A 239,483-nucleotide genomic window follows, 5' to 3' on the forward strand; every position below is an offset into this window, starting at 1 on the left:
AAGTGTACTGCTTGAGCCTGTGGGGGCCTGCCTACTTCTGTACGACACCCGTATTTGCAAGTTCCTGAAATAAAGATTTATATTGTTTCACAGAAGTTTGTGTTCACTCTCCTTCCTCCCAAGAAGGATTTGTTTATTTGTTTTTTTCACCTAGAAACCAGGAATAATGTCCAACCACCAAAGAGGATGGAGTTGGGTTCTGAACATTACTAATGATTCTGCTTGGAATCCTCAAGAGGAAATTTTCTTGCATTTATCAGTAAATGAAAGCTAACATTCCTGACTACGTGCTCATGTGGTTTCAGTTTCATTTCTCCTCCTATCATTATAAAATTTCCTGGTAAACAGCTGAACTCTTCAGTCTCAAGGTAGGCAGGGATGAAGAATATGCGGAGAACACGGAGAAAGCGAAGACAGATTGTGAACTGGCAGCAGCCAAGGTCTCAAGCTCTAAGTCAGCTCTCAGGAGCATCAGAACAAGGTGAGTGAGCTTACAGAGGGAAGGTTTCAGTGGCCATTTACCTGGGTAAAAGGACTTTTTACCAGCATACAGGGTGGACTGCCCTTCCTAAGATTTACCTGGCATTGCTTACCCTCCCTCCAGACTCTTTAACATGTCCTCACGCCAATTGCCGTAACTTTTTAGTTCTGCATCTTCTGAGTCTCCCTGTTCTACCTCAGCCTCTTGATTGCTTCCTGTAACACTTGATCTCTTCCCCTTATCTCCCTGCCCTCACCCCAGTGATTGTTACTACGTCTTTTCAGTCCCCCTATATCTACATGAACTTGCTGTGTTTCTTGATTACCTCCAGCTCCCTGAATGCCCCCTTTTGTTGTAATTTCTTGCCTGGAATTGATGTATTCTTGATTACCACTCTCCTCCAGACTCTCTAACAGGACCTTACCTGTCACCTCCCTGTCTTCATCCAGTTGTAGTTTTTGCTCCCCTTTCGTCTTTCGAGTCCAACTATTTCTATTTGAAGCTCTCAGTTGCTTCCAGTATTAATGGGTATTCATTCTCCACCATTGTTATATTTGAGTTTCTCCTCACATTACATTCTTGAGTGCCTGCCCCTTAGACCATTAGTGGGGTCTTTTCCCTGCATCTCCTCCCTCCATATCTGCCCCTTATAACAGGGACTCCCTGTGATCCACCTTTACAGATATTGGACTCTCCCCTACTTGTGAGCTGTTCTGATTCTTTCCTTCTGACAATGTTCTTCTACCATTTTTTGTAATCCACCTTCTGCCTTTCCTAGGAAAAGATAGAACAGCAAATGAATATAAATAAATTATCAAGGCTGGAACAGAGGCAAGGCCAGAACTGATCTTTTTTTTTTTTTTTTGGGGGGGGGGGGGGAGTCCAATGTTAACATGGATGGGCAGAAGGCATACAGGTCTGAGCCCTACTAGTTGTACTCTTATTGTCATGGGCTGCCCCTGAAGTCTCTTCCAAAACGAACCTCATGCCTGGAACAGTCCACCACTAGAACTCCTTTCCTTTAGGGTAGCCTTCGCTGCTACTCATAGCAGCCTTTTTACTTCAGCCAAGCACGGCCTCAGGCCTCCTGACCCGTGTACAAACAGTCTTTATACTCTGGTGCTGCTTGGCACCCAGTCCCGCCAAGTTTCTCCCCCAGATAAAAACACAAAGCAACAGTGTAGAGTCAGTGGGTAACAGCTTCTCTTATCAAGTTCTTTTACCTACAGTTTGCAGTAGCAGTGCAAAATTCCCCTTTTTAATATAAGGCTACAAACTCAGGTTTTCCCAGCCAGATAACCGCCTTGCGTAGGGGTTGCACAACTCTCCCCAACTCCCCTCCATTGTGCAGCAACTAGCAGCCTTCCCAAGCCAAACAAACAATCAAGGATATACTCTTTAAATCAAGAACAACCTTCCCCCAACCATGTCACTCACTCAGTTTCCATGGCTGACTCTAAGAACTCCTCTGTCAAAGAATCTATCTCCATGCCCTCCTCTGAAGAGCAGGCCTTTTTAGGCCACCTCCACTATTCGGGCACACCTTCCTCCTCTATTGCCATGGGTTCAACTGTGACCGTTTCGCTATTGCAGTGCACAGCTGGCTGCTCTGTTTCCTCCTTAACCCATGGGTCAAACTGTGCCTCTAAGAACTTGGGAGTTGTAGTTCTTTTCTTCCTCCCTTGCACCCTCTGGTGACTACCGTTTTGTGTGTCCTGCGAGATGCAAGGCACAGTTGATTTCTTACATCTTTGTTGGGAGAGTGGGCTGATGCTCCTCTCCCAGGATGTTCTCAAATGGTCTGAAATAGGCCCTCTAGTGACTACCGTTTTGTGTGTCCTGCGAGATGCAGGGCACAGTTGGTTTCTTACATCTTTGTTGGGAGCCACTGCAAAATATGTTATACATCGGACACTAGAGATGTGAATCGTGTGATCGATCGTCTTAACAATCGATTTCGGCTGGGAGGGGGAGGGAATTGGATCGTCGCCGTTTGGGTTTTTTAAATATCGTGAAAATCGAAAACCGGCACACTAAAACATCCCTAAAACCCACCCCGACCCTTTAAAATAAATCCCCCACCCCAAAATGCCTTAAATTACCTGGGGTCCAGTGGGGGGGAGGGCGGGGAAAACCGGCACACTAAAACAACCCTAAAACCCACCCCGACCCTTTAAAATAAATCCCCCACCCCAAAATGCCTTAAATTACCTGGGGTCCAGTGGGGGGGAGGGCGGGAAAACCGGCACACTAAAACAACCCTAAAACCCACCCCGACCCTTTAAAATAAATCCCCCACCCTCCCGAACCCCCCCAAAATGCCTTAAATTACCTGGGGTCCAGAGGAAGGGTCCCGGTGTGATCTTTTACTCTTGGACCTCCGGTGCTTGTAGAAATGGCGCCGGCGCTACCTTTGCCTTGTCATATGACAGGTCAAAGGTAGCGCCGGCGCCATTTTGTTTTTTGTCCCTCGAGTTCAGGAGCGTAGGAGATCGCTCCCAGACCCCCGCTGGACCCCCAGGGACTTTTGGCCAGCTTGGGGGGGCCTCCTGACCCCCACAAGACTTGCCAAAAGTCCAGCGGGGGTCCGGAATGACCTCCTGCAGTCGAATCGTGTTGTCTACGGCCGGCGCCATTTTGCGCAAAATGGCGGCGCAAAATGGCGCCGGCCATAGGCAACACGATTTGACTGCAGGAGGTCGTTCCAGACCCCCGCTGGACTTTTGGCAAGTCTTGTGGGGGTCAGGAGGCCCCCCCAAGCTGGCCAAAAGTCCCTGGGGGTCCAGCGGGGGTCCGGGAGCGATCTCCTGCCGCGAATCGTTTTTCCGTACGGAAAAACCAAAGGTAGCGCCGGCGCCATTTCTACAAGCACCGGAGGTCCGAGAGTGGAAGATCACAGCGGGACCCTTCCTCTGGACCCCACGTAATTTAAGGCATTTTGGGGGGGTTCGGGAGGGTGGGGGATTTATTTTAAAGGGTCGGGTGGGTTTTAGGGTTTTTTTAGTGTGCCGGTTTTCCCGCCCTCCCCTTTCCCCTCCCCCCGATTTACGATTTTTTTGACAAATCGGGGGAATTGTTATTGTATCGCGGCTCTAACGATTTTTGACGATTTAAAATATATCGGACGATATTTTAAATCGTCAAAAAACGATTCACATCCCTATCGGACACAGATTGTGGCAATGGAAGGTGGGTCCCTGGAAGACTGCATGGTTCTGTTTCGTTGCGTGGTGCGGGCCAGGGTGAGGGCTGAATATGAACACGCTGTAGCCAAGGATACACTTGACAGATTTGTCTGGCAATGGGCAATTGCAAACGGGCTTTGTGAGGTTCTCAACAGATCCCAGCCTTCGTTAGTCATGTACATTTAGGCTTTTTGTTTTTGGGCAGTGGCGCACGCCCTCCACAGAGCGCGTGTATGGGAGAAGTGAGGCGTTCCTGCCCTTAGTCAGCCACGAGCCTTGGGGTCCCACTTGGGCAGACGGGAGCAACCCCGAAGCCTCCCTGCCAGGGTTACGGTCCCCTTCCCCTCCTTTCCAGCCTCTGATGTTTGGCCAGGGGAGCACACCTGGCAGTGGAACCCCTGCCCCTCCCCTCCCCCCCCCCTATTGTAAGCTCGGAATTTGGGAAAGCACCTTTGGACAGCTATGTCACCGCAACATCTTGTGTGACTCTTGTTCAGGCCAATTAGTGTGGCCCTGCGGGATGCAGGACCACAGTTGTAAGATGTATATTGAATATTGTCAGGAGGAAGGCTAACACCAACCACCTGGATTGGAACGGGATGTCCAGAAATAGTCCCTCTGGTGACTAGAGGCTGCTGGCTTGAACTCTCTCTCTGAGCAGAGAGAGCTGCTTTTCTGCTTCTTTTCAGGGGAAAGTTTTCTTTCCCCTGGTTCTTTCTCCCCTCTAAGAAGGGGAGAATCTTCTTGTTTTTTCTTTTTTCTCTTGTTTTTTGGTTTTCAGGGGAGTTGGATTTACTGCTGCTGCTACTGCCTTGCTCAAGGTAAGCCATTTTCAAATTTTCTGCTGAGGTTTTCCCAGGCAAGGCACCTGGGGTGGGGCAGGAGTAGCTGCAGTTTTTCCCTCTCCCCCATTTTTACTTTAGTTTCTTTAGTCGTATTCCTTTAGAGTTTATTTTGATAGTTTGTTTTGTGCTTGATTTAGTTTGTTCCTTTATTTGTGTAATTTGAAGGTTTGGTTTTTGTTTGTGGTTTAGTTTTTTGTAGTTGAGTGTTTGTTCCTTTGTTTCTTTAATTTTGTTGACTTAATTGTTTTTGCTTGTGTTTTGTTTGTCCCCTTGTAGTTGCATGTTTGTTTTGTGTTTGTCCCTTTTGTGTTCCTTGAGTTATAGTTTTGTTAAGTTCCTTGTTTAGTTTTTGTCACCCATTTTTGTTTGAGTTTTCCTTCCCCCATAGAGGCAATAACACCATGCACGGTGCCTGCTAGGCCTGTGCAGAGCTTTCTTCAGTTAGGCTTCTGACTGGTTCCTCCACAGTTCCTGGTTTCCTAAGCTTGTTCCCCTTTCCTTGTCCATATCCCTACCCCCCTCCACTGCCAAGGTCCACTCCACCCCTGCTTTTCCCCCTTCCCATCCTTTATTTTAGTTATTTTCAAAGCACATTGAGGACCAGGGGGGCTGAGTGTTCCAGGAGGCTGCTAGCAAACATTACACTCTCATTAGAACAATTTAATACATTGGATTTTCAAAAGCTAGTCACATAGATTTTGTTAGTCCAATGAAAAAGTATAAATGCAACCTGTTTCTTAACCTTTATTTCTGTGAAGTTAAAGAATAAAAAACATCTGATCCTAGATAACTGTATTAAGTCACCCACTATCATTATCTTATCATCCTCTGTCTTTGCTTTGCAGGCTTACTACGTCTAGAAGGATCTTCAAGGAATCTGCCAATAACAGAGACCTCAGAGGAAGAAGCTGGTAAAGGTAGGACATTAATTGCTTTTTAACTGCAAATCACTTTACTTTGCATGGGATCATCTTCAGGCCCCAATTTGGGAGGTTCCATTAGTCCTTCTAAGTATCCCTTAATGTGAATGGCATGTCTCCCACCTCCTTCTGAACCAAAAACTGCTGTTGTTATATCATATATTTAAATTCCGCTGTTATATCATATATATCAATTTTTGCATACAGATTTTTAGTATCAAACGGTTTTTATTATTATGAACATAACCAAAATGTAGAACCAAAAAGTAGGTCTGGAGAGGTGGTACACTGTCCCCTACACAGACCAGGCAAGAACAACAGCTCCACAGTAATCTACAACTCCCCATCCCCCCCCCCCCACCCCCCCCCCCCCATGAAAGATAAATGTCCAAAGTCAGTGTCCATGCACGCAGCTTCCTTCGAGACGTCCAGAGGCCAAGATGTATCTTCTAGAGGTGGATTCCACTACAACCTCAGCAATCGTTGATAACCAAACTTCGTGACCGGGAAGACAGTGATTGCAAATAAGGGTCCCAAATCAGTAAGAATCTCCGGCGGGAGCGTGGGTCCACTCGGGAGCCCAATTCCTCCATGCGTAACAAGTGATGTAAATGATTGCGCCAAGTCCAAAAAGAGGGGGGACCCGGATCCCGCCAGTACAATAAAATAACCTTCTTCCCCACCAAGCAAGCTTTGTGTATGAAATATCGGGGACCCTGCTTCAAGGAAATGCGTGGGAAATGGCCAAAAAGGAACAGTAGTGGCGTTATAGGCAAATTAACCCCCAAAAGGTCCATTAAATATGATGCAACCCGTCCCCAAAAGCGGCGGACTTTAGGACAGGCCCAGAAAGAGTGGGAGAGATGCCCTATTGCTCCATGACATTTACTACAAATTGCACTCTGGACCAACCCGGCGCGATGAGCCAATTGGGTAGAGATATAAGCCCTTCGCAGAAACTTATAATGCATTTCTCTATAATACATATTAATAGTAATGAGGTTAATTCGCCCAAAGCTTGCTTTTAATATGGGGATTGTAAGAGCAAATATCCCATCTTTATTCCAACGTTCAAGCAGTAGTACATAGGGCTCCATTCTCGTGACACCTTGTAAAATCTTGTAATATTGGGATACCTTGGGAGCCCTCTGGACGTTAAACCGCAACACCCTATCTAAGGAGGTAAGGACCTCCACTGGGCCAGGGTCCATCGGTAAGGACTGAAAATAATGCTTAAGTTGGAGGTACGGGAAAACATGAGAGACATTCAACCCAAACCTTGAGCGCAGGTCAGGAAAAGAGAGCAACTGACCATCATCATTGATAACCTGCCCTATGCGAGTAAGGTCCTGTGCTCGCCAGTCTTGAAACCCCTTGGTCTGGGAGCCTGGAAGGAAAGCACCATTCCCCTGAATAGGTAGCAGGGGCACACACAATCGAGGCGTCCGTAGCAGCTGTGTGACTAGCCGCCACGTAGCTCGAATCGGGGTGACAACGGAAGAATGAAGCAGCACAAAAGGGAGTTCCCGGGCAGGAGCTTGAACAACATAAGAAAGAGCAAAAGGCACCACCAAGGCCGACTCCGCAGTTATGTGAATAAAGGAAGATTGATGTAACATCCAATCCCTTAAAATACGGAGATTGCATGCCAGATTATAGAGTCGCAAGTCAGGAACTCCCAATCCCCCCGCTCCCCAGCGCTCTCGAAGGTCCACCAATGAAATACGCGCCTTGCCTCCCCTCCATAAAAAAACCCTTAAGGCTTTGTCAAGGGATCTAAGATCATGACGATTAAGCAAAAGAGGCAGATTTTGCAAAAGGAAGAGCCATTTTGGCAAAAGCACCATCTTAAACAAATTAAGACGGCCACAGAGGGAGAGAGGCAATGCATGCCAAGTGCGAAGTCTATCCAGGGTCACCTGAAGCAAAGGCTTAACATTTGCCACGTAAAGGTCAGTCAGAGGGGAGGTAATGATCACCCCCAAATAGCGGAGGGAACCAGCAGCCCATTTTAATGGAAAATCACCCTGCCAGCTTTCTCTAAGGGTATCCGGAAAGGCTAAAGCCTCTGACTTAGTAGGATTAAGGCGAAGTCCCGCAAAACTGCCAAATTCCGCAAAAAGCTGCATTAATGGAGGTAAAGAGCGCTGGGGCCTAGATAAAAAGAGCATCACATCATCAGCAAATGCAACATATTTAAAAAGTTCATGGTGCATGCGTATACCCCGTATCTGCCCTATGTCGAGAATTGACAGTAATAAAGGCTCTAACTGTAGTAGAAAAAGCAAAGGTGACAGGGGGCACCCTTGTCTGGTGCCTCGGGTTATAGAAAACACCTCTGAATGAGCATTATTAGCTACAATAACCGCAGTGGGCTCATGATATAATAAGCGAAGGGCATCTAGGAACCAGCCATCAAAGCCCAACTCCCGCAGAATGTAGAAGAGGTAGCCCCATTCTACACGATCAAAGGCCTTGTCTGCATCAAAATTGACCAAAAGATATTGCTCTTCCATCATCTGACTCATCTCCATGGCCGCCAGGACCTTTCTGATAGCAGTTAACGCATAACGCTTCCTTACAAAGCCCACCTGATTTTCCCCAATCAAGGAGGGAAGTACCTCCGCCAAGCGGTCAGCCAGGATTTTGGCCAATAGCTTCTGGTCAACATTGAGAAGCGAGATAGGCCTGTAAGAAGTCACGGAAGTAGCATCCCTCCCCGGCTTGGCTATAAGTGTAATGTGGGCCTGATTGACATGATGAGGATATTGCCCCTGAGCGACCAAGGTGGTAAACGTCTGAGCCAGGACGGGGCTAACCTGATCCACTAGGCTACGATAAAACTCAGCCGTGAACCCATCCGGTCCTGGCGCTTTAAATCGCTTGGACTGCTGGATGGCCTTATGGATTTCTTCCTGTTCCAGGGGCAAATTTAGCTTCTCCTGTTGTGCCACTGTTAGAGCCGGTAAATCCAGCTTTGCACAAAATTGAGTACAGACATCAGGTTTCCAAGCTCCCTTAGTGTAAAGGCGAGAGAAGAAGGTCTGAAACTGCGCGAGAATGGCCGTAGCATCCGTATGCATAACTCCTGTTTCTGAACGGATTACAGGGATGTGCTTGGAGGAGCGAGACGCCTTCACTAAATTATGGAGCATCCTGCCCGACTTATTACTGTAGCGATGCATCCGATATTGATAATAGAGCAGACTTTTCTTTTCTCTTTGATGAAGTAAAGTGTTAATTTTCCCTTGTAATACCCGATGGGCCTCCCTGTCCTCTGGGATACTAGTACGAGCTAGACGCCGTTTAAGCGTCTGTAACTGGGCACTTAAAGTGAGGAGACTCGCATCTAGGGCTTTCCGTCGACGGGCTACAAAGGAGATAATATCTCCTCGTATCACTGCCTTAGCGGCGTACCAAAAAAGCACAGGGTCAGATTTATGTTCCTCATTAAGAGTCGCGTAATCCTGCCATCGCGAGCTTAGATATTCCTGGAAAGGAATATCATCAGCCAAAAAATATGGATATCGCCACAGCCGTGGAGTAGGAGCGTAAGGGGAGACCTGCACATCCATCCAGATTGGAGCATGATCGGAAATAAGAATATCGCCAATACATGCATCATTAACCTTTGTAAAATGTTTATCACTAATAAAGAAATAATCCAAACGCGACCACGTCGCGTGGGCCCGAGATACGTGTGTGAAGTCTCTCTCACTTGGGTGTAAGAGGCGCCACGCATCAAGGAGATGCATCGACTGCTCAAGCTGCGTCAAACTGGCGCTGACAACCCGATCCCGTGGGCTACTACTGGATTTATCTAAATGCAAATCACGGATCGCATTAAAATCCCCTCCCAGGATAACAAAATCATCAAGATAGGGCAGCAGCTGACCCTGCAGGGCCCGCAGGTATCCTACCATGTCATTATTTGGAGCATAGGCGTTACAAAGTACGATTGAAACATTGAAAAGTTTAACAACTAGAATCAGGTAGCGACCCCGTGGATCCTTCAATTCCCGGAGTATGGTGAAGGGCACATGTTTACCAAAAAGTATAGCTACCCCTGCGGATTTGGAGGAGGCCGAGGCATAATACACATCCCCCACCCAACCTCTGCGGAGCTTGGCATGCTCAACATCTGTCAAGTGAGTCTCCTGGAGAAATGCCACGTCCACCTGTTTTTTCTTAAGATGATTCAATATTTTTGACCTCTTAATAGGCGAATTTATGCCACAGACATTCCAGGATATAAACCTTAATCCACTAACTGACATGACCTAAAAAGAGGATAAACAGTACAACAGGTAAGCATAGGTCAGAAACAGGAAGGTTCTCCCAGCTAAAACCTCCCTGTAAAAGCAATCCCAATAGAGGACAAGAATTGACTCCCCGAACTACGTGCATGGTACCCCCCCCGAATCTGAAATGAATTCCCCCCCCTCCCCTACCCTGCCCCCCTTTCCCCCCCCTGTGCCCGAAACCTCCCCACCCCAACATGCATACAGTAGAAGAAGTCACCACCATGCATACAAACACCCACCCCCCCCTACCCGACGCATTCCAGCCTCATCCACTCCATGTATGCTGAACATGGACCCTGGGAGGTCCGCACATGGACATTCGCATAGGCTTAGTGTCAGATAGAATAACCGAAAAACTGTATAGGAGTCCAAGACGGGGAACCGCTGCAACAAAGTCCTGGGCACAGATAAAAAAAAAAACTCAGCCCAGTCCCGCGCTGACACCAGCTGTAGGGAAAGAAAGAAACTCCAAAAAAAGAAGGGAAAACTCCAAATGCTGCCAGTTAGGGCTCCAAACTGCGATGGCTAGCCACTCCGCTGCTCTCAATCTGGGTCCTCACTTGCACGAGGGGAACTCTGATGACTTCTGGAGGCCACTGTACGCACGAACTCCTGCGCCTCCATGAGCTCCGTGAATCACCGGACTCCCTCTCGGGTAACCACCCGTAGCCTAGCCGGATATATCAAAGTGGCACGGTATCCCAAGTTAATAAGCTGAGTGCATACCGGGGCTAGAACGCGGCGCTTCGCAGACAGGGCGGTCGAAAAATCCTGAAACACCATGATCTTTTTATTGTCATACATCAGTGTTTTACCTGCCCGAGTCGCCTGCAAAATTTCCCCTTTGTGCACAAAATTAAAAATCTTGGCGATTATGATGCGCGGTCTGGGATCCGACTCCTTCCTTTGGCCCAGCCGGTGTGCCCTCTCAACACGCAGGGGCCCGTGCGCCGTGGTAAGGCCCAATTCCTTGGTGAGCCAGCCCTCCAAAAATGTCACAAGCTCTCGATCGGGTATAGACTCCGGGAGGCCCAGGAAACGCAAATTTGAGCGGCGAGACCGGTTTTCCAGGTCTTCTAGACGGTCTGCCTGCTTCGCCACCACCAGTTTTAAGGCCGTCACCTCCGCCTCCACGTTTTGCGCGCCGTCTTGAAGATCGGAGACTCGCTGCTCCAACGTCGAAAAACGGGCCTCGCAGCCCGCAAACGCCGCGGCTAGCTCGGTGAGTTTAGTGGAAATACCCTTCAGCTCCGGACCTAGTAATTCAGATATTGCGGCCTTGATTTCAGTGATCGCCGCTTTGGTAGGTGGGGGCGGGGTGGCCGGCGCCATGTTGCTCTGCACCTCGGAGCCGCGCGGCTTGTCCTTCTCCTTATCTTTTTGTTTCAAACGGGCCGCCATGGCACTCCTCTGATTCGGCGTGAGATCAGCACAGGTTCCCCAAGGTCCTGGATTGGATTTAAGCCAAAATAGCCGTGGATGAGGCTGGATGCAGGAGGGTCGGCGCTGCGAGGGAAAAAATCACGGCTTTCCCCTGCACTGCATCACGTGACCTCTCGCATACAGATTTTTAAACGCGCACACACAGGTTTAAAAGCGTGTGCATGGATTTTGAGTAGTAGGCAGATGTTGAATTGTTTATGTCTTTTGTTTTTAATTATGTATAGTTCCTTATTTTTATCTTTTATTGTTACTAGCTTTTTTGATTTTTAGAACCCTGAGGATTGGTTTTATTCTTCAATTTTAATTCTTATCTTTTAACAGCTAAACTTTATTATTGTGCTTTTAAATTTTTAGCTGTTATCTCTTATTACTGAATGTATTTATTGTATTTCATTATTTGTTTTTAAAGTGTAAACCTCTGTGAAGGCTATGGCTAATGCAGCAGTATATAAAAAACAATAAACTATAAACTATCAATGTCCAAGTCTCTTTCGCCTGTTCCTCCAATAACCTCAGGAGCAGTTGCTGTTGTTCATTCTGCCATTGCAGGGTCACCTGTAGGAGCTGGTGTGTAGTTTCCTGTTGCTTTTGCATTTGCTCTACCATCCACTTCAGCATATTCTCCACCTCCATTCTGTGGGCACCTCTGAGAGACAAACAAAAAGAAAAAAACCAAGTGCGGCCTCTCACAAGTCCAATGTCCCCACCTCCTACTCCCTCACAAGCTTTTCTTCTTACCAGAGCTTAATTTTAATCTCACTTTTATAACACAAATCCTACATAGTCTTTACCTGGTTATCCTCCTCTCAGAGCCCAGGTAAATTACCTTCCTTTCTGAGAAGAGGCGTTGCTGGTGTAAATAAGTTTCTGGCTACTTGCTTCCAATTCCTCCAGGTGATCCTGCTGTGATCCCACTCTGCCACCAATTTGTAAGAACTTGCCTTGTAGAATTCTGCTGCTTGAACTTCCCCAGACCAGTTCTCTCTGCAGAATCTTTCAGGCTATAAGGACTTCAGCCTTTTCCTACTCCTCTCACTGCAATCTGGTTGTGGAATTTGGTATTATTGGGGATTTTCTCCACTGTTTGGGCCCATAGGATTCAGCTCTTCCTTTCCTCAAGTGCTCTTCCTGATCTGGTTTCAAATGCTTTGTACATTCTGTAGCTCCTTATTAATTAGGTCATCACCTGGTTCCTGGGCTTGTGCAATCTACATTTCCCTCAGTCCTGTGGCTCTCTGGGAGCTGTAGTTGTCCCCTCCCCCACCCCTTCCTCTGCCTACACTGGCTTCCTCTTTTCCTTTACTCCCCTTTAGTCTGAGTAATGGGACATACCTCCCATTACACTATACAGAGGTATTATGATATTCTCCATTTTATTCTCTGTTCCTGTCACTGTTGCAAGCGTGGGCCCTTGGCCCAAGGTGGTGTTGGTGCCATCTGTGGGGGCCAACCGTCGGGTGGCGAGGCCGGACGGGAAGCAGAGGCCAGCTGGAGCTTTTCCACTACCAGCCCATGTTGTTGCACTGGAGGTGGATTCTTGGGCTGAGGTGGGGTTGATGTAACCCATAGGCAAGGGCCCACGGGTCCCCACCGTCAGCAGGTGGAGTGGAATGAAGCTAGAGGCCACTGGAACTTCACCTATACCAGCCCACGTTCCCATCGGGTTGAGCCTTTGGGTGCCAGAGCCGGCAGGCGGGCCTCGAGATAGGACAATGAAGGTAGATAGTTCAGCCCAGAGACAGCAGCCAGCAGGTGGTGTAAGTCTATCCAAGACGGGTTGCGGAACTGGAACCCAAGCACTAAGGAACAAGGAGTGCCGAAGCCTTGAGAGTCCACATCCAGAGGATAGAGACAGAGGTGTCACTGTGGAGCTCGGATGGAAATTGGCAGCCAATGGAAGATGTGGCAAGCAATGTAGAACTTTGGGCAAGAGTCTATTGCAAGGTCATCCTTAGCAATGGTCAGGGCACAGAGATGGCAGACATGGTCAGACGTAGCAATGGTCAAGGCACAGGGAATCAGAGGTCCTGAAGTCAATCTCTACATTTAATTATCATTTATTAACAAAATATTTCTTATAAATACATTCAATATGGCTGTTCTTTATGTTACCTACTCGGACCCTTACCTGAACACTCTACAATCACACTCATGCTTTACCCTTAAATACTCATTCATACCATACACATCTCATTCATTCCCCATTCATTCTATACATAAAATATATAAAGTGCTAGAAATTCCTTTGCATCCAATGCAATTATAATACTGAATACATCATTTTTTTAATCCTTATTTGTTGAATGCAGTCTTCTACTCATCGCCGCTTCATATCCGGACCAGGTTGTATGCCCAGCAAAGATCCAACTTAGTGAAAATTCTAGCTCCTTGTAACCGATCTAGTAATTCTGGGATCAGAGGTAGCGGGTATCTGTCACGTCGAGTGATACAAGGACGGAGAGACCCATCTTTTTTTGGCCACAAAGAAAAATCCGACTCCGGTTGGGGAAGTGGAAGGTCGAATGAAACCTCTGTCCAGATTCTTCTGGATATAGGCGGACATGGCCTGGGTCTCCGGGAGCGATAGCGGATAGACCCGTCCTTGGGGTGGCGTTGTACCTGGGATCAGGTTGATTGCACAATCGAAGGGCCGATGCTCCGGAAGTAGCTTGGCTTCCTCCTTCGAGAAAACGTCCCAGAAGGCGTGGTATTGGGGCGGTAGCACCAGTGGTGTTGTCAGGAGTGGTACCAGTGGTCAAGGCCGGGCGGACAGACAATCATCAAAGCAGGTCGGACCCCAGGACGTAATCTGGAGGGAGTCCCAACAGATCACGGGGGAATGTTTCCGAAGCCATGGCAGGCCTAAAACATTTGGGTGTATGGATTTCTCCAAGATGAGGAACGAGATCTCCTCAACGTGTAGGAGACCGGTGCGTAGCGTTAATGGCTTAGTGCAAATAGAAATAGTTCCTGGAAGTGGGGTCCCATGAATTGAAGACACTCGTATGGCGGGCTTCAGAGGTTGGAACCCAAGCTGAAGCTGCTGAACCAAATCCCCGAGGATACAATTGCCCCCAGCTCTGGAGTTCACCAGGGCTAGGGTGTCGAAGTTTCCTTCAGGGAGATGAATGGTCACTGGAACGGTACATGGGGAGGCGGATGTAGTGTTACCTAGGGTTAGTTCCCCGACTATCCCTAGGTCCGAGCGTTTCCCGGACGCTCGCCACAGCGGGGAAGGAAATGTCCCTTGCCACCGCAATACAAGCATAGACCCTGGAACCGACGTCTTCTCCTCTCCTCTTGAGAGATAGGGCCCCGGCCCAACTGCATAGGTTCTGCATCTTGAGCCCGCGGAGAGGCAGAAGGGGAGTGGCTGGTTCGGGGAGGGTGTGGTTCCAGAGCCCCCGGGTCTCTGAGCGGGCTTCCTCTCCCGGAACCGACGTTGGATACGGCGGTCCACGTGACCCGCCAGAGCAATGAGATCATTCAAGTCATCAGGGAGATACCTGGCCGCCAACTCATCCTGAAGTCTAGGGGAGAGGCCCTCCAGAAATATGCCGTGCAGGCTATCGCTTCCTAAGTTCAACTCTGCTGCCATGGTCTGGAACTTTACAGCGTAGTCAGACAAGGGCCGGTTACCCTGGCGTAGCTGAAGTAATTCGGATGCAGCCGTAAGTCCGCGGGAGGGCTCATCAAAGATCCGTCGAAACGTGGAAACATATTGCACCAGATTGGGTAGGCGGGAGTCCTGTCACTCTCATAGCGAAGAGGACCATGCCATTGGTTTCCCATCCAATAATGAAATGATGTAACTGGTCTTGATCCGATCTGTGGGAAACTGAGCTGGCAGTAGGTTGAAGCGAATAAAGCATTGATTGAGGAACCCCCGGCATAGTTTCGCATCCCCAGAGTACCGCAACGGTGCTGGCAATTGTATAAGTGTGGTTGGTATGGGGTCAGCTCCAGCCACTGGTACCGGAGGGCTGGGTGCGGTGGTTCCGTATATTCAGTGAACTAGCCTCTGCACGGTTGTCATCAGGGATTTGATGCAGGTTTGCTGCTGTTGCAACCTCTGTGCGATACCTGGAATGGCTTTCAGGGTCGAGAGATCCACCGGGTCCATGGCCTTGCAAACTGTTAGGGTCGTGGACCCTTGGGCCGGCTGAGACTGCAGGTGTTGTACTGTGGAGACCCACAGTAGGCGGCGCAGCCGGGAGGTGGCGCTGAAGAGGTGTTGTGATGAAGGCTTCACCACTGGAAGCCCAAGGTCCCCCCCAGGAGGAGCCCATAGGAACTCAGGCCTCTTGGACTTAGGAGTGACCGTATGCGACCAAGGATCAAGGGGCGGCCGGAGAGATGGTTGATGGGAGCGAATGGTTCCTGGAGGCCAGAAGAGACTTCACCCTCGGAAGCCCCCGGGAGGAGCCGTGAGAGCCCGAGCCGCTGGGACTTAGGAGAACCTGCAGACAAGCAATCACCTGTAGACGACAAGGAAGCTGGAGAAGGAGTAAATGGACAAAGCAGGATCAGAAGCCAGAAGTCCGAAGTCAAAACCAAGGGAAGAAGCTGAAGTTGCAGTTGATGAACGAAGCAGAGTCAGAAGCCAGAAGTCGGAAGTACAAGCCAAGGTAGCCGGGGGTCTGGAGACATGTTAGAAATCTGCTTGGTAGTTAGCAATCTGTTAACAATCTTGCTAGGTAGTTAGCAATCTGTTAGGAATCTGCTATGTGGAGGGAAGGAGCAAGCAGATGGGAGTTAGCAATCTGTAGAGTCGCGCTCCTCCAAGGGGAGGAGCTAGCAATCTGTAGGGTTGTGCTCCCCAGAGGGGAGGAGATAGCAATCTGTTATACTCTGTGATACTGATTGGGGAAGCCAGCAGATAATATGTTACGCTTCTGCTCCTGAAGAAGGAGGAGTTGGGAATCCATTATGGAATAGGCTGCGGAGTAGCAATCTGTATAGAACCACCCTGCCAGGGAGGCGAAGTTAGCTATCTGTACGAGTCCTGCTAGGAAGTTAGCAATCTGATAGGCTTGGCTCCTGTAATAATAATAAGCCAGCAACCTGTATGATTCCCACAGGGAGATAATTATCTGATGTAGAACAGCTTCCGCAGAAAGAGGAGTAACACTTAGTAGAAATAGTGAATCCCTAGGCCGATGGCAGGTGACAGCACCATCCAGTGGAGATCCTGAGAGGGACCACCAGCTAGGCTGGAGTATTGAGACAAACACAGATAGTTCTTTTATTAGACTGGAAATAGAACCACCAGAGGTGGCAGTAGTGAGTAGATGTGCCCGGCACGGCTGAAGTCCCTCTGATACTGGAAATACGATCTCTGTGTTGCTGAGCTGTAAGGAGAGACTATAGGTAGTGGGGTAGATTTTCAAAGGGATACGCGCGTACCCCCTGAAAACCTACCCCAAACCCCCCCTGCGCGCGCCGAGCCTATTTTGCATAGGCTCGGCGGCGCGCACAAGCCCCGGGATGCGCGTAAGTCCCGGGGCTTGCATGGAGAGGTGTGCCGGGGGCGTGGCGGTCGTGACGCGGCGTTTCGGGGGCGTGGCGCGGGTGACGCGACGTTTCGGGGGCGGCGCCGTGGGCATGGTTTCGGCCCGGGGGCGTTCCGGGGATGTGGCCGCGCCCTCCAGAACAGCTCCCGGGTCGGGTGATGGCGCACCGGCAGCCCGCTGACGTGCGCAGATTTACGTCTGCCTCCGGCAGGCGTAAATCCAGTGATAAAGGTGTGTGGGGGGGGGTTTAGATAGGGCCGGAGGTGAAGGGGAGGGGAGGCGAACAAAAGTACGCGTTCGCGCTAAATTATAAAACCTACCCCAGCGAGTAGACAGGGTATGCTGGGCTTAACCAGTGGTAGATGATACACTCACAATTGAAGATGTCTGCAATGTCCTCTTATGCAACAGAGAGTCTTTAGTAATCGGGAACAGGAGCTGCAGGCAAGAACTGGTTCTTGAAGGCAGTCTGAAATAGAACTCTCAATAACTGTATATAGAATGGCTTCTGGAATAGAAGAGAGGCTAGGAGAGAATTAGGAACGTAGGCCCTCGTGGAGCGAGTACCGGTTCCTATCTGTTAATTTGTAAAAGTATACCATAGATATAGGTATACAATATCTTCAGAGAAAGAAGAGAGTCTGAGAAAGGTCTTAGGAACAGAAGCCCACGTGGAGCGAGTACCGGTTCCTTTCTGTAGACTGAGATGGTGACTCACGATCTCCATACCTGCGATAAACGTCTTAGACTGAAGGGAATCTTGAGATAAGGAACAAGGGCCCTCGTGGAGCGAGTACCAGTTCCTGCCTGTATAGGACTCACTGTGTTCACGTCTGCAATCGCCTCCAGGAATTAGGAGTCTTCTGAGTCTTCGGGACCATAGGCCCTCGAGGTGCGAGTACCGGATCCCATGTTGCAATCTGAAATTAAGAAGAGAGAGTGGAGCCCCCGAGGAGCGGGTACTCCTGGTAAGTTTGAAATGGCCGAGTAGTGAAGAAGGTTTCCCCTGGCTGACTCAGATTGTGGTTGCAAGTAGTGTGAACTGCCGAAGCAAGTCCTGTTGAAGTTCCTTGCTAACTCGTTAGAGGTTAGCAAACAAAGACATTTAAATGGAATACGGATGACTTAACTACGGGGGAACCCTCAGAGGTTCGCGCCCTTGCTGGTACAAGTCTGGAGCGCGCGCGCATGCACGCCCTAACATCATCAGGAACATGGTGGATCCACGGCGTCAGGCCACTCCAGGGACACCGGGACCAAGAGGTGGAGAGAAGCTGCGGCTGCATCTGTCCATCTGAGCCGAAGGGAGTCGCCACAAGGTAAAGAGAGGGTGGAGCAAGGGCGAGAATAGGCACGAACGCAACAGTACCCCCCTTCAAAGGGCGGTATCCTCTTTGGGTACCAGGTCAAGTACCAGAGATGCGCGAGGTGGCACTGATGAGCATCTCTTATCCAATAGGTCTTGAGGCTCCCAAAAGATGGTTTCAGGGCCGAAGCCCTTTCAGGCAAACAAAGTTCAGTCTCTTGTTTACACATCCAAGGTCTCAAATATTTACGTTTGAGTTCATAGAAACATGATGACAGATAGATGATGAGATTTTTTTGAAGAATCCCGCAGAATGAATAATGAAGTCAGTAGCAATGAGATGGGCTGCCGTGGACATCACTGAGGTTTCAGTGGAAGTGGTGATGTAGACACTGGTCCTTAATCCACTTCTAAGTCGCTCTTCCGCAGAATGCTGGAAGAGAGAAGATGGCAATACCAATAAAGCAAATAGGCTGATGTATGGGGATGTCCTCATCTTCGGAATCAGCCGTGCTGTAAACCTCCAGCACGACCTCCGAGCAACCAAATGTAAGTTGATAGACCGAGATATCTTCTTTTCCTTTGGAATCAACCAGGCCATAGGTTTGTGGCACGACTTCCGAGTGACCAAATGTAAGTTGATGACAAGATATCTTCTTCTTCGGAATCCACAGTGCCAAAACTTGCGGGCACGACTTCCGAGTGAACCAAACGTAAAGTTGACAAATGAGAGAAATCTTCTTCTTCGGAATCAACAGTGCCAAAACTTGTGGGCACGACTTCCGAATAAACCACATGCGAATACTGGTAGCTAGAGATGTCTTCTTCTTTAGAACTGATGATGGCACCAGCAGAACGTCAGGCTGGTAAAGAGAGATATCCTTTTCCTCTTTGGAATCAACAGTACTGAAGTTCTTCAGCATGACTCCCAAGTAGATAGAACGTGATGAATATCTCAATTTTGTAGTCCAGGAAGACATTAAAGATGTAGAGTGCCGCCTAGCTATGGCGCGCATAGCAACCGCTATGTAAACAGCAGGTTGAAGAAAAACTGTTGATGATGTTTGTAAGATCCTGAAAAGAAGTGTTGGTGAAAAGAATCATCCAAGGCCCACTTCAAGTTATAAATACAATAGTGGATCTTCAAATTCATCAATTGGACTCCTCAGGTATTCCACAAACATCTGAGATTAGAGTTGTCCCTTGCCTCTGAGTCCTTCAGGGCAGAGATTCGAACCGTCGCTGGTTCAGGGTTCACTGAAACTGGACGAGAGAGTGGAGGAGATATTGCTGTATAGCCAAAGAACATTCCTCCCGTGAGACTCAGGCTTGTCCGTTTCCCGGACGAATAGGGCAAGCAGAAACATCATGGCTTGGCTGACCGCAGTACATACACAAGTCGTTCTTCCTCCTATATCTTCTCTCTTTAGAAGTCAAGTGTCCGTGACCAGCTTCCTTCAGTTACTTCTTCTCTACAGCAGGAGGCGCTGTACCCCTTCTTAGTGCAAAAGCACTGGTTTGCTTCAACCCAGGTAACACCTTAGGCCGGGATTCCTTTACCTTGTCTCAGAGCCGCCAGTCAATCCGAGTGGCTAAGGATATTAATTCTTCCAGCGAGTCAGGGGTCTGACGAGCAGCCAGCTCATCCTTGATATTGGTGTCCAGGCCTCTGCAAAAGAGTGTCTTCAGACATCTAGGGTCCCAGTGAAGCTCTGCTGCTAGTGTTTTAAATTCAATGGAGAATTGTAAAGTGAAATGTAAGCTGCACTGGTTCAAGAAGCCTCGAGTCTTCTGGAGTTCTCCGGAGAATCAAACAGGTGCCGCCAGTGGAACAGCTGACTTTAAAGTTACCTCTGGTAACTGGACTTCTTGTTTAGAAGCTGTGCTTTGAGTCTTCTGCGTATGAAGCTGGTGAAAGGCTGCAGTAAGTTTCTCCAGGTTTTCTTGCTGTTCAGAAAGGCGTTGAGATAGGCCTGGAATAGCCTGCAAGGCAGAAATATGAACCGGGTCCATAGGCCACAGACTTCAAATACCTTTAGCTGAGTCCCCAGAAGTACTGCTTTTCAATGCTTCACTTGGACGCTGAAGTCACAGAAATTTAGGATTCTCCAAATTCGTTTGTTGATGGCCAAATTAAAAGAAGTTAATCTCTCCAATTCTTTTGCCAGAATTACTGAAGTAAAATTTCTCCAATTCTTATAGCCAGATACATGGAGTTAAATTCTTCAGTTTTTCTCAATACTATACAGCCGGATTCATGGAGTTAGAAATCTGTTAGAAATCTGCTTAGGGAGGAAGTGACGTCACTTCCCCATGTAAGCCGCGCTTCGGTACGGCTCCTCGAGCTTCAGGGGCTAATTAGCTTTTTTACCGATCCCGACGCCTCTTTTGGGCGCCGCTAACCCTTGCCAGCTTCCTCCAAGGCTGCAGTATGGCCTCTAAAAAAAAAAACGCCGGATTTGCGCAAGTTCTCCTATGCCCGCGGGGACGACGACCTGGTCTCGGAGAAATCCAACATGGCGGCGGCTGACTCCCTCGAGGAGCGCGAGGAGGAGAAATCTGACGCATCTCCTCAAGAGGACTCCCCTCCGTCCCGATCCGAGATGAGGAGATGGTTTGGGGAGATCCGGCAGGTCTTAAAAACCTATAAGCTAGAAATTGCAGAAATGATTGCCGGCATGAAAGAGGAGACGGCGGAGTTGGGGCGTCGTGTGGATGAAACTGAGCTGAGATTAGATACACAGGGAGAAGGCTGGGAAGCAATGCGAAAGGAACACACCCTGCTACAGCAATCTTACTTCTCCCTTTCTGAAAAGCTGGAAGATATTGAAAACCGCAGCAGAAGGTGTAATTTGAGGATCCGGGGCATTCCTGAATCTGAGGACTACTCAGACTGCGTGGAGGTGGTGAGAAAACTTTCTGTTTTTTTTCTAACTCAGGATGCAGAGCCAGAATCCATCGCAGAAGCTGATATTAGGGTGGACAGAGCTCACCGGACCCTGGGTCCTCAATTGGCTAATCGTCCCAGAGACATTGTTGTGTGTTATCACTCATTTCAACAGAAAGATAAAATTTTTAATATTGCCAGAAAGCAGAGATCCTGGCAGTGGGAAGGTCATGAAGTGGCTATCTATGCTGATCTTTCTTCCGCCACCTTAAAGAAGCGACAGGAGTATCGCTGTGTTACTACTAAACTCGCTGACCTGCAGATCCGATATCGCTGGCTATACCCAGGAGGACTGGCATTTACTATACAAGGCCAGACGCATCGTACGAAGTCTGTGAGAGAGGCGGTAGAGATCCTACAACAAGAAGGCATCACTGTTGTTTTACCTCCAGCGGGGCCCACTGCCGAGGGAGGCCAAATAGCTCGGAGCGCCCCCCAACCACGCTGGCAAAGGGTTGCCAAGGGCCGGCGTCGTCTCCGCAGGAATGCGCCTGAGGATGGTACAGGAGAGCCACCTGCTTGATAACAAGCATTTTAGGGACTGAGGCCTCTGACTGTGCTCTCTGGCTGGAGTTGTTCAGCTGTTCTCTGGTTTTGTTTGTTCCTTTCCAGAGTATGATTCCAAATCTGATGCCTTTCTTTCTCAAGTTTTATGCCCAACATATGTTTGATCGGTTATGTTTACGTTATCTTTCAGCAAGCCCTGGACCTGAGCTATGTGGGGAGTGACTTAACTACCTCCATGGGTGGATGGCACGGAGTGGTGGTGCCATTGTTTGCTATGCAAGGGGGGAGGGGGTGGGGATGGGAATGTGTGAGGGTTGTTTGCAAGAAGGGTGGGTGTGCTTTGATGAATCTGGTAACGGGTGGATTGGGCGATGGTTTACCATGGGTTATGCGGTGTTTAGCTGTTTAAAGTGGGATGGCTAGTTTTAAATTTCTGTCCTTGAATGTCAAAGGGCTTAACACCCCTAGAAAGCGGAAACTATTATTTAAGGAATTAGATCGTATGAATGTGGATATTGCCATGTTGCAGGAGACCCATTTACGAAAGAGATATCAAAGATTGATGGGTAATCCCAAGTATCCTTATCAGTACTGGGCTGCGGCTACGGTAGCGTCTAAGTATACTGGGGTAGGAATTTTAATACACAAGGATTGCCATTTTGAGCTCAAAGAAATGTATGATGACCCTGCTGGAAGATTTATCCTGGTTAAACTACGCATAGGGACTGAGCTGTATACCTTGGTATCTCTGTATGGCCCTACCTCACACAAACAAGACTTTTACCATACCTTGAATCTGACTCTGCAATCCCGGGTGGAGGGCACCTTACTTCTGGGCGGGGATTTTAATTTGACTTTGAATCCACGCCTAGATACTTCAGTGGGTTCCAGTTCCGACCCTAAAAAAGCCAGAGATGAACTGAAAGTGCTGATGAGGTGTCTTGGTGTACAGGATATATGGAGGGCCCGCAATCCCACCTCGCGGAATTACACTTTTTACTCTGCCCCGCATAATAGTTATTCCAGAATTGATATGTTTATGGGAACCTCTGGATTGATCCCCAGGGTATTGCGGGTGGATATCGAGCCTATTCTGTGGTCCGACCATGCGCCCATTTGGTTTACCTTACAGGTGAGGGACTACGATCGTGGTACGAAATACTGGAGGCTAAACGATTCCTTGTTAGATGACCCTGAGTTTGTTACCCAGATCGATTCAGACATCCACGAGTATCTACAACATAATGATACAGGTGATGTCAATTCCGTGACTGTCTGGGAGTGTCTTAAGGCTGTTATTCGGGGCAAATTTATTGCCAGGGGGGCCCTGCTAAAGAAGCAAAGGGAAAGGGAGCGGGCTCTCTTGCTGGCCCAGCTTCACGATCTCGAAAACTCTCATAAACAATCCGGATCCCCTAGGTTGCTACTTCCCCAGTTGCAGGATCTCAGAAATCGTATAGCTTCTCTGGATGCAGCTTATCTAGCTCACCAATTACAACTAACTCAGCAAAGGTATTTCGAAGGGGGGAATAAGGCAGGGAAAGTACTTGCTAATGTTCTTAAGCGGAGGCAAGCTCAGACCACCATTATTAAGATTAAAAGTAAGGAGGGAGAGCTGTTAACAGACAATAAGTCTATTAGGGGGCGCTTCCATCAATTTTATGCCGAGCTCTATGCGATGGACAAGGATATAGGGCAGGGCGATATTGACCAATATCTTGAGATGTCCCAGGTTCCCAAGTTAGAGGAGTCCCACCAACGTGTTCTGAATAAGGATATCTCCACGCAAGAAATAGTTCAGGCTATCCGATCACTCAAACCTGGGAAATCCCCGGGCATTGACGGATATACGGGTAGGTTTTATCAAACCTTTGCATCTCGTATAGCCCCAGTTTTGGCTCACGTGTTCATGGCACTGAAAGAGGGGATTTCATTTACTGATGCTGCTAACACTGCTGGAATAACAATCCTCGCTAAACCGGGAAGGGACCCGACTGTCTGCGGGTCCTATAGGCCGATATCCCTCATAAATATTGACCTTAAAATTTTAGCAAAAATTTTGGCCACGCGACTGAATGGCTTCATTGCCCAACTTATTCATCCCGATCAGGTGGGTTTCATCCCCGGCCGCCAAGCTTGTGACAATGTACACAAAATAATTGATTTATTTTGGTGGGTAAAAAAGTGTAATATACCAGCAGTAGCGCTGGCGCTGGACGCTGAGAAAGCTTTTGATATGGTGCACTGGCCATATCTTTTTGCTTTATTGAGGAAAATGCAATTTGGTGATACCTTCATACAGTGGATCCAGCAATTGTATTCCAACCCGTTAGCATGCATAAAAATCAATGGGGGCTATTCCTCTACTTTCCCGGTGAGGCGAGGTACCAGACAAGGTTGTCCGCTGTCCCCGATTCTTTTTGCAATCTTTCTGGAGCCGTTTGCCGCCTCGATTCGTAATCATGCAGGCATTCAGGGAGTGGAGGTGGGGGCGTTTACGTCCAAGCTTTCCCTGTTTGCAGATGATATACTGCTCCTGCTAACCCAACCTGAATCTTCCTTGCCGCACTTGACCAAGGCTATGGAGGCGTTTAGTAGGGTATCAGGTTTTAGGCTTAATTGGGATAAGTCCGAGCTATTGAATATTACCCTGTCTAGCTCCGCTGCACAAATTCTTAAGCAACGGTTTCGTTTTAAATGGGCGCAAGATAAATTGAAGTACCTGGGAGTGTATATTAGTGCTTCCCAAGATTTATTTCCCTTAAACTACGGGAAGCTGTGGGCCTCGATTCTCCGAGAGTTGGAGGAGTGGAATAGATATAGCATTTCATGGCTGGGTAGAATTGCTGCAGTCAAAATGACTGTGCTCCCAAAATTGCTGTATCTGTTTCAAACCCTGCCAATTGATATACCTAGGCGCATGTTAGTGCAATGGCAGCGGAGGTTGCTGATCTACGTTTGGGGGGGAAAGCGTCCCCGTATTGCTAGACATACTCTTTATAGACATAGAGCCCGGGGTGGCCTGGGGGTCCCGAACCTGGAGCGCTATTATATGGCAGCTCGATTTAAATCCCTAGCTGACTGGCATAAGCAAGCTAACCCGAAGCCCTGGGTCCGCTTTAGTCAACAGCTACTGGGGGACGTGCCGTTAAGCAGTCTATTGTGGCAGCCTAGGAACACCTGGGTGGTTTCTCCCGAGAATGTTTTACCCCCAACCATGCTCTTTGCTCTGCAGTACTGGGGAAGCGGCAAGAGGGCGGTATTGGGGCCCCGTGAATTTCACGGATCTACCTATTTATATGCGAACTCAGCCTTTTCCCCAGGTTATGGGAGTACGGCTGCTCGCAGCTGGAGGGCTCGGGGCCTACGAAACTGGGGACAGGTCATGGGGGCTAAAGGTTTACTACCCTTCTCAGATTTGCAGATACGCTATGGACTGGAGGAGGGCGATGTCTTTTTCTATCTACAATTGCGCCATTATGCGAGTACTTCTTTGGTGTCTACTCATGTACTTTTGGGGCCTTCTGAGTTTGAAAAGATGTGTCAGAAAGCAGACTTTACGGTTAAGCTCATGTCCGGTTTGTATAATTTGTTGGGGCTTGAATCAGGGGGGAAAACGAAGGCCATGTTGGCTTGGGAGCGTGATTTACAGTGTGCTTATTCCACATCCGAATGGGAAGGAATATCGTTGGGCCTGGGAAAGGGCCTCATTGCAGCATCCTTAGTGGAAAACTCCTTAAAGATGTTTTTCCGCTGGTACTTATATCCGACCCGTTTACACCGGATGTCCTCCCAGTTGTCCAATCGGTGCTGGAGAGGCTGTCAGATTGACGGCACCTACTTTCATATGTGGTGGACCTGCCCTGTACTTCGGCCCTTGTGGCAGGAGGTGGAGACTTGGATTCAACAGATGTGTTTCGTTTCGGTTGCTCTATTGCCACAACATGCCTTACTGGGTATCCCACTGCTTCCCAGTAAAGGGAATCATAACAGGCTAGTGAACTATGTTTGTACAGCCACTCGGAATGAGATTGCCAAGCACTGGAAATCCGCCTCTCTGCCTTCGCTGGCTCAGGTGCAGGCCAAGCTGAGCCACATCTATAATATGGCGGAAATCACAGCTAAGCTCCACAGGCGAATGCCGCGCTTCAGAGACGTTTGGTCACCCTACTGCACTTGGTTGGCGACTCAGTCGAATCCTGCCACCGCTTGAGAACCTGTACTTTGTGCTACATGGGAAGCATGTTTTCGCCCATTGGTATTTTGTTTTGTGTTTCTGTTCCAGACCTTAGAGCAACATTCTTTGGAGCACACTTACAAAGGGGGGGGGGGGGGGGTACAGAGGGATAACAGAGGCAAGAACACGTGGTTTAATAGCCAGTATTATTTTATTTTATTTTCTGCATTCATGTACTCAGTGTTCTGTATACCTCTATATCATGAGTTGTCAGGTTGTACTGTTTCTTCCGATATGTCAACAGTGGATTGGTTGTATCTTGACTTTATTGATATTTCTTGTTTACTATTGGCGTGGTACTCTGTTGCTGAGCCTGATATCTGATGTTCTGTGTACTTGTCTCAATAATAAAACATTTCATTTAAAAAAAAAAGAAATCTGCTTAGTAGTTAGCAATCTGTTAACGATCTTGCTAGGTAGTTAGCAATCTGTTAGGAATCTGCTATGCGGAGGGGAGGAGCAAGCAGATGGGAGTTAGCAATCTGTAGAATCGAGCTCCTCCAAGGGGAGGAGATAGCAATCTGTAGGGTTGTGCTCCCCAGAGGGGAGGAGATAGCAATTTGTTATACTTTGTGATTCTGATGAGGGAAGCCAGCAGATAAGAGTTAACAATGTGTTACGCTTCTGCACCTGAAGAAGGAGGAGTTGGTAATCCGTTATGGAACAGGCTGCGGAGTAGCAATCTGTATAGAACCACCCCGCCAGGGAGGCAGAGTTAGCTATCTGTACGAGTCCTGTTAGGAAGTTAGCAATCTGATAGGCTTGGCTCCTGTAATAATAATAAGCCAGCAACCTGTATGATTCCCACAGGGAGATAATTATCTGATGTAGAACAGCTTCCGCAGAAAGAGGAGTAACACTTAGTAGAAATAGTGAATCCCTAGGCCGATGGCAGGTGACAGCGCCCTCAAGTGGAGATCCTGAGAGGGACCACTGGCTAGGCTGGAGTATTGATACAAACACAGATAGTTCTTTTATTAGACTGGAAATAGAACCACCAGAAGTGGCAGTAGTGAGTAGATGTGCCCGGCACGGCTGAAGTCCCTCTGATACTGGAACTACAATCTTTGCGTTGCTAAGCTGTAAGGAGAGACTATAGGTAGTGAGTAGACAGGGTATGCTGGGCATAACCAGTGGTAGATGATACATTCACAATTGAAGATGTCTGCAATGTCCTCTTATGCAACAGAGAATCTTTAGTAATCGGGAACAGGAGCCACAGGCGAGTACTGGTTCTTGAAGGCATTCTGAAATAGAACTCTCAATAACTGTATATAGAACGGCTTCTGGAATAGAAGAGAGGCTAGGAGAGAATTAGGAACATAGGCCCTCATGGAGCGAGTACCGGTTCCTATCTGTTAATTTGTAAAAGTATACCATAGATATAGGTATGAAATATCTTCAGAGAAAGAAGAGAGTCTGAGGGAAAGGAGGGAGGGTTAGGTCGGCCGTCATAGTTGGTGATTCGATTATTAGGAATGTAGATAGCTGGGTGGCGGGTGGGCGTGAGGATCGCCTGGTAACATGCCTACCTGGTGCGAAGGTGGCGGACCTCACGTGTCACCTAGATAGGATTTTAGACAGTGCTGGGGAGGAGCCGGCTGTCGTGGTACACGTGGGCACCAACGACATAGGAAAATGTGGGAGGGAGGTTCTGGAAGCCAAATTTAGGCTCTTAGGTAGAAAGATTAAATCCAGAACCTCCAGGGTAGCATTCTCTGAAATGCTCCCTGTTCCACGCGCAGGTCACCAGAGGCAGGCAGAGCTCCGGAGTCTCAATGCGTGGATGAGACGATGGTGCAAGGAAGAGGGATTCAGTTTTGTTAGGAACTGGGGAACCTTTTGGGGAAGGGGGAGACTCTTCCGAAGGGATGGGCTCCACCTTAACCAGGGTGGAACCAGACTGCTGGCGCTAACCTTTAAAAAGGAGATAGAGCAGCTTTTAAACTAGAACAAAGGGGAAAGCCGACAGTCGCTCAGCAGCGCATGGTTCGGAGAGATGTATCTTTAAAGGATACTAATGATGCATTAGAATTAGGGCATCCCGACAGTGAGGTTCCAATAATTAGAAAAGTAGTCCAAGTGCCTGTAACTAAAAACTCACCTGAGCTAAAAAATTCTAACTTATCCCTATCAATTAAAAAGCAGAATAAAAATACAATCAAAAAACAAACTTTGAAATGTTTGTATGCTAATGCCAGAAGTCTAAGAAGTAAGATGGGAGAATTAGAATGTATAGCAGTAAATGATGACATAGACTTAATTGGCATCTCAGAGACATGGTGGAAAGAGGATAACCAATGGGACAGTGCTATACCGGGGTACAAATTATATCGCAATGACAGAGAGGAGCACTCGGGAGGAGGTGTGGCGCTTTATGTCCGGGATGGCATAGAGTCCAACAGGATAAACATCCTGCATGAGACTAAATACAAAATTGAGTCTTTATGGGTAGAAATCCCTTGTGTATCAGGGAAGACTACAGTGATAGGGGTATACTACCGTCCACCTGGTCAAGATGGTGAGATGGACAGTGAAATGCTAAGAGAAATTAGGGAAGCTAATCAAATTGGTAGTGCAGTAATAATGGGAGACTTCAATTACCCCAATATAGACTGGGTAAATGTATCATCGGGTCACGCTAGAGAGATAACGTTCCTGGATGGAATAAATGATAGCTTTATGGAGCAATTGGTTCAGGAACCGACGAGAGAGGGAGCAATTTTAGATCTAATTCTCAGTGGAGCACAGGACTTGGTGAGAGAGGTAACGGTGGTGGGGCCGCTTGGCAATAGTGATCATAATATGATCAAATTTGATTTAATGACTGGAAAAGGAACAGTGTGCAAATCCAAGGCTCTCGTGCTAAACTTTCAAAAGGGAAACTTTGATAAAATGAGAAAAATTGTTAGAAAAAAACTGAAAGGAGCAGCTACAAAAGTAAAAAATGTCCAAGAGGCGTGGTCATTGTTAAAAAATACCATTCTAGAAGCACAGTCCAGATGTATTCCACACATTAAGAAAGGTGGAAAGAAGGCAAAACGACTACCGGCATGGTTAAAAGGGGAGGTGAAAGAAGCTATTTTAGCCAAAAGATCTTCATTCAAAAATTGGAAGAAGGATCCAACAGAAGAAAATAGGATAAAGCATAAACATTGGCAAGTTAAATGTAAGACATTGATAAGACAGGCTAAGAGAGAATTTGAAAAGAAGTTGGCTGTAGAGGCAAAAACTCACAGTAAAAACTTTTTAAAATATATCCGAAACAGAAAGCCTGTGAGGGAGTCAGTTGGACCGTTAGATGATCGAGGGGTTAAAGGGGCACTTAGAGAAGATAAGGCCATCGCGGAAAGATTAAATGATTTCTTTGCTTCGGTGTTTACTGAAGAGGATGTTGGGGAGGTACCCGTAATGGAGAAGGTTTTCATGGGTAATGATTCAGATGGACTGAATCAAATCACGGTGAACCTAGAAGATGTGGTAGGCCTGATTGACAAACTGAAGAGTAGTAAATCACCTGGACCGGATGGTATACACCCCAGAGTTCTGAAGGAACTAAAAAATGAAATTTCAGACCTATTAGTAAAAATTTGTAACTTATCATTAAAATCATCCATTGTACCTGAAGACTGGAGGATAGCAAATGTAACCCCAATATTTAAAAAGGGCTCCAGGGGCGATCCGGGAAACTACAGACCGGTTAGCCTGACTTCAGTGCCAGGAAAAATAGTGGAAAGTGTTCTAAACATCAAAATCACAGAACATATAGAAAGACATGGTTTAATGGAACAAAGTCAGCATGGCTTTACCCAGGGCAAGTCTTGCCTCACAAATCTGCTTCACTTTTTTGAAGGAGTTAATAAACATGTGGATAAAGGTGAACCGGTAGATATAGTATACTTGGATTTTCAGAAGGCGTTTGACAAAGTTCCTCATGAGAGGCTTCTAGGAAAAGTAAAAAGTCATGGGATAGGTGGCGATGTCCTTTCGTGGATTGCAAACTGGCTAAAAGACAGGAAACAGAGAGTAGGATTAAATGGGCAATTTTCTCAGTGGAAGGGAGTGGACAGTGGAGTGCCTCAGGGATCTGTATTGGGACCCTTACTGTTCAATATATTTATAAATGATCTGGAAAGAAATACGACGAGTGAGATAATCAAATTTGCAGATGACACAAAATTGTGCAGAGTAGTTAAATCACAAGCAGATTGTGATAAATTGCAGGAAGACCTTGTGAGACTGGAAAATTGGGCATCGAAATGGCAGATGAAATTTAATGTGGATAAGTGCAAGGTGATGCATATAGGGAAAAATAACCCATGCTGTAATTACACGATGTTGGGTTCCATATTAGGTGCTACAACCCAAGAAAGAGATCTAGGTGTCATAGTGGATAACACATTGAAATCGTCGGTTCAGTGTGCTGCGGCAGTCAAAAAAGCAAACAGAATGTTGGGAATTATTAGAAAAGGAATGATGAATAAAACGGAAAATGTCGTAATGCCTCTGTATCGCTCCATGGTGAGACCGCACCTTGAATACTGTGTACAATTCTGGTCGCCGCATCTCAAAAAAGATATAATTGCGATGGAGAAGGTACAGAGAAGGGCTACCAAAATGATAAGGGGAATGGAACAACTCCCCTATGAGGAAAGACTAAAGAGGTTAGGACTTTTCAGCTTGGAGAAGAGACGACTGAGGGGGGATATGATAGAGGTGTTTAAAATCATGAGAGGTCTAGAACGGGTAGATGTGAATCGGTTATTTACTCTTTCGAATAGTAGAAGGACTAGGGGACACTCCATGAAGTTAGCATGGGGCACATTTAAAACTAATCGGAGAAAGTTCTTTTTTACTCAACGCACAATTAAACTCTGGAATTTGTTGCCAGAGAATGTGGTTCGTGCAGTTAGTATAGCTGTGTTTAAAAAAGGATTGGATAAGTTCTTGGAGGAGAAGTCCATTACCTGCTATTAAGTTCACTTAGAGAATAGCCACTGCCATTAGCAATGGTTACATGGAATAGACTTCGTTTTTGGGTACTTGCCAGGTTCTTATGGCCTGGATTGGCCACTGTTGGAAACAGGATGCTGGGCTTGATGGACCCTTGGTCTGACCCAGTATGGCATTTTCTTATGTTCTTATGTTCTTATGAGAAAGGTATTAGGAACAGAGGCCCACGTGGAGCGAGTATCAGTTCCTTTCTGTAGACTGAGATGGTGACTCACGATCTCTGTACCTGCGATAAACGTCTTAGATTGAAGGGAGTCTTGAGATAAGGAACAAGGGCCCTTGTGGAGTGAGTACCGGTTCCTGTCTGTATAGGACTCACTGTGTTCATGTCTGCGATCGCCTCCAGGAATTAGGAGTCTTCTGAGTCTTCGGGACCGAAGGCCTTCGAGGAGCGAGTACCGGATCCCGTGTTGCAATCTGAAATTAAGAAGAGAGAGCAGAGCCCCCGAGAAGCGGGTACTCCTGGTAAGTTTGGAATGGTCGAGTAGTGGAGGTTTCCCCTGGCTTAACTCGGATCGTGGTTGCAAGTAGTGTGGACTGCCGAAGCAAGTCCTGTTGGAGTTCCTTGCTTACTCGTTAGAGGTTAGCAAACAAAGACCTTTTAAATGAAATACGGTTGACGTCACTACGGGGGGATGCCCCCGAGGTTCGCGCCCTTGCTGGTACAAGTCTGGAGCACACACGCGCCCTTAGATCATCAGGAACATGGCGGATCCGCGGCGTCAGGCCAGCCCGGAGACACCCGGACCAAGAGGTGGAGAGAAGCTGCGGCTGCATCTGTCCTTCTGAGCCGAAGGGAGTCGCCACAAGGTAAAGAGAAGGTGGAGCGAGAGTGAGAATAGGCATGAACGCAACAAGACAGCAACTAGTAACTCCTAAGAGAGAACTTTGTTGCAAGGCAAAGCTTAGGGCCAGCTGCAGGGTTTAAATAACCCTGCAGCATCTGACGTCATCATAGGGCTGGGTTCAGTCTTCCCGCACTGGCCCCTTTAAATGACGGGCCTCCCGTGCGCGCGCGTCTAGGGGGCGAGGCCAGCGTCCTAGGATCGGCGTGTCCCTCGCCGAAGGGACGCCACGGCAGGAGCCCGTTCGGGCCTACCCGGCCGGGGGAGCTTCCCAGCAGCCCGGGCCGGCCCAGAGGTAGGTGGAGGAACCGGGGCACAGCCCGGGTCCATAACATTTATATTCAGACAACAACCAACAAGGACTGACTTTCATAGTCTGGGTAAACAAATAATTATGGGTGTAGCTTGTTTGTTACGGCAGTTACTACCCCGAATTAATTAAGCCTGATACTTCACTTGGAATACATATCCAGCGCAACTCACTGCTTCAATGGTAGGGAGGAATAAAGAAAAGAGGAATTATATTCAGACAACAACCAACAAGGACTGAATGGCACAGGCGGGGTAAACAAATAAGCGTGGGAGTAGCTTGCTTATTGCAGCAGTTATTACCCCTAACCAATTAAGCTAGATACTTCACTTAGATGAAGCTCCAGCTGTTACAAGTCCGGAGGTGGACCCCTGTTCCGAGGTAAGTTAGAGTTACCAAAGAGAGTAAACCCTCTCTGGTCCCTACCGTCGGAGGGCAAGGCTTGAAGGTTCAGCAGTCGAATGAAGGCTTTGCCCTGGAAGCTTGTGGTTCCCCCAGGAGAAGCCTGTAGGAACCCAGCCACTGGGACTTAAGAACTCCTTGTAGACTGAAGATTGGTCTGGATGCAGGCACCTCCTGCAGGTTGTGGATTCCAGAAGGCTGGCGCCTCCAGCAGGTTGAGTCAGTCTAGGAGTAGAAGCCGGAGTGGTCAGGAGCCATTCCGAGGGTCGAAGCCAGGAGAAGGGTCCACAGCCAGTCCAGAAGCAAGCCAAGCGAAGAACGACAGCCGGTCCAAGGGTCAGAAGCCAAGAATCAATCCAACGAGGGAGACGAACAGAAACAGGAACAAAGGCCAGGAACGAAGGTCAGGAACCAGGAACACCAGTATGGAGACTACACAACCAGAAGCCTCAATACCAAGGCAAGGTCTGAGGAGCAGACCTTGCCTTAAATACCCAAGGCGAGCCCCTTTATCCTGTCGTGGCCCCTTTAAATCTCTCTTCAGCCGCGTGCGCGGCTCTTTAGTAGACAGAAGGGGGAGGGGTCGTCCCAGCCGTGCAGAGCCCAGTGGCCGGCCTCAGCAGCGGCGATGGCCACGGGAAGAGCGCCAAAGAGGCCTGCCTGTTCCAGCAGGGGCCTCTGTGCTAACCCAACGCCGCGGGTAAGTACTTGTTCCCAGCCGCGGACCGCCACAGCTGGCAGCCATGACAGTCGGCCCCGGTCGCAGCCCACCGCAGCCGACGGCTATAACACCAGCACTGCTCTCTACATCAATGGCGGGCCAAGAGTAACAGATAAGTATGAGAAAAAAAAAGTGTGAAAGCTTGCTGGGCAGACTGGATGGGCCGTTTGGTCTTCTTCTGCCGTCATTTCTATGTTTCTATGATACCCAAGAGTTGCACAAGATCTTTGAGGATAAAATTTCCTCCTGCTCTGGAATCCACCTGAGCGAGGACTGGGAAGGACCGGAAGTCCCAAATTAGAATGACTGGAACTGAGAGTTGGGGGGCCAGAGATGTTGCACCCTACTGAACTTGGGCTCTGGAGTTTTCCCGGATGGATGGGACAATTCTACAGATGGTGGCCTGGGGCCCCGCAATAGACCCAGGCCGGTTTGTCTTCGCCGGAGGCGCTCTTCCGCTGTCAATCGCCCTCGACCCAGCTGCATGGGTTCCTCCGATTTGACCACTCTAGTGTCACTAGATGTAGAGTTAGTAATGGATGGTGAGCGGGAGCGGACCTGCAAGGGCCTTTTGGGCATCCGACTCTCCCAGTGTCGCTCTTAAAAATGGTGATCTATTCGGCCCGTCAAATCTATAAGGTCCTCCAAGGAGGAAGGGAGTTCCCAAGCAGCCAACTCATCTTTTAGCTGCAAGGAGAGACCATCAAGATAAATAGCTCGCAGGCAATCATCTTGTCAAGCAAACTCAGTAGCCAAAGTCCGAAACTCTATGGTATAATCGAAGAGACTTCGTTGTCCTTGACGAAGGTGGAGTAGGTTCATGTTTGCCACAGCATGCCGCCCTGGATTGTCGAAAGTTTGTTTGAAGACAGCCACAAATTGAACCAGTTCCCTCAGTAGGGAGTCTGAGCGTTCCTACAGGGGAGAAGCCAAGACCAGGGCCTTCCCTTCAAGGCGAAACAGGATAAACGTGACTTTAGTTAAATCATCCTGAAAGACGGAGGGTTGCAGAGCGAATTGCATATAGCACTGGTTTATAAACCCTCTACAGAGCTTGGAATCACCGTTGAAATGTGGGGGCGCTGGAAGCGCCAACAAGGCCCGTGTCGATGGTGGAGATGACCATGGAAGAGACGGAACCGGGTAGTTTAGGAAGGCATCGACCCGGGTGTGAAGACGGTCCATGGACGAGGCCAGTGCCTCAAGGATCTGCTGCTGTTCCTGCACCTTGGAAGCCAGGCTTGGAATGGCCTGGAGGGCATGCGGCTCCATTGAATCCATGGCCTTTGCAATCTATTGCACTGGAGGTGGATTCTTGGGCTGAGGTGGGGTTGATGCAATCCGTAGGCAAGGGCCCATGGGTCCCCACCGTCAGCAGGTGGAGTGGACTGAAGCTAGAGGCCACTGGAGCTTCACCTATACCAGCCCTCGTTCCCCTCGGGTTGAGCCTTTGGGTACCGTGGCCGGCAGGCGGGCCTCAAGATAGGACAATGAAGGTAGATAGTTCAGCCCAGAGACAGCAGCCAGCAGGTGGCGTGTCTATCCAAGATGGGTTGCGGAACTGGAACCCAAGCACCAAGGAACAAGGACTGACTGAAGGTGCTTGAGCAAAGAAAGGCCGAAGCCTTGAGAGTCCACGTCCAGAGGATAGTGACAGAGGCGTCACTGTCGAGCTCGGATGGAAGCTGGCAGCCAATGGAAGATGTGGCAACTTAGAACTCTGAACTAGAAAGAGTCTATAGCAAGGTTGCTCTTAGCAATTATCAGGGCACAGAGAAGGCAAGTGTGGTCAGACGTAGCAATGGTCAAGGCACGGAGAAGGCAGGCGTGGTCAGACGTAGCAATGGTGAAGGCAGGCGATGTCAGGCGTAGCAGAGGTCAGGCTCTGAGAAGGCAGGGGAAGTCAGGTGTAGCAGAGGTCAAACCAAGTAGAAGATCCAGAAGACGAACAAGACGAACACGGGAGACAGGAACCAGGAAACACAGGAACAACGAGAAGACAGTAACTAGCTCTCTGAAACCGGAAACAGGGAACCAAGGAGACCTGTTGCAAAGGCAACGTTTAGGCAGGGCCGGTGCAAGGGGATTTGGCGCCCTAGGCGAGCCTTCTTCCTTGCGCCCCCCCCCTGTCTCGGTCCCGACTCCTACCTCATTCTCAATCACGCCCGCTGACTGGGGTTTTCTGGGTCGCGAGCAGATTGGGCACTGCTTGCGGCCCGCCAAATCTCCACTCCTCTTTGCCACCACTTGCGGCCCCATATGGCTCGCACCCAGTGGCGCACCAAGGGTCTCTGGCGCCCAGGAGCCAATGCATTTGTGTGCCACAGAAAATCAGTGGCATCTCTAGACAGAAGAATTTGTTTTGGGTGGGGGGGAGCCAAAATGACATTTCTTCATCACACCCACCTCTATAGCATGGATCCTGCTTTAAAATTGGTTATAAAAAAAAGTGTTGTTAAAAAAAGTCCAAAGGGTCCTCTGCATTATTTTAAAAAGCTGGCCAGTTTCACACTTCTAGTAAAACTACTATAAAATTATTTGATAGCCTCATTCAACTAATTCTATATGGATTATGAGAGTGAAGTCTGGAATATATAGGAAGGGACAGAATGTCAATACAAATCCTGCACCTCCAGTTCTGTATCTCTGTGCATCCACTGAAATTCCCCCAAACAATGGAGCTTGGATGTTTCCCTTACAGCTCATCATACTAAAAGATATTTTCAAATTCTGGTGTCACCTCACAGTAACAGCAGCACAAACACCTTCCACTGCCAGACACATTGTGAACTAACACAAAGCACCGCAAAAAGACACCCAAAATCTATACTGCAATCCCATCATAACATAACAGTAATAACACCAAGACTCAAACAACATTAACCCTACCTTTGAAAAAACAAGGGTAAATATTACACTGGGTCCTAGAATACCAATACACCACCTACTGAGGAAACAAAACAAACCCAATTGCTATAGATCTCTATACAGACACTATATGCAAGCAGAATCTCTCATCATGGTCACACACCCTCACCAAATACAGAATACAAAATAAAGGAGCACAAATTAGAAAAAACTGAAATGGAAACCCCAAGAAGCCAGACTCTGTGTATTAGGAATGGAAAAACAGAACAACCATTCCTCATAAAACAAATAAAATCAAGAAACAAAGCATCAGTTATAATAGTAAAACCATACTAATAAAATATTTTAAAACTACTGATAAATAGAATTTCTATTAATTAAAATCATATACATTTTTTACAATTTCCCAAACACCAATAAAATATTTCAAAACAGTACATATATCAAATAACACACAATAATTAAAATTAATAAGGATTTTAAAAAGCCCCTGCTGTCCATACATGGGAGCTCTTGATTTCCAGTCACCCTGATATTGTCGAGGATTAGGAGGTTATCCTCTCTCTCTCACACATACTCACATATCCATTCTCTCTCACACATACACTGTCACATACATACACATTCATGCTCTTATACCCAACCATAACCTCTCGCTCTCACAGACACTGACACACTCAGGCTCTAAGGCACTCTCTCCCCCTCCACACACACCCCCACACAAACTCTTACTCCCCTGGATTTTCTCATACACACTCATGCTCTCACTCTCACTGGCTCCCTCACATACACACAAACACACACTCCCAGGCAAGCTCCCACTCGTTCTCACACAGACACAGACACACACAGACAAGCTCCTAGTCATTCTCACACTGAACCCCAGGCAGGCTCCCATTCATTTTCACACCACTCCCTCCCCATCCCCCAGGCATGCACACATTCATTCTCACACACACAGACCCCCAGGCAGGCACCAATTTATTCTCACACACACCCATACACCACAAACAGGCAGGAACCTATTCTCACACATACAAACCCCAGGAAGACACCCATACATTCTCATTCACAGACACACCCTCAGGCAGGCACCCATGCATTCACACACATACACCCCCAGGCAGACTCCCATTCATACACATGCACACACTAAAGGCAGAGACCCCCTCTCTTTCTTTTGCCAGCAACCTCAGAGCCTCTCTCATTCTTCTGCTGCCACTGTCACTGCCGCTGTATGGCTATTGCGGAGGTGCTGGTTGCTGCTATTGGCACTGAAGCCCATTCTGCTGCCTCCTCTGTGCAGGCCCCATGGGCTTCCAGTTCCTCTATGTTGATCTCGTACATTGTGAGATCCGCATAGAGAAAGTGCTACTCTTGCACATTCCCAAAGATTACATGTTCCAATCAGTAAAAAGTAATTTATTTCTTTTTACATTTGCTGTCTGATCTTAGTTTTCTAATCGGTTGGTCACAGGCTTTTTTTTTTCCACCTTCCCTTTCTTATTTTTTTGCCAATTCCTTTTATAACATATTTATTTTCTCTCCATCTGTCTGCTTCCCTCAAACACATGGTCAGGTTCTCATTCTCACATGCTTTCTCTCTCTCACATACACAGGCACTCATTCTCACATGCTGTCCCTCATACAATCATTTATACACAGTCTCTCTCTTGCACATGCTGTCTAACTCTCACTCCCACATGCTGTCTTGCTCAAGCACAGGTTCTCACTGTCACATGCTCTCTCTCATACAATCATTCCTACACACAGGCTCTCACTGTCACATGCTGACTCACACACAGGCTCTCTCTCACTCCCACATGCTGTCCTGCTCAAGCACAGGCTCTCACTGTCACATGCTCTCTCTCATACAATCATTCCTACACACAGGCTCTCACTGTCACATGCTGACTCACACACACAGGCTCTCTCTCACTCCCACATGCTGTCCTGCTCAAGCACAGGCTCTCACTGTCACATGCTCTCTCTCATACAATCATTCCTACACACGGGCTCTCACTGTCACATGCTGACTCACACACACAGGCTCTCTCTCACTCCTACATGCTGTCTTGCTCAAGCACAGGCTCTCACTACCACATGCTGTCTCTCACACACACAAAGGCTCTCCCATGCTGTCTCTGCAAACATTCAGGTCTTCACTCCCACACACACACACAGTCTCTCAACTCATCTCATACACGCACACATACACACTGTACAAACCCTCAGTCTCTCTCTCACCTCTGGGCCTCCTCTTCACGGGCCACTGCAGGATGGGCTCTGCAGCGGCCCCGGTCTTCTCGAGCCGCGCTGATCCTCTTCTGAACGTGGCAGATGCTCCTCCTCCTTCCGGCACGCGGCTGATGCTCCTCCTCTTTCCTGCCCGCGCTGCTCCGGCAACATTTTTCTTCCGGGGCCGCGCGGGCAGGAAGGAGGAGAAGTTCCTGCATTGGCTGATGCTCCTCCTCCTTCCTGCCCGCGCGGCTCCGGCAACATTTTTCTTCCGGGGTCGCGCGGGCAGGAAGGAGGAGAAGTTCCTGCATTGGCTGATGCTCCTCCTCCTTGCTTCTCCTCCTCCTGCCCGCGCGGCTCCGGCAACATTTTTCTTCTGGGGCCGCGCGGGCACCAGCATGTTTAGACGCGACTGTACCACGGCCCTGCGATCTTCTTGCTGTGTGTATCTGCCATTGGGATGACGTCCACCGGCGGCCATTGGCCGTCAGCGGCTCGGCGCCCCCTAATGCTCAGCGCCCTAGGCGATCGCCTAGTTCGCCTAGTGCTTCCGCCGGCCCTGCGTTTAGGAGCACTGCCCGAGCTTATATGCACAGTGAGTGGTGATGTCAGCATCCGGGTCCATGGCCAGGTTCCCGTCGCAGGCCCTTTAAAAGCATCAGAGTTGCACGCGCGCACACCTAGGAGGGGGCGTGGCGCCGTCAGCGCCGTCTCTCCGTGGAGCAAGTGGAGAGGCCTGCTTGAAGAAGGAATCCTGGCTTAGAGGTCCTGGGCAGCACGACAGGACCAGGGACACTGGCGGGGGCCCGATGGCAGTCGGCCGCTGGCTCCGACGCCAGCAACGGTGAGCTGAGCACTGAGGTCTGTCTTGGAAGGTGAGAGGGCCGCACCGCAGGTCTCCCATGGGTGGCAAGCGTCACACATGTTCCTCGCAGATTGAGCCCTTGAGTGCCGGGTCCGGCTGGTCTTAGGTGGGCCTCTGCATGGAAGATCCCAGGAAGACGGCCAGACAGGGCGGAGGCAACCTGGAGCAGGGGGCCTGAGGCAGGAGCCGAAGACAAGCTCAGATCCGGTCCAGTCCGGAGGTCAGAGGCAGGCAGCAGAATATGTGATCAGGTCTGGTCCAGAGGTCAAAGGCAGGTGGCAGAATACGTGGTCAGGAAGCAGTCCAGGTCATGAGCCAATGTCTGTCCGAGGGAAGGAGGACAATGGAGCAAGAAATGGAACGCAGGGACAGGAACTGGGGATCCAGGTCAGGAGCAGGAACAGGAACGCAAGATGAACTTGCTGAGACAATGCTGTGTTGCATGGGGGGGGGGGGTTAAATACCTGGTTGTATGACATCATCGGGGAGCACCAAGACTGAGGATTCCAGCCATGGGATTCTCATAAGTCAGCGCACGCCTAGAGGTGGAAGAGGAATGGCAGCATTCCCCTGCTGCAAGGAGTAGCAGTGTCTGGCCGGGGTTGGGGTGAATGAAGCCGCTCACATAACAGGTACAAGTCCCAATCCCATTCGTGCTTTTGTTTTGCAAGCTGCTGAAGCAGTGTTCACAACCTTTTGGGAGTGGATAGAGATTGACATGTTCTGTTTTTAAAACCACACCTACTTCTCTTGACCACAGGAGAACTCTAAATACTTGACGTATATAATAGATAGTGTGGGAGATAAATGGAAGTATACTGGGGGACACTGATGATATTTCAAGAATGAGATAAGATATAAAGAAAGACACCTTACAGAGGAGGACAACGAGGAGTAAAATATATCTTCCTAACAGCATGGTAACTTTCTCATTTCTTCCATACAGACAAAAGAGAAGCCTTCGAAGAGATTCTATCACAGCTACAACTGGAAGGCTACAGAACCACTAAGATATCACTGAGTGATGCTCTCCAAATTGATCTAGAAAATTTAGGGAACACTGGACAATATACCTTAAAAGATATACCTTGGCATTTTTTGCAAAACATCTTGGCTTTGAATGTGACTGCTAGGAGAACCAGCCTTGAACACAGTGCATCTAATGAAGCACAATGTGAGGATGCTGATGAAGGAGATGCTAATGGTGATGACATTTTTTGCCTTAAGACAAAAGCTACCAGAGCCTCGATAAACCCCCTTGATATTCTCTGTGTCCTTTTTTATTGCACAGACAGTTTCTTGCAGCAGGAAATGATGCTAAAAATGTCCATGTGCCAATTTGCTCTTCCACTCTTGTTACCTCCTTCTGATAACACCAGGTGCACACTGATGCTGTGGGCCATGAGAGACATTGTGAAAAAGTGGAGGCCTCATTCACTGAAAGATAGCAAAGGATTTCGAGAAGAAAGTCTGGTGCTCATACCAATGCCAATCATTTCCTTTGTACGGATTGGGAGCTGCAGCTTTTCCAAGTCCAAAATACTCAATGAGGTACTCAGCCCCCCACAGCAACTCCATGATTTCTTCATACACTGCAACATGGATTCTGGAAATGTTCCTCGAAAGATCTCTGATGGGCTGGTGGAAATTTCCTGTTATTTTCCTGGAGGGAAGGAGAATTCAGATCTTTTCCCAGAACCTATTGCACTTGCTAATCTACGTGGAGATATTCAGTCTTACTGGCTGCAGTTCAGCTTTCTGACTGAGGTGTCCGCTGCAGTTTTTTTGTTCATTGAAACTATTACTGAGAAGGAATATGCACTAATATCATCTCTCAAGGAATCCAAACCTAAATACATCTTAATTTTTTATCCTCAGATTAACACACGTGATGAGACTTTGAGATTCCTCAAGAAGTTAGCACCAGTGATGAAGTTAAACAATTCCAATCTGTTGTTGAAAGACTATAACATAAATGATGCACAGTTTGTTAAGAAGCTGCAGGTCACCATAGCAAATATTGTAAGGCAAACATCCAATACTGTTGCCATAGAAGATTTGACAGTTGTAGCACGAGAACTGGGAATCCAGGTAGATGAAGACTGCGAGGAATGTAAAAAAGCCAGTCAGAATGCCAAAGAAATAACTGCAGAAATACAGGATGTTTTGGAGTACAAGAAGAAAATGATGAAGCTTCAGGGGGATCCATGGAAGAGGTTGGCCAAAATAGAAAAGGAACTATGCCGAATGAAGAAGCAAGAGTACACCCCTCCAGAGGCCTATAAAGCAAAGCTGAGAACTGAATTAGTTGAGCTTCGCAGACAACAGAATAAATATGACCTAACTGATGGTATGATTAAATTTATCTCTGGAATAGGACATCACTCTAAAGTAGAGAAGCAGTATTTTCTGAAATGGATGAAATTTTTCATGGACTCAATTTCTAGGGAGACTCTCTCTAAACTGAGAGCTGAGTATAGAGAGAAATGTAAAGGCTCAGGAGATGCTTCCAAGAAATTGAAAGAACTTGATCAAAAGATATCCGCCAGTTCCTTGGGGGTGGAGCACTTCATGCGTGAGATGGGACAGTTTTATGAGGCCGAGTGTTCCATGGTTCAAGAAGGCACCAAAACAGAAGAACAAAGACAATTCATCCATCTTCCTAGCATAGCAGCCGATCTTCTGGTAGATGGTTTTCCATTAGAATTGATTGATGGAGATACCTCTAATATTCCCCTGCAGTGGATAACTGATGTTTTGACTGAGGTCAACAAAAAGATGGAGGGAAAATGCCGAATGGTAGTGATAACAGTGCTGGGAGTACAAAGCACAGGGAAATCCACCCTTCTGAACACCATGTTTGGGCTGCAGTTCTCAGTCAGTAGTGGCCGATGCACAAGAGGAGCCTTCATGTTACTCATTAAAGTGAAAGAAAATTTACGGGTGGAATTTGGCTGCGATTTCATCATGGTGATTGATACAGAAGGCTTGAAAGCCCCTGAACTTGCCAAGCTGGAGAACAGTTATGAACATGATAATGAGCTAGCAACACTGGTGATTGGATTAAGTGATATAACCATAGTCAATATGGCTATGGAAAATGCTACAGAAATGAAGGATATTTTGCAGATTGTGGTGCATGCATTTCTCAGGATGGAAGAAACAGGGAAAAAACCTAATTGCCAGTTTGTGCATCAGAATGTGAGTGATGTGTCTGCTTATGAGCAAAACATGAGAGACAGAAAACACCTACTGGAGCAACTGAATGAAATGACAACAGTAGTGGCTAAGATGGAAAAACAGAGGGAAATGTCATTTTCTGATATTATGGATTATGATCTTGATAAACACAACTGGTACATCCCTGGCCTTTGGCATGGTGTTCCTCCCATGGCACCAGTGAATGCTGGATACAGTGAAAATGTACAGGACTTAAAGAAATATTTGATTGAATTTATAAACAAACATTCTGTGAAAAAAGCACAAGATATTCCAGCATTCACTGAATGGATCAAGAGCCTGTGGAATGCAGTCAAACATGAAAATTTCATCTTCAGTTTCAGAAACAGCCTGGTAGCTGAAGCCTACAACCAAATATCCATGAAATATTCTGAGTGGGAGTGGAATTTTTCCAAGGAGATACATTGCTTGGTGTCACAGACAGAAAATGTAATTCAGAATCACTCACCCAGTGAACTGGATGCTGGAGCCTTCAGCAACCTGAAACATGAGGCATTCCAGAAACTGCAGCAAGAGGAAATAAAGATTTTGCAGTTTATAAACAATTACTTTGAAAGTGATGTGAGAAATCTGCATCTAATAGAAAAGTACAAAGAAGATTTCATCACCAGCGCAAAATGTCTCCGGAAAAGGCTTCAGAATTACTCACTGAGTAAGTGTGAAGAAGCATTGCAGATTTGGAAAAGCAAAAACAGAATAGAAACCATGCAGGCTGAGTACATAAAGACAATTGAAGACAAAGTCACCAGCCTTCTGGAAGACTGCAAGAAGAGAGGACACGAGCTAGAAAATCAGGAACTGGAAAAAGAATATGAAGCAATGTGGGAAAAGACTTTGGAAGAGCTGCAGCTCTGTCCTTTGGAGAGACACCAAGTTCATGAAGATATGCTCTGTCACTTGTGGAAGGACCTGAGCAATCGGGGGGCAGCAGTTAACCAGAAGCTACAAAATGCAAAAAGCCTGCTGGATTATGGAAAGGAGTCTTTCAGTATGAAAAAAGACTATCTTGAATTACCTTGGCATGGAATCAAGAAATGGAAAGAGATGTTTACACATGAATTATTTTCCAAAGCGGAAGTTATTGCTAAACATTTAGTGGACACATGTGACAACTACACTGAAGAGAAGGTCAGTTCCAAAGTTGACTATGATGTGACCTATTGTCAAGAATTGCTTCATATCATCAATGAATGCTTACAGCAGAATGATAATCAAAAACTTCACACTAACTCTTGCTTTGAAGTGGACCTGAAGTTCATTATTTTGGGACGAGCAGCTCAGAGTTTTCAAGCAATGCATGAAGATTTCATTAAAGAGAATGACCCCCTGTTTCGTCTACAGAAGCATAAGCCACAGTTTTTTTCCATCTTTGAAAATCTGTACTTGGAGAAGGATGAATGCCAGAAGAGGGCCAGAGATTTTTGCGATCAGTGTCTGAAACCTGCATTTCTTGACTATGTGATAAAAGCACTTGGGATAGAAATAGTGGATGACTTTCTCCATGTTAAACATTCCTTTGAATATAACAGCCGGAGTTTCTTCCAATTTACTATATTAAAGAAACTTCTGGAAGAAAAGAATTTTGATAACTATGTGGAATATATTAACAGCTATGAGGAGTTTGTGAAGAAGTGGATCTGGAGGCACATTTTAACTCATTACAAACAGACTGGAGTCTTAGAAGTTCTGGAAAAAAACATCCTTTCTATCATCACAAAGAAAGTTGGAGAAACTCTTCAGACCTTAAATGACTTGCATATTAACACAGTATCTGCTTTCTTAGACAACTTTTGCAAGATGTTAGAAAAAGAACTGATAATTCCTAAAGACAGCTTGGAATTGATTCTTTTTCAAAACCAAATGAATGTTGACCAGTTTACTGCTGACATTAAGTTCTTTCTCTCCAAACTAGATGACAATATTTTGAAGGAACTTCAATTAATAAAACAGAGGACAAGCTTTCCAAACTTCCTTTCAAGCCCCAGAATGAGATCTTTAAAAAGGTGTTTGGATGTGGGAAGCAGTGTCCATTCTGTAAAGTCCCATGTGAAGCAGGAGGAAAGGAACATAAGGAACATTTTGCATCAGTTCATCGACCTCAGGGATTAAATAAATACAGATATGACGCAACAAAAATACTTGTGCATTCATTATGTTCTTCTGATGTGGTTTCCAATGCATCATTCAGAAATGTAGACACGGGAGGGAATTGGCATCCCTATAAAGAATACAAATGCTATTATCCAGATTGGCGTATTCAGCCAGATCCCAGTATAGAGGCTTCTGACTACTGGAAATTTGTCCTTACGAAGTTTAATAAGCAGTTTGCTGAAAAATACGAAGCTAAACCAGCTGATCTTCCAGACCAGTGGAAGAAAATAACCTGCAAGCAGGCTCAAAATAGTTTACATGAGGCCTTCAATATGAAAATGTAGGAAGCAAAAGTGCTTGGAAATTTTATTAAAATGTTAGTCATTACTGATATGTGAAAAATCTCAGGTTCTGTAATGTGGGGCTAGTGAACTGTGCTGATGGGCAACTGATTTGTTTGAGTTAAATCCACTGTAAATAAAGTGCAATGAAGTTACAGCCAGTCTACTTGGTGTTTCCTCTGGCTGTTATCAAGCCATTAAATGCTCAAGCTACCACATATGGTGTTAGCAGTGGGATTTTATTTTCTTTAAGCCTGGCAGAGAGAAAACCCAAAGCCTCCAGAGGAAAGTGAAAAGCTGATTGTGTGTACCCTGCCCAAAGAAATAGGGTGGGAAAGAAGAAGGTTCTGCTAGAAAGGAAGAGCACAGAAGTTTAAAGTACAGGTAGAGGTCTGCAGCCACAAGGAGAAAAAAAAACCCCTCTGCAAATAGGTTCTTTCCTGAGGCCCAGGTGCAACCCACATTTGTGCACAGGCCAAGGGGGCTACCTTCGCCTGACTAGTCTGGGGTCAAGGAGTGAGTAATGGATGAACAGGCCATCAGATTTTTTTATTTTGTTTCCCGCTCTCCTATCCCGGAGTGGTACGTAATTGGGCCGGCACAAGAGCAACAGAATGGAGCAGGTGATCCATCTCCTTGGTACTGGCCAGCAGCAAATGCAGACCACCCTGCAAATAGAAATTAGCCAACAGCAGCTGGTACAACAGCAGCTGATGCAGCAGCCGCAGCATTACTTCAGTTAGGGGAGGCTGTGTAAGCTGCTCTGAACAAGATACCGCAGGCAACCTCAATGCCTCACATCCTATTTAAAATGAAGGCTGGCAAAGAGCCAGAGGTCTTCCTGAACAACTGTGAAAGAACGGCCCAGCTGTTGACTTGACCTGAAACAAGTTAGACAACATACACAGAAATTAAACACTAGCAAAATCCTTCACTTCTGTCACACTGTTATGACTCGGGTGGTGGACCCTTGGTCCGGCGTAGTATGGCCGGTCACTTACGTCGGAAGGCGAGGCTGACTCGGAAGATCCTGTGCGGTTGTAAAGGGAAATCTGGATGCAGGTGCCTCCTGCCGGTCGTGTGGTCCAGATAGCTGGCGCCTCCAGCAGGTCGTAACTACTCTGCAGACAGTCCAAGGATCAAAAGCCAAATGAAACCCCGCAGCCAGTCCAGGGGTCAAGAGCCAAACGATACTCCACAGCCAGTCCAGGGATCAAAGCCAACGATACTCCGCAGCCAGTCCAGGGGTCAAGAGCCAAACGATACTCCACAGCCAGTCCAGGGATCAAGAGCCGACGATACTCCACAGCCAGTCCAGGAATCAAGAGCCAATGATACTCCACAGCCAGTCCGAGAGTCAAGTACGGAAGGACAAACAGCGGATCAGGAACAGAGTACAAGACCAAACAAACCACAGGAGCCAAGAAGCCAAGGCAAGGTCTGAGGCTTCATGCCTTGCCTTAAATAGTCCAATCCCAGTAGCAGTTCACAGGAAGGTGTCCAGCCATTTCCTGTCGTGGCCCCTTTAAGGATCGGCTTTTGCTGCACGCGCGGCACTAGGAAGCTCAGCGGGGGCGGAGTCAGCCGCAAGCAAAGAGGACGACCGACGCCGCGGCCATGTTGAGAGAAGCAGGAGCTGTTGCGGAACGAACCCGACGATGCAGAGGCAGTCACTGCGAGCGGAGCGGTCTGCCGCGCCGGTGAGTAGCTGGTCCCGGTTGCGGCTTGCCGCCTCCAGTGGCCATAACACACACTCAGACAGATCCTCACTAAAGGATCAAAATTAGTTATCTAAGGGGCTCATTCACTAAGAGACAGTATTTTTCTCTGAGGGAACTATATTGCAGGAGTTGCAAAGATATGGTAAATGACCCTACCGCTTTATGCCTCCCTCTGTATTTTTCCCATAGTAAAATACAAGGAAAAATACCAAGGTGTGATAGAATACTGAACAACGGTATATAAAACCAATAAATAAAAATAAAATAAATTTAAAAAATGGTGTTAAATGCCCCAAAATACTCATGCAATGTTGGCCCCATGACTATCTGGCAGCCATCACTTTAAAAAGCCAATGGCCCCAACTAAGTCCCCACCACCTCAAAATTTGCCAAAACCCCCGAGGGTCTCCACAGACCCCCTGTCCCACTCCCCTCCCCCCACTGCACTTAGAATCTGACGTATAAAATAAAAAGTAAAATTTGAAATTAAGGTCAGTTTTGACCCTGCCCCTACCCCATCTCTCTCCTACAATTCAAAAATCCAGATCCCGGAGGCTGAACTCCCATTCTAGCTCACCCTCTGGACCCTCCCTTTATTCACAAAATAAGCCTTGATGGTACAAATGGGACCCAGAGTGTCCCCCAGGCTCTGGGTCTAGCAGCAGCCATTTTGAAAAATGGCCGCCATCACGTCCAGAGCCTGGGGGTGCTCTAGGCCCCCACTGGACTACCAGGGCTTTCTTTGTAAGTAAGGTGCGGGGGGGAATCCCACATGTGGACTGAGACTAAATAAAAAGTAGAAATGATCAGCGGGATACCAAGGCTTGTAATCTGGTATCCCACCTTTATTGCTCTAGCTCAAAGAGGAAGCAGGAAATCCCTCTATTGACTATCAGCCCCAGCTGATAACCACATCTGAATTCTGGTAATATAAAACTCATATTCCATTTTAGGAGAGGGTGTAGACTATTATTATTTATTTGATTTGACTGGCCGTCATTCAGTTTCTAATTATTATAGCAGTTATCTGGCGTTAGGCTACAGTGATGAACAAAACTCCAGTTTCTGGATCTTGCCAATATTTTACTATCTAAAGCCACATGTATAAAGGGTTTTCTCCCATCTGGTTTCTCTGAGAAAAATGCTTAGTACATTTGGCCCTAAGACTCTTTAGGCACATACACTGACAATATAGTATTCAGTGACCCAACACATCAAAATGGGTTAACTGAAAGGCATTGTTCCCTAGAAACAAACAGCTTTTGGATGTATTGAACAGTACTATGTCACAGGAAAGTTGAAATTATATATTGTGAGCATCGGCCCATAAGAAGTCTTCACTGCCTTGCACATGAAGTCAACCTATATCTGCTATAGGGTTTCAAGCAGAAGTCCATGACATAATTAAATACCTGGATTACAAATGGCATCTGCCTGAATTTTTAGTGGGTTTTGCTATTTTTTTTAACCTCCTACTCAACGTGCTGCATATGTTTTTCTAGGAATCCATGAAAAACGTTTGTGATTGTAAGACTAGTCTATCTTGATTCCTGATATCAGTAAGATTTCTTGAGATTTTCTTCATTTTGATATCCTACTACTATTACTAAAAATTTACATAGTAGAGAAAGATAAGGAAAAAGCAGAAATATTAAACCGATATTTCAGCTCAGTGTTCATCAAAGAAGACAAGAGTACGGATGAGAATGGAGTAGATACAACCCCATTTACAGAAGAGAGCATTTGGGAGGAACTAGCAAACAGAAAGTGGACAAGGCCATAGGGCCTGATGAGATACATCCCAGGATACTATGGAAGATCAAAGCGGTTCTGATGGATCCACTGAAGCCCTTGTTCAATAAATAGTTAGAAACTGGAATGGTGCCTCAAGACTGGAAGAGTGCAGTGATGGTCCTACTTCAGAAAAGTGGGAGCAGAGAAGAGGCTGGAAACTATAGGCTGGTAAGTTTTATCTCGGTGGTGGGAAAAATGAATGGAAATGCTGCTGAAGGAAAGGGTAGTCAACTATCTACAATACAATGGGTTACAGGATCCAAGGCAATATGGTTTTACCAGAGGAAGTTCATGTCTAAAGAATTTGATTTTTTTTGATTGGGCAGCTACAGAATTGGATCAAGGAAGAGAACTTAATGTGATTTATTTGGATTTCAGCAAAGCTTTCGAAACTGTCTCACACAGAGGCTCATGAAGAAAATGAGAAACCTGTGAGTGAGTCTCAAGGTGGTATAATGGATTACAAACTGGTTGGCTGAAAGATGACAGCAAGTGGTGGTAAATTGAACCTATTCTGAGGAGAGAAGGGTGATAAGTGGAGTGCCTCAAGAATGGGTTTTGGGGCCGATTTTGTTCAATATCTTTGTGAGTGACATAGCAGAAAGGTTAAAAGGAAAGATTTGTCTATTTGCAGATGACACTAAGATCTGCAACAGAGTGGACATGCCCGAAGGAATGGAGAGAATGAAAAGTGATCTAAAAAAAGCCTGAGGAGTAGTCAAAGCTTTGGCAGCTGGGATTCAGTGCCAAGAAGTGCAAAGTCATGCATCTGGGATCAGACACCCAAAGGAGCTAAACACGATGGGGGTCGAGAGACTGATGTGCACAGACCAGGAAAGAGACCATGGGGTAATAGTATCTGATGATCTGAAAGCAGCAAAGCAATGTGACAAGGTGGTAGCTAAGGCCAGAAGAATGCTGGGCTGCATCAAAAGAGGCATAATCAGCAGGAATAAGGAGGCGGTAATGCCCTTGTACAGGCCATAAGTGAGGCCTCATCTGGAATACTTTGTTCAGTTCTAAAGATCGTATCTTAAAAAAGATAGAGACCGAATCGAAGCAGTCCAAAGAAAGGCAACTAAAATGGTGTGCTGTCTGCATCAAAAGCCATATGAGATGAGATTGAAGGACCTAAATATGTATACCCTGAAGGAGAGAAGGGACAGAGGGGAATATGATACAGACATTTAAATGCTTGAAGGATATAAATGATGCATGGGAATCAAGCCTTTTCCATAAAAGGAAAGCTGTAGAATTAGATTCATAATATGAATCTCCAAGGGGATAGATTCAGGAACGATGTCAGAAAATCTTTCTTCATGGAAAGGGTGGTGGATACACAGAATGCCCTTCCAGTAGATGTAGTTAAGACAAGAACTGTAATGGAATTCAAAAGAGCTTGGGATAAACACAGAGGATCCCTGGTGACTAAAGGATGGAAATGAAGTTAAGGGGTAACCTGCACGAAGCGGCGGTTGCTGCCCTTGACAGAAGACATGGGGGTAACCTGCATGAAGTAGCAATTACTACATTAACAGAATAACAAATGAAAGCTCAATTTTAAAACGAGCACACACATGCGCCCATACAGGAACGTATTGGCGTGCGAGCGAGGATACACTAGAATTTTTAACTATGCACGCACTTACACGTGTATGTTTGTTTTAAAATGCCCCAACCGCGCGTAACCATGCTCCTAATTTTAAGAGGTAGCACAGCTAGCACATGTATGTCTTCAATAGCACGTCAGCTTTTACACACGTACGTCAGCGAATTTTAAAACATTCTCAGGTGAGGCACATTCCCAGTTTTCCAATTAGCCCACCAGTTTGTCCAGTTAATATCGTGGTCTTTCCGTCTCCTCTGTTTCTTCATCCTGTAGGCTGCCCAGTTGACTCAGACCCTTCATCCTGTCCTGTAAGCCCTAAAACTTAAGATCTGGAGACTTGCTCCTCATCAGGAGCAGCAGTAAAGTTACGTGGATATCTAGGGGCAGATTTTCAAAGGGGTACGCGCATATGCGCGTACCCCCCGAAAACCTGCCCCAAGTTCCCACTGCGCGCGTGCCGAGCCTATGTTAAATAGGCTCGGCGGCGCGCACAAGCCCTGGGATGCACATAAGTCCCGGGGCTTTCCTGGGGAGGCGTGTCGCGGCGGCACGTCATCCGGGGGCGGGGCCGTGGACGTGGTTCCGGCCGGTGGGCGTGGCCGAGGACTCCGAAACTGCTCCCGGGCCAGGGAATCGCGCAGCCTCGGGCAGGCGTAACTCTTCAAACAAAGGTGGTGGGGGGGGGGTTTAGATAGAGCTGGGGGGGTGGGTTAGGTAGGGGAGGGGAAGATGCGGGGGGGGTGAAAGGAAAGTTCCCTCCGAGGACGCTCCGATTTTGGAGCGGCCTCGGAGGGAATGGAGGCAGGCTGCACGGCTTGGCACACGCAAGGCTGTGCAAAATCGGCAGCCTGATACACGTGTATCTATTAAAATTCGGCGTACTCTTGTTCGCGCCTGGTGCGCAAACAAAAGTACGTGCGGGCGTACTTTATTAAAATCTACACCCTAGTGTATGCACGCTGTGGGTTTCGTTTTTGAAATTCGGAGTTATGTGCACAAGTCTTGACCCTGCCCCTTTTCCGCCCTCTTATTCCGCATGAGCGCATGGGTACATACACGCATATTTTGCAGCTTTTTAAAAACTACATACACACATATGTGGCCATTTTTGCGCAAACAATGCTTTTAAAACTGACCTGTACATAAATTAAAAGCATAAAGCTTGCTGAGCAGACTGGGTGGACCACTTGTGTCTTTTTCTGCCGCCATTTACTATCAGGTCGATACAGTAACGTGCAGTTAAAGATTGCCCGTCTGTAACGTGCTGGGAGCGCACAATACAGATGAGTAAGCCATCCAGCGATACAGTCTCCAGTTTCACGCGTCCTTAGCGCTTCCTAAAATAGACTCATAACCCTTTCCGCACCCAGCATGTAAATGAACGAAAAAGCTGTATAATGAAGGAATTAGCTATTCCCCTCCAATACTGTAACGGGCGCTGATACTATCTCCTCAGTAACCCGCTGTTTTGCTGCGGCCTTAACCTGTTAGTTTACCGCCTCCCCCTAGTAGGAGTTAGTGTAGTGTAGTGTAGTGTAAAAAACATTGCTTACCCGCCCTGGTCCCGTCCGGTCTCCGGTCCAGCCCATCCGGTCTCCGGTGTAGCCCCAGTCCGGTCTCCTGCAGCCCGTCCGGTCCCCTCCTCCCGAAGTAACAAAAAACAAAAAACGAAAAAGTAGCAAGGCCCGGGCCTGCTACGGCAGTCCCTTCTCCCTTCCTCCCGATTTCGCACGGCCATTCATCCAGGCAGAGGGAACCGGTGGCGAAAACGGCCCACGGTTCCCTCTGCCTGGATGAATGCACGACCACCGGCAGTGAAGGAATGGCCGTGCGATTTCAGCGCTGAAGGCAGTCACATGCCGTGGTCACGGCATGTGACTGCCTTCAGCGCTGAAATCGCACGGCCATTCATCCAGGCAGAGGGAACCGGTGGTGAAAACGGCCCACGGTTCCCTCTGCCTGGATGAATGCACGACCACCCGGCTCCCTCCGCCTGAATTAATGCGCGCCTGTGCAACCCGGCCGGGTCGCACAGGGGCGCATTAATTCAGGCGGAGGGAGCCGGCGGCGAAAGCGGCCTGCGGCAACCCCCACCGGCAGTGAATGCGCGCCTGCCGGTGGGGGTTGCCGGAGGTCGCTTTCGCCGCCGGCTCCCTCCGCCTGAATTAATGCGCGCCTGTGCGACCCGGCCTCGTTTGAACACGCGCCCACCCGCCCCCCGGATCCCGCTGCCGCGCCCGCCCAATCGAACACGCGCCTACCCGCACGCGGCCTCGATCGAACACCCGGCTCCCGCCGCCACCCGCCTGGACCCACGCCGCTGCCTGGATGACCGCATGAAAGTGACAGGTATTTAAAAATTATTTTTTTTTAACACTCAGGTTTTTACATATTTTTGGTTTGTTTTTTTTTACACTTCCTGGTGCCTGTCATTTCAAATGTCATTTGAAATGACATTTGAAATGACAGGTACCAGCGCACCCAGGTTACTGTATAGGCGCTGTATTAAGCGCCTATACAGTAAAATGGGTTACGCGGGCATAACCCTTCCCTAACGCTTTAAAGCTGCGGCATGCATTTGCATGCAATTAGAAGAGAGTATCGGGGACTAAGTGAAGAGAACTGTGCGTGCGGGGAGGAAGGGTGCGCCTGACACTGCCGCACTGTTTCTACCGCGGCCTTACTGTATCGACCTGTATGTTGCTACAAGGTGTACACAACACTGCAAAGATCCATAGAAGAGACAGTTCTTTCTCCGTGGAGCTTACAATCTTATGACAGACATTAAGGACAGATGGACATTGAGGACCGGGCCATGCTGTGGATCAGGGGATCTTGCCTACTCAGCTTTAGGCCACAATTCCCATCTTGAGAGAATGTGCATCAGATCCACACTTATTATGATAAATGGGTTTCACGGTGGATGCACAGCAAAAGAAAGCGTGGACCACAGTTTTCTCAGCTTTTCCCTGCAGACACAAAATGAGAGGAACTTTTTATTATCCAAGGTTTTCTACATGCTCTTTCTATTTGGACAGGGAAGAATTCTTCCATTTAAAAGGGAAGTAATGTCAGAACTATTTTTCACACTTAAAATACATTATTGTTGACCTTTTCTTTCTTTTGTTTTGTTTTATTTGCAGTAAATGGCCAATAAAAGTGCTTTTGGAGTCATTTAATGCTTTCCTTGTGAATCACCATATTACTTTCCTTGGGTTTTCTGTTGAAAAGATTGTTCAACAAAAATAATATCACAGTACTGAGGGAAGTTCCTGCACACGTGCACTCTTTCTTTATTGATTCTAAGAGGAAGTCTCCTACAGGAACAATGGGGAAAAGTCAGCAAGAGGCAGGCAGCAAGGATTGGTTGTGGCTGGTGAACAAAAAGCAGGTAGAAACTCCGAGGGAATATTCAGCAGCAAGTAAAGAAGGCTGTGATTACTCAGTTTTATGAGGTGGTGGAAGTGGCAGGAGGTGGGGGCAGCACTGGATCAATAATAACAGCAATGAGTGGAGACGGGAGGGGTCCAGAGGAGTAGTAGCAATAGTAATGAGGTGGGGAGCGGAAAACCTGAGAAGCAGAAGCAACAAATAAAGTGGAGAGACAAGAGCAACAGCAAAGGTTGGAGGAGATGAAAGAAGACCCGAGGAGCAATACCAGTGGCATGAAGTTAAGGACAAGTGCGAGGGTGGGAGATGCGAGAAGCAGTGGCTGGAGCTGCAGGGGAGGGAGAGGGGTGGATGTGTGCAACTGGATGCAGTGGTGGTTGCAGAAGCAAAAGGAGGGTGCCCGGAGCAGCAGCAGCTGGAGAAGCAGGAGTGGGGGCACAAGCAGCAGTAGCTGGATGTGTGACACCGGCAACAGTTGGAGGCATAAGGGGCAGAGGAGTGGTGGCTGTGGGCAATTATTAGTGTAAACTACTAATTTAGGGGGCAATTTTTTTTAATCGGTGGCCTGCCAACAATTTTCAAAGTGAAATTCTCTATGGCAGGGCTTCCCAAACCTGTCCTGAAGACCCCACAGCCAGTTGAGTTTTCAGGATATCCTCAATGAATATGCATGAGATAAATTTGCATATCATGGAGACTCAATAACCACTTGTTCTAGTTACTCGCCAAACCTGTTACTTGCTTTTAGATCCCTATCTCCACTGAAGCTTTTAGCAGCCAGGAATGTGTCAGTCCTATTAACAACCTCTGACAAATATACCTCAAACGCTGTTGAAAGAAGCCTTTTCCACGGTCTCACCACTCTCACTGTGAAGAACGACCCCTTTGCACATTGGATTGAATTGGTCCTGAAGAGTTTTAGTTGCTGCTGTGTACCCTGCACAGGGAAAGGGCTTGTGCGCTGCTTCTGGAGAGCGCTCTGCAACTGGTTACTGTTCTGTCAGTTTCAGCTGCGAGGAAAAGTATGAAAACAACACTGCTGGAGATGCTTTAAGAAATGCCTTCAGAAAGTCAGGTGAGTTTGCAATCTTGGAAAGGGGCTTCCGAGGCCCTGTTAGTGCTCCTTGGCTTTCCCGGTCCCCTGCTGGAGGTAGCCAAGTCGCTTCCAGTTCAGAAAGAAGAGGGTGAAGTTCAGGATATAGGTGGTGACACAGATGACGCAAAAATCGTGGAGGACAAAAAAAAGGATGTAGGCCAAGAACAGGGAGCCAGCAACAGAGACGACCGAGGTGCCAAGCAAGGTGGCAGCTGCTGCACTGCTTCCTACAAATCCTGAAATCCAGAAGAGAGAGAGAGAGAAACACAAATGACTTTCGTTCCATCTTTTCATATTTTCTGGTGTGCTGGAAAGAGACAGCAGTGAGGCCAGAAAGAGAGAAGGAGAGAAGAGGAGACAAAAGGAAAAAGAAAAAGCAAGAAATAGAGAAGTGGAACACAAGGCACTATCTGCAAGATTAGTTTGAAGGACGTTATAGAGGAAGTGAAGAGAGACCAGAAAATAGTTCAATATAGAGTATATTTATATATAGATATAGATATATATATATTTATATTTATATATAAACAAAAGGTCTACATTGCATATCCATAATAAACTAGATAGCACTTTAACACTAATTTATTTGTTTTTTATACAAACATATTGCATATTAATAATAGTTCTATAAAGTTTTTTGCAGTATTTTGATTAAGAGCTATATTGTGAAGTGTTAAGTATTTTGTATTGGGACAACACTGTTGCAACTATACGGTGTGGGTATGCTGATTTTTAATATTATATGTGGTATGAGTGAGAAGTGTGTGGTGTGAAAGGGATTACGGAGAGCTGGTCTAATGACGTGCAATATGTTTGTATAAAAAACAAATTAGTGTTAAAGTGCTATTTACTTTATTATGGATATGCAATGGAGATGTTTTGTTTTTTATAATTTTGAGCATATTCTGTAAAAGTAAGAAGATGCCAATTGTTTTGTGTTTATATATATATATATAAATCAGTATTCCTACTATATAGCCCATTATTCACCCAGCAGTATCCACAATTATCAAAATCAGACTGATGGATACTGTAGAAAGAGAGACAAGACATGACGAGACAGATCAATCTATAAAGTATATATATATATATCCCAGTATATAACTGTTTACTTACCCAGCAGTATCTGCAGGCAGTAAAACACAACCCCAAAGACGCTGTTGGGCTGATTTATCACGCTGTTCCTCCCTGCAAAGTTTTCCAGTAGCCCAAAGCCTCGACCCCACCTAAGAAATAACAATACCACATGTGAAAACATTTAAAAATCTTTAAGAAACAAATTTGTTGTTGATTCATCTCTTGCTGTCCAAACAGAGGAAAATGTCTCATGGCAGTCAAAAAAGCAAACAAAATGTTAGGAATTAATAGGAAGGGAATGGATAATAAAACGGAAAATGTCCTAATGCCTCTGTATCGCTCCATGGTGAGACCGCACCTTGAACACTGTGTACAATTCTGGTCGCCGCATCTCACTGCCCTGGAAAAGGTACAGAAAAGGGCAACCAAAATGATAAAGGGGATGGAACAGCTCCCCTATGAGGAAAGGCTGAAGAGGTTAGGGCTGTTCAGCTTGGAGAAGAGACGGCTGAGGGGGGATATGATAGAGGTCTTTAAGATCATGAGAGGTCTTGAACGAGTAGATGTGACTCGGTTATTTACACTTTTGGATAATAGAAGAACTAGGGGGCATTCCATGAAGTTAGCAAGTAGCACATTTAAGCGGAGAAAGTTCTTTTTCACTCAACGCACAATTAAGCTCTGGAATTTGTTGCCAGAGGAGGTGTTTAGTGCAGTTAGTGTAGCTGGGTTCAAAAAAGATTTGGATAAGTTCTTGGAGGAGAAGTCCATTAATGGCTATTAATCAAGTTTACTTAGGGAATAGCCTCTGCTATTAATTGCATCAGTAGCATGGGATCTTCTTGGTGTTTGGGTACTTGCCAGGTTCTTGTGGCCTGGTTTTGGCCTCTGTTGGAAACAGGATGCTGGGCTTGATGGACCCTTGGTCTTACCCAGCATGGCAATTTCTTATGTTCTTAAGCTCCCTTATGAAGAAAGGCTACACAGGTTAGAGCTCTTCATCTGGGAGAAGAGAAGACTGAAAGGGTATATGATTGAGGTTTATAAAATCATAAGTGAGTAGAACAAATTAATAGGGAAAGGTTACTTATTCTTTCAGATAGTATTAGCAATAGGGGATTCAACTAAGGTGTGAGACCACACCTTGAATACTGTGTACAATTCTGGTCGCCGCATCTCAAAAAATATATAGTTGCGATGGAAAAGGTACAGAGAAGGGCAACCAAAATGATAAAGGGGATGGAACAGCTCCCCTAAGATGAAAGATCCCCTATAAAGGGGGATCTTTTGGTGTTTGGGATCCTCTTGGTGTTTGGGCACTTGCCAGGTTCTTATGGCCTGGATTGGCCACTGTTGGAAACAGGATGCTCGGCTTGATGGACCCTTGGTCTGACCTAGCATGGCAATTTCTTATGTTCTTATGTTCTTAATTGATTTAAAACAATTTAATAAAGTTTTTTTTTTTCAGTCAATGCACAATTAAACTGTGGAAATATTTGCCAGAGAATGTGGTCACAGCTTAAATTAAAATGATTTGGATAAGTTTCTGGAGGACCGGTCTATTACACTGATTAGCCAGATAGACTTAACAATTGCCACATCTTATTTTTTGGAGTGAGTAACAGGGAATAAATCTCCCCATTTGGATGTGCTGGGTACTTCCAAGAGACCTGGATTGGCCACTGTCAGAAGCGGGCTGCTGGGCTCATGGGATCGCTGGTCTGATCCAGCATGGCATGTCATAAGTTCTGAGCTAATCATCCAAAAATTGAAAAGCACCACATCAAATGCAAACAATATACTCAATTCACTTATGGCATTTGATAGAACAAACTTAAATTGTTCTAAATCGATGGTGCATGTCCGCTGACCACAAACAGCAAATAAGTATTGCATTGTATCAGTGGATTATCATAAACACCCGTAGTGGAATACTGCTTTGTTTCTCTCACACCCTTCAGGTCATGTTTAATCATTGGTCCACATAGTTCATTCAAATATACTCTTTTTTAGTATTTTTTTAGCAGGTACAAAAAGTCAAAGTGAACCCTCTTGTATTTTAAAATTTAGTGCTCATTTCAAAAGACTTGCCTTTGTTATTTAGATGACAGGAGATGAATGACTTTCTCTAGGGATTAAAATGCAGAAATCATCTCAAAGTAGTACACAAACTAATACATGTTCATATGTATGTAATAATGCCCATCTGTAAACATTTCTTTGGTTCCAGACTTTTCCTTTTATGAGAATATTCTTTTTATTTGCTCAATGATTATCAATTTTTCTGTTTCCAGCATCTACATTTTTGTTTCTCACACTTCTGCTATCCCAGTTTTCCATGTCTTGAATCCTTCCTCTGTTTATTCTCCCACCCCTTCTGACTAGTTTTCCCCACACCTCCATTTTTTTCACCTTCTATTTTCTCTTCGCCCTTCCACTTCTCAAACTTCCCTCTTCCATTCCAATATTTCACAAGAAAAAATATTTAATTTTAGTTGTGTAACCTACAAATCTAGTGACAAAAACATAACACTACCAAATAATTTCAGTCTTTACTCCTGTTCTAATAAAAAAAAACATGTATTTAAGAAAGCAAAAGAGCAAAAATAATTTACAAGGGAATAGTAAATACATAGTAACACTAGCTTAACTACAATGAAAAGCCTATGGAAAGGCATTCTAAGAAAAAAAATGTTTTAAAAAACAAACCCACATTATTTTCCTCCCTCAAAAGGCTAACTATATCTGAAAGTCATTCTGATAGATCCTCACATCCCCTGAAATTACAGATCTGCTATTTTTATTCTAAATAAAACGTTTTCTGGGTGCAGGATCCTTTTTACACACTCATCATCTAAACACGTTTAATTGATACGGTAATTCCAAAAAGTAGACTGGAAAACATGTTGAACGTGTAAGGAATCATGTTTACATTAGTACAGGTCCGATTTTACAAGTAAGCAAACACTGCAAAATGAACTTCCCTCCCTCTAGAGATCTTTTATTCCACTGATCGCGATGTATCTCATGTGCTTTGAAAAGGACATTCAGTATTTCTTCAAAACCGGTATGCATCAAAACAAGATGAACCAGTTTTCGGGGACGTGTGAGAATGGCTAAACAGCCGTCCCAGAGCGCTTCTCTCACCTGGAAGTGAAGACTTTGGAGCAGCTGATGGAGGCGTTGATATCACACAAAGCCCGATAGCTGGCATCACTCTCCTTAGATGTCTCCACGTGGTAGGCATACACGGAGAGCAAAATGCCAAGTGTGCAGGTAAGCAGCCTCAGCTTGCGTTCCCAAGCCGGCACCTTCATCTTTCGGCACTAGAGCCACAGACTGCAACCTCCAGCAACTCTGAAGCAAGCTGACGTGGTGCTTTCATAATTGGCCATTGCTGATTGGGTAAACTTATGCCACTCAATCGTCTGCAGGATTCTTATTGGTTACTGTCAGGGAAGAGGTAGACATTCTGGAATTGAGGCTTCTGAGATTCATAGTTGTTGAATCTTTCTTTGGCGGGCTGGGGCAGATTAGTTTTTTAAACATATTATAGTAAATACACACAGAAAACTGTCAAAGTCCTAGAATATGTAAAATTAAATGGATTATATTTTAAATTCAACCACATAAAAATTATCGAAAGATAATGTACATAAAGTTTCGAAACCACTTCAGATAAAAATCTCTAAAAAGGGAATTGATTTACAAAGTTAATTAAGCAACTTCGTTTGTACAGTTCTTATAAACTAATGGAATACAAAAATGTTACTTATTCTAAAACAGGTTGGTTGAAAAGAAAAAGAAGGAAAGAAAACTCAATCACCTCTATTAATGAACCTCAGTCTCATGATGCCCACTACGAATTTCTTATCAAGAACCTCTTGCATGTTTTCCTGTCTTCTCTATGAGATTCTCTGCTTTCAATAATATATCAGGGTCTCTGCCTGACTCAGTCAAGCTGACATGTTTGCTAAATTTAGTGCTGGATTTGTAATAGCAGCAAATGGTCAATAGGGCACTGCCTGAGACCACAAAATAGAGGTGATCAAGTCAATAACCAAAATGCCATATTAGAGATCTGCCACAACTTTCATGAGTGGGGAGAAGGGGAGGACAGAAGAGGTTCCCCCTAAAAGAAAAAAAACCCAACTCACTCCCATACACACACACACACACACACTCCCTTTCTCTCTTCCAAACACATGTTCACACTTGTTCTCCCAGACACAAAAACACATACAGAGAAACACACATACTCCCTCTCCCAGACACAGACACCCACACTCTTTCTCTCCCATACACAAAGATACAAATATATTCTCTCTCTCTCGCAGACACAAAAACACACACTTTCTTTCCCAGCCACAAAGGCACTCTCACATTCTTTGCCTTTCTCTCAGACACACATTCTCTTTCTCTCCACCACTCACACACTCTCTCTTTCTCTCACTCGCTCTCTTCCAAACACAAAAACACACTTCTTCTTTTTATCTCAGACACAAACCCCCACGCTCTCTCTCTTAGACACAAAGACACACATTTCTCTCTCTCTCTCTACCAGACACACACACATTCTCCCTCCCTCTATCTCTCTTCCAGACACAAAGACACTCTCAGACACAAAGACACACAAACTCTCTCTGTCTCTGTCTCTGTCTCAGACTCAAAGACACACATACACACACTCTCTCTCTATCTCCCAAACACAAAGACACATTCTCGCCCTCTCTCTTTCTCTCTCTCCCAAACATCAAGACACACACAAACTCCTTCTCTTTGTCCCAGGCACAAGGAAAAACACACACACACATACACACTTTTATTTATGTATTTATTAATTTAAATTTTCAATTCTGCTCTGTCCAGACTGTTATGGTTGTGAGGTGTTGGAGTGGATTCTTGGGTACTGCGGTGACCACTCCCACGGGAAGGAGCCCCGTGAGGAACCGCAGTACTAGGCTAGACTATCTACACGCAAACACAGAGAACTTGTATTTATTGTACAGCTTGGTGATACTGTCCGAAGGCGGACAGTAGTGAAGGTAACCCAGCAGAAGAAGTCCAGGGGTCCTCAGCAGAGAGACCCAGTCCCACACTCGAGTCGATGATAGGCACCGCGGTGGAGCAGGGAGGTCTCGGATGTGGATACAGAGTGCTGAAGCTGAAGGTAAGACAGAACTGAAAGGTTAGTACTCACTGAAGCAGAAGCTGTATAATTGAAGATCCTGGCAGGCAGAAGTAGATCAGTGGCAGGCACCAGATTAGGGAGAGCAGGCCCTCGAGGAGCGAGTACCCGGATCCCAAGATAGGTACCTGAAATAGAGTAGAAGGGCCCCCGAGGAGCGGGTACCCAGGTTAGTGGAAAATACCCCGAAGGGCAGAGAGAGCTTCCTGCGGCAGCTAGGAAATGGCAGAGCAGCTTAGACCAGAGGCAATCCAATCCTTGCTAACTCAGATTGTTAGCAAACGAAGGGCAGGCTAAATACCAGGATGTGATGACGTCACACGGAGGGGACGCCCCCGAGGTTCCCGCCATAAAGTGGATATAGTCGTGGGTGGCGTGCGCGCGTGCACCTTAGGAGGCCCGCAGGAAAATCATGGCGAACACCGTCGCCGTTGCCGATCCGGGGATGCCGGAGAGAGCGGCATGAAGACGCGGCAGCAGCAATCTTCCCAAGGCTTGAGGAAAGAGAAGGAAAAAAGGTGAGGCACAGAGGTCGAAGCCATCTGAGACCGACGGACGCAATACAGACCAAGGCTTATCTAATGTGGATTATTTTTATTTATTTATTTATTTATTTAAAACTTTTCTATACCATCGTTGAGTTAAATAACCATCACAACGGTTTACAGAAGGGCACGATAATGAGAAATATGGGTGGTATAGAATAGATTACAAATTAATCATGTGCCATCATAGTACGGTAACAATTTAAAATAATAAACTGATTGTTAGGTACAAATAAGGCGGTTTGGATTTAACATTAATATGTTTTTGTAGGTTAATAATAACTTCTAGCTTGGTGCAACCTTATCCATCAATCATTTTTCTCCTTCTCTTTATCTTTATAAAATGCTTGTTTAAAAAAACAGGTTTTTAGATTAGTTTTGAATAGTTTCAGATTTCTCTGCAGCCTTATTTCGAGTGGCATGGTGTTCCGTAGTACGGGACCAGCCAGTGACAGTGCTCTTTCCCTTACTTGCGTGAGATGTGCTGATTTGACAGAGGGGACAGTTAGTAGAGCTTTATTTGCAGATCTCAGGTTTCTTTGTGGTACATGCACGCGCAGTGCGGTGTTAAGCCAGTCCGCTTTTTCATCGTGGATTAGTTTGTGGATTATACAGAGTGCCTTATATTGTATTCTCTGTTCAATAGATAGCCAGTGTAGTTCTGAAAGTGTCCCTGTAATGTGGTCACTCTTTTTTTTGCCTGTCAAAATTCTGGCAGCGGAATTTTGCAATATTTGTAGAGGCCGAATAGTAGATTGAGGTAGATCTAAAAGCAGGGAGTTACAATAATCTGTGCTTGCGAAAATCATTGCCTGTAGAACTGTGCGAAAATTGTTAAACGTTAGTAGAGATTTTAGTCTTCTCAGGATCATTAGTTTCGCATATCCTTCTTTTATTTTCTGTGAGATGTGTTGTTTCATGTTTAGCTCAGGATCAATTATTACACCTAGATTTCTTACTTTTATTGCTAACTCAGCGGCTTGAATATTTTTAATTGTGAATGTAGGTTGTGTGTGGTATGTGTTTTTACGTTCAAGGTGTAGGAATTCAGTTTTGTCAATGTTTATGACCAGTTCCATCTGGATTAGGAGTTGTTTGATTATTTCTAGATACATATTGGGTAGTTTCATTGTTTCTTCGATTGTGTTTACAATGGGTAACAGTAATTGTATATCATCTGCGTAAATGTAGTGTATGATTCCCAGTCCTGCTAGTAAATGACATACTGAGAGGAGATAAATGTTAAAAAGTTTGTATATAGACATTTGTATATAGACTTCTGTATATAGACTTCTCTAAGTAACTTGTTTAAGCCTTTATATATATACTTGTAAATAGCCCGTTTCAGTTTTAATGCTTTAATTTCAATGCCTTCTGCTCTATGTATATTCCCCCCGGTTTCCCCTCCCAGTTGATTGTGAACCAGTATGATGTATGCTTACTAATACCGGTATATAAAAGTTTCAAATAAATAAATAAATAAATAAATAAAAAGTGTTGCTGATAGGGCTGATCCCTGTGGGACACCAGTTAGCAGTGTATTTTTTATTTGTACCTGGAAATATCTATTGTTTAAGTATGACTCAAACCATTTAAGTGTTTTATTAGTGAGTCCTATTTCTTTCAGTCTATTGATTAATATTCTGTGATTAACAGTGTCAAATGCTGCAGAGAGATCCAATAGAACCAGAATGTATTGTGTTCCTGTATCGAAGCCTCTTAAGATATTGTCTGATAGAGCTAATAGCAACGTTTCTGTACTGTAGTGTTTGCGGAATCCATGTTGTGCTGGGTATAATATGTTGTTATTTTCAAGGTGGTTTGATAGTTGTTTTTGAACTGTCTTTTCAATCAGTTTAGCTATTATGGGTAAGTTGGAGACTGGTCTGTAGTTGCTAAAATTTACATTTGAACATCCATAATTTATCATTACATAAATCAATAGAAACATCATAATAGAACAAATGTAAACTAGTAACTGTACCTGTTCTGCGCCCGGGCGGCAAGCCTTTTTATTGGCACATATGCTCTTGTATGGAAGAGTAAGAGTATCCCTTCGACATACAACACCCTCATAAAGGCTCCCTCACTGTTTCGCACACACACACATCCCCTCATATAGGCTCCCTCTCTGAAACCCACAGTCAAGCATCCCCCGCACTCCCCCTCTTACTAAGCAGGCTGTCTGTAGCATTCCCCCACACCCCCTCTCCTCTCTCACACACACATTCTCTGTCCCCGGCATCCCCCTCCCCTCATATAGGCTCCCTCTCTCTGAAATGCACAGTGACGCATCCCCCCACCCACCTTTTCTTACCTCCCATGCTGTCTCTGACACCCTACCTGCCCCCCCCTCTTACCAACCATGCTCTCAGTCACCCCCCCTCTCTCATACACACATTGTCTGTCACCGGCATCCCTCCCCCCATGCTCTGTCTCACACCCTCCTGCTCTCTCTCACCCTCCCCTCCCCGACACACATTCTCTGTCACTGGCATGCCGTGGGACCTGCGCCGTTCATGGCGAAGATGAAGTCCCGGCACACCATTGACGGCACACGGGGGCCTTCCATTTTCGCCTTCAGCAGAAAATAGCTGCAGAGACCCCGGCATGCTGCGAACGAAGCGCGTTCCGCAGCACATGCTCTGCTCGCAGCGAAGATGAAGGGCCGGGCGCGCCGATCACGGCACACAGGGGCCTTCCCTTTTCGCTGCAAACGGGGCACCGTGCCTTCATGTTTGCCGCGAACGGAGCATGTGCGCAGGATGCGCTCCGTTCGCAGCATGCCAGGGTCTCCTCTGCTATTTGCTACCTGTCCCACGATGGCCGCTGTCCTTGGGGTTTTGAAGAAATGTGTGTGAAGCAGGAATTGACCTCTTGTAGCTGGTGTTCGTCGGGCTAGGGAACATGCGGGAGTTAGCGCCATTGACCTCTTGTAGCAGTTGTTCATCAGGCTGGGGAACATGTGCAAGCTAGCGCCATCTATCGGCGGGCTGGGGAACATCCGCGAGCACTGAGGGACACACTAAGCCCGATATATTATAAATACAAAACATCAGGTTATACACTTAACCAAAAGCCTGTTGAAAAAAACAAATAATCCTTCTCCACCTTGAGTTCATATGAAAGTGTGACATCAGAGGACCTGCAAGGGGAAAAAGCCTTTGGGCAACCAAAATGATAAAGGGGATGGAAAGGCTAAAGAGATTAGGAATGTTCAGCTTAGAGAAGAGATGGTTGAGGTGGGGGTTATGAAAGGACTTGAGTAGGTATATGTGAATCAGTTATTTACTATTTCAGATAATACAAGGACTAGGGGGCATTCCATGAAGTTCGCAAGTAACATAATTAAAACAAATCGGAGAAAATTCTTTTTCACTCAATGCATAATTAAGTTCTGGAATTCATTGTCAGAGGATGTGGTTAAGGCAGTTAGTGTAGCTGGGTTTAAAAAAGGTTTGGATAAGTTCCTGTAGGAGAAGACCATAAAATGCTATTAATCAAGCTGATTTAGAGAAAAGTCACTGTTTACTTCCGGCTTTAGTAGTATGGAATCTATTTAATGTTTGGGTCCTTGCCAGGTACTTGTATTCTAGATTGGCCACTGTTAGAAACAAAATGCTGGGCTTGATGAACTCCCGGACTGATCCAGTATGCCAACTTCTTATAGTCTTATGTTCTTATGCTTATTTCTGGTTGATTTCAACTTGTAATCTTTAAAATGAAGAACCAAAAGCAGATTGTGGTCAATTGATCTTAACGAGCGAGATGACATATAAGATTTCAATAAGAAATTTAGACTATTGTGAACCTCACTGTACTTTGTGGATGAGTGTAAGTACATTAAACCAAATTCTATAGTAAATAGGAAGTAATGCAATTGCTTCAAGTATGGAGTAATATGTTCAATACATTTTGCACCTGCATTGGGCCTGGGTCCGAGTTGAGGCTCCAGTGTTGGTACCCGGCATCTGGGACAGGCCACAGCATGAGGCCTGGGCCTGGGCCCTGGCCTAGGTTGAGACCCAGCATCAGGACCCAGCCTCTGAGCCAGGACCTAGCATAGGAACCCAGGCAGGGCTGCAGCATTGGGCCTGGGCCCAGGCTCAGGCCCTGGTCTAGGCTGAGACCCAAGCATCAAGACCTAGCCTCTGAGTCGAAGCCCCAGTGTCAGGACTGGGCCTGGTGGTTCTTTGAATGAAACAGCCTACCTAAGGAAGTCAGATGCCTCCGAGAAAGAATGTTTTTTTTTTAAAAGCCCCGATCGGCATCATGCTTGAGCCTAGGCCATAGCCCTGCTTTGGGCCTCGGCCTATGCCTTAGGCGATGTCTCAGCTTCAGGATTCAGGTGCTGGTGTCATGCTCAGGTGTAGGCCATGACCCCTCCTTTGGGCCTTGTCCTATGCCCTAGGCAAGGCCCCAGCCTTGGCTTCGACCCAATGCATTCTTTTTTTTTTTTTTATTTAAGTTTTTAAATAACAACAATTGTGGTATAGCACAATAACACCTTAATACATACAACAAAAGAAAATATAACACCGACCACCTATACCAAAAAGCAAAGTCTGAACAGAGTTAAATGTCAAAGACATTACAGGCCAAATAAAACCCAACCAGTTTTTGTATATTTTTTCCCCCAGGATCCCCTCCCCACCCCCTCCCTCCCTAAACCGTAATATGCTACAGGTCACGTAGGAACCGTAATTAGTGAACATAAAAAGTCAGAAAGAAATAAAATTAAAATAAAGGACTCACGTCTTGCAAGTGTCATACAATAAACATACATAGGTAAGTAGCAAGTAAAAAGAGATTGAGATGTACATACTAAGAAAAATCGTAATGAGGTACTATGCAGAGGAAAGGAAGGGTATCAGACCCTGTCGCCTACAGGGCTTGAAGCGTAGCTGACCCTCCTGACCGCACTGTTCAAAAAAGGCACTTTATCCCTACTAAATCCATCTATAAAAAACGAAATCAGCTGTGTATCCATTGGGTTCCGCGTAACCCACTCCTTATAAGTTCTCCAGCGAAGCTGAAACTGGGATAGCCGCTTGTGTTTGATCGCTGTCAGTTGCTCTAAGTAGTGAATCTGTGTAAGTTTTTGCATTACTTGCTTTCGAGTTGGTGCTTCCGATTGCTTCCAGCTACGCGCTATCACCGACCTGGCTGCTATCAATATTTGTGTGATTAAATAAAATTGGTCCAAATGTTCATCTGTTGTGTGTATGTTCAATAAAAATCAAATTATGTATACTTAAGAGGAAAGGCGGGCTAAGAGAAGATATGACTTATTTATTTATTTATTTAAGAACATTTATTACCCGCCCTTCCTACTTTCAGAGCAGGGTACAATATGAACATACACAGTGTCAACTGAACAGGAGAGAACAGGACATTACTTAATACTTCAGGAAAGGGGGAGCAACATATAGGCACCAGGGGAGTTCATTCTATCAAGATTCTGGCCATAAAACTGGACAGTAGTTGGTTAGTTAGCACCGTCCACAGAGGGGCATGTTGGGAGTAGTCCATTGTTACTTAGATTTGGGAACGCTTTTTGGAAGAGGAAAGCTTTTAGGGCAAAAAAACATTCTTTCTCAGAGGCATCTGACTTCCTTAGGTAGGCTGTTCCATAGAAGTGGGCCTGTGGAGAAGAAGGCGCATTCTCTGGTTTCTGTTATGAACCATGCTGCCCGCGGGTTCCCCCCCAAGCAGACTCACTCAGCGTTGCTGCTGCTTCTTCAGCCGACGTGGCAGGACGCCGCCATTGGCCTTTCCTCATGGCCCGGAGGCTGCCCGTGCTGCTTGTCTTTGCCGCGGCAGGAGCCGCGGACTTTGCTTCATCTCTTCATGGCCTGGGACCGCTGCCGACGTTGATGCCATCTTCGCGGCATAGGCCGCAAGCCCCGGGATCCTCCTGGCGGCTGAAGCCGCCCACGGGGATTCCTGAAGCGGCAGGAGCCGCTGCTGATGTCAGGGCCTGCGTCTAGGCCCAGCACTGCCTCTTCCCATGTCGGTGCAGGCTGCTGTCTGCGGTCCTGCACAGCTCTCTTGCTTTCTCTTAGGCGCCGGCGCGTGCCTCTTCACTGAATTTAAAGGGCCAGACACAGGAAGTGTGCTGGCCCCACCTAGGGAGTGGACTTCCTGCTTCAGCCCTATAAAGGGCTGCTCCGTCAGTCTGTCTGTGCCTTGCATCGCAGTGACATCTATCTGGAGGCTCCTGCCTGCCAGAGCCTTGTAAGGTCTCCTGTTCTTCGTGGAGCTCCTCATCTCGTCTGCCTTCGTACCACTTCTTCGTGTCTTGATGTCTTGCCTGAGGTCCCTGTCCATGTCCTGCTGTTCCGTCATGATCTTCCACGTCCTGATGTGCCTGCCTGTCCGGCTGTTCTTCCCTGTATCTGGCCCTTTAAATATAATAATAAGCAACCAATACACCTCCTATTAAGAAAACAGAAGAAACCAAGTTTTTATAGATTCTTACACACTTAACAAATTCCTACACACTGAACAACTTGTGTGATTTTTGTACTTAATACAGCATGTAAATAAATATTTGATTTACTTGATGGTTGTAATTTTGAACACCTCTGTTAGTGTAGTATAGAATTCACAGTTAAAAAGTATACATTTATAATAACAGATTTTACACGGAAAAGAATATTCAAAGTACAGTCTTCTGAGGTAAAAAAAAAAAATCACAAGTATTTGAATGCATTTCTTTGGTGCAAGCCAGAAAACCCTACAAAAAAGACACTTGGAACCAATATGGCATTAGGGCTACTGTAATGCATGTAAGATGTGGGCTTGACCCTCAAAAAGCCATGAGTAAATTACAATTAAAATATAATAAACCTACCACACCAAAACAGTACTAACTGCCAGCACTTAAAAAAATAACAACCTACCTAAGAAAAGGCAACACTGCAAATATTACACCACGCCCTAAAACACCAATACACTTCCTATTAAGAAAACAGAAGAAACCAAGTTGTTATAGATTCCTACACACTAGCAGAATACCTCTCCCTGGTCACACGTGCAGAACACAGGAGGACCATCACCAGTACAGAATAAAGAGATCATAAAGTATAAATAGAAACATGCAGGCAAAAACTGAATAGGAAACCGCAAAAAAGTCATATTCTATGCAGTGCAACAATGGAAAAACAGAAACCACCACCAATCCTCAGATATTAAACAATAATATCAAGAAATATAATAAATTAATTAATCATAATAGTATAAGCATACTAATAAAAAGATATTTCAAAACAGGTGGTGAATGGAAGATCCAATAATTAAAAACTCATAAACAATTTGTTTTAATTTCTAAAACACCAATAAAATATTTAAAAACAGTAGACACATCAAACAGCTTCCAAAAATTAAAACTAATAAGGATAAAATAATTCACGCTGTCCACACCTGGAAGCTTTAGATTTCCAGTCACTCTGAGAGTGTCGTAGATTAGTGAGAGAGGGATACATAATCATTCTCCTCTCTCTCTCTCTCTCATAGATATATATCTATCCATACATATATATGCTCTCTCCCTCTTACAGACATGCTTCCTCTTACATACATATGCTCCCTCTCTCTCACACGCATACTCCCTCTTACATACACATACCCATACACTATTACCATTGGCCAGTCGTGTTCGCACCCCGGGGCTGGCCGCCCTCACTGTGCTGCACGGCTGACGCCGCTCCCCCGAAGACGTGGCCGACCTCCGAAGATGCTGCCGAGCCGGGGACACCACGAGACTGACTGCTTAGGCGCATGCAAGGCAGTTGGGACTTTAAAGTGCTAGCGGCGGGAATATTCGACGGCGCCTCCTAATGATGTCATAAAGCTGACACTACTTAAGGGCAGCTCTGCCTTCCATCAGATGCCTCAGCAACAGGTTCCTAGTGCCCTGTCCTGACGGGTGCTTTGGAATTCTCTTTTTGTTTGACTTGGTCTGCCCCTCGTTCTCGACTTGCTGCTTGCCGCCTGCCCTGACTTGGATTGTTCTTCGGATCTTCCCTGCCTGATGCCTGCCCCATGACTTGCTGTTGCCATTTGCCTGTCTGGGCGTATCCTTCAATTCCTCCTTGCTTGCTGTCAGCCAGAGCTCAGATTGCCTTACGTCATGCCATCGACCAGCGCCACCTGCTGACGGTGAGGACCTGCGGGGTTCTTCTTCGGAGGTTGCACCAATCTCATCTCAGCAAAGGGGCCACGTGAGTAACAGATTGCTGAGGCCATGGATCTCTCGGGTCTGCAAGCCATTCCTGGTCTGGCTCAACGAATCCAGCAGCAACAACAGTGCCTAGAAGTTTTGGTGAATTACTTGGAACGCTTCAGCACACGGCTGGACGCTGCAGCTGCTCCAGCACCCACTATTCCCCTGGAGACTCCTCCAATGGCTGTTGCTTGTCCTATGATCCATCTGTCAGTACCATCACGATACACTGGAGACGTGGCTCAATGTCACGGATTCCTGAACCAATGTTTTATGCATTTCATCCTTCAGCCAGCACAATTTCCCACTGTCTCTGTCTTGTTGATTGTAACTTTTGACTTATTCCTTTTTCCTTTGTTATCTATTATTTACCAGAATTGTTACCTCAGTTTTACCCTTTGTTAAAATGTAAACCGATCCGATATGGTTATCTACTATGAAGGTCGGTATAGAAAACTGCTAAATAAATAAATAAATAAGACCACCTTCATCCTTTCTCTCCTGGATGGGAAGGCCCTAGCATGGGCTTCTCCTCTATGGGAACATGGAGATCCTCTATTACAAAATTTGCAGAACTTCGTTAAAACCTTCAAGCAGGTATTTGATGAGTCTGGATGACTACGCCATTGAGTTCAGGACTTTAGCCACCGAACTAAATTGGAGGGAGGATAGTCTTTGATGCATATTCCTGGAGGGATTAGCCTCCCGAATAAAAGATGAATTAGCCACCCGGGAGTTACCCGACTCTTTAGATGAACTGATCGACCTGGCTGGTTGGATAGATTGTCGTCTGTAGCAGCGGGCTCGGGAGGAAAAGCCATGTTGGCCATGCTGTTTGCCCCTGCCTTCTCTCGCCCTCGAGTGGAGACGGCATCTGCCTCCTCTAATACTCCTGACTCGGTACGAGCTGAAGAACCCATGTAGTTGGGATGGATCCTACTCATGACAAAGGAGAGGATTCGCTGCTGTACCTTGGGCCTCTGCTTCTTCTACGGTGGTGCAGACATCACTTAGCGCAGTGCCCACAGAAGCCAGGAAATGGATGAACCTAGGAGCTGGAGGGGAGATGCTCCTGGGTCTTACTACACCTGCTCCCCAACTCATCCTGCCCATTACCCTAAAATTGGACTGGCAAGAGTATTCCACGCTAACCCTTGTTGACTCCAGTGCCATGGGAAACGTTATCACAAAGGCGCTTGTTCACTCTTTGGATTTACCAATAGTGAACAGGGAGAATCCAGTGAATATCTCTTCCATCCATGGAGACCCCCTCCCAGGGCGTAGTTCCACCAGCACTGCTCCTCTCCAACTTCGCACAGAGAATATCATCTTCATACAGAGAATATATTCTTCCTGGTTATCGAAAAGGCTATCCACCCTATCATCTTGGGCTTCCCTGGTTGCAACACCATTCACCGCAATTCGATTGGGAATCCTTACAACTTTCTAAGTAGGGCCCACAATGCCACAACTCCTGTTTGGATCAAGTTCAATCACCATCAGCACTGCTGGTGACCATGACTCTACCAGGTCTGCCACCACCATATGTGGACTATGCTGATGTATTCTTGAAGACAAAGGGTGAAGAATTACCTTCTCATGGGCCCTATGATCGTGCCATCAATCTGATGCCTGGCAACACTCCACCATGTGGTAGGGTATCTCTTGATATATCAAAGAAAACCTAGATTGGAGATTTATCAGGCCATCTACATCTCCCGCAGGAGCTGGCTTCTTCATTTCTAAAAAGGATGGTTCCTTGCAGCCTTGCATAGACTATCGTGGCCTTAATGCCATAACTTAAGAAGGATCACTATTCTTTATCTCTCATCACTGAATTATTTGACCACCTTCAGGGAGCTCGACTATTTACCAAATTGGACCTTCAGGGGGCTTAAAATCTTGTGCGTATAAAACCAGGTGACGAATGGAAAACAGCCTTTAACACACGAGATAGACATTATGAATATTTGGTAATGACCTTTGGACTCTGCAATGCCCCCACTGTTTTTTAAACTCTCATGACTGATGTGTTCCGAGATCTCCTATATTGTTTTGTGGTAATTTATCTCAATGACATTCTTGTTTTCTCTAAGGTCCTGTCCTCTCATCGTCATCACGTTTGCCTTGTCCTACAATGCTTACGAGAGAATAAACTATATGCCAAGCTTGAAAAATGCATTTTTGAGGAGGAGAGCTTACCGTTCCTTGGGTATATAGTCTCAAGTCGTGGGTCCTACATGGATCCCGAAAAGGTCCGTAGCATTCTGGACTGGTCTCGACCCACGGGTCTTCATGCCCTGCAGATATTTCTGGGCTTCACAAATTACTACTGAAGTTTCATCCCACATTACTCCAAAATTACTGCACCTATTACGGCACTCACCAAAAATAGAGCTAACTCGGTTTGTCCTCAAAAGGCAGTTAAGGCCTTCCATGTACTGAAGAAGTCCTTCCTTCATGAACCATGTCTTCGTCATCCAGATCCATCTCGTCCCTTTATATTGGAAGTTGATGCCTCCAATTCTGGAGTAGGGGCCATTCTCAACCAGCATTCAGACTCTGGAGTCCTCCATCCCTGCTCCTTCTTTTCACGGAAGTTCATCCCTGCCGAATGCAACTGTGGGATAGGAGATAAGGAGCTTTTGGTCATTAAATTGGCACTGAAGAAATGTCAACAGTGGCTGGAGGGGGTCCAGCACCGGATTACCATATATACTGAACTTAGAACACCTTCACTAGGCACAATGCTTAAATGCTTGACAAGCCCGCTGGTCCCTGTTCTTTACTCATTTTAACTTTGAGATATGCTATCACCTTGCCTCTAACAACATCCAAGCAGATGTTCTATCTCATTCCTTTGAAAGTGACGAAGTTCCGGAGGAGCCCCGACATATAATTGATCCAGCATGTATCCTTCTGGCCTCCTCGTTTACTGTTCCCCCTGGGAAAACAATTGTTCTACGCCGTCTTCGGCTTAAGGTACTGAAATGGGCTCATGCCTCCTGAATAGCTGGACATCCATGGCAAGTAAGAACCCTTGTTCTTCTCCAACGATATTATTGATGGCCCCATATGCAGAGGCGGAAAGTCACTTATGATTATACTTCCTTTTCAAGCAACTCTTTATCTATATTATCGACTCTTCGATTTTCCTTTCTTTTTCTGAGTTTTTTAAAAGTTGATGAACCAGGCTTTTATTTTATGTTATTATTTTAGTTTAGAACATAATATTATAATGTGATTGTATTTTTTTTCAATCTTAATTTCTTTTATTGATTTAGTTATTGTGTCTTTTTTTATTTTTATTTTTTTGCCTCTCTCTCTTGAGAAGTATTTTTACGTTTATGTTGATCTCAAGATTGACTTGTAATTTAGCTAGGTTTGTGTGTTAGTTTGTGTTATTGTTTGTTTTATTTTGGTATTTTTATTTTTATTGTTGCCAAATTGTGAACCGTTTTGATCAATCACACATTGCTAAGACAGTATAGAAATGTTATAAATAAATAAATAAATGTAAAAGCCTACGTAGAATCTTGTCCTACTAGTGTTCAACAGAAGCCCTTGGTAGGAAGATCTTGCAGGAAACCTGAATGCACATATCCACAGATTTTGTGGTGGACCTTCCTCTATCTGATGACAGTTCAGTAATTTGGGTAGTTATTGATAGATTTTCTAAGATGGCACACATTTCGTACCCCTCCCTGGCCTTCCCTCTGCATTTGAGTTGTCCCGCTTGTTCGTCTCCCACATATTTCGACTACATGGACTACCTAAACACATAATTTTGGATACAAGTATTGGCGCTCTTTGTCAGAAATGCAATATTATACTAGAATATACCACAGCTTAACATCCTCAAGACAATGGTCAGACGGAAAGGACTAACCGAACACTGAAAACCTTCCTAAGATCTTATATTATTGAACGTCAGAATGACTGGGCATCTCTTCTAACATGGGCTGAGTTTTCACACAACTCTCACAATAGCGTGGCAACCAGGGCCTCACCTTTCCAAATTGTGTATGGGAAACAGCACCTACCCACACTACCAATACCACTATCAGTACCATCACCCACAGACCAACTCACGACCTATGAGCTCCAGGAACTTTGGGTACATACTGAAGACATGCTTAACAGAGCAGTGCAGAAAGCCATGTAAGAACTAGTGGCTTAATTTCAAATAATTAAATGCAGGGATCTATAGCAGCCTGGCTTGTTCTGTTTTAATAGGTGTTTTAGGGCCTGGTGTAATATTTGCAGTGTTGCATTTTCATAGATAGGGTTATTACTATTTCAGTGCTAGGAATTAGTACTGTTTTGATATGGAAGGTTTATTATATTGTAATTGAAATTCAATTTACTCATTTTCTGAGGGCCAAGCGCACACCCAACATGTGTTATAAGGCTTAATCCCATGTGGGCTCCAAATGACTTTTTTTGCAGGGTTTTTTGGTTGGCACCAAAGTAGTATATGCAAATATAATATACATGTTGAAAGTGATATTTTTACCTTGGAAGACTGTACTTTGAAATGTCCATGTAAAATCTGTTTTTATACATACATGATTTTTTTTATTGTATGGGGAGGATGGAACTGGTGGGGGAGGGGGGACATCAAGCCTCTAAGTTTCACCAGGGACACCTAATATCCTTGCACTGGTCCTGCCTTGACTTGTTCCTATTCCTGGGCATTTTTTCTTCTATTATGCTTGAGTGGACCAATTTTGTTCTTTTCTCCACTAACTTTCTATATTTGTATGTGCTGGGGGCGACAGTCCAATTCCATTGACTTCTTTCCGCCACCCCCATCCTCAAATTGAAATGCCAGATTTTGTCACGGAAGATCCTTTTTCCTGCCACAGACAGATGTAGGCCATCTTTACCTTATATTCTTTATTATCCCATACATAGCCTCAACCTCCAATGTATCCAAATCCTTCTTTACACCAGGTTTTGAGCCAAGTATTGAAGTTGTCTATATGATTTATATTTTCCCTTCCTTTTCCATGAACAAGTTACACTTTCATAAAGGCAATGGTCTTTGCCATTTGCCCAAGCTGCTTCCCCCAAGTCAGGAAAAATTTTCTGTACTGCTTGAATGCTGTTTCTAGTGAAATCATTTGTCTCCAGATGGATAATAACATCGATTTTATCGTCCTTTCTTCCTTAATGTCACTGACAACCCGATTCGCATTTCTACCAGTGGAGAATATTGGAAGGCATTTAACTATTATGTGTCCCTCAAAATGAGTCCCCAAGCCTCTAATGATGTTTAGTTGTATTTTGTGGTTTCTGTGGGACATTGCTGTTCTGACATTGTCTCTCAGCAGAAAGGGATTTCTGCTATGATGATTGAAAGTGCATTATGTATCTTTCTTCAGTTTCTATTTCTGGGTCATCATCCTTGTTCAATTCAGAAAAGGCATTTTGTACGGTTATCATTGGGGAGAGTGGGTTTCTCAATCCTCTGTGGGAGTATGGATGTGAGAGTCAATTTGGAAAAAAATAAAAGGGAGCCCATCCATAAAAGTTTGCCCAGGGCCACTCAAACAGCCCTGTTTCTTTGCCTTATTTTTTGCTTTTCTTTGACCTATCAATGCATAGAATGGTTTAAAAGAGGTTTGGACAAGTTTCCTAGAGGAAAAGTCCATGAAATATTATTAGCCAGGTAGGCTAAAGCAGGGATTCCCAAACCTGTCCTGGGGACCCCACAGCCAATTGGGTTTTCAGGACACCCACAATGAATATGCATGAGATAAATTTGCATAAACTGTCTCCATGGGATGCAGATGTATTTCTTGCATATTCATTATGGATATCCTGAAAACCTGACTGGCTGTGGGGTCCCTAGGAAAGGTTTGGAAAGCCCTGGACTAAAGAAAACTATTGCCATCACTGGGAGTAATAGGAAATACATCTACTTTATGGGATCTGCAAGGTACTTGCAACCGAGACTGGCCATGATTAGACAGGGTGTTGGGCTCAATAGACCTTGGTCTGACCCAGCATGATGCATCTTACTGCCAGTGATCATCAAAAGTCTCAAGAAGAGTAATCTATTTCTAAACAAATAAAATAATAATTAAAAATCATAACAAGAAAAGAGCCCGCTGTTTTCGTAATCTCATACAGCCCTGCAGGAAGACACGACCTGGCTGACTGCATCCTGGGAATTATAGTTCTCCTAAGCCCTCTCTGGGTTGTTTTCAAGCTACCTCCTGAGTCCGAGTAACTACAATTCCCGGCAAGCCTATGCGTTACACAACCCCCGGCTTGGTCCTGCGGGCTGCCGGGAGCTGTAGTACTAAAAATGTTGGTCTGAGGCGCCAGGAGGTGCTCGAAAGACTCTGTTTCCCAAAGGACTGCACGCGGAGGTGGAAAATCTGTAGGTGGATGATGTCAGCAGGGTAAAACGAAGCCACGGTGGTTGCTGGCGCTTATCCTGACGGTTACAGTGACACGCAGGAGTCCCGGCCGCAGAGGGAAGAAGGACGGAGGCCCCTGAACCAGCGCGGAAATAGTGAGTCTTCTGCTGTGCTGTCTCTGGAACCGGAAAAGAGGGAGGGAGGGAGGTGACAACATGGAAGGACCATACGGTTGGAAAAGGAGAGGGGTAGCACATGTGTGAGATAACATTCTGGAGAGGAATAACATGGAGGGGAAGGAGGAGGTAACAGTGAGGAAGATTAGAGGTACTTGGGATCGAAAGGAGCGGGGGGAAATAAAGGAGAAAGGCTATAACAGAGCGAATAGAATAAAGGAATGGGAGTACAATCATGTGAAGAAAAGGGGTGGGATACGATAGGATGACATGGATCAGGGGGCTGACAGGAGTGGGGATGAAACAAAGGTGGAAAAGAAAAACTAATATGAAACTAAACATTGACAGTGGGAGGAGGATAGATGCAAATAAGGAGTGAGCATGGCAATAAAAAGGGCATATTTATTCAACCCCCATGTGAACAGATTGCTGTAAATACAATGGTACCATCAAGATTATTGCTTACAAAACACACACAGACTTCTCTTAGTTAAGGGCATTAAAATGTGATACTTCCAAGCCCCCAACGTGTTTGCATGTAGCTTTATCGCTCACACAGATCCTGGGAGATAAATCAAGGTAGGCAGGGGTCATTTATTTTGAGCTCCTGGCTTTTACCATACTTGAATTCGAAGGTTCTCGTGTAACTGTTGTATATTGCTATGAACTCCATATGGAAACAGAGATTTACAAAATTAAGATAATAATAAAAACATAATCTGACATGCACTATGATATGAGCTGATGTAATTATGATCTCTAAATGTTGCTTTTCATTTTTATATTTTTATTTTAAATTAGTTTTATTGACTTATTATTTTATTATATGCTTGCTAAATATTATTTATTTTTATTTTATGCGCTCTTGTTTTTTCTTTGACTTCTATTGGGAAAGGTGTATGCTAAATAAAATGTATATCGTAGTGATATCTGCAGCCCCTGTTAGTTATAGGAGCAATTCTCATCAGGATTAAGCAACAGTGCTTACTGTAATGGGTGTTCTCCGTGGACAGCAGGACAAATCAGCTATACAATTCGGATGACATCATCTGATGGCACAGACATGGATGTGCTATTTACTAGCTCAGAAGAAAACAGTCTCCTCTGCCTGTATTTACTAGCTGAGAGTAAAATTGTGTGGCTGATTATGTCCTGCTTGTCCTCAGAGAAAGCAAAGTTGTGTACGTGTAACGTGTTTTCCATGGACGGCACGACAAATCAGCCACACAAGTAAGGACTCCCAAGCTTGGGGTTGCATAAAACTTCATTTTTTCCTTTTTTAAAGTAACCCAGAGAGTGTATAAGATGGGCAAGATGAAGCAGTTATTTGAAGATATTTATTTATTTATTTAAAACTTTTATATACCAATATTAGTGGAGAACATCATACCGGTTTACATTGTAACTAAGGCTGGAAAGTACAAAAAACAGGGGGGGGTGGGGAAGGGAGATGAAAGAGCCAAAAGGCAGGAGAAGTGTGGGAAACTTAAGATATAACAATAAATACGTCTAACAATGTTTAAAGATTTTTAAATGTTTAAAGATAAATTTAAAGATAAATAAAGATAGATTTTTAAATGTTTAAAGATAAATGTTTAAAGATATAACAATAAATACGTCTAACAATGTTTGTGCTAACGTAGCAAGAAAAAGATATGATTTGTCCTTATGAGTTATCTGTGCATGAGTCCTCTTGTAGACCGTAATGTTTTTCAGATGTGTGGCTGCCTTGCAAATGTTCACAACTGAGGCTGAAAGAAGGCTGTGGAATTTGCTGCTTCTTAGATTTTTCTAGAGAGGTTTGACAGAAAGTCCTGAAAAAAGAGTTAGTTTTCCAGCTGGATGTCCCTGCTTATTTGGGTCAAGAGAAATAAACAATTAGGAAGATTTTCTTACACTTGTTTTTGTTCTTTCTAAATAGAAAAGCAGTCCAATATGTGAAGAGTTTATTCCTATTTATAGGAATGAGGTCTTAGAAAAAAATGTCAGAAGAACTATAGATGGAATTGAGTAACTACTTTTGGTAGAATTTGTAGATATGTTTTTAGAACTACTCTGTTCTTGTATATCTGAGTGAATGGAAGGTCCACCACTAAAACATGTAGTTTGCTTTCCCTGCAAACAGATGTAATTGCTACAAGAAAAAGACCCTTCCAAGAAACCAATAGTGCTTAGGGGCAACATAGACCAAAATACATCCTTTGCATGGAGACAGAGTTGGACCTTCTAGTGCTGGAGTTTTGCTGACTGAATTGGGCACTGCTTAGTGGATTAGTATCCCAAAGACTCTCAAATAATCATTCTGGATGTTTCTGTGAGAATTTAGACTCTTACTTCACTTCAAACAATGGAATCCAAAATGGTTGGCCAAGCGTAGAGTTTGGAAGAACATTAGAAACAATTTCAGGGCTGGACGAGCAAGTACATGCTTTTTGAAATTATGAGAAATGCAGTTGTTGCTGTGTGAGACGTCCTGTCACCGAGTATTTGATGGTGCACTGAGGAAGGAAGGTGCAGCCGCAGCACTCATTTGCGCCTCTTGTTGTGGTAGGAGCAGGAGAGCAGTCTTTGTGCCAGGTAGTGAAAGATTTGCAGCAGAAGGGGACATGAGGCTAGACATAGCTCCACAGAGGGAGGATAGATATCTGTGGTGGAAGAGGAGGGGAGTCACTGCAGTTTCGGGTGTTGGACCAGCCCTGGCTGATATTAAGGAAGAACCCCCTTTTCTGTGTCTTCCTGTTGCCAACTTAGACCCTATCTGGACAGTATTGGTTTCACTGGAGAAGTCCATTCCCATTTTGGTCAATATTTCCATGGATGTTCTTACTAAGATACAGTCACAGGATATTATTCTGGAAGAGCAGGATAAGAGAATTGGGATTCTTGAACATCAAGTCTCTCAAACAGCTACATTTCAGCAGTGGAATATTTAAGGTGGTTTATTGCCATGTGTGATGAGGCCCAATCTACTGGTGCCTATGTTCTTGTAAATATTTACTTAAATTTGCTGAAGCTCAATGTCTTTTTGAACCCTCTCAACTGTGTTGCTTTTTAGATCATAAGAAAACTTGTGTATGAGTAGATGGTTTTTTTGAATCCTGCTAGGGTTGTTAAGTGAGAAGGCATGGCTCCTCCTGATTGATAATTTTATTTTTGTTAAATTTACATTAATATCAGCCTCCTTGGATTTTTCAATTAAACAGAGAACTGACGGCAGAAAAGGACCTAGTGGCCCATCCAATCTGCCCAGCAAGCTCCCATAGTTATCAGTTTTCCATATTATCAGTTACTCAGGCTGCCAAGGTCAGGGCTGTTGTTGGTTTCTATTTGCGTCCAGTTTCCTTTCACCCCTTGTTGTTGCAGAAAGCAATGCTGGAGTTGCATCAGAAGTGTAGTATCAGGCTTTTTGGTTAAGGGTAGAAACCGCCGCATCAAGCAAGTTACCCCCATGCTCTTGTTGGTTACTGTTTGAGTTCAATTTCCTTTCACCCCCGCTGGTGAAGCAGAGAGCAATATTGGAGTTAAGAACATAAGAACATGCCATACTGGGTCAGACCAAGGGTCCATCAAGCCCAGCATCCTGTTTCCAACAGTGGCCAATCCAGGCCATAAGAACCTGGCAAGTACCCAAAAACTAAGTCTATTCCATGTTACCATTGCTAATGGCAGTGGCTATTCTCTAAGTGAACTTAATTAATAGCAGGTAATGGACTTCTCCTCTAAGAACTTATCCAATCCTTTTTTTAAACCCAGCTGCACTAACCACACCCCTGGCAACAAATTCCAGAGTTTAATTGTGCGATGAGTGAAAAAGAACTTTCTCCGATTAGTTTTAAATGTGCCCCATGCTAACTTCATGGAGTGCCCCCTAGTCCTTCTATTATCCGAAAGAAGAGTAAATAACCGATTCACATTTAACCGTTCTAGACCTCTCATGATTTTAAACACCTCTATCATATCCCCCCTCAGCCGTCTCTTCTCCAAGCTGAACAGTCCTAACCTCTTCAGCCTTTCCTCATAGGGGAGCTGTTCCATTCCCCTTATCATTTTGGTCGCCCTTCTCTGTATTTTCTCCATCGCAACTATATCTCTTTTGAGATGCAGCGACCAGAATTGTACACAGCATTCAAGGTGCGGTCTCACCATGGAGCGATACAGAGGCATTATGACATTTTCTTTCTTATTCACCATTCCCTTCCTAATAATTCCTAACATTCTGTTTGCTTTTTTTTTGACTGCCGCAGCCCACTGAACCGACGATTTCAACGTGTTATCCACTATGATGCCTAGAACTCTCTCTTGGGTGGTAGCACCTAATATAGAACCTAACATTGTGTAACTATAGCATGGTTTATTTTTCCCTATATACATCTCCTTGCATTTATCCACATTAAATTTCATCTGCCATTTGGATGCCCAATTTTCCATTCTCACAAGGTCTTCCTGCAATTTATCACAATCTGCTTGTGATTTAACTACTCTGAACAATTTTGTATCATCTGCAAATTTGATTACCTCACTCGTCGTATTCCTTTCCAGATCATTTATAAATATATTGAAAAGCACGGGTCCCAGTACAGATCCCTGAGGCACTCCACTGCCCACTCCCCTCCACTGTGAATATTGTCTATTTCATCCTACCTCTGTTTCCTGTCTTTTAACCAGTTTGTAATCCACGAAAGGACACTTATCCCATGACTTTTTACTTTTCCTGGAAGCCTCTCATGAGGAACTTTGTCAAATGCCTTCTGAAAATCCAAGTACACTACATCTACCGGTTCACCTTTATCCACATGTTTATTAACTCCTTAAAAAAAGTGAAGCAGATTTGTGATGCAAGACTTGCCTTGGGTAAAGCATTGCTGACTTTGTTCCATTAAACCATGTCTTTCTATATGTTCTGTGATTTTGATCTTTAGAATGCTTTCCACTATTTTTCTTGGCACTGAAGTCAGGCTAACCGGTCTGTAGTTTCCCGGATTGCCCCTGGAGCCCTTTTTAAATATTGGGGTTACATTTGCTATCCTCCAGTCTTCAGGTACAATGGATGATTTTAATGATAGGTTACAAATTTATACTAATAGGTCGTAAATTTCATTTTTGAGTTCCTTTAGAACCCTGGGGTGTATACCATCCGGTCCAGGTGATTTACTACTCTTCAGTTTGTCAATCAGGCCTACCACATCTTCTAAGTTCACCGTGATTTGGTTCAGTCCATCTGAATCATTACCCATGAAAACCTTTTCCGGAACGGGTATCTCTCCAACATCCTCTTCAGTAAACACAGAAGTAAAGAAATCTTTTAATCTTTCCATGATGGCCTTATCTTCTCTAAGTGCCCCTTGATCATCTAACGGTCCAACTGACTCTCTCGCAGGCTTTCTGCTTTGGATATATTTTAAAATGTTTTACTGTGAGTTTTTGCCTCTACGGCCAACTTCTTTTCATATTCTCTCTTGGCCTGTCTTATCAATGTCTTACATTTAACTTGCCAACGCTTATGCTTTATCCTAATTTCTTCTGTTGGATCCTTTTTTCCAATTTTTGAATGAAGATCTTTTGACTAAAATAGCCTCTTTTACCTCAGAAGTGTAGTATCAGGCTTTTTGGTTAAGGGTAGTAACCGCTGAATCAAGCAGGTTACCCCCATGCTTATTTGTTTTCCCAGACTTTACAGTTCAGTGTCCTTTTGGTTGTTGTCTGAATCCAATTCCTCTTTTCCTCTTTTCCCCCTGCTGTTGAAGCAGTGAGCAATGATGGGGTTTAGTCCTGGGGGAATTCTGTGCTGCGACCCTGCATGCTGCGAACGGAGCACATCCTGCATGTGTCGTGGGACGCGCTTCGTGCGCAGCGAAGATGTAGGCCTGGGCGCACTATTCGTGGCGAAAATGGAAGGCCCTCATGTGCTGCGAATGGCGCGCTGGGCCTTCATTTTCGCAGCATGCCCGAGAGAGAGAATGTGTGTGGGGGAGGGGAGGGTGGAGAGAGCAGGAGGGTGTGAGAGTGAGCATGGGGGGTGGGGGGATGCTGGTGAACAAGAATGTGGGGGAGGGGAGGGTGAGAGAGAGCATGGGAGGTAAGAGCTGGGGGAGGGATGCTTGAGTGTTGGTTTCAGAGAGAGGGAGCCTATATGGGGGGAGGGGAGGATGAGAGAGAGCATGGGAGGTAAGAGAACTGGGGGGGGGGGAGTAATGCTTGAGTGTGGGTTTCAGAGAGAGGGAGCCTGTATGAGGGGAGGGTGAGAGAGAGCATGGGAGGTAAGAGAGCGGGGGGGGGGGGGGGATGCTTGAATATGGGTTTCAGCGAGAGGGAGCCTATATGAGGAGATTGTGAAGGAGTGTGTAGTGTATGAAAGATTGGGAGATTGTGTGTGTGAGGGTGCTAGCCTGTGTGTATGTGTGAGACAGAGCCTGTGTGAAGGGGTGCATGAGAGAGAGACATAGGTGGTCTGTGTGAGGATGTATGTGTGAAAGAGAAAGGGAGCTTGTGTGGGTGTGTATGCAAGAGAGAGGGCCCTGTATGAGGGGATGTGTGTGTGAGAGAGAGTGAGTGAGGGAGCCTGTATGAGGGGATGTGTGTGCGAGAGAGTGAAGGAGCCTGTATGAGGGTGTGTGTATGTGTACTAGAGAAAGGGAGCATGTGTGTGAGAGAGGGAGGGACAGAGGGAGCCCGTGTGAGGGGCAGTACTGAGAACAGGGTCAAACTCTGGGAATGGCAATAGAGTGGAAGGGGTTGAGCCTATAGGGGGAGGGGAGAGATACTGGCAGGTGGAGGAGTTGGGGCCTGAGAAGGCAAAGTGGCCAGGGGAGTAGGGAGAGCGAGTGGAAGGGACACTCTTACAGTGAGCATCTAGGGAAATTCTGCTCAAAATATTTAAAATCCTGCATCTTTAAGTAATAACTTTTTTCTGTATTAATTTAAAATTTAATTACTTAAAGACTGTCGTGTAAATTGTGTTATTTGACCAATATAAAGTTTGCAGAATTTTACAGAATTTTAAGTTTTTTTTTCTGCGCAGAATTTTAAATGTTTTGTGCAGAATTCCCTCAGGAGTAGGAGTTGCATCAACAGTATGAAGGCTTATTTGTTAAGGGTAGTATGCGACACATCAGCAAGTTACCCCCAAGCCTCTTACTACTTCCCCCTCCCCCTTTGCCTTTAGGGATCCACAGTGTTTATCCCATGCCCTTTTGAAATCTTTCACCATTTTCGTCTTTACCACCTCCTCCGGAAGGGCATTCCAGGCGTCCACCACCCTCTCTGTGAAGAAATATTTCCTGACATTAGATCTGAGTCATCCTCACCGGACTTTCATTTCGTGACCCCTAGTTCTATTGATTTCTTTCCAACGGAGAAGATTTGTTAAAAGTGCATCATTAAAACCTTTCATGTATCTGAAGGTCTGTATCGTATCTCCCCTGCTCCTCCTCCCCTCCAGGGTGTACATATTTATGGCTTTCAACCTCTCCTCGTAAGTCATTTGATGGAGACCACCCACCATTTTGGTCACCCTTCTCTGGACTGCCTCCATCCTGTCTCTGTCCCTTTTGAGATATGGGCACCAGTTCTGAACACAGTACTCCAGGAGAGGCCTCACAAGGACCTGTACAAGGGGATTATCACCTCCTTTTTCTTACTAGATATTCCTTTCTCTGTACAGCCCAGCATTCTGTGGATATTTGTTTTGTTTTTTCTTATTGTATGATTATTGTGTTAAATACATGTAATTTTTACTGGATTGTGTATTCAGTATTATTCTTGATGCATGTAATAGAAAATGTATTACAAAGTAAGTATAAAAAATGTAATTGTTACAGTAAGGCTGATCTTTAAGATTGAGAACCTGAAAAACAGTGTGAAAGCAAAGGATCTTTGACAAACTTTCTTAAAGATGTTTTTTTTTTTTTCTAAATTATGGAAATCTACCAAGTGCATAAGGAGGCCTTCCTCCTACCTCTGTAGTATGTTATTTACAGGCTGTGAAGTTGACATCTCTAATCCGGGAGCAGATTTCATTAGAGGATACTTTACAGGGGGAACTGGACTTGGTGCAAGAACTGGGACAGGTTGAAGACAGAGTGTTAGGAAAAGTTACACTCGGGCTGGTGCAATCGTGTTTGATGCCCTGGGTCAGTGATGGCGAACTCCAGTCTTCGAGTGCCACAAACAGGCCAGGTTTTCAGGATATCCACAATGAACACGCACGAGAGAGAGTGGCATACAATGGAGGCAGTACATGCAAATTTTCTCATGCGTGTTCATTGTGGATATCCTGAAAACCTGGCCTGTTTGTGGCCCTCGAGGACTGGAGTTTGCTATCCCTGCCCTAGGTGAAGTTTAGATGAGGCACCCCCTTTCCCCAGCCTCCCTACTGGTGGCAGTTGTAGTACAGTGCTCCCTTTGCTGGCATCAGCTCTGGCATAGCCTACTTGTCTTATAGAAGCACCAGCCCTGTTTATGCTTTTGGTTCCCAACCTTTTTTTTTTTTTTTTTAGGGCAAAAGATTTACCGTATATCGTTCCCAATGTCTCTCATTCCCCTGCAGCTAAACTTAAAAAGGTTTCTTGGTTTCCAAAAAGATGCAGTTTAGATGGATGCAGAATTTTGTCCTGTAGTATCCCCCTGGTGGAACTTGAAAAATCTAGATATACCTTTTTTTTTTTTTTTTTTTTTTTTTTTATCCTCGTTGACTTTTTGCTTTCTTAAAAAGTAAAACTAAGGCTATTGACAAGAATTTCTTGATAAGCACCTCTACCTCATCTTACTTGCAAATTATTAATTGTAGTCATTAGCACTTGATTCGCTCTTGCAGCTGCTCTGCTTTTGTGTAGAGCGAACTTGTATTAGTTAACTTTTTTTTTTTTTTGGTCCTTGTTATTCTTGACCATGATTTTCCCATTATATTTTTATTTATGGACTTCTAGGGCAGAGAATGAATATGAACTTTTTTTTCCTATTATTAATTGATGTATAACTCGTTATTATCAAGATAATGACTTGGAATATATCATATATATTTTAAAATCCAATAAATATAAAGTTTTAATTTATTAGTTATTTTCATTCAGTAACTGACATGTAAAAATTACATCGTAATTTCATGGAACTCCTGGAAAGAAAAAGAAAAGTTCTCAGAAAAATCTGGGGGAAAAAAAGGTGTTTCTTAGTGTTCAGACAGATGAATTCAGAACCAGTGGGGTTATGCACCTCTACCAGCAAATGGAGACAGAGCAAAGTTGACATCATAGTATATATACTCCTGCAGTGACATCAGCCTGCCAGTATTCTCCATCTTCAGCAGATGATGGACGTGCATCTTCCTACTGGGGATTGCTTTAAATTTTAGAATGAGAAAGAAGAAAAATGTAATTTGCCCTGCTCTCCTGCGGTGATACTAAATGTTCCCTCCGAGTGACTCCAGGGCTGATTTAGCTGCATACTGTTTCTTCTTTTTTGCCAAAGGTGATCTCAGATTTTCACTTGAATCAGTCCATTTCCCTGCCATCTCTGGATAGGGAAAGGGATGCGGAGGAGTATCACCTGTTGCAACCCTTGGATGTCAAGAGACATATCAAGAGGTATCTGGAGGTTTCTAAACCTTTCCGGAAAATGGATCACCCTTTTGTCCTCCAGGGGAAAGCCGACAGTCACTCAGCAGTGCATGTTTCAGAGAAATGTATCTTTGAAGGATACTAATGAAACAGGAGAGTTAGGGCATCCCAACAGAGAGGTTCCAATAAAAGAACTAAAGAATTCCAAATGATCCCAATCAACTGAAAAGCAGTTGTTAATACAAACAAAAAACGCACTTTGAAATGTCTGTATGCCAATGCCAGAAGTCTAAGATGGAGAGTTAGAGTGTATAGCAGCAAATGATGAGATTGACATAATTGGCATCTCAGAGACCTGATGGAAGGAGGATAACCAATGGGACAGTGCTACTGGTATATCAGGGTACAAGTTATATCGCAATGATAGGGAGGAGCAACTTGGTGGGGGTGTGGCACTTTATGTCCGGGAGGGTATAGAGTCCAACAGGATAAAGATTATACAAGAGACTAAAGGCTCAGTAGAATTTATATGGGTAGAAATCCCATTTGTGTTGGGTAAGAGTATAGTGATAGGAGTATACTACTATCCACCTGGCCAAAATGGTCAGAAAGATGATGAAATGCTAAGAGAGAAATCAGGGAAGCTAACCAATTTGGCAGTGCAATAATAATGGGAGATTTCAATTACCCCAAATATTGACTGGGTATTCATGGATCAATTGGTTCAGAAACCAAGGAGAGAGGGAGATATTTTAGATTTAATTCTTAGTGGAACACAGGATTTGGTGAGAGAGGTAATGGTGATGAGGCCACTTGGCAACAGTGATCATAACATGACCAAATTTGAACTAATGACTGGAAGGGGGACAATATGTAAATCTACAGTTTTAACACTAAATTTTCAAAAGGGATATTTTGATAAAATGAGGAAAATAGAAAAAAACTGAAAGGTGCAGCTGCAAAGGCTAAAAGTGTTCAACAGGCATGGACATTGTTTAAAAATATAATCTTAGAGGCGCAGTCCATATGTATTCCACGCATTAAGGAAGGTAAAACGATTTCTGGCATGGTTAAAAGGTGAGGTGAAAGAGGCTATTTTAGCCAAAAAAAATATCCATCTGAAGAAAATAGGAAAAAGCATAAGCATTGTCAAGTTACGTGTAAAAAAAAAAATTGATAAGGCAGGCTAAGAGAGAATTTGAAATGAAGTTGGCCATAGAGGTAAAAAATTATAATAACTTTTTAAAATATATCTGAAGCAAGAAACCTGTGAGGAGGTTTAAAGAGGTTCTTAGGGAAGATAAGGCCATTGCAGAAAGACTAAATTAATGCTTCTGTGTTTACTAATGAGGATGTTGGGGAGATACCGGTTCCAGAGATAGGATGATAGGTCAGATGAACTGAACCAAATCACTGTGAATCTGGAAGATGTAATAGGCCAGATTGACAAACTAAAGAGTAGCAAATCACCTGGACCGAATGGTATGCATCCCAGGGTTCTGAAAGAACTAAAAAATGAAATTTCAGAACTATTAGTTAAAATTTGTAACCTATCATTAAAATCATTTATTTATTTATTTATTTAAATTCTTTTAATATACCGATGCTCAAGACCAGGTCTTATCGTACCGGTTTACAATGAACTATCCATTGTACCTGAAGACTAGAGGGTGGCCAGTGTAAATCCAATATTTAAAAAAAGGGTCAAGGGACGATCCAGGAAACTTTAGACCAGTGAGCCTGACTTCAGTGCCGGGAAAAATAATGGAAACTTTTCTAAAGATCAAAATCACAGAGCATAAGAAAGACATGGTTTAATGGAACACAGTCCACATGGATTTACCCAAGGGAAGTCTTGCCTCACAAATCTGCTTCATTTTTTTTGAAGGGCTTAATAAACGTAGATAAAGGTGAACCAGTAGATGTAGTGTATTTGGATTTTCAGAAGGAGTGTGACAAAGTTCCCCATGAGTGGCTTCTAAGAAAACTAAAGTGTCATGGGATAGGAGGTAATGTCCATTCGTGGAGTAGAAACTGGTTAAAAGACAGGAAACAGAGAGTAGGATTCAGTGGTCAATTTTCTCAGCAGAAAAGCATAAACAGTGGAGTGTCTCAAGGATATGTACTTTGTGATGGCTCACCGTCCGTGAAGCCTCGAACGCCGCTCTTTCATCTCCAGTTCTGAGCCGCCAGCAGTTGCCCCGGTCCCTGGAGTTCGATGGGTTCACGAAACTCCCTGAGTCTGTGCCTCTGCTGGCCCCAGTTTTGCTGGGCTTCGGGGTTCTATTCGGGCAGGGTTGGGGGTAAACAGCCCCCCCAAGCCCCAGAGACAACACAGAGAGAGGGATGGTTCCTTCAAAGCAGTTTAATAAGTAACAACTGGCTGCATTACATGGAGTTTGTCCCCTCCCCCTCCAGCCCTCTGATTCCCTTACAAGCAGTGCTAGTGCAGAGCACTCATTTACCTCCTCTGTTCAGCCCTATTACCAACCCCAACGGCCCCTTTAGGGTAAAGCTTATACTTCTCCCCTCCACCTGGATTACTCTGTATCCATGCCTGAACAGGAGGACTCCTCTATCCCCGAACCTACCTCCATCTCCTCCTCCACTGACTCCGAAGAGCTGGGTTTTTGTGGCCAGTCCCACCAAGGGGGCACGCCCTCTTCCTCCACCTCCATGGACTCATCGGTGTCTGCCTCATTAAGCTCTATGCCTGCCACCTGTTCACCTTCAGGCTTTCCTCCCTTGTCTGGTGGTGTTTCAGGGAAGCTGGGATTCGTAGTCCTTCTCTTCCCCTGCGCCCTCTGCTGTCTGGCTCTGGTATTCTTGTTGCTCTTATAGTAGCTTGTCAGCTCCTGCCTGCGGCTGGGCTGCGCTACATCACACCTTGGACCGGTGCTTTTTAATATATTTATATTTATAAATGATCTGGAAAGGAATATGACGAGTTATCAAATTTGCAGATGATACAGAATTATTCAGAATAGTTAAATCACAAGTGGACTGATAAATTGCAGGAGGATCTTGCGAGACTGGAAGATTGGGCATCCAAATTTCAAATGAAATTTATTGTGGACAAATGCAAGGTGTTGCATATAGGGAAAAATAACCCATGCAGTAGTTACACGATGTTAGGTTCCATATTAGGAGTTACAACCCAGGAAAAAGATCTAGGCATCATAGTGGATAATACATTGAAATCGTCTCTCGGTGTGCTGCAGCAGTCAAAAACGCAAACAGAATGGTGGGAATTATTAGAAAGGGATTGGTGAATAAAACAGAAAATGTCATAATGCCTCTGTATCTTTCCATGGTGAGACTGCACCTTGAGTACTGTGTACAATTCTGTCACCGCATCTCAAAAAAGATATAATTGCACTTGAGAAGGTACAGAGAAGGGCAACCAAAATGATAAAGGGGATGGAACAGCTCCCCTATGAGAAAAGACTAAAGAGGTTAGGGCTGTTCAGCTTGGAGAAGAGATGGCTGAGGGGGGATATGATAGAGGTCTTTAAAATCCTGAGAGGTCTAGAACAGGTAAATGTGAATAGGTTATTTACTCCTTCGGATAATAGAAGGACTTGGGGGACTCCATGAAGTTAGCAAGTAGTACCTTTAAAACTAATTGGAGAAAATTCTTTTTCACTCAATGCACAATTAGGCTTTGTAATTTGTTGCCAGATGATATGGTTAGGGCAGTTAGAGTAGCTGGATTTAAAAAAGATTTGGATAAGTTCTTGGAGGAGAAGTCCATTAACGGCTATTAATCAAGTTGTCTTAGGGAATGGCCTCTGCTATTACTGGCATCAGTAGCAGGGGATCATCTTAGTGTTTGGGTACTTGCCAGGTACTTGTAGCCTGGTTTGTTCACTGTTGGAAACAGGATGCTGGGCTTGATGGACCCTTGGTCTGACCCAGTATGGCAATTTCTTATGTTCTTATCCCACTAGTTCTGAATTCCTGTCTGGACACTTAAGAACTGAGAAATTACTACTTACCTGATAATTTCCTTTTTTTTAGGACAGACAGATGAATTCAGCTTCCTGCGTTTGGCAGCCAAATGATTGTGCTATGGTCCTTATTTATGGCTGCATGTTCCAGGGGTTACTGGTGTTAGTCAGGTCCCTAGACTAATGTTGAGGCATTCTTTGTCTGAGCTCAGTGTTTCCTGTTGGCTGAGTACTGGAATGGTTAATCAAGTTTTTTGCTAGTCTGTCCACAGTTGAGTTTTGAAGAGAATACTGGCAGGCTGATGTCACTGCAGGAGATTATGTACTGTGATGTCAGCTTTGCTCTGTCTCCATCTGCTGGTAGAGGTGCATAACCCCCTCTGGTTATGAATTCATCTGTCTGTCCTAAAGAAAAGGAAATTATCAGGTAAGTAGTAATTCCTCATTGCGAGACATTTGCCTGAATCTTTAATTTAGCATTTTGAGAAAAAGTGTCCCAGTACTTTTTGCAAAGGTTTTTGCTTGCAGTTATCTTAGTGGATTATTTCTTCTTCTTAAAAGTTGCAAAAATTTGAAGCTTTTGCCTAAAAATCTGTTATTTCAGAATTGTGTACACATTTTTTTTTGTTTTTTTGCTTGATCCTCAAATCTGCCCCTTACAGTTTTACATAAAAATATGGAGAAGGCAATAACAGAAGACGTTTCTGTACATAAAATGCTTTTTTACCTACAGAAGAAAAAGACTGATTGCCTACTATTGTCTATGTGGGTAAAAGTACACACGTATGTCAACGATGCGAACACTGTTACATGCACATTTTTTGTGTGTGTTCCTGGGACAGGGTAGGCAACTACATGTGTATCCACACAAAAAGCAGGCAGAAATTTATTCAGGCGGACAACATTCAAAGCAAAACTACCTGTGCGGTTTTGCTTTGATTATTATGGCAAACCCCACATACTTACCACATACTACCTTGAGTAATGCAGTTTCTAAACATAATTTATAAAAGCTCTTCTGTACAGTGATTTAAAAATGTAAAATACCTACCGTATGCAACTGCAACTCCCAGTCCAGATCTGCCCAGCCTCCTAATTATTTATTTTTAACACTCTGTTTCTGCGCAAAGAGAATGAATCCAACGTTCAGGATGTGATCATTCTGCAGACAACTTGCTGCGGCATCATTACACAATGACTGGCCAACTGTCTGAGAACATAACCGTAATCAAGAATGCATCCTGATCTTTGCATTCCATTGCAATTGTGCAGTACCTGTGTATTTAAAAAAAAAAAAGTTTCTCCAAATAAACTGAGCCAACAAGTAGCAAGTCACAAGGCAGTTCATCAAAGGTAATGTGAAAGTCTCTTTTAGTTAAAGATCTGCTAGCTTTTCATACTTTTTGTCCCGTTCAGGCCTTAAATCTGGCCCTTTAAGGGCTGTAGAAGATAAAATCACATAATGATATCTAAAAACTTGGTGAAGGTCAAACTGTGAGCTGACAGGTGAAGGATATACACTGGGGGGAGGGGCTCCATTTTCAGAGCGTAATGCCTTGCCCACTATCCTACCCTGCCAATTCAGACTCCACAGGAGTCATCTTCGGATAGCGATGCAGCTGGCAAGCCCATGATAGCGATTTCCAGGTAGCCCATTCTGTTGAAATTCAAAGCCAAGTTATCCAAATAATTCCAGCAAGAAGAAGCTGACCTGTCTGATTAGCTTTGCTTTGAGAGCAGGAGTTATAAGGGACTCCGTGCGGGATTGGTTCTTTTCTGTCTGTTCCCATGTTGCCCATTCGTCTTGTGCTGCTGCCACTTTGATTTTCTGCCCAAGTGAAGACCCTCTGTAAAATTTTTTTTTTTTTTTTAACGAGACCTATAATGTAACTCAGTATATGGATGTCTGTTTAGGATATTTTATCATTCTACAGAAAGTGGTTGAGGGTTTGTGTAAGTCCCTGATGAAACCTCGGTCCTGGAGACTGCATCTTCAAAAGGATATGAACCAGTTGGAGTCAGTAACTTAGGGTGCTGCTGCTGCTGCTGCTTGGTGACTGTAATGTCCCTCACTGCTCCCAGGAGCTTGGCCATCAGATAGAAGGAGGGGAAGCGTCATGTGATGCATGCTATTTTTAATTTGCCATGTGGTTAAATTGTACAGTACTTCTTGAGAGCCAAATGAATGAATGAATGAATTACTGACCCTGAAGGGAGGCAAAAGGTCATAGTAAAGCCTTAGCTGAGTTTCAGCCAAATCAAGAGCCAAGAGTACGGTATTGCCACTACATTGTCCTTGGCAGAGGTATTAAGTACTCGGGTGAATTTTGGAAGCAGATAAGTAGATCTTCCCTCAGTACGTTGAAGACTTCCCCTCACGGTTTCCACATTCAGCACGGAGGGGCATGGCCAAACCTTTCTCTCACGCTGCACTTATTCCCTTGCTGTTTGCTTTGAAAGGTTACTGAGTTCTGGATATTGATTTAAACTTTGCTTTATCATGCCGGAAATTAATGCTACAGTGTGACCAGCAACTGCCTTTTCTGGGAACAAAGAGAGGGTGAGGGAAGTGAGCCAGTCAGTGAAGGTTATTCACAATTATATACTGTTTGCAATATTTGTGTACTGGGATCACATGTTCATAAAACCCAGAAAATGTGTAGTACAGTGATAGTCTTTGCCAACAAGTTTTAGTAGTACTAAATTCTTTTATCACCTGATTGTTTTTCCTATCTTTAGCAAATCAGTCAATGGCTTAGAAGCCACAGAGCCCCAGGGCATCTGTAGAATCCTAGTCTCTGGTGTTCCCTGAAGAGCAGGATGAATCAAGTGGGTGACATCTTCTTGGGCTGATGTAGAATCTTTTTGCAAAGCTCTGGAAAAATATAGAAGGCTTTTTTTCAGGAGCCCCTTTCAGTCTATTTTTGTTTAAAGTGGCTCTGGATGTGTTGCTGTCCCATATTTTAAAAACAATGCTTTCTTCTTTGCATTTTGGGCCTCCTCGGCCATTCCAAAAACGTCTAGTACCTTAGTCATGTTTTCATTTGTTTTTCATTGCTGGTTGCTTGGCCCCGAGGGGTATATATTTTCTCCAGAAGTTGGTAATTCCCGTTAATTGACCTAAGTCATCCTCTTTTCTGCAAAGATTTTATCAGATTTTAATTTTGCTTTGGCTATTTTTCTCGCAGTGACCAGAAACAAAACTAGCAGCTTCAAGCACTCTTCACTACAGTTCTCTCTCTCAGATCATCACAAAGTATTTATGTGATATCTGTGACCAGGACATGATGTCCTTGCATGTGGCTTCTGCTAAAAAATGTCGCTCAGTGCCATCAGGTTCCAGCAATCAAGGCTTCAGGAAATCATTACTGCAAAAGAAAAATCCAGCCCATTGACTTTGGCACTGAAGGCTTTGACATCTGTGATGATTCACTAATAAGTTTCTTAGTCTCTGTGCAGAGCTTGGTACTTCAGAACTGAAAGGTAAGATCTGGTTAGGATCTAAATAGGCTAAAAGGAACAGGAAACCTCATTTCCCTGCTGCCTTTGCTCACTAGCCTTAGAAGAGTCTCAGCTGAGAGGAGTAGGCTTGGGGTACAGTCACTAACCCCACATACAGGCCGATGCACTATGGACGAGCTAAAAATGTGCATCCAAAATGGGTGCGCTTTTTTTTTAATGTGCACACAATTGCCTCTCTCCTGGGCAACCAATGCAATGAGCAAATGATCTGCCGCGCTAAAAAGGATGTGCTAATGATAAATTGTGCATCCATAGCATCCGGCGCTCAGGAAACGTGGCTGTGTGTGGGTTAGGAAAATGGGTGCTCAATTTACGAGTGCCGTTTTATCTCGCAGCAGCTAACTTACCGGCACAATACGCACATACAATATTTATGGCCCAGAGCGTGTATATTGTGGGTGTATATTGTCCAACCCAATTTTTTTTTTTTTTTAAATGTCAAGACATTTTTTTTGCATGGTGCTGCTTTCTGTGGTTCTTCCTACTTAGTATCGCGAAGTAGGAGGAACCACAGAAAAGCAGTTTGTTTGTTTTTAAGTTGAGCCCTTGACACACGGGAAAACTTTTCACCTGCTCCAGTGCAAGCATGAAAATTTTATGGGTTAAAAAGTGCACCTTGGGCGCATGGGGATTTTTTTGCATCACAAGGTAATAGCTAATAGCTTCATCTACCTGGAATTTACATATGATGAGCGCTATTGGCTACGTGCTCGTTTTGTACGCGCTAATCCACTTACTGCATCGGGAGTTATGGACGCGTGTCCAAAACGTGCGTCCAAATGTTCCTTAACCTGCGTGTTGGGCTGGGCGCACCTTATGGCATCAGCCCCATAGATTGGCTATTAACTGTGTAAAGGTGAAGGCTTTTGGCACACAAGGGGGATGCGGAGGAGGAGGAGGAAACAGGCCTTGCACAATCAACCTTGTGAAAGAAAGCAGCTTTCTCACCATGGAAGAAAACTCAGATGGTGAGGACTCCAAGGCAGGACCTGTGCTGAGCACTGCCCAGGTTGTGCTGCTGCACAAGGGGACTCAGGTATTTAAAAGAAGTAAAAAAGAAGGTATGTGAATGCTGCAGCATGCTATGCATTTTTATAAGCAGAGACTTTATGATGTGCCCAGAAGTAAGTTTTTCCTCACTTCATAAGCTGCAGTTATGAAGTGCACAGAAGTATTTTTTTTGGTTTAAATTAAAAAGCTGCATTTGTGATATGCTCAGAAGTAAAAGACCTTCTTTAATTAGTAAGCTGTATGTGTGAGCTGCACATGGGTAAATAAATGCCTTCCTCCTAATTAGCAAGAAATAACATTAAGCCTCAGAGGACAGGCTCTTCCTAAATAACAGCTATGTCTGGAAGCCATATAGGGGGTAAGCTGGCCCCTATTAGTAAACCAAAGTGTTAAAGTTTACTGGCTGTACTCGCATCTATTAACCAAGTATTTGGAGCTGTAAGCCAGCATGAGCCAGGTAGAATGGACACTCCTAGTTAATGGTAATAGTTGCCTCAGTGTAACATTTGTCAGAGAGGAGCAAAAAACAATGCAGTACTAGATAAAACTTCCCTGTACTGCCTAGATTGGAGAAAGCAACTAGGAGCAGGACTCTGTTTGAGAACCTGATCAACCCATACTCTTTTGGATAATAGAAAGACTAGGGGGGCACTCCATGAAGTTAGCATGTGGCGCGTTTAAAACTAATCGGAGAAAGTTCTTTTTCACTCAACGCACAATTAAACTCTGGAATTTGTTGCCAGAGGATGTGATTAGTACAGTTAGTATAGCTGTGTTTAAAAAAGGATTGGATAAGTTCTTGGAGTAGAAGTCCATTACCTGCTATTAATTAAGTTGACTTAGAAAATAGCCACTGCTATTACTAGCAACAGTAACATGGGATAGACTTAGTTTTTAGGTACTTGCCAGGTTCTTATGGCCTGGATTGGCCACTGTTGGAAACAGGATGCTGGGCTTGATGGACCCTTGGTCTGACCCAGTATGGTATGTTCTTATAGCCTGTTTGGCAGAATTGATTGCTGTTTTGTTTGAACTTAACAATTTTGACTGTAATTATTTGTGGAAGAATTGCATTTCTGATTGGACAATAAAGCTGAGATGGCACCAGTAAAGATTAACAATAAAAGCAATTAAAGGAATGCCTCTGCTGCATGGACTTTGTTCAAGTTTTGAAATTGAGACACCTCCCCTTCTTACCAGCTTTTATGCAAATCCCAGTGAGAGGGATACTTCAGTCTTGAGAGCCTCAGTATCTTATTGGGAAAGTAAAATAAAGAAGTGTTAGCGAACACAGTTGAAGAAGGGTTCAGAAGTGACATCACCAAGGCCCTGGTTGAAGAAGGGGGACCTGCCCTAGCCCATTGCAAGTGGGGGGCCTAGAAACATTGAATTGGAGTCTGAGATCAAGGTAAGATGGGACCCACATAAGCAACTGCTGCAATGCCTAGATTTGCTTGATTTGTATTGTCTCCAGGTTTAGCCTGCACCCAAGACAGTTGTAATTTCAATCCAGGGTGATGGCGGAGGCCATCCCATTCCAGCTTTTGACTGAAGAAGATGCCAGGCACAAAATGCTTCAGGTTCTTCAGTTAATGGAGCCTCCTAAAGAGATCATGGTGGTGCCAGTGCACGAGATCCTTGAGGATTTGGGAACATCCCTTCACAGTGCCTCCTGTGAACAAGAAGGCGGATGGGGTTTACCTCATTCAGAAGGCTGCCAGATTCAGTAAGTGTCATCTGTCCCACTAGTCATTGGTGGTTGAATCTGCCCTCAAGAGAGGCAAGTGCTCTCAGACTCACTCCTTGGCGTATCTAGGGAAGGACCACAGACATTGGACGCTCTTGGGAGGAAGGTGTTCCAGGGTGCCATGCTTATTGTACGCATTGCTGACTGCCAGCTCTACATGAGCCAATAATCACGGGACATCTGGAAGCAAGTGCAGGAGGTGGCTGAGCAGATGCCTCAACAGCAGCAAGACACCCTCATATCACTGGTACATAAGGGTTTGGAGTGCAGAAAACATGTGGTCCACGTGACCTATGATGTTTTTGAGATGGCATCGAGGATCTCTACAGCGGGAATTGGTGCCCAAAGACTGGCATGGCCTCAGGCCTCTGATCGCCGACCGGAGGTTCAGGAACGACTCACTGACATGCCGTACACTGGAGCGAATCTTTTCATGGAAAGGGTGAAGGATGCTGGGGCCCAACTCCAGCTCCATCATGAAACCCTCCAACAAATCTCCACCAGCACTCCGGACCCGTCCTCTTCATCCAGGATGTCATCGAGTCCAGGGCCAAGGAAGTCTTTCTTTTGCCATAGGAAGTACTGTCCTCTGCCTCATCGATCCTGTCAACACAATCAGAGCTCCCTTTAGCCTTCCCAGGTAGCAGAGAGCTACTAAGCACAAGCCAGCAACTCTGGGGATGGGGTTTTGACTGGGCCGAAGGGAGCATAAGCCAGTTACCCATACCTGGGATGATGGACCCTCCAGTCTCTGGCAAGCTATGGTTCTTTGCAAACCAGTGGCCCAGTGTAATCTTGGACCAGTGGGTTTTGTCCATAGTCCGCCAGGGGTACCAATTAAATCTCTTGGGTGTCCTGCTAAATTGCCCTCTGTGCCCATATTGGGGGCCGGTAGCACATCAGGAGGTGCTACGAGTGGAGCTCTCCTCCCTCTTAATGGCCAGAGCGGTCAAGCCCATACCACCAGGGCAAAGAGGCTGGGATTCTACTCCAGGTACTTCCTGATTCCAAAGAAAATAGGATGACTCCATCCCATTTTAGATCTGAGGGCCTTGAACAGGTTTCTTAAAAAAAAAAACCCCAAAAGGCTTCTCTGGGCACCTTGATTTCCCACCCCCCCCCCCTTTTTTTTTTTTTTTGCAAAATCAGGACTGGTTTTGCTCCCTCAACCTAAAGGACGCATACACCCATATCAAGATCTTCTGAGGTCACAGGAAGTATCTCTGATTTGTGGTGGGAAATCAGCATTTTCAGTACCGAGTGTTGCCGTTCAGGCTTTTGCCACTCCATGGACACCTCTGCAGTCTGGGAGTGCATGTTTTCCCATCTCTGGATGATTGGCTGGTCAAGAGCACATCTCGGACAGGGGCCACCCAGTCCATGCACTTGACTATTTGGGTGTTGGAGTCACCGGGGTTTGTTCTGAACTACTCAAAGTCCCATCTCAGTATGTCACCTCAATTGTACTTCATCAGAGGCAAGCTAGACACAGCTCAAGCCAGGGCGTTTCTGCTATGCCAAAGGGCCGTCACTTTAGCGACCATTGCGACAGAAGTGCAACAGAGCCAGCAGGTATCAGCCTGGCACATGCTGAGGCTGTTGGGCCACATGGCCGTGATCATCCATTTCACTCCCTTGGCATGCTTACACATGTGCAGAGCCCAGTGAACCCTGAGGTCGCAGTGGCTCGAGGACACTCTGAGCCTTCAGGATTGCAACCGAGTCACCCCGTTTCTCAGGGACTCTTTTTTTTCCTGGTGGCGGGTACTTTCCAATCTGGAATGGGGGATTTCCTTTTGGAGGCTTCCTACTCAAATTGTGCTAATCACAGATGCATCTACCCTGGGGTGGGGCTTGACACCCAGGGATTGTGGTCCGCTCAGGAATGTTCTTGTCAAATCAACTTCTTGGAGCTTTGGGCAATCAGGTATGTGCTATAGGCATCAGAGATCAGCTCTCCAACAAAGTTGTCCTGATCCAGACCGACAACCAAGTAGCCATGTGGTATGTCAACAAGCAGGGAGGCACAGAATCAATCGTACCTCTTTTGTCAGGAAGTGATCCAGATCTGGTCTTGTGCCCTATCCCATGGAATGGTACTCAGGGCCATGTACCTGGCCGGGATGGAGAACGTGGTAGTGGACAGGCTGAGTTGAGCATTCACATCCCACGAGTATTCCCTGGACCAGGGAGTAGCGAATCAGATATTCCACCTCTGGGGGAGCCCAGAAATAGATCTGCTTGCATCCCCTTGCAACAGGAAGGTACCTCGGTTCTGCTCCCTATACAAGACAAACAGCAAACCATCTTTGGATGTCCTTGTCCATCATTGGGGCAAGGGGACTACTGTACGTGTATCCTCCTATTCTCCTAGTGGCGAAGACACTTTTGAAGTTTTGCGAGGTCAGAGGGACTATGATCCTCATAGCCTCTAATTGGCCAGAGTTGTCCATCCTGAAACCGATCAATCTGGGGAATTCCCTAGATCTCATCATGCAAGATCAGGGCAGGCTGAGGCATACCAATCTCCAGACCCTGTCACTCACAGCCTGGATGTTGAGCTGCTTGATCTTTCAGAGGATGTGTCTCTGGTCTTGATGGCTTCTAGAAAGCCTTCCACTGGAAAGTCCTATGGAATGAAGTGGAGGAGGTTTTCCCTGTGGTGAGAGCAGAAGGCCCTAGATCCGTTCCCCTGCCCCACACAAAAACTGCTTGCTATTTTCTACACCTATCGGAGGCTGGCTTAAAAACCATCTTAGAGTCATCTTAATGCGATTGGCACATACCATTACAGTGTAGATGGTACGCCCATTTCTGAACAGACTATAGTTGGTGCATTTCATGCAGGGACTGATTTAATTGACAGGCCTGCTGCTCTGTCTTGGGACCTCAATGTGGTGTTAGCTCAGGCAGTGGTGACTTTTCTACAGCATACCTGATCAGGTCTGAAGGCACACTGGTTGGGAAACGCTGCTCTAAAGCCTTTCAGAGATAGGTCACCAACACATTTGTCCTGGTCCAGACAATCAGAGGATGCGCATATAAAAGACTTGACACCCAATGCAGGGAAGAGACATCCAAGGCCAAGTTGCCCTCTGATTCTCTCCTGGAATACAAACATGGGACCTTTCTGTGAAGAGTGGTCACAAACATATCTATCATTAGTGTTCCCCATGCAAGAAAACTCTTTTCACATTGTGATCCAGGGTCCACTCATGAGGGTCAAAGACCCAACTGAGCTTATCCATCAGGATGTTGTCTTTCTCTATCTATCAGGTAAATAGCCCTTAAAGGTCATCCTGCGAGAGATGTCCCAGTTCCCCCCTCTGACAGCTTCTCAATACAGAAGAAGTGAATCTGTTTTTCCTTGTTTATTCTGACCAAACATAATACTCCTGGTTGTGAAGACCTTAACAGAACTCAGAAGGGACTGAGGAACTATGATTCATATAGCTTCTTTTTGGCCAAGACAGGTTTTGGTTATTGCTTCTTTGGGAATTTTCAGGAAAAAAATCTGTTTAGGGATTTCCCCACCTCTGATCTTGCAAAACTGGGGAACATTTCTCCATCCCAACTTCCAGTCTGGCCCTCAGAGCCTGGATGTTGAGAGCGAGATGATTCACTCTTTAGGTTTCTGTGATGTGGTGTCTCGAGTCCTCCTGCCTGTTAAGAAAGAGTCTACAAGAAAATCTTATGGGATGAGATTTTCTTTCTGATGTGAGGGCAGAACTCTAGATCCTTTCTCATGTCCCACAAAAAAAACCCAACTGCTTTGAAACCTCCTACATTGTTCAGTCTGGTCTCAAAACCAACTCTGTTAGGTTCACTTCTATATTGCTTACTTATCCTGCTGTTCACAGAGAACACCTTTTACAAGTCAGTTATTTTGTGGGGTTTTCAGTAATTTGCTAAAGATCAAGCAGTGAATATTGGTTGCAGCATGGGATGGGATAGGATATCAAGATCTCCAAGCTTCACAGACTTGTCTAGCCTGGTTACTATACTGCATATTTTCGTTTTGGCCCAGTAATTTTATGAGAGTCTTCTGCTGGCAGGTCTGCATATATACAACCTGAGAAGGATGACACACGAAGCAATCATTATCTGGCCATAATATGGGTGTGTGTAATCTGAGTGTAATCAGGAATGTATTACTCTGTATTTAGTGCAGGGTGATGCAGAATCCACTCACCCTGGCTTATGTTTGTTATTTTGTTCATGTTTCAATAACAGATTTAAACATAATTTGAGTGGCTTATATTCTATTTGTACTACTGAACTGAGTCACATGCCTCCTGGTATTTTAATTTCTGAGAAGGAAGGAACTTGGGGAGGTAAACTATTGTGACAAATATTTTTCATTTGGCCTGGAAGTAAAAGATGACATTACACATGATATGACGGGAGTTGGGTGGCACCTTATAGACCAACCAATTTATTGAAGCATGAGCTTTCGAGGACACAGTGTCCACTTCGTCAGATGCATGAAGTGATGAAGAGGAAATGAGTAATCCTCGTGTAGCTCTCTTCAGGTTTAGCATTCTTCTCATGGGATACACCGTCTACTCTTCACCTTTTGATTCATATGAAAAACTTTTCTCTACCACACAACTTGGGGAAAGATGCAGAAATATTCGTAGTCTTTTGGGAGCCATTGTCTTGATTGAAAAGAACTGCCAAATACACCTTGAAGTGTTGCCACTATAGATAAACAAAAAGGAAAAAACTCCAATTTTCACAAATGGTATAAAAGACCTTCATATAAATCAGAGTGGAGTGGGACATAAAAGCATTATAACTTGTGCTTAACAATCACTCGGCCACTGTAATACTCTAGTATTTTATATAATCATTAGTCTTCAACACACAATCCTTTTTGAGATAAATTTTTAAACTTTGAATTTTTTTAGCATTGCAATTAAAATAAGCAAGAGTCAGATAACTAATGAATGTGAGGAACTTATCTTATAAATTTTCACTGAAGAATCCACCACATTCAATTAAAAAAACAGCTGCTTTTCAATGCTTCATCAGGGGCTAAGTCCATTTATTATGCATGTGGTTCTAACATAAGAAAAAAGAAAGCCAGTTCCATGTGCCCTGGTGTCAAAATGCTTATAAAAATAGTAACATTTATCTGAAATGACTATCATCTTCCAGCTTAGCAAGTACCCCATCAAGAGTTACAGACACCATAGCATTTAAATAATGATGTCAATGTGCGGCATCTGTAACGCTGATGGCCGCTCTCCTAATGTCTTGGTTGGCAGTGCTTGGACCCATCATGCTCTCCTCATGAATCCAGCAACCAGCACACAAACTGTCCTACCACCTCCAACAATATTGGCATTCTGCAGCATAGTATCCTATGCTGGGCTAGGGGATGGACCGTGGAGAAGTGGGCACAGTAGTTCTTATCTTCTCTCCCTTCAAGCATTTTCTTGCTGTTCCGTTGGCAGGGTCTAAGAAACACCTCCATCCTTTCTACCTTTGCTATTAGATCAGGCCAGGGAAGGAAAAATATGGCAGGGTGGAAAAAGGAGCTTTCAAGCTTCCAGAATTTTCTGACATGATGTACTGAGCATGTGCAGGACATCCTGTGTCATGGTGATTTCACGGGAACCTCTTCAATTCGTATATAGCTTTAATTGGAGAACTAGCTCCTTGAGGAGATGGGAGGATTTTGTGAGGACAAATATCCTATCTCAAGAGAACACCTGCTCAGGCAAGGAAGTTTTCTTTCTCAAGGACAAGCAGGATGTGTAATCCTCACACTTTTTGAATCCCTTGTTACAGGTTGCTTTCAACAAAAGAGAAGATACACAACCAAATGTTGCCAGTGAGTACACAGTGGTTTTTGTAAGCAAAGGACCTAGATGGGATGGAGTAGGTTCCTTTTTTTTAAATTCTTTTTATTGACCTAGATGAAATACAGTTTTATCATATCTCTGACAAACATAGACCATCATTAATCAGAATAACATCATCAAAAGTAGCAGCATAATATGATATATTTGCAACATAAGCTTCAATAATTCAGCAGACATGGAGATGGAATTGGTTTCAGAACCTCAAAAAGACCTTGTAAGACAGACTGACCACCTCTTCTATCATATCAGAAATCCCTATCTGAACAATAAGGTGATGGAAATGTGTGAATGGAAATCCACATACAGACTTCCAAATATCTTCCATGGCAGCTAATCTCAGATAGGCTATCAATGCTACCATGGCTCTGACACTGAATCTTGAAGGCCTTCCAAAGTTAGCCCTGCCTAGGCATAACAGAAAGAGATGCATTCTGCTATCTTACTAGCCAGTGTGAACTTCTCCATGTTCAAAAGAAACAATAAACTGGGTGGACTTTCTAAGCGCTTCAGTATGCCCTGAATGGAATGCTAAGGTTCTTTTGCAATCCAAACTGTGCAAGGCTTATTTCCCTTTGTGGACATGTAGACTGGGGAAAAATGTTGGAAGGAAATATGTGCAGCCCTAATTTGCATACATATGCTGCAACCACGGCTAGATATTTTCAAAGGAGTTAAGTGCATAAATGTAATATACTACTATAGCAATTTTCAAAAATCATTTACCTGCTAAAAATGTACTTACACAGAAAAATCCTATGGACAATTTAATGGCATATATTGTAACAATTTTCAAAAGCCCACTTACACGGGTAAAGTGCATTTAAACATGTAAAACATTTTTAAGCATGTAAATTCTTTTGAACATCAGGCCCATAGTAAATAAATGTGTTGCGAGCACTAGTTAGAATGACAGTATGTAACATTGGAGGTGGTGTTTTCCTATTGCAAATTTGAGATACTTCCTGTGACTTGAATGTATCCCTATATGGGTGCAAACATCCTTTAAATTCATGGCTATTCTTCTTTTTCTAGAATGGGGTTTAAGGAGCCTAGGGTTGAGAGCGAGGTGCCTGTTGCTGATGGAAATGAGGGGGTGAAGAATAATGCCTCTTCATTTGAGTACCTACATGTTGATGTGGAGTTCAGCTCAGAAGTGGCTGCAGACAGGGTCTGAACTATACAACAGTAGTGTTGGGTTTTTTTGTTTTTTTTTCTGATTCACCATTTCTTTGACCATATCCCCAAATGAGGTTATCTCCTTTTCAGGGCATGTCATCAAGTCTTTCCTGCACATCTGACATAGGTCTAAGGCCCAAAGCCATGAGACTGTACAGGAACCAGTTCCTGTGGCAGAAGCTCTTGATGCTGTCCTAGAATCATCATAGGTCAACCTTACCAAGTATGTTCCATGCTCTTTACCTTTGTCCACTAGTGCTATAAGATTGTGCTTTTTTTCAAAGAGAGTTTTTTTTAGAGATCATTTGCCTTTTGCAGAATGTTATGCATATACTGGTGTAGGAAAAGCTGATTGGAAGCTATGTAGGAACTGAGCATAACATTCTGATTAACCTTTCTCTTAGCAAGCTCCAGGGAATGAGGATCTCTTTCTAGTTTGCTAAGAGATGACGCCTTGTCCTCTTGGGTCTCTTGAAAGCGGACTTGATTACAGACTGATGAGGCAACTGTCGCTTCTCAAATCTGGGAGCCTTCTGGACATGATACATCACATCTGTCTTCCTGCTGACAGATAATACTGAGATGGAGGTTTCCCACATTCTCATCTGTACCTCCTTAAGATATCCCAGACAGATATTGTCACAGTTTCCTTAAGGGATGGAGAAATTGGAGGACATCCAATCTTTTTGCCCTGAGCTCAGTCTCTGCCTCCTACTAAAATGTAATATCTTTGGACATTACCTCAATAAAATCGGTGAAGGAGAGGTTCTTTGGTGGAAACCTTTCATGTGGCGGAGAGGAGTTTGAGGGAAGACCTGTTAACTCTTCTTGATCAGAGTAGTCCTCAGATCCATAATCATAACCCAAGAATGCTCAGACTCCGTATTAGTCTCATGGACTTGTCAAGTTGCCTGCCCCTATCTAGCAACCCTATAGATGCCTTCAGCTGGCTTGGGGGCTGGTGTAGACTCCAGTGCAACAAGGAGTATTGGGGACTCTTCCCCCTGTCCCTTCCACAAATGCACTAGATGTTAACATTTGTTAGTTAGCACTAATACTAGTACACTTTTGGGCCAATGGTACCACTATGATACTGACAGGTGTAGTCAGAGTTTCCAGGATCAGTTGTACCTGTGCTTGCATCATTATCACTGTTAGCAAACTGGCAGTCTAGCATTTCCTGGATCCTTCTTCTCAAATATTTTCAATGCTAATGGAGCATTGGAAGCTGGAGAAGATGTGACATTCTCTTGAGAGGGTCACTTAAGGAGTATCGGTGGCAGTAACCTGGGCCCTCAGAAAATGTTGCAATCCTCCTAGGTTCCTAGGAGGGTGAAAAGATGCCTCTGAGAAGATGCTTGGAAGGACATATGGCAGTTGCCATTATCTCCCTACTCTCAGCATAGTGCATCAAAGGGGGCCGATGTTGATGCTTCTTAGCCTTTGCTCCACATTGATATCTCCCAATGTTGATACCAATGACGAAGAATCATTTGTTTTTGGGTGAGTTGAACTAGAGAATTCTCTGTCTCCAGACCTCTATCGGTGCTCAACTTCAAAGAGGAGTTATACATTTTTTATGTTGATGCACCACCAATATCTAGTGTAACTCCAGGGTCCATCAAGATTAATGCTGCCAATGCATGTGGATTGGACTTCTCCATATGCTCTTGCCTATTACGAACACCTCTTGGAGACATCTTCTGACAGGTGCTACAACTCGAGATATCATGCCTAGCAACTAGACACAGAATGCAACAGTGTGGGGATTGGTGAACAACATTACACGTCAGTACTGGGTGCACTTCTTGAAGCCACTGGTCACTTTCTCCTTCTGAGACCTTGCCAAAAATATGGATGAAATAAAATCAGATGACTCAATTTTCAGAAAAATAAGGCTGGACAATGTAGAAATGCAGCTGTGAGAAAAGTAAGGAAGCTTTTAAAGCTTTGTCAAAAACTCTAACTGAAAGAATAAAGAGGAAGAAAAATAATGAAACTGAGGTAGGCCATTAAAAAAAATCACTTATACCTGAGACACAACCTCAAAAGTCATCAAGAAAAAACGTGACTGTTGGGCTCTGCAGAAGTTGAAATGAGAGATGACCTATGTGACCACTGTGAAGCAGGACATCTCGCACATGCTCAGTAGAGCATGACAGAAATCTGGAAGCTTTAGAGTCTCTGCTCTGTCCGATGATGTCACTCACGTGTGAGGACCACATATATCCTGCTTGTTTTTGGAGAAAGTTTTGTGTTTGTCCATTAACTGTTTTATTTGTTGGCACTGCTACAGAAAGCTGGAGACCAGCTCAGGTTGGCCATAGCTGACTTCCAGGTTTCTCTTTCCTAGTGTGCTGTGCAGCTCCCCAAATTGGGGCAGGCTGAGCTGCTATTGGCCAGCTTGGGAGACTTATGTGCATTTTGGGGGAGAAGGCGTGCTATTCCAAGCACAGCTTTTTATGGTGTTTGTATGGCGTAGGCACTGCTGTGGTGTACTGAACTGGGGGGATAGAAGTATTTAGCTAATGGGCTTGCTGGGCAGATAGCCGGAGGAGTTGCACAGAGCTTTCAGGATTGGAAAGAGCATGGTGCACTGGGACTGGGTAGACACTGTAGTCATTTGAAAATTGTTGCTTTTATGTGCATGAGAATTCTTATTTGAGCCTATTTAACTAACTTCTACAGTATTACTGTATATTATGGAGCTTTCTGGCCACAATTTAAAGAAAAATGTTAGATAAGTATTGATTCTTATACCTGAATTATTAATTTTTTTATGAATTAACACATGCTGTGAACAGCAAATCCTTGCTCCAAGAACTGGTAATGATGTTCACAAAAAAAAAAAAAAAGTTATAGTGATCTGCTCATAACTGCTACCTCCTGATTACATGCGCTGCTTAAATAGACAGTACAGTAGTAGTAAATCAAACAGCATAATCACCATAGGCACTTAGAAAAAAGTAGGTTTTCTAAGATTTGGCCCTGGCTATAGTATTTTATAGTACTTATGGTAAAATTATACTACTGGATGATTTACTACTACTGTACTGTCTATTTAAGCAGTGCATGTAGTCAGGAGTTGCAGTTATGAGCAGATCACTATAACTTTTTTAATGTGAAAGTCATCACCTATTCTTGGAGCAAGGATTTGCTGTTCATTTAAAAATAGACAAAGATTTTTGAACATCAACTCCTTTTTTTTTTTTTTTAATGTGTGAAACAAACTCATTTGGAGAGAGCACCTCTTGGGGTGACCTTGCTCTCATGAGGTGGTGCTCCTCGTTACAGATTTTTCCACCTCCCGTTTTGCTCATGCATGTTGTATGCATGGAATCTTTAGTCAGTTCAGTGAGCTGGTTGCCTTTCCAGAACTTTGGAATGAATCTGTAGCAGTCTTCTTTCTAGTTATAGAAAAGTTGTTTGAGGCATAGACAGCTTGCTAAAGGAGAATTTCGTGGTTGCAGTAAACACTCAGATCATGCTGAAGGACAAGATTCCTTATAAAACAAAGGACTTCACTGTATTTGAAACTTAAGTGTCTGATTGTTCAATTTTGGCTTCCAGCTCATAATACCTAATTTTCTTCCTCTCAGATGGAAACTGCTCTTGTATCTGTTACTAAACCAAAAGTATCTCATCTGAAACATCTCTTTATATCTAAGGTAAGATGTTCATCTTTTTTTTTTTTTTTTAACTTGTACTGATCCTTGGTTCTTCCAAAGAAAAGCTGCTCCAGTATTCTTAGACCTTTCTAAGGACTTTTAGAGCAGGGATTTGGAAGGAGGCTCACTAATCTGTGTACCCTTTACAAATTCCGCCTACATAGGTCTGGCCTGGGGCTCTCCCTGACACCTGTCATGCCTGCTGCTGAAACAAGTTTTACGAAACACTCTTGTCTCTTGTTTTTTAACTTAAAAACTTTATTAAGTCAACAAGTACAAATTGTGGCAAGCAAATTTCAACTACATTGAACAGACATTAAATTTTGATGTATGTTGTCTATGTTGAAATAGCATATTAGTATTCTTGACACAATTTTGTCACCTATAACAATAGCACAAAAAACTAGGAAGGGAGGAGAGAACATCATTTGTTTACAGGATCTTCTCCCAAAATCTCAGCATCTTTAGCAAACAGGCTGATTCCTCCATTCATCAGATGAATCAACATATTTATTTTATTGATTTTATATACCGACATTCATTGGAGTATATCACATTGGTTTACGTTATAACCATGAAAACTAGTAGGACTAAGGAGTTTTACTTTTGATACATTGTAACTTTGCAGAAACATAAAACTTAATCACTTAATGAGCTAAGGAGGCTTATCAGTACATTATAACATAAAAGTCATTGGACTTAAGATTGAGGTTTCTTAGAAGGGATACATGGTGTCTTGGAAGGGGGAATGTGGTGGCCTTGGTACATCGGTGTATAGTAGCATTGGAGTGTGTAATAATGTGTAGGTAGGTGACGTTGAATACTGGGAGGATGGGGTAGTTATTTCTGCTGAGGGGTAATTATATCTGCTGTGGGAGGTGGGTGGGGTCTGTGTGGTGGTAGGCTTTTTGGAATAGCCAGGTTTTTAGGTATTTGAAAGACTGGATGGAGGGTTCCAGTCTTAGTTGAGTGGGCAGTTTGTTACAGAGGAATGGGCCAGCTATTGAGATGGCGCGTTTTCTGGTGGAGGTGAGGTGGGCTAGTTTTGTGGACAGGATAGTGAGCAGGCCAGTGTTTTGGGATCGCAGGTTTCTCTGCAGGTCGTGATGGTTGGGGGTGTTCTTTAGCCATTTGTGATTATCGTTGTTAATGGTTTTGTGTAGTAGAGTAAGGCTTTTGTATTGTGCTCTGTAGGTGACAGGGAGCCAATGGAGCTCTTTTAGTAAGGGGGTGATGTGTGAAGAAGACTGCAGTTTGTGACCGATCTAGCAGCTGCGTTTTGTAGAAGCTGGAGGGGTTTGATGGAGGAGGCTGGGAGTCCGAGGAGGAGGGAGTTGCAGTAATCAAGTTTGGAAAGTATGAGGGACTGGAGCACTGTGCGGTAATCATGTCTGAATAGGAGGGGTTTGATTCTTTTCAGGACTTGGAGCTTGTAGTAGCCCTCTTTGATTGTTAAATTTATGTGTTTCTTCATGTTGAGTTCAGAGTCTAGAGTGACGCCAAGGTCTTTTACTTCATTGGCAAATTGGAGGTCTGGTTGAACGGATGCAATTTCTTGTACGGTCTTTGTGGTGGTTTTGTTGGAGATGTGTAGGATTTCTGTTTGTTTGTGGTTGAGTGTCAGAGATATCTGAGTGAAGAGGTTTGTTATTTGGCTGGAGAGGGATTCCCATAATGAGATGGTGTTAGGTATATTTTCCTTGATGGGAAGAAGGATCTGGACGTCGTCTGTGTAGATGTAGTAGGTGAGGTCCAGGTTGGAGAGGAGCTTGCAGAGAGGGAGCATATATATATTGAAGAGGGTGGAGGAGAGTGAGGATCCTTGGGGTACACCGTGAGGGAGTGGGAATTGTTTTGATTCGGCGTTATTGAGGTGAACTTTGTAGGATCTGTTGGAAAGATAGGAGCTGAACCATCTGAGGGTGTTTTCTCCTAGGCTAATCTCCATCAGTCAGGTTAGTAGAATGTTGTGATTTACGGTGTCAAATGCGGCAGAGATGTCGAGTAGAACCAGGAGGTAGGAGTGACCGTTGTCAATGCCTCGGAGGGCCGTGTCTGTGAGTGATAAAAGGGGAGTCTCGGTGCTGTGGGATTTTTTGAAGCCGTGTTGTGCAGGGTGCATTATGTTATGGTTTTCCAGGTATTCTGAGAGTTGGAGGTTAACAAGTTTTTCCATGATCTTGGATATGAAGGATAAGTTTGAGATGGATCGGAGGGGTCCAGTTGTTGTCTTTTGAGGATAGGCTTGATTATGGCACATTTTAGGGCTTCGGGGAAGATGCCTTGTTCTAGGGATATATTTATTATGTCAGCAATGGGTTTGGCTATGATGTCTGGTAATCTATAGTTTGGCTATATGATGTCTGGTATGTCTGGTAATCTATAGTTTAAATTGCTTAATAGAAGAGTTCCCAACCTGAAATTTAATTCTATTTGAATATATCAAACAATTTAATTGTATTCTCTTTTAATGGTGATTGGACAGTCTCATCAAAAGTTAACACAAACTTTTCCTTTTTTTTTTTCCGCAAAGGTTATGTAGGAATGTCCTGCTAGAAGACAGTGTACATAGGAAACATCCTCCCCTTTTATATCTTGGAACTAGGTAGGTGAGTTAACCTTAAGTGTGACTGAGTCTTAGTGTGTTGCTATGTGTGGGTGGCCTAGTGCAATGTTTCTCAACCATTTTAATGCCAGGGTCTGGTTGGCTGACCTCCTAAACTGACATGGACTGGCTGGCAGGTAGAGTTGGGAGAGACCTCTGAAGAGTGGGGAAGGAAGAGTTCTCAGAGTCCTCACAAGTGTACGACATCATCAGATGGAGCCCAATGCGTAAAACTTATGTCTGCCTGCCGCCATCGTTTCTAGAAACTTTAACTAGGCACACTGAGCATACCCTATACCACACGTCCACACAGGGTCTCTCTTTCTCTGCAGAACTGTGATCCTCACGGTTTGATTGAGTTCTAAAATCTTGGCTTTTTGCCTTGTGGAAAACTTCAGTTTTTTTACGTTTTTTTGCAATCGGTCTGGCATTGGGTCCCTTTTGGTGCCTCCCTGTAGTGCCCCAGTCAGGGTTTTTGGCATTTGAGTAAATTTCTTTTCGTGGTCGATTCCCCCCATGCCTCAGAGGCCTGTTAGCCATCGATGCCCACCATTAATGTTCTGTGCTTTTTCCCTTTTATTTTGCCCTGTCATGGCCTCGTCTGGTTTCCACTGATGCCCCCATTGCCAGAGGACCATGTCGATCACTGATCCTCATGATGTTTTCATCCTATGCCTAGAGGCATTGCATGATGTCCGGGGTTGCCACTTCTGCACCCAGATGACCTTGAAGGGACGTTTGCTTCGACTTGAGAAGATGGATAACCTCTTTGGGTCAAAGAAGTCCAAGCCCTCGGCATCAAAGGACCTTGGAGCCACACTGATGGACACCACGCCATCGACATCGGTGGGACCGTCGGTTCCGTTGAGCTTGCTGGTAGATAAGGGCACCGGAGATCAACCGTTGTCAATTTCCTCTGGGCCAAGGAGGCTGGATTCATCATCCTCGACGTCGGCACTGGGGAAGGACTGGACTGAGCATCGTGGGAAGACCAAGAAGCATCAGCACTGGTCCCTGTCGATGCACGGTGCTGGGCATGGGGACACACCGGTTTTTGCTGCGATGCCCCCGAAGTGACCCTATGGCATGGCATACCCATCCTCCATCAGTGCCCGGGGTCTGCGATGGTCTCCACCAATTCTGGTGCCAGTTGTCGATCTCCCTCGCAGATCCGATGAAGATCTAGCCACCCTTCCTTCCTCCCAGTTGGCGTTGGCATCAGCAACGTTTGAGGAGGAGCTGGAGCATTGAATCTAGCTGGCAATGGAGTGGGCACTGTGGGGCTTCGGACCTGAGGTACCGACGGCACCTGAGCCGGTGCCACCCATCCTCATACCACTTCTGGAGAAGCTCAATGTGCTCATCGGTGTGTTACTGACCCAGCTGACGTTGGTTCCCGGGGGGGGGCACCGAGGCCTCCCCCTACTGATACGGTGATTGTTGCCCCCATTCAGTTCCATCATTGTCTGCACCTCTGGACATAGGCCGAGCGCCTAGGGCCTCCTGCCCTGTGACATACAGTGAAGATGATGGTCCTTGGGGGCATGATCACATGGAGTCCTATTCCAAGGATTCGGATGGTCTTCTATCGGACCCTTCTCTTCCAGATGAGCGAAGGAAGTCACCCCCTGAGGACCTAACCTTCGCAGGTTTTGTACGGGTGATGGCAGAGGCCATCTCATTCTAGCTTTTGACTGAAGAGGATGCCAGGCACAAAATGCTTGAGATTCTTCAGTTTGTGGAGCCTCCTAAGGAGAGATTGTGGTGGTCCTGGTGCATGAGATCTTTAAGGAGTGCTGCTGAGGATTTGGGAACATCACCTCACAGTGGCACCCGTGAATAAGAAGATGGGCAGAGTTTACCTTGTCCAGAAGGCTGCTGGATTCAGTAAGCGTCAGCTGCCACATCAGTTGGTGGTGGTCAAATTTACTCTCAAGAGGGCCAAGCGCTCTCGGACCCACTCCTCGACGCCCCCTATGGAAGGACCACAGAGGGATGGATGCTCTTGGGAGGAAAGCATTCCAAGTCGCCATGCTTATTGCCCGCATCGCCCCTTCCAGCTCTACATGAGCCAATACATGTGGGACATACGGAAGCAGGTGCAGGAGGTGGCTGAGCAGCTGCCTCAACAGCAGCAAGAAACCCTCATGTCGCTGGTGCACAAGGGTCCGGAGTGCGGAAAACACAAGGTCCGTACGACCTACAATGTTTTCTAGATGGCTTTGAGGGTCTCTGCAGCAGGAATCGGCGCCCGCAGAATGGTATGGCTGCGGGCTTGGATCTCCGACCAGAGGTACAGGAATGACTCGCAGATGAGCCGTGCACTGGAGAGAATCACATTGGAGATGGGCCACAGCATCCCTCACCCTAACTCAGGGACCACCATGAGATCCTCCAACAACTCTCCACCAGTACTCCGGACCCGGCCTCTTCCTCCAAGGGGTCATCGAGGCAGGGGCCAAGGAAATCTTTCTTTCGCCAAAGGAAGTACTATCCTCTGCAGCCTTCCCAGGCAGCAGAGAGCTCCCAAGCCCCAGCCAGCTCTTCAGTCAACTCCGGGAACAGGGTTTGGATTGGGCCATAGGGAGCATAAGCAGGTTGCCCATACCCAGGACGATGGACCCTTCGGTCGAGGGCAGGCTATGGTTCTTTGCAAACCAGTAGCCCAGTCTAACCTCAGACCAGTGGATTTTGCCATCGTCCGCCAGGGGTACCAATGAAATCTATTGGGTGTCCTGCCAAATTGCCCTCTTTGCCCATATTGGGGGCCAGTAGTGCATCAGGAGGTGCTACAAGAGGAGTCTCCTCACTTTTAATGGTCAGAGTGGTCGAACCCATACCACCAGAGTAAAGAGGGTGGGGATTCTTAAAACTGATTCCAAAGAAAACAGGAGGACTTGGTCCCATCCTAGCCCTGAGGGCCTTGAACAGGTTTAAAAAAAAAAAAAAAAGTTCAAGATGGTTTCCCTGGGCACCTTGATTCCCCCCCCCCCTCCCCCCCTTTTTGTAAAAAGGGGACTGGCTATACTCCTTTGACCTAAAGGACACATACACCCATATCGAGATCTTCCCCGGTCACAAGAATTATTTTGATTTGTGGTTAGAAAACAGCATTTTCAGTACCGGGTGTTGCCGTTTGGGCTCGTGTCTGCCCCGTAGGTTTTCGCGAAATGCCTGGCCGTGGTAGCTGCATACCTCCGCAGACTGAGAGTGCATGTTTTCCTGTATCTGGACAATTGGCTGGTCAAGAGCATGTCTCCGGCAGGGACCACTAATCTGTTGACCATTCAGATGTTGGATCACTAAGGTTTGTTCTGAACTATCCAAAGTCCCATCTCAGTCCATCACCTCAATTGGACTTCATTGGAGCCCTGCTAGACACGGCTCAGGCCAGGGCCTTTTTGCCACACCATAGGGCTGTCGCTTTGTTGACTGTATATATATAGAAACATAGAAATGACTGCAGAAAAGGACCAAACGGTTCATCCGGTCTGCCCAGCAAGCCTACGGTTGCATCAAAAGTATCAGGCTTATTGGTTAAGGGTAGTAACAGCCGCATCAGCAAGTTACCCCATGCTTGTTTGTTTTCCCAAACCTTAAAATTTAATGTCCTTGTTGGTTGCTGTCTGAACCTATTTCCCCTTTTTCTCTTTTCCCCCTGACATTACACTAGAGAGCAATATTGGAGTTGCATCAACAGTTTGAAGGCTTATTGGTTAAGGGTAATAACCACAACACCAGCAAGTTACCCCCATGCTCTTTTCTTCATTTCCATCCTTGGATCTTTGAGGATCCACAGTGTTTATCCCATGCTCCTATGAAATCTTTCACTATTTTTGTCTTCACCACCTCCACCAGAAGGGCGTTTCAGGCATCCGCCACTCTCTCCGTGAAGAAATATTTCCTGATGTTAGTTCTGAGTCCTCCTCCCTGGATTGTGGCATAAGTTCAACAGAGCCGACCGTCCATTTCACTCTCTTGGCACACTTACACATGTGCAGAGCCCAATGGACCCTGAGGTCACAATGGCACCAGGCCACTCGGAGACTCCAGGATTGCATCTGAGTCACTCCGTCTCTCAGGAACTCTTTGTCCTGTGATGGATACTTTCCAATCTGGAACAGGTGATTTCCTTTTGGAGTCTCCCTGCTCAAATTGTGCTAACCATGAATGCATCTACCCTGGGGTGGGGAGCTAATGTAAATGCGTTGAGATGAGCCTTCAGACCTCATGAGTAGTCCCTGGACCAAGGAGTAGCGAATCAGATATTCCGCCTCTGGGGGAGTCCAGACATAGATCTGTTTGCAACAGGAAGGTGACTCTGTTCTGCTCCCTGTACAGGTTAGACAGCAAACCAGCCTCGGATGTCCTTGTCCATCACTAGGGCAAGAGTTTTCTGTATGCATATCCTCTGATTCTCCTAGTAATGAAGACTTTCTTGAAGCTTCATGAGGACAGAGGGACTATGATCCTCATTGGCCAACACAGGTCTGGTTTCCACTCCTGCAGGAATTGTCCATCCAGAAACTGATCAGTCTGGGGACTTCCCCAGATCCCATCATGCAAGATCAAGGCAGGCTGTGGCATCACAACTTCCAGGCCCTGTTGCTCACAGCCTGGATGTTAATTCTGCAGCCACGTGATCTTTCAGAGGATGTGTCCCAGGTCCTGGTGGCTTCTACAAAGCTTTCCACTAGAAAGCCTGCTAACTGAAGTGGAGGAGGTTTTCCTTGTGGTGTGAGCAGAAGGCCTTAGATCCGTTTTCCTGCCCTCACAAAACTGCTTGATTACCTTCTACACCTATCGGAAGCTGGCTTTAAAACCAACTCCGCTAGAGTTCATCTCCGTGCAATTGGCACATACCATCACGGTGTAGACGGTACGCTCATCTCTATACAACCTATAGTTGGGGCCTTCTTCAATTGAAGCCTCCCACTGTATCATGGGACTTCAACATGGTGTTAGCTGACCTGATGAAAGCTCCTTTTGAACCACTGCATACCTGTGACCTGAAGTACTTGATCTGGAAGGTCATATTTTTGGTGACGGTCACTTCAGCGCACAGGGTCAGCAAGCTCCAGACCTTAGTGTCTTATCCACCTTATACTAAGTTTTATCATGACTAGGTGGTCTTGCATACGCACCCTAAGGTCCTGCCTAAGGTGGTAATGGATTTCCAACTTAACAAGTCAATCCTCCTGCCAATATTCTTTCACAGGCCCCATTCGTACCAAGGCTAATGAGCACTGCACAATTTGGATTGCAAGCGAGCCTTAGCCGCCTACCTGGAGTGGACAGAAGCCCATAAACGCTCCACCCAACTGTTTATTTCTTTTGACAAGAATAGGTTGGGCATTGCTGTTGCCAAACAGACACTATCCAATTGGCTAGCAGACTACATCTCATTCTGTTATGCCCAGGCGTGACTACATCTTGGAGGTCATGTCAAGGCTCATTCTGTCAGAGCCATGGCAGCATCGGTGGCCCACTTGCGAACAGTTGCCATGGAGATCTGCATGGCTGCGATGTGGAGTTCTCTCCACACATTCACATCCCATTACTATCCGGATAGGGATGGCTGTTGCAACAGTAGGTTCAGACAGTCTGCCCTCCAGAACCTGTTTGAGGTGTAGAACTCAACTCTCCCTGCCTAGGACCCGTTGTTTCGGTTCAGGCTGTCTCCCTCTCTGTTACCAACAGCACCGGTAGTGTTGTGCCTGTTGGCACCTGGCTAGGTGTCTGTTGGTCCCCTTTTGTGTTTGGGGGCAGCCTGTAGCTAGGGATTCATCCACGTTTGAGGACTACCATCCTGCTTGTCCTCTGAGAAAGCAGAGTTGCTTACCTGTAATAGGTGTTCTCCGAGGACAGTAGAATGTTGGTCCTCATGAAACTGCCCACCACCCCGCAGAGTTGGGTTTCTCCTTTTTTTTTTTTTTTTTTTTTTTTAATCATAATTATATGTTACGAGGCTGAAGAGGGACCATGCATGAACACATGGTATAGGGCATGCTCACTCTGCCTAGTCAAGGCTTCTAAAAACTTTGACATACGTTTTCCATATCGGGCTCCATCTGATGATTTCACCCATTTGTATTACAGGTAAGCAACTCTGCTTTCCTTTTTATGGCTGAAGAGCATGGGGTCCCCTCTATCACTAAAGTGCTAAGGGGAAGTGCATGCCCTTAGAGTTTCCCCATGAAGGAGTCTCCTTGAAAACGCTCCTTAACCAGCACAGACCAGTCATCTAGCCTAGTCCACATTAAAAGCTAGAGAAACAGATCTCTTTGTGGGTGGAGCCCCTGCGAGTAGGAATAAACATTTGGGTCTAGATGGGAATAGACAGGGCCCAGGTCTCCAGGAAAAGGCAGTTTCTGACACATCTCTGCTTGAAGATGAATCCTGCCTGTAATTGTGATTACTGCTGAAGAACCATGCTATAAAAAAATTCAAACAGAATCTTAAAACCTGGCTCTTCAAACTAGCATACCCTGATTGATTGTCTGCAGCCATAGATATATACCCGAAATCAGTCACCCTGCCCGACTGATTCACATTAACATTTCTACCTCAGCTACCCCCCTCCTCATCTACACCTCCTCATACATCCCTATCCCCCTACATCCCACCCCCTCCTTGTTCTCCCACCTTGTTTCCCCCTCCCAAACTCTTTCCACATATATTCCCTTTTCTCATGTTAATAGTTAATTGTTAGACATATCTTCACATGTTAAGAGTGAATAAATAGACTCCTTTGTTTAATTGCTTTACCTAAAAACACGAAGTTCTCCCACATATTATATCTGCCTACCCTCTTAGATTTATCTCTGTTAGACATTAAACTATTGTAAAGCTTGTTGCTATGTTATGTTACACTGTGAACCGAGGTGATGTTTCTTTTTTTTTTAATTCTTTATTTATGAAATTTTAGTTAACAATATAACTCCATTCATAATTAGTATTCAATTATTACATTGAGTCTTAAGAAGAGGTGATGTTTCTAACGTGCCCCGGTATATAAAAACCCTTAAATAAATAAATAAATAAATAAATAAATAAATAAACTGAAGTTTGGTGTTAGCCTTCACTCCGTTTTACAATTATAACAACGATTTACATTAAAACATCAGAGAAACAATTAACATTAAATAACATTGGAAATTGCTTGATAACATTGCTAACAGAAGAACACTGAGTAACATTAAAGGTTGTTTGCTAAGTTTGAAAGTATTTTAAGGGCAGTTTAGTTAAAAGCGATAGTTAAGTAGGTTTTCCCGGACAAGTTTAGGAATACATTGAGGGTGATGTTCCGTGTGCACTGTGAATAAAAGCACTTAAAGAAAGCCTTGACCGCTCATTACTGTGCCACGCTCCTAATCTCAACCCAGCCACTTCCTTAATGTTTTAATTATAAGAATTATTACAGAGGAGCTGTGCTGCTTGTATCCAGTGCAGGAAAGTGAAAAAAGTCAGATCTCCTCAATATAGAAGATAGGAATAACCAGAGGCTAAAAAATACATAGATTAGTGGTAGTGGGGGTAGATGCTGTACCTTTAAGTGGCCTGATATTTCCAGCAGCCTATGTGGCTGCATAGCCAGCAACTTCTTGGAATGTATTTATTTATTTACAGAGACAGAGTGGGGGCAGTATGGAGCTCAGTTGAGCTCAATGTTTTTGTTTAGTCTGCTAGCCCAATAGGCAGTTCTCAATAATGAAGAGCTGAAGAGTGCTGTCAGTCTGTCCCCACAGCCAGAAGTAGCAACAGTGTGTGGTACTATGGGGCCTGGAGTGAAGCTGCTACTAGGACATTTTAACCTGGGGGTTTAGGGCAGTAGAGCATGTTCTGCTTGTGGCTGCAGGTGAATAGGTGGGAGCCAGAACCTGTGCGGCTGCAGAGGGCGGCTGCAATATGGGTCAGCTTCCCCTTGCAATTACTGTCACTCTGCAGGCTGGCAAAAATGCTGCCAGGGACTGCTGCCAGTTCACAGATCAGTGGTTGTGAAACTCTGGCCTAATGTGTGAAGGGAGCACAGGTTGGTGTGGGGGTGGGGCATTCTGTCTTGTGGGATCAAGGAGGATCGTCCCATGTGTCAGGCCGATACAGTACAGCACGCTCTGATGGAGCGCACTGTTAACCTGTCCTTGGACGCGCGTTTTCCCTTACCCCTTAGTCAGCAAAGGGGCGGAAAACGGCGCGTCCAACCCGCCGAACCTAATAGCGCCCTCAACATGCAAATGCATGTTGATGGCCCTATTAGGTATTCGCGCGCGATTCAGAAAGTAAAATGTGCAGCCAAGCCGCACATTTTACTTCCAGAAGTTAGCGCCTACCCAAAGGTAGGCGCTAATTTCTTCTGGCACCGGGAAAGTGCACAGAAAAGCAGTAAAAACTGCTTTTCTGTGCACCCTCCGACTTAATATCATGGTGATATTAAGCCGGAGGTCCCAAAGAGTAAAAAAAGTTTAAAAAAAAATAAAAATTGGAAATCGGCTGGCAGCTGTCGGGTCGAAAACCGGACGCTCAAGTTTGCCAGCGTCCGGTTTCCGAGCCCGTGGCTGTCAGCGGGCTTGAGAACCGAAGCTGGCAAAATTGAGCGTCGGCTGTCAAACCCACTGACAGCCGCTGCTCTTGTCAAAAAGGAGGCGCTAGGGACGCACTAGTATCCCTAGCGCCTCCTTTTGCCCATTTTTACTGCTGGGCCTAATTTAAATACTGAATCGCACGCACCGGCGAGTGGGCGTTCGCCCGCTCTCCCGCGGACTTTACTGAATTGGCCTGTGTGTTGGGGAGAGGAAGGATGGTGGATTGGAAGTTGCACAGTTGTCTTTGCGTGGGATGGCAGGAGAAGAGGGTGGTTTTATTTGTCTGCAGAAGGGAATTGATGGGAGTGGGTGGGTAATTAGGCTTAGGAGCATAGAGGGTGATTTTGTGTGCATTTTGTGGAGGCAGAGAAAACTAATGTATGTCAGATGTGCAGGGGCAAAGCATGATCTTGGGTTTGGGAAGCAAGGAACGAGGGTGGTCCTGTGTGTGTATTAGTTGGAGGGTGGTTGTGTGAATTTGGGACAGGGCATTATATATGGTGCAGTGAGAAGGAAGTGATCTTTCTGCAGAGTCAGAGAGAGATGAATCGTGTACGTAGGGGGAAGAGGAAGACTTGTTCTTGTGTGTTAGAGGCACATGTGGGAGAGGGTGGGTCCTATCTATGGGGTGGAGAAGCAAGGCATGTCAGGGTTGTAAATAGTTTATCTCACATTAAAAGCGGAAAAATACACTAAGAACACAAGAAGAGAAATCTTATAGGAGTGTAAACATGAAATGAAAAGGGGATTTTGCAGAAAGAGAGAGAGAGAGGAGGCTGGGAGACTGGTGAGTTGTCCTTTTGTAGACAGTAAATCCTTTCTGCATTTTTTTTTCAACCTCTTCTTGTTCTGATGCATTCAGGTGTCTGTGAAGGGAAGATGCTGTGGAAGACAGTGATGAGAATGGAGTTGGGAGTACTGGGGGGCTACCGCCCTTCGCTCCTGCCCCTTTTGTCCTCTTCTGTGCCACTGCGCCTATGGTCCACCTCGGCCACAGATCACCACCACCTAGAGATGGCACGGGAGCGTTCGAAAACTGTCACATCCTTCTACAATCAGTCCAGCATTGACCTTGCTGCTGAGAAGGTAGAGAAGTTTGAGTCTTGTCCACCTAGCCAAGGATCCTATTAATCAAAGCTATGGTGAAAAATACAAAATCCCAGATGGCTCCATAAAGACAGCCAGTTGGGAAAGAGAGCTGCCATACATGACGTCTCCCTGATGAAAGCTGAAAGGAAAAGGGAAGCAGTGAGTGATGGGAAAGAGAAGGGCCCATGTTTGATAACTCCCTGTTGAGAACCAGATGGAAAGGAGAGAGACAATGCAGTGGTTCCCTTATGTGAATGGGACGGCAGTGAGAGAGGCCTTAAATGAGGGGTCTTTGATAAGATCAGATGGTAACAAGAGAGGTTGTGTATGACAGCTCTCGGATGAAACCTGGCTGGGAAGGAGGAAGTAGAGTGGCAGCTTCCTGTGTAGAGAATGGTAAAGTAGAATCCCCAGTAAGATTTTGAGCCAGTGGCTCTGCAATAAGCTGCTGGTTGGAGTGTGGTGGGAATAGTTACATTTGGACATGTAATATTTGTGATTCGGAAGAAGCATCTGGTGACTCAAATCTTTTTAACAATCTGGTCAGAGCTCCCATTGTTGCCAGATACATCCTTCTATGGTTAATACCATGGGAGCAGCACTTCCTTTCCATTCTCACGGTAGGGTCCAGGAAAACCACATCTCCTTGGAGTTCATGGAAGTATGATTTATTGAAAAATAGAAAAACTTGGAGGGGTGGGGCAGTAAATGTAGGGTAGAGGGAGAGGAGAATAATAAAATGGGGATGAGAGGCAGAGACATGAAGGGCAGGAAGAGTGAGAAGGAGCCGAGACAGTGCAAGGGTAGATAGAAGAGTGAGAGCCCATGCTAGGCCAGGGGAAAAAAAGAAAGCAGACATAGGAACTGTTGTTGTCACTGTTGTTTTGTACCTTTAAGTTTAATTCTAATTTGATTGTAATCTGCCTTGAGGTCATGCTTAGAAAAAGATGGAATATCAAATGTTTGTAAATAAATAAGACCAAACATGAGGCTGCAACAGAGCCAAGAAGTAACTAAGTTGATGTCTTGGGTTGTCTAGGTACTCCTGCAGCTTTAATACTTGTAATTAGCTTTGGATTAAAATCCAAATCGAAATAACAAGACAGTTTGTGTTTTGGTTACAGTTTAAATGAATAAATGATATGCACAATCAGTACTAGTAAATATGGCCACATGTACTTGGTGGTTAAGGCTGCTGTTGCATTCTCCATTGCCTCTGTTCCCCTCCCTTCCAGTACTGAGCACCTCTATTTCTGCATATCTGCTAAACAATAGTATGATGATAGATAACAAACAGAAAGTAGATAGGCTGGGGGAGACCTATGGGCCGATACAGTAAAAGTCGCGGGAGAGCAGGCAAGCGCAGGCCACTCTCCTGTGCGCACGATTTAGTATCTGCCCGCATGCAAATGAGGGCCCGCGGTAAAAAGAGGCGCTAGGGACACTAGTGCGTCCCTAGCGCCTCTTTTTTGACAGGAGCGGCAGCTGTCAGCGGGTTTGACAGCCGACGCTCAATTTTGTGGGCGTCTATTCTCAAACCCGCTGACAGCCACAGGTTCGGAAACTGGACGCCGGCAAAATTGAGTGTCTAACTTTTGGGACCTCCGACTTAATATCGCCATGATATTAAGTCAGAGGGTGTACAGAAAAGCAGTTTTTACTTCTTTTCTGTGCACTTTCTCAGAGCCGGCAGAAATTAACGCCTACGTTTGGGTAGGCGTTAATTTCTGAAAGTAAAATGTGCGGCTTGGCTGCACATTTTACTTACTGAATCGCGCGGGAATATCTAATAGGCCCATCAACATGCATTTGCATGTTGATGGGCCTATAAGTTTCGGGGGGGGGGGGGGGGTGTTTGGCCACGCATTTTCGTCCAAATGCGGGTTAACAATGCGCTCCGCCGTAGTGCACTGTACTGTATCGGCCTGCATGTGAGGATGAGACTGGGAGAAGCAGGTGAAAAAAGCTGAGATGAAGGTAGATTACCTCTGTGTCTCTCCTCATGCAAACTTTCCCAATTTTTTTCAGGCATCTGTGCGACTCACCCCAACTACTATGCTGTACTCTGGCCGTTCACAGGATGGCAGCCACCTTTTGGTAAGCACAGGAATCCTGAGGCACTCTTAGTAAAAGGGTCTCATGCAGCCGCAGTAAAGTAATATTTTTACTGAGTTCTACTTTTATACCAATAAGAGGGAGTCGGCAGACTCTATTAGTTTATTACCGAAACCCGTTTGTATAGAGAGTGATTTTGCAGACTTCTCATAGGGCTCACAGCCAATTTATCACCATGGGCCTGTCGCCAGTTTTCAAAGGGGAAACTCCACCAGCACATTAGTGCTGTGAGGAGGGTTTAATTCACATATTTTGCAATTGCAAAGTTGCCATCCTTTTCTCCACAGGGAAAAGTGTGCATTCTGTGGGCAGTGCAGGAATTGTTCCCTGCCGGGGGGGGCAGCAGGCAGTTTTCAAAGGTGTTTCTGCTTTGGTTGTACAGTATTTTACCCACAGAAGAAGCCCCTTTGAAAATGTACCCCCATAATGATAACATTATTACTTTTTTCATTCGTTTTTAAATCACCTCATCTGTGGCAAGATTCAGCAGGTTTCTACTATTAGTTAAACTGTTCCCCCCTTGAATTTGGCAGCAGATACATTCCTGCTACTGATTCACATTTTATTTTATTTGTTGTTGTTATGGTATCTTTCTCTTTTATGGAGTATATTTTTACATTGTATGCTGTTCCATCACCTGTTGGTACGTATGGCGTATATGAAATTGTTAATTACGGATTTTACAATAAAATAATTCAATGAATAAGTGTTCCTCACCTGGTGGATTTTGGCCTAGCACTGTCAATTATTACATTTTTTGCAGAGTTAATTTTTGTATTACAGAAAAGTGCCCGTTATCTGCATAAGGAGCTTCCAGTACGAATTGCTCATCGCATCAAGGGCTTCCGCAGCCTACCTTTTATCATTGGCTGTAACCCCACCATTCTGCATGTGGTATGTACCTGCCTCTTTCATCTGTCTTCCTGTTTAGGAAGGGGACAGAATTCTCCCTCTTGTGTTACAGTGTGACTTTTAGTGCCATGTGTGACTCCTCTGCAATTTCCTTTTCATTTTTTTCTGTAAAATACTCAATTTTTTGAGAACAGTAGTGGATTAGAAGCTTGGGCTGCATTCTTCCCTGGACAGATGTCATCTTATCTGAAGCCATCACCTGCAAGAATTGGTTTGAGATTTGTTTATTCTCCTGGGGGCACTTTTATTTGGAAGTAGAGGTTGGAGAGTGCTTTTCTAGTGTATAGCCGATATTGTAACCATTACATTGATCTACGTAGATAATACACCAGTGCAAGATAGAGAATAAATGGTATACTGGTAAGAGAAAATATTAAAGTGATGTTGTTTGATAGAGAATGAGTAATATCTAGAAGACCAGCTAAGCCACTAGAAGGCTCTATTGTGCTTTCTTTTTCTTCAAGGATAAGCGGGATAGCATTCCTCATATATGGATGACATCATCAGATGGATTCTGGCCTGGAAATTTGATTTTTTTTGTTTTTTTATAATTTACTGTTTATTAGTGATAAGAGCCATGACAACATAGATCAATATCAAAGCAGTGCAGAACCAGACCAAACTCAAGATCAACTACTTATTAGTAGCTCAAACTACAGGTTAATTACCCCTAGAAGCCATCCCATCGCCCACTTCACCCCCCTACCCTCCCACCCCTCCTCCCCCAGGATTAGATCTCTAATAGTAAGGCACTTTAGAAATATGGTCTGCAAAACCCAGAACCCTTATCCTAACCTAGTCATCAACTTCCATTTTAGAAAAGATCTCCAGATTCTTTAAAACCTTGTAATATCATCATGTAAGAATGCAGTTAACTTATGCATAGTGAAGAGTCTAGACATTCTCATTTCTAAATGTGATTTCTGTGGGACCTCATTCTTATGCCACCAGGCAGCTAGTTCACAACTTGCCCCCATTATAATATATCCAGTAAGTTGGCGAAAATGTTTATAATTGTCAAGAAGGCCTAAAGAAAGTAGGAGTAGCCCCGGGAATTTTAATAAGTTAATTTCAGTGATCTCAGCCACAAATCCCAGTACTATAACTCCAAAACCCAAGACTTTGGGGGAAGACCACCAGACATGGAAAAAATGGCCAGTATCTCCACAGCGGCACCAGCAGAGATCAGAAGTACCTGGGTACAATCTTGCTAATTTTTCCGAAGTAAGATACCACCTATATAATAATTTATATCCATTCTTCAGAATCAGAGAGGATACAGAGCACTTTCCCAGCACTTGATAATACTGGTCCCATTCCTCATGTGCCAAAGTTGTAGAAATATCTTTCTCCCACTGCAGGATATGCTTTGGTTTGCAATCAAGGTCCCCAGTCAGCAAAATATAAAGTCTTTAGACCATCTTATCTAGTTTATCTGCCCTGGCACAAAAAATTTCAAACATAGATTTACTTCTGCTGAGATCCGAAGCAACATTCTCGAATCGAACAAAAGAAGCTAGTTGCAAGTAACTAAATCAGTCTCTCTCTTCTAAGGGAAAAGAATGGCGCAGAAACTCAAAGAGAATGATGTTACCAGCCTCACAAATTTGTTCCAACCTCTCAATACCCATATTCTTCCAAAAAGCCACTGCAACAGATGATTGACCTGGTGGAAAATCCCTGGAATACAAAAAAGAAGTAGAGTGCTAGTGACGTTTATTCCCCACAAATTTTGTACGATACTGCTTCCAAACCCTCAAAGAATGAGCTATAAAGGGAGAACTCTCGGCCGCCAGCTCGAAAGACCCCGCTCGCCATACTACTGTCCAAAGGTGGTGACCCAAAAATATACCGCTCCACATTTACCCATACTTTGCTTTTACTTCTATAGTGCCATTCCCAGATTGTCTTTAGTTCAGCTGCTACATAATATAATTCTAAATGTGGAACTCCCAAACCCTCCTGACTGTTAGGTCTAGACAACACTGATCTTGTGACCCTGGGTGCCTGTCTCTTCCAGATAAAACGCATCAGAGCTTTCTGCTTTTAAAGGGATGAGAATTGGTAAGGTCAAAAAAAAATAACCCAGACGTGGAAGGATATTAATCTTAACAGCAGAAATCTGCCCAAACTAGGACAGCTGAAATATATCTTGTTAATCATGTTGTTATTCTTTCTTCCTTCTCTTCGTTATTCAATTTTGCTCAGGTTCGCTGTTATGGACCTTTCTATCAGTTGTCCCCCTCCCCTTTCCCTGTTATTTGTATTTTCCACCTTTTTGTTACTAAGTGAACCGATATGATGTGCATTTTAATGTCGGTATAGAAAAGCTGTTAAATAAATAAATATCCCACCTCTCAAGATCTTGAAGAATAGCCTGAAACAGTGGGGTATAGTTTAGAGTAAATAAAGACAACAGACCTGAGCCCAGCTGGATCTCCAGACATTTCACACATCTAGGAGCCCATTTAAAGGGGAGAAGTTGATGTAGCCGCTCCACCATTACATCCCCTAACGATAAATTCAAAATCTCAGATTTGTCCTCATTGACCTTAAACCCCAAAATAGCGCCAAAATGCCTCATAACCCCAAGGAGTGCCCGAAGTGACTTCCAGGTCTGTTAAATCATCGGCAAATAGTCATCTTGTATGACTTCCCAGCTACATTTACCCCTATGATCGACTCCGAACTCCTAACTTGTCACGCGAAAGGTTCCAAAGATGACGCAAATAAAAGAGGAAATAGAGGACATCCCTATCAAGTTCCTCTACCCACCTAGAATATCCCTGAATATTTCCCATTAACCTGAACACGAGCTTCTGGATTTTCATAAAGCGCTTTAACCCACGACAGGAAAGAAGAGCCTAATCTAAATTTCTCAAGAACCTGGAAGATTTGCCTAGTGTACCAAATCAAATGCTTTCTCAGCATCTATGGCCAAGAGGCTGGGATCTTATAATGTTGAACCCACCACCTGTTATGGTGGTGAGACGGTGGACCCTTGGGCCGGCCTGGCGAAGGAGGATTCCTTGGGCAGACCGGGAGGTGGAGTCTAGTACAGCCGGGGGACGGCTTCACCCCGGAGATCCCAGATCCCCCCCAGGAGGAGCCCGTAGGGATCCGGACCGAGGGGACTTAGGAGAGCCCCAAGGCAGCGGGTCTGGGAAGGCTTCACCCGGGATCCCCCCAGGAGGAGCCCGTAGGGATCCGGGCCCTTGGGACTTACGAGCTGGAGACAGCCGGTGGAAGAGGCAAGTCCGATGTCGGGGCTGGCAGCAAGGAAGGAGCGTCGAAGCAGGCCGGAGTCTGGAACTAGGAAGTCCACAGGAGAAGGTTCAAGGAGCGGATGAAGAAGAGGCAGGTCCGGGGTCGAGGCTGGCAGGAAGCGTCAGGAACAGGCCGAAGTCAGGAACCAGGGAGTCAACAGAAGAAGGTCAGCTGAAGCAGGGACTGGAACAGGCACAGAAGGACCAGGAACCAGCAGCTATCAGGAACAGGACGGCAACTAGATACACAGGGAACCTCATTGCAAGGCACTCTCTCCAGGTTAGATGCCGGTTTATATAGAGAGCTGGCGTCCGATGTCATCCAGGGGGCTGTCCAGCACTTCCAGGTGCTGGATCTTTAAAAGACCTGCCCTTGCGCGCGCGGCAACGTGAGGGGCGGAGCTTCTGCTGGCCTGGACGGCGTTCTCCACGTGGAGACGCCGCGGCCATGCGGCCCACCGAGCCGGGACCTCAGCGTTCCTCTCCGGTCCGGAGCGGAGGTAAGTGGCCCCGACCCCGATCGTGGGGGAGGCGGTCAGGACCGCAACACCACCTGAGATTAAGTACTCGCCAAACATTATATGCCGCTAATCTGCCCAGCACAGACCCAGACGGATCCCCGTGTATCAGCAAGGGAGAAATAAGCCCCAGTCTAGTTGCTAAGATCTTGGCTAAAAACTTGAGATCTAGATTTATAAGGGAGATAGGGTGGAAGGAACCACAAAGTGTGGGATCTCACTCCTTCACCAGAACCATAATATCGGCCACATTCACCCCCGTCGCTAACGAACCCCCTTCCCTTAAGTAATTAAACATAGAGGCCAAAGGCTTCAAAATAGCTGACCTGCAATTTTGTAAAACCTGGCAGAGTATCCATTGAAACCAGGTGCTTTGCCCACCTTCAACTCCGAAATAACAGTAAAGATCTCCTCCTCCCAAATAGGGGCATTAAGGAGATCCCTAGCATCATCCGGTAAACAGGGTAATGATGTAGACCCCAAATATGCCACAATATTGGCCTCTCGGATGTTACAATTGGACACATAAAGTTCACCATAAAATTGGACAAAATGATCCATAATCAGCTTAGTATCATAAAGCACAGCGCCACCTTGATCCTTGATTTTAAGAATCTGATTTTTCAAACTTTGAGATTTAAGATGCCTAGCTAGGAGGCGTCCTGCCTTGTTGCCAAATTCAAAAAATCGCAATTTTACCCTAAGCATTTGGGACGCAATCTCTGCCAGATCCAAAGACCGCAGCTCTTGTCTAACCTTGTCTAAAGCCGACTTAATATAGGCATCCCTACTCCATTTATGTCTAATTTCCAGTTTACCTATACGATGCAACAACTGCAACCTATGCTCTGCTTTCTGCTTTTTAAGAAAGGAAGCACGAGAGATAAGTTTCCCCTAATGACAGCTTTCATACTTCCCATAAAGTCGCTGGACTAACATCCGTTGTATCATTAAGTGAAAAATAATCTTCAATATCTTGAAGGAGGCTGGCAGAAAATTCTTTGTCAAATAGAAGAGAGTCACTGGCAATCCATGCCCCACTCAAATCTCCACCCAAATCAGTGCATGGTTGGACCAAGTAATATGTCCGATACTCATATCAATAACATCTCCCACCATCATCTTGTCCACTAGAAAGTAATCTATACGAGAGTAGGAATCGTGAGGGGCAGAGTAAAGAGTGTAGTCATTTAAAAAGAAGGATTCTGCAGTCTCCAGATACCTTGTAAGACCCAGGTAATGATCAGAATTTTTAAAAAGTGTCTCTGAAGATGAGACGCTCCTCCAGTGCCCAAGGAGTTGTCCAAAAAGGGTAGCGGGAAGATTGAAATCCCCACCCCAGCAAAATATGCCCCTCCGCCCAGCTATTCAAAGAATCCATAACGTTTTTGGAAAAAGACACCTTGGTGTCTATTCAGAACATAAATATTCCCCAGAGTAAGCAACTCCCCATTAATGGACACTTTTTTAGAATCAAAAACCTTCCAAGAATATCTCGAAGGACAAGACTGTACGTCTAAAGATAAATTATGGGTAAACAAAATCCCCACCCCACAGTATTTATTTTTCTTTGAAGCTGGAGCAAAAAATTGAAGAGGGGTATAGTTTATGGCCCAGGAGGTGGGAAAAATGAGCCCTGAGATGTCTTTTCTTGACAAAAGATCATGTTCACTCCCAACGCTTCTGCTCCCTAAAGAAAAATGTTTGTTTAATAAGAAAATTAAGACCCTTAACATTCAAGGACATAAGTTTGAGGGACTCCATCAACCAAAGAGTAAAAAACTCGCACTCAACAAGCCACCCCTAAACTGCCCCCTAAACTGCACATAAAATATAACATGACAGCAAACTGTGAAAGATCGAAAGAACAAACAGCATAAAATGTCCCGAGGTTAAAGTCCTCATCCTACACTCGCCGTTCCCAGTGACAAGTGTGAGTTCGGCTGCCTCCTGAGATGCCTACCACCACCTGGTGCCCTCTGCCATTTGGGTCACTCTTACTTCTTTTCCACATGAGGATCCGAAGACGCTGAGGATTCTGTCTCTGGGACAGAGATGCCTGCCTTGTGCAAAGCCTCCACTGCCGCTTCCACAGATTTCAACGTAATAGGTTGGTCTTGAATATTGAACTGGAGGCCAAATGGAAAAGTCCATCTTTAGCAAACGCTTTCACGCCATAGGATGGCTAATATGTCCCAAAAAGTTCTGCGCTTGCAGATTGTGATCAATGAGAGATCCTGAAATATGTCCACCTGATAATCATTCCATATAATCTGACCCTTCTTCCGGGCCATTGAGCTACCTTCTCTTTCGGGATGAAATCATGAAAGCCAACCATTATGTCGCATGGAGGTTACCTCTGGATTGACCAAGGGCTGTATGTGCTCTATCAAGCTTAATAGCAGGCAAAGGTGCAGCAACATCATCTAATTCCAGCACCTGTGTGCAAATGCTGGTTACTACTTGAAAGCAGTCTTTATAGGCAGGCAATTCTGGAACACCCCTGAAGCGCACGTTAGACCTCCTCGATCGATTCTCCAGGTCTTCTTCATTTCCTCCACTGAATGAAAAATGCCTACCATTTCTTCCCAGCAGGACGCTGCATCTGTGGCCTGCTCCTCAGCCCACGATTCCATCTCTGTCATGCGGTTAACCAGATCAGCCACATCGCCCTGCAGCTCTGCAACCAGGCTGCCAAACTCCTGCTTTATATTCTCCATATCTTGGCGAATTTCAGCGAACCACCGGCAGAAATGTGCCTCTGACGGCATCCCTGCCAACTTGATGCTGGAACAGCGCTCGTCTTCTGCCACCTCAGGATCGCGGCTGGCAGCAGCCATTTCCTCCTCACCACAGCTGAGGGCCTACACGGTGTTGTGACCAGCAAAAGAAAACTTCCTCAAGTCAGTTTTTTTCTTCAGCTGGGACATACCAAGAGGTCTCCGAGCGCTCACATGGGAATTTCTATTTCAAATGACCTCGGCTGCGCTTGGATGCTAGCTGATTGTAGGGTTGGGACAGGAGAGCCGCGTTTAAGCTGCCATTTCACAGGGTGACGGCATTTTCAACATACCATACTTACCATATGTCCTCGCGGGGCCCCTTCAGTCTCACTTTTTCCTCAGAGCCCACAGGTTGTGGATCTTGGTCTCTTTTGCTGTGAGGATCCTTCAGTTTCATAAAAGTGCAGGATTTGTCATCTTTTTGTTTCCTACACTCCTGCAGCAAGATTCTTTGACAGATTTTTAAAAATTCTGCTGCAGTTGTGTGGCAAATCTGCAGAATTTTGCATAAGGATTCATACTTCTGACTATGGGGAAAAAAAAGTCAAAATTTTTTTTAAACCATTCATGTTGTTTGTTTCTAAACAATATTTAAACTATATACAAGTAAAAAAAATGTACCATGAGGGGAACTGACATCGATGTTCACCACACTGATGATTTTTGACCCATCAAGGAAGGAAACTTCCCTGAGCACAGAAGTTTGTCAGGGTCTATGGCCCAACAGACAAGTATTTCCCTCTGAGGTCTGCCTGCTAGCTGGGCAAGATCCACTCCCTGCCTGCACATACCAGTTGGGCTGAGAATTTGAATACACCTGAGAGTATGGTTATGAATCTCAGCATTTATTTTATCAGGAGGAATAAACAAGTCTCCTCTTCAACCTCTCCCCTATGCAGGAAAGGAGAAAATCTCCATCAGAGAACCTCTCCTTTGCCAGCTTTATTCAAAGAATGCTGAAGCCATTCCCTTTAGAGAAGGATGATCCAGAACCAAGATGCTGGACATTCTCCAGTTGTAGAGCCAACAAAGGAAATCATGGTGATCCCAGTTCATGAAATCCTTCAGGAGGTGCAGATGAGGATGAAGGAAAGCCCCATCTCTGTGGCTCCAGTAATTAAGGAGGCACACTCGATATATCATGTCCAGAAGACTCCTGGATTTGAGAAGCAGCAACTACTACACCAGTCTGTGGTGGTCGAATCTGTACTTGATGAAATGTTATGTTGTGCGCATACAATACAATTTTGTACAAATTTCATTGCCACTAACCCAAATCTTATGAAAAGCATTTTCTCTTTTCAGCCACATTTCATGAAAAGGCAAAAGATTAGAATGTTAATGGACGACCATACATTATCGGAACACAGTTTATAATTATATCATGCAGGCTAACATCTTATATGGCAAAAACAATAGTTAATGTGTGTGAAAGAGTTTGTTAGCATAAGTATTTCTCTGGACGGCACATTTAATAATGCCAACCAAGGCAGATAATAAAACAGTGTCCAAAACAAATATTAGAGTTTAGAAAAACTATGTGTGAAATAAAATATTGGGATGATCAAATTAAAACAGAAATATCCAGCACTCCAGTATATAATAAACAGGAAAATAACATCATAATTATGCAAAATTCAATATATTTGTTCACTTCTCAAGATTTCTTTGCCAAATCAAATAAGAAGTAAACCAATTGGAATTTGTATGTCACTTACAAAAAGAAAGTTGAGTGTTAAAAACAATTGAATGCTTCCTTATCCATATATATTATTCGTACTTTGAAGTTAGGGATACTGAATTTTTATCCAGTTTTGATAATGAGCAAGTGTACTTTTTATGTTACCAATAAAATGTATCTTATAGAGTATATGAACACAAATGTAATGATATTCTCTGATACTTCCACAGAGGCATCTCCCTTCTGTTTCCACACAGGGTGCTAAATTATTTTTTCCACAGATAAGCAGGCTGAATTAGCCATGCTTACTGGGTGCACGCCCCCTGGCGGCTCGGTACGGAACTTCTCTTAGAATGTTGAGAAAAAATTTGTCCTTGTCTCACTCCTGTGCGGTTGCTTCCTGCGGGATTGACTCCTTTCCCACAGTTCTTACTTTTCCTGCTATGGTAATGGTTGAGGTTCTTTTTTTCTCTTCACAGAAATAGACTTCTTTCTCTCACCTCACTTACATGATCCCCAATGGCACTTTTAGGTGTCAAAGGAAGATGCCAAAGGCCCCGGGTTTCAAATTTTGCCCATGTGGCAAAATAGTGTCCATCACCAATGGACATGAAAGATGCTACAGATGTTTGGGCCCGGATCACAACAAAGCTGAATGCCGCGATTGCGGCAGAATGACTCCGAGGGCACAATGACAATGGGCAGCAAAAATAGCACTGCTCAGAGATCCCGAGTCAAACCCACTCCTCTCCGGGCAGGCAAGCTAAAAGATCAGAGCCAAAGAAAAGGCGTCCTCTCTCGAACCTCCCAAGGGCTCTGGATTGGGTACCCAACCGCACACCAAGCGGTCCCATGCCCATTCAGCCCATCAAGCATCGAAGACTTCCAGGATGTTGAGTGTGTCGACTCGTTCGGAGTCGAAGCACCTCACCCCATGTGTTGACTAAATTAAAAGCAAAGGACTCGACGCATACGACACAAAACGTGAACTCCTCGACGCATACCACTAAAAAACACCAGGCCAAGGTCCTGTTGAACGGAACATTTCCAAAACATTAACTATAATGAATATGGAAACATGTGACGCTTTAGAGGAGGATATTCCAACACCTCCATCACATCCATCATCCTCCGCCCACCAGAAATGCCAAAGGTTAAGGGAAGAAACCCCTTCTCCTGCAAAAAGGAGAAAAACATCTAAAGCTTCAACTAAAGGCCTGGAGGCAGCAACCTCCAAATCAATCAAATCACACGTATTCTTCAAACTTTTTTCGACACTCTGGTGTCGACCCAAATTCCACATTCTCCATCTAGTCCTTCATAAGCAGAACTGGATACTATAATCATTCCTCCTTCGTCTGATCTCCCGTCTGGAGAGACAACAGTCAGGATTTTTCAAGCCCACCTTCTAAAGGACTAACAGGAGAACCTATTTACTCCTCCCCATCTTCACTGGAATCTCCAATAAGCATTCAGTCAGATCCTCCGGAAGAACAACCGGAATCTTCATCGCCCCCAGAGGACCTTTCGTACCCAAAATTCGTAGAGAAAGTGGGTAACACTTTACATCTGGAGATAAAAAAAAAAGAAAAATCCCGGATCTGGAGGAAGTGGTGAAGACTAAAACTGTGAAGGATTTCAAAGGGGCGTGGGATAAACACTGTGGATCCATAAAGTCTAGAGGATGTGAATGAAGAGAAGAGGCATGGGGGTGACTTGCGGGAATGATGGCTACTACCTGGAGATAATACCTTTATTCAATAAACATACACATGGCTAATGTGACTCCAACATTGCTCTATGCTTCAACGGCAAGAGGAAATGTGGAAAATAGGATTTGCATTCACAAAAAGGAGGGGAGTAGCTTGCTTGTTACGGCGGTTACTACCCCAAACCAAATAATGCCTGATACTTCACTTTCACTGCATATCCAACATAGCTCACTGGTTCAACGGCAGGGGGGAATGAAGAAAAGATGATTTATATTCAAGGACTGAATTACATAGTCTGAATAAGCAAATAAGCATGGGTGTAGCTTGCTTGTTACGGCGGTTACTACCCCGAATCAATTAAACATGATACTTCACTTGGCATACATATCCAGCGCAGCTCACTGCTTCAACGGCAGGGGGGAATGAAGTAAAGTGGAATTACATTCAGACAACCAACAAGGACTGAATTGCAGAGGCTAGGTAAACAAATAAGCGTGGGAGTAGCTTGCTTATTGCGGCAGTTACTACCCCTAACCAATTAAGCTAGATACTTCTCTTAGATGCAGCTCCAGCACTACTCTCTACAGCAATGGCGGGAGTGGAAGTGAAATAGAACCAAAAAGTTACCAAGGGCCAAGAGTAACAGATAAGCATGAGAAAAAAAACAAGTGTGAAAGCTTGCTGGGCAGACTGGATGGGCCGTTTGGTTTTCTTCTGCCGTCATTTCTATGTTTCTATATATGTGGCCTGCTAAAAATATTCGACATGCCAACGGAATTATCTGCTTTACTTTCCCACTCAGTACTAGGATGGTGTGATGGATAAACATGGGAATCACCTTTTTCCACATCATCAACTTCAAAGAAGAGAGATCTAAAATTTAGAATGCAAAAATCAAAGTATTATGGCGCTTCTAATCTACCACATGCATCCATAGAGGTAGAATCTGCTATGAAAAAAGCAAAAAGATCTAGGTTATATTCAAATACCCCTCCTACTAAAGATAGTAGATATTTGGACGGTTTTGGCAAAAAGGTGTTTCAAGGAGCAATGCTTAACGCAAAGATCCAACAACACCAATTTTATATTGCTCAATATTTATATGAATGTCTCCAGAAATTAAGATGAAATCAAACTCAGACACAAAAGACACCCAGAAAAAACAGGGTATACTAGACATGGAAGAAGGACTTCGTCATTTACTTCAGACGATTTACAAAGGGTTTGATACCTTGTCACATTTTTTCGTCAGCTATAGCAGCTCATAGAATAGCGTGGCTTAGAGCAAGTGCAATCAAAGAAGAGGTCCATGACAAACTAGCGAAAACATCCCATGTAGAGGAGATAATGTATTCAAAGAGAAACTCAAGGAGATGGTGATGCAATTAAAGGAACAAAGTGTAGCAATCTCATCTCTAACAGCACCCACAGACCAAGCTCCGCCACAGCGTTACTACCCGCTGTATAGGAAACCATTTTATCCCACACGATCATATAGGTCTTATATTTCTTGCAGATCTCCCCCATATCAACCTAGATCACAGCCAAATTCAACTTAAGGTCGGGGACAAAATTGATCTCAGAGAGCACCAAAACAGCCTCAACAGGCTGTTTCAAAACCACAGCAATCTTTTTGAACCAGAAGGGGTCACAGCAACATCTGCCCGTGGGTGGTTGACTCTTTTCATTTTATCAGGAATGGGTCAACATAACATCAGACCATTGGGTACTCAATATAGTAAAGAAAGGGTAGCTAAACTTCAACTCAAAGCCAAATTTACCACGCTTAACCCCACTTTCTCGGAAATCAGAGAAAATTCCACTTCTACTCCAGGAGATACAATTACTTCTACATCAGATTGTGCTTCAAGAACTACTGCATCATCAACTGAATCGTGGGTTTTACTCCCAATATTTCCTCATTCCCAAGAGGAGGTTTACATCCGATTCTGGAAAAATTCAAGATGTCATCTCTGAAAACAATTCTATCCTTTTTACAACCCAACGACTGGATGTGCTCTCTGGACCTCAAGGATGCATATACTCCTATTCCAATGCACCTACATTTGTGGCATTACCTTTGTTTTCAAGTAAACTCACTCCAATATTAGTACAAGGTCCTCACATTTGGCCTCTCCTCAGCACCCAGGGTATTCACCAAATGCCTAATAGTAGCTGTGGCCCACCTCCGAAAACAAGGCCTAAAACTGTTTCTATACCTAGTCGATTGGCTGATAGTAGCCAAAAACCCAAGTGTATTACAAAGACATCAGATTCAAATGATTACTTGTCTCGAAACTTTAGGCTTCATCGTCAATTACGAAAAATCTCACCTGACCCCATCTCAAACGCTACAGTTCATAGGCGCAATTTTAAACATACGCCTATACAAGACATTCCTCCCACAGGAAAGAATTTACACATTTCAGAATCTAGCCTCAACACTGCTATTACTTCCATATCCCACAGCCTGACAGGTCCTAACAATATTGGGACACATGGCAGCGACCATGTATGTAGTACCCCATACTCGTCTTCACAAGCACAGTTTACAATGGGGCCTGAAAACTCAATGGAAGCAACACTGCCATCCCATGTCAAAGAAAATAAAACTACCTCAACCAATGTCATACGACTTGGAATGGTGGCTGAACCCTGGAACCTTATAGTCGAGTGCCCCTTTTCGGAACCCAACTCATCAAATAGTACTAACCACAGATGCATCCACAAAGGGATGGGGAGTTCACATATTAGGCTTCAAAACATAAGGCCTTTGGTCCCCCAATGAACACTTACGCCAGTCAACCTTCTGGAGCTCCGAGCAATACAATATGCAATCAAAACTTTCTCCCACATCTTACACAACAAAACCGTCAAGGTCTATACAGACAATCGTGTAGCTATGTTCTACATAAACAAAGAAGACTGGTCAGGTTTGCGGATTCTTTTCAAAGAAGCAGTTTTGACAGTAGAGTGGGCTCTTGACTTACTCCATACGTCTCCAAGCAACCTATCTACCAGGGATAACAAACACAGAAGCCGACTGCCTCAGCATAATCTTTCACCCTCACAAATGGGAACTTCACCAAGCGGTAGCAATTTCCCTCTTCAAAGAATGGGGAACTACACACACAGATCTGTTTGCAACTGAACAAAACACAAAGCTTCAGAACTTCTGCTCCCTCTACCCAAGTCACCACAAAATAAACCAGGATGCCTTTCTGCTCAAGTAGACGAAATATCTACTATATGCATTTCCTCCAATTCCACTGTTAACTCGTACTACAGAAATGCATAGTGGATGAGTCAGATCTCATTCTCACAGCACTGGCATGGCCCAGACTATCCTGGTATATCTACCTAATGCATCTTTCCATACATCCACCAATCCTTCTACCGAGCAGACCAGATCTTCTGACACAGGATGAAGGATCGCTGCTACACCCAGTGCAGGCCTCCCTTCATTTAACAGCATGGAGATTAAAAGGGAAATATTAAGCCATCTTCAGATTCCAACAGAGATTACGGACATTCTCATCTCTTCAAGAAAACTATCCACAAGGAAAAATTATGCAGGCAAATGGCAAAGATATCGTCATTGGTATGTGTCAACAGGTCTCAACCCTATTTCCTCCTCCCCAGAAAATCTACTTGAATACCTTCATAACCTATATATTTCTGGGTTAGCCGTCTCTTCCATAAGAGTACATCTCAGCGCCATATCAGTTTACCATGCAACCGTGCAAAGAACACCAATATCCACTCACCCTCTAGTATCTCGATTCATGAAGGGTGCCTTAAAACGCAGACCTCCAATCACAAAACTGGCAATACCTTGGGACTTAAATGTGGTATTGGAAGCATTAATGCTCCCACCTTTTGAACTGATGCAAAATTCCTGACTTGGAAGGTTTTATTCCTGATAACCATAACATCAGCTTGACGAGTCAGTGAACTACAAGCCTTAGTCCACTACTCCCCTTACCTTCAATTCTATCACGACAAAGTCACCTTACGAACTCACCCAATCTTCCTTCCAAAGGTGGTTTCGACTTTTTATGTGAATCAGACCATTACTTTACCAACTTTTTTCCCAAAATCACACTTTAATAGTAGAGAAGCTCTGCTACATACGCTGGACTATAAACGTGCATTGGCTTATTACAAACGGAGAACTGCCACTACCAACAGGCATTCCCAACTTTTTCTATCTTTCATCCCGAATGCTCCTGGCTTACCAGTGACAAAAATAACTCTTTCCAGCTGGCTTTCTTGGTGCATATATTTCTGTTATTCTACGAGATCTCAACAGCTATCTTCCAAAGTAAAAGCTCATCAACTGAGAGCAATTTCAACTTCAGTTGCACACCTTCAGCAGGTCCCAGTAGAATACATCTGCAAGGTCTTCCCTGCATACCTTCACGTCTCACTATTGTCTACAGGATCAGACAAAATCCGATGCACTCATGTGATAGCAGATATTACATCACGCAACAAATTCATAAACTGTCCACCCTTCGCAAGGATATAAAAAAAAAGGGGAAGAAATAAAGGTATCAAATATATATTTCTTCCCTAGGGATTATCCTATGCTTCAGATTCTGACTAGGGAATCCCAGAAAGCATGGCTAATTCAGCCTGCTTATCTGCAGAAAAAAGCAGTGTTTTCCGTGGATAGCAGGATGAATTAGCCATGCTTACCCACCTATCTCCCTGGACATTTTTTTTTTACTATTAACCCTATCTCTGTTTTCTTCTCTAAATGCTCCTGGGCACCTTTGCTATATTACGAACTGAGGGAAAGGAGTCAATTGAGCAGGAAACAACCACGCAGCCACACAGGAGCAAGATAAGGACAAACTTTTTCTTAACATTCTAAGAGAAATTCTGCACCTGGCCACCAGGGGGCGCAGCCAGAAAACATTGCTAATTCATCGTGCTCTCCATGGTGTGTTTACGGTAAGCAAACTTGCTTTTGCTGTGGTTCTGACTTAACATCACAAGTTCAACAAGAACCACAAGAGAAGAGCCCTTATAAAATGCCTGTTAGTGCATATGGGGCTTTGCCAAAGACTTACAATATAGTATACAATTGTACATTGATGAATGTTGATGTAAAATCCATAATTATTTTGCTTAAATGCTAATATTTAAAATATAATTTAAAACCTGTTACTAAATTATACATGTGGGGAAATTTTAAAAAGGATTTAGATGCTTAAAACTAGGTTGTAACATGTAAATTTACTTGATGCATGTAAACTGGTTTTTGAAAATTGCTACAATATATACTATTGAATTATTATGTTTTACGTGTTAATGCACTTTACACGCATAAATAGCTTTTTGAAAATTGCTACGGTAGTAGGTCACATTTTACACGTGTAACTCCTTTGAAAATTACCTCCTTATCCATTTTTCAGAATTGTGTAACCTATATATTACAAGGAGCAATTTATGGATAGATGGAATGATTGTCACATAGCCATATTATTATTATTTTCTCGTCTGTAAAAAGACAAATTCAGATGTGTGAATTTCTTTTTAGAGCCTCCACTTAAAATGTTATGCATGTTTTACAAGACAATAAAACCAATATCAAATAAACAAAGGAATTCAATTAATGGACTTTAACTCAGTTTAGTCAAAAGTTTGCTGGGGGGAAACTCAAGAACTTTCTCTTGGATTCATCATACAAAGAATGCCTATTTTTTCTTCTTTTTGTTTTTTTTTTCCCAAAATTAATTTGGCTCTGTTAATATCCATCTTTAACAAAAAACTTTTCACAACTTCTTTGTTGTGTTTGTGGCATCGTGTGGACCCTTAGTTGCTGTAGAGATGACTCCTCCCACGGGGAGGGGCCCGTGGGGAACCACAGCGATAGGCTAGACTTAGTGAGCGGACACTTGTAGGTAGAAAGCTTTATTGTACTGCTGTAGGAAGATGGTATGAAGCAGGAAGGAAAGGCACTGAAGTCCGGTGAGGTGCCAATATGTTCTGACAGTCTCAGATGTAGAGTCTCATCCAGATGTTCAATGGTGGATAGGAACCCGCAATGCTGAAAAGCTAAGCCTGGTGAGTGGAGTTGGCGAATCGGATCAGAAAGGTACTCACAGGAGCGTAGTGCAGGCGTCTTCCTGGCAATGGAGATAGTGGGACCAAAGGTCCATGGTGCAGGATTCACTGGACAGATTGGCCCTCGAGGAACGAGTACCTAATAGCACAGAAGATCCTGAAATAAAAAGAGAGATACCCCCGAGGAGCGGGTGTCTAGAGCTTCGTTGGAGCGAGAATCCCTGGAGGGTAGCGAGGCGTCTAAGTGAGCAGCTTAGAGCAGCCAGAGTAGCTAAACCGAAGTCCTTGCTAACTCAATGAAGGTAGCGTAGAGGAGGCTTAAATACCCAGAGGTATTGACGTCATGCGGCGGGGACGCCCCCGAGGTTCCCGCCATAACATGTACTTTGGCATAGGCAATGTGCGTGCACGCGCCCTAGGAGGCCATGGGAAGGAGCAAGGTGGACTGGGACGCCCATGCCGAGTTGGAGACGCCGAGGGTTTTGGCACTCGGCACTGGAGGCAGCCATCTTGCCCAAGGAGGAGGAAAAGGGTACAAAAGAGGTTAGGTAGAGCAGTCGCAGCCGTCTGTGACCAACGGACACAACAGTACCCCTTTCAAAGGGCCCCCTCCAAGACCTCTTCCAGGTGGTCTGGGTTTTTGCAGGTGTGTCAGATGGAATTGACGTACCGTGTCCTTATCTGTGATGTTGGCCAGTGGTTCCCATGAGTTCTCTTCTGGTCCATAGTTCTCCCAGGAGATGAGATACTCCCTTGTCTTGCCTTTCTTACAGACATCCAAGATGTCATCCACGGCATATTCAATGTCATCCTCAGTGTCCAGATTAGTTGATTCTAGGGTCTTTTTGGAGAACTCTGAGGGGTAGATTTTCAAAAAGCGCGCCTTTGCGTACTTTTGTTGGCGCATCAGGCGCAAACAAAAGTACGCTGGATTTTAGTAGATACGCGCATAGCCGCTAAAATCCTGGATCGGCGCGCGCAAGGCTGCCGATTTCGTGTAGCCGGCGTGCGCCGAGCCGCGCAGCCTGCCACCGTTCCCTCCAAGGCCGCTCTGAGGAGGGAACTCGCTTTCGCCCTCCCCTCACCTTCCCCTCCCTTCCTCTATCTAAACCACCCCCCCGGCCCTATCTAGACCCCCCCCACCTTTGTCGGGCGATTTACGCCTCCCGGAGGGAGAAGTAAATCCCCGCACGCCAGCGGGCCGCTAGCGCGCCGAGACATGACCTGGGGGCGGTTCCGGAGGGCGCGGCCACGCCCCCGGACCGCCCCGGGCCGAAACCACGCCCCCGGGCCCGCCCCCGAAACACCGCGTCCCGCCCCCAAAACGCCACGCCAATCCGACACGCCCCCGACACGCCCCCCTCGAAAAACCCCGGGACTCGCTAAGTCCCGGGGTTTTTCGAGGGTAGGCCTATGGAACATAGGTGCACCGGCGTGCAAGGCCCTGCTCGCGTAAATCCGCCCGGATTTACGCGAGCAGGGCTTTTAAAATCCGCCCCTGAGAGTATCAAAGGTTTTAACAGAGAGACATGGAATGCATTGTGTATCTTGATTGATGGAGGTAGTTTCAAACTGTACGTCAGATTCCCTAATCGCTGAAGGATAGCAAAGAGTCCAGCATAGCAAGGAGCAAAGCGTGCTGAAGGATGTTTAAGGCAAATATACTTGGTACTTAACCAGACTTTGTTTCCAGGCTGAAACTGAGGTGCCTTGCGATTATGGGCATCATAAATTCTTTTTGCTTTCTGTCCTGCTTTAAGGAGTAGCTCCTTCGTTTGCTTCCAAAGTTCAGATAGCTCTGTTGCAGTGGTCTGTGTGGCAGGAGAAGCCACTGTTAATTGAATTGGCAGAGGAGGCAACGGTTGTCGTCTGTAGATTTATTTATTTATTTATTTAACATATTTCTATACCGGTCTTCATGAAGGGATTCATATCAGACCGGTTTACATGGAACTTAGGGGTTAACTAGTTGAGCTGGAAGGGAGAAGACCCCGTAAAAGTAGCAGGATGCGAGTTGATAGCAAACTCCACCCAAGGCATTAGTTCAGCCCAATCGTTCTGTCTAGAATTGATATAGGATTGCAGAAATTGCTTCAGTGTTCTATTCATCCTCTCAGTCTGACCGTTAGACTGAGCATGGTAAGCAGAGGTTAAGTCCAAGGCGATGTCAAATTTTTGACATATGGCTCTCCAAAACTTCGCAGTAAATTGTACTCCTCTGTCAGATAGGATATGCTTAGGCATTCCATGAAGGCGGAAGATGTGTTTGATAAAGAGTTTTGCTAACTCCGTAGCAAAGGGGAGTCCTGGTAATGCTACAAAATGTGCCATTTTGGAGAAGCGGTCAACTGTGACCCAAATGGTGTTGTTTCCATTGGATGGTGGCAGGTCTACCACGAAATCGGTAGCAATATGTGTCCAAGGTTCATCCGGGATGGTAGAGGTTGTAACAGGCCCCAAGGACGACCGGCTGGTGGTTTTTGCTTGGCACAGACAGCGCAGGAACCCACATACGCTTGTACGTCCTTTTTCATGGTTGGCCACCAATAGTACCATTGTAACATAGCTAGGGTATGACTCTGTCCAGGATGGCCGGCCAGACGGGAATCGTGCGCCCACTTCAACAGCTTCTTCCTTAGGTTTCTGGCCACCACCGTCTTCCCGAAGGGTACTACATGAGTGGTTGCAAGGACCACTCTTCCGGGGTCAATGATGTGACGGGGTTCATCTGGCACATCCTAAGGGGAGAAGGATCGTGTCAAGGCATCAGCCCGAGTGTTCTTCTCTCCCGGACGATACTTCAGAAGGAAGTCAAATCTGTTAAAGAACAGAGACCATCTTGCTTTGATGGTGATTGAGTCATTGAGCATGTCTGAGGTACTCCAAATTCTTGTAATCGGTGTACACTACTATTTATTTATTTATTTATTTATTTATTTAAAGGTTTTTTATATACCGCGGAACGTTACAAACATCACCTCGGTTTACAATGAACAATAATTTAGCAACAGGCTTTACAATCAATTCTCGAAGAACAAGCATTTTTGATGTTGTGTGCCTTCTAGCCAAGGATGCAATTCTTCAAAAGCCAGCTTGATTGCAAGAAGCTCTTTGTTTCCGATTCAATAATTTCTTTCGGCAGGCGAGAACCGCCTTGAGAAGAAGGAGCAAGGATGGAGCACATTAGATTCGCTATACTGGCTTAAAACCGCTCCCACACCAACGTCTGATGCGTTGACCTCGACGATGAATGGATGATGTGGGTTAGGATGGCAGGGGCACGGCTTCTTTTGAAAAGCCTCTTTGAGCGTCAGGCTGATATAGTTTCTGGAGACCAATTGGCGGCATTGGCTCCCTTCTTGGTCATAGCAGTTAGAGGGACTGTCAGTGATGAGTAGTTTTTAATAAAGGATCGATAGTAACTGATGAAGCCCAGATGCGGCGCAGAGCCTTCAGGCCTGTAGGTTGGAGCCAATCCCGGATACTTTCTAATTTCTTGGGGTCCGTCTGAAACCCGTTCTTAGAAATGATGTAACCCAGGAAGGGTACAAACTCTTTGTGGAATTTGCACTTTTCAAGCTTTGTGTACAGGTGGGACTCACGCAGGCATCTTAAAACTTTCTTGACATCCTCCTGATGAGTTTGCAGATCTTGGGAGAAGATCAATATATCATCGAGATATACTACTACGCATTGATAAAGTAAGTCCTTAAGATGTCGTTCATCATATTTTGAAAGACTGCAAGTGCGTTACTAAACCGAAGGGCATGACTAGATATTCAAAGTGTCCATCACGGGTGTTAAAAGCAGTCTTCTATTCATCTCCTTCACAAATACGCACCAAGTTGTAAGCACCTTTAAGGTCTAATTTGGAGAATATCTTGGCTCCTTGGAGCCTGTCGAACAGTTCAGAAATTAAGGGCAGGGGGTACCTGTCCTTGATGGTAATCTCTTTCAGACCCCTGTAATCGATGCAGGGGCATAAGGTGCCATCTTTCCTATGAAAAAGAAGCCTGCACCAGCAGGAGATTTGGAGGGTCTGATGAATCCCTTCTGCAGGTTCTCTTGTATGTAGGTGGACATGGCTTTACTCTCAGCTACTGAAAGAGGGTAAACTCTTCCTTTGGGAGGTTCTGAATTAGGCTTCAGATTTATGGCGCAGTCAAATACTCTGTGCGGTGGAAGTACATCTGCTTCTTTTTTTGAGAAAACATCCTGGAATGAGGCATATTGTGGAGGTAAGCCAAGTAACGATGGTGTAGTTGGCATGCAAATGAGTGGTGAAACTTCCACGAGGCACCGGCCATGACAGCAGGCCCCCACTGGGACAGTTCCAACATGGCTCAATCAAATTGTAGCATGTGATCTTGAAGCCAAGGCAGCCCAAGTACCACCGGCTGCATGGCCTTTTTTCCAATATGAGAAATGAGACTGATTCAGAGTGTAAAGCTCCGGTGCGCAGGCTAATGGCCTGAGTAGTCAATGAAACTTCTCCAGGAAGTGGTTCTCCATCGATAGAGGACAATAGCAAAGGCTTAGCTATTGGCGTGGTAGGAATCCGTAGATGTTCAACTAAGCGCTTCAAAATAAAGTTACCTCCGGCACCGGAGTCAATGAGAGTGAAAGTCTGAAATTCAAGGCCTCCGCAGAGCAGATACTGGTAAGGATAATGGAGGAGTAAGAGAGGTGAAGCCCAGGAGAAGTCCTCCTCAGATCCTAGGCCTGTCAGTTTCCCGGACAGATGGACAGGTTTGGATGGCGTTCTTCTGACTCCCACATCTCTTCCCTCCAATTCTGTCTTTACCTGACTCATTCTTTCATTTATAGCACCTGCTAGTGTTATGGTTCTCTGAAAATAAGAATGCTTAAAGCTACTAGCTGTAGAGAAAAGTTTATTAAAATGCTATAAATAAATCTTAGACAATAATAGGGTACCTTATGAAGAGGCAGAATGTCACGCAAGACATTAGCATAAACGCCCTCTCAAATGATTTTACTGATATCACAGCATTATATGGAATTTCGGTTGTATCTTTCCAATTCCTAAGCTAAGTTACATAATTGTCAAAATTTCTAAGATTAGCTTTCTATTATAAACAAATAATCTGAATGGCCATATGGTAATTTAATTCTTGTCTCACATATAAATGTTTTCTTGGAATTTGCCAGCATTAGCAACCTTGTGTTTGTTCTAAGAATATTTTCTATAATCTTAGATGGAATGTTGACTGGCCTTGTCCTTGTTCTAGTTCTAGATATGTTTCTGTAATATTAGATGGAATGTAAACTGACCTTGCCCCTGTTTTTAGATGGAATGTCAAATAACCTCATATCAGTTCAAATGTTCTATAACCTTGTAGCTTAGAATCTTTATCTAGCTTATAGTATCTGTCTATACAAACAACTACAACATTGTAATTTAAATGTAATGTTACAATGTTATATTTGTTAGCAGTTATAAAGGCTGCTTATAAAAAACTTAGAACAAGAATAATGGCTTTTTGTGTAAATGTCAAAAAGTGTTTCACTGAGACTAAGGGCCTATGAATACCCACATCATTAGCCTATTAGTACAATTCTGCTGAGTCATTAGAACTCAGATCTTCTACTCAGACCTTCCCAAAATTCAGAGAACCAGGAATTCTGGGAAATATAATTACATTGAGAATCCATTTTGATTTCCATACACATTCTTAAAGATAAAAAAAACCTTGCTTCATAGTTCTGTGCATCACTTCTAAAGCTGTGTTTTGTGCAGAGACTATACTAATACCACTAAATCATTACAAAGGTCTGTATACAGAAAGACGCAACAAGGTGGCATGGCTTATTCATTGGAAACTGCGTAAACATTATAACATTGACATATCAAAAAATATTGGAAACACAACCCTAATAGAATAGAAGAGAATGAAGAAGTTGTAATCACTTGAGATATTCCTAGTACCACCAACAGGAAGTTCAGTGCTAGAAAACTAGATAATGTGGTAAAGGAGAAAAACACAAGAAAGGCATATATGATAGAGTTGTCAATACCCAGCAACTATTCTGTGGATCGTGTGAAGAAAGCAGAGATCCTTAAGTACCAAGAAAATGTAGAAGAATGATACAGAAATAGTTCCAATTATATTGAGTATCAATGACTTGATTAAGAATTTCCTTGCACACCTAGATATGTTACTTATAAAACTTGCACCCTATGAACTCCAGGAGGAGGCTCTTTTGGACGCAATGCAAATACTAAGAAGGGCATTAGCAGTGAATTTGAGAATGAGGTCATTCCTCAACATACCCTGGCTTACAAATGAGGTTTGTTTCTGTCAAGGTACGTGCAATGTTGGAGAAACTAACCCCATGAGAACTGGCAGAAGCACAAATACAGTGGAACTACAGAGAGCTACTTCAGATCAAGATTTGACACAGTAGTGGTTAAGAAGAGGTGAACCCAAACCTATAGGTGAGAGATTAATAATTGCAGCACAGAATAGTGGACCTTGGACAAAATGGTTCACAGCTAGCATAGAAAAAATTGGTAAAACAGACAAATGCCGATTCTGCAATGCAAAATTGAAAAGTTACACTTCTCATCACTGGATCTGCTCGTCAGACGGCCTGTTTACAGAAAGGCACAACAAGGTGGCATGGCTTGTTCATTGGAAACCGTGTAAACATTATAACATCCAATATACCAAAAAAACACTGGGTGTACGACCCTAACAAAACAGAGAAAAATAAAGAAATTGTGGTCACCTGGGACATTCCTATTCTAACTGATAGGCAGATTAATGTCAACTCTTCCCCCCCCCCCCCCCCCCCCCGGATATTGTGATGAAGGAGAAAAACACAACAATGGCATTGCTGATAGCAGTCTCAGGATCCAACAACTATTCTGTGGATCGCATGGAGAAAGCGAAGATTCTTAAGTACCAGGAGATGCAATCAGAGACCAAGAAAATGTGGTGGAAAGATACAGAAATAGTCCCAATTATAATGACCTGATTAAGAAAAATTTCCAAGCACTCCTTGATGTGTTACACCCTATGAATTCCAGAAAGAGATTGTCTTTGGCACAATGCAAGTACTACGAAGGGCATTAGCAGTAAAGTTGAGAAATTGAGATCATTCCCAACATACCCTGGATTACAAATGAAGTTCATTCCTGTCAAGGTATGCGCAAAACCAAACTCATTTGGAGACCCTGCCCTGAGAGAACCACAGGAGACAGCAGGACCCAGAGCGTGAGGCTTGAGAGGTTACTCGTGCCACCAGCTGAAAACCTAAGGAAGGAGCCAACGGCCAGAACTGCAGGGCTAGTGTGGGGTTTTCCCCCTCCCCCCATCAGCTGAAGATAACCACTGTCCTTGCCACTTCTCTCCTGCAATGGCCATGGGAGCCACAGACAGCCATTGCCTGGTAAGAGGTTGTGTCTTCAGCAGACAGAGTGCTGCATCAGGTTCAGATGAGCAAAGGCAGAGAGTGAGAGTGCACTGGAGTGGGGAATGAAGGATGGGATAGGGGTGTGTACGTGTGTGTGTGCACTTGCCTACTGCTAGATTTAAAGAAGATCTTTGGAAATTGTATATACTCCATGGGGAACACTTTTTTGCAATCTTGTTTGATTTTGCCTATGCTAAATCAATATCGTTTGGTACCTCTGGGTGACAGTAGTGTTTACCTCCTTAGAAGAAATTTGCATAGCATTTCAGTCCATACATTCACTAGATATTATTGCCTTGATACTGCCTCTCACTGGGATTTGAGATTTGACTTATTGGTACTACAAGGTCCTTTCTCGGAATAGTGCTGAACCATTACCCTGGTTTTGTCTTAGTTTCAGGTGTTTCTTCATGTTTTCTGTTTCAGTATGGAAGGATTTCCATTGAAAACCACAAATAAGAAAAAGGACCACTCCCCAAAATTGAGGAAGATGATTGTATAACTCTATTAAGATTGCTTATCTTAAGAGGAAGTGGAATTAATTACCTGTAATATTTGTTTCTTGATGACAGCAGCTCAATGGTGGTATACAAGCAATCTCTTTCCCTTTAGGAAATTATCCTTTTTTCTGTATAATTTTTGCTAATCATTAAATTAGATTGCATTTGGTTCATTACTGAGTAAGTCCCCTATTGCTCATACACAAAAGCATTTTCTGGCAGGCTCTCCAGACATTCTCCCACCAGCTTATGTTGCCCATGTGTATGACTCCATTGACTGCTATTACTAGAGTCAATACTACAGATAATTAATTTCATTTTAGAATAATGTGCTAAAGGGAGAGCACATATTATAGTACTGATGCTATAGAGCTATTACACTGATGCTGTGTTATAATATCACATTTTATTTTCTAACCTTTTGTTTATTCTTCCTTAGCATGAGCTATACATCCGAGCCTTCCAGATACTGAGTGAGTTCCCTCCGGTAAGTCACCTGGTGAAAAGCAGTAATGGAGGAGAATGTCATTTAAGGAAAATAAGCCAATTGCCTGTTTTAACTATTGCAACTGAAGGATAGTCCCGCCCTTGTCCCTCTCGGGTTGATAGCTTGACCCTCGTACTCTTTCGTTTTCTTTCCACAGATAACAGACCAGGAAATGGAAGGCCAGTACTGCAAGCTGTTACGCCAGCTGCTGGATGACCACAAGGACGTGGTGACACAACTGGCAGAGGGACTCCGGGAGTCACGCAAGCACATCCAGGTATTCTCTGAGAGACTCTGCAACAAAAGCAACCAGGGTTCTCCTTTTCTCTTGCACTGTGGTTCCTACTATGGTGTTTTATGGTATTGTTAGTAATCTTTATATTTTTTGATTCTTTTCTTCTCCCACCTCTTTGAGAGGGAAGGAGTGATTGAGGTTCCTCTTGGTTTCCAGAGATCAGGAAGAAAAAAAATTCAAGGCTTAGTGAAGTTGTAGCTATAGTGCTGTTCTACCACCCTTCTGCCAGTGTTGAAGCTTATCTCTGTGTTACACTGCTTTCTTCCCACCAAATAAAGCTCCTGATTGACTCGCTTCCACTCCTCAAATCATCCAACTAGGCTTCTACATCCAGTATGATTTGTGCCTGTTCCTCTTTCCCCTTCAGGCAGTGCTGCCAGACCTGCCATCTCAGAGATAGCTGCACCTTTTATTTTTAAGTGTGTATATGGTAATTGTATTTGTGAGGGCTGTATGGCATTAAAGGCATTGTAGTAAGAGTGCCTGGTACATACACAAATATTTTTTTTTCACTTCCTTTGTGTTAGGATGAGAAACTGATTCGCTTTTTCCTGGATAAGACCCTGACATCACGATTAGGTATCCGGATGCTGGCAACACACCACCTCTCCCTACACGAAGACAAGGTATCTCTTCTTCCTTCTGCCTGTCCGCCCCTTCACCCTTTAATTCAGACTGACCTGACCATGACTGCGTGAATTGGTTTGTAACTCAATGTTACCATTGGTGGGAAGGAGGATTTCATCCCAACTCTGGCTTCTCCTTGGGATTACTGAGTGCTGCCAAAGCAGTACTCTTGTCTCTTTACAAGGGAGATTGGTTAGATGAGCTTTGTTCATACAGTAACGCCGCATGTTGCCTTCATTTAACTAGAAAAAAGGCAACAACAGGATGAAGAACCCAACCTTTGGAATCACACATATGTGTCCCCTCAAGATTTTTTTATTTCTTTTACTTTTTTAAATCATATTTTATTAAAATCTGCAGCATAAGAGTAGGGGAGCAACATACCCTGCTCAATCTGAGAGGAAACTTGGAAGCAAAAGGATTATAAGAGCTGTGCTTCTATAGAACCTGTGTTCTCTCCTTTGCAGCCAGATTTCGTGGGGATCATCTGCACCCGCCTGTCCCCGAAGAAGATCATCGAGAAGTGGGTAGACTTTGCCAGGTATCCTCAGCATAGCAGTGTAACTGAAGTTGGTTGTCCCTACTGAAATAACTTTTAATATGGGAAGGTCAAGTTTATAGTACCCAAAATGGGCAATCTGAGGAACTGCAGCCTTTGCGTTCTCAGGTGGAGTGGTATTCTACATAGTGTTACATAATGCTTGTGAAAAACATCAGTCAGCATGGTTAATCAAATGATATTGTGACCTTACAACAAAATCCTTGAGTATTTAGACCCAAGTGACTAATCAATAGGAAAGCATTTTTAACAGAGGTTTATGCATTGGTTTCTCTGAAGATAAGGTTCAGTCACATAGATGGATGATGTCGACATCGTCTTGTAGCATCCACCTGACCTTTTTCCAGTACTTTCTAGGAAATTCTTAGAAATCCTTTTGGGCATTTGTTCCTGCATCTCCATAGCATGCCTTAGTTCCTCTTTTTCTGTGTGGCTGTACAGATATTTTTTTCAAAACTAAACACTGTTCCCTGTACGTTCCCGGATCATTCCAGACTTCTGGGTTTATGCATCCGTGCCAGCAGATGGAGACAGAGAAAGTTTAATGGACACTGCTTGATAAGCACTGGTGCCACCTGCGGTTCCTCAGTATTTCTCTGTCTCCAGCAGATGGTGACTGGTGCATTCACCTGCAGTTTCTGGTGATTTTTTTCTGTCTTTTTTTTCTTTTTCCTTTTCTTTTTCTCAGGAGCATTTCTTCCAGGGGTCTCTGGGGGAACCCTTCCCTGTTTGGTTGAGGTGGACGAGCTGGAGGTTGGTGACCTCGCTCCGGCTCCCATCCGTGAAGTGCAAATATGGTGGTCCACATCCCTCCCTTCATGATGCCGCCTAGGTGGGTTTTCAGCTCGGGGCAGCTGCTTTTTGTTTTTAGGGCTCTCTCTCCTTGCTTTCAGGCTGAGCTGAAGCTGGATAGCTCCCCTCTGCCTTAGGAGAGTAGGGGCCCTGTTATTTTTGTAAAGTTTAAAAAAACAAAAAAGAAGCAGTTTCAGCAGGAAGCAGCTGCAGCGGGGGCGTTAAGTCTCTCCCAGGCTCTGCGGGTGGCATTTTCACTATTGGGGTGCCGTTTTTCGGGGGAGGGTCTCGCTGTGCTCTGTGGTTAACCGCATGCTATGGTTCGTGGTCAGGCCTGCCGCATGGTTCCTGCCCCGCGGCAGCATGTGTATCGGGTGGTGAGGGGCCTTCTCTTTCCCCTCCCCCCATGAAACGCCGGCGCGTTAGGCCTCCTGCCGCCCTTCACTTATCTACTCCATCAAGGTCCCCTATTTTTCGATCAGGTAGATCGCGTCTGTCTAGCGGCTTGGCTTTTGAAAGGTGACGTTTAAGGCACAGGGGATACCCAGAGCCAGTTATTACTACCCTTCTGCATGCGAGGTACACGTCTACCTCGTTGTCTTACGTCTGAGTCTGGAAGGTTTTTGAAGCTTGGTGTGTGGCCAAAGGTGTTGCTGTTTTGCGGGATTCGGTGTCTCAGATTTTATCCTTTCTGCAAGATGGCTTGGGCAAAGGCTTGGCATTTAATTCTCGCCAAGTTCAGGTAGTGTCCTCTCATTCTGATGTTGTATGGTTTCTTCGAGGGGTCAAGAATTTTCGTCCTCCAGTACGGAAGATCTGTCCATCTTGGAATCTTAATCTGGTCCTTCGAGCTTTGTGTGAACCACCTTTTGAGCCTTTTCGTAGGGCGACTCTTTAAGGATTTGAACTTGAAGGTTGTTTTCCTGGTAGCCATTTGTTCGGCACGGAGAATATCAGAGTTGCAGGCTTTATCTAATAGGGACCTGTTCCTACAGATTTCAGATTCCAGGGGTGTCCTTAGAGATAGTTCCATCTTTCCTTTCCAAGGTGGTCTCAGCTTTTCATGTTAATCAGACGGTCAAACTTCCAGCTTTTCCCAATTTGGATGTTGCTTCTCCTCATGCAAGGGAACTCAGGCATTTGGACGTTCGGAGAGCCTTACATTCAGGTCAATACAGTAGAGTGCGGCCACGGTTACCCTGCTCTTAACCCGCTTTCTATTCACTTTTCGGCCGCATTAGTCCAACCCGCGGTACGCTATCCCCTTTAACCCATTCTTACCCCCTCTTTAAATCACCGGGTAACCCCTTCCGCCTGCGGCATGTATATTAGATGTAAACAATCGAATTAGTTATTCCCTCCCATACAGTAACACGCGCCCCGACTATCGCTTTTTTAACCTGCCGTTTTGCCGCGCGTTTAACCTGCTAACTTACCGCCTACCCTTACCCCTGCGTTAGAGGCAGGGGTAAGGGTAGGCGGCAAACTTTCCCCCAGCCCCCCTCACCTGCCCTGGCCGCGTCCATGGGTGCTGGTATCCGGGGCAGCCCCAGTCCTCTCAACCTCCTCCCGAAGCAACGAAAGCGGAAAAAAGCGAAAAAGTGAAAAAGTGAAAAAAAAAAAGTAGCAACGAAGCGACTTACTTTTCTTGCAGCCCTCCTCCGGAGACGGACATCGGCGGAATCGGACCGCGGCTCCCCTGCCTCCCGGAGGCAGCTGCCGGCGAAGATGGATGCATGCATGGACGAAAGTGGCCCCTGTGCGTGCAATTGGGCCGCTCAAGGCGTGACGTCACGACGTTTGGCGTCACGGCATGTGACGTCACGTCTTGAGCGGCCAAATTGCACGCACAGATACCAGCGTGTCCGTGAAGCATTAGGCCAGCGCACCTATACAGTACTCTATACAGCGCACCTATACAGTAAAATGGGTTGCGCGGGCCTAACTCTATACAGTACTCTATACAGCACTCTATACAGTAAAATGGGTTGCGCGGGCCTAACGCTTCACGGACGCTTCTTGGACGCGGCTTGCATTTGCAAGCTATTTAAATACAGTATCGAGCGGTAGGTGAGCTGGACTATGCGTGCAGCAACCGCAGGTGCGCCCGGCACTAACGCAGCTCTTCCTACCGCTCCTTACTGTATCGGCCTGTGAGTTATCTGGAGGTGACCAATGCCTTTTGGAGATCTGATCACCTATTTGTTTTGTGGAGCGGTGCAAAGAAAGGGCTCCAGGCTTCCAAAGCTACATTGTGAGGTAGCTCAAGAAGGCTATTGGATCAGCCTATATTCTTAAGTTCCGCCAGCTGCTGGATGGTTTACAGCCTCATTCTACTCGATTGCAAGCGGCCTCGTGGGCAGAGGCTCAGTTGATGTTGCCACAAGAGATCTGTCGGACGGCTTCTTGGAAGTCGCTGCATACTTTTTCAAGACATGATCGCCTAGACGTCCAGGATCTGGAAACGCATTCTTTCAGTGAGAGTGTTTTGCGAGCGGGACTATCCAGGTCCCACCCCGGCAAGGGGGCTTTGGTACATCCCAGGAGTCTGGAATGATCCAGGTATGTACAGGGAAAGGAAAATTGGTTCTTACCTGCTCATTTTTGTTCCTGTAGTTCCACGGATCATTCCAGAGCCCGCCCGCCCGCTTGATGGAGGTGGAGAGACTTCCGCTCAGTTGTGCTCTTTTTTTTCTATGCAGATTTTTCTTCAGAGCTTTAACAAGTGTTTTCAGGTTTTTTACAAGTTTTTGCAAGTGAGTTTTTGTGCTTGGGTACAGATCAATACTGAGGAACTGCAAGTGGCACCAGTGCTTATCAAGCAGTGTCAGTTAAACTTTCTCGGTCTCCATCTGCTGGCACGGATGCATAAACCCAGGAGTCTGGATTGTTCCCTGTACGTACCTGGATCAGTCCAGACAGTGGGTTATGTCCCCAATCCAGCAGATGGAGTCAGTCAAAGCTTCGAGGGGGCGTCACCATGAGTACTACTACCCCCTCTGCAGGAGTTCAGTATCTTCTGACTCCAGCAGATGCGAGTAGTGAATTCGGGTTGCTCCCGCTTACCTTAGGCATTTCTTGTATTTCTTGTATTTCTGGGACTTCTTATCTGGTTTTGTTTTCCTCTGCCTACTTCTTGTTGGATCAAGTTTGTTTGAAAAAAAAAAAAATATATATATAGAGGTTAGAGGGTTCTAATTGGGAGGCGTGGCTTCCCTCTGTGTTTGTTTGCTCTCTACTTCTTCTCTATTGCGAGCGGGGTAAGTGCAGTATTTTTGGTTTGCTTTTTCCCTGCAGCTTTTCTTCGACAGAGGGACTCGCGGAGGCCAGTAGGACCGGCCTCACCGCGTTCTCTCCCTTGCCCGCGGCCATTTTCGCGGCTCCTCGTGGGCTGCAGAGGCAGGCAGGGAGATCGTCGTCGGCGGGTCGCGCGGCCAGGAAGGCCCCCCCGCGGTGCCGCTTCGTTTTTCGGCGGGTTGTGCAGGCCGTCCGGGCCCCCCCGCGGCGGCGCTTTCTCTCTCGGCCCCTCCCCCCGCCCCCCCCCCCCCCCCGAGGCTCTGCCGGGTGGTTTTTCGTTTGCCTGCCGGGGCTGTGCCTTCTGACGGCTCCGATGCCACGGCCAGCGTGCTGCTCGGCCTGCGGCGAGCCCGGCTCGCGGATTTCTAGGGAGGGCATCTGTGCGAGGTGTCTCCCCGGGGGGGAAGGCACCTCGGGGCCCCTCAACGATTTCCCTCGGATGGCAGGCTTGCCCGGGCAGCGTGGGCCGGCCCCTCCCCCATTCCTGGCGGGAACGGCGGCCATTTTACATGCTATGCGCCCTGAAGGGGAACAGGCAGCGCTGGGGGCCGGGGATGCAGAGGATTCTCCTCCACGCTTGCTTCCGGAATCGGACCCGGAGACGGTCACGCAGGGGCAGGGTTCCCCGGGGCCCCCCCCCTCGGAGGTCCCCTCGGGTAGACCGGGGTTTTCCCCGGAATTTATTCTTTTGATGCACACTGCATATCTGCAGGGCCTTGAGGCTCCCACGGGACCTCCTCCAAATAAGATACCGTGGCCCTCGCTACCTTCCCCGGCCCCCCCGCTCCGGCGGGCGTGGGGGCCCCCCTACCTACCGCTCGCGCCCGGCTCCCGGTGGGCTCGGGGGCAGCGGGCACAGGACCAGGTTCCCCTGGATCGGACCCGGCGGACCCGGGTCAAGGGGACTCCACTTCCGAGGGTGATGATCCGCGCACGCTGCGTCTGTTCCAGCGGGAAGAGCTGGATGACCTACTCCCACAAATTATTAAGGAATTGGACCTCGATCCACCGCCGGAGCCGCCCGCTCCCGTAGCGCCCGCTGTGGTCACTTCCTCAAAGAAGGGGGATCCGGTCTTGGCAGCCCTGAGACCGAGAGCTCGGGCTTTTCGCATTCATGAGTCTTTCCTTCAGCTCCTCACCAGGGAATGCGATGCCCCGGAAGCTTCTTTCCTTCAGCTCCTCACCAGGGAATGGGATGCCCCGGAAGCTTCACTTAAGGGCAGCCGAGCCATGGAGAAGCTGTATCCGCTGCCGAAAGATTTCCTAGATCTCATCAAGGTACCTAAAGTGGACTCCGCGGTGACAGCGGTCACGAAGAGGACGACCATCCCAGTGACGGGGGGATCGGCCTTAAGAGACACGCAGGATCGCAAGCTGGAAGTCTTCCTCAAGCGGGTCTTCGAGGTCCCCGCGGTAGGGTTGCGGGCGGTGATGTGTAGTTCGCTGGCACAGCGGGCCAGCCTTCTCTGGGTGCAACAGCTGCTCACCTCCCAGGTTCTACCGGCCGGGGAGGCCGCCCAGGCGGATAGGTTGGAAGCGGCGGTTGCGTATGGGGCTGATGCCTCCTATGACCTGTTTCGGGTCCTCGCCCGCACCATGGCCTCGGTGATAGCAGCACGCCGACTCCTATGGCTCCGCAACTGGGTGGCGGACACGTCCTCCAAGTCGAGTCTGGGATCCCTGCCATTCAGGGGCAAGTTTCTGTTCGGGGAGGATCTGGATCAAATCATCAAGTTGCTGGGGGAAAACGCGGTTCATCGCCTGCCGGAAGACAGATATCGCTCCATCAGGGCATTTTCCTCCTCTCGGACCAGAGCCAGGGCGCAACGGCGCTACCGGAGCTACAGACCGGCGGCCGCCAGGTCCTCGGCCCCCAGGTCTCAACCCTGGTCTCGCTCCTTTCGCGGGCGCCGTCCCGCGCGTCCCGCTCCCACAGCCGGACAGCCATCTCCCAAGTCCTCACAATGATGTTCAGCTCGCCCACTCCGCCGTCCCCAGGATCGGGGGGCGGCTGGCGTTCTTCTACGAGGAGTGGGCACGGATCACCTCGGACCAGTGGGTCTTGGATACCATCGGACAAGGTTACGCGTTGGAATTTGCCCGCGCTCCAAGGGGACGGTTCATATTCTCCCCTTGCGGCTCGGACACCAAGCGAAGGGCGGTGCAGTCGACCCTGGACAGGCTCTGGGAGATAGGCGCTATTGCGCCCGTGCCCTTTGGAGAGGTGGGCTCGGGCCATTATTCAATCTACTTCGTGGTACCAAAGAAGGACGGATCCTACCGCCCCATCCTGGACTTGAAGGAAGTCAACAAATCACTCCGGGTAGTTCGGTTCCGCATGGAAACGCTGCGGTCGGTGATCGCGGCGGTGCATCGGGGGGAATTCCTGGCCTCCTTGGACCTGACGGAGGCCTACCTACACATCCCCATTCGCCAGGAGCATCATTGTCTTCTACGATTCAAGATCCTAGAGCAACATTTCCAGTTTGTGGCTCTCCCGTTCGGGCTCGCAATGGCGCCGCGTACTTTCACCAAGATCATGGTGGTGGTAGCGGCTGCCTTGCGGAAGGAGGGGATTCTAGTTCATCCTTACCTGGACGATTGGCTCATCCGAGCGAAGTCTTTTCGCCAGGGGCAAGCGGCTGTGGCCAGAGTCATAGAGTTTCTGCAGTCCCTGGGATGGGTGGTGAACTTCTCCAAGAGCTCCCTGGTACCCTCGCAGCGCTTGGATTTCTTGGGGGCGACCTTCGACACCCGTCTTGGTGCGGTCTTCCTACGTCAGGACAAGGCGCAGGCCCTGCGGGAACACATACAACGGTTCTCTGCGTTATCGGTTCCCACCTCCTGGGACTATCTGCAGCTCCTGGGGGTGATGGGTTCCACCATCGACATGGTCCCTTGGGCTTTTGCGTGCCTCAGGCCTCTACAGAGGGCACTGCTATCCCGGTGGAAACCGCTCTCGCAGGACTATCAGGTGCTCCTCCCTCTACCGCAGTTTGCCAGGAACAGTCTAACCTGGTGGATGGATCCGGAGAATTTGGCCCGCGGCATGTCTCTCGATCTCCCAAATTGGGTCGTGGTAACCACCAACGCCAGTCTCCTGGGCTGGGGAGCGGTCTGCGACCGCAGCGCCACGCAGGGGACGTGGTCCGCGGAGGAATCGAAGTGGTCCATCAATCGACTGGAGACCAGAGCGGTCAGACTAGCGCTCCAGCACTTCCTGCCACTCCTTCGGAACCGGGAGGTCAGGATCTTATCGGACAACGCGACGATGGTGGCCTATATCAACCGACAGGGGGGCACCCGCAGTCCGCAGGTCGCGCTTGAGGCAGAGATGTTGATGCAGTGGGCGGAACGACACCTGGCCCGCCTGGCGGCTTCGCACATCGCGGGCGTGGACAACGTACAGTCGGATTTCCTCAGCCGTCAGCTTTTGGATCCCGGGGAATGGTCCCTCTCCGACGAGGCAATGCAGCTGCTCGTCCGGCGGTGGGACCCCCCCACCTGGATCTCATGGCGTCCGCACGAAACACCAAGGCGCCCCGGTTCTTCAGCCGCCGGAGAGAGCGAGGGGCGGAGGGCGTGGACGCGCTCGTGCTCCCGTGGCCGACCAACCTGCTGCTTTACGCGTTTCCCCCGTGGCCACTGGTAGGAAGACTACTCCGCCGCGTAAAGGCCCACCAGGGACCTGTGATCTGCGTCGCTCCGGAGTGGCCAAGACGACCTTGGTTTGCGGACCTGCTTCAACTGGTGATCGACGGACCCATCCGTCTGGGACATCTCCCCCGCCTCCTTCACCAAGGCCCGGTATTTTTCGACCAGGCAGAACTCTTCTGTCTTGCGGTCTGGCTTTTGAGAGGCACCGCCTCCGACGCCGGGGCTACCCGGAGGCGGTAGTGTCAACGCTGCTGCGTTCTCGAAAGACTTCGACGTCGGTGGCCTACGTGCGTGTCTGGAAGGTGTTCGAGCTGTGGTGTGCCGGACTGAACACGAGTCCCACGGAGGCTTCGGTTCCTCAGATCCTTCAGTTCCTGCAAGCGGGGGTGGACAAGGGCTTGCCTACAACTCACTCCGGTTCAGGTGGCCGCCCTTGGGTCGCTCCTGCGGACGGGAGTTCTCTGCTACAAACACCCGGACATTCTTCGTTTTCTCAAGGGTGTCAAGCACTTGCGGCCGCCGTTGCGGAATCCTTGTCCCTCCTGGAGTCTCAACCTTGTGCTACGGGCCATGTCGGGACCTCCGTTTGAACCACTGCGGAATGCGACGCTCAAGGATCTCACTCTTAAGACGGTGTTTCTGGTGGCTATCTGTTCCGCTCGGCGCATCTCGGAGCTGCAGGCCCTGTCGTGCAGAGAGCCCTATCTCCGGTTCTCGGACTCCGGGGTTTCGATTCGCACTGTTCCCTCCTTTCTCCGAAGGTGGTGTCCGCGTTCCATGTGAATCAGACGGTGGAACTTCCTTCCTTTTCCTCTTCGGAGCCGAGGTCTCTCCGGCTACTGGACGTCAAGCGCACCCTGCGCCTCTATCTGGAGGCTACGAATGATTTTCGGACTTCTGACCATCTCTTCATCCTTTGGTCCGGCCCTCGGAAAGGATCTCAGGCCTCGAAGACGACCATTGCCAGATGGTTGAAGGACGGCATTGCCGCTTCTTACATTGGGGTGGGGCGGACTCCCCCGCCCGGTATCGTAGCTCATTCTACACGATCTCAGGCGGCCTCTTGGGCGGAGACTCGCTCGGTCTCCTCTCAAGAAATCTGTAGAGCGGCCACCTGGAAGTCATTACACACGTTCTCGAGACACTATCGTCTACACCTTGCTTCATCGGTCTTCGGACACTTTGGGGAGCAGGTTCTACGAGCGGGTCTCGCAGGACCCCACCCGGTTTAGGGAAGCTTGGGTACATCCCACTGTCTGGACTGATCCAGGTTCGTACAGGGAAAAGAAAATTATTACTTACCTGCTAATTTCGTTCCTGTAGTACCATGGATCAGTCCAGACGCCCACCGCATTTGGGTCCTATTCCTGCTCGACTGTCTTTTCTCTATGGGACGGTAGTGCCTTCTGTCTCTCACGATTTCTCAGTTTTCACTGTTTGTCACAGTTCCGTTTTGGGGTTGGCACGCTGACCTCCCGACCTCCCACCCGTTGGTGGGACGGGCTCGGTTTAGTTGCTTATGTTATGCGGCTTATGGTTGCTGTTACTTTAAACTTGATCCAATTTGGGGGTTCTTTGTTTACTCGGGCTTTGATATTCTCGATACTGAACTCCTGCAGAGGGGGTAGTAGTACTCATGGTGACGCCCCCTCGAAGCTTTGACTGACTCCATCTGCTGGATTGGGGACATAACCCACTGTCTGGACTGATCCATGGTACTACAGGAACGAAAATTAGCATGTAAGAACCAATTATCCTTTCTACTGCTAATTTTGCCTTTCTCAGCTTGTTTTAAGCTTTTTTTTTTTTCCCAAATGTACCCCTGATAATTTTTGGGCCTCTGTTAAAATCCAAGGCAGGTTTTATCACTTTCTAAGTTTTCTTATAGTTCTCTTTATACTGTGGCCCTTGTCAGACTTACCTGGTTGCAGTTTTCGTCTTGGGTCATCCTTGGAGTAAAAATTGCCTCTTCGGATTTTGCTTTGCCAATTATTCAAAGTATGTCTGAGAAGGAAACTAGCAAATTGTTTTACCCCAAGTACATGCGGAAGATGTTTATCACCAGGCCAGCTAGAAGCTTATTTTACAGAACTGAAGAAGACTAGGTCCACCATACTGGCACTGAAGGTGAAGAAGCAGAAGGATCCTAGAACTGTATTGTCCACTAATGTTACAGAAATGTAGAAGAAAAAATCAACCCCATAAGAGCTAAAGGAAACATCCCAGAAACAAGAACTTTCTTTTCCAGCTCATGCCGAGCTTTGGTCTCTGAGCCCTCAAGCATAGAGCCAAGAGGTCATGGCACCAAAGATCATCGGCACTGATTATCTTCAACAAATGACTCCAAGAGCAGGAGATTCTGGAGACTACTCTCAAACTCCCAAAGCAGCTGTATCTGTCTCTGGAGGTCTAGCTTCAGGCTTTCAGCATCCCTTAAGAGACTCCAAAGGAGGTCAGCCCAACTGCTGAGACCCACTATATTCTTGGCTCAGCACTCTGAGCAAGATTTTCAAAGGAGATTTGCAGAGGTAGTTGCTCAACGTATTAAGAGGACTGAACAGCAGGCATTGACTACTTCAACCCTGCTTGGAATATTGAGCAATCTATTACTTCTCTTTGGTGCTGAAATTGAGCTCTCGGTGCCAAAAGTACTCATTTAGAGTCAAACAGGCTTGAGAAGAATGCTTTCCCAGTTTTTCGAGCCAACCAGCCTTGAGAATTGACCTTTGGGTACTGAAGACAATCAATTTATAGGTCATTGTCATCTCTGATGTCAGTTCCTGCTTTTGAAAGTCAGTCTGAGATGTCTTTGGGCTCCCCCTATATGTTCTAAAGAGCAGTACTGCAGCTCACATGTTCTTATCACATCCAGTAGAGACTTACTCCCATCTGTTCTGCCTCTTGATTTGAAAGGTCACATAGTGAACTGAAGTTTCCTTCTGTTTAGCAATGATGGGGGTATGATTTTTTTGCCAGCTCTACATGGTTCAATATCTGCACTTCATCTTAGGGAGAAGGTTCAGAAAATCACTGACAGCTTTCCTCAAGAGGGCCAGAGTGAATTTTACTCCTTGTTGGTGGAAGAAGGTGAGGAGAGTGAAAAGCATCTGGTCTGCTCAGTCTATGATGCTTTTAAAATGGCATCAAGCGCCTCTGCAATTGTCACTGATGAATACAGATACTCATGACTGTGAGCTTCTAGCTTCTGTGAGGATATACAAGAAAGGCTTGCAGATGTGCCATGTCCTAGAGTGAATCTCTTCAAAGATAAGGTCAAGAAAGTAATGGATCTTCTCAAAGACTGCCATCTCTGTACCACGCTTCATATTCTGGAAATTCAGGAATCAGGAGCCCAGGAACATTTTTACAATAAAGAAAATGCTTCCAGGATCCAATTTTCCCCCATACAACAACCTGGCTGCAAGGCCTTGCCCACTGTTAGGGTAGTGTAACAGATGTCATCTTTGGGTTGCTCCAGAAACGAGCAGCCTAGCATCAAGATAGTCAAATCCAGGCCACTGACAGTAGAAGGTCTTCTATTTATTCCAGCCATCTAATCTTTGAGTTGAGCTCTTGGTGCTGGTGGCCAACAAGGCATGAGAAACTGGGGTAGCCTCTGATACAAACAAGAGGCCTGGAATGGAGCAAGGAGCTGAAAAAAAGCAGGCACCCCAAAAGTCCCCTCCTGGCCCTTACCCCCACTTCCCAAGCTCAAAAATCTCTGCCGGGAGCGGGGTCAGCACTTACCCGCTCCTGCCAAGGTCCAGCTTCTGTCATTGGCTGCCTGGAAGTGTACACCTCGCCAGGTTTATGCTAGCACTGGAAGCAAGAGGAGGAGCCCAAAAGACAATTTGTTCTGAATACTAGTTAATGAATAGGTTATGTAACTGAAGCCATGGTACTTGCCAGGTTCTTATGACCTGGATTGGCCACTGTTGGAAACAGGATGCTGGGCTTGATGGACCCTTGGTCTGACCCAGTATGGCATTTTCTTATGTTCTTATGTAATTCCAGAAGAACCATACAAGAAGGTGATTCAGAATGAGTGCCACATGCCTACTAGAAGATTCAGGTCTACTGTGACCTGTTGTGCCCCCCTTCTTGGTTCAAGGGCCAACCATCAATGGCGACAACAGATCGAATAGGAATTCCATGCAGGTGGACAAAATCCAGACTACTGAAACTGCCTGCTCTTCTGGAGTCGATAAGGGCAAGGGTCTCGCTAATTCCGATGGCCAACACAAGGATACTAAGACTAAAAGACACTGAGCTACATGATTGATGGACAACAAGGTCCAAAGTAATCTGCTCCTCTGAGACTGGAGACAAATGTTGACCAGATCTCAGTTTATGTGGACAATTTCCAAGGTCAGCAGAATAGATGCAAAGCCGCAGCCAATTCCTGCAATCTTTCTATGTTTAGGAAAGGCAAGTGTCAATACAGTTCCATAGGCTCCTCGAGCAGCAGAACAGGGTTTGCCCATCGGAACTCAGTGGGACTTAGGCCTTGTGGCAGAAGGATGGAGTTCTGATTGTCTTTCATGAATATGGACGACCAGGTGTAGATACAAGAAGATCACGGCATCCAGCTGTGAAGCCGGCTCTCAGCAGGTCAGCTCACATCCTTAATGTAATCTGCTAATCCATGCCAAAAGGCCACGACAAGGGCTTCATTATTCCGCCTGTCTCTGCCATGACCGTGCAGAACTCCACAGCATACTGCCCCATGATATGGGGCCCTTGCTTCATGCGGAGAAAAGGAGGTAGAAGCTGAAATCAAACACATGGGTAATTTTAAAATGCTTTTAAATGCCATAACAAAAGTATCATAATCTGAAATCAAGGGGTTCTGTTGTTCCCAGCATGTGGAAGCCCAGGCCAGAGTCTCCCCAGTCTGTAGCAATATTATGTATGTCACTCTTGACTTATGGTCAGGAAAATGGGAGGCCTGCAGGGTAAAGACTATAGAGCACTGATTCAGAAAGCCTGAGCAGGCTTTTGGATTTCAAGAAAAGCATAGGGGAGTTTGCACCTGGGGCTCCTTATGCATTTGCTCTGCAGCTGCAAGAGGGACAGCAGCAGAAAGAGACATTTGCTGTGACTGTGATCCAGACACCGCAGGGAAAGGGTTTTGAGCAAGCACATTAACTTGCCCCTGCAAGCACATCTGGTGTTGGTTCAGCTCTCTCAAATGTTGGTTCAGCTACTCCAGGAACTTATGTTGGGCTGCCAAACATGTGGGCCAGCTCAGTGGGGTCATTTTGGCCAGAGCTTGATGTGACTGTTCTTTGTGGGTTGCCCCAGAAGTGAGTGGCCTAGCATCAGGAGAGTCAAATCCAGGCTGCTGACAGTGTAGAAGGTCTTCCTCCTATGCCAGCCATCTTCCCTTCAGGTTGAGCCCTCCAGTACTGGTGGCCAGTGAGGCATGAGAAATTGAAGTAGCCCCCAATATAAACAAGGAATGAGAGGCCTAGAATGGAGCGAGGAGCTGGAACAAAGCAGGAGAACAGGAATCCAGGAAGGATAACAGGCAGGAACACTGATTGAAGAATCTGCAGACAGTTTTCTATATACAGGAACGGAGCCAGAGTACGAAGATTGGAAAGTAGAACCAAGCTCTGGCAACTGACTGATGAAAATGCTTCAGTAGAAATACAAGTCTATATAGGAAATAACATGGCTTTTGAGGTAAGCAAGGGGGTGACTGGCTAGGTAGTCCAAACAGCTCACAGCACCACCTGCAGGCCAGAGGAGAATTCAGCAACGGATCCTTACAGGTAGAAGCTCTAAGCCTTGCACTGCTACTCCATCAGAATCAGGGATGAGATTTTGACTGAATCCATAGATTACAGCCAGTGTTCTTGAAGACCTTCCTGTAGGAGAGAAGCTAAGGTTTCTTGCATACTGTTGGCCAATTATAACCACTGACAGCTGAGTCCTATGGATAATAAAAGAGAGATACAAATTTTTCTATTGGAATACTCTCCACATCATCTTCTTAGAAGAGTAGCAAATACTAGGATCTGCCACAACCGGAAGTCACTCCTCATCATCATTGTTTATTTATATTACTCTTTTCTAAGAGAGTTTGACGTGTTACAACATGTTAGAGTTACAGTGGGTACCTAGTACATATGGTATATAGTGGGTACATGATAGCTCTCTCTTAAAGGCCAAAATGGTTGAACTTGTCTCAACACAAAAATGAGAGCAGGGATTTTACTCCAGAGGATAGAACTAGGATAAATAAACTAGAAACTGTTAAAAAGTGAAACACTTAAGGAGCGGAACATAGACTGAATAAATCAAAACACAATAAATTAGAGAGAATAAGTATAAAATAATAAACCAATATACGATAGTAAGTCCAGTCCTGACAATAGAGGAGAGCGTTTGACCTTTAGGGAGGGAGATCATACTTCCATAAGTGTGTGAAAAGATTCATTTGGAGAGCCGGGATAGATCTTTCCTGAGTGAGAGAAACCATTCTTTTAGCACTGCTGCTGTTCCCACTGGGCTTGAACGTGCTGATAGCCCGGCGGCATCGGCAGCAGGGAAGAAAGAGCAGAGGGAGAGACTGAGAGCACGCGACACACCAGCCGGTGCTAAAAGAATGGTTTCTCTCACTCAGGAAAGATCTATCCCGGCTCTCCAAATGAATCTTTTCACACACTTATGGAAGTATGATCTCCCTCCCTAAAGGTCAAACGCTCTCCTCTATTGTCAGGACTGGACTTACTATCGTATATTGGTTTATTATTTTATACTTATTCTCTCTAATTTATTGTGTTTTGATTTATTCAGTCTATGTTCCGCTCCTTAAGTGTTTCACTTTTTAACAGTTTCTAGTTTATTTATCCTAGTTCTATCCTCTGGTTCCCAGTTCAATATAACCCCTGTTCTATGTAATGCTTTATGCAATATCCGTTTCATTGTAAACCGATATGATATGTAATTTTCCACATGAATGTCGGTATATAAAAGTTCAAAATAAATAAATAAATACATTTGGTGATAAAGTCCAGCACAGTATTCCAGAACAGTGCAAGTGTCTGGCATTGCAGGAGGCGATGTACAAAACTCCCATCCTCCTGTCCACATTTAATACAATCCGTGAGACCCATCTGGAAGCGGTGAACATCATCATAATAAGTCAAGTGAAGAATTCGAAATTGCAGTTCACGAAGCTCCACATCTGGGTTATTAGCATTGTAGGGTTTTAAAGCAGGTCACCACATATTCCGGTGAAATTTTCTGGGCCAAGATGGTGGATCACCGTCTCACCAGCGGCTGCAAGTAATCCTGAGTTTTAAAGGACTAGCCCAGTTGTTTCCATCCGGCTATAGTGTTGGTGAGGCATGTCGTATCGAAAACTTTAGTTGCAAAATCAGTTTCTGCTGCCAATGCATCCGGTGTCCATGGGAGGGACTGCAAGTAGTGACGAGCCTGCAGATTTGCAAAGAAGTGGCAGGGTAACAAGCGGTAATCCTTAGACAGCGTTTGAAAGTCCAAAAATATTATGGGACTCCGGATCATACAAATGAAAAATAAACACCACCCCACATCTAGCGCAGCTTTGAAAAATACCACTGTAGTCACGTCCAGGCAAGAAATCAGAGTTGCCCAATAACGGCAGTAAACAGGGATGTTGTGCCGGCTAAGCCACGGAGCTTCCTCAGCCATCTCTGGGCACGGATACATGGGTACATCACCTGTCTGGGGAAGTCCAATGCACGCAGTTGCGAGGGTCGGAGTTGTAGCAAATAGAGGGGTGACCATGGTGCAATCATTCTGCTCAACAAACTCGCCTCGCAATAACAATAAGTGTCTGTCAGCCACTCTTCCACAAATCTCAGTTGACAGGTGACATTGTATAGCCGAAAATCCGGCAATCCACATCCCCCCATATTCCTAGGGTGCTCAAGGGTAGTGTATTTTATACGTGCGGCCTTGCCCTGCCACAGAAACTGTGAAAGGCAGGATCGCAGGCGTTTTAAATCTCTGATGGTGAGCCAACAGGGAAGCATGTGCATGACATAAAGGATTTTAGGGAGAAGTACCATTTTCACCAGCTCACACCTGCCAAAAAGAGAGAGTGAGAGCGGGCTCCATGCCTGTAACTGCATTTGTACCTTAGTAATTAATTCAGAGAGATATTTTTTTATTTTTTTTATTTTTATTGAATTTTTTACAAATCTTAAATATACACTTCACAGATGTTTTAAGAAATGCTTCCACTCAAAAATAACCTCAACAACTTATATTATTAACATTCTGTGTATTATCTTAGTATTACAATCATGAGGAAATTGAGAGAAATTGGAGAAAAAAAAAACCTAAAGAAGCAGATAATAACATTGTAAATTTTCATATTCTACTATTGTGTCTGACCCCCCACCATAAAAACTACTTTTACCAGTACAATGGAGAATCTAGGATTGGGAATCAAGATACGAATGCAACTGTTCCGGTTGATTGAAAACATACTTCACTTCCTGATGAGTAACAATACAACTGCACAGAAATCTTAAAAGAAATTTAGCCTCTTTGTAGTACCTCTCCTCTCATAAGTATAAATTTCTTCCTCCTAATTTGTGTGTCCCAGGCAATGTCTGGAAATATCCTGACATTCTGGCCGTAGAATTTCATATTTTGATATCTAAAAAATAATCTTAGAACTGAATCTCTTTCTGATACAAATGAGAATTGCACTATAAGAGTGGTTCGTGTCTCAATATTTGTTTCAAAAATTTTTTCCCATAGTTCTGAAAGATTCAAATTATCTATTTGATTACCCTGTCTTTGATTTTGAATATTATCTAATCCCTGAGATTGGGATATATAATAAATTCTAGAAATTGCAGTTCCCTGTACGTACCAGGATCAGTCCAGACTGCTGGGTTATGCCTCCCTCCCAGCAGATGGAGCCGGAGAGAAACTGAAAAGCACCTCCCACATAACCCGGGGTGCCACCTGCGATCCCTCAGTATCTTCTCTGACTCCAGCAGATTGAGAGGCATAACCTGCGGTCCTGATCTCGGTTTTCCCTGGGGCCGTGCCCCAGGGAAAACCGAGAGAAAAAGAGAAAAAAACGAAAAAAAAGGAGAAAAAGGATATATATATATATATATATATATATATGTATATTTAGACAATAATTCAGCTTTCCGAGCCTTTGACTGGATCATTTAAAAAAAAAAAAAAAAAAAAAAAGGAAAACAGGGGAAAGTTTCTGAATTTTCTTTTCTCTCATTCATTTTGTTGAAGCAGCCAGCCACAGGCAGGCAAGACAGGGCATTGGTCCTGTCACTACTTCCCGGAGTGTTTTTTGTCTGGCCCGGTGAGAAGAGGGGGAGGATTTACCAGTGGGCCGGTCACTCTCCCCCTCCCTCAGAGATGCTTGCATTCCTCTGAACCCCCCCCCCCCCCCCCCCCCAATGCTGTTCCCCGCGGGCTGAGTTTCTTTCAAAAAAAAAAAAGTTACTCACACATTTCTTTCCTCAGCTGAGCCTGCCAGCACTCTCCTGGGCCTCCGGAGGGGGTGGAACTTCCACCCGGCTGCAGACCTGCCTAAGGGGACGGCGTGCAGCCCTCCTCCACTTCTTTTTTCTGTACTCCACAACTTTACCCTCCCCACCTTACTCACATCCTCGTCCTTCCCCCTCCCACCTCCTCCACAACCCATCTCTCTCCCTCAGCCCTCCCTCTACTCCCTCTTCTTCTCTTATCCAGAACGCGCGCCTCTCCACCGGGCTCGTTGCTGGCCCGCACGCGTGAGAGAGAGACTCCCGGAGACCTCCCATTTCTGTCTGTGCCAACCGGCCGCTTCTCCCCGCGCGAGAGAGAGACCCCCCGGAGACCTTCTGTGCTGCTGCCGTCGCCACTGCTCCTCCCTGCCGCTTCCAAGCAGCCCTCCGCTGCTCCATTTCTTCCCAGCAACCATGTTGCTGCCCTCTGACCGAGCGTGCTCTTGCGCATGCGCAGTAGAGCTGTTCTCTACTGCGCATTTGCGGCACGTCAGTCCAAGCCCATTTATATGGTAGATTGGTATTGGTAATACCATAACAATTGTAGAGGCTTTTGATGTAAAAGAAATTTAGAGTTTCTCGCGCTTGGTCACCTGACCTTTGGCAGCAGGTGGTCATAGTAGCCAGATGATATTGGCTGTGCAGTTTTGAGCACTTCCGGTAAGGGTACAAAATCTCTGCATTGCGTTGCCTATTTACCTTAGCGACTTAAGCTATAATATGGCCGTGCATCTCTGCCTTTCTGGCTTCCCACAAGTGTAACCGGGGAGACCTCAGGGGTGGAATTTAGCTCCATATATTCCTTCCACTGGCGTTTGTAAGTATGTGTGAAATGCCTTTCTAAGAACAAATTGGGTTGCATGCGCCAAGAAAAAGGCCCCCGTGGTCACCGTCCGCCTTCAGAGTAAGGAGTAACCGGAGCATGGTCAGAGAGCGAAGGACACATATAGTAGCGTCCACTACCCCAGAACATGGCATTAGAAACTAACAGATAATCCAATCGGGAATATGACCGGTGAGGATTCGAAAAAAAAGGTAAAATCCTGGTCATTTTGGTTTCAATACCCGCCATACATCAAACAGCTATAGCTCTTGACATAGGAAATTGACTCCCAGATGGAGGTTGTTGGTGGCAATAGGTTTGGGTGGTTTGCAATCTAGATGTTTATTGACAACAGTATTAATATCCCCCACCACTACCAAAGTATAATCCGAGAGGCTCGTTAATAGACCTACCAGTCCAGTAAAAATCTAATGAGATTAGCTGTTAGGTGCGTAAATATTACAAAACGCCACCCGCTGCTGATGAAGGACCTCGGCAGCTACCACATATCTTCCCTCTTTATCGTGGCACACCTGGGTGAGCTGAAAAGGCAATTGCTTGTGAATGAGAATGGCGACACCTTGCTTGCGAGATGAAAAAGAGGAATATACACATTTTCCCACCCATTCCCTTTTTAACTTTCCATGTTCCGCATCCGTGAGATGCATTTCCTGAAGAAACACTACCTGTGAATGCAGGTGCCGAAACATGGAAAGCAGTTTTTTCCTCTTTATTGGGAAGTGTATACCGTCCACATTTAGAGATGTAATTTTAACCGTTGCCATGGTCACTGCGCAGCAGTGTGGAAATGGTGGGGCCCAGGCTATCCTTGGTCTTTAACTCTCTTCTCAAACAAACCTGCTCTCTTCTCCCTTTCTCCTTAGCCAGGATCTTGCCTACTAGGGAGGGTAACTTTCAAAGATTTTTTACCCACAAACATTCCACAGATTTTCAAAGTGAAAGTACATGCATGCTTTAACTGTGAAAATTCTCAAAGTCCGTGCAGAATCTCCCTTACACAAATTTAAGTATGCTCCTGGCATGGAGCATACTTGTGTGCGTTGATTTGCAAGCATACTTTAAAAAAAAAAAATCAAAAGTATATGTGAGTAAATCTGAACTCCTCCCTTCCTCTACCCTTCCCCTGGGAATGCCTCGTTTCACATGCACAAAAGTAAAAGTGAGAACAGGTACGCCCATACTTTTCATGTGCAAAGACCCAGGGCCGTGCGAGGGGCTCAGCCACCCTAGGCAAGCCATCGTGCTGAGCATCCTTCTCCTGGCCCACCCCCTGCCCCATCTTTCTCTTGCAGGCCTTTGGGGGGGGGGGGGGGAAGAATGGAAGGTGTGCATGTGCAAACGGAGATGGGCCTCTCTGCCACCCCACTTGAGCACCGGCGGCTTTGCACCTCTCTCCTTCTTAGGCTGCTGGCAGCCCCGTGCCCTCTCCTGCTGCTTCCGGCTCACTGCCTTTCCCAGGTGTGGCCACCACAATGCAGATGCATGGTACGCATACCCAGTCGCACCGTGCCTGTATCTATGGAAAAACACCATTTACGGTAAGGAAACTTGCTTTTTTTCTAGTCGATAAGCAGGCTGTCTGGGAGTACCCAGCTAGGGAAGACGAAGCACACTGTTTGATATGTCAGTGGTGAATGACATGTCAAACAGTGTGGGTGAATGGGGATGTCTGTCATCGGTGGACAGTTCTAAGTGCCAGTAGCGTAATGCAGTATTTCCTGTCCCATAGTCGCATCTGATCTGGCTCACTGTTGGAGACAGTAATGAGATGTGAAGGTGTGCAGCGAGGATTAAGTTGCCACTTTACATATGTCTTGAACTGGCACATTGGGAAAATGGGCGATAGAGGTCGCCATTGCTCTTGGCTGATGTGCCTTTTGAGTCGAGGCGCTCCAGTCAAGAAGAGTAGCAAAATTGAATACACTGGGTTATTCAGTTGGCTAACGTTCTCTTGGTTACTAGTCGCCCTTGAGCATTTGGATTGAAGGAGACAAAGAGTTGCAAATGTCTGTTAGGTGAATGAGTTCTCTGTTTATAGTATACTAGGGCTCTTTTACAATCTAGTGTGTGAAGCAGACTTTACTTCTGGATGCATTTGGTTTGGGAAAGATACCACCACTTTTGGGAGGAAAAATGGATGATTCCTCAAGGTGACCTTGTCATGGTAGAATTGCAAATAAGGCGGATAGTGGACTAGTGCTTGAAGCTCACTGACTCGCCTTGCTGTGGTTATTGCTACTAGAAATATCACCTTCCCCGTGACGAATTTCATAGAAGCGGTTTGCACTGGTTCAAAGGGCGGAAGCATATGTGATTCCAACACTAGATTTATGTCCCAAGTAATCACCGGGCTTGAGACTGGAGGACAGAGTTTCAAAGTGCCTCTCATGAAAAGAGAATTAAGGAATGCATGGATATAGAAGTCCCTTGAATGCAAGAATGATATGCCGCTATGGTGATGAGGCTGGGGTTGATAGACCCTTGGTCTGATCCAGTATGGCATGTTCTTATGTTCCCTCTCCCAATGGAAGTACAGGACATTCTTCATCTCCTCCAGAAAGCCATCACAAGAAGAAATTACTCCGGTAAATGGCACAGGTACCTACATAGGTGTGTGTCAGTATCAATCAAGGTCTTTTGGGATCTTTACTGGAACAATTGCTGGAGTACCTGCAACCACATCAACCCAGCATCCTGTTTCCAACAGTGGCCTATCCAGGCTATAAGTACCTGGCAAGTACCCAAAAACTAAGTTAATCTCATGCTACTGATGCTAGTAATAGCAGTGGCTATTTTCTAAGTCAACTTGATTAATAGCAGGTAATGGACTTCTCCAAGAACTTATCCAAACCTTTTTTTAAACACAGCTACACTAATTGCATTAACCACATCCCCTGGCAACAAATTCCAGAGTTTAATTGTGCGTTGAGTGAAAAAGAACTTTCTCTGATTAGTTTAAATGCGCTACATGCTAACTTCATAGAGTATCCCCTAGACCTTCTAATATCCGAAAGAAGAGTAAATAACTGATTCACATTTACCCGTTCTAGACCTCTCCCGATTTTAAACACTTCTATCATATCCCACCTCAGCTATCTCTTCTCCAAGCTGAACAGTCTTAACCTCTTTAGTCTTTCCTCATAGGGGAGCTGTTCCATCCCTTTATCATTTTGGTCACCCTTCTCCATCGCAACTATATCTTGTTTGAGTTGTTGCGACCAGAATTGTACACAGTATTCAAGGTGCAGTCTCACCATGGAACGATACAGAGGCAGTATGACATTTTCCATTTTATTCACCATACCCTTCTTAATAATTCCTAACATTCTGTTAGCTTTTTTGACTGCCGCAGCACACTGAGCCGACTATTTCAATGTATTATCCACCATGATGCCTAAATCTCTTCCCTGGGTGGTACCTCCTAATATGGATCTTAACATCGGGTAACTATAGCATGGGTTATTTTTCCCTATATGCATCAACTTGCACTTATCCACATTAATTTCATCTGGCATTTGGATGCCCAATTTTCCAGTCTCACAAGGTTCTCCTGCAATTTATCACAATCCGCATGTGATTTAATTACTCTGAATAATTTTGTATCATCTGCAAATTTGATAACCTCACTTGTCGTATTCCTCTCCAGATCATTTATAAATATATTGAAAAGCATGGGTCCCAATACAGATCCTGAGGCACTCCACTGCCCACCCCCCTCCACTGAGAAAATTGTCCATTTAATCCTACTCTGTGTTTCCTGTCTTTTAACCAATTTGTAATCCACGAAAGTACATCGCCACCTATCCCATGACATTTTGCTTTTCCTAGAAGCCTTTCATGAGGAATTGTCAAATGCCTTCTGAAAATCCAAATACATTACATCTACCGGTTCACCTTTATCTACATGTTTATTAACCCCTTCAAAAAAGTGAAGCAGATTGTGAGGCAAGACTTGCCTTGGGTAAAGCCATGCTGACTTTGTTCCATTAAACCATGCCTTTCTATATGTTCTGTGATTTTGATCTTTAAAACACTTTCCACTATTTTTCCTGGCACTTAATCAGGCTAACTGGTCTGAAGTTTCCCGAATCACCCCCAGAGCCCTTTTGAAATATAGGGATTACATTAGCCACCCTGCAGTCTTCAGGTACAATGAATGAGTTTAATGATAGGTTACCAATTTTAACTAACAGATCTGAAATTTCATTTTGAGTTCCTTCAGAACCCTGGGGTGTATACCTTCCAGTCCAGGTGATTACTACTCTCTCAGTTGTAAATCAGCCTTACCACATCTTCTAGATTTTACCGTGATTTGATTCAGTCCATTTTGAATCATTACCAATGAAAACCTTCTCTGGAACGGGTATCTCCCTAACATCCTCTTCAGTAAACACCGAAGCAAAGAAATCGTTTAATCTTTCTGCAATGGCCTTATCTTCTCTAAATGCCTCTTTAACCCCTCGATCATCTAACGATCCAACTGACTCCCTTGCAGGCTTTCTGCTTCGGATATATTTTTAAAAGTTTTTTTACTGTGAGTTTTGCTTCTATGGCCAACTTCTTTTCAAATTCTCTCTTAGCCTGTCTTATCAATGTCTTACATTTATCTTGCCAACACGTACACTTTATCCTATTTTCTTCTGTTGGATCCTTCTTCCATTTTTTGAATGAAGATCTTTTGGCTAAAATAGCTCTTTCACTTCACCTTTTAACCATGTCAGTAATCGTTTTGCCTTCCTTCCACCTTTCTTAATGTGTGGAATACATCTGGACTGTGCTTCTAGGATGGTATTTTTTAACAATCTCCACACCTGCTCCTTTCAGTTTTTTTCTATTTTTCTCATTTTATCAAAATTTCCCTTTTGAAAGTTTAGCACTAGAACTGTGTATTTGCTTACTGTCCCCCTTCCAATCATTAATTCAAATTTGATCATATTATGATCACTATTGCCAAGTGGCCCCAAAACTGTTACCTCTCTCACCAAATTCTATGCTCCACTGAGAATTAGTTCTAAAATTGCTCCCTCTCTCGTTGGTTCCTGAACCAATTGCTCCATAAAACTGTCATTTATTCCATCCAGGAACTTTATTTCTCTAGCATGTCTGGATGATACATTTACTCAGTCAATATTGAGGTAATTGAAATCTCCCATTATTACTGCACTACCAATTTGGTTAGCTTCCCTAATTTCTCTTAGCATTTCACTGTCCGTCTCACCATCTTGGCCAGGTGGACGGTAGTATACTCCTATCACTATAGTCTTCCCAACACACAGGGATTTCTACCCATAAAGATTTGATTGTGCATTTAGTCTCATGTAGGATGTTTATCTTGTTGGACTCTGTGCCATCCCGGACATAAAGTGCCATACCGCCTCCCGGGTGCTCCTCTCTGTCATTGCTCCTCTCTGTCATTGCGATATAATTTGTACCCCGGAATAACACTGTCCCATTGGTTATCCTACTTCCACCATGTCTCTGAGATACCTATTTAAGTGTATGTCATCATTCACTGCTATACATTGTAATTCTTCCATCTTACTTCTTAGACTTCTGGCATTAACATACAAACATTTCAAAGTTTGTTTTTGTTTGTATTTTCATTCTGCTTTTTAAATGATAGGGATTAAGTTAGAATTTTTTATCTAAGGTGAGTTTTTAGTTACAGGCACTTGGACTACTTTTCTTATTATTGGAACCTCACTGTCGGGATGCCCTAATTCTAATGCGTCATTAGTATCCTTTGAAGATACCTCTCTCCGAACCAATGGCTGCTGAGTGACTGTCAGCTTTCCCCTTTGTTCTAGTTTAAAAGCTGCTCTAGCTCCTTTTTAAAGGTTAGCGCCAGCAGTCTGGTTCCACCCTGGTTAAGGTGGAGCCCATCCCTTCGGAAAAGACTCCCTCTTTCCCAAGAGGTTCCCCAATTCTATACAAAACTGAATCCCTCTTCCTTGCACTATTGTCTCATCCACGCATTGAGATTCTGGAGCTCTGCCTGCCTCTGGGGACTTGCACGTGGAACAGGGAGCATTTCAGAGAATGCTACCCTGGAGGTTCTGGATTTCAGCTTTCTTCCTAAGAGCCTAAATTTGGCTTCCAGAGCCTCCCTCCCATATTTTCCTATGTCGTTGGTGCTCACATGTACCAACAACAGCCGGCTCCTCCCAGCACTGTCCTAAAATCCTATCTAGGTGACATGTGAAGTCTGCCACCTTTGTACTAGGTAAGCATGTTACCAGGCGATGCTCATGCCCACCAGCCACCCAGCTGTCTACATTCTTAATAATCGAATTACCAACTATGACGGCTGACCTAACCCTTCCCTCCTGGGCAGTAGCCCTGGGAGACACATCCTTGGTGCGAAAGGACAATGCACCACCTGGAGAGCAGGCCCTTGCTACAGGATCCTTTCCTGCTGCACAAGGTTGATGTTCTCCAATAATGAGACCTTCTTCCTCCAAGGCAGCACCAGGGCTGCCAGTCTGAAATTGGGACTTGGCTACTATGTCCCTGAAGGTCTCATCTATATACCTCTGTCTGCCTCAGCTCCTCCAGGTCTGCCACTCTAGCCTCCAGAGATCGGACTCGTTCTTTGAGAGACAGGAGCTCTTTGCATCGGATGCACACGTACAACTTCTCACCAGCAGGTAAAAAATCATACGTGACACTCAATGCAAAAGACTGGGAGGTCCCCCTCTTGCTGCTGGACTGCTGCCTTCATCTCTAATTTGTTCAGTTCCTAGTTAAGTTTTAGGTTGCTATGGGAGTAGGAATGTATCTAATTAGTGTCCTTTAAATGTATTAGTGTATTCATTATATGTCTGGTAGTGACCTACAGGGGAATAATCAAGCTCTCAATAAGGTATGGGGAGTTCGTGAAGTAAAGTTAAAGGCTGATTTTTTTTTTTTTTTTTAAAGTGTGAAAGTGGTACCTGCCTATAAATTAAAGGATGAGTCAGAGGTGGGAGGGCTGGGAAATACAAACACACTAACTTCTCCTTATTAGCTGCCTTACTGACTATTAAAAGCACAAACACACAGACACATTAAATAATATACTCCAATAGTTTACTTCTCTCCAATACTTAAAAAAAAATTTCCCAAGCAAAACTTACTGATTCCTTTCAGCCACCAGCAAGGTGATTCTCTCCTCTCAGTGCTCAGTGCTCCCTTTCAATCTCCAGGCCGTCAAATGCAACGAGTCTTGCCATCTTCTTGCATCAGGAGGCCCGCTCTGCTTTGTAGATGGATTGGAGGCTGTTTGGAGAGATGCACGAGCTAGGCGTACCATGGTTGCAACTGAATGGAGTGCACCAGTGCCCACTCCAGAATCGGAACCAATTCCCTGCAAAAAGCATCTTGTAACCATATCCGCCTTCCTTGTTTAGATTAAACATGGCCACCTGATCGTCTGTGTAGACCATTACTCTCTTCCCTTTTAATAGATGGGAGAAGGTATAGATGTTAATCGTTATAGCGTGCAGCTCGAGAAGGTTGATTTGGTGGAGACACCTTTCTCTGGGACACTAAAGGCCTTGCATTTTTTTGTACAGCGCATGCGCCCCTCCCCCAGTCCTTTGTGGATTCATCTGTTGTCATAACTATCTGATGTACCGGATGCCAAAACGGTGCCCCTAACTGTAGGGTCATGTGTGATAGTCACCAATCCAAGTTTGAGATCATTGGTTGAGTCATGACTACCCTCGATGAGATCAGGTGGGCACGCTGAGACTTGAGACCCCATTGGAGCTGACGCATGTAGAGGCACGTATGGGGACCACATATATTGCTACTGCCATATGCCCCAATGCTGTGAGAACTTGAGCTGTGCAATTTGACTGGTTTCACAACATGTAGGCTAGGTCGTGAAAGGTTTGAATTCTATCTGCTGGTAGAAAGGCTGTGCAAATATTGGTGTTCCCTATATGTACCCGGATCAGTCCAGACACCTGGGTTTTGCCTCCCCTCCAGCAGATGGAGACATAGAAGTTTTCTCAAACATCCCTGCCACATATACCAAGGTGCCACCCACAGTCCCTCAGTCTTACTCTGTCTCCAGCAGATGGTGGAGGTGCAAAACCCCCAGTCTCTTCTGATCCCTGATTGAAACTTTTGGTAGTATAGGATTTAGTCAGGGTCTTGATTGTATTTTGTTGAGCTATCTCTTTAAGTAAAAAAAAAAAAATAAATCAGAGCACAAGTCCCTCGTCAGCGGTTCTGAGAGCCTCCCAGGGGGTTGTAAGGTCTTGAGGGGACCATTCCCCCTAAGGGTTGAGGACTCTGCACTTACTGGTCAGCAGCACCAGGGGTGATACTGGGGAGCCCGGCTCACTCACCCCCCCCCCCCCCCCCCCCCAGGAGCAGAAGTTTCCAAAACCAGGGACAGCGAACGGCAAGTTTATTTTCTGTAAAAAAAAAAAAAAAAAAGGTTTATCGTGTGGTGCGCGCCGACTCTCCGCTACTTTTGTCTAGCGTCTTTATTTATTTTCTTGCATTTTAATTTCCCATCGCCGTTTTTTAGATTTTTGCGAGCAGCTGATGCCCCGAAGTTCTTCATGCCGTGCGAGCACCTGCCTTTCGCAAGAAGGCCTCTGCTCCAGCTGTGTACAGGGCGACGAGGGACCCTCCGTTCCCGTTCGGGGGGGGGGGATCGGAATCGGGCTCTGCGGTCGCCGGCGCGCATCGGACAGGATGCAGAGCTGGCTGATGACCCGTTCCCGCTGAGCGCGGGAACGGCGGCCATTTTGGGCACTTTTAGAGACGCCACGTGAGCAGCGCTGGGGGAGGGGACTCTACCCCCCTCACTATCCACGCAGCAAATCCCGTCGGGGGGGGGGGGGGGGGCGCTCCTGCGGGGGTAGCCTCTCCGTTGCAGGTGGATAGCCCTGGGAGGGCTTCTGATTCTTCTTCGGAGTCTTCATTTTCCTCTGAGTCTGTTTTGCTTATGCACAAAGTTTTTAAAGCCAAAAAAGCAGGGAGAAAACTGGCACCTGGGAGGGTTGTGCTGCAGCCACAGCTCCAGAGGAAACAGAAAAGGTCCCGGGGGGACTTGGACCCACCTAAGGATAAGAGGCCTTTAAGGTCCGTCCCACTGGGGATGGACACAGACTCTACGTCTCAGGACGAGACGGACCCGCCGGTGAGGCCCCTGGGCGGCGGCTGATGCGGATGCACCTACTCAGCCAAGTACCAGCAAAGGATCTCAAGCGAAGGAAGGGGACGACCCAAAGGTGTTACGTCTCTTTAAGAAAGATGAGCTGTCCCCACTTATTCCGGCCATCCTACAGGAGCTAGGAATAGAGGCTCCGCCGGCTGAGTCCCGTCTGGGAGCTATGGATCTGGTCTTGCTAGGCCTCAGGGGGCCTATGGTGTCCTTTCTCGGCGACGGATCTCCTGTTCAGAGAGTGGGACACCCCGGATTTAGGTCTGAAGGTAAGCAAGGCCATGGACAAGCTATATCCTCTCCCACAGGTCACTTTGGAGCTTCTACGAATTCCTAGGATGGACGCAGCGGTGTCGGCTGTGACTAAAAGGTCCACGATTCTAGTTACAGGAGCAACGGGCCTTAAGGACAGAAAGCTGGAGCTCCAGCTCAAGAAGGTCTTCGAAGTGTCTGCACTGGGGGTCCGCTCTGCGATACGTAGTAATTTTGCTCTGCGTGCGGGTCTTCGCTGGGACCAGCAGCTCCAAGCCAATGCCGATCTCTCTGAGGGAGAGGCTGTTCAGGCGAACTGGCTGGAAGCGGTAATCGTGTACAGCGCAGATGCTCTGTATGACCTACTGCGCACGTCGGCCAGATCCATGGTTTCCGCACACCGGCTCCTTTGGCTCCGGAATTGGGCTGCGGATGGTTCTTCCAAGGCCCACCTCGTTTCACTTCCTTTTAAAGGAAAATTGTTGTTTGGCAAGGAATTGGAGGATATGATCCAATCTCTGGGAGAGAACAAGGTTCATAAACTACCAGAGGACAGGCCTCGGTCAGGAGGCTCATTTTCGACTATGACTCGGTTCCGTGGTAACAGGAGGCCCCAACCGGCGCGGTCTTCTGGGTCGTCTTTTCGCCCAAGCTCAAGCAGGGAACCTTCGTGGCCTCAGTCCTTTCGCGGCAGAAAATTCGGCAAACCAAGTAACCCTCAGTTGGGGGCGGGTGCTAAAGCTTCACAATGAGATACGTCCGGTCCATTCCTCTGTTCAGGTTCTCCAACCAGTACCAAACGTGGGAGCCAGACTATCGCTATTCTTCGAGGAGTGGACCAAAATAATGTCTGACCAGTGGGTCCTCACCGTGATAAGTCAAGGTTACGCTTTAGATTTTGGACAGACTCATCAGGACAAGTTCCTCATCTCTCCATGCGAGTACCGAGAAAAGCAAGAGGCGGTACAGGGAACTCTACACCGCCTGCGGGACTTGGGGGCCATAACACCGGTTCCACCCGCGCAACAACACAAGGGCCGCTGTTCCATTTACTTCATAGTCTCCAAAAAGGAAGGGACATTCAGACCAATCCTAGACTTAAAAAGAGTCAACAGGTGTCTTCGGATACCACGTTTCAGAATGGAGACTATTCAGTCGGTCATCGCCTCTGTCCGGCAAGGAGAGTTCCTGGCTTATTTAGATCTCACGGAAGCATATCTCCATATCGGCATCTGGCCATTTCACCAGAGGTTCCTCAGGTTCTGCATTCTGGGACGTCGTCATCAGTTCCGAGCTCTGCCTTTCGGCCTAGCCACCGCTCCCCGCACGTTCACCAAGGTGATGGTGGTGGTCGCTGCACAACTCCGGAGAGAGGGCTTTCTGATGCATCCCTACTTGGACGATTGGCTGATTCGGGCGAAGTTGGAGTTTTTGTGTCAGACAGCAGTCAGCTGGGTTCTCCAGCTCTTGCGATCGCTCGGTTGGGTGGTCAACCTTGCCAAGAGTCATTTGACCCCTTCACAGTCTCTGGAGTTCCTGGGAGCTCTGTTCGACACGAGCCTGGGCAGAGTATTCCTCACCACAGAACGTGTGGTCAAGCTTCAGAGTCAGGTGAGGCACCTGTTGTCCCTACAGATACCGCAGGTGAGAGATTATCTGAAGGTTTTGGGATTCATAGCGTCCACGTTGGCATTGGTTCCCTGGGCCTTCGCTCATCTGCGTCCCTTACAATCCGCATTGCTGTCCTGCTGGAGTCCTGTGTCAGAACAGGTCCACCTTCCGCTTCCGCACTCCACGAGAGCCAGTCTCGACTGGTGGCTTGTCTCAGATCATCTGACGTTTGGAGTACCCCTGGTAATGCCCGACTGGACAGTTGTCACCACGGATGCCAGTCTCTCAGGTTGGGGAGCAGTTTGTCTGGGAAAGTCGGTGCAGGGGCAGTGGTCCAGAGAACAATCTTGGTGGTCTATCAACCGCCTGGAGACCAGAGCCGTGGCTCTGGCCTTTCAAGCGTTCCTCCCGCTCCTTCGGGGGAAGTCGGTCAGAGTCTTGTCAGACAATGAACCACAGTGGCCTACATCAATCGCCAAGGAGGAACCAAGAGTTGCCCGGTGGCGAAGGAGGCGCAACAGTTGATGATCTGGGCAGAACAGAATCTCAGTAGCGTTGCAGCATCTCACATCGCCGGGGTAGACAACATACAGGCAGACTTCCTCACCTCGTCACCCATCTCGATCCCGGAGAGTGGGAACTAGCCGACGAGGCGTTTCAACTCATCTGCGAGCGGTGGGGCACGCCACACATGGATCTGATGGCCACTTTTCAGAATGCCAAGGCCCCACGGTTCTACAATCGGCGCAGAGAGAGAGGGGCTGAGGAGGTCGATGCCCTGGTACTTCCCTGGCCAACGAACATTTTACTGTACGTGTTTCCTCCATGGCCTCTGATAGGCAAGGTGATCTGGCGAATAGAGCTTCATCCGACGGAGGTGATTTTGGTAGCTCCGGAGTGGCCCCGGCGTCCTTGGTTTGTGAACCTACTCAACTTGTCCGCCAAGTCACCTCTATGCTTTCGGGAGTCCGCGGCTCTTCTTCATCAAGGCCCCATCTGTTTGGAAGAGGCAGGTCACTTCTGTCTCGCGGCATGGCTTTTGAAGGGCAGCGCCTGAAGAATAAAGGTTATTCCGCATCGGTGGTGGCTACATTATTGAGGTCACGGAAACAGTCTACTTCTTTAGCTTATGTTCGGGTCTGGAAAGTTTTGAGGCCTGGTGTGCGGATTGCGCGGTGGATCCTACGCGGGCTTCGGTTTCAGACATTCTAGGTTTTCTTCAAGCTGGTCTTTCTAAAGGTCTCTCTTGTAGTTCCCTCTGAGTTCAGGTGGCGGCGCTTGGTTGTCTCCGAGGTAAGGTTCAAGGGGTATCGTTGGCATTACACCCAGATGTGGCGCGTTTTCTTCGGGGGGGGGGGGGGGGGGGGCAAAGCATTTACGTCCTCCGCTTCGCCATCCATGTCCTTCCTGGAACCTCAATTTGGTACTTTCGGCCTTGTGTTCGCCGCCTTTTGAGCCTATAAAGAGGATGACGCTGAAGGATCTGACGCTGAAGGATCTTACGCTGAAAGTGGTATTTTTGATAGCGATTTCTTCGGCTCAGCGGGTGTCTGAATTGCAGGCATTGTCGTGTAGGGAGCCGTTCTTGCGGATCTCGGATTCAGGGGTGTCCTTGAGGACAGTTCCCTTCTTTCTACCAAAGGTGGTGTCTTCCTTTCACTTGAATCAGTCGATTGAGCTTCCCTACTTCTCCAAGGTTGGAGCAGTCAGATCCCATGGCACGGGATTTATGGAAACTAGATGTTCGCAGGGCTTTGATGCGATATCTAGAGGTTACGAATCTTTTCCGTGTGTCCAACCATCTCTTTGTGTTGTGGTGTGGTCCGAAGAGAGGTGGTATGACCTCAAAGTCTACGAAAGCTCGCTGGCTGAAGGAAGCTATCGGGTCAGCATATTTACTGCATGGGAAACCGGTTCCGGTGGGCCTTCGAGTCCATTCTACACGGTCACATGCCGCTTCTTGGGCGGAATGTCACCAAGTGTCACCTCAGGAAATTTGCAGGGTGGCTACTTGGAAATCGTTGCACACTTTTGAAAGGCATTACCGTCTGGATGTTCAAGCTTCGAATTCAGGGGGATTTGGTGAAGGGGTGCTCTGAGCATGCCTCTCTGGATCCCACCCTCAATAACTTGGCTCTGGTACATCCCAGGTGTCTGGACTGATCCGGGTACATACAGGGAAAGGAAAATTAGTTTCTTACCTGATAATTTTCGTTCCTGTATTACCATGGATCAGTCCAGGGCCCCGCCCATGGCTGTGTACTCTAAAGTAACGGAGAGTCTGCTCGTATGTTATCTTTTTCTGAATCATTATGCTACCTTATCGTTTGTTCCTTTGGTTCTGCAAGTTCTGTTTCCCGTTGGGAGGGTGGAATATGCCTTTTTATAGGCGGAGCATAGTTAGTTGTGTAGTTTGGTTGTTTGTTCCATTCTGCTTTGACATTACATAAGACTGAGGGACTGTGGGTGGCACCTTGGTATATGTGGCAGGGATGTTTGAGAAAACTTCTCTGTCTCCATCTGCTGGAGGGGAGGCAAAACCCAGGTGTCTGGACTGATCCGTGGTACTACAGGAACGAAAATTATCAGGTAAGAAACTAATTTTCCTTTTGACCGCCCCTATTAATTGAAGGGTTGAGAGGGATTGAGACTTGACTGTTCATAATTGATGATGAAGCCCAGATTTTTCAGGCATGTTATCGTTTGAGTCTGATGTGATTGGAACAGTTTGAAATTCGAGGCCACTAGCAGCTAATCATCCAGGTAGGGAAAGACCTTTATCTCCCTCTTGCGTAGGTGGGCCATGGCTTCTGTTAAACATTTTGTGAATACTCTGGGTGTTGACGACAGGCCAAATGGAAGGACCCTGTACTGGTAGTGTTGAGTGTTCACTTGAAAACAAACGTGGCGCCAGGAAGATGGGTGCATCGGAATATGGGAGTAGGCATCCTTGAGATCTAAGGAACACATCCAGTCATTGGGTTGCAGAAAAGGCAGAATAGATTTGAGAGAAGTTATTTTGAATTCCTCTCGCAGAATAAATTTGAGGGCCCAGAGACAGTGGTTCGAAAAGATCGCCAGGCTCTGGGAGCTGGAGGTAGCCGCCTAGGGCTCATATGTCCCGACTTATCGCTCCACACAATCTTCTCTGGGCAGGGAGGCCAAGAAACAGCGGGGCAGAAGTGAGCATAATCACTGGAGCCAACCTCCAGGAAGGCCCAGGTGGCAAAGCCCCCCCAGACAGCCAGAAGGTAAAGACGCAGGTGATAAACCCCGAAAGGACCCTACTGTGTTCAGGGAAACAGTGCAAGGGACAGTAAGCGGCCATGCACTGCGAAAATCACGGCAGGATGTCTGATCATGGTCAGGCCCCAAGCACAAGTAGCAATAGTTATGCCCTTCTGTAACTTTACCACATTGGCAGTACTTGAAGCCTGGGGTCTTCAGAGCCATGGTAGCACTTAAAAGTGCTTTTGGGGTTCATCAAAGTGAAGGAGATGAAGAAAAAGAGAAAAAATTACGAAGAAAAAGCGTGTGAGAGAATATCTGCATATGGTAACTGCGCAGGGAAAAAACAGAACTGAGGCGATGCAGGCAGTCATGCAGGAACCGCCGTGCAGAGCACAGCTCTGTATATCCAGAGAGAAGTTCCCGCCTTGGGCTACCTGGGGACGTCCCAAATATTGCTAATTCAGCCTGCTTATCGACAGGGAAAAGTTGTTACCCTGTTGATGAAATTATTTGTTCGTGCTTCCCTTTTAATTGTTGGAGGTAATCCTTAGCTAGGGAGTATCATCTGTGTGACTGGTAAACTCATTTTGTCTTCGGAGAAAAAGCACCGTTTCTTACCTGTAACAGGTATTCTTTGAGGCAGTGGAATCACCAGTTTCATTCTCTCTGCGTCCTCTGTTTTTAGAGTTCAGCTTTCTGAGCTCTATAATTGAGCTAAAGCATGCTGTGGGGAGTGTAGGATTTTTAAGAATTTCGCATTGAGCAATGATGTCACCCATCTGTGAGAAGGAGTTTTTAAAGAATCTTTTTACTTAAGAAGATACACATATAGCTATAATACATAACCCTAGCTGGATGAAAAAAACAAACCATATAACTCAGGATTGGCCAACTCCAGTCCTCAAGAGCCACAAACAGGTTGAGTTTTCAGGATATCCACAATGAATATGCATGAGATTTGCATGCACTGCTTGCATTATAGGGAGTATAAAGTGACCATCATATAATGTCTCTTTGTGCAAGCGGCTTATTTTATTTATTTATTTATTTATTTATTTATTTATTTATTTATTTAAAAACTCTTCTATACCGTCGTTGAGTTAGATAACCATCACAACATTTTACAAAAAGGCACGTTAACGAAAAATATGAGTGGTATAGATTACAACTTAGCCGTGTGCCATCATAGAACAGTAACAATTTAGTGTCAAAAACTATGTGTGTCGGTTAAGCTTATTTGTTCAGAACATAATGGGGTAGATTTTCAAACAGCGCGATTTGGCGTACTTTTGTTGGCGCATCAGGCGCCAACAAAAGTACGCTGGATTTTAGTAGATACGCGCATAGCCGCTAAAATCCGGGATCGGCGTGCGCAAGGCTATCGATTCCGTATAGCCGGCGCGCGCCGAGCCGCGCAGCCTACCTCCGTTCCCTCCGAGGCCGCTCCGAAATCGGAGCAGCCTCGGAGGGAATTCTCTAACGCCCTCCCCTCACCTTCCCCTCCCTTCCTCTACCTAACCCACCCGCCCGGCCCTGTCTAAACCCCCCCCTTACCTTTGTCGGGGGATTTACGCCTCCCGGAGGGAGACGTAAATCCCCGCGCGCCGGCGGGCCGCTAGCGTGCCGGGACGCGACCTGGGGGCGGGTCCGGAGGGCACGGCCACGCCCCCGGACCACCCCGGGCCGTAACCACGCCCCCGGGCCCACCCCCGCAACGCTACGGCCCGCCCCGAAAACGCCGCGTGGATCGGGCCCGCCCCCTCGACGCCCCCCTAGGAAAACCCCGGGACTTACGCGAGTCCCGGGGTCTGCGCGCGCCGGTAGGCCTATTGAACATAGGCGCACCGGCGCGCAGGGCCCTGCTCGCCTAAATCCGCCCGGATTTAGGCGAGCAGGGCTCTGAAAATCCGCCCCAATATGCAGTTTTAATTTAACATTAAAATGCATTTTGTAGGTTAAAAGTAATAACTTCTAGTTTGGTGCGTCCTTATCATTCAACCGTTTATCTCCTTATCTTTATCTTTGTAAAAGGCTTGTTTAAATAGCCAGGTTTTCAGATTAGTTTTGAATATTTTCACATTTCTCTGCAGCCTTATTTTGAGTGGCATGGTGTTCCATAGCACGGGGCCAACCAGCAACAGTGCTCTTTCCCTTACTTGCGTGAGGCGTGCTGATTTGACAGAGGGGACAGTTAGTAAAGCCTTATTAGCAGATCTCAGGTTTCTTTGCAGTACATGTACTCGCAGTGCAGTGTTGAGCCAGGCTGCTTTTTCATCATGGATTAGTTAAGAATTATACATAGTGTCTTATATTGTATTCTTTGTTCAATTGGGAGCCAGTGTAAATCGGCGAGTGTTCCTGTAATGTGGTCATTCTTTTTTTTGGGTGAAGCCTTAGAAGCGCGGCTTATGGGAAAAGCCTTTAAAGCACAGGGACTGATTTAATCATCAGTCATTTATACTAAGTTCATATATTCTCTTGGCTAAAGCTGTAAATACCTCCGAGTAGTGCACAGTGATTAAAAATATAATGTGCACTTATCTCTAAGACTGGCAGTCTTTAATGGTCCTGAAGGCTGTCCTCCAACACTGCAGGGTTTCAGAGTGTGCAACTCCTTCTTCAGGAGAGTGATGCTGCCTATGAATAAAGGTTATTTTGGTATGAGCAGCTCGCCTGTCAATGCTGTACAGAAGAGAATGAAAATGAGTGAGCCTGTTACTGTTGCATGAACGCTTTCAATTTAATATATGGCTAGAAATTGGAGGAGACACTTACAAAGTTAATCGGGTATGGTCAGCTGTGCGTGCTGGTCTCAAGAATTATCCTCGCTACAACAACATTAATGAAAAACTCTTGTAATCATCTGTAAGAATTTTGTTGCCGAAAAGAATAGCCTTTTTATAAACTTACTTCTGCCGAGCTGAGTGCTGCATTGTTTCAATTCCTCTTATTTGCGGCTGACAGCTTTGCCACTTCAAAAACGCCGTATTTAAGGGGAATCCATCGATGGTTTCATTGACAGCAGGAAATGACGTGTGCCGAGGTATGTCCAAATATGGAGAATACTATATAAGGAAAATGGCGTCAGTAGTCTCGCGGCCAATTTACTAATGAACTATGGTGAGTGACGTCTGCAAACTCTGAGGGGTGTCCTGCAGACTTTTTTTTTTTTTTTTACTAGTCGTGCTGTCAATGGAATGGCTTTTATTGAAGGCAGACACAAATAGGCAGGGAATATTGGCAGATCCTCGGCCATTGTTGAAACTAAGGTGATATTATGAAAATTGATATTATGAAGGAAATGGTGTCGGATGGAAACGGCAGCCATGTTGAAAAAAATTCATATGAGAGAGTACAATTCTACTTTCTCATTTAATCCTAAAGGTTCTGTGGATTGTAAATGGAAGATCCATTGATTTTCTTTTAAATTTAAGAGAGATGTTCTGTCACCCCCTCTCCAATGAGGGGGTACATGTTCAAGGATAGCCCATCTGAATTCATCAAACTTGTGTCCTAATTGAATACAATGAGGTACTGTGGGTGCCTTACTATCTTGATTGTTAATACGACTGCGGTGTTCTGTAAGCCGTGTACGGATTTTACGCTTTGTACGGCCCACATAAGTTGTTTTTACAAGGACATAATAAAGCGTAAACGACAAATTCTATATTGCAGTCAACTTAAGTACTGGCACATTTTGACTCCACATCCAGTGTTTCACGACCAACCAATGTTTGCTTATTCAAGGGGCCAAAAATTAAACAACAAGTAGTCAGAGCAGCTTCCTCTATCAGCCTTCCACAAAGTCAAGTGGGACAAATTCCCTGTGGCCTCTGTTCTTTTTGTGCCACAGCAAATGTTGGCCTCGATTGGCAAGATCCATCTTCCGGTATTAAAATCACAAGGAAACATACAATTGACTGCAATACAGAATTTGTCGTTTACGCTTTATTATGTCCTTGTAAAAAAAAAAACTTATGTGGGCTGTACAAAGCGTAAGATCCGTAAAGCCTTACAGAACACCGCAGTCGTATTAACAATCAAGATAATAAGGTATCCACAGTACCACATTGAATTCAATTAGGACACAAGTTTGATGAATTCACATGGGCTATCCTTGAATAAGTACCCCCTCATTGGAGAGGGGGTGACAGAACATCTCTCTTAAATTTAAAAGAAAATCAATGGATCTTCCGTTTACAATCCACAGAACCTTTAGGATTAAATGAGAAAATAGAATTGTACTCTCTCATATGTATTTTTTTCAACATGGCTGCCGTTTCATCTGACACCATTTCCTTCATAATATCAATTTTCATATCACCTTAGCTTCAACAATGGCCGAGGATCTGCCAATATCCCCTACCTATTTGTGTCTGCCTTCAATAAAAACCATTCCATTGACAGCGCGACTAGTAAAAAAAAATGTCTGCAGGACTCCCCTCAGAGTTTGCAGACGTCACTCACCATAGTTCATTAGTAAAATGGCCGCGAGACTATTGACGCCATTTTCCTTATATAGTATTCTCCATATTTGGACATAACTCGGCACACGTCATTTCCTGCTGCCAATGAAACCATCGATGGATTCCCCTTAAATACGGTGTTTTTGAAGCGGCAAAGCTGTCAGCCGCAAATAAGAGGAATTGAAACAATGCAGCACTCAGCTCTGTAGATTTAAGTTTTACAAAAAGGCTATTCTTTTCGGCAACAAAATTCTTAGATGATTACAAGAGTTTTTCATTAATGTTGTTGTAGCGAGGATAATTCTTGAGACCAGCACGCACAGCTGACCATACCCGATTAACTTTGTAAGTGTCTCTCCTCCAATTTCTAGCCATATATTAAATTGAAAGCGTTCATGCAACAGTAACAGGCTCACTCATTTTCATTCTCTTCTGTACAGCATTGGCAGGCGAGCTGCTCATACCAAAATAACCTTTATTCATAGGCAGCATCACTCTCCTGAAGCTCCCTGAAGAAGGAGTTGCACACTCCGAAACCCTGCAGTGTTGGAGGACAGCCTTCAGGACCATTAAAGACTGCCAGTCTTAGAGATAAGTGCACATTATATTTTTAATCACTGTGCACTACTCAGAGGTATTTACAGCTTTAGCCAAGAGAATATATGAACTTAGTATAAGTGACTGATGATTAAATCAGACCCTGTGCTTTAAAGGCTTTTCCCATAAACCACGCTTCTAAGGTTTCACCCATAAGCCGTTTGCACAAAGAGACATTATATGATGGTCACTTTATACTTCCTTTAAAAGACGTGATAAGAGCCTCACATCGCTAGCAGAATATTTATTTTTTTGTTGAGTTCTTGATTTCTGCTTGTTGGGTCTCATCTATTCTGCTTCCATTATATGCAGATCTATCTCATGCATGTTCATTGTGGACATCCTGAAAACCTGGCCTGCTTGTGGCTCTCAAGGACTGGAGTTGGCCACCACTGATATAGATGATAAAAGTAAAAGTGCAACCCAAATACATCTACTTTAAATTTCCCTATCAGATCTTAGTTGTTTGCTAGCTCCAGTAAGGAGCCTACAAAAGGGCATGAGTGTCAGACTATCCTTTAACTGCAAAAGTCAGCTGTTTTAATTCAACATATTCAGCCAGTGGTTAGAACAGTAGACTGAGAACCAAGGAAACCAGGATTAAAATCCTAGAGCTACCCCTTATGACCTTGACAAGTCACTGCACCTGCCATTGCCTCAGATCCAAACTTAAGGGGTCATTTACTGTGCTGTAGTATTTTACTGCAAATGGGAAAAATACCACGGGCTGTGGAAAAACACAGGGAGTTGGGGGTGTTACCATGGTATTTTTCTCCTCTGTGGTAAAATAACACAGTGGCTTCCTTGTGATATTTTTTGTATGGAGAAATTCCACGAGAAAATATACTGCAGACAAAAGGGAAAATTGCATGATGGCCACCATCTTCTTAAACATAGAAATGATGGCAGAAAAAGACCAATCGGCCCATCCAGTCTGTTGGTAACAGTTTGTTTCAAATTTCCTGCCATCCCCTGTCATTGATGCAGAGAGTAATGTTGGAGTTGCATCAAAGGCGAGCATTAGGCTTAATGGTTGAGGGTAGTAACCGCCGCATCAAGCAAGTTACCCTGATTCTTGTTTACCCAGACTGAGACTGCACAGATCAATGCCTTGTTGGATGTTGTCTGAATGTACATCCTGTTTTCCACATTTCCTCCTGCTGTTGAAGCAGAGAGCAACGCTGTATATGCATTCAAAGTGATGTATCAGGTTTAATTGGTTTAGGGTATTAACCACTGTAATAAGCAAGCTACCCCCACGCTTATTTATTTACCCAGATTGTGAAGTTCAGTCCTTGTTGGTTGTTGTCTGTATGCAAATCCTCTTTTCCACATTTCCTCCTGCTGTTGAAGCAGAGAGCAACGCTGTATATGCATTCAAAGTGATGTATCAGGTTTAATTGGTTTAGGGTATTAACCACTGTAATAAGCAAGCTACCCCCACGCTTATTTATTTACCCAGATTGTGAAGTTCAGTCCTTGTTGGTTGTTGTCTGTATGCAAATCCTCTTTTCCACTTTTCCCCTTGCTGTTGAAGCAGAGAGCAATGTTGGAGTTGCATTAACCATGCAAAGGCTTATTGAGTAAGAATAGTAATCACCAGGTAGTAGCCTCCTCTCCAGTAATCCACCCCCGTGACTCTTCTCTTCATTCCCATCCTCTAGCCTTTATGGATCCACAGTGTTTATCCCATCCCCCTTTGAAATCCTTTACCGTTTTAGTCTTCACCATTTCCTCCGGAAGGGCATTCCAGCAGTGGCCCTAAAGCATTCAACGAGGAAAAGAGACCCCCCACCCTACCCCACTGCTTCTAAAAGTGGCCCAGTAGTGCAAAAAGGGGCAGATTTTAATACCTATACCGCACACGTTATAAAATCCGGAGTCGGCACGTGCAAGGGGGTGCACCTTGTGCGCGCCGAGCCCTAGGGGAGCCCTGATGGCTTTCCCTGTTCCCTCCGTGGCTGCTGTGAAATCGGAGCGGCCTCAGAGGGAACTTTCCTTCCACTTCCCCTCCCTTCCCATACCTAACCCGCCCCCCAGCCCTACCTAAACCTCCCCACACCCATACATTTGTTTTGCAAGTTGTGCCTGCTGGCCGAGACGCCCTACGGAGGCCTCTGGCCACGCCCCCGCCCCACTCCTTTTTTTCAAGCCCCGGGACATACGCGCATCATTGGGCCTATGCAAAATAGGATCTGTGCGCGAAACCCCCCTATGCGCGTAAATGTAGGGCTTTTAAAATCTGCCCGAAAGTGTAAAAGATATATATATATTTATATTTTTAGCCACATGGTGATACTCTGCCTCCTTCCCAAACCTTTTCCCTTTTAACAAAGGTCAAATCCCCCTCCACCAATCCATGATTAAAACCCTCCCTCCAGTAGAAGGCAGTCGTTCCCCCCCCATCCCTTACTTACCCTGGATGACAATCCCCTCCACCGTACCTGGTAGTCTAAGTGGTTTTCTGGTAGTCTAATGGGGCCCGGAGCACCTCCTAGGCACCAGGCTGGCCACCACCATCTTTTAAAATGGCGCCAGCCAGCCTTTGCCTCTAATACTTATCTGTCGAGTATGGCTGAGGGAGGGGTGGGTAGGGGGTTGGAAGGAGTCCTTGGAATTGGGAGGGGAGGAAGTTGGATTGGGGGGGTTGACTTTTTTGAAAAGGGAGAGGAATGGGATGGGGTGTCACTATGCAACTTAAAAATCTATTTTTGTACCCTTTTTAGACTGCTGGGCCATCTCTAGAGAGGACAGGGGGTGGGGCAGGAGTTTTTGAGACCCTGATGGGAAGGGGGTGCTTTTCCATATTGGGAGTGATTTAGAATTGCTTCTAGCCCTTTAATTTTCATGCTGTGGACATTGGGACATGCATTAAAATCCCGATACTCCTGGCAAAAGTTAGCTTCAATTCCTGACTTGTAGCTAACTTTTAGAAAATAATGAGGTTTGCATTTTTTTGAGGCAAGCCATAGAACTTTATTTGCATGAAATTATATATTTATTAACTGTTTTGCATTCATTTGTAAAGCAGCTCATTTAAATACATGTGGTTTTTCAGAAAAAAAAAATCAGGTGATATAGCTATGATAAGCATATAATCACATAATAAACAGCATTTTTCATGCATTAAACATCTGTCTCGGCTTAGTAAATATACCACTTAGATTGTAAACCCTTTGGAGACAGGGAAATACATATTACAGGTAAATCCGAATAAATAAATACAAATTTGCGGAGATGTCTTACAAAACTGTGTAATCGTTAGGTAAACTGTGAGAAGAGCCTGGCGTTTCAACCTGACGAGCTTTTCTGGATGGTGGGATGCTGAGTGCATCAAAGTTCTTTTATTCTCTCTCAAAATTGTTTTGAATGCACAGTGAGATGCCAGTAACAAAATAGCTTTAGTCAAGCTCCAAACATGACAACACATCATTGAAATTTCTGTGACTGAAAGAAAAGATTAAAATAATTTTTTTACATATTGAACATGAGTAGTGTTGCTTTCCTAGACCATTACGAAAAGCACTGTACTACACTTGCTAAGCCCTGATCCTTGAATTCACTCGATGTTTTAGGCGGCTGTGTGAACATAAGTATGGCAATGCACCAAGAGTGAGAATCAATGGACACGTTGCTGCCCGCTTCCCCTTCATCCCCATGCCACTGGACTACATACTGCCAGAGCTACTGAAGAACTCCATGAGGTGGGTCCCCGCCAGCAGAGACTGCTTTGTTTCTAAATGTTATTAAAATTAGCTAAATTTTTTGCATGCTGTGATATAATTTTGTAATCCAGCGGGTGTTGCTGGCCACTACTATACATAACCCCCTTGCTCTAAATGCTGAATATTCTATGCAGCCTTAGAATAAAAGCAGTGAATGCATCTCTTTCTGTCTGGTGGACTATAATATTTATCTGCAAATGAATTTTTAAAGAACGTATGCTTTTAGGATTGCCAAGGTCCCTTCCAGAGCTGCATATGCAAGACCTCATCTGACTTTTCATTTACATTTCCATGTAATACAACTATGAAACATCTCTATAAAATTAGTTTAATATTTTGATGTTTTCTACATGACATAGTATTTTTCATTATATAGAGCCCTTTTCAAAGTGAATTACCTGAGTAAATAGTTTTTAACCCGCATAAATCGGCTGTGATAAATGCCCTCCCTCAATGTCGTTAAAAAGACATGTATTGTTCCTGTCTGAGGAGAGGCATTCCCAGGGGCACGTGAAGGTCTGGGAGGAAAACATGCATACATTTCATTTTCAAATCTTTGTGTTTACTTTTCAAGCAAAAATCCACCTGCAGAAATGCAGCTGAAGTGACCTGCGTGCTTGGAATACATGGCAAGTCTCAAAGTGAAAGCGCTTGCATAAGTTTGCTTTGAGAACTGATGCAGATATTACAAGTGAAAAGTATTCACAGACTTTATTGATTTATTTTGTATTCCACCTTTCAGCCACTTCAAAGTGGATTACATTCTGGTACTGTAGATATTTCCCTGTCCCCACAGGGCTCACAGTCTAAGGGCCTCATTTAATAAGCATTGTTCCCAAAGATGCAGAATGGGAGAGAAGCCTTAGTTTTTATTTATTTATTTAAAAGATTTTATATACCATCATTCATAATTACATCATTACGGTGTACAAAGACCTTAAAAAAAACATCAAAATACATCGGTCAAGGAACAATAATCAAATACAGTACAAAATATAATACAATTTAAAAAAACTTCAAATATACAGTGCAGTAATCAAAGATAATTACTTCTTACTTTGAAACTATGCTTGTGGCTTATCTATAAAGGCTTGCTCAAAGAGCCACGTTTTCAACCCTTTCTTGAATTTCTTTGACTCAGGTTCAAGTCGCAACTCAGCTGGCAAGGTGTTCCAGTTGCTTGGGCCTGCGATAGAGATTACTCTGTCTCGGACTAAGGCCAAATGTGCGGTATTTATTGAAGGGACATAAAGAAGCCCTTTATTGGCGGATCTTAATGATCTATGAGGAGTGTGCATGTGAATAGAGAAATTTAGCCAATCAGTTTTATGTCCATAGATGGCCTTATGAATGATACAACAAGTTTTATACAAAATTTTTTGAGCTATCGGGAGCCAATGGAGGCTAATCAATATTGGAGTGATATAATCCCGTTTGTTGTGATTTGTTAATAAATAGGCCCTAAGTTTTTGTACTTGAGGCAATGGGAGGGTAAAGTGACTTGCCCAAGGTCACAAGGAATTGCCGTGGGATTTGAACCTTGGCTTCTCTGGTTCATAGCCTGCTGCTCTAATCACTAGACTGATACTCCTCTCCACTTGTCCAAATTCAGAGTTTGAAAATTGCCAGGGTCATTTTCAAAATGCCCGCATACTATTTTTACCCACAGACTTTAGCCAGAGTTTTCAAAGCAGACTTATCTATTTAGTATGTGTAAAATTGTATTGTGAACATAGTTTTATATGCCTACCAGCCAAGACAGTTTTCAAAGAGCCACTTACATGCATAAAATGAAGGTTTATGCATGTAAGTGCCTTTGAAAATTATCCCCATAAAAGTTTACCGTATTTCAAGATAGTTGACCTCTTAAAATAATTTAAGTAGTTTTTATAGCTTGTTTTTGTTTTTTCTTTTCTTCTAGAGCTACAATGGAATCCCACTTAGACACACCATATAACGTTCCTGACATTGCCATAACCATTGCTAACAATGACATCGACCTGATCATAAGGTAAGAGGTAGGTGAGAAATCATGCATGGCAGAATCCCCTCCCAGTCATCCATGTGTGAAGTAGGTATGCTGTTTCATCCACATGTATCTGTGTTATAAGAATTGAAAAGAAGGAAAGAAAAAGTATGGAGTGCTGCCAAAGAAAAAGCTAGGCACAGGAGAATAGCAAAACAAATATATTTTCCTGTTCATACTCGGATCAGTCCAGACGCCTGGGCTTTGCCTCCCTTCCAGCAGAGGGAGACGTATCTTGATGTGCCACCTGCAGGCCCTCAGTATTGACCTATACCCAAGCCAAGACGCATATCATGAAAACCCTAATGTAATTGAACAAAACTCCCACAACAAGCAGAAGGAGAACGGAACCCTACAATGGAAAAATCCTTTCTCACACGACAAGCAGGATGGTAGTCCTCACCTGGAGTACTGTGTTCAGTTCTGGAGACCATATCTCCAAAGAGACAGAGACAAGATGGAGGCGGTCCAGAGAAGGGCGACCAGAAAGGTGGATGGTCTTCATTGAATGACTTATGAGGAGAGATTGAAGAATCTAAATATGTACACCCTGGAGGAAAGGAGGAGCAGAGGTGATATGATACAGACTTTCAGATACTTGAAAGGTTTTAATGATCCAAAGACAACGACATACCTTTTCCGTCAGAAAAAAATCAGCAGAACCAGGGGTCACGATTTGAAGCTCCAGGGAGGAAGACTTAGAACCAATGTCAGGAAGTATTTCTTCACAGAGAGGGTGGTGGATGCCTGGAATGCCCTTCCGGAGGAAGTGGTAAAGACCAGAACTGTGAAGGACTTCAAAGGGGCGTGGGATAAACATTGTGCATCCATAAAGTCTAGAGGACGTGAATGAAGAGTGGGTGGCTCGCGGGAATGACGGCTACTACCTGGAGGTAATACCCTTATTCAATAAACATACACACGGTTAATGCGACTCCAACATTGCTCTAAGACTCCAACATTGCTCTAAGCTTCAGTGGCAAGAGGAAATGTGGAAAAAAGGATTTGCATTCACAAAAAAGCATGGAGTAGCTTGCTTGTTACGGCGGTTACTACCCCCAACCAAATAAGCCTGATACTTCACTTTCAATGCATATCCAGCATAACCCTCTGCTTCAACGGCAGGGGGAATGAAGAAAAGTGGATCTATATACAGATATCAACCAACAAGGACTGAATTACATAGTCTGGGTAAACAAATAAGCATGGGTGTAGCTTGCTTATTGCGGTGGTTACTACCCCTAACTAACTAAGCTAGATATTTCACTTAGATGCAATTCCAACACTGCTCTCTACATTAATGGTGGGGGTGGAAGGGAAATCGAACCAAAAGGTTACTAAGAGTCAAGAGTAACAGATAAGTATGAGAGAAAAAACAAAAGTGCGAAACTTGCTGTGCAGACTGGATGGGCCGTTTTGGTTTTCTTCTGCTGTCATTTCTATGTTTCTATATGGGTGACATCAGGATGGAGCCCAATCACGGAACACTTTTGTCAAAGTTTCTAGAATTTTGACTGGCACCTACTGGGTATGCCCAGCAATGCAACAACCCTGCATCCAGCAGAGGTCCTCCTTCAGTCTTCTTTTTTCCATGCAGCAGTAGCCACACGGGTTAAAGAGCTCTCTTGAGATTCCTGACAGGAATTTTCCTCACAGATCTTCTTTCAAAAACATTCTACCCCATAGGGGCCCCCCTATCGATATCCATACTCCGCGGTCGAAAGGTAAGGTTTTACCCTTGTTGCAGTCAATTCCCGTCGTTATCCTTTGGGGGCCTACCGGCCATCGACTGCACCACGGCTAAATTTTTGTCGGAGTCATGGCATCAGGTTCCCGACTGTACTCGAACAATGTCCAACACTGACCCGCACGGGGTCTGCGTTATGTAATTGGGGTCTGACCACGATGTCCTAACTTGCACCGAATGTGCCCAAATGACACCGAAGTGCCATAAGGTTCGTTTAGAGAAAATGGAGTTTTTCTTTCAGTCAAAATCACCGACTCCATCGATAGCTTCGACTTCGTCCAAGCCGGTGCCATCGACCTCTCGCCAGCACGGGGACACCGCTGCTGCCCGACCGGCATCGACGATTCCAAAGGTGTCAATTCCCTCCTTGCCTCCTCAAGAAAAGGACCGAGGAGATCATCGTGAAAAACGTCGACATCGTCATCGCAAGGCTCAGTCCTGCGATCCAGGCAAGTCCTCGACGTCGACAGAGCCACCGACAAAGAAGCCCCGTCTGGAAAAGGCCCCATCCTCTTCTGTGACCGGGTCACCGAGGCGTTCCCCACCTTCAGTGGTGCCGGGATCCGCGATTCCACCTTTACCGGTGGACCCTCCAGCTATGCCAGTGGTGCCTCCTACTCCGGTGCCAGGGTTCCACGCCCTAGGCTTCCGCAAGTAATTGGATCGGATGATCCAAGAGGCCATTGGTAAAGCACTTCAGGGCTTCAAACCTCCATCGACGCTGGTACAGGCCCCCGAGCCGGTCACCGATCTGATTCTTGTAGTGCTTGCACCGCTACTGGGTAGACTGGATGCGTTGATCGGTGCCCTTCCACGATGGAACCGAGAGCACCGGTAGCTCCGGTGCCTTCCACACCAATTCCATTATCATCGGATGATGAGGAAACACCGAAACCCATTCCACCGTCTGGGATTTTATCACTGACTCGTCCATCGATGTCACCGGTCCCTCGGTGCCTCCATCGATGCCGTCGATTCCTCCATCGATACCATTAATGCCTCCTTCGAGGCCATCGGTGCCTCCATCAATGCCGTCTGTGCCACCTCCGATGCAACGATGCCTAGGCCTGGTCCTTCAGGATTAGCACCATTTCTCCCCGCTGAAGACCCACTAGGTGCCGGAGATCAGCCCTATGATCCTTGGACCGATGATTCGTCCCAAGATACAGAAGATCTACCATCAGAGCTCTCTCTCCCAGATGAAAGATGATGTTCTCCATCAGAAGATCTGTCTTTTCAGACATTTCCTTGATGAAATTAATAAACCATTCCTTTTCATCTTCAGACAGAAGAGGACTTTAGGCACAAGATGCTGGAAGTACTCCAATTTCTAGATACTCCTAAGGAAATCATGTCTATACCTATTCATGAAATCCTGCTTGATCTCCTGAAGAGAAACTGGGAACACCCATGTTCAGTTCCACCTGTCAACCGCAAGACAGATGCCACCTATCTTGTGCAGTCAGCTCCTGGGTTCCAAAGGTCACAGCTGGATCATCACTCTGTTGTTGTTGAATCAGCCCAGAAGGCCCGACATTCAAAACCTCATTCGTCCATACCTCCCGGAAAGGAACAAAAATCCCTGGATGCTTTTGGCAGGCATGTCTTCCATGGCTCAATGCTCATATCTCGCATTGCCTCTTTCCAGTTATACATGACCCAGTATAACAGAGACCTTTTTAAGAGGATCCAGGATTTCTCTGATTCTTTACCAGAGCAACTCCAGGCTCAACTTCATACTCTGGCGCAAAAAGGTCTGGATGCTGGAAAGCACGAGGTCCGCGCTGCCTATGATATCTTTGACACTGCCTCTAGAGTGTCTGCAGCAGGGATTAGTGCAAGAAGATGGGCCTGGCTCAAATCCTCGGACTTAAGACCAGAAGTCCAAGACATGTTAGCAGATCTACCCTGTGTGGGTGATAATCTCTTCGGGGAAAAGGTCCGAGAGACCATGGCACAGTTGAAGGACCACATGAAATGCTTCACCAGCTTTCTTCTGTGCCGTCTGAGTTTTCTTCTGCCCCTAAGAGAACTTTCAGGCGTGACTCTAAGCGGCCGGCCTACAAGCCAAGGAAATTTTATCCTCCGGCTTCTAGAGGATGCCCTTCTAGACCTTACCAAAAAGGTCAATCCAGGCAGACTTGACCTCAAAAGTCTCAGCCAGCTTTTCAGCCTGGACCAGCGTAAGGATTTTGAATCCTTCCTAGAGAGAGTGTAAGCCAACCTCCTCTTCCATCCATACCGGTTGGCGGTTGAATCTGCCTCTTCAACAGCGTTTGGCATACAGTCACCACAAACCAGTGGGTACATGCAGTGGTCACTCAGGTTTACCACCTAAATTTCCTGACTGTTCCAGCAGACTCTCCACCTCGGCTGACCTGGGGGATGTCCGACCACTCTCCCTTGCTCGAACAGGAGGTTTCATCCCTCCTCAAATCCCGAGCAATAGAACCAGTGCCCCTCTCTCAGCAGGGGCAAGGGTTTTATTCCCGGTATTTTCTAATACCAAAAAAGTCAGGTGGCGTACGCCCGATACTGGACCTCCGCGCCCTAAACACATGTTTGCAGAGAGAAAAATTCAAAATGGTAACCTTGGGCTCTCTACTCCCTCTTCTACAAAGAGGAGATTGGCTATGCTCTCTAGACACTTACACACACATTTCAATTACTCCATCTCATTGCAAGAACCTGCGATTCCTGGTCGGCCCTCGTCACTTCCAGTACCGTGTACTACCATTCGGCCTAGCGTCCGCTGCACGAGTATTCACCAAGTGCCTGGTAGTGGTCGCAGCCTTTCTCAGGAATCAGGGTGTTCACGTCTACCCTTATCTCGACAATTGGTTGATAAGGGCTTAGACTCAGCAGGGTGCTCTAGCCTCCCTGTGTCTCACTATCCACACCCTGATCTCCTTAGGGTTTCTAATCAACTATCCCAAATCCAGGATAGTTCCATCCCAAACCCTATCCTTTATAGGGGCCGACCTAAAAACTATACAGGCGAAAGCCTCCCTCCCCCAGGATCGCACTTTCACTGTAGCATCTCTGGTGCATCACCTACAGACTCGAGTATCTTCAACTGCTTGTTACTTTCTCATACTGCTGGGTCACATGGCGTCCTCGGTGCATGTCACTCCAATGGCTCGCCTAGCCATGAGAGTGATGCAGTAGACCTTAGAAAACTAGTGGATTCAAGCTTGTCAGCCAATGTCCAGCATTATCCAAGTTACCAAACAGCTCCGTCTGTCAATAGCCTGGTGGATACAACACTCCAATCTCATTCAAGGCCTTCCATTTCAGGCTCCAGAACCTCAAATTACCTTAACAACAGACGATTCCAACCTCGGGTGGGGTGCACATATAAGCAACCTGCAGACTCGGAACCTGGTCTCCAGAGGAAGCCAAACACCAAATAAATTTCCTGGAGCTACGGGCAATCAGATATGCCCTCAAGGCCTTTCAGGATTGCCTATCAAACAAAGCCATCCTGATTCAAACCGACAATCATGTGGCGATATGGTACATCAACAAACAAGGGGGGAACAGTCTCCTACTTCCTGTGTAAGGAAGCTGCACAGATATGGGCATGGGCCCTTTCCCGCTCGATGTACCTCAAAGCAACCTACTTGTCGGGAGTGGACAATCTTTTGGTGGACAGGCTGAGTTGCACTTTCCATCTGCACAAGTGGTCTCTCAACCCCACGATAGCAGACATGATATTCCAGCACTGGGGTTACCCTCGCATAGACCTCTTTGCGTCGGTCCACAACCACAAAGTAGACAACTTCTGCTCTCTCATTCGCAGTCACCACTCACAACCAAGAGATGCCTTCGCCCTCTCCTGGGCCAGCGGTCTCCTTTATGTGTATCCTCCACTTCCTCTCATTTCAAAGACTCTCGTGAAGCTCCAGCAGGACAAGGGATTAATGATCCTGATAGCTCCCCACTGGCCACGCCAGGTGTGGTTTCCAATCTTCCAGGACCTATCAGTACGCTGGCACATTCATCTGGGGAACGATCCCCTTCTAATAACTCAGAACGAAGGGTACCTGCGTCACCCAACCTCCAGGCTCTATCTCTGACGGCCTGGATGTTGAAAGGTTAATACTCCAACCTCTTAACCTTTCAGAGTCGGTATCCCAAGTCCTAGTGGCTTCTTGAAAGCCTTCATCGAAAAGGTCTTATTGCTGTAAATGGAAGAGGTTTACGGTCTGGTGCACTTCCATGTCCATAGACCCCTTCACTTGTTCCACTGTGAGGTTCCTAGACTATCTCTGGCACCTGTCAGAGTGAGGCCTAAAAACTTCCTCTATCAGGGTGCGTTAGTGCAGTGTCTGCGTACCATAAAGGGTATAGGAGATGTTTCCATTTCAATACAACCCTTAGTATCACGTTTCATGAGAGGCTTGCTCCATTTAAAACCTCCACTGCGCCCTCCTGCCCCTGCTTGGGACCTTAATGTGATTTTGGGATGGCTCATGAAACCTCCGTTTGAGCCTCTCCACTCCTGTGATCTCCATTTTTCTTCTTGCGATCACATTCGCTCGCAGAGTTAGTGAATTACAGGCATTAGTTACCTACCTGCCTTACACTAAAATTCTGCATGATAGGGTAGTGCTCCGCACTCACACTAAATTTTTGCCAAAGGTAGTGTCGAAATTTCATATTAACCAATCTATTATCCTACCTACCTTTTTTCCCATGCCCCATTCGAACCCAGGAGAACAAGCGTGCATTCTTTGGACTGCAAACGTGCTCTAGCTTTCTATCTGGGACCGCACGTCGGTCCACAGGAAATCCACTCAATTGTTTGTTTCTTTTGATACCATAAAATTGGGAAATCCTGTGGGAAAGCAGACCCTCTCCTCCTGGTTGGTGGAATGCATTTCTTTTTGCTACCAGCAAGCAGGCATTCCGCTACAAGACCGTGTAAAAGCACACTTGGTCAGGGCCATGGCGACATCAGTAGTGCACCTCCGTTCGGTGCCGCTTGCTGATATTTGTAAAGCTGCTACTTGGAGTTCTCTCCATACTTTCGCAGCCCATTATTGCTTAGATAAGGCTGGCACACAGGATTCCATCTTTGGCCAGTCTGTTCTACGCAACTTGTTTTCAGTTTAACTTCCCAACATCCTTCCACCGGACCCGTTCAGGATGCCCGCCTAACCAAATTTACACCCTTGTTGTTGTGCCTGTTGCACGTCTTTGGGTGCATTTGGTGCTTTGCTCGGGCATCCTCAGCTCGGTACTCATCCATATGCGAGGACTACCATCTTGCTTGTCCTGTGAGAAAGAGTTGCTTACCTGTAACAGGTGTTCTCACAGGACAGCAGGATGATAGTCCTCACGAAACCCGCCCACCACCCCACGGAGTTGGGTTCGATTATGTTTCTTATTTTATTTTTCGCACATACTTCTTACTATAAGACGAGACTGAAGGGGGACCCCTGTTGGATGCAGGGTTGGTGCATTGCTGGGCATGCCCAGTAGGTGCCAGTCGAAGTTATAGAAACTTTGACAAAAGTGTTCCGTGATTGGGCTCCATCCTGATGATGTCACCCATATGTGAGGACTAACTTCCTGCTGTCCTGTGAGAACACCTGTTACAGGTAAGCCTCGTGGCTCGTCCTGTCGGGCCTGCGGCTCGGGTCGTTTGCTCCCAGGAGCTTACCAGGTCCTGAGGGGACCATCCCCCCTGGTAGAGCACTGGCTGGGCTAAGGGTCGAGGATCCTGTGGTAGTTTACAGCCCAGCCGGGGTGATACCGAGGAGCCCGGCTCACTCACCTCGGCCGGACCGCTGGACCGCTGCGAGGGACAGCTCCAGGTAACTTTAAAAAAAAACAAAAAAAAACGGAGCGGTTTTTTCGTTTCAGCGCGAGCGCCGGGTTTACCTCTGTAGCGGTCGATTCGGTGTTTCTTTTCCCCCCCTCTTCCCTTCTCCCACTTAATTTTCGGTTTTTTTGTCACTCTGCCGAGCAGGCTGCATAGGTCGGCCTGCTCGACTTGCGGCTCCAGCGCCGCGCGCCTCTCTCGAGCTCAGCTGTCCTCAGGCTGCGACACGGGGGGCACAGGGTCGTCGGCCTTGCTTCGGGGGGGGGTGGGGTGATTGTTCGGTGGCAGCCTCTCGCTATTACGGTCGGGGACCGTCCGGCGGCCTTCCCCAAGCAGTTACCGTCTGCCGTGGGAAAAGAAAGTAAGAAAAAAAAAAATTCTACGCCGACCTCTCGCGCGAATTCGCAGGAAAGTCGGCCATCTTGGTGCCGGCATCCAGCGCAACACCAAGCGCGGCAGGCCCCGAGGATTCCCCTTATTTCCTCCCCCCCCCCCCCCCAACGGTCGGCTCCGCGGTCGGTTCGCCATCGGAGGCGGTGGGGGGGAGGGCTGGGGGAGACACGACTAACTCTGAAGGACTCTTTGCCCCTGGTTTTTGTTTTGGCCAGGCATAGGGCCTTTAAGGCCCACAAGCGACCTGATGGCCAGGCGGGGGGGCCTGCGAGGCCAATCACGTTGGTCGAGACCTGTTACGGGCCATACCGCCTAGAGTGGGCACGGACCCTACCTCTGAGTCGTCGGATCCGGAAATTTCCAAGGTGCCCTCCCCTCCTCCGAGGGGGGCTGAGGGAGATGTCTACGTCTGAATCGTCGGGTCCGGAGATTTCCAAGGCGCCCTTCCCGCCTCCGAGGGGGGCTGAGGGAGATGGCGCGCCACCGCAGGGGGCGGCGAGGCAGAAGCAGGCTTCGGAAGGGGATGGCTCGAGATTGTTCCGCCTCTTCATAAGGAAGGAGCTGGCCCCTGATTCCTGCCATCCCGGAGGAGTTGGGAATCGCCACGCCGCCTGTGGAGTCTCGGCTGGGCTTCGTTCCTTTTCACCTCTCTGTGACAGCTCTGCTCTATCGAGAGTGGGATACTCCGGCTTTGAACCTGAAGGTCGCGAAGGCTATGGGTACGCTCTCTCACTTGCCGGAGGACGACGGATTTCCCTAGGGGAAAACAGGGTTTTCAAGCTGCCCGAGGACAGATCCAGGATGCGGTCTTCGTTTTCGGCCAGGTCCCGCGTTTTTGTGGTCCCAGGAAGTCGCGTCCTCAAAGGTCGTCCGGTCAGTCGTATTGGTCTTCCTCCTCCCGAACCCCGCAATGGCGGTAGCAGTCCTTTCGGGGGAAGCGGAGGAGCCCCGGCGAGCGCAGGGGCCAAAGCTTCGCCATGAAAGGTGGTCGGCCCCTCTCTCACCGCAGCCCCAGCACGCCGTTCCCAACGTCGGGGCGCGGTTGCTGTCAGTTTTTGAGAGATGGGCCGGCGTAACGTCAGTCCAGTGGGTCCTCTATGTGAACAGGCGCGGCTAGCTCATCCGTCCCGGTCAACCTCACGGCGGGGGCCGTTACTTCATTTACTTCATCGTCCCAAAGAAAGACGGCACGTCCAGACCAATTCTGGATCTCAAAGGGGTAAACCGATGCCTTCGCGTTCCTCACTTCAAAATGGAGACGGTTCGGTTGGTGATTGCCGTGGTATGGCCAGGCGACTTTCTGGCCTCCCTAGATCTCATGGAGGCGAATCTTCACATAGGCATTCAGCCGTCGTTCCAGCGCTTCCTCAGGTTCTGCGTTCTAGGACGGTGTTATCAGTTTCGAGCGCTCCCGGTTGGTCTCGCGACGGCCCCCCGTACATTTACGGAGGTGAAGGTGATGGTCATGGTGGCGGCGCAGCTGCGCCGGGAAGGCCTTCTGGTCCCTCCATACCTGGCCGATTGGTTGATGCGGGCGAAGTCCGGGACTCAGTGTCGGTTGACAGTGGCCAGGGTCCTACAAATTTTGCAGTCCCTAGGATGGGTGGTCAACTTCAACCACAGTCATCGGATTCCCACGCAGACCTGGGAATATCTGAGAGCCGTTTTCGACACAAAGCAGGGCAAGGTGTTCCTGTCACACGAACGGCGACACAAATTGCAAGCTCAAGTAAGGCGCTTATTGTCTCTCCGCCGGCCGCGGGTCTGCGTCTACCTTACGGTCCTGGGTTCTATGGCTTCCACTTTAGCGCTGGTTCCCTGGACGTTCGCTCATCTGCTTCCCTTACAGTCGTCCTTACTATCCCGCTAGACGCCGGTTTCGGAGGAGTTCCACTTACCGCTTCCACTAACAGGACACGCGAGAGCCAGCCTGTGCTGATGGCTGGATTCCAGTCGTCTGTCTTCGGGAGTGTCTCTTTTTTGGTGCCCAATTGGACGGTGGTGACCACGGATGCCAGTCTCTCCGGTTGGGGAGCGGTCTGCCTAGGAAGCTCAGTCCTAGGCCTATGGTTGGTGTCGCCAGCCCAGTGGTCTATCAACAGGCTAGAGACCAGAGCGGTCCGTCTGGCCCTGCAAGCCTTCCTACCGTTAACGCGGGGAATGGCGGTCCGAGTGTTGTCGGACAACGCGACCACCGTGACCTACATCAACCGCCAGGGCGGGACAAGGAGCCCACAGGTGGCGGAGGAGGATCAGCGCTTGCTGGCCTGGTCGGAGCTACAGCTCAGCAACGTGGCAGCCTCTCACATTGCAGGAGTCGACAACGTTCAGGCGGATTTTTCTCAACCGTCGTCGCCTGGGTCCCGGAGAGTTGAGAGCTGGCGGACGAAGCGTTTTCTTCTCATTTGTGAAACGTGGGGTGTGCCCCACATGTATCTGATGGCCACGTGGCACAACGCGAAGGCTCCGCGATTTACAGTTGACGTTGAGAACGGGGGGCAGAAGGCGTCAGTACTCCCCTGGCCGACAGATGTTCTGCTGTACGTCTTTTCCCCGTGGCCGATTATCGGCGAGATTCTGCGGCGCATAGAGTTGCACCCGGCCAACATGATCCTGGTGGCACCGGAGCAGCCGCGCCGACCGTGGTTCGCAGACCTCGTCCAGTTATCACTAACGACACCCCTTCGGTTCTAGGGAATGGCGGGGTCTCCTCCATCAGGGCCCCGTCTGTTTGGAGGATGCGGACCACTTCTGTCTCGCGGCATGGTTTTTGAGCGGAAGCGGCTGAAGAGAAATGGTTACTCAGCTGCCATGGAAGCCACGTAGCTACAATCCAGAAAGCAGTCGACGTCCCTGGTTTTGAGGAATGGTGCGTACAGCGTGGGGGGGGTCCCCACAGCAGCTTCCGTCTCCGACATTCTGGCGTTCCTACAGGCAGGTTTAGCCAAGGGTCTGGCGTGCAGTTCTCTACGGGTCCAAGTGGCGGCGCTTGGTTGTTTGCGAGGTAAGGTCCGTGGATCACCCCTGGCTCTTCACCCAGAGATATCCCGTTTCCATCGGGGAACTAAGCACCTTCGTCCTCCGTTGCGTCTCCCCGTCCGGCTTAGAACCTCAATTGGGTCTCGCCGCTTTAGGGCGCGGCACCGTTTGAGCCTTGAAACCGCGTATCGACTAGGGATCGACGGTGTTCTTGGTGACGATTGCCTCGGCAAGGCGTGTTTCGGAGTTACAGGCCTGGTCCTGTGGGGAACCCTTCTTGCGTATTTCCGATTCCGGAGTTTCTTTGCGGACGGTTCCTCCCTTTCGGTCGAGAGTGGTGTCGTCTTCCAAGTAAACCAGTCGGTAGAGCTGCCCGCCTTCGCGGTCGGGGAGTCATCTGATTCAACAGCGAGGGAATTCCGGAGGCTTGACGTCCGGAGATCCCTCCTTCGCTATCTGGGGCTCACTAATCCGTTTCGGGTCACAGATCACCTGTTTGTTTTGTTCTCTGGTCCGATGAAAGGGGCCTTAGTGTCCCGCACGACGATTGCCCGTTGGCTCCAGGAGGCCTTTGGTTCGGCGTACTTGGTGCGGGGAAAATCACTTCCCGTGGGTCTTCGGGCTCACTCCACTCGATCTCAAGCTGCGTCTTGGGTGGAAGCTTTTCAGGTGTCGCCTCAAGAGCTTTGCAGGTCGGCTACCTGGAAGTCGTTGCTTACCTTATCAGGCATTGCCGGTTGGATGTCTGGGCTACCGGTTCCGGGGGATTTGGAGAATGGGTACTTCGAGCGGGACTCTCTGCTTCCCACCCTCGGTAAGTTTGCTCTGGTACATCCCAGGTGTCCTGGACTGATCCTGGTACGTACAGGGAAAGGAAAATTAGTTTATTACCTGATAATTTTCGTTCCTGTAGTACCAAGGATCAGTCCAGGATCCCGCCCGCAGTGCTACGCTAAAGTTACGGAGAGTCCGCTCATCGTTGTTTTTCAGTAAGCTGACCCCTTGTTTCCTCGCTCTCCCGGTTGGGGAGTCTGGTTTCTGTAGGGGTATTGGAATTATTTCCGATTAAATAGCAAGTTTGTCTGGTTAGCTATGGTTGCCTTCTGGAATTTTCTACTTTGACATTACGTATGACTGAGGGGCTGTGACTGGCACAGGGACATATATGGCTCCGCCCACAAGTTTTGCTCTGTCTCCATCCACTGGTGCGGAGTCACAACCCAGGTGTCCTGGACTGATCCTTGGTACTACAGGAATGAAAATTATCAGGTAAGAAACTAATTTTCCTTTTTACCTGCAGCATTGTTTTTAAAAAAATTACTCTCTGTATCAACTCAAAAAAGCAATGCCAAAGATGGAAAGAGGAAAACGAGGAGGGACAAGAGTGAGAAGAGCCTCCACCATGATATTCCATGATGGGAGAAACTTCTGATAACATTAGCTTTTCCCTTGGAGTGGTTTTTCACCCAGAGATACGAATTGTGTAGGGAAACCATTTCGGGGAAGATAAGATAGAGTACAGAAAAAAAAAATTTTTTTTCCAGCACTTACTCACCAGAGCCAATCTCTCCTGTCAGCTACGCTCGAACCTAGGAATAACCGTAGACAAAGATCTATCTTACAAAACCCACATAAATAAAATCAAAGAAGGATACCACAAATTGCTCACCACTCAGACACCTTAAACCTTTTCTCACACAAGAAGACTTCAGAACAGTACTACAATTACTTATATTCTCCAACCTTGACTACTGCAATGCCTTACTTCTCGGCCATACCTCTTACTACCATCCGTCCGCTCCAATACTACAGAACACAGCAGCCAGAATTCTTACAGGAACAAAGAAACATGAGCATATCACACCAACCCTTATCTCTCTATACAACTGGCTCCCAATAAAATAACAGAATAGAATACAAGGTTTCTAACAATCCTTCACAAAATAATCACAGGACAACAAAATCTAGGCTGAACAAACACATCATAACCCCATGCACCAAAAAGGAACCTGTCGATCAAACGACAAAGGCCTCCTCAAAATACCTCATGTAAGATCCATTCATCTGAAGACAACTCGTGAGAGAGCTATTTCCCTCGCCAGCCCCGCCCTTTGGAACGCATTACCAAACGAAATAAGAACGCAACCTGATATCAAAACCTGGATGTTCACAAGAGCCTATGCAAAATGAATCTCATCCATCAACACAACAAGAACTCCACACAACTTCACCAAGAAAAGTCCACACCCTCAAAGAAACATAAAAAACTTCTAAGGCAAACGCAAGAAAACACTAAGAAACACCAAGAAAAGTCCACAGCCTCAGAGAAACATAAATCATCTAAGACAACCCAAGAATTCACAAGACATTCCACATTGCCACATCCAATGGGCTAGCATAACTACCTAAACTATATAATACTATGATGTGAATTCTATCGTTAAAATATGATGTAACAATGTTCTCTAATACAACTCATTTTTGTTTATCTAATGTAATTATTCTGAACCATTATGATGGCGAATCATCATTTGTTTAACTAATGTAACTATGTGAACCGTTATGATGGCGAAACCGAATGATGGTTAAATAAATAAAAATTGTACTCTTGTTTTCACCTCCCCACAGTAATTTTTTGTTTAAGGCAGTAGAGGGGCAGGAGTACATGGCACATATATTTTCTTCCCTGGCAAGGGCGAACCCATTCTTCCTACTTCTTATGCAAACCCCCCTCTCTCTCTCTTTCCTCCACTCCACCTACTTATCCCGATGCAGTCTTTCTGCACCACCCTTCCCTATTCACTCTACTCATTCCCCCCTCTCTCTGCCCTCCTCTGGGCACCTCCCATCTCTCCTTCATCGGTCAGAGCCGTTAGAAGAAGCAGGCGATTGCCAGGAGCACCAGCACGCCAGGAGGCAGGGTGCCAGCACTCGGTGCATCTCAGCTCTGCATCTCAGAACTGTGGTGACAGGAGCTCTTCAGAACTGATTGAGTGACCCAGACTCTTGACTGCATCATCTGAGGAGGCTGTGCTCCAGTCACATTTGATCCTGCCCTCTTAATGACTCACCCCCAGTCTGCCCAGACACTGCTTGACCCCAGGACAGGCCCACCTAGCCTTGTCTGTCCTCCTCTATTTATTCTTCTCCGTGCAGCAATACTATGTAATTCTGTCCTGATGAGGATCAGTAACTTGGTCTCCTCAAACTGCATCGGCAGGTGGGTAGTGGCTATCTTGGGCCTCCAGCAGCCACATCAGGAGGAGGGGGGAGGCATTTGTCTTTGGCTGGTAAGCCTGAGGAATCTACTGCCTGGCCTGGATTCCACCTTGTTTACTTTACCTGGTAGGTCTGGAAATCCCAACCAGCTGAACTGCTCCTGCTCCTTTTCTTCAGTTGGTGGGTCCTATAGCTCCACTGCTGTGACCCGGGCTCTGCCTCCTTTTCTTCAGCTGGTTAGGCCTAGGGAATTCTGTCAGCTTCATTCTGTGGCCTGGGATCCTTTTTCTTCTTTTTGGCTAGCAGGGCCTGGGGAACTACACTAGGTACATTTTTACTCCTGCTAGTTCCTCTTCCTTTGGCTGGGAAGGTTTGAAGAATCCTACAAGCCTTGCTGTACCTGTTCTTAACTCCACCTCTATGGCCTTTTTATCCCTCTGTTTTTAATCTTGCATACATAACTTCCTTGTTAATTGTGTAATTTTCCATTGCCAAGAAAGTTGCACATATAAGTCCTTCACATGCACAGGTGAAACATAACAGACACATCTTCAGGTATTTAAAGTATTCTTTACTGTAAAGAATGCCTAAGCGGTTAACTGTGATGTTGTCAGCCCATGCACTGTATATGCTGTTCATTCTTTAGAGAGACTGGAAGTTAAGCTGGCTATACTGTTGTCATTTTCAGAAAGAAAACATTAGGTATGTGTTGTGGGGAGAAGTATGGCAAAGCAGTCAGAAATGTATTTAGTCCATTCTAATAGTTTGGTGGCAGTGCTATATGCTGCTATTTAGGAGGCAGCAAATTCTCCTTTAGGTTTCTTCCCTAGCCACGTTTCAGTGGTATTCATTCCCAGCCCTCATTGATTGCCAACAAGTTGAGTTTTCATCAGGTAATCCCCAATGAATAGGCATGAGAGAGATTGCATTCAGTGGAGGCAGTATGCATGCAAATCTCTCTCATGCCTATTCATTAGAGATGTTCTGGCAGCGGGAGTGAATATCACTGCACTATGCTTTCTTGTATCTGGTCCATCCTGATCCCCCTATTTTTTATGCCTTCCTCACATAAGGGCCAATATAGTACGGTGCGCTTCAATGGAGCGCACTAACCCTCGATTGGATGCGCGTTTTCGATGCGCTAGTGTTACCCCTTATTCAGTAAGGGGCCCTATTAGGTATTCCCGCGCAATTTTACTTTCAGAAATTAGCGCCTACCCAAAGGTAGGCGCTAATTTCTTCGGGCACCGGGAAAGTGCACAGAAAAGCAGTTTTGTGCACCCTCCGACTTAATATCATGGCGATATTAAGTCGGAGGTACTGAAAGTTACCAAAAGTTTAAAAAAAAACTAAATAAATTTGAAGTCGGCCCGCGGCTCGAAAACTGGACGCTCAATTTTGCCGGCATCCGGTTTCCGAACCCATGGCTGTCAGCGGGCTCGAGAACCGACGCCGGCAAAATTGAGCGTCAGCTGTCAAACCCGCTGACAGCCACCACGTGTCCCTAGCGCCTCTTTTTACCGCCGGGCCTAATTTGCATACTGAATCATGCGCACAGGAGAGTGGCCTGTGCGCTCTCCCGCAGACTTTACCTTATCGGCCCGATAGTGAGAGAGAGAGTCTCTTATTTTAATTTTCCCTGTTCGTGGCACCTGTGCTGAACCCTGTCTTTCTGCCCTCAGGATTTCAGACCGTGGAGGAGGAATACCACATGACCATCTGGAGCGGGTGATGGATTATCACTTCACCACAGCAGAGTCGAGTAATCAGGACCCACGCATGAACACACTATTTGGAAATATGGTGGACATGGTGAATAGCGGCCAGTCAGGGCCCATGCATGGTAAGGAGAAGAGGATGAAACACAAGCCATGCAGGGTTTAGAGATGGGGGGGGGGGGGGGGGGGCAACCGTAGGAGCTGAGTACAGAAGAAAAATTGTGTGGGAAAGTGAGCGAACTAGACTCATATTTAAGAACTTATATTAAGAATATCATTCTACTTCTTAGCCCATAATGTTTTGTGATCTGGGGGTACAGTTGAATCCTAAATTAACGATGGAGGCACAGATTGCTGTGGCAAATAAGGCAGGTAATAAAACAATTTAAGCTTTCCATTGACACACTGACCTCACAACTGTAATTCAAGTGTTAGTAGTTGCAAGATTAAGTTACAATAATTTTCAGTTTATTGGCCTACCACAGAGATATTTGAAGAAACTACAGCAAGTTCAAAATGCCCCACCAGGATTCTCTCCAAGTGTAATTAAAGAGATCATATTAGTTCCATATTAAGAGAATTTCACTGGCTCCCCAGTGTGTTACAGAGCTAAATTATCTGATTGAGTACGTAATCTCTTATAGTCCCACATGCTATTTGAAGACTTTTCAGAAGATTAAATTATCAGGCACAAGAGAGAGAGCCTGGAATATGTTACCCAAGGAAGCTTGTCTTGCCACAGAATATACAAGTTTCAGACAGCCCGTAAAGAGAGGGCTCTCCAGAAGGTTTTATAATTTGAGGATTTATATATTTTTAATGTGTAATGTCTTTCTGGCCTTGTATGGGCAGCTAGTATTCCCTCTAATAGCCCTGTGAGACAAATGTTCCTTTGTTGCCTTGAGTTTTTCCCTTTTTTTGTAGGATTGTGGGTTTTTGTGGAGTATTCGATGAAATATATTCTATTGACAATGGTTTGTTTTATGTGCTTTTACTTGTTTTACTGTGTGCATGAATGATATTTGTGTTTTAAGATGTACATTGCTCTGGGCAGTCTTTTGCCAGAGTAATTATAGAAGCTGAATTAAATAAAATGAGAAGTTGGGGCAGCTGCACAAGTAGGAAAGGAAGGAGAGATGACCACAGATGAATTCTGAGGGGATGGAAAAGAGCACAGGAATGAAAGGAAGAACTGTAAATGCATTTTGCTGGCACTGATCCAAATAAAACCTGATTTAACTGTATCACTGCATTATATATATTGTGATCTATTGCTGTATTATTTCCTTGTGGTGGGTTTCTTGTGGCCATTCCTCTCATTCCCTAATGTCTGTCTCCTCTTCAGATTTGGATTTGGCCTGCCCACCTCCCGGGCCTACGCGGAGTATCTAGGGGGCTCACTCTGCATCCAGTCTCTGCAAGGCATTGGTACTGACGTGTACCTTCGCCTCAAACACATAGATGGCAAAGAAGAGAGCTTCCGCATCTAGGAAGTGAGAAGGAGAAGAACAGAAAACTCGGCTGGGAAACTACATGATCTTTGGACATCATTGCTTCCACACGGGTGTTACATACTTAAGATTTCCAACAGGACCATCCTAAGCCTGTTTGATGCCTAAGAACCCCTACCTTGACTTTCTTTTGCCTCAGAGTGTTCCTGTTTAAAGGGACCTTTTGGACAACCTACCAGGATCCTCCAGATTTCCAAAGCTGCTTTGTTTCTAGCGCTCCAGAACCTGTCATTCTCAGTATGGGAGGTGGAGTGGGAAGGGAAAATGCTATTAACTTCTCTCTTTCCCTCTGTTTTGTATTGTGTTAATAGACTCCGTTGATGCATATCTACAATCACAGCATTTCACTCCCATAGTATAAGATTCATTCTCACGCTTTTTCCTTCCTCACAACAGAAATGGGACTTTTCCATTTTATTTTTCTTTCTTTTGTTAAACTATTTGGAGCCTCTATCCAGGGTTTTCATTCTACAGGACATCTGCATCCCTAGGACTCCACCTGAGAGAGGCTATAGCTGCAGCTATTTAGGTCAGCTCGCTTTGAGAATTGGGTAGAGTGATGATATGAGATGAAAAGAGACTTCTCTCCATTTTACTACCTGCAGAGGTGAAGAAGTTGGGGAAAAAATTAATCAAGTTCTTTATTACCTGTGGCAGGAGAAGAGTTATAAAATATAATAAAAAATATTTACATTGTCGGACAGTTAATGAAACCAAGATCTGATGAAAGATTGTATTAAGCCACCAAATTAGTTTTGCTTCTCTTGAATTACCAATTTCTTGCACTTTGTGAAAATACAACTGCAAAATTTGTATAAATATATATATATGTTGTTGTTTACATTTTTGTGGCAAGGGTTGGGCAGGGTGGGGGTACAAGATAGATGGTGATATGTATCAGGTGGAACCAGTATGTACTATGTACTGCACACAGTATACTTTTTAGACAGATTAAATTCCAGATGTTAAGCTTTGCAGCAGCACAAAGAGAATGGTTTAGTCAGCATGCACAGTGCCTGGGTTTTTTAGCCTACTGAGCAGCTGAACTTTCCACTGCACACACATACAGCATCTACTTAGTGCTGCAGTGATTTGGTGCTTCTTGAGTAATTACAGCCTGTGTCCTCAGGCATTTCTGAGAAGTCTCTGAATTAGCAGACAATAAGTAGCACAGGACACCCTGCCCTTGCTCTCCTACTTCCTCTCTGAAATTGCTCTGATTAATACAGTGACTTTCTGCAGTGATTTAAAAGAAAATTAGGTCTTACCTTCGTTAATTTTCGTTCCTGTAGTACCAAGGATCAGCCCAGACTCCTGGGTTATGCCTCCGCACCAGCAGATGGAAACAGAGCAAAACTTGACAAGCTCCACTAATATATACCAGGGTGCTGCCCACAGCCTGTCAGTATTACTCAGTGTCAAAGCAGTGGATATTCCCCATGTAACTAAAACTATACATGAAGATCAACCGGGGAACCCTCGGGTCACTTCCCCCAAGAAGAACCAGACCCGGAAAATGACCGAATTGACAGTGACTTGCAACAGGAAAAACCTTTCGTCCAACATAGCGGACTCTCCGAACATACTGCAATAAAATGGGCGGGACTCTGGACTGATCCTTGGTACTACAGGAACAAAGATTAACGAAGGTAAGACCTAATTTTCTTTTCCCTGTACGTACCGGATCAGTCCAGACTCCTGGGATGTTCCAGAGCTCTCTATCTAGGGTGGGAAACGGAGAAGCCCGCTCTCAAGACGCCTGCTCCAAAATTCCCGCTCCGGAATCCTGCACGTCTAATCTATAATGACGCGTAAACATGTGCAGCGACTTCCAAGTTGCTGCCCGGCAGATCTCCAATGGTGAAATCTGTTGACGCTCTGCCCAGGACGCCGCCTGAGCCCGAGTAGAGTGTGCTTTTAGCCCCAAGGGTAGAGGGCGACCCGCCAGAAGGTAAGCAGAATTAATTGTCTCCTTCACCCATCGCGGTATGGACGTCTTAGATGCCATATTACCCTTCTTAGGACCATTCCAAAGAACGAAAAGATGATCCGACACCCTGAAGGCATTTGTAACCTCAAGGTAGCGCAAGAGCACCCTACGCACGTCCAACTTCTTCAGCTCCTGGGAGGACGTATCCGAGGGATCGAGATGGGGAAAAGCCGGGAGATCTACCGACTGATTCAAATGAAATGCCGAAACCACCTTGGGAAGGAAAGAAGGAACGGTCCGGAGGGAGATTCCAGACTCAGAAATCCATAGGAAGGGTTCCCTACACGAAAGGGCCTGCAGTTCCGAGACCCTCCTGGCGGAAGTGATCGCTACCAGGAAAACCGCTTTCATCGTGAGATCCTTCAAGGTGGCCCTCTTCAATGGTTCAAAGGGGGGCTTACACAGGGCCCTGAGAACCAAATTTAAATTTCAAGAAGGACAAGGAGACACGATTGGAGGACGCAGACGTGTGGCTCCCTTTAGGAAACAAATCAAATCAGGATGGGAAGCTAATGCCCGCCCTTCCACGGGACCTCGAAGACAACCCAGGGCTGCGACCTGGACCCGCAACGAGCTAGAGGACAGCCCCTTTGCCAGACCATCCTGCAGGAAAGACAAGATATCAGGAATGGTAGCCCAGGTAGGACGGACCGACCTAGCAACATACCAGGATTCAAAAACCTTCCAGATTCGCATATAGGACAGAGACATCGACACCTTGCGGGAACGTAGAAGGGTGGCCACCACCGTGTCCAAGTAACCTTTCCCTCTCAGCCGGCGCCTTTCAAAAGCCATGCCGTTAGACAAAAGCGATCCGCCTGATCGAAACAGACGGGTCCCTGATGTAGAAGATTCAGCAACGGCGGGAGTCGGAGCGGCGCTTCCAATGACAGGTTGACTAGGTCAGCAAACCATGGCCTTCGTGGCCACTCCGAAGCCACAACAACGTCCGTGGGATGATTCTCTATGTGACGCAGAACCTTGTCTATGAGGGGCCACGGAGGGAAGACGTAAAGGAGAACTGACGTTGGCCAGGGAAGCACCAGGGCGTCCACCCCCTCTGCCCCTGGTTCCCTGCTGCGCCTTGGCATTCCGAAACGTCGCCATCAGATTCATGGCCGGTCGCCCCCATCTGGCGCAGATGAGCTGAAATGCGACGTCCGCCAGTTCCCACTCGCCCGGGTCGAGTTGGTGACGGCTCAGAAAAACGCCTGAATGTTGTCTACCCCTGCGATGTGGGACGCGGCAATGTGGAGAAGATGCCTCTCTGCCCACTGGATTAGTAGGTGAGCTTCTAAGGCCACTGGGCGGCTCCGGGTTCCCCCCTGCCGATTGATATAGGCCACCGTGGTCGCATTGTCCGACAAAATTCTGACCGATTTCACCAAGACCAGGGGAAGAAACGCCCGTAATGCCAGACGCACTGCCCTGGTCTCCAGGCGATTGATCGACCAGCGCGACTCTGTCACGGACCAGCGTCCCTGCACCAAATGCCGCAAACAGACCGCTCCCCAACCGGAGAGACTTGCCTCTGTAGTGACCACTGTCCATTCTGGAGCCACAAGAGAGACCCCTTGAAGAAGCTTGTCCTTCCATAACCACCACTGCAGGCTGGAGCGCGCTACCGCTGTCGGGGGTAACGGCAGCTGGAACTGTTCGGAGACTGGGCTCCAGCGGGAGAGTAATGCCGACTGCAAGGGACGCATGTGTGCAAAAGCCCACGGAACCAATTCCAACGTCGAGGCCATGGAGCCAATCAACTGTAAGTAGTCCCAGGCCAAGGGCAGCCGCATTTGTAGAAGAGCCTTGACCTGACCTTGCGGCAGCGGTCCAGGCAGAGAAAGACCCTGCCCTGGCATGTGTCGAATAAAGCTCCCGAAAATTCCAGAGATTGTGAGGGTTGGAGATGACTCTTGACTGTGTTGACCACCCAGCCGAGGGAGTGCAGAAGGTGCAGGCCTCGTTGAACTGTGGCCCGACAGAGCTCCTCTGACTTGGCACGAATCAACCAATCGTCCAGGTATGGGTGGACTAAAAGGACCTCCCGACGTAGGTGGGCTGCTACCACCACCAGAATCTTGGTGAAAGTCCTGGGGGCCTTCGTGAGGCCGAAAGGAAACGCTTGGAACTGATAGTGCTTCCCCAGCACGCAGAAGCGGAGATATTCCTGATGTTCCTTCCTGATCCCAATATGCAGGTATGCCTCTCTGAGGTCCAGGGATGCCAAGAACTCCCCCGGACAGACGGACGCGATCACGGATCTCAGGGTCTCCATGCGAAGCCGTGGGTTTCAGAGACAACGATTGACCTCCTTGAGATCGAGAATGGGACGGGAAGAGCCTTCTTTCTTTGGCACGACGAAATATATGGAGTAGTGTCCTCTTCATTGTTCTGAGACTAGGACTGGAACGATAGCCCCCAACTCTTCCAAATGGAGCAACATCTGAAGGACTGCTTGCCTCTTGTCTGGGTGTCCACAAGGGGAGGGAAAAAATCTTGGGCGGGGAAGGCAAGCAAAATCTAAAGCATAGCCGTGTTTTATCATGGAAAGAACCCACTGGTCTGTTGTGATTGTGGTCCAAGCCTCTCCTGCCCCCCCTCCCTTTGGAACCGAGGGATGGACCGGCCGGACATCATTGGGCCGACTTGCCGCTCGGCACAGAAGAGGAGGAGGCAGGCCTGCCAAAGCATCTCCCACGCAAGGACTGAGGCTGCTGCCTACCGCCGCCAGAACGAAAGGAACGAGAAGACGAAGAACCAGAATGAGAGGGCCGGGGTTTCTGGCTGCTCCAATACCGGGAGCGAGAAGAGTAAGCGCCCTTGGAGCGCGCCCTGTCCTCCGGCAGTCGGTACCCCCTCTTCTCGCCCAATAGCTGAATCATGTCAGCCAGTTCCTTACCAAACAGCAGCCTGCCCTTGAAGGGGAGAGAGCCCAGACGAGTCTTGGAGGCTCCGTCCGCTGCCCAGTTCCTCAACCACAAGAGACGTCTGGCCAAGACAGCGGACACCATAGACCGAGCCGAGGTTCTGAGGAGATCATGCAGGGCGTCCGCACTATAAGCGACGACAGCCTCAAGCCACCCAGCCTGTCTGGCTTCTTCCTCAGAGAGGCCCTCATTGGCTAGGAGCTGTTGGACCCAACGGAGTCCGGCCCTCAAAGCGAAGTTACTGCAGATTGCTGCTCGGGCCCCCAGCACCGAGACTGCAATATCTTTTTCAACTGGATCTCCAACTTCCGATCCTGAAGGTCCTTCAGCGCCGTGGTACCCGTGACCGGAATGGTCGTCTGCTTCGTCACCGCTGAGACCGACGCGTCCACCTTCGGCACCCTCAGCACCTCTAATGCTTCTTCCGGTAAGGGATACAGTTTATCCATGGCCTTCGTGACCTTCAAGCCCAGATCCGGAGTATCCCACTCTCTATAGAGCAGATCAGTGGAGGAGAAATGAAATGGGAAGGTAGTGGGAGGGCTACTCAGGCTCAACAACACTGGATCCATAGAGCCCCCTCGAGACTCCTCAGGGGGATCCAGTATCCCCAATTCCCCCAAAATGGCGGGAATGAGGGGGGCTAACTCGTCCCGGTGGAAGAGGTGAATCACCCTCGGGTCATCGCCCTCCGAAGTCTGACCCTGCCGCTCCTTCTCCTGCGTGGGAGTACCATCACCCTCTGCCCCCCTCGGGGGCGGGGACTCCGGGTCCTCTGAAGTGTCCGACGTGTCTGACATCCCTGGGTGGGACGGCCCGCAGTGGACGTTTAGCCTTAGAAGGGCCCGGGATGTTCTCCATCTGTGGGCATTCCATGGGTGCCCCTGGGGGAGTCCCCCGGGGCTCCTGCTGAGGTGGGTGCCTCTTAAGGGCCTTATGGGCCTTAAAAGCCCTGTGCATGGCCAGGATAAAATCCGAGGAAAATGAGGTGCCTGTATCTTGGCCCCTCCCCCGTCCTGCGGTCCCCGCGGGAGAAACTGGCCTAGGCGTGGGCCGCTGCGGCGAAAGGGAGGGGGCAGAGTCCCTGGATCCCTCCCCGGCGGGCCCGGACACCGCGGGGACCATTGGCAAAATGGTGGCAGTGCCCGCATTCCCCCTAGCTGCATTATGAGCCACAGAGGATCGCGTCCCCACCATGATCGCGACGGACGTCTGCCGCAGCAACACCCTCCGGATTGCCCCCGACGATCCCTCACCCCCCCCCCCCGGGATGCAGGCCGAACACAGCCCATCCCGGGAGAGGCGCGTGCTGCCGGAGCCGCAGGCTTTGCAGGCCGCACCACGTGGCATGCCTGCCCCTGCTAGCCTGAAAAAACCGCGAAAAAACCCGCGAAAACGCTCGGCGCGAGGGAGGAAGGGGAGAGGAATAAAAGACACAGTCGAGTCGGGGAGCCACCGCGAAGGAGAAAAGGATGTTCTTTTTTTTTTTTTTTTTTTGAAAGGAGCTCACCGGCGCTGTCCCCCGAAGAGTCCTGAATCGGTCCGGCTGGGGTGAGTGAGCCGGGCTCCCCGGTATCACCCCGGCTGGGCTGTGGAAAGTGGGATCCTCAACCCCTAGCACCAGCAATCCGCTCTACGAGGAGGGATGGCCCTCTCAGGACCTGACAGCCTCCTGGGAGCACTAACCGGCACGTCAACAACCTGAGAAACAAAAACCTGACTCTTTTTTTTTTTTTTTTAACTTAATTGAAAAGAGCAAGAGGAACAGCAAGGACAAGTATCCTGCCTATCTAACCTCCCAAATCCTCAAACCTTTCACTCTTTCTAAATTTTCTATCCAGGCTGTGAGCTATGCACCCGAACCACCTGCTGGAAACAGAGAAATACTGACAGGCTGTGGGCGGCACCCTGGTATACATAGTGGAGCTTGTCAAGTTTTGCTCTGTTTCCACCTACTGGTGTGGAGGCATAACCCAGGAGTCTGGACTGATCCGGTACATAAAGGGAACACTGCTCTAGTGCTTTATTGTGCGACTGAGCAGGAATCTACTGAGCTCACTTAGTCCAACAACTCATTTTACTGATCCAGAGAGGATGTAGGACTAGGGAGATTTTCTCCAACATCTTGTTCATGCTTTGGGGTGGTTTGATATGATGAGTGAATGGAGATTAATTTGATATTGCAGGGATATTAAGGGATAGTTGCACCTGGGTGGCAAGATTTAAACTCCAAGATGTGGTGATTCATTTAAAAGTTAAGCCAAAATCCAAAGCATAAAACATAAGTGACTGTCAAACATAACAGGAAATAGTCCTAACCTGTGACTATTATATAATTGTAACCCCACCCCCTCTTCAATCATACTAAGGTCCTCAGTGGGCAGTTGGTGCAGATATCGCCTAAATAAAAAAAAAAAAAAAAAGATAGGGATGAGCAGGTGGTGTAGTGGTCCCTTAGGGGTCTATCTCAGTTTCTAATAACTAAAGTTCATATCCAGGCAGAAGCATCTGAAAAAACAGGTCAGCAATTGTTAAAAGACCAAACAAGAAATGTATTGATCTATATTTATTTACAGCCCAGCTGGTTAAAACGAAATAAAAGTGGAACATCCAAAATGAAATGTATGCAATCTGATCTAGCCAAGACCTACTAGTCATGATCAAGCTGACAAAATTCCTTCCCAAGATGGGAGGATTTTTGCCAGTTTCACAATAGAGACAACTACATTTCACTCATGAAAGGGCACCAGTGTACAATTACAAAAACTGAAAGAATAAAAACAAATCTGTGACCAAAGTACAACAGATAAGAAAAGAATTGCAGACCAATTTGTAGGAGTACTTAAAAAAAAAAAAAAAAAAAAACCAACCTGTAATTATAAAATGTTATAAGGTGATTTAAGTCCAGTCCTACCACCACATCTAGACAGGGCCATTCTTAGGGGAAGGTAATTGGGGTTTTGGAGGGGCCCGTGTTGCTGTGGTAGCTCTTCTCCCCCTGACATCTAACATTTCCTGTTCCTTGGGAGCACCAGTGTGGTAGAAGCTACAGTGGCCATGCATGGAGAAATGTGTCAGGACAGAAGGTAGAGTGCACCCCACCCCTAGTCTTCAATCTCATGGACCCCTTCCCTAGAAACATAGAAATGACAGCAGAAATAGACTGCATGGCCCATCTATTCTCCTAGGACACACAGGATGGTAGTCCTCTCAGATGGGTGACATCATCGGATGGAGCCCGGCATGGAAAACGTTTGTCAAAGTTTCTACAACTTTGGCACACTGAGCATGTCCGTCCATGCAGGGTCCCCTTTCAGTCTTTTTTTTTCTGCGAAGAAGTTGCCTTGCGGTGGTGGAGCTCCGCTCTTTAGAGTGTTTTTTCTCCATTTTTTCCTTACCGGTTCTTCGGTTTTCCAATATCAGGTCCCTCTTTCCGGTCGGTGCCCTTTCTACGATGCGGTAGGTTAATTTTTTTACCTTTCTAGTAGTCGATTCCGGGCATGTTGCTCCTCGGGCTCTGTCACAGGGCATGTCCCTAAGAGTGACGTACCTAGCCGGAGCAATGAACATAATGGCAGACCACCTTCAACCGTACATTTTATCCACATGAGCGGTCCCTGGATCCAGCAGTGGTGGCCTGGATATTCCACTAGTGGGGAACTACGGATGTGGCTCTCTTTACCTCCCCTGCAGTTGCAAGATGAGCCACTTCTGCTCCTTATACAGGGCAGACGGGCTTCCAGCCTCAGATGCCTTTGCCCAACATTGGGACACAGGTCTTCTGTACACCTATCCTCCTCTTCCAATGGTCATGAAGACTCTTGAAGCTCCAGCAGGAGTTGGGGACCATGATTCTCATGGCCCCGTACTGGCCCAGACAGGTCTGGTTTCCACTCCTTTGGGACCTGTCAGTCGGGGAGCCCATCCGTCTGGGAACCTCCCCCGAGCTGATAACACAAGATCAGGGAACTGCACCATCCAAACCTCCGGGCATTAGCCCTGATGGCCTGGATGTTGAGTGCGTAGACCTGCAGCTCCTGAACCTCTCTGACAATGTGCCTCAGGTTCTGGTAGCTTCCAAGAAGCCTTCCACCAAGAAGTCTTACCAACTGAAGTGGAAGATGTTTTCTGGCTGGTGCGAGGGACATGGCTTAGATCCATTCACCTGCTCCATACTGAGGGACTATTTGTAGCACACCTTTCCAAGGCAGGACTTAAAACCACTTTGTTTAGGGTCCACCTGAGTGCGGTTGTGCTTACCATCAAGGTGTTACGGGTACACCAATCTGTGTTCAGCTCATAGTATGTTGTTTTATGTGGGGCCTTCTTCAATTGAAGCCCCCCCCCCCCGGCCTCCTGTTGTGTCCTGGGACCTCAACCTTGTGTTAGCAAGGCTCATGCTCCATCCCTTTGAGCCTTTGCGCTACTAAGATCTGAAGTTCCTCACCTGGAAAGTTTTATTCCTGGTAGCAATCTCTTTGGAGCGCAGGGTTAGTGAGCTTCAGGCGTTGGTTACATATCTGCCCTACACGAAATTCTTTCATGATAGGGCAGTGCTCCGTACGCATCCTAAGGTGGTGACTGATTTTTCACCTCCATCAGTCACTTTTTTTCTGAGGCCCTATTCTCACCAGGGCGAAAGGGCCTTACAAGCCTTGGATTGTAAGAGGGCCCTAGCCTTTTACTTAGAACACATAGCGGGCCACAGACAATCCACTCAATTCTTCATATCTTTCGATAAGAATAGATAGGGTATTGCAGTGGGTAAACAAACTCTATCCAACTACCTAGCAGATTCTATTTCCTTCTGCTACACAAAGGCGGGCCTTCAGCTGGGAGGCCGAGTCAAAGCTCATTCTGTGAGGGCATTGGTGGTTCATTTATGAGCAGTCCCCATCATCGAAATCTGCAGTGCTGTAACCTGGAGTTCTCTACACATGTTCGCTGCCCATTACTGCCTGGACAGAAATGGTCATCAGGATAGTAGCTTTGGCCATTCTGTCCTTCGTACCCCTTTAAACCCAACTCTCCCTGCCTAGGGCCCATTGTTTGGATTCAGGCTGTCTCTTCTGTTACCAGCAGTACCAGTTTCTTGTACCCATTGGCACCCAGTTAGGAGCTGTTGTCATTGTATCTGGGAGCAGCCTGTAGCTTGGTGTTTACTCATTTGTGAGAACTACCATCCTGCTTGTCCTAAGAAAAAGCAGATTTGCTTACCTATAACAGGTGTTCTGCTAGGACAGCTGGGTGTTAGTCCTCAGGAAACCAGCCCACCACCCCGCGGAATTGGGTTCTCTTCTCGTTTTGTTATTTTTTTGCTTGTGAGTTCTATATTACGAGACTAAAGAGGGACCCCGTGTGGACGTGCAGATGGTGCCATGCTGGGCATTCTCAGTATGCCAGTTAAGTTCTACAAACTGACAAAAGTTTTCCATGACAGGCTCCATCCGATGATATTGTCCATCTATGTGGACTAACATCCTGCTGTCCTAGGAGAACACCTGTTACAGGTAAGCAATTCTGCTATGTGCCCATCTGTGCAATTAATTGAGCATTATAATGCCCATAACTTCCTTAGAGATCCCCTGTATTTATCCCATGCTTCCATAAAATTCATATACTGTTTTGTTTCCACCTCTTCCACTGGGAGGCTGTTCCATACATCCACCACCCTCTCTGAAAATAAATATTTCCTAAGATTACTCCTGAGTCTACTCTTTTTCACCCTCTTTTCATTACCCCTCATTCTAGAGTTTCCTTGCCATTGAAAAAGACTCATCTGTGCATAGACACTTTTGAAATATTAAAATGTCACTATCATATCACTCCTTTCTCGCCTTTCCTCTGGATATACTTGTTTAGATCTTTAGGTCTATCCCCATATGCTTTAGAACGAAGACTACTGACCATTTTAGTAGCCACCCTCTGGACTGACTCCATCTTGTTTATATCCTTTTAAAGGTGCGGTCTCCAGAATAGTATACAGTATTTCAAGTGAGGTCTCACCAGGGACTTATATAGGGGTAATATCACCTCCCTTTTTCTGCTGACCATTCCTCTCCCTATGCAGCCAAGCATTTTTCTAGCTTTTACCATCACTTTGGCCACCTTAAGATAGTCAGATACAATTGCTCCCTGATCCCCGCTCTTCCTTTGTGCTTAGAAGAATTTCACCTCCAATACTGTACCTTTCCCTTAGATTTTTGCATCCTAAATGCATTACTCTGCATTTTTTGGCATTAAATCTTAGCTGCCAGACCTTAGACCATTCCTCGAGCTTTGCTAGATCCCTCCTCATGTTTCCATGACTTCCTGGCTATCTACCCTGTTGCAGATTTTGGTATCATTGGCAAAAAGACAAAATCTTCACAACAATCCTTCTGTTCTGTTGCTCGCAAAAATGTTGAAAAGAACCAGACCAAGGACCGATCCCTAAGACACACTAGTAACAACCCTGAGAGAAAATTCCATTTACCACTACCCTTTGTCACCTCCCACCAAGCCAGATTCTAACCCAGTCACTCTAGGATTCATACCAAGGATGCACAATTTATTTATAAGCCTTCTATGCAGAACCATGTCAAAGGCCTTGCAGAAATCCAAATATGCTACATCTAGCAGTCTTCCTTGATCCAACTCTGGTCACCCAATCAAAGAAATTGATCAGATGAGTCCATGCTACATCAGATCTTGTAATCCATTGGATTCCAAAAATTGCACTATCCTCTATTTTAGCAGCGATTCTATTAGTTTGCTCATCACAGAGGTCAGACTAACTGGCCTGTAGCTCCCAGCCTCCTCTTTACTTCCACTTTTATAAACAGGAACTACAGCTACCCGTTTCCAGTCCTCTGGAACTACACCAGATTCTAAAGCATTGAAAAGGTCAGGCAGCAGAGCTGCCACGATATCTGTACGTTCCCTTAATACCCTTGAATGTATCTCATCCGGCCCCATCGCCTTATCTACTTTATGTTTTCTTAGTGCCTCAATATCTCAGTGGAGGTGTGAGTAGGAGGGAGCTTTAGGCCTGTTGGAACTGAATCGCTCCAAGCCCAACACCCCACTTGGGTCAGCCTTTTCCCCAGTCTGGAACTAAAGCGACAGATTATGTAAGAGCTTTCATGAATAAGATTTTTTTGGTCTCAGTATATAGGAAACTCTAATTTTACAAACTAATTTATGAGGAGGAAGTTTTCTGATTTTGGTGAGTTGAGAACCTCTGTTGGATGCCAAGCGTAATGATTCTGTTTAATTTTATTTTTTTCAGTTGTAGACAAGATCCATAAGCTTATTCTTATGAAGGTGATATATCAGTTTCTAGATTTTATATCTTTCCTAAAATTTTGTTGTTCTAGGTTGAATGGTTCAGGAAAAGCAGGATGAATTAGCCATGCTGTCTGGGGATGTCCCCTTGGTGGCCCGAAGCAGAAAACTCTCCACAGATTCAGAGCTGTGCTCTGTGCACCTGCGCAGCTGTTCCCACAGAATTACCCGAATCTCAGTTAATAGAAAGCATACATGAGCAGCAAACGAAGAAAAAATACAAGACAGAGATAGAATGAGTAAAGAGCTGTCCAAGAAGGCAGCAATGCATGACTAATTCATCCTGCTATCTATGGAAAACACCGTTTACGGTAAGCAAACTTGCTTTTTTCCCGTGGATAAGCAGGCTGAATTAGCCATGCTGTCTGGGAATCCCCAGCTAATGGTCTCTGCAGCATAGAGACGACCAAGTAGCTGCTTTGCATATGTCTAGAATTTGCACATCTCTGAGGTGAGCTATGCTGGCCGCTGTGGCTCTGAGTTGATGCGCTTTTTCGCCGGGAGTTGATCCCAATGAGATGAATACCAGAAATGAATACACTGGAACAGCCAGTTAGCTAATGTCCGCTTAGAAACCAGTAAGCCTGGTGCATTCCCTGTACGTACCAGGATCAGTCCAGACTGCTGGGTTATGCCTCCCCTCCAGCAGATGGAGTCAGAGAAAAGCTGAAAAGCACCCCCTAGATATACTGGTGTGCCGCCTGCGATCCCTCAGTATTTTCTCTGACTCCAACAGATCGAGAGGCATAACCTGCGGTCCTGATCTCTCCAAATTTCTACTTGGGTGTACAGGTTGGAGTGACCCTGACTAGATCAATTAGTGGGTTGAGACAGCTTTAAAAAAAAAAAAAAAGAATTTCTCCTCTTTCTTTCGGTCTCATGCGCTGCGAGGAGTCTAGTTCAGGGCAGGCTTGGCAGGGCAATGCCCTATGACCAAATACCCAGAGATAGATAGGTTCTAAGGGACCGGGGGGAGTATTTATCAGTGGGCTGATCACTCTTCCCCCCCCCCCCCCCCCCCCGAGGTTGCATATACCAGAGGTTTCCCTCGGAAGGGGGCTTTTTGGAATACATTGTTGGACATCTGGAAGGGAATCTGTCCAGAAAGCGCCAGTAAGACCTGTTGGGGACAGGCAGGGCGCACTTATCCTCAGCCCCAGCCTGCCATATTCAAAGGTCCCGGGACTCCGGAGGGGGTGGCTTTGCCACCCGGCGCGTTGTATGGAGGCATCGCTGAGAGGCGCTCCCTGAAGGGCTCTTTTGGCGCATTTTTGAGCCGGCTTTTCTCGCGGTCTCATGCCGCGATCTTCGGCCTGCACGGCCTGTGGGGGGGCGGGGGCGCGACTCTCCCGAGAGGGCCTCTGCTCCCGATGCCTTCCCGGGGGCGAGGGACCCTCTCGGGGGCCGAGCGCAGCCCGCAGTTCAGCTTCTTCGCGCTCGCGGAGAGCCTCACTCCCTCCTAGGTCGGCCCCGCCTCCTGCCGAAGAAGGAGCGGCAGCCATCTTTGCCACGCCGCACTCCGAAGAGTCAGCGTCGGAGGAGAGGGACTTCCCTCCTCCCTCCCCGACGGCACTGAGCCCGCAGCAAATTCAGGATTTCGGGGCCCCTCCTCCTCCTCCCGTCCCCCTCAAAGGGGACAGCTCCATTTTCGTCGAAATTTGTGCTCTTGATGCACAAAGCTTTCTTGGAGGCAGAAGCGGCCTGGGAGGGCTCGGGACCCTCTCCTCCTAAGATTCCAAGGGTGACCCTGGACCAGGGCAAGGCAGGAGCTCATTGTCCTCGGCCACAAAGAGACTTGGAGATTCCGGAGCCCTTGGACCAGTCACAGGACCCTTTGATAGTGGGCGGGGGAGGGGATTTAGATGGACAAGTCTCCGTGGAGGGGGATGATCCCCAGGTCCTGCGATTATTTACCAAGGATGAGCTCGATCACCTGATCTCTCATGTTCTGATGGAATTAGGAATCCCGGCGCCCCCCCAGGAAGCGGATGCTTCTCCAGGAGATGAGGTTTTAGCGGGGTTCCGGGGACCCCCACAAACCTTCCCCATTTCACCCTAAATTGTTCCAAATTGTCTCTTAAGGAATGGGAACTGCCAGAGGCTTCATTGCCTGTCGGCAGGGCTATGGAGAAGTTGTACCCCCTGCCGGCTGAGTCCTTAGACCTCCTCAAGATCCCCAAGGTGGATTCAGCGGTCACGGCGGTGATCAAACACACTACTATCCCCGTGACGGGGGGAGCAGCGCTTAAGGATCTCCAGGATCGGAAGTTGGAGATCTTATTGAAGCGCATCTTCAAAGTTTTGGCGCTAGGCTTCCGGGCGACCGATGTATCAGTCTTATGCAGCGGGCCACGCTTCGCTGGGTCCAATAATTGCTTACGGTCCAGGACCTTCCTCCGGAAGAGGCGGAACAGACCAACCGTATGGAGGCTGCGGTCACCTATACAGCAGACGCCTTATATGATCTTCGGACGTCGGCTCGCACTATGTCCTCGGCTGTATCCACCAGGAGGTAGCTATGGCTTCGTCATTGGGCAGCAGATTCTTCCTCTAAGGCGCATTTAGGTCCTTTCCCTTCAGGGGGAAGTTGTTGTTTGGAGACGAGCTTGAGCAGCTCATTAAGGACTTAGGGGACAACAAGGTTTATAAGTTGCCGGAGGACAAGCCCAGGCAGTCTTGCCCCTTTGGGAGTTCTAGGGGTCGCTTTCGAGGCCAACGTCGTTTCCGTATGGGGAGAGGAGGCTCCTTCTCTCAGAGGCAACAGATGTCTCGGTCCCAATCTTGGTCACCTTCCTTTCATGGCAGACGGCCTCAGCGTTCAGGAACATCGCATGCCTTTACCACCAATAAGACAGCGCAATGAAGATGCGCAGGCCCATTCCTCAGTTTCACACATCGGGGGTCGCCTAGCCCTGTTTTGGGAGGAATCGGTCAAGTTAACCTCGGACCAGTGGGTCCTCGACATGGTAAGTCACGGTTGCGTTTGGATTTTGCTCGCCCACTCCGAAATCTGTTTCTTGTTTCACCCTGCAGACCTCCGGCAAAGCAACAAGTGATTGCGCAGACGTTGGATCGTCTGCAAGCACTGGGGGCAGTGACCCCGGTCCCACCTGCCAATCTTGGGGAGAAAAACCGGGTTGGTCCAAAGGGTGACTTTATCAAGGTAGAATTGCAAATAAGGAGAGTATTGCACCAAAGCCTGCAGCTTGCTGACCCATCTCGCTGCCATGATGGCCACTAGGAACAAGACTTTCTATGCATCAGTTCAAACAGCGGATGCATGAGTTTCTCTAAGACCAAGTTGATGTCCCAGGGAACTGATGGTTTGGTAATCGAGGGCCGGAGTCTAATAGCACCCCACATGAAACGAGACACTAATGGATGTGTCAAGATGAATTTCTCATGCGTAGAGCAATGATACACTGTAATGGCACTGAGATGTATTCTAATAGACTACTTTGCTAGTCCAGAGGAATATAACATACGAAGATATTGAAGAATTTGCTCTGGAGAACTTGCGAGTCGGTCTTTTGATGACATGGCACACAACTGGAGTATCTGTGCCATTTACCTGCATAATTCTTTCTTGTAGATGGTTACCTAGTGGAAATTAGGATATCCAGAATGGCTATAGGGAGAACCAGATGATCTAATGCCTGCCTTTCAATTTCCAAGCCGTCAAATGTGGAGAGGAGTGTAGCGGATGAAGGAGCATGCCCCCTTCCTGCAACAGAAGGTCTTCCTTGTCCCCCAAGGGAATCGGTGCTTGAATCACTAACTGTGAGAGGTAGGCATACCATGGCTTCTGGGCCACACCGGCACAATGAGGATGAGATCTGTTCGTTGGTGATGCACTTCTGGATCACTTGCCCCAACAAGGATATCTTTGGGTATGCGTAGAATAGGTTCCCTGTCCAGGACAGTAGAAACGCATCTTGGGCGACCCTGCGCATGCTCGGGTAGAAGAAGGAAAAATGTGGTAGTTTTGTGTTGGCTTCTGTCGTGAAGAGGTCCATGCAGGGCGTTCCACACTCCCTGAATAGCCGATTCGCTACCTCCTGATTTAATGCCCACTCTGGGGGAGGGGTGAAATATCCTGTTGAGCCTGTCAGCTTTTGTGTTCTTTATTCCAGGAAGATATGTCGCTTGCAATTGGATGGAGTGACTTATTGCCCATTCCAGGATCAGCACTGCTTCCTTGTGAAGCGTCTTGGAACCAGACCCTCCTTCCTTGTTTATGTAAAATATGGCTATTTGGTTGTCTGTCTAAATCATTACTCTCTTCCCTGTAAGAAGAGAAGGCGTAGATTGCATTTTTTATAGCTCTTAGTAGCAGGTTGATCTGGAGGTTTTTCTCGTGGAGACCAAATCCCCTGCGTCTTCAGGTGTAGCACATGCACTCCCCATCCCTTTGTGGATGCATCTGTTGTCACAGCAACCCTGATGTTGCAGGGTTCAAAATGGTGCTTCAATTTCTAGACTGGGGGGGGGGGGGGGGGGGGGGCAGGGGAAGCCACCAGTCTATGTCCGAGACTAGTGACTGAGTTATGAGGACTTGCCACGACATCAGGTAGTCGTGCTGAGACCATTGTGCTTTGAGTCCCCACTGGAGGCGCCTCATAAGAAGGTGGGTGTGCGGTACGATGTATATAGCTGCTGCCATATGACCCAGAATTGTAAGTATTTGACGAGCTGAGGTTTGTAGCTGACTCTTTAAAGCGCAAGCCAGTTCGCAGAAAGTCTGGATCCATTCCACTGGGAGGAAAGCTTTGCAGAGCTTGGTGTTTATCAATGCTCTGATAAACTAAAGGATTTGGGTTGGGACTTTGTGGGATTTCTCATAGTTGATTATGAATCCTAATTTCTCCAAGCAGGTTATGGTCTGCTGCAGGTGTGAACGGAGTATTTTGGATTTTGAGGAGACTATGAGCCAATCGTCCAGGTAAAGAAATATCTTGATTCCTTTCCTGCAAAGGTGAGCCACAGCCACAGCTAGGCATTTTGTGAACACTCTGGGAGCTAAGGCCAGGCCAAATGGAAGTACTCTGTATTGGTAATGTTTTGTGTTCACCTGAAAGGATAGGTACCGCCACAAAGATGGATGCATGGGGATATGGGCGCAGGCATCTTTGAGATCCAAAGAGCACATCCAGTCGTTGGTTTGCAGAAATGACAGAATGGTTTTGAGGGATGTCGTCTTGAATTTCTCTTTCCGGATAAATTTGTTCAAGGCCCGAAGATCCAAAATGGGTCGGAGGCCTCCTCCCTTCTTTGGAATGAGGAAGTATTGGGAGTAAAAATCCTGATTGTGATGGCCTTGAGACAATGGTTAGATTGCATGATGTTTGAGAAGCGCTTGTATGTCCCAGTGAAGAAGAATATGGTTCTGGTGATCCTCAGGAGACTGTGTGAGATGGGGCAGTTATGGGGCTAATCGGAATTTTGGTTGGTAACTTTTCTGTACCACACTGAGAACCCAATGGTCCAATGTGATGGAGGACCATGCCTGGTAGAAGGAGGATATCCTTCCGCATATTGCTGACAAAGGCTGAGGCCGGGTCTTCCTCAAAAGTTCTGTTGCAGTTTTTGGTTAGGGCCTTGCAGCTATTTCTGTGTTCATTGGGTTCTTGGACAACCCCTCACTTGTACTTGCTGCAGTTGTGTTGTCTTTGGGTTTGGTAGGGTAGACCCCAGTACTGTATGTCTCTGGTAGTAAGGTCTCTTATAGGTAGGGTAGAATCGCTTGGAGGAGTACTGTTCCGTCGAGGACATGAGAGAGGAGACAGCCGCACTCTGCTCCTTTAGTTGGGACACTGTTTCATGTAGTCTGTCTCCAAATAGATTATCACCTTTACAAGGAAGATCAACTAGCTTCTCGTGCACGTCTTCTCGGATCACACTTGTCCGGAGCCAAGCACTTCTATAGGTTGCTATGGACACCACTGATCATCTGGCTGAAGTGTCAAAGGCTTTATAAATGGTCTGAAGGAGATGATGTAGGCCTTCCTCCATGTCAGATATGGTCTGTGTCTGCAGTTGGCCTTCAATTTTGGAATGACCCCCAGGCTTCAAGCTTTGTAGACATTCATACGGATATTGGGTTATATAGAATTGATGTTGCTGAATCCTGGTGTTCAGCATGGCAGCCTGGAAAATCTTCTTACCAAAGTCATCCAAGTATTTATTGACTCTCCCCAGTGGTATATTGGAGTACAGACGTGTCCTTTTAGTCTTCTTCATTGCTGATTTGACCACTACGGAAGCATGAGGCAGCTGCACCGACCCATAATTTAAGGATTTGTGCATCCTGAATTTCAGATCCATCTTTCTCGAATTGGGTGGTCCTGAGAATGATGATTCCCAGGACTTAGGCAATAGGCCCTCCAAGGCTATATGAGATGGAAGCACTGTCGGTTCTGATGGAATGTCAAAGATTTTTAGAATTCCATGGACCTCTGCTCTTGGGTCAGGCAGCTTTCTTGTTTCGATCTTCAATAAGGAACTCACCTTCTCAATGAATTTCGAGTATGTCAACCCCTCTGGAGGTAAGGAGAGTTCCAGTGGTTCCTCCGGGAGGTGGGGGGAGTCTGATGGAATCCCCGTGGATGTTCCCAGAGATGTCGGTGGGGAGCCTGGAATGTCCTTGTCTGCCTCTGTGAACCCTTGTACCGGGACGAGGGTTGGTACTACCACTGAGGGATGGCCCTCAATGGTTCTCGTCGCCGGCTGGTGGTACTGGTGAGGGCAACTCGGCTGGAGCTTCACCAGCCCTCGTTTCCCGCAGGTTGAGCCCTTGGATGCCAGGGCCGGCAGGTCTTAGGTGTGGGTCGCCTCAACGAGAACGGAAGTGATGGCAGGCATGGCAAGGTCAGGAGTCCGGGTTAGGGCTGGCAGCAGAGGTGCAGAACGAGAGTCCAATCCGAAGATCTGGGGCAGGCAGCAGACAGGTGGAGATGAGGAACCAGGCCAAAGGTCAAGATGGGCAGCAGACAAGCAAGCCGAAGTCAGAACCAGGAGATCAAGCCGAGGAGGGAAGCACAGGAACTGGAGGACGAGGAGAGGAATGGAGTCAGGAACACAGGCACAGGCAGGAAAGCAGGAGCTGGAACGCCGGGACTGGACTTCAGGAACCGAGGACTGGACCAGGAGCAGTAACAGGACCAGGATCAGGAACTGAAGGCAGGAACTTGAAAACATTAGGAAACAGCAACTAGCAGTCCAAGGAGATGACCTGTTGCAAAGGCAAGGAGCTGGGGACTGAGGCAGAGTTTAAATACCTCTCAGTCCTGACGTCATCCATTGGGGCTGGGCCGAGGTTCCCCACCATGGCCCCTTTAAGAGGCGGAGTCTCCTGCACGCATGTACATGCCTAGGGAGAGCCCCGCTAAAAGGGAGCCGGCGGCATTCAGAGCCGCTTGGGAGGCCGCAGTTGGCCGGCCTCGGCACGGTGCATGCCGCGCCGGCCAGAGGAGGCACCAGCTAGCGTCGGAGGAGGTAGGGGGGACCGGCCGTGGCCTGCTGCTGCTGGGAGCCGCAACACTGAGACCATTGGACTCAGGTCTTGGCGGCCGCTATCAGCTACTCCTGCTTCTTCCGGAGGGGAAGATGGGAGGGACCATGTCGAAATGTTGTCCTCTGCCTCACTAGAGGGTATGTCACCGTGGCAAGTAAATTTTGCAGGATGCCCGAAATTTGGGATATGGCCTATGAAGCCACCCCACCGAATTTGGGAATGGAAGCAGGGCGGTCTTTTCTCTGCAGAGTGTAAACTGCTGGGTCCCTGCTTTCAGTCTGTCTGGTCTTAGAAGATGGCAGTGCCACCAAAATAATGGAGGAATCTGGTCCCCTGTGGTTATGAGATTGGACATGTGGTTGTCATTTAACCAGATTGTTCTCGCTTATGTTTGGAGACTTCAGAGAGGCCTGTAAATATACTATCCCTGGAAGAGGAAGACGATCCCTCTGAAATCCTCATGACATCTATGTCTGAGTCTTCCTGACCTTGAAGTTCCTCTGGAATGAAAATAACATGTGTACCTGGATGCCATGGGGGCCTGAGTGCCGTCCTTCGGATGCTCCTTTGTTTTATGCTTCTTGTGCATCGAGGTGCGTTGATGAGTTATGGTCCTGCATTACACAGCTATCTTTCTTCTTGTCTTTCGTCACATGCATCGATGAAGTCTGCGTCGCCGCCGAATCATGTGCCGAGATCCGTACTGTGTCATGCACCATGCAGTGCTGGTTCTCTTGCATTGAATGCTTTTCAGCATTGTGCATCGAGCATCATGGTGCATCATGCATCGAGTGTCCTTGTGAGTCATGCACCGTGTGTCGATTTTCATTGTGTTTCTCCTTCTTTGGAGCTACCAGCTCCTGCGGGTTTTAACGGCACACTGGGGTCCTTCGGGGGTTTGTCTCTCGAACAATGCTAGGCTCTTTAGGTGGGTTTTCCACCTGGCCTTGACCCTTACAGATTAGCTCTAGCGACGCTGCTTGCTTACCTGATGTAGGCCTCTGTGGCTTCGGCGCCGGGGATGACTGAGTGGATTGGTGCATCGGGGCATATGAGCTCAAGTCATTCCTCAGCCTGGCAATTCTTTCAACTCGCTGCCGCTGGGCCCTTACAGACATCTTGCTTCAGTTGCAATAGTATGTCTTGTTGTGGTCCGGCCCCAGGCACATGTAGTAATAGTTATGTCCATTGGCGATGGTCATAACTTTGTCACACTGGCAGTATTTGAAACCCGGGGCTTTGGGTGCCATTATTAGCACTTAAAAGTGCTGTTTGGGGTACGTAAAGTGTAGAAAAATAGAAAAATGAAGAAAGGTGCGAGAGAAAAACTGCGACCGTGAGCTGTGCGGGAAGAATGAAAACTGAGAGTCAGGTAATCGCTCGCAGGCAGGCGCACAGAGCACAGCTCTTTATCTGTGGAGAGTTTTCCACTTCAGGCCACCAGGGGGATGTCCCTAGACAGCATGGCTAATTCAGCCTTCTCATCGACGGGAAAATAATGGGGTCCATAAGCAGCATTTAGCCAGGTAACTCATAAGTTATCTGGCTCAATACCGACTTTTGAATATTTTGGGCAATTATTCTGCTAAACTTTAGCCAGATATCTCATTATCCAGCTAAAATTGAATTGGATACGTACAGGTTTTCCAGAGGTGTTTCTGGAAGGAGTTAAGTTAGCCGACAAAGTTATCCAGATAAAGCAAGTGTTGCTTACCTGTAACAGGTGTTCTCACAGGACAGCAGGATGTTAGTCCTCACATATGGGTGACATCACAGGATGAAGCCCTGTACGGAAAACTTTTCTGTTAAAGTTTCTACAAAGCTTTGACTGACACTGGCACACTGAGTGCACTGAGGATGCTCAGCCGGCAATTATCCCTGTGAGCCACAGGTGTCTCCCTCAGTCTCGTCTTATAGCTAAAAGCGCAAGCGAAACGTATACAGACCCAACTCCACGGGGTGGCGGGTGGGTTTCATGAGGACTAACATCCTGCTGTCCTGTGAGAACACCTGTTACAGGTAAGCAACACTTGCTTTCTCACAGGACAAGCAGGATGGTAGTCCTCACATATGGGAGAGTACCAAGCTGAGAATGCCCGAGAGTACACCAAATGCCCCCAAGACGCGCAGAAGGCGCAATGACGGGGCGGAATTTGGATCGGAGGGCATCCTGAAAACCATAACGGGTTCATGGCAGGATGTTGGGTAGTTAAACCGAAAAGAATAAGAGTAGACGGAATGGCCAAACATTGACATGCCGGCTAGTCATATCTAAGCAATAATGGGCTGCGAAGGTATGGAGAGAACTCCAGGTTGCAGCCTGAAAATATGTACAAGCAGCAGCGGCCAAGTGGAAGCTATTAAAGCTGGGACGGACGCAACAGAGTGTGGTTACACACAGTGTTGTAGTGAAAAGTCTGCTTGCTGGTAGAAAAGAGATACAGACCGTCAATTAGGAGGATTAGGTCTGTTTACCCACTGGAACTCGCAGCTTGACTCTTGCCAGAGAAGGAAAGAGTTAGGTGGAATTCCTCTGGAATGTAGTGCGATCTAGATAGAATGCAAGCGCACTATTACTGTCCAAGAAGTGGAAAATCCCTCTCGCTCTGTTGAGAGAGAGGTGTTGGGAAAAATGAGAGAGTATATCCTGAGTAAGGTGAGATGCGTCTACCTTAAGAAAGATAGGAAGTTGAATGCGTAAAAACAACTCGGTGACGGAGGAACGCAGGGTCAGATGAGTATGTAACAAAGTGTGTAACTCACTGACACTGCTGGCAGAAATGACATTTATGAGGGAAAGTATTTCCCAAATCAAACTGTTAAAAGACAGGAATGGAAAGGCTCGAATGGAGAATGTATGAGAATTATAAGGATAAGATATAGGTTCCATTCCGTGACTAGTGAAAATAGAGGCGGCTTGATCAGTGGATAATCCATGGTAAGATGACTCAGAAGGGGTTTACCGTTAATCGGGTATCCCCACTCCCAAACAATACACCAATTGGAACAGAGGTGTATTTATGTGGAGGATGTCTGGGGAGCAGAATCCAAGGGAGCAAGAGAGAAGAGTGGTGTAGAAAAAGAAAAAAAGGGTAATACCCTTTTGTATGCGTCATATGGTGAATCATGCCATTTTGAATGGTAGGATTTATGTGTGGAAGGTATTGTGACGCTACCAGTACCTGAGAATATCAGTGAGTCTACGATTTGTGACTGACTGGTGAGAAGGTGAATTGGTTACTGGTGTGATAGATTGAGAAATATGGGAAGCATACTGGTCTCAGCCAGGACGTGGGTCTGAGGAACAGTGAACCCCGTCCCGTTTCAACATTAGAGGAGTGCTGGCTATGAAAGGCAGCAGAAGAGACACATTTGAGAGGCCCTTGATGGAAGAAAGGCGTCTATGGGAACGCATTGGAAACATGTGTAGGGAGTAGAATCTGTGCACCTTATGGTTCGATTCGGACGCAGAGGGCAAGATCGGCTGACTTCAGCGTTAGAAGATTTTTCCCGCTACACATGTAGTCTGAGACCATTCGAGAGGATAGAAACCTACATGGAGAAGGTCTGCTAGAAGTTCAGCAAATCTCTTAGATAAGTGGCCCAAGGATGCATGAAGTGAGCAAGGGCCAAGGCTAGAGCTGCGCAGCTTCCTTGCAGAGCAGCGAAGAGGTTGTGCGTGCTTGTGTGTTGGAAAGCAAATTGTCCCTATGCTGTCTGTCTGTATGCACAAAGATTTGTTGCAGATGCAGTATTGAAAGGCATAAGGGCTATAAGCTCCAGGAAGTTCAAGTGAAACTATGCCTGGAGTGGAATAGACGCATATTGGGTTGAGAAGATTTTAGGCCAAATTTTACAACCCTGAGTAAATGCGAGCATGAACAGAATCAGACTAGGTTTTGGTTCTAGATCTGCAATATGGATGAGGGATGAAAGCGGTTGAACAGCTTAGGCCCACTGATGATGGAATTTCACTGAATCTAACTGAAAGCAATTTTCTTTGATGAAAGTGCATAGTGAAAAAACCTCATGGCCCAACAATGAAGAATTGAGGGGCTGAGGTTATGGAAACTGCACTTAGGGACATGTAAGAATTTATTAGAATGTCTGCGCGTATGCTGGACAGGAAGGTCATTATGACTGTGGTATCCAGAAGTGTTGTATAAAGGATTTATGGCAGTGACAGTAATCCCAGTTAGGAAATGTATAGTGAGTCATGAAGAAGTTAGAGCACCTTGCGTGGACTGACTGTGGTTATGCAGTTGTCCATGCAAGGAAAGCGTGAATGATGTTGCACTCCGCAGAGAAACCGCATTCACCAATAGTGATTCAATGAAATACTCCAGTTGCCGAAGCTGGTGCAAGCGGCAGAGTTTGGGATTGTAATATTGTTGACTCACTATAAAGCACAGAGAAAGGTTAGAGTAATGTACTTACTGCGATATGGAAGCATGGTAACGAGAGATACCATTTTACCTGTGCCTTCTGAAGAAAGTTCGTATTTCTGAGGTCCAGGATGTGCGGAGAGTAACTATTTTCTGTTGAAAGAAAGAATAGTGTAATTAAAACTCACTAAGCCCCCTCCCTTCCCCCCTCTGGCTTTGAGGCGGTTGGGGGAGTGTACCGGGAACTTTGGTACAAGGTGGGGTGGCTGCTCTGATATCCGGCTAGATGAGAGACCAGGAGGTGTCCCATTGGAGGGGCTGATGTAATCTGGATATCATGTAAGCTCCCATGGGAGTGTGAGCGGTAAAAGCTCCCATGGGAGTGTGAGCGGTAAAGTCTTACCTGCATTTCTGTCGTCAGGCTTCAAGGTGGACTTGTACTTGAGGCAATATTTGCTGAATCTCGTGTTTAGCAAATCAGCGAATGGTTTTGAAGCAGGAATCAGAAGTCAGATCATTAATTAGTACAGAACCTCATTGCTGAAAAAGGGATGAAGCCCTGATGCAATCCCAAGAAATGATAGAGGGGTTCTCCTGGTATTGTGGCTGACATAGCTGGCATAGCGATATGTGACACTAATACGGTTCTAGAAAGGTACATGACCCAGAACTTTTAGAGCCATGTGGCCCAAATTAGAGAACACATTTCAATGGGAATGCCGCAGAAGCGGGTACTTACCATCTGACGTGGATCGCTGCAGGGCGAGCCGGTGAAGATTGCTGGCTCCGTCGATATCCGGAGTCCTCGAGGGGTAGCCTGTGGACGTAGACATCTGTCTCAACTCTGATGCCTGGTATGGTGGCACAGGTATAGAGGAGACAGGCTGGGCGTGGCTGGCGCTTACACCGTGATTAGCGGAGGGCCACAATCCCGCACCGATGACGGTGGGGCACGCTGGGAACAGGGGAGCCGATTAACGAGCTCGTGATCCCGACCCTCATCGCAGCGGCTCGATGTCTCGTGACACCAGTGCAGAATTCTTCGGACCTTGATCCAGTGTTTCTGGAACACCAAGGACTGCCAAAACCGTGCGGAACAGTGCTGATGGCAGTGGTGATGTTGCTTGGCCCGAGCATTGTCCAGCATCGAGAAGGATAGCACCAATGTGCTGGATGGCGGCGGCAGCGGACAATCACTGTGTCGGCGACGATGCATGCCACGGTGCTCGGCCCGGTCTTTCCCCAGCGCCGAGATGGATGCCCTCGCTGTCCTGGATGGCGATCGATGACAGACTGTCAGCATGCCTGCTCTGCTCCTGGCACTATGTAGTGTCGTAGGCTAATATAGGGCTTTTAATAAGAACCCAAAGCATGGAGCATTGTGTTCAGGTGAGGGCATTATGTGGCGGTGCTATGTCGGTACTGACGGTGTCGATGGCGGCTGGAGTGGCCTCGAGGGTATTGTCAAAAATGTATATGAAAAAACGTCAATGACTCAGCCCGAGCAATGATGACAGTGACGGAGCACTGACGGCATCGGCTTAGGTATCTATGGGAATGATGTGGCATCGAATATTCAAAAAAACATCGTTGGTATCGTAAAAATGATGCCGGCATCAACTGAGTCGATGACCGCATCGATAGGAATGTCGAAGACACCGATGGAAATGACGTGGGCGTCGAGGGCATCAATGTATGGAGGTGGGCGCCGACGGCATCGGTGGCGTGGCCACGGGCATCGACGGTATGGACCACGGATGTTGATGGTATCGATTGGATCGACTCGGGCAGCAAGGGCGTGCATGGCATTCATGCCACGGATATGGGCATCGATGGCACCGACATGGGCACAGATGGAATCGATGTTGGCATGGACCCCATCGATGGAATTGACATTGGCACCAATGGAATCCACTTTGGTACTGATGCCACCCATGGAATTGGCACTGGCATCGATGGCATCCATGGAAATGGCATTGGTATGGATGCCTATCGATGAAATCGACCTGGCATGGATGCCCATCGATGGAATCAACATGAGCATCGATGGGCATCAATGGAATCGACCTGGCATTGATGGAATTGACCTGGCATCGATGCCCATTGATGGAAAACACCTGGGCAACGATGGCCATCGATGGAATGGACCCTGGCATCGATGGCCATCGATGGAAAGGACTTGGACATTGATGGAAAGGCCCTGGGCACCGATGGCATCCATAAAATAAGGGATAGCATCGATGAGAATGACCCTGGCATCGATGGAAGTGCCTCAGGCAACGGTGGCATCGACCCGAGTATGGATGGCAGCAACGAGACAAGGTGTGCGTCGATGGCATCCATCCGGGCAGTGATGGCACTGATGGAACCCAAGGAAAAATCAGTGCCATGGATGAAAAACATGCCAGCACCGATAGAAACGATGCAAGGAGGATGGCATCAGAGTACTGCGGGGGGGGGGGGGGGGGGGGGGGGGAAGGGTACTGATGGCATCTAAGAATCCAGGGCGGTCTGAAGGGGGTACTGACGGTAGCGATGGAGCATCGACTGCGCAAGGGTACCGGGGAAACGAAGGACCTGAATCTACAGGGGGCCTGGCGGCAACGGAAACCGTGAAAGTCCCTGTCCCACTAGCGCTAATAACCAGAGTGTCACAGAGGGACACTCGCAGGCTATGTGTATCTAACTGAAAAAATTGGGAGAGGGAAGACCTCAGTCGATTAACAGGCCAGAAAAGTAATAGGAACCGACCGAAAAAATAAGGCATAGTACTCACCGAGCGTTGTACGAATGTACGCGGAGGGAGACCCGTGCAGGGAAAAGTGTTTGTGAAGTAAAAAATTAAGTGTTTCCGTGAGGAGAATATGTTAAAATTTCTCACAGAGCTCCTAACCGCTATGCAAGCTGCAGTGCGGAAAAAAGAAGACTGAGGGAGACACCTGTGGCTCACAGGGATAATTGCAGGCTGAGCATGCTCAGTGTACTCAGTGTGCCAGTGTCAGTCAAAGCTTTGTAGAAACTTTGACAGAAATGTTTTCCGTACAGGGCTCCATCCTGTGATGTCACCCATATGTGAGGACTAACATCCTGCTGTCCTGTGAGAACACCTGTTACAGGTAAGCAACACTTGCTTTTTTTTTTAAAAGAAAAAACCACTAAAAGGACAAGATGAGGTATAAGCCTATTGAAATGTACCATTCACATTTTAACAATCAATCTATATATATAATACACTTAGCTGAACCACTGGTGTCCCTTGTCTGTTGGTGCTATCCTGCCCATGGTTGTCAGAAAGTGCTGTCCACTTTCTCATATACATACTTGGCAGCCCAGGTGCTCTCTTTCCCAACTCTGTGCATCCCCAACATGCAGCTGTTGTAGAATTTGCGCCACACACAAAGGCACAGAGACAAACCAAGGTAACAGCAAGGATGGCCGGAAGTTGAGTCTTCAGGCTCAGGCGCAAGTGGCACTGGCAGTGATTTCCTGCCGCTGTGTCACAGCACTTCTGTGTGCAGCTACGCGGCCCTCTGTAGTTAGTCCTGGGGGAATTCACTACTGCGGAGCGCAGAATTCTTCCCCCTGCGCAGAGTTGCCAAATTCTGCTCAGAAAATGTCAGAGGAGACCCGGCATGCCACGAACGGAGAGCGCCATTTGTGGCGAAAATGAAGGCCCCCGGCACGCCGTTTGCAGCAAAGATGAAGGCCCCCGCATGCCTTGGGACCCGCTCCACTTGCAGCGAAGATTAAGGCCCTGGTGAGAGTGAATGTGTGTATAGAGAGGTGTGTGTGTATGTGTGGAGGGGGTGTGAGAGAAGGGAGGGGTTTGAGAGAGGGAAAGGGAGGATGAGAGGAGGGGGAGGGGAGTAGGAGGGGGAAGAGGTGAGAGCAAGAGCAGGGGGTGAGAGCAAGAGCAGGGGGTGGGAGAGACAGCAGGGGGAGGTTGTGAGAGAGCAGGGGGGGTGAGAGAGAGTGGGGGGGGGGGGGTGCTTGAGTATGGGTGCCAGAGAGAGGGAGGCTATATGAGGAGATTGGGAAAGAGTGTGTATGTGTGTGAGAGACTGGGAGCTGGTGTCTTATGAAAAAGGGATCCTGTGTATGTGAGGGTGATAGTCTGTGTGAAGGGATTGTGTATGTGTGAGACAGAGCCTGTGTGAAGGGGTGCGTGAGAGAGAGACATAGGTAGCCTGTGTGAGGATGTATGTGTGATAGAGAAAGGGAGCTTGTGAGGGTATGTATGCAAGTGAGAGGGACCCTGTATGAGGGGATGTGTGTGTGTGCGAGAGAGAGGGAGCCTGTATGAAGGGATGTGTGTGTGAGAGAGAGTGAGGCAGCCTGTATGAGTGTGTGTATGTGTACTAGAGAGAGGGAGCATGTGCGTGAGATAGGGAGGGACAGAGGGAGCCTGTGTGAGGGACAGTACTGAGAACGGGGTCAAACTCTGGGACTGGCGATAGAGTGGAAGGGATTGAGCCTAGAGATGGAGGTGAGAGATACTGGCAGGTGGAGGAGTTGGGGACTGAAAGGACAAAGTGGCCAGAGGAGTAGGGAGAGCGAGTGGAAGGGACATTCTAACAGTGAATTTCTAGGGAAAATCTGATCAAAATATTTAAAATTCTGCATCTCTAAGTAATAACTTTTTCCCGTCGATAGCAGGGCTGAATTAGCCATGCTGTCATGGGGGATCTGTCAATCAGGCCCGGGAGGCGGAGCTTGTCAAAGCAGAGAACAGAGCTTTGCTCTCTGCGGCTGCGCGTGTGTTCCCGCGCAGGAAAGTAACGGAATCTCCTCAGTCTGTTTTTTCCGCGAGCGGGATCGCACGCAGAGCTGATCTCTCCTCAGTGTTTAAAGATAGAATTAAAATGTCAAAACCGGGGTTTAAACCCTGTCCTTGTGGTAAAGTAATGTCGGTCACGGACGGACACGACCGATGTTACAAATGTCTCGGACCACATCACAATCGAGAGGATTGTGAATTCTGCTCTAAGATGTCACCTAGAGCAGTGGTTCTCAACCTTTTTTCTGTCAGGACACACCTGACAGATGGTTCTCACATGCGTGACACACTGACCCATGATCGTCACGGGACTAGATGTAAAAGTACAGTTTGCATCCACGGGAACCCCCCTGACCCACAATAATGGATGTAAAGCAAAATTATGACATTCCCCATACAACTCACCCTACAAAAAAGATATTCTGGTTCTGGTGTCATCGCAGTAACAGCAACTCAAACTCCTTCTACTTCCAGGCTCAATAGCCCTACTTATGAAAAGACAGCAGTTTACCACCAATGCATGTCCTCTTGAGAAAACACAACAAATAAGACTGATAAAACGCTTACATGCTAGTAAAATATCTCATCTCGGTAACAGACACAGAACCGACCTAACATACTCCCAGGATCTGTAGTAATGCACATAAACTAATCCGCACAGTTACACCTGTATTATGGAATACACTCAAACAGGAGCAACCCTATCTATGAAAAGGCAACACTACAAATATTAAATCAGGCCCTAAAAACCAATACACCTCTTATTAGGAAAACAGAACTAGCAAGCAGCTATAGATCCCCACACAGAAATAATTGTAAAACTATACTAATAAGCAGAATAAATGTTTCAAAACAGCTATGAACAGAATAACATCCAACAATTAAAAACTCATAAAAACTATTAAAAATTCTCCAAACACCAATAAAATATTTCAAAAAAAGCAGACATCACATAATATTAAATAATTAAAATGGCAGTCAATCAAGAAAAATAAACTTAAAAAGCCACCTTTACTTACCCCCTCCAACAACTCTCCTACTCCTCTTCCATGCAGGCCATAGCACACAGTAGAGGCTAAGCTCTATACTCATGGTCCTCTTCCTTAGTCCCATGTCTCTCACACACACACCATACCAGTCATGCCCCCATGACCAGTTTCTGTCTCTCACACACCAATCATCTCCCAAACAGTCTTTGACACACACACCAGTCACCTTCCTGAACAGTTTCTCTCATGCCATACACACACACAGGCTTCCCACTCCTGTGTTCTACTTACATATACGGGCTTCTCACTCTCATAATCATTTTCTCTGTCTCACACACACACACACCATTCTCTCACTCCCATGTTTGTTCTCTCCACATGCACAGGCTTCTCATTCCCATAATCACTTTCTTTCTCTCACAGACACACACAAACACACACCAGTCACCTGATCTCTCTCATGCATACACACACATAGGCTTCCCACTCCCATGTTCTCTTTCAGATAGACAGGCTTCTCCCTCCCATGCTGTGTCTCACACACACCCAGGTTTCTCACTCCCATGCTCACTCTCTTCACATGCACAGGCTTCTCATCCCCATAATCACTTTCTCTCTGTTACACACACACACACACACACACACACACACACACACCAGTCTCTCTCTCATTTCCATGCTCGCTCTCCACTGCACAGGCTTCTCATTCCCTGAATCACATTCTTTCTCTTACATTCACACACACCAGTCTCTTTCTCTCACACACACAGTCACCTTACCAACCAGTCTCTCGCTCATGCATGCACACACACACAGGCTTCCCACTCCCATGCTGTCTCTCACATAATCAGGCTTCTCACTCCCATGCTTTCTTTCACACACACCCTCACAACACCAGGCTTCTTACTCCCATGCTTTCTCACATACCCAGATTTCTCACTTCCATGCTTTTTCTCTCACACACACACATCAGTCACATCCCTGACTGACTCACACTCTCACATACACATCAGTCATCTCCTTGAGCAGTCACTTTCATTGTCTCTCACATACACACACACATCAGCTCTCTGACCAGTTTCTCTCAATCACACACATGCTCTCAATCAAATACATTCTCTCACTTACACACAAGCTGGCTGGCTGCTTCTCTCTCTCTCTCTCTCTCATTCACTTCCTCCCCCCCCCCCAAATGGTAGCTGCAGCAGCCTCCTCCAGCCCCCGCAGGCCAAGAAAGAAGAATCCCATCGGCCGCGGGAGGCTCACGCTGCTGTCTCCTTTCTCGATTACCGGCTGCTTCAATTGCTCGGGGGCCGATGCTGCAGCCGCCGCTGCTACTTTATCACGCGGCACGGTCTTTCTCCTTCCCGCGCACCGTGTATCACTTCCTGTTCCGGGTCACGGGGGGGGGGGCGCGGGAAGAAGAAAAGGCCAGCC

The 239,483-nt window shown here is 46.3% G+C and overlaps 3 protein-coding genes across 11 annotated transcripts; 2 read left to right on the forward strand and 1 right to left on the reverse strand.

Annotated features, from left to right (window-relative positions):
- Positions 1-381: 381 nt before the first annotated feature.
- URGCP (upregulator of cell proliferation) lies at positions 382-44,432 on the forward strand. Its single transcript, XM_029606882.1, has 3 exons — positions 382-481; positions 5,357-5,428; positions 39,897-44,432. The coding sequence occupies exons 1-3, from the start codon at positions 388-390 to the stop codon at positions 44,297-44,299; spliced, it is 4,569 nt and encodes a 1,522-aa protein (XP_029462742.1). The 5' UTR covers positions 382-387; the 3' UTR covers positions 44,300-44,432.
- Positions 44,433-52,729: 8,297 nt separating this feature from the next.
- Positions 52,730-58,671, reverse strand: VKORC1 (vitamin K epoxide reductase complex subunit 1). Its single transcript, XM_029606883.1, has 3 exons — positions 58,457-58,671; positions 55,349-55,458; positions 52,730-54,468 (listed from the first exon to the last, which is right to left on the reverse strand). The coding sequence occupies exons 1-3, from the start codon at positions 58,624-58,626 to the stop codon at positions 54,251-54,253; spliced, it is 498 nt and encodes a 165-aa protein (XP_029462743.1). The 5' UTR covers positions 58,627-58,671; the 3' UTR covers positions 52,730-54,250.
- A 16,911-nt stretch (positions 58,672-75,582) lies between these two features.
- On the forward strand, positions 75,583-208,980 carry BCKDK (branched chain keto acid dehydrogenase kinase). Of its 9 annotated transcripts, none has more exons than XM_029606885.1 (14): positions 75,583-75,795; positions 106,243-106,311; positions 108,845-108,920; positions 118,361-118,584; positions 120,616-120,684; positions 121,486-121,596; positions 146,026-146,073; positions 146,231-146,350; positions 146,896-146,994; positions 147,463-147,536; positions 188,567-188,695; positions 190,638-190,727; positions 206,593-206,753; positions 207,973-208,980. In XM_029606885.1, the coding sequence occupies exons 4-14, from the start codon at positions 118,378-118,380 to the stop codon at positions 208,116-208,118; spliced, it is 1,254 nt and encodes a 417-aa protein (XP_029462745.1). In that variant the 5' UTR covers positions 75,583-75,795; positions 106,243-106,311; positions 108,845-108,920; positions 118,361-118,377; the 3' UTR covers positions 208,119-208,980. The 9 variants fall into 9 exon arrangements, with proteins under 9 accessions (XP_029462745.1, XP_029462749.1, XP_029462752.1 ...); XM_029606884.1 differs by having other exon boundaries at positions 75,584-75,795; positions 108,845-108,916; XM_029606888.1 differs by lacking the exon at positions 75,583-75,795 and adding an exon at positions 93,864-93,900 and having other exon boundaries at positions 108,845-108,916.
- Positions 208,981-239,483: the final 30,503 nt, after the last annotated feature.

Source organism: Rhinatrema bivittatum, chromosome 6 (assembly GCF_901001135.1).
Source record: "Rhinatrema bivittatum chromosome 6, aRhiBiv1.1, whole genome shotgun sequence".
Classification (NCBI taxonomy): Eukaryota; Metazoa; Chordata; class Amphibia; order Gymnophiona; family Rhinatrematidae; genus Rhinatrema; species Rhinatrema bivittatum.

Excerpts from the sequence above, each read along its gene's own strand:
- URGCP (XM_029606882.1), top strand. The coding sequence starts at position 388 with ATGCGGAGAACACGGAGAAAGCGAAGACAGATTGTGAACTGGCAGCAG. Across the intron at positions 482-5,356 it reads CTCAGGAGCATCAGAACAAG|GCTTACTACGTCTAGAAGGA; the intron begins GTGAGTGAGCTT and ends TTTGCTTTGCAG. Across the intron at positions 5,429-39,896 it reads AGAGGAAGAAGCTGGTAAAG|ACAAAAGAGAAGCCTTCGAA; the intron begins GTAGGACATTAA and ends TCTTCCATACAG.
- VKORC1 (XM_029606883.1), bottom strand. The coding sequence starts at position 58,626 with ATGAAGGTGCCGGCTTGGGAACGCAAGCTGAGGCTGCTTACCTGCACA. Across the intron at positions 55,459-58,456 it reads TCCAAAGTCTTCACTTCCAG|GTGGGGTCGAGGCTTTGGGC; the intron begins GTGAGAGAAGCG and ends GTTATTTCTTAG. Across the intron at positions 54,469-55,348 it reads CTGCCTGCAGATACTGCTGG|GATTTGTAGGAAGCAGTGCA; the intron begins GTAAGTAAACAG and ends TCTGGATTTCAG.
- BCKDK (XM_029606885.1), top strand. The coding sequence starts at position 118,378 with ATGCTGTGGAAGACAGTGATGAGAATGGAGTTGGGAGTACTGGGGGGC. Across the intron at positions 121,597-146,025 it reads ACCCCACCATTCTGCATGTG|CATGAGCTATACATCCGAGC; the intron begins GTATGTACCTGC and ends ATTCTTCCTTAG. Across the intron at positions 190,728-206,592 it reads GACATCGACCTGATCATAAG|GATTTCAGACCGTGGAGGAG; the intron begins GTAAGAGGTAGG and ends TTCTGCCCTCAG.